The sequence below is a fragment of the Rhinoraja longicauda genome, chromosome 3 (assembly GCF_053455715.1).
Source record: "Rhinoraja longicauda isolate Sanriku21f chromosome 3, sRhiLon1.1, whole genome shotgun sequence".
NCBI classification, from domain to species: Eukaryota; Metazoa; Chordata; class Chondrichthyes; order Rajiformes; family Arhynchobatidae; genus Rhinoraja; species Rhinoraja longicauda.
In genome coordinates, this window is record NC_135955.1 from 50,455,724 (window position 1) to 50,699,516 (window position 243,793).

The window sequence follows — 243,793 nt, forward strand, 5'->3', positions numbered from 1 at the left end:
TCTGTATGACTGTAATTAGGAACTGGAGAGAAGGCCACACCAGAATTGTGATCTCCAGTGAAAAATGAGAATTGGTTTAAATTGTATCTCTATTGCTGGCTGCATTTGATTGTAAAACTAACTGTCCCATTTCACCAGCAGTCTGTGTAAATAATGAAAATCAAATTTAACTGAAGAGAAAAGTAACTGGGATATGCAACTTTTGCTCAGATCTGTTTTGAAAAGTTTCAGCCTAAGCTGTGACGCCATTGATCACTGAAGTGCTTCTACTGAATGCTGTCCATTAAAACCTGCACATATTTGCCTAGGTACCAATTAAAAGCATGAGGAAACGTAAGAAATTCAGGAGGAGCTTTTCAACCAAACTTTGGCAAAACGCTTTACATAGATTACTAGTATGGGCAGCATCAAATAATTATCACAGGTGTCAAGTCCATTCCTGTCAACAAATTGGATTTAAATATATTGCCCAGAAAACTGGGGATGCTTGTAGATTGGTAGACTATATGAAATGAAACCGAATATGATTTCTTTGGTGTCACTAACATGTCCATGCCAACAGGTGGCTCTGTAATAAAAGAGGGTATCCTTGTATCAAGTAGCAGATGTGAAATCCGGAAAACATAGTGCAAAAAGGCAAATATGTCAGTTTAAATTACAATTAAAATGCTTTGTTATTGTTTAATTTTATGTTTAAGTGTTTTTCAGCATTCTGACCTTTGAGTAATTCATTTTGTCTGTTTTTGAACATCAGAAAAAGCACAGCTTGGGCCATGGATGTTTTGTTCATGTGTATGGCCCACCCCTACTCCAGGCCTCTGCCCCACATGCCATGATCATGCTGCATAAGGGCCTCTGGCCATGTCAGGGCTCACGATTTAGGATCAGGATAACACTTACGAGTAGGTCAACACTGGCAAATTCCACAATAGACAGACACAAAGTACTGGAGTAACTCAGCAGGTCAGGCAACATCTCCAATCCATTTTCTCCCGAAATGTTGCTTAACCCGCTGAATTACTCGAACATTTTGTGTCTATCTTTGGTATAAACCAGCAACTAAAAGTTCATTTTTATTAAAATCCACTGTAGGTTGGTTTGCATGTAGATCAGTAAAAAACACAGACAACCAAACGTCGACAGTAGTTCTATACCAGAAATCGCAGACAAAAAAGTTTTTTGGTTGCCTTGTTTACATTAATCACATAGACTGTCATAAAACTAGTTATAAATATTAATGTTTTTGTGATGCTCAAGGTACCTTTTGGTGATATTGAAACAACAATGACACCTAGTGTTCAAAACGTAGACTGCATTGATCTCTTTCACCAATTCCTGGCTATTTTCTACACATTGACCTTTGGAGAATTGTTATGGTATTAATCCAAGACTGCCATCTATAGGAAATAAATGTTCATAAGGACCCATTAAGTAGAACTCAAGCTAATTTGAAGAACCACATTGTTAATTTCCATTTAATTGAAATGACTAAATAAAATATTCTAGGTAAAAAGATGCTGCAACAATATCTTTAGTTACATTACCAAATTATTCATTTATGTCACAAGATACCTTCTGTTAGCTATACAAATGTATAAATGCTAAATGTTGTCTACATATATTATGTTAGTTGAATATTTTCTTATCAAGAGTTGTCAGTGCTGGGAAGTCAGGCAGGGGCCTGTGTCATTGGACTTGCATTTTGAAATTACATTCTCCTCTCTGCCACTTAGGTTGGGCTGAAACATGATCAATCAGTGTCGTACAAGAATGCAATTCAGGCTGGTTAATCTGTTAAAATAACTGAATTTACAATATTGAAGATGGCAACTCTGCTTTTACCAGTACTTCAGTTCAAGGTATGCATTCTCATCTAATTTTTCTACTCTTTCTGCATTCACATTTATTTCGGTTCTCAAATGCACCTAACTCTCTTTTCTTTTCCCAACTATGTTTTCTCCTCAAATATGAAATACCCAGCTTACCGACTTTCTTACTATAAAACCTCCAATCTTTTCCTGCATGAGAGATCAATTGAAATGTGTGAAAGCTAGTTTGTATTAGCCAGAAGCTACGCTTTAGTGGAAGCTGAAAATTCAGTTAGTTGAAGGGATAGCAGCTTTAATATCAAAATACCAGTATTCAGCACAAATACCCAGAAGCTGGAGAAAATTAAGCAGCAATGTTATAGTTAACTTATTGCAAATCAAGGAAGGAGTTTCCATTTGACCTCCTCAGGGAGAGTATAAATAGTTATTTTCTCTGCACCACACGCAGTAGGAGAAACAAGATCTTGCTTTGAACCTCAATGGGGGATTCTGAATTATGTAGGCATGTGTTCCTTAGATGCACCATACAATGGACTAAAGTTGAGTCTCGACCTGAAGTCACCTATTCCTTTTCTCCAGAGATACTGCCTGACCCACTGAGTTACTCCAGCATTTTGTGTCTATCTTCCATACAAGGGACAAATAAATGCATCTGTGTCAGAAAGGAGCAATAGTTTGAGTTAAGTTATTCCTCGCACAAAATTATCAAAGCAGGTACGGGTGTCAGAGGTTATGGGGAGAAGGCAGGAGAATGAGGTTAGGAGATAGATCGGCCATGATTGAATGGCGTAGACTTGATGGGCCAAATGGCCTAATTCTATTCCTATTCCTTATGACCTTATTGCCACAATGCTGTTTGTGGGAACTTGGCCTGGTTATCTGAAATTGTAAAATTTGCAGTGGTCCGGGAGCAATACCATATTCTCCCTGGGTAGTCTACAATCCAATGGCAAGAACATTGAATTTTCCAATTTCAGATGACCCACACTTCCTGTACCTTTTTCTCCCACCGTCTGATCCACCCAGGTTCTTCCCTCCTCCATCTGGTTCCATATACCCATCACCACACACTATAACTACTGGGTCTCCTAATCCCTTCCCCAAATGGTTCCATCTGTTTGTTCATCATCCATTTCTTAATGGTAACATTTATCACTTTCTTAGATTTCAGCACTGCAGTTCATGCATCACCACTTACTGTATCATCTCCCAGGCTCCATCTCTTTTTTCACGTTCATAAACGTTAGAAGCAGAATGAGGCCATTTGGCCCATCAAGTCTGATTCAAAATCATGGCTGATCTAACTATTCCCCCTAAAACCCAGTCTCCTGCCTTCTCCCCATAACCCCTGCCCCTTATACCAGCTATCTCCCCTCTACACTCAGTTCTAATGCAAGGTCTCAGTCCAAAACATCAGCATTCCCTTTGCCTTTGCAGATGCTGCTCCACTTGCTGAGTTTCTCCAGCCATTTGATTTTTTTTTTGCTCCTTGCACAAAAGCAAAGACAATCCTAGATGCAGGGTGATGTGTGGCACAAGAGCAGTTTGTAAGGCAACAGCATAAATGATAAGCACGCAAAGAGATTCCTTCAAAAGGTTTTTATTTTGTGATCATGAGAGGAATCGATCCATTGGTAAGACGGTAATGGAGCTCAAAATTGGTACTCCAGTTTTCCATGTTCTTTGTTGAACAGAAACCAGGAACCATTTCTCAGGCAAAGTAAATGTTCAGTATCGATTAACCAGGTGGCCATTCCATTTGGCGCCCACCAAATACATGGAGGTGAATATGGAAGACGGACTGCCCACCATCCGGGCCTTCATTCAGAACAAGTCTGTAGCCATTCGATAAGCCCAGTTTTGCTGCACATGTTTTAGCAACGATTATCAGGTGTCCAAGAAGCTGCAAAATAGTCAAAGAAAAAATAGAAAGTAGTTTTACAAATTTACTAAATCACTTTTACCAGATCAGATGCAACAACTATCAGCTACTAATAAACACAGTGGGCTGCACAGTGACAGAGCTGGTGGAGCTGCTGTCTCACAGCGCGAGAGATCCAGGTTCAATCCCAACCTCGGGTGCTGTCTATGTGAAGTTTACACGTTCTCCCGGTGACTACATGGGCTTCTTCCGGGTGCTTTCATTTCCTCCCCATCCCAAAGGCATGTGGATTTGCAGATAATTGTCCTCTGTGAAATTGCCCCTAGTATGTTAGGAGTGAATGAGAAACTGGGATAACATAGAACGAGTGTGAACAGGTGTGGACTTGGCTGGCCAAATACCCTGCTTCCATCTGTAACTAGAGGGGCCTCGAGAAATTGCTCAAATGGATGTTGGCCTCAAGGCATTGTTTGATCTTCCTGATCACACCTAAAGTAGAATGCTACTTTCAGACTGTAATCCTTTCTTGAAAGGGTACAGATAGATGTTAGAACGATAAGGCTCAACAAATTTACGTAGAACCTTTACGCAAAGCATTCGACAACGCCTCACACAATTAGTAAAAACAGAAGCGCACCATGCTGCCCAACAACAGATGATCAAGAACTAAAGATAGACACCAAACGCTGGAGTAACTCAGCGGGACAGGCAGCATATCTGGAGAGAAGGAATGGGGGACGCTTCGGGTCGAGACCCTTCTTCAGACGATCAAAAACAGTTTTTTTTAAAATCTGCAGCAGATTAGCAATTGATGACAGCAAGAGAATGGTGTCAACAACAACAATTTATGACAATGATAGCAGATCTTAATTTTGCCTTGAACAATTGGCCACAGGTATTAAGAGCCAACATACTTCTATTCTGATGAATCACCATCTTCATTTTTTAAAACACATCTGCTTTCTCCAGTAATATAATGCTTGATTCAGGGGGATCAGTATCAATCTAAAAATCTAACGCTGCAAAAAAGAACTGCAGAAGCTGGAAATCTGGAATGAATACTAAGTGTGGAAAATAACCAGCAGGTCAGTGAGTTAACTTTTCAGCTCAGTGACTCTTCAGTTCTATCTGTATACCTTTCAATTTAGAAGGCTGCAGGGTGATTCACTCGGTATTTAAAATGATCATCTTTTCCGAACCTTCTATCAAAATCACAAATTTTTCCCAAGGACAGACATGATGCCATATTTGCAAGTTAGCTTCAGCAATGTCCTGAGCTGCGCATGGCCCATTCTACACCAGTTGGCAGATAGAAAAGATATTGTCTCTTGCCGCAATCATAGTTCTCTGGGATGGTAGGACCACTTAATTTCAGCAATTTGGGGCAGAAAGGCAGTTTAAAACATTGCAGTGCCCTCCTGTCTTCAGCAACCTGCTCACACTGACCCAACAATTATAAATCATTTCAATAGAGAAAACAAAGAAATTGCTTCCCCTCATGGAAAATGCAGAAGAAAAGCACAATCACAAAGTAAGCAATTGTTGTCACTTGTTTCAAGTTACAATGAAAAGCTTTCGGAGTGAAACCTGGAGTCATTATATAAATAAAACAGCTGTGCAACTATGCAGTCTGCACAAAGGATCAAACAAAACTGGCGAGCCCAGGGTAAGACCAAAAGTCAAGTGTGTTTTATTGTTATAGGTCCCATAATGGAACAATGGCTGTTAGGCAAGGATACCTGGAGATAAGGAATAAAAAAGGACAAATTATGCTGAAGTATACATCCGCCATGGGTTAACTTAACTTTGAAACTTGTAGGATTCAAGACGGCACTGGAAACATGGCTACTCTTTGTGCACTGCCTCAGTAAAATCTACTTTTCTTACACTACAATCATTGCACCCTTGTGCTTGGGTATGATTGTGGAAAACTTTGTCACATGTGACTAGGCAGTGAGATTCTTTGCTGCATACCCAATGTATACAAATAGCGGCCACCTAAGGCGCTGACAAAGTTACAAAGCACGCCGGCTCCTCCTTTTGTTTTTCCCCCCATGCCGGGTCCCCATTGTCCTTTGTTCTCCTCCCCTCCCCAATTGTCCAGTGTTCTTCCCCCCTCCCTCACAGCAGTCCCCCGACGCTGGGACCACCATTGTTCTCCACCGCCACCACCGCGAGGCTTCACACCTCCAAGGCATCCTTGTGAGACTTCACTGTCTCCATCGAGGCCTCGCCACTGTCGACACCCCACTTCACGCCTCCCTGGTGTTGACCCGGGCCCCAGCCGTAGGCTCCATCAGCCGCTTCACCGACCCGGACACCGATCCGTGATATCCGGCAATCGACACGCCCTCTCCACTCAGCTGAGTCCTATCTTGCCCAAGCCTTGTAACACATTGCACCTAAGTATAGGTGCAAATCTAACGTGTGCAAGATCTTTACTAAGGGAGTTTAGGTGTATAAATCAGATGTATAAAAATGCCTAGTTCTGAAATATCATCTATCCACAGCTTTGTTTCCATCTCAATACTGTCACATCAAAACATGTCTCAACGAGTTTCTACATCTCAAGCTCATAACTGCTTTATTTTCAAGTTATAAATTAAAAATCACTCACCTCTGCATCGGAATCTCCCACTTTAGATAAGTGGGATATAGGCTTCTTGGGAACCACTAGAAAATGTATTGGAGCTTGTGGTGCAATATCATTGAAGACAACACACTGTGAAAACATTATCCATTTAAGAGTCAAAAGTGTTTTATTGTCCATGTCCCTAAATGGAACAATTAAACCTTACTTGCAACAGCACAACAGATATGTAAACATAGTACTCTGTGAATACTATAATAAACAACATAAAAAGAATTAGTATATATTAAAAAAACAACCAAAAATAGTGTAAAGACAAAAACAATGCCCCCAAGTCTATGTAGTTCGGAGCTCGTTTGGAGGTTGTAGTGTTTAATATTGCCTGATGGTTGTGGGGATAGTTAGTCCTGTTGAAATGATAATGATTTCTCTTTCCACTAATGAGGATTTTGTTGCACTTGGGTACACAAGTAATTTCAACATTTGATGATTACTGACTCAAAAAAGGTCAGTTCTAGAAAGGAAAATACTAACAGGCTGGTTTATGCAAAAGCCTAACAAACAGCAAATCTCTCCTAAATAAATGTTAGTAATATTACTTATGAAAATACAAAGTGCATTTGAATTCATCAGCCTCAGTAATTTGAAAAGTTAAACAAATCTGCATGCAGCTTTAAATTACCTCAGAAAGAAAACAAATCAGTCTTTTTCTGATTGGGTAAAACCACTTTAAAAAAACACCAAGTTTCTTGAGTCAGGCTAGTGAAAAGTAAGGACTTTTATGTGGACTATTCAGTCAATGAACAAGAGGCAATACCTGCTATTCATCTTGAAGAAAGCTGTTTGGCGCGTGCTCTGTGGAGTAATTTGTCATTTTATAACGTGTTGCATTTTGGTGCTAACTACAGACTGGTTGCCAACTACAGAAGCTGCAGAACAGCCACTCAAACTAAAGAACTTTAAATTAAAAAGCATAAACACCAATTTTTTAAAAAACCTTTTAAACATTTTATGCAAGGCAAAATATAGATTGGAACAAAACGTATGGAATTAATGCACAAGATTAAATGTTGAACAAAATGTTAATTTTAAAAAAATGCAATGTATTAGAAACATAGAAACATAGAAAATAGATGTAGGAGGAGGTCATTCGGCACTTCCAGCCAGCACCACCATTCATTGTGATCATGGCTGATCATCTACAATCAGTAACCTGTGCCTGCCTTCTCCCCAGATCTCTTGATTCCACTAGCCCCTAGAGCTCTATCTAACTCTCTTTTAAACCCATCCAGTGAATTGGCCTCCACTGCCTTCTGTGGCAGAGAATTCCACAAATTCACAACTCCCTGGGTGAAAAAGTTTCTTCTCACCTCAGTTTTAAATGGCCTCCCCTTTATTCTTAGACTGTGTCCCCTGGTTCTGGACTCCCCCAACATTGGGAACATTTTTCCTGCATCTAGCTTATCTTGTCCTTTTATAATTTTATACGTCTCTATAAGATCCCCTCTCATCCTTCTAAACTCCAGTGAATACAAGCCCAGTCTTTCCAATCATTCCTCAAACGAGTCCCTCCATCCCAGGGATTAACCTCGTGAACTTACGCTGCACTGCCTCAATAGCAAGGACATCCTTCCTCAAATTAGGAGACCAAAACTGCACACAATACTCCAGATGTGGTCTCACCAGGGCCCTATACAACTGCAGGACTTCTTTGAACCTGTACTCAAATCCTCTCATTATGAAGGCCAACATGCCATTTGCTTTCTTCACTGCCTGCTATACCTACATGCTTACTTTCAGTGACTGGTGTACAAGGATACTCGTTGCACTTCCCCCTTACCTAATCTGACGCCATTGAGATAATAATCTGTCTCCTTATTTTTGCCACCAAAGTGGATAACCTCACATTTATCTACATTATACTACATCTGCCATGCATCTGCCCACTCACTCAACCTGTCCAAGTTACCCTGCAACCTCCTAACATCCTCTTCACAGTTCACACTGCCACCCAGCTTTGTGTCATCTGCAAACTTGCTAGTGTTACTTCTAATTCCATCATACAAATCATTAACATATATTGTAAATAGTTGCGGCCCCAGCACCGAGCCTTGCGGCACTCCACTCACCACTGCCTGCCATTCTGAAAAGGACCCGTTTATTCCTATTCTTTGCTTCCTATCTGCCAACCAATTCTCTATTCATGTCAATCACTACCCCCAATACCATGTGCTCTAATTTTGCTCACCAACCTCCTGTGTGGTACCTTATCAAAGGCTTTCTGAAAGTCAAGATACACTACATCCACTGGCTCTTCTTCATCCATTTTACTTGTTACATCCTCAAAAAAATCCAAAAGATTAGTCAAGCAGGATTTCCCCTTCATAAATCCATGTTGACTTGGACCAATTCTTTTACCGCTATCCAAATGCGCCGTTATTACCTCTTTAATAATTGACTCCAGCATCTTCCTCATCATCGATGTCAGGCTAACTGGTCTATAATTCCCCATTTTCTCTCTCGTTCCTTTCTTGAAAAGTGGGATAACATTAGCTACCCTCCAATCCACAGGAACTGATCCTGAAACTATTGAATATTGGAAAATGATCACGATTTCTTGAGCCACCTCCTTGGGTACCCTGGGATGCAGACCATCAGGGCCTGGGGATTTATCAGCCTTCAGTCCCATCAGTCTACCCAATACTATTTCTCGCCTAATGCAAATTTATTTCAGTTCGGTTCCCTTGATCCTCTGCCACTAGTACATCTGGGGGATTGCTTGTGTCTTCCTTAGTGAAGACAGATCCAAAGTACCTGATCAACTCTTCCGCCATTTCCTTGTTATTCTGAGGAAGGAGGTTCTAGAATTACAACATTTGTTTTTCATGGGAGATTTTAATCTACATATTGATTGGACAAACCAAACTAACAAACGTATCATTGAGGAAAACATGCAGGATGTATCTGGGATTTTTTGAGCAGTACATTATGGAGCCTACCTACAAGTGTTGGGCTATTTGAGAAATGGTGATTTTTAAAAAATATGACATTTATTCCACCCCCAGGACAATGGTGATTAAGGTGGGCCTAAAATTGTTGCGCTATCGTGTACCGTTTTGGCCGTGTCACGCCTCAAAAAATATACAATTAATAAAACAGACAAACAAAGAGTTTTAGTAATATAAGATAGATGACAGAGGTGTGGTCCAGTGTGGTCCAGGTGAATAAGAGTTAGCTCAGTAGAGGAACAATGGTACATATTCAAGCAGCTGGTCTATAATGCTCAGCAAGATGTTATCCCTATTAAACAAAGAGGGATTCAATGAGAAAGAAGAACCAATCCCCAGTTATCAGAGGAGATAAAGAATTATGTTAAATTGTAAACTAGGATATACAAAATGGCAAAGCCAATCAATAGTAGACCAGACAACGCAAACTTTTTTAGGATCTAGCAGCTGAAGCCAAAAATGCTAATATGAGAGAAATTTAATTTTGAGAGAACACTTGCTTGTAGTACAAAAACAAGCTATAAAAGTTGCTACAGATATACAAATAGGAAGAGGGCAGTCAATATAAATGCTGAGTAAAGGCTGGTGAAGTAATAACAGCAAACAAATAAATGTTTTGCATCAATCTACTCTATTGAAGACATTGCTAATATCCACAAGGTATAATGTGGGCTAATTTTAAATAACGTGGTAAAACATACAAACATCCAAATTGCAAAGTATAAAATATTAAAGAAACTCAGAGGACTAAAAACTGCTAGGTTGTCAGGACCTGATGCACTGCAAGGTAGGGTTTTGAAGCAAGTGGCTGTAGAGATAGTGGACCCATTGGTTGAACATGCTCATAACTCACTAAACTATGAAGATAACAGAAAATTGATAAACAGCTTCTGTGACACCCTTGCTCAAAAAAAAAAGAGAAAGCCAGAAGATAGTGAACTAGAGGACAGTTAATTTAACAGCAATTATTGGCAAGACACTCGAGTCAATAATCAAAGAGACAATAGCTAATCGTGTAGGAAAGCTGCATATAATTAAACCTAGTCAACCATTTAATAAAAGGCAAATCATGTTTGAAATATTTGGTCCAATTCATTCAGCTTGTAACGGGGTATGTTTGTAAACAAGAACTTATAGATGCTGTACTTAGATAGTGTACTTAGATCAAAATCTACAAAAGGCATTTGACAAAGTACCACACAGAAGGCTGCTGCATAAATTAAAAGCCCACACTATCAGGGGAGGTGTATTAGAACAGATTGAAAACTAATTGTCTCATAAAAAGGAGCTGGGGAAAAATACGGGTCCTTTTCAGACTAGGAGGTAATCAGTGAAATACTGCAGTAGTTCAGTTATTCCTGGAAGAAGCAACAAAATACAGGTTTCCAAGGATATGAAAATATGGAAGGGCATGTTGTGATAAGAATACTGGATTCTGCAAGCGGATATGAGTGAGTGGTAAGACAAGCAGTTGTACAAGACATTGGTGTATATGTCTTTGGAGTATTATATTCAATTTTGAACACTGCTACAAAAAGAATGTAATTAAGCTGTAAAGAGTGTGCAAAAGATTTATGAGGATGTTGCCAGGACTGAAGGTACTGAGCTAGAGGGAGAGAATGGGCAAGCTTGGATGTTATTTTGGGAGAACAGGAGGCTAAAGGGTGATTTTATAGGGATATACAAAATCATGAGGGGAACTGATAGGGTGAATAGTCTTTTAACCATGATAAAGGAATCAAGAACCAGAGGACATAGGTTAAAGATGAAAGGGAAAGTTTAAAAGGAACCTGAGGGGCAACTTTTTCACTCAGCATGATGGGTATATAGAATGAGCTGCCAGAGGACGTAGTTGAGGTAGGTACAATAACAATGTTTGTTTGTTTGTTTGTATTTTATTTCGAACATTAAAACAAAAAAAGATTAAAAAACAAAATAACAAAAAAATGAAATGAATAATAAACCTATACACGACTCAATGAATAAATTCTCATAAACAATACAAATTAAATCTTACATGTTTGAAAAGGAGTAGGAAGTATACACCTATTTATTCTTACCCCTTCTCTGCTACTCATCAATTAATTCACAAAATTTATCTCATCTACATACATACATACATATATCCATGCATATGCCATACATATATACACATATATGCACACACTCAAACATACATATATACGGTTTATAAACAATTATCCAAATTCTATGTACAAAGTAAATATCACACTGTGTCAATAAACTAAAACTTAACTGTTAGTTTAAGACACTTGAACAGGTACATGGATAGGAAAAGTTTAGATGGATATCAGCCACCTACAGGCAAATGGGACTAGCTTTGATGAGGCAACTTGGCCAGCATAGACTAGACAATAGGTGCAGGAGTAGGCCATTCGGCCCCTCGAGCCAGCACCGCCATTCAATGTGATCATGGCTGATCATTCTAGTTTGGCCGAAGAGCAAGTTTACGTGCTGTATAACATTATGACTAAATTGAGTTTAACGTGAGAAAGTGCAAGGTCATGCTCTTTGGTAAGAGAAATAAAAGACGATTTAAAGGGAGAGAGAATGCAAGTGTGCAAAATACAGGGGGATCTAGATGTTCCAGTGCATAATCACCCGATCATATTAAAGAACAGGCTTGAAGATGTTCTCCTTCCATTTCTTGCAAGCTTGAGAAAAGCTTCAATATATTTAGTACCTGTAAACATCTCCCAGGAGCTATCAAAACATATATTAGGGCAAGTGATCAAAAGCTTGGGATTGGGACATTATTTAAATAGACAAATTTAGTGAAGGATTTCGAGCACTTATAGACTGTTAGTAGCTGAGTATGACTGTGAATAATGAAATCAAATTTTCAGCATAATTGTTAATGAGGCCAGGTATTTAGGCCTGGAGATTGCTTATTGTGCTACTTGGTATTGATATTGTTTCACTAGAGATCAAAAGGAACAGTAAAACTGAGGCTTTGCTTGATCTATTCTTTACAAAGGATGAGGTTGTGCAAAGGAGATACAAGGAACTGGAGGTGCTTATTTACAAAATAAAGGAGAGTGTTGGAGTAACTCAGTGGGTCAGGCAGCATCTCTGGAGGACATGGATAGGTGATGTTTTGAGTCCAGACCCTTCTTTCGACTGATTGTGGTTGGGGTGGGAAGAAAGCTGGAAGAAAAGTGGGGCAGGACAAAGTGAGTGATAGGTTGATACAGGTGAGGAGATGGATAGGCCGGTGGATGGCAAATGGTCAGAGATGAAAATACAAAAAATGTGAGATAAGGATTAAAGAGGTGTTGGGCGAAATGGTCGCCAAGTCTATGCATGGTCTCACCTATGTAAAGGAGGCCACATTGGGAACACTGAATGCAGTTGACAGGGTTAGAGGAGGTGCACGTGAACCTCTGTCTCACTTGGAAGGACTGCAGTGGTCCCTGGAGGGAGGCAGTGTTGGGACATGTGTTATATCTCCTGTAGTTACAGGAGAAAGTACCTGGTGAGGAGGTGGTAAGGAATGAGTGAGCCAAGAAGTTGCAGAAGGCATAAAGGACTGGGGATGGGAAGATGTGAAGTGGTAGGATCACGATGAAGGTGGCATTAATGTCAGAGGATGATGTGTTGGATTTGGAGGCTGTTGAGGTGAAAGGCAAGGACAGGGAATTCCATCCTTATTCCATCATGGGTGAGGGGGAGCAAGAGATTGCTTAAGGTGCTAACATGTATAAAGTGTTTGGGCAACCTCAATTTTGCAGATTGTAGTGAGATGGTATCAAAGAATTCTAAAGTTACAAAAACTATGATAGCTTCAACAGAAACTGACCGGAGGCAGGAAAGGGCTAATGTTCAACAATTAGTAATTAAATCCTGTAATGCCATTATATATAGTTACGTCTTATACTCATCAAGATCCAAAGGAATTCCTTCAGTAAAGTTCTCCAAATCCACTGGTAGTATTGACAAACCACTATCACTATCTCTAATGAGCAGGCACATTACATGTGAATGCTGGAAGTTGAGAGGAGGCCCGATAGAAGTATATAAAATTATGAGAAGCATAAATTGGGTAGACAGTCAAAACCTTTTTGCCAGAGTGAAAATGTCAAAGACCAGACGGCATAGCTTTACAGTGAGAGAGACTAAGTTTAAAGATGATGTGCTGGGCGAGATTTATTTTTTACATAGGGTGGTGTGTGTGCCTGGAATGTGGTGGTGAAAACAGATATGATAGTGCCATTTAAGAAGCTTTTAGTTAGGCACATGGATATGCAGGGAATGAAAGAATAGGGTCATGTGCAAACAGATGAGATTAATTTATTTTGGGATTATATTCGACACGGACATTGTGGATCTGTTCCGTGCTGTAGTTCATAAATTCATGAGTGATAGGAAGATAGGAACAGAATTAGGCCATTCGGCCCATCAAGTCTACTCCGCCATTCAATCATGGCTGATCTATCTTTCCCTCTCAACCCCATTCTCCTGCATCCCCCCCCCCATAACCCGACATATGTACTAATCCTGCCCGCATCAATGCTGTACTGTCCAATGTTTGTCTAACGTTGTCTAAAAGTTGCTACAGATATACAAATAGGAAGAGGGCAGTCAATATAAATGCTGAGTAAAGGCTGGTGAAGTAATAACAGCAAACAAATAAATGTTTTGCATCAATCTACTCTATTGAAGACATTGCTAATATGCATATGCCATACATATATACACATATATGCACACTCAAACATACATATATACGGTTTATAAACAATTATCCAAATTCTATGTACAAAGTAAATATCATACTGTGTCAATAAACTAAAACTTAACTGTTAGTTTAAGACACTTGAACAGGTACATGGATAGGAAAAGTTTAGATGGATATCAGCCACCTACAGGCAAATGGGACTAGCTTTGATGAGGCAACTTGGCCAGCATAGACTAGACAATAGGTGCAGGAGTAGGCCATTCGGCCCCTCGAGCCAGCACCGCCATTCAATGTGATCATGGCTGATCATTCTAGTTTGGCCGAAGAGCAAGTTTACGTGCTGTATAACATTATGACTAAATTGAGTTTAACGTGAGAAAGTGCAAGGTCATGCTCTTTGGTAAGAGAAATAAAAGACGATTTAAAGGGAGAGAGAATGCAAGTGTGCAAAATACAGGGGGATCTAGATGTTCCAGTGCATAATCACCCGATCATATTAAAGAACAGGCTTGAAGATGTTCTCCTTCCATTTCTTGCAAGCTTGAGAAAAGCTTCAATATATTTGGTACCTGTAAACATCTCCCAGGAGCTATCAAAACATATATTAGGGCAAGTGATCAAAAGCTTGGGATTGGGACATTATTTAAATAGACAACTTTAGTGAAGGATTTCGAGCACTTATAGACTGTTAGTAGCTGAGTATGACTGTGAATAATGAAATCAAATTTTCAGCATAATTGTTAATGAGGCCAGGTATTTAGGCCTGGAGATTGCTTATTGTGCTACTTGGTATTGATATTGTTTCACTAGAGATCAAAAGGAACAGTAAAACTGAGGCTTTGCTTGATCTATTCTTTACAAAGGATGAGGTTGTGCAAAGGAGATACAAGGAACTGGAGGTGCTTATTTACAAAATAAAGGAGAGTGTTGGAGTAACTCAGTGGGTCAGGCAGCATCTCTGGAGGACATGGATAGGTGATGTTTTGAGTCCAGACCCTTCTTTCGACTGATTGTGGTTGGGGTGGGAAGAAAGCTGGAAGAAAAGTGGGGCAGGACAAAGTGAGTGATAGGTTGATACAGGTGAGGAGATGGATAGGCCGGTGGATGGCAAATGGTCAGAGATGAAAATACAAAAAATGTGAGATAAGGATTAAAGAGGTGTTGGGCGAAATGGTCGCCAAGTCTATGCATGGTCTCACCTATGTAAAGGAGGCCACATTGGGAACACTGAATGCAGTTGACAGGGTTAGAGGAGGTGCACGTGAACCTCTGTCTCACTTGGAAGGACTGCAGTGGTCCCTGGAGGGAGGCAGTGTTGGGACATGTGTTATATCTCCTGTAGTTACAGGAGAAAGTACCTGGTGAGGAGGTGGTAAGGAATGAGTGAGCCAAGAAGTTGCAGAAGGCATAAAGGACTGGGGATGGGAAGATGTGAAGTGGTAGGATCACGATGAAGGTGGCATTAATGTCAGAGGATGATGTGTTGGATTTGGAGGCTGTTGAGGTGAAAGGCAAGGACAGGGAATTCCATCCTTATTCCATCATGGGTGAGGGGGAGCAAGAGATTGCTTAAGGTGCTAACATGTATAAAGTGTTTGGGCAACCTCAATTTTGCAGATTGTAGTGAGATGGTATCAAAGAATTCTAAAGTTACAAAAACTATGATAGTTTCAACAGAAACTGACCGGAGGCAGGAAAGGGCTAATGTTCAACAATTAGTAATTAAATCCTGTAATGCCATTATATATAGTTACGTCTTATACTCATCAAGATCCAAAGGAATTCCTTCAGTAAAGTTCTCCAAATCCACTGGTAGTATTGACAAACCACTATCACTATCTCTAATGAGCAGGCACATTACATGTGAATGCTGGAAGTTGAGAGGAGGCCCGATAGAAGTATATAAAATTATGAGAAGCATAAATTGGGTAGACAGTCAAAACCTTTTTGCCAGAGTGAAAATGTCAAAGACCAGACGGCATAGCTTTACAGTGAGAGAGACTAAGTTTAAAGATGATGTGCTGGGCGAGATTTATTTTTTACACAGGGTGGTGTGTGTGCCTGGAATGTGGTGGTGAAAACAGATATGATAGTGCCATTTAAGAAGCTTTTAGTTAGGCACATGGATATGCAGGGAATGAAAGAATAGGGTCATGTGCAAACAGATGAGATTAATTTATTTTGGGATTATATTCGACACGGACATTGTGGATCTGTTCCGTGCTGTAGTTCATAAATTCATGAGTGATAGGAAGATAGGAACAGAATTAGGCCATTCGGCCCATCAAGTCTACTCCGCCATTCAATCATGGCTGATCTATCTTTCCCTCTCAACCCCATTCTCCTGCATCCCCCCCCCCATCCCCCATAACCCGACATATGTACTAATCCTGCCCGCATCAATGCTGTACTGTCCAATGTTTGTCTAACGTTACATTCCCAATGCAAGCACTCTGATGCTTGGGCACAACGAAGGGTTCCCAGGAAGATGCACACACAATACGACCAACATTATTCATTTACTCCAGCCCGTCTGTGACAGTCAGGGACTACAGAATCCGCATGCGATTCCCACCTTGGTCATCTCGGAAACGCAGAAGAGGCTCCTCATTCTTGACCCAGACTGAAGACTGAAATCGATACGTTACGTGGAGATTGAGTGCTTCATGCGGGGTTGTTTTTTTGCAACAATAACACTTGAAGCTCACACGTGGTGCCTCCAAAGACTGCTGTCATACACCCGGCCCAGATAGATATTTGTGTTTAAATTGCTATCATTACAGTGAAATAAAATGCGTGTTGACAATTTCAGGGATGTTGCAACCGCCTTTTCCAAACGAAATGCAAAACGTGATGCTCGATCATGACAGAGAGAGCACGAACTAGGGAGGATTCTTAAATTTAAAAAAGCAAGCACGGACATCTACTCTAGTACCCATCTGCAACATTTACAGAAACCCTTGCAGTCGAAGAAGCGGATCTACTCTAAGCTGTTTGTCATCTCTATCTGCAACATTTACATCTGCAACATAAATCGATTTGTACCAGCATCTGCAGTTATTTTCTTATTTACAGAAACCTTGCAGTCCAAGAAGCGGCCTTGGATCATTCCAACACTTTCATCCTTCCAAAATACGAATGCAATGAATAAATGCAAGCTTGCAGCCACCCCTGCAACATGAGACGGTGCGGTGATAGCGGGAATCCCTGCCCTGCCCTGCCCTGCCCTGCCGTGCTCTGCCCACGTTCCCAGCAGGTTGTGAGCCCAGTTGGCAGAGTGAGCCCGGGAAGGCGCCTGGCGCCGGGGGGAGGGGAGAGGGTGGCAACAGCAGCAGCTGCTCAGCAGCCTCGGGCTTCACGTTCACTCCTTTACCTTGTCGTCTTCGTGGATGAAATCGCAATCGATTTCTTTGCGGATGATTTTGCCAAAGATAGTGTCACCACCAGCTTTGCCGGCCATGGTCGGGTCAGATCGGGTCGGCTCCTCTCTCGTTTGTTCTTCGGCCGCAAACCCCGGCGCTGCGCTCACAGCTCACAGCTCAGCCCCGCCCCCTCCCGCCCCTGAGGAGCTGTCAGTCATCACAACCCGACCATCCCATTGGTGCAGAGAGGCGGCGGTGCGGTGATTGACTGCTGTTTGCAGCCTTGCTGCAGGGGCTGCCGTTTGGGCGGTGACAATAATCATGCAAGTTCTAGAGCAAGTTCCAGCTCAGGTTCAAGATTTCAATGACTGCCGATGTTGAAATCTATTTATTGAGTCCTCGCGATATTGTGCACATTTGCAACATGATTTTTTACTCCCATTTTTTCCTTGCAACCTTTTTTGTGATCATTGATTCAGTTCCCAAACTGGCTTAATTTAAACTTGCTTTTTTTGGTGGGTGCATGTAACATTGATTTTAATGGCGAGTATGTTTTTTTCTCTCTATTTTTCGTGTACCTGCTACATACACCAGAGAATTCAACCGCCAGAAATTACAAAAAATCCTGGATTTTGTATTCAGGGCAAATTGCCAACATGCTATGTTTTTTACCATTAATGTGTTTGATTGGATGTGGTGCAATGGTTTTATTATAACGTGTTCCAAGGTAGAGTTTTTTTGCATACAATTCAGCAAGACTATCACCATACATGAAACCCATGCCCCCAGCTAGTACAGAATGTACAGTACAGCCCAGTTCATATGCAAGAATCACAATTTTGGTGCCATTCTACAGTCCCAGCTGCAGCTGGCTACAAAGGCCAGTTGCAGGTGTTTTTCTATGCTGTGTTGAAATGTTACTACAATCTCATAATTTGTATGCATTTTAAAACCAAAATTATCATTGAATAGATAATTGGCTGCATGGAAGGAAGCAGAGGGCGATGGTGGAAGGTTGGTTTTAGGACTGGAGCCCTGACATAGAAAACAAAAATAGGTGGAGGAGGTGGCCAATTCGCCCTTTGAGCCAGTACCGTGGTGCTGTGCCTCAGGGTTTGGTGCTTGGCCCATCGCTGTTTGTCATCTATATCCATGATTTGGATGAGAACGTACATGGCATGATTAACAAGTTCGCAGATGACACAAAAGTGGGTGGTATTGTAGATAGTGAAGATGGTTGGCAAAAATTGCAGCAGCATCTTGATAGGTTGGGCCGGTGGGCTGAGGAATGGTTGATCCAATTTAATACAGTGAAATGTGAGGTGTTGCATTTTGTGAACACTAACATGGGCAGGACGTACACAATGAACGGTAGGGCTCTGGGCAGTGCTGTAGAGCAGAGAGATATCTAGGAGTACAGGTACATAGTTCATTAAAAGTGGCATCACGGCATGACAAGTAGATAGGCTTTTGGCACATTGGCCTTCATCTGTCAGAGTATTGAGTATCATCTGTCAGAAGTTGGGAGGTCATGTTGCAATTGCATAAGATGTTGGTGAGACCACATTTAGAATATTGTGTTCAGTTTTGGGCACCATGTTATAGGAAAGAAGAGTAAGGTGACATGTCTCAATGACTACTGACCAGTGCACTAATGTCCATGATGATGAAGTGCTTTCAGAGGTTGGTTATGGCATATATCAACAAGAACCTGGTCATTCAACCCATCAAGTCTACTCCGCCATTCAATCATGGCTGATCTATCTCTCCCTCCTAATCCCATTCTCCTGCCTTCTCCCCAAAACCCCTGACACCATACTAACCAAGAATCTATCTTTCTCTGGCTTACAAATATCCATTGACTTGGCCTCCACAGCCTTCTGTGGCAGAATTCCACCGATTCACCACCTTCTGACTAAATTAATTCCTCTTCATTTCCTTCCTAAAGGAACGTTAATTTTGAGGCTGTGACCTCTAGTCCTATACTCGCCCACTAGTAAAAACATCCTCTCCACATCCACTCTATCCAAGCCTTTCATTATTCTGAATGTTTTAATGAGGTCCCCCCTCATCCTTCTAAACTCCAACGAGTACAGGCCCAGTGCCGTCAAAAGCTCATCATATGTTGACCCACTCTTTCCTGGGATCATTCTTGTAGATTTCCTCTGGTCCTTCCTCAGATATGGTGCCCAAAATTGCTCACAATACTCCAAATGTGGCCTGACCAGCGCCTTATAGAGCCTCAGCATTATATCCCTGCTTTTGTATTCTAGCCCTCTTGAAATAAATGCTAGCATTGTGATTGCTTTCTTTACTAGATTCGACTTGCACCTTCTCCAACCACATCTACTGTATCCGTTGTTCAAGATGTGGACTCTTATACATCGGCGAAAGCAAGCACAGACTGGGCGATTGTTTCGCTGAACACCTTCGTTCAGTCCGCCTGAACCTACCTGATTTCCCGGTTGATAAACACTTTAATTCCCCTTCCCATTCCCACACAGAGCTTTCTGTCCGAGGTCTCCTCCATTGTCAGAGTGAGGCTAAATGCAAATTGGAAGAACAGCATCTCATATTTCGCTTGGGCAGCTGACAGCCCAGTGGTATGAATATCGATTTCTCTCGCTTCAGGGAGCCCCGGCATTCCCTCTCTCTCTATCCCTCCCCCACCCAAGTCGCACTAGGTTCTTGTTTTCACCCAACAAACAGCTAACAGTGGCCTGCTTCCTTTTTCATTGCTACTTTCTTACATCTCTTTTATTCATTGTTCTTTATCTCTCCACATCATCGTCTATATCTCTTGTTTCCCTTATCCCTAACAAGTCTGAAGAAGGGTCTCGACCCGAAAAGTCACCCATTCCTTCTCTCCAGAGATGCTGCCTGTCCCACTGAGTTACTCCATCTTTTTGTGTCTATCTTTGCAGATTAACTTTTTGAGAATCCTGCACCAAGTGCCTTTGCACCTCCGATTTCTGGATTCTCTCCCCATTTAGAAAATGGTCTACGCCTTTATGCCTACTATCTGAATGCATGACTCCACACTTTGCTACTCTATATTCCATCTGCCCACTCTCCCAACCTGTCCAAGTTCTTTTGCAGAGCCGTTGCTTTCTGTACACTACCTGCCCCTACACCTATTTTCGTATTAGCCGCAAACTTGGTGACAAAGCCTTCAATCCCCTCGTACAAATGGCAGCACAGATTCCTGTGAAACTCCACTAGTTGCTGCTAACCAAACATTGCATCTGTTGTTCCAGGTGTTATCTACTGCATCTGTTGTTCCAGGTGTGTACTCTTATATCAAAGATCAAATGTAGACTGGGCGATCGTTTCACTGAACAACTTTGTTCAGTCCACCTGGGCCTACGTGATCTCCCGGTTGCTAAATACTTTAATTCCCCGTCCCATTCCCACGCTGACCTTGTCAGGCCTCCTCCATTGTCAGAGTGAGGCTAAAAGCAAATTGGAGGGACAGCATCTCATATTTCGCTTGGGTAGCTTACAACCCAGTGATATGAACTATGATTTCTCTAGCTTCAAGTAACCCCTGCATTCCCTCTCTTTCCTTCCCTCCCCCAGCCGTCATTGTACTATTCACTGTCATCCTGTTAAGTTTCATTGTCTGTATAACTCGTTCTCACCTAGCCCACAGCCAACAATGACCTGTTTCCTTTATCATTGTTACCTTTTTGCATATCTTTCATTCATTTGTTCTATATGTCTCTATATCACTGCCTACATCTCTTGTTTCCCTTTCCCCTGACTAGGCTGAAGAAGGGTCTCAACCAAAAACGTCACCTATTGCTTTTCTCCAGAGATGCTGAGTTAGTCCAGCACATTGTGCCTGTAACCGGTCTCAGTGCATGTTGTGTAGGAAGGAACTGCAGGTGTTGGTTTAAGCCGAAGATAGACACAAAATGCTGAAGTAATTCAGCGGGACAGGCAGCAGCTCTGGAAAGAAGGAATGGATGACGTTTCGGGTCGAGACCCTTCTTCAGACTGAGTCGGGGAGAGGGAGATACAGTGATAAGGAAGTGTAAGGTGCGAAAACTAATATTGACTTCTCTAACTTCAAGTAACCCTTGCTTTCTCTCCTTCTCCCTCTCTCCCCTTCCCCAGTTCACTGACTAGTCTGACTTTCCTCTTTACATTTTATCTCTGTTTGCTTTGTTGTTACCTTCTCCCAGCTAACAATTATCTATTCTACATGCTCCTTGATCGACATCCCCTTTGTCTCGTTTACACACCTTATACTTCCTTATCTCTGTATCTGTAGAAGGGGAACAAGGAAATGGCAGAGGAGTTGAACAGGTACTTTAAGAAGACACAAACAATCTTCCAGATGTACAAATGGCCAGAGGACCTAGGGTGACGGAGGAACTGAAGGAGATTCACATTAGGTAGGAAATGGTATTGGATAGACTGATGGGACTGAAGGCTGATAAATCCCCAGGGCCTGATGGTCTGCATCCCAGGGTACTTAAGGAGGTGGCTCTAGAAATTGTGGACGCATTGGTGATCATTTTCCAATGTTCTTTAGATTCAGGATCAGTTCCTGTGGATTGGAGGGTAGCTAATGTTATTCCACTTTTTAAGAAAAGAGGGAGAGAAAACAGAAATAGACCTTTTCGCCTAACATCGGTGGTGGGGAAGATGCTGGAGAAAATTATAAAAGATGAAATAGTGGCACATTTGGATAGCAGTAACAGGATCGGTCCAAGTCAGCATGGATTTACGAAGGGGAAATTATGCTTGCCTAATCTGCTGGAATTTTTTGAGGATGTAACTAGGAAAATGGACAAGGGAAAGCCAGTGGATGTAGTGTACCTGGACTTTCAGAAAGCCTTTGATAAGGTCCCACATAGGAGATTAGTGTGCAAAATTAGAACACAGGGTATTGGGGGTAGGGTACTGATATGGATAGAAAATTGGTTGGCAGACAGGAAACAAAGAGTAGGGATTAACGGGTCCCTTTCAAAATGGCAGGCAATGACTAGTGGGGTACCGCAAGGCTCGGTGCTGGGACCGCAGCTATTTACAATATACACGAATAATTTAGATGAAGGGATTAAAAGTAACATTAGCAAATTTGCAGATGACACAAAGCTGGGTGGCAGTGTGAACTGTGAGGAGGATGCTATGAAGATGCAGGGTGACTTGGACAGGTTGGATGAGTGGGCAGATACACAGCAGATGCAGTTTAATGTGGATAAATGTGAGGTTATCCACTTTGTTGGCAAGAACAGGAAGGCAGATTATTATCTGAATGGTGTCAAGTTAGGAAAAGTGGAAGTACAATGAGATCTGGGTGTCCTTGTACATCAGTCACTGAAAATAAGCATGCAGGTACAGCAGGCAGTGAAGAAAGCTAATGGCATGTTGGCCTTCATAACAAGAGGAGTTGAGTATAGGAGCAAAGAGTTGAACAAGGCCATGGTGAGACCACACCTAGAGTATTGGGTGCAGATTTAGTCTCCAAATTTGAGGAAGGACATTCTTGCTATTGAGGGAGTGCAGCGTAGGTTCACCAGGTTAATTCCTGGGCTGGCTGGACTGTCGTATGTTAAAAGAATGGAGTGACTGGGCTTGTATGCCCTGAAATTTAGAAGGATGAGAGGGGATCTGATTGAAACATATAAGATTATTAAGGGATTGGACACGCTAGAGGCAGGAAACGTGTTCCCTATGTTGGGGGAGTCCAGAACCAGAGGTCACAGTTTAAGAATAAGGGGTAGGCCATTTAGAACAGAGTTGAGGAAAATCTTTTTCACCCAGAGAGTTGTGAATCTGTGGAATTCTCTGCCTCAGAAGGCAGTGGAGGCCAATTCTCTGGATATTTTCAAGAGAGAATTACATAGAGCTTTTAAAGATAGCGGAGTCAGGGGGTATGGGGAGAAGGCAGGAACAGGATACTGATTGTGGATGATCAGCCATGATCACCGTGAATGGCGGTGCTGGCTCGAAGGGCCGAATGGCCTTCTCCTGCACCTATTGTCTATTGACCCGAAACGTCACCCATTCCTTCTCTCCAGAGATGCTGCCTGTCCCTCGGTGCATCTTGTGTCTGTCATGGGTCCAGGTGCATCTTGTGTCTGTCACTGGTCCTGGTGCATCTTGTGTCTGTCACAGGTCCTGGTGCATCTTGTGTCTGTCACAGGTCCTGGTGCACCTTGTGTCTGTCACAGGTCCTGGTGCATCTTGTGTCTGTCACTGGTCCTGGTGCATCTTATGTCTGTCACTGGTCCTGGTGCATCTTGTGTCTGTCATGGGTCCTGGTGCATCTTGTGTCTGTCACTGGTCCTGGTGCATCTTGTGTCTGTCACTGGTCCTGGTGCATCTTGTGTCTGTCATGGGTCCAGGTGCATCTTGTGTGTGTCACGGGTCCAGGTGCGTCTTGTGTCTGTCATGGGTCCAGGTGCATCTTGTGTCTGTCACTGGTCCTGGTGCATCTTGTGTCTGTCACGGGTCCAGGTGCATCTTGTGTCTGTCACTGGTCCTGGTGCACCTTGTGTCTGTCACTGGTCCTGGTGCATCTTGTGTCTGTCACGGGTCCAGGTGCATCTTGTGTCTGTCACTGGTCCTGGTGCACCTTGTGTCTGTCACTGGTCCTGGTGCATCTTGTGTCTGTCACTGGTCCTGGTGTATCTTGTGTCTGTCACGGGTCCAGGTGCATCTTGTGTCTGTCACGGGTCCAGGTGCATCTTGTGTCTGTCACTGGTCCTGGTGCACCTTGTGTCTGTCACTGGTCCTGGTGCACCTTGTGTCTGTCACGGGTCCTGGTGCATCTTGTGTCTGTCACGGGTCCAGGTGCGTCTTGTGTCTGTCACTGGTCCTGGTGCATCTTGTGTCTGTCACAGGTCCAGGTGCATCTTGTGTCTGTCACTGGTCCTGGTGTATCTTGTGTCTGTCACGGGTCCAGGTGCATCTTGTGTCTGTCACGGGTCCAGGTGCATCTTGTGTCTGTCACTGGTCCTGGTGCACCTTGTGTCTGTCACTGGTCCTGGTGCACCTTGTGTCTGTCACGGGTCCTGGTGCATCTTGTGTCTGTCACGGGTCCAGGTGCGTCTTGTGTCTGTCACTGGTCCTGGTGCATCTTGTGTCTGTCACAGGTCCAGGTGCCGGCCTGGCTCTGGGCGCAGGGCGGGATCGCTATTTTGACAAAGCGGTGGCGCGGTTTGTCCCTTGGCGGCGCCGATCCGGGGGAGTGTTTGTTGCGTCACGGCGGGCCGGGGCGGAGCGGAGGACGATGGGTTCGCGGGTGAAGGTGAGCCCCGGGACCGGCGCGCGGGGCCGCTGCAGTTGCACCGCCCAGGACTCCCGCTGCAGCGCCCGGGACTCCCAGTGTAGCAGATGCATCGCCCGGGACTCCCGGTGTAGCAGATGCACCGCCCGGTACTCCCAATGCAGATTCACTGACCATGCAAATCAATGGCATTCTGCTTGGAGGGTAGTATTCAGCTTCACACTGTAAACCCTGCAAGGTGTCTTACAAAGACAAGAAAGGAGCAATCAACCGAATGCCTTTCCAGTTAGCAAACATTACCCGAGTGGTGGGCTATTTCACCCTCTTCATCTAAATTCCCCCATTCGGGTTAATTTGATAGTGCACACGTTTGAGGGTGTTACACAGATCTCATTAGCATGATTCTAATAGGTTCTAAAAAAAACATCCAGTTTAGTTGCAGTCATTCCTAAAACTAAATTATTTCATCGACCTAGAATTGTTTTACACGCTGCCTTTTTCTTTGACCATAGTTCTTCTGATACTAAAAATAGACACAAAGTGCTGGAGCAACTCATCCCGTCAGGCAGCATCTCTGGAGAAAATGGATAGGTGACATTTCGGGCCTGGACCCTTATGATGCTGTTGAATCAAGTATTTGGTTTGACAACATTTGTCCCATTTTCTTGGAACCAGGGATGGTTTGCTACACTACGATCCTGACCTCGGATGCTGTCTGTATGAAGTTTGTACGCTCTCCCTATGACTGCATGGGTTTTGGCCAGGTGCTCTGGTTTCCCCCCTCATCCCAAAGATGTGTGGGTTTGTAAGTTAATCATCCTTTGTAAATTGGCAGTGTGTAGGGTGTTGATGCAAAAGTTGAATAACGTAGAACTCGTGTGAACGGGTGATCGATGGTCAGCGTGGATTTGGTGGGCTGAAGGGCCTGTTTCTGTGCTGTATTTCCGAACTAAATTTTGCTGAGTGACAAATGCTTGGATGTGATTATTTTTGTACTCTTGTACTAGCTTCAGTAAGCAGTGCATTTTGCAGCTGGTTCACAATGCTGCTGAAACACACTGGTGAAGGGGATGAATGTTTATAGTGCAGTCACATGTACTGAAATGCAGTGAAAAACTTTGTTTAACATGCTATCCAGAAAACTACCATATGCGAGTAGATGAGGTATTATAAAAGTGAAAACAAGCAGTTCAGGATATAGTGTTACAGTTACAGGGAAAGTGCAGGTTAAAAACGGTGTAAAAGCTGCACAAGGTACATTGAGAGTTTATTTTTGCTTAATGTCGTTTAGTTTAGAGATACAGAGTGGAAACAGGCCCTTTGGCCCACCGAGTCCGCACCGACCAGCGATCCCCGCAGATTAACACAAGCCTGCACACACTTTACACTTATACCAAGTATACAAACCCAAGCCAATTAACCCACAAACCTGTACGTCTTTGGAGTGTGGGAGGAATACGAAGATCTCCGAGAAAACCCACGGGGAGAATGTACAAACTCCATACAGGCAGCAACCTTAGACTGGATCAAACCTGGGTCTCAAGGCACCAATTCTTGAGTTTGTTTGAGGGTTGTGTTTTAACCTCTTCTGCACCACTTGGCTGATCGGAGAGGTGAGAAGCGGGAGTGACCGGGTGAGACTCATTTGTGATAACGCTGGTGGCGTTGTTGAGGCAGTGAAACGTGTAGATGGAGTCAATGGAAGGGAGGTTGGTTTGTGTGAGGGTCTGGGCTTTGTCCACAATTCTCTGCAATTTCTTGCGGTCTTTAATGGAGCTGTTCCCAAATCATGCTGTGATGCATCCTGATAAAATGCTTTCTGCGGTGTATCTGTAGAAGGTGATGAGCATTGTTGAGGACATGCCGAACTTCCTAAGGTGTCTAAGGAAGTAGAGGCGTTAGTGTGCTTTCTTGTCCATTGCTTCGATATGGCTAGTCCCGAACAAGTTACTGGTAATATTTACTTCTAGGAGCTTAAAGCTTTCAACCACCTCTACTTTGACAACTTCTAACCTGCTAGGTTTGCTAACCTGCTGACCAGAGCTGAGTTTGATTCAAGGAAAATGTTTCATTTACTGAAGAGCTTCAATGGTCTTCAAGATGGTGCAATCTCTACATAACATCCCCCTGTATGATGGATGGAAGTAGCTAAAGATATGTAAACCTAGGATACATCCCTGACAAACTCCAGTTTAACTAATTGGTCACCAAAAATCACTTTGAGCAATGTGTGACTCTTATCAGTGGAGCATTTAACTTTTGATGCTGATTGACTTCTGTTGCACAAAGTCTCCTTGATACCATATTTGGTCAAATGTAATCTGTGTTTAGATCAGGCTGCAAAGAGGGCTGAGACTGAATGGTTGAGACAGAATCAAAGGTGAGCTTAGGTGAGCAATTTATTGGTAAGTTCCATATGATGACATTGTTGACAGCCCATTGCGTGACATGCTGATGTTTAAAAGTATAAGTCTTGGTTGGTAATTAATTGGATTGAATTTGGCCTGTCACAAGGTGCATATCAGCAATTTTCTACATTACCAGAAAGATCTCAATATTATAATTCCTAGTGTAACATTTTGGCCAGCAATGCATCCTGTTCTGAAGAGCAATTCTTCACCAATACAGCCAGAATACTGTCTGCTTCCAATTGCTACTGCAGTATCAAGTACTCTCAGTAATTCCTTTGTGACATTGAATGAATTGTCTGTAATGAAGAAGGTCGTAGAGCGAAATAGATTAACTCGTGTTTCTGGCTGAAGAGATTGAAAATGGTTCAATTTTGCATTTGGATTGTGCATGCTGGCCCTGCCAATGCTGACAATACAGTTGTTCTTGTATAAACAAGGAACCACACGTTGGTTTACAAAAAAAAGACGCAAAGTGCTGGAGTAGCTTAGCAGATCAGGCAGCAGCCCTGGAGAACTTGGATAGGTGACGTTTTGAGTCAGGACCCTACTTCAGACTCTTAATTTTTAAAAAGTCCTCAACAGAGGCTTGACCTTTATTTCCTTCTTCCCACACCTCAATGAGTTCCGGGCTCGGCATGATGTAGAGCTCTTCTTCCGTCGCCTCCACCTCTGGGCCATTTCCTATAGTAAGGAGTCCTTACCTCCCAGTGACAACCCCTTCTGTCCCCAGCATTCCTCCTTCTCTTGGACTCCCCCTGCTGGCCTTCTGCCCTCTCTGAAATTATTAAGAGACTGAGGAAGGGTCCGAACCCTAAACGGCACTTATCCATGTTCTCCAGAAATACTGCCTGACTCACTTAGTTACGCCAGTGCTTTGTGTCTTTTTTAGATGTAGTTGCTTTCTCCCACAGGCTTTTTACTTGTTCACCATCATTCACAGCTAGTTGTGAGACGATAAGAAGTTTGATTTGATTTTAAATCTTATTTTTTAATCACTGGATAGGTGAACATTTAGATGTCTTAGATGTCCTCAGAAGCGATGCTGAGCCAGCTGAACTGACCTGGTGAAGCTGCTCCTAGACTACTATGGGTAGGCAGTTCCAGGATTTAAATCCAACAGCAGATAAGCAATGACGTTTCCAAGGGATGATAGTATGTAACCCAGACGGGGAAATGCAGGTAGTTGTGGGCAAATAAACCCTTTTTGAACATAGAACAGTACAGCACAAGAACAAGCCCTTTAGCCCATAATGCCTGCCATGTGCCTATCTAATAGCCTATTAAATGACCCAATTGCATCTGCCTCCACTACCCAGGACGTTCCAGGCACCCACCACTCTGTATGTGCTGTTATGTTTGTGTGCCATTATATGTTCGTTTTCTTAGTACCTGAACTGATGTACAGCACTTTGGTCAACGTGGGTTGTTTTTAAATGTGCTATACAAATAAAATTGACTTGACTTGACGACTCTGTGTTCAAGAAATTTCCCCACAGTCTCCTTTAAACCTTGCCCCTTTCACCTTGAAGCTGTGTCCTCTAATGTTTCACATTTTGACTAGTCGGGAGGGGGGGGTCTGACTGTCTATCCAACGTATGCCATTCAAAATTTTATGTACTTTATCCAGGCCTCCCCTCAACCTCCAACATCCCAGAAAACAATCCAAGTTTGGCCAACCACTCCTTATAGCTAATACTCCCTAATGCAGGCATTATGACTTCCTAAGTCTTATACTCAAAGCCTCAACTGATGAAGGCAAGCATACCAGATGCCTTCTTAACCACTGTATTGCGTTACCACTGTATCCACCCATGTTGTTCCCAAGTTGGACCCCAAAATTCCACTGTACATTAATGTTGAAACTTTCTCCTTACATTCGACCTCCCAAAGTGCAATATATCATCCTTGCTCGGATGGGTCAGGGCTCTTTGGTCAAAATGCCATTGAATGTTACGGGTAAGTGACTGTGTAGCACAACAGATATCTGACAACCTCTCACTGCAACGTATCTTTTTGCTTTGGAAGGTGTTGCAACTTTTCAAGTCTTTACACAGAACGAGGCAAGATGTGTTCAGAGGTGACAATCAGGCACTAGAAGGTAGGCTGAATTATTATTGAGTTGTAGTGTAAATATTATTCTTTGAATACAAGGACAATAAAATGAATCATTTTTCAAGTAACTATTTCTTCTTCACATCTGGAATTTTTTTTAAAACTTATTTGTAAAGTACTACAGCTATATTGCCTTCCAAAGCTGTGCCTTCTTTTTTTGGTTTAGAGATACAGTGCGGAAACAGGCCTCGGCCCACCGGGTCCACGCCAACCAGTGATTCTCCGCACATTAACACCATCCTACACCCATTTTTACATTTACCAAGCCAATTAACCTACAAATCTTCCCCATTGCAGTCACATGTGAGATGGATGATAGTTAGTATGCAACTTTAGTATGAACTATTTTTTAATCCGCTAAGTTTCCAGCTGTCAAGGTTGAAAAAAATGGTTGATTTATTTCTCCAACTAAAAATAATTTATTTCTCTCCCTCCCCCGTGTTCCCCTGCCGAGTCCAAGTTCAGTTCTGACTGACCAACTATAAAGTATCATTTAAGGAGAGTCTTTCCTGATTGACGTGTTTTAATATTCCAGTTGAAATGTGCATCTTCTTTCAGATTTTACTCTTTCTTTATATTCGGGATGTAAAACTGCTAAAAAAAGAATTTGAAGTCTGAACTTGGCTCTGATTTTGGAAAGATCTAAAGGATAAAAAAAATTAAAATGGATGCTTTTGATCAATCTCTTCCTTGACAGGTGACCAATTAATTGGCTATGAACCGATGGATGATTTTAGCAATTTGGGTTGGGTTTCACTACTTGCATTTTGGTGAAAAACAATACAAGATTCAGAGATTTCCAAATGTTTTTGGCAGTTATATCATTTTCAGGTATAGTTCATTGTGCACACAGAATGTTGAATTGAATGTCTGCATTCATCATGTACTTGAAAGATGATTGATCAGTCCAATTATGACAAAATATAGTATTTCTATTTTGTCTATTAAAAGAAATTTACTGATCTTTGTTCAATATCATTGAGCTTCGTCTGCAGATAAAATGCAAGATTTAGAAATTGTGTGCAATTTGTTGGCCATGAAATAATTACTGTAACACCAGGTTTTTTAATTGAATATTGCACTGTGTGCCCTGTTTTGTAGCTGCAAGACTGAAGATTAATTCTGAATTCCGGAGTCACCTTACTGAATCATCTCCGAAGCAAATAACCCAGGTCTATTCAGTGCAGTAATAATTGCAAATGATTGCTCTTGTTAGAGTGTTTGGTTTTCATGTGCACCGAGTCTGAACCAGAACAAAGTCTATAAGAAAATAACTGCAGATGCTGGTACAAATCGATTTATTCACAAAATGCTGGAGTAACTCAGCAGGTCAGGCAGCATCTCGGGAGAGAAGGAATGGGTGACGTTTCGGGTCGAGACCCTTCCAGAACAAAGTCTTCCTTGTTGATGTTTCACAGGCACATTAGATCCAATAATAACAATAAACATATGACTCAATTATTCTAAGGATGAGGTAGGATTGTGGTTAGGGATATGCAGTGTAGTTCAGGAACCTGATGGTTGATGGGAAAAGGCTGTTCTTAAACCTGGAGGTGATGGTTCTTGTGCTTCTGTGCTTTATCGCAGTGAGAAGAGTGTGTGGCCAAGGTATTGACGATGTTAGCTGCTTTGAGGCAGTGATTCCCAAAGATCCCTTTCATGGTGGGGATGGACTGGGGAATCCACCACTTTCAACAGTTTCCTTCATTCTTGAGAGATTGAATTACCTAACTAGACCATAATGCAAGTATTTCATCAATTAAGTGTGTGTGTATCGCGTGGAGTTTAACTTCACTGGTGAGGCATGCAGGAATGGAAGACACTATAGAGCAGCAGTTAGTGCTGCTGTCGCACAGCTCCTGTGATCCAGATTCAGTTCTGTCCGTGGATGCTGTTTTGTTGAGTTAACCATTGTCATTGAAACTGTGTACATTTCCACCATGTCCTCTGGTTTCCTCCCTCATGACAATGATGTGTTGGTAAGTTAAATGGGTTTTAAAAATTGACTTTCATGTAGGGAGGAGAGAGAAGAGTTGCTGGCCGCTTGCAAGAATATATGTTACAGGGAAATAAGTGGGGCAATGGGACTGATGGGATTGCTCAGTGCCAGCATTAACTTGATGGGCTGAATGACTTCCCGCCTTATGGGTAAAGGAACATAGAAATGTAAGATTGTGTTCATCACAGTAACAAAGTTAGATTTGGAAGATGAGGAAAAACATTGGTTTTGGTTTATTATTGTCACATGTACAGTGCCCTCCATAATGTTTGGGACAAAGACCCATCATTTATTTATTTGCCTCTGTACTCCACACTTTGAGATTTGTAATAGAAAAAAATCATGTGATTAAAGTGCATATTGTCAGATTTTAATAAAGGCCATTTTTATGCATTTCGGTTTCACCATGTAGAAATTACAGCAGTGTTTATACATGTCTCCCTATTTCAGGGCACCTGAAATGTTTGGGGCACAGCAATGTCATGTAAATGAAAGTAGTCATGTTTAGTATTTTGTTGCATATCCTTTGCATGCAATGACTGCTTGAAGTCTGCTGATTCATGGACATCACCAGCTGCTGGGTGTCTCCTCTGGTGAAGCTGCCAAGCCTGTATTGCAGCCATCTTTAGCTAATGCTTGTTTTGGGGGCTAGTCTCCTTCAGTTTTCTCTTCAGCATATAAAAGGCATGCTCAATTGGGTTCAGATTGGGTGATTGACTTGGCCACTCAAGAATTGATCATTTTTTAGCTTTGAAAAACTCCTTTATTACTTTAGAGTATGTTTGGGATCATTGTCTTGCTGTAGAATGAACCGCTGGCCAATGAGTTTTGAGGCATTTGTTTGAACTTGAGCAGATAGGATGTGTCTGTACACTTCCGAATTCATTATGCTACTACCATCAGCAGTTGTATAATCAATGAAGATAAGTGAGCCAGTACCTTCAGCAGCCATACATGCCCAGGCCATAACACCCCCACCACCGTGTTTCACAGATGAGGTTGTATGCTTTGGATCTTGAACAGTTCCTTCTCTCCTCCATACTTTGCTCTTGCCATCACTCTGATATATGTTAATCTTCGTCTCATCTGTCCACAAGACATTTTTCCAGAACTGTGATTGCTCTTTGTAAAACTACTTGGCAAACTGTAACCTGGCCATCCTATTTTTGTGGGTAACCAGTGGCTTGCATCTCGCAGTGTCGCCTCTGTATTTCTGTTCATAAAGTCTTCTGCGAACAGTAGTCATTGACAAATCCACTCCTGACTCCTGAAGAGTGTTTCTGATCTGTCGGACAGGTGTTTGGGGATTTTTCTTTATTATAGAGAGAATTTTTCTGTCATCAGCTGTGGAGGTCTTCCTTGGCCTGCCAGTCCCTTTGCGATTAGTAAACTCACCAGTGCTCTCTTTCTTCTTAATGATGTTCCAAACAGTTGATTTTGGTAAGCCTAAGGTGTGGCTGATGTCTCTAACAGTTTTATTTTTGTTTCTCAGTCTCATAATGGCTTCTTTGACTTTCATTGGCACAGCTTTGGTCCTCATGTTAATAAACAGCAATAAAAGTTTCCAAGGGTGATGGAAAGACTGGAGGAAAGACTAGGTGCTGAGAGCTCTCTTATCCCTGCATTAAGGGGGCATTTAAACACACCTGAGCAATTACAAACACCTGTGAAGCCGTGTGTCCCAAATATTATGGTGCCCTGAAATGGGGGGACTATGTATAAACACAGCTGTAATTTCTACATGGTGAAACCAAAATGTATAAAAATACCCTTTAATAAAATCTGACAATGTGCACTTTAAGCACATGTGATTCTTTCCATTACAAATCTTAAATTGTGTACAGAGGCAAATAAATAAATGATTGGTCTTTATCCCAAATATTATGGAGGGCACTGTACTAAGATGCAGTGCAAAGCTTTGTTTGTGTGCTATCTAGTCAAATCATGGTCCACACGAGTACAATCAAACCGCATACAAGTATAACAATAGTGCAAAGAGAAAAATACCAGAGTGCAGAATATAGTGGTACTGTGTTATGGAGAAAAATTGTATGGTCTGCATTGAGTTGGGTTGGAAGATCGGGACTACCCCTTAACCTGTGGGAGAACTGTTCTGAAGTCTGATAACAAAGGAGAAGAAGCTGTTCCTGAATCTGGTCGTGTCTGTACTTTCAAACCTTTGTATCTTAGGCTCAATAGGAGTGGAGAAATGAGAGCGACGAGGGTGAAAAAGTCCTTGATTGTGTTAGCTGGTTTCCCAAGGCAGCATGAAGTGTAGATGGAGTCAATAGTGGGGAGGCTGGTTTTTGTGATGGACTGGGCTATATTCACAACTCCCTGCAATTTATTGCAGTGTTGGGCAGAATGTTGCCAAACCAAGCTTTGATGCATCCTGATAGAATGCTTTCTGTGATGCCCCCGTAGAAGTTGGTAAGAGTCATTGGAGACATGCTGAACTTCATTAGACTGCTGCAGTATTACCAGCAGAAGGATCAATAACTATAGGAAATAGATTGAAGATTTTCTCTATTCAAGATGGTGGATACAGGAAAAGAAAGGTACTGGTACGTGGGTTTGGGTCTTAACTCCTGTGCCCTCAGAGGCACTCTGAGTGTTTGAGATCACCTGGGGCTCAGAGGCTGATCGATGGCTGTGTAAGGCAATGGACAGGGCAATTGCATATCATTGTGTCCGGATCGATATGTTGGTGGAGTGAGTTGGTTGGTGGAGGCCCTGCATAGCCTGGGGCTCGAGTGGATCAGGCACCACTCCGAGGTTGAGTGCGTGACTCGGACACGGCCTCCACCTGCACGGAGCGGCAGAGCAGTGGTGGAGGATATCAGCAACATCCCCTGGCCAGGCCAATCCCTGCATCTCCAACCCAGTGCTACTGCCTGGACAACGGGCCTTTATGGCTAAGTTAAGAGACTACATTTTTATTAACTTTAGACCCGAGTCATACAAAGTGGCACCGGAAATTCAGCGCCCATTGGGTACTGTCTCAGTCCAATCTAATATTCCTACACTCTTGTATTGAAGTGTGATTGTGCTTATGTATAGTAAGATTTTTATTGATATGCAAAAAAGGAATTTCACTGTACCTCGGTACATATGATAAAGTACCATTGAATTGAACCATCGATTGGCTGAAAATCGTGACTGTAGGAGTCATTTATGCTTAATTCAGTTTTTGTCATTGTGTTATGGCTATGTTTTAATATTCCTAGTTTATGTCTTTTTTGCATGCTTATGGGTGTGACTTAATACGTAATGGGGAGTGTCTAGATGGGAGGAGGCGAGCGTGTCGACAGGTTGTGGGTCAGTTTAGACGGAGGATGGTGAGCATACAGTTCTTTACCACATTGTAAGAACTACACGGTAATAACTACAAGAATTCTGAGATATTGTTTGAAGAAGAAACAGTTGATAAAGTACGGAAAGTGATGAATTACTCGTTGATTTGTGCTACTTTAATAAAACCAATTAATGAAGAAAAGAAGTTTGGAAGATTCGTTTTGTCATATCAGGGTGCGACGTGTGCGTAAGCTATAACTACATTTCATCCCCGAGAAGTAATGGCTATCGAAGTGGGATTTCGAGATGGTATAGAAACTGCCATTACAGTGACAATGATGAAGGAAATGGAATGGGGATTAATGGATAAAGCCTGGTATTATTAAAAGTAGATTGCTCTGTGAAATTGTGATTCTGCGGATCATATTTCTTCACTTCTGGAGAAATCCATTTAAAACAATTACTTGCAGCATTCTGCTGCCTTTGCAACCAACCACATGAGACACGCTTGCAATTCTGATACTTCCTCCACAGTCCCGATCCCACCGCAATGGCTGGAGGTCTGATTGTGTTACATCGTATCTGTTTTTAGCTTTAAACAAATTATTGATGTTTATTGTTGTTTTCTTCACAGTTACTTAAATTAGGGTCAGATGTAGAGGTTATTCTTAGGAAGACTGTAATCCAGGGAGTTCACACAAACCATAATACCATTAGTAAGTAAAACTCTTACCTTATTGTATATGTTGAAATAAATGAACAAGACTACCTCTTTCTTAACACAGTATTTGCATGTTTCGAGATTTTCTTTTCTTTTTTGGTCATATTGTGATTGGAACCAAACATACAATGGTACAATTTAGAAATGTACTTTAATTATTCTATCAAATTTTGTAGGGTGACACAGTGATGCCACAAATAGACTGAAGAAAGTGTGAAAGGGGAGACTCGAAATATGTTTCTTTAATAGTTACTGGAGCATGGAATCTGAATATATTGAAAGAAAGACCAAAATGAACTTTATATAAAAGTAGAATATTGAAACCATGTCCTGGGTCTTTTGGTGTGCAGGGCAAGTTGTGCAGTGGATACAGAGGTACTTTGAGGGATAAAGCAAGCTAATTGAATCAGTGAGGACGTGGCAAATGGGATGCAATGAGGAAAAATGTGAACTCGTCCATTCGCTCAAAGGGCCAAATGGCCTCCTCCTGCACCTATTTTCTATGTTCTATGTGGCAGATAAAAATAAAGGCAGAGATTATTTTTGAATGGTTTGAGATAGAAAAGTGTTGCTGTTCACAGGGACTTGAATGTTCTAGCCCTACTCACTGAAAGGTCCAGGATATAGTTTCAATACTCTTATCATTTTTATTTTGCCTTCCACTACATTTCAGATATGACATTCCATATTCTAGTAACCTGTATTTTAAAAAAAATTATCATCTTCATTCTTCTTTCAGTCTTAATTTCTACCATTTAACTACACGTGTAAATAGTTTTTCTGAGCACCAGACTGATCATCTCAAGTCGTGTTGTAATAGAAAGAAGCCCAGTTTCTGTTGTCTGTTCTCATTATTCAACCCTAATATCAATCTCACATGTACTGTCCAGACTGTGAGTAATCATGGCACTTACACATAGAGATCACCAGCTTACAGCCTTTCAATCTGAAAAGCAAAGTGTGGTTGGCTGGCCTCTGATCTGATTACAAAATATGCAACCTTAATTCCATTTTAATGGCATTGGTCATTTTTATCAGTCTTTTAAAAAACACCACATAAAATGGCTTCCACAAATGCTTTTACATAAATTGAACAGCTCTGACATTTTTCCAGTGCAGCAAATGGTGCTAACTCAAATTAGTTGTTTTATGGGAAATTTTAATAACCTAGACTCTGTTGACGGAATGATGGAATGTAAGTGTGCATGACCAAATTAGACTGGACTTTATGGTAATAATCAGGAACAGCAACCTCTTTCTCTACTTCACCACAAGGTGCACTGTTTTCAGGCTTCCCCGGCATCATCTCTTAAATTAGTATCTGACAAGAATTCCAACAAGTTACAAACTTTTCTCACTTAAAGTTTTCTGGCAATGAATATGCCTATTGCACGAATTTGAAGTTTTTCATGTTTCCATAGCTGCATATCTTGCTTATCAAACCTTCTGTCCTGAATTTTATATATATATATATATATATATATATATGGATTGTGGTTCTGCTAATCAATATTTGAATGTTAAAAAGAGTTTTAACTTTTCGTAATGTTTGATATTTCAGCACCAATTTATACATTACATTTCAAACTTTGGCCTAGGTCCTCCCATTATAATATCTGTGAGTTGTTGGTGTTACAGTCACAGAATTTTGGATACAAGTTGTAATTATTTTTGTAAAGTGATGTTTGGGTGGAGCCCTAAAAATAAATAATATAATTATTAATATATAGAAATACAACAAAATGAAGAGTTAGAAGATGTATAGTTTATAAATTATTGGGCTGATTGTACTTTGTTTCACCTGAGAGGTAGTGGAGAACTGCACTGCGTTGTCTTGTTCATGACTTCCACCCTTATGCATTGCAGCATAAAAGGCGGGAAACCCCAGGGGTCACATGCTTGTACATCCAATCTCTGATGCAGTGCCAAACTCACTGTGCCTAGGGAAGGAGTATATATGCTCCAAACCAAAGGGTGAATATGCAATATCTAGCCTTTCAGCATTATGCTAACCTTCAACATGGCCCCATTCATTTGAATGAAGGGGGGTTATTGACCTAAATGGAAAATATATGTGGAAATAGGTAATTGAGTTTCTTTACTCAACCAGTTTTTATATTTATATTGGTGAAATATTTTTAATTAATTTATATATTTCATTTATTTTAATTTAATTGTCTGTTAGTTGTTCAGAAACATCTGTGAAGTTTCAGCAGCATGTGCAGTCAATTGCCCATTGATACACATTTAATATCTCGATACTCTACTGTATTCCTTCTTAAAAATAACTTTTTTTTTCTTATTTTGTTGATTACAGTTCTTCGACCTAGAGAAGATGTTCTTCTGAATAATATGCCTTACAATGACAATCCTACAACGAAAACTACTTAGAATAAGAAATATTTCAGTGACACTTTGAACTTGTATTGAAATGGTGTAATGTCCAAATTAATCTTCTGAACTAAACATAATCTGATGCAGGTACACGGCACCTGATTTGTTTTTACTCCAGACAAATTAGTTATTTGTGTGGATGCCCCCGACTTTGCAAAAGTGTAGAACCACTATTGGTGTACAATAGTTGTCCACGATTAAAAATTCCCAACTTTTGGAAGTTCCTCAATGTGTGAAATATGGTGTAAAATTACAGTGTTACATTTTTGGGAATCTTTTCTATCCTTAACCACTAAAGGAATTAAATGTCTTTGATTCAGTAAGCTCAATTGAACAGCAGTCTAGTTGGTGTTAAGAGACCATGTGCTAACTTGTAGAAATATTACTGAATTGAAAACACTGAAGAAAATTGAAGTATTTGGATGAGAAAAAATACTATTGTTCATTCAGTTTACTTTCTTCTATTCTGGTGGTGGCATCATCTGTTTGTGGCCCACACATTGCAATTAGTTTCTATTGGTTATTCAAGAAAGATGATGCAAACACCAGTAATGGAAATTTTGGGATTGCTAGATTATCAATTCTCCTAAGCAAATTACAACCTGAAATTGCATCTCAAATTACCTCTGCTGTATCTTCAATTTGTTTTGGAAGAATTATGTGTATTTGACGGATACAATGCTAAATATTTCAACTGGAACATATTCCATAGGTTGAAGAAGAGATACTTGAAACAATGAATTTTGCAGACTGGGTTGTAAATTCATTTCAAATGCATGTACTACCCTCTGGATTTACTGTTTTGGGAAAGATAAAAGAGCTTCTCATGATCTATGTTGTGTTATAATGCTTGGAATAGAAATGGTAGTGACACTCTATTAATTTCTCCAAATTAAACATGATCATTTATTTAATCGTTCTTCATAATTCAATTCCCTCTGCTTTTATATGCAGCTATCTTTCCTGAGTTCAATAGTACCGATAATCTACTTTGTTAACGGCTCAGGTTTGATCACTTAAACCATTTAATTGACATCACATTTTCTGTTTACTTTCACTGAACATTCTGGCCACAGCTCCAAAGTATTGTTGATCAGGATTGCTCCTTGCACTGGATTTCCTGCTTTCCACGCATTTCATTTTTTGTAAAGGAATTTTTTAAATGTATGATCTAAATATGAACAAGCCTCTTGCTCAGTTCATTTTTCTAGTAATGCAGTAATTTAAATACTGTTCTTTGAACATGTTTCTCATCATTTATTAAATCTTCTGTTGAAAGTTGGGGTGGATCTACATGCAAGCTTAGTTGCACTATTTGGTTATTTCCTGAGCAGCTATGAATCCCAGAAGTGGGGAGTGTGAATAAAATTGTCTCAATAATCTAAGCCATTTTGTTAGGTGATCTTAACTAAAATTGGGTCCACATTAATGAATAAACTTACACTAAAAATAGCCAAAGCAGCTGTTTTTATTTTTTAAACAATGTTTTTCTACATGAGACAACCAGAATTTTTCATGAAATATTTTAACTGTATTTACATTGTTTTCATTCATTTACATACAAATAAAATAATGGGAGATTAAATGGCTTTTAATGGTGTTTTCACTTTTGTGTTTAATGCTGACGCATATTAATTAATTATTTTGATGGGGCCACTTGGCCCTCAAGCCTGCTCTGCATTTTATGAGATCGTGGCTGCTCTGAACAGCTGATACCTGCAGGAGATTGTTGGTTTATAAATTTTATTTCAGAACTAAAATTGTGAATGTCTCCAAAATATACTTTATCGGCATCACATGCTCTAATTCTGATCATGTTATAGAAAGATGCAATTAATTGTTCAGAATGGCATGAGCTTTTCAAAGTTTTTTTTCTAGATAAAGCAGCCAGATAGGCAAGGAAAATAATGCATTCTGTAGTTAGTTGCTTTTTATGCAATATGTTTGCATTTAAATTGCATTAAATTTTACAGTTGTATACCTTACAATAATATCCAATGTACTGAAGGAAATTGTGACCTATTATTGTTTAGTCATATCAGAACATAGAAAGCAGGATTGGAAGCAATTTATTCTCAATCCCAAGGGGCAGTTTTAGTTTAGATATACAGCGCGGAAACAGGCCCATTCGGCCCACCGGGTCCGTGCCGACCAGTGATTTGCCAAGCACTTAACCTACAAACCTGTACGTCTTTGGAGTGTGGGAGGAAACTGAACGTCTCGGAGAAAACCCATGCAGGTCACGGGGAGAACATACAAACTCCGTACAGACAGCACCCGTAGTCAGGATCGAACCCAGGTCTCTGGCACTGCATTCGCTGTAAGGCAGCAACTCTACTGCTGCGCCACTGTGCCGTCTACGAAGAAGCATTACAACAATAAATACTTAACAACGTATTCCATTTATTAATGCTGATATATTTCCTTGAATGTGTGAACACCTATTTAGAAATTATAATGAAAAGAAATCTCCAATATGTTAAAGCAATCAGCCTTGATGCCATTATATTTAAACTTTTAAAATAAGGTGAATTACTGACACTCATAATTTTTTTATTCATTTACAAATATCCATTTTGCAGACCGTGCTTCAGAAGATTTCCAGTTCTTGCATTACACAGCAGCGTTAACCTCACACTTAAATGGTTCTTCATACTGATGAAGTAGGGGGCAGAAAGCTGGAAAAAAGAGGTGAGAAATAGGGTGAAGCCTGGCAAATGATAGATCAATGTAAGTGAGTAGGGTGATTGGAAAATGGGTGCAGTGAGTAACAAAGGCTACAGAAGAAAAGGAGACGTAAAGAAAGCGCCGGTGTGAAATGTAAAGCCTGTGGGAAAGATATGGATGGGATGCATATGGTAGGGTGGAGGGGAAAGACGAGATGAAATGGGAGATGAATGTATGAAGGAGGGGAAAGGAGCAGAGTGACAAGGGAGGTGGAGGATGGTGGGAGAAATGTGTGTGCACTGGGTCGGGGAGAGGGGGATTTTGGGGTGGGTTACTTGAAATTGGAGAATTCAATTATCCTGCCTGAGGGAAGCCACCCAAGTGTAACATGATGTGCTGTTCTTCCACACTGGCAATGGATGAGCTGAGAAGAGAAAGGTTGGAATGGGAATGGGAAGCAACCGGGAACACCAGCTGGCCTTGGCAGACAGAGCATAAGTGTTCGGAGAAACGGTCACCTAATCTACATTTTATCTCACTGTGTAAAGGAGGCTACATTGGGAGCACCAAATGCAATGGACAAGGTTGGCACATGAACCTCTCTAATTTGGCTCTAATTGTTCCCCCCAATTTCCTTTTTTAACTCAATTTAATTTTCATGCCCTGTCTAATTTGGCTCTAATTGTTCCCCCCAGTTTCCTTTTTTAACTCAATTTAATTTTCATGCCCTGTCTAAATCTCTCTTTTCAATCCCTTTGTTTGTGGTGACTATTTAATAATTGTTCTGAATTCGAATTGATTATATCCACCTAAAAGCCAAGATCAAACCAACCAAGAGTGGCACAATGCAATGAATAAAGGGGTAAGGAAACTGAAATTAAAGAAAGAAGACATAGAGCAATAAGTCTGTTGCAATGGGAAGGTTTATTGTGGCCTTTTTGTATGAGAGCATACAAAACAAGGTACCTGGTGCCTAACAAGCTAGAACTTGAGCTAAACGTTCAGTCTCCACCTGTGGTACGACTAAGTCAAACACCTGCTCTTGACCGCAGTGATCTGTAAGATACCTTTGGTGTGGGATTTAACAATGGTAAAGACATGGAGGATCACATTTCATTTGATGGAGGTGGTCATTGCCTGACACTTGTGTGGGATGAAAATTCCTGCCGAAGATTGAATGCTATATGTATCATGCAACATATACAGCAAAATCTAACTCTCCCTAGAAAATTTTATCAGCTTTGTAGAGTGTGTATTAAGTTTGACGTGGTCTTTTGTCGGCAGGGCAATTTGGGTTGTGGGAACAGGCTGATGCATTTACTAAGACATCGCAAATCGAGCTTGACAATGCAATCAATGTGTTCATATTGGACCTGATTACACCTCAGAAATAGCTGTTCCTAGGGTACTACCCAGTAGTGGTGCATGGGAGCTGAGAAGATTTGTTTCCAATAACTACTACCATCTCCCTTTGAACCAGGTACCATTCTAGCTATTGTAAATTGTCTTCCTCGGTTGTATTGACTTCACCTTTATCAGTGCCTCTTGCTGCCGCACTTGGTTGTCTGTTCTCTTGATGTTAAAGGCTAAGACTAAAGATAGAACTGGAACTGACGTTATATGAATTGCAAATGGGCATTGGTGACAGGTTATTGGTGTCACTTGAATTTGCTATTGAAGGTTTCTTCCATCACTCTGATGACATGGATACTGCCGATGATGATGTTTTGGGTGTTGTCTAGTGTGGCAGTGATTGTCCAAGACAAATTTGTTCTGCTGTTTATCAACAAGGCATAGCTTTGCTACATTGTTGTAGCTGTTCTGGAATAGCTTAGCCGCAGATATGACAAGTTCAGGAGATTTGATCTTGGCACTACAGCCAGGATATTTTCAGCCCTGTGTCAGGAATTCAGTCGACTGGATTTCAGTAGTGATTGTGGTGCGGCAATATCTTGGCCAACTTCAGCTACAATAATTGATTTGTGATTTGAAGGGATGGAAAGTCTGTGGATTAGCATTATGCCATACTTTTCTTGCAAAGCTACTGTTGTGCTTCAGAGGCCAGTGATTAATGGATCACTTTGCAAGAAGCGGGCAAATTTGCCATTTTTCGTTGTGCTGTCTAATTGCCCTGAGTGGAACTGTCTTCAGGAAAATAATTTAGATTGCTGAAACGTCGAAGTAAGCGAATAAAAGTCCCTCGTATATTTAATGATGCCAGCTGTTAGCCAATGCTTGATTCACAACAGCAGATGGCAGTGTTGAATACTAACAAAGAAAGGAGTTTAAATTCAGTAGCCCAGAACATGGGTGTGTCAGTCGCATTGCCGGATTCTCTTTGCACATTAGCTACAATGTGTGTAGTGTGTTGATTCTTTGCCTGCCCTTTTCAATGTTTAGTTTAGTTTAAAGATATAGCGCGGAAGGAAACAAGCCTTTCGGCCCACCGACCAGCGATCCCCGCACATTAACACAAGCCTACACACACTAGAGACAATTTACACCTATTGTGCCAAATATACAAACCCAAGCCAATTAACCTTTGGAGTGTCAGAGGAAACCGAAAGAGAAAACCCACGCAGGTCACGGGGAGAACGTATAAACTCTCTACAGACAGCACCCATAGTCGGGATTGAACCCCGGCCTCCGACGCTGCAAACGCTGTAATGCAGCATCTCTATCTCTGCACCACCCTGAGCACCCAGCGGGGATAACTGAGCCGCTGATTAGGCTGGAAGTCCTTATTGTGAGGGATAGTCGCAGTCAAAGCTAAAGAGCAAGTGCTGGCAGGTGAAGCTCAGGAACACTGAAGAGTGCCAAGTCAGGGGACAAAGTGGATTTGAAGTTTTTTCAACAATGTACTGGAGGGCAAGAAGGGGAAAAGTGCAAAGAAGAATGGATGTTTAATAATTGTTTGACACACACTCAGAGGATCTTGAGAGTTCTCTGGGTTGCTGCTTTCCTTTCTCTTCTGCCTTTTCCCCAGAGCTACACAGCTGTAGGCAAGTGACTACTCTGCAGGCAAATCTTGACACCCGTTCTGCTGAGCTCAATTGTACTAAAGTCGTTGAGAGATAAAAGGAAGCAGCCGGAATCAGGTCCTCCAGCAAACCATTGTTAACACTAATTGCACCATCACCCATTTTACTCCCCCCACTCAACCTTCACCTCCTAATGTATTCTAACTATATTTTGAGGCTAGTCCTGCCACTTTTCCTGGAAAGTTGACTCCATAAATGAACAATTCAATACTGTGTTACGATGCAAAATCAGTAACTTGCTGCCAAAAAGGACTGTGACTTTAAAATTCTGTTGTCACACACCATGGTTACTAACACTTCAGATCATGTTCTACATGATTTGCATCGGTTCTCCAAATTGGCTCTCTTTTGGCTTCTTCCAAGAAAACATCTCCCTCTTGCCAATGGTGCATTAGAAATAATGCTCTGTTCTGCTGCCCTTTGTTTGGTTCATGCCCTTTATTTCTAAGTGGCATTTGAAATCTGTAAAAGAATAACTGCAAGGCCACCATTACATTCGTGTCAGGCTAAAGTCTAGACTTTCCTGACATCGCTGGCATCCACCTTCATGGAATTTTGAAACTTACAAGTTAAATCAAATGTGAGGCTGTTTGCACCATCTGTGGCACAGTGGCTCAGTTGGTAGGGCTGCTACCTCACAGCGCCAGAGACCCAGGTTCGATCCTGACCCCGGGTGCTATCTGTGTGGAGTTTGTACATTCTCCCTGTGACCGCTGGGTTTCTTCCAGGTGCTCTGGTTTCCTCCCATGACCCAAAGACGTGCCAGGTTGTAGGTTCATTGGCCTCTAAAATTGAGAGAAGATGTAAAAGTGGGATAATATAGAACTATCGTGAACAGGTGATTGATAGTCAGCGAGGACCCTGTGGCCTAATCAATTAATAAACAGCTTAGCCTGGACTCTTTTGTGCTTTAAACAACATAAGCCTGTCTCTCATTTTCAATTTTAAAACTCTGCAAAGTTGCAGTGCCTTGACAAGTCTTTTAACACAATTATGTAGTCACACGTTATTTCTCCAATTTTCTAATTGCATGTATCAAATTTATAGCTCTCTGCTTTCTCAAACAGCTAAAGTACTGTTCCAGCATTTAAGTGGCATAACTTTTGCTTTTTTGGTGATCAATAATACCCCAAAACACACACCAAACTGCCAACAGTTTGAGAATCTAGCATTTGACGATGGTGAAATATCAGCCTCTGTCTCTTTAAGGGGCACATCTTTTGAATTTGTTAATTAATAATACCCAACAACACAAATCAAGAAGCCAAAGTTTTAGAATCTGGGATTTGATGATGGTGAAATTTGACAACACCTACATAAGTAATTCCTCAACATTGTAGAAGATAGTAGAGAAAAAAAAGGTGGTTTTGTAAATACACTTCTGATGTTAGGCTTTTGTTTTGGAAATTTCTAGTAGCCCCTTTCTAATTTTAGTTCCAAATAAACAGAATGCACAGGTTTACCAAACAAAACTACAATCTTTTGAATGACATTGTCTGCATGACCTTCATATTCTCCCACCACACACAAGTACGCACGCACACACACACGCACACTGACTGCAGGTTGCGATATGAAGTGCAACTTGTTAAGTAGGAGGAGTTCATATTCAGCCATTCGGATATGGTTATTAATGCACAAAGTGTTTTATGTATGGAGCTATGAACCTAATACAAAGAAGTCTTTATCAGAATTCTGTGCAACACATATCTGACCTCCACCTCTGGTGAGATGGCATCTCTGATATCTTTGCGTTGCCCTGGTCATGTTCCCAACATCCCTTCATATGTAGATTCTGCTTTCATGATGTACTTTAATTAAGTCCAGGGCTGGAATCTGATATTTTCTGTAAGTGTGAGGCCAAGCAGTGGTTCATTATCATTGTCCTTGTGCTGTTCCTGCAGTCTTTGTCCCCAGAAATGGCTGCATTTATTTTGTACCTGCAATAAAATGGGGCAAGGGCAGGGGTTGTGGTGAGGGTGGGATTGGGAAGTAAGAGAAGCACATTTACATCACCTGCAGCTTGTAACTTAGACACGATGCAAACAGTTGAAGCAAAACTGGGGTAGAGTCTTCTTTGATAGTTAAAGCAAAACTTCATCAGCAACTGACACATTCATCATCCCCTTAAGCAGCCATCTTCCTCTGTTTATGGTCAGGATGGAACTGCAGATGCTGTTTTAAACCAAAGATAAACACAAAATGCTGAAGTAACTCAGTGTGACAAGAAGTCTAAAGAAGGGCCTCGACCCGAAACGTCACCCGTTCCTTCGATCCATTATTTGTGTCTATCTTCTGTTTGTGGTCGCCATTGTTTGGGTGATGTAGCCTTTGTAGGTTTATAGCTGGGAAAGTATAATATACTGTGTGTTTGGGAATGACACTCATTGCATTGTGTAAAAGTAGGCTATAATAGTTTGGTATGAGGTCTTTATAGACATCATGCAGATGCTCCAGTGGCACAGCTGGTAGAGCCACTACCGCACAGTACCAGATACCCAGGTTCAATCCTGACCTCTGGTGCTGATTGTGTGGAAATTGCACCTTTTTCCAGTGGTTGTGTGGATTTCTCCCAGATGCTCCAGTTCCCACATTCCAAAGATGTGCAGGTTGGTAGGTTAATTGCCCATTGAAAATTAGCCCTACTGTGTAGGTGAGTGGTAGAGTCTGGGGGCAGTTAATGAGAATGTTATGTTCCAGGGAAAAAAAGACAGCATATCCACAGGGGCAGCACAGCGGTAGAGTTACTGCCTTACTGCGCCAGAGACCCAGGTTCGATCCTGACTTCAGGTGCGGTCAGTATGGAGGGTTTGTAGGTTCTCCATGTGACCGCGTGGGTTTTCTCTGGGTGCTCCGGTTTCCTCCCATACTCCAAAGATATACAATTTTGTAGGTTAATTGGCTTCGGTAAATTGTAAATTGTCCCTAGTGTGTAGGATAGAGTTAGTGTACGGGGTGATCATTGGTCGGCGCAGACTCAGTGAGCCTAAGGGCCTGTTTCCGTACTGTTTCTCCAAAGTCTAAATATCCAGCTTCTCTGTATAATTCAAACATTCTAGACCCTGCAAAATTTTTGTAAATTTCCCCTAGACCCTTTCCAGTTTAATGACAACCTTTCAAATAGCAAGGCAATCAGAACTCCACACAGTATTCCAAATGTAGCCTTACTATTATATTTTACATGATAACATGATGTCTCAACTCCTGTACTCAATACATTGGCTGATGAAGGCAATGTGCCAAAACCCTGGTGTCAAGACAATAACCTCTATCTCAATAACAACAAGACAAAGGAGCTAGTTATTGAATTCAAGAAACGAGATGGTGTGCACACCCCATTCAGCATCAACGGTCGAAAGTTTCAAGTACCTAGGATTAAATATTACCAATGGTCTGTCCTAGTTCAGCCACATTGAAACTTTAGACTTTAGCGATATAGTGCAGAAACAGGCCCTTCGGCCCACCGAGTCCGAGCTGACCAGCGATCACTCCACAAACTAGCATTATCCTGCACACGAGAGACAATTTACAATTTTTACAAACCTGTGCGTCTTTGGAGTGTGGGAGGAAACCAGACTAGGTGGTCACAGGGAAAAAGCATAAACTCTGTAACAGTTTCTTAAAAATATGGAAGACCCTTCAATGCCAAAGTTAGTATGCATCAAAGGACAAGCTTGACATCTGAAAGGTGCCCTACAGAAACAGACAATTACTAAAAAAGATAAGCAACATTGGCTTAATATTTGCTTTTTCAGGATCTTTGTGTGTTCTCTTTAATGAAATGAAGCATTTAATTTTGAGAAAGGATACACAGATATATTCAATCCAATGCCTCCAGGTGTGCCAGAGTAGCAAAACAAGGTAACACAGGTTCAAGTTTACAAAGAGCCTACAGAACAAAAGGCCAGGAAGTATTTATTTACAGAAAGGGATTCAACATGTGGAACAAAACACCAAAGAAGGACGTGAGCACAAAACACTGGATATATTTCTTAAATATTGGCACTGAAACCATTGGAAATGCCAAAATGTTGGACATTGATCTTGAAGAACATTTAGCATTTCAAATCTCTGACCTTTCAATAGAACTTGTAAAGCTAGATATGTAACAGCATCTAATTGAGCTTGGAGGTAAGGGAAAGTGGAGTCAGGAGCAAAATCCAAAGGGAAATTTAAGCTATCGTACTAGAGGGTAGTAATTGAATGACAAACTAAAAATGAGACTGATAGAGCTGAAAGTGGAATTAAATGCTTGGATATCTGATATATATCAAAGTGGAAAGGTGCCAGTAAACCAAAGATGCCAATTAACCCAGTGTTGGACTGGATGTTTGCAAAGCACTGACGTAATTAAGGGAAAGTAATAGTTAAAACCCTTAACATCATCGATATGCAGAGGGATTTTGGGATCCAAGTGGCAACACAAGTAGATAGAGTGCAAAAGAAGGCAAAAGAAGAAATCATGTATAGTCTTTCCGCTAGCTGGTTTGCATGCAACAAAAAACTTTTCACTGTACCTCAGTACATGTAACTAAACTAAACATCACGGGAAGGATGTGGGGGTTTTGGAGAGGGTGCCGGAAGGGGTTTACCAGAATGCTGCCTGGATTAGATGGTATTAGCTACAAGGAGAGGTTCGACAACTTTGGATAGTTTTCTCTGGAGCAGTTGAGGGGACACCTGATAGAAGTATATAAAATTATGAGCGGCATAGATCGGGTGGCGAGAGACTGAGAATCCCCCGAGTCTCCTCTGCTGCAAACAAAACAAACCCATCCTGGTGAATCTCCCCTGCACTCTCTCCAGTGCCCGCATGTCTTCCTGTGGTGCGGCAAACTTTTAGTAAGTAGTTCACCTCATGACTCCCGAAGGTTTCGGTACCACCTACAAGGCAAAGTCAAAATTGCAATTTTCTTTCCACTTGTCGGGATGCATACAGGTGTACATATGTTTAACACCTTCCAGAAGAAGCAATTTGTCTGCTGTGCATTTTGTTTCTTCAGCTAAACTTCCACCATGTCGCAGTGTCGGGTGTGAAATGAAGCAAGACGCCGGTTGGATTCAGGAAAGATGGTTATTTACATCTGCTCAACTCCAAGCCACGAAGCAGACGAAGGGAAGATCTCTGCCCCTTCCAGGAACCCCGTAGCTTAAGGCCATTCCCCCTGACCTGTCCATCTAGTGCCAAGAGGTTCGACCCAGGGGGAGGCCTAATCCCCCAGAGGTCGCCACAACCAGCTGATTGCAGCTCCCTAAGATGTTCCCAGCAGCATAAACCAAATTTACCAGCGTCCATCTCTAAGCCAAGTGCAGAAAATGGAAGGAAACACTATGACTTCCACACTAATTATGGGATAATAATTCAAATTCCATATTTACTCCATTATTAGCATATAATATTAGTTAGTATACTGTTAGTATATACTAATACTAAGTATAAGTATGCAGTTAGCATTATACAAATACTTGGTATTGTATCAGCAATACATACTAATATTACTAACATTAGCAACCATATAAATGGCTACCATTAGCGTGATAACAGTACTAATATTGGCATACTAATGCCAATATGGGATGGTACATTATCACATTAATTTAGAATAATAAACTACTAATTATTTTAAACTAATTTAAAATGGATCATAGTGCTATATCCTAAAATTCTTTGCCAAAATGCAATAGCTTGCATCGTTTCAAGAAGAATGTTGAGCTCCAGCTTGTTATAGACAGCAAGGTAGTAGTGTTAAGTTACAGGCATCATCAGTGCCCCCGACGTCCCCGTCTGAGAATTTAAATAATCTTTTTGTCTGTGCAAAATAAATGGGTGGCAGAGTAGCTAAATTACTACAATATTGGTCTGGAAATTTGAGTTTAAATTCCAGAGCAAAATGCAAAGTGCTTGAGGAACTCAGCAAGTCAGACAACATCTGTGGAGGAAATGGACTGACGACATTTTGGGTCAGGACCCTTCTTCAGACATAAATTAAATATGTTAATTCATTAATATTTAAAATAAGAAAATTAGTATCTGTACTTATGCCCCCCCCAAAAATGCTAGATTGTTGTAAAACACATGTAAAAACTTCACTGTTGTAGCTCAGGAAAGAAAATCTACTGTTTTACTCAGTCTGGGTGACATATGACTTCAATATGGTTGACTATTCAGTGCCCTTAACCCTTAACAATGGCCTCTCAAGCTACTCGTTCAAGGAGTAATTGGGAATGGATAACAATTCCAGCTTTGCTAGAGACCCCCACATTCCAGGAACAAATAAATAGAAGGGGGGAAAAATACTCAAATAGCTACAAATCCACTTAGTCTCTGTTTCGGGTGAGTGTATTCTGTCACTTGACAGCTCATAAACATTGCGTTTGGTGAATTTAATTTTAAATGGAGAAGTGGCAGTGGCAGGATGATTTATATTTGGAAGGAGGAAAAGCAATTGAAAAGAAATTTGAACATTTCAACAAACTACTTTTGGAATCTTATGAAATTACCTTATATTGGAAATAAGAACTTAGCAAAGATAGCATTGATCAGCACTTTTGTTCCAAATAATCAAATATGCAGAAATATATTTAGTTTAGCCTTAATTGATTTTATTTTATTACTTTGCACAATTTCCATTCAGAGTTTCTTCTTTTAAGAAAAATTTAAAGGTTGTTTGCGGTGCTTTTTTTTCTGCTCCAATGTGTCCATTTGGAAGTGATTTTATTATTAACAACAAAATATCAATGTGTTCAGAAAATAGAGGCGTGGTCTTGATGGTGAGGAACATTGCAGGAAATGAGAAATGAGAAACACATTTTGCATCTCTTTTGCAGAGGCCTTGGTGGGCCTTGTTCAGCCTTCACATTGTGCCTCTATTTTAGCCAAGGTCTTACTTCCAGCTAGGCTCTGAAAGTCACAAACAATACTATCTAACAACATCACTTAAACAATGTTCAGTGTTTTTCGATTTGCTGGAAATAAATTCCTTTTTAAATTTTGTTTCTGGTGGATGTGTAATTTTTTAGCATGAGAAGAGCAACACGATGACATCTGGTGCAAATTGACTAATTAAGAACAATGAAGCCATTTGTCCTTCCCATGTGCAGAAGAACATTCTACCAGTGAAATGGAAAGTCTTTTGAAACTCTGGCAAACGTTACATTCACACACTGAGTTATACTTTCCATTTGCTGGAATGTTCAGCAATCCAACTTCATGTTTCCATATGCAGGATGTAACTTGCATTCAAGAGAAAACTTGATAGAGCTCTTAAGGATAGCGGAGTCAAGGGGTATGGGGAGAAGGCAGGTACTGATTGAGAATGATCAGCCATGATCACATTGAATGGTGGTGCTGGCTCGAAGGGCCGAATGGCCTCCTCCTGCACCTATTGTCTATTATCTACTGATCTGTTATTGATCTGTCCCTCATCCTCTTGCGAAATAGACACTGAAGTCATGAGAAGTTAACTCAAGCAGTCAGTAAGATGCGAGAGCAGCAATCTTGTGTCCTCCCTTTCCAAGAGCATCCAGGTTTAAGATGACAAAGAAAAAAAATTAAGTGATTCTTCAGGACCGAACCCAAAGGCACCTACAAGCAGACTATTTATTCAGCATGAAAGCTATTAATATAAACCGTATTTTTCTATATGGAAAATAAAATCTAATTTAATTCAATGGTTCAATTATTCAATGATACTTTATTATCATATGTACCTGAGTACAGTGAAATGCTTTGTTTTGCATACCACCTGGTAAACATTCAATCTACGTTCTCTCCATATGCAGTGCCAGACATGCCAATGTACTCTTTCCTACTTCCAAAGAGCTGCGATTTATTCCTGGATAAAACTTCATAACTGGCAATGTCCCCACTGTCTCCGATGGACATTCTAAGTTCATGAAGTCACAAAGCAAATGTTGCAAATTTTCGACACTGCTTCTTTCAAGCTAAACCTGATCTCCTCCCCAGATGTCTATTTACAATCTCTCCCAGCGGAGTTCTTTGGGTGTAAACAGTAGCAGAGTGTTTGATGACTTTCTCGCTTGCCTAACCTGGGAATAACGCGGAAGATTTTTTTTGAGCAACTCCTCGCCCATGCTTCGCATCCTGAATATTGTGTGGTCTGAAACTGACTAACTCAGCAGGGAGCAAAACCTGATCTCAACACCCCTGTGCCCTGACATTTCAGCAGAGTGTTATCTTAACCATTCCAATCCCAGAATCTTTTTCTTGCTCTCGAAGATTTAAGTTATTACATTGAGAAAGCTCTGAGATGCCTGATAAGCTGAAGGATACAGATACTGTACATATTTTTAAGAGTTCTGACTCACCACCACACCTAAACGCAAAGTGTGATCCCTTTCAATGTCTTATCAACAGCCCATCCAACATGTTACGTTCTTTGCCAGAGCTTTTGAAACGATTTCCAAATAGTCATAGATATTCATAGAGTCATACAACATGGAAACAGGCCCTTCAACCCAACTTGCCCATGTTAACCAAGATGCCCCATCTACATTAGTCCCACCTGCCTGCATTTGGCACATATCCCTCTAAACCTATCCTGTCCATCTACCTGTCCAAATCTCATTTAAATGTTGTTATAATACCCCTCTCAACTACCTCATCTGACAGCTCATTCCATATACTCACTACCTCTGTGTGCAAAAATTTGTCCCTCAGGTTCCTATAAAATGTTTCCAACCTCACTTTAACCTATTTAAGTGTTATCATATCATATCATATATATACAGCCGGAAACAGGCCTTTTCGGCCCTCCAAGTCCGTGCCGCCCAGTGATCCCCGTACATTAATACTATCCTACACCCACTAGGGACAATTTTTACATTTACCCAGCCAATTAACCTACATACCTGTACGTCTTTGGAGTGTGGGAGGAAACCGAAGATCTCGGAGAAAACCCACGCAGGTCACGGGGAGAACGTACAAACTCCTTACAGTGCAGCACCCGTAGTCAGGATCGAACCTGTGTCTCCGGCGCTGCATTCGCTGTAAAGCAGCAACTCTACCGCTGCGCTACCGTGCCGCCCTACATCTTCTCTGCTTGCAGGGAGTCGTGTCAGGGTTCAGGGAGGTTCACCCCATCAGTCATCGGATGCAAAACATAATCCTCCCACATTTTCGCCACCTCCAACGGGATCCCGCCACTAGTTACATCTTCCCATCTTCATCTCTTTCCACCCTCCGAAGAAACTGTTCCCTCCGCAATTCCCTAGTTAATGCATCCCTTCCCACCCAAACCGCCTTCTCCCCAGGTACCTTCCCCTACAACTGCAGGAGATGCAACACCTGCCCCTATACCTCCTCCCTCAACTCTGTCCAGGGACCCCAACAGTCCTTTCTGGTAGGCAGTTGTTCAAGATGTGGACTCTTATAGATCAAACGTAGACAGGGCGATCGTTTCGCTGAACACCTTCGCTCAGCCTGCCTGGACCCACCTGATCTCCCGGTTGCTAAACATTTTATTTCCCCTTCCCATTTCCACACTGACCTATCTATCCTGGGCCTCCTCCATTGTCAGAGTGAGGCAAATTGGAGGAACAGCATCTCATATTTCTCTTGGGCAGTTTACAACACAAGGGTTTGAGTATTGATTTCTCTAACTTCAAGTAACCCCTGCATTCCCTCTCTCCATCCCTTCCCCACCCTAGTCACACCAGCTTTTTGTTCTCACCTCACTACAGGTAACAATAACCTGTTTCCTTTATGATTGTTACTTTTTTTGCACATTTTTCACTCATTTGTTCTATATATTTTTCGACATCATCGTCTATATCTCTCATTTCCCTTTCCCCTGAGTTTCAGTCTGAAGAAGGGTCTCGACCCAAAACGTCACCCATTTCTTCTCTCCAGAGATGCTGCCAGCCTCGCTGAGTTACTCCAGCATTTTGTGTCTATTTTCAGGGAGGGATGGCTAGGTATGGATGAGCAAATCATGGAGTCACAAAAAGAGTGGTCTCTGTGAAAGCTGCACCATTCACCTATCACCCTCCCAGCCCCTATGTCTAGCTCATCTTCGGTTGTCATTTCTGCCAGCTGCAGTCACATCTTCCTCTCCCTGCTCCTTTCTGCTTCCCACAGGGACCGCTCTCTCCATTTTGCAGAACACCTGTGCTTTGTCCACATCGGCCATCTTGAGCTCTTGGATACAAGCCATTTCAACTCTGCCTTCTCATTCCCACACAGACCTGCCTGTACCCAGCCTTCCCTATTGCCAGGGTAAGGCCAAACGCAAAACTAGAGCATCTCATATTCTGCCTGAGTAGTCTGCAACCCAATGGTACGAATGTGGCACTTTCCAATTTTGGATAACTCTTATCCCCTGTGTTCTTTCTCCTTCAGATCCATGCGGATGGCACTGTGGCACGGCGGTAGAGTGCCAGAGACCCAGGTTCGATCCTGACTAGGGGTGCTGTCTGTATGGGGTTTGTACATTCTCCCTGTGACTGCGCAGTTTTCATCGGGTGCTCCAGTTTCCTTCCACACTCCAAAGACAAACAGGTTTGTAGGTTAATTGGCTATGGTAAAATTGTAAATTGCCCCTAGTGTGTCAGATGGTGCTAGGGTATGGGGTATAGGGTATAGGGTCAGCGCGGACTCGATGGGCCGAAGAACCTGATTCCGTGCTGCACCTCTAAAGTCTAAAGTAAAGTCTAAAGTCGGTCAGTCACAATTCCCACCCCCTTTCCCCAACCATTTTCCTAATCATACCTGACCTTATCATTAGTTTTGTTCCCCTTATCCACCTGGTTCTATCTGCTTATCACCCCACATTTAGCCTATTGGATCTCATCCAACTAGTTCCATCCTCCAACTAGTTCCATCCCCCAACTAGTTCCATCCCCCAACTAGTTTAATCCCCAACTAGTTCCATCCCCCAACTAGTTCCATCTCCCAACTAGTTCCATCCCCCAACTAGTTCCATCCCCCAACTAGTTATATCCCCCAACTAGTTCCTCCCCCAACTAGTTCCATCCCCAACTAGTTCCTCCCCCAACTAGTTCCTCCCCAACTAGTTCCATCCCCAACTAGTTCCATCCCCCAACTAGTTCCATCCCCCAACTAGTTCCATCCCCCAACTAGTTCCATCCCCCAACTAGTTCCATCCCCCAACTAGTTCCATCCCCCAACTAGTTCCATTCCCCAACTAGTTCCATCCCCCAACTAGTTCCATCCCCCAACTAGTTCCATCGCCCAACTGGTTCTGCCTGACCTTTTTTTCATTTTTCCTTATCTGTCTGCTTATCAAAGCATTTAAAATATGGCTAAAAAATCTGTTGAATTACATCTCAATTTAAGTATACTCACTACTGATTTGAAAATTGATAAAAAATAATGCTACTAACAATCATCCGAAGTGCATGTCAAAAATGGTATGATGACCAATAAAGGTGCTGGTCCCCACATAAAGTAGCAACTTACACATGTGATTTTAGAAGCATCAATGTCCTTTGGTTCATGAACAAGTCGAACATGTTTTGAATATTCAGGCTGAGCTTGAGTTGTAAAGTAATTCATAACATTGATCAGTGATATATCAAACAAGTTTGGGCAACGTAAGCAAGGTCACCCTCACTTTTCAATGTTACTGTTGATTTAATGGCCTTTCCAGGAAGAAGTTTTTTTTGTTCAAGGGAAATTTTGTTCAAATTTTCTAAACAACTCTTAATTTTTATGTGAGAACTGTGGCATTCTCTTAGTCATAGTCAGATATGAAAATAGATATTAATCATGCTGTTAATTATTATTCCCATTTCTTGATGAACCATTTCCAAATATGAGATAAAAGATAACTGATTTCCAACTGTTTGTAAAGTTCTCAAAATGCTACGTTTCTGTAATATTTTACAGCAGTCACAATATGTACAGAGCAAAATATACTAATAAAAACATACATCATATGGCATTTTTCTTTACAATCCATCTCCTGTATCATAACAGACGTGCAGTAAATGTGATGGGTGAGTGGATGAATTGCAAATTTATTTTCGTCTAAATTTTATTATCCACTTGACAGAATTTAATTTGGGTGATGCTAAAAATAAATCTATCTGCTATCTGAAAATAAATGCTTGTGCTGACAAAATTTTCCATTTTAGTTGTAATTTTTCTGCAGCTTCCTTAAATATTAAATGACTTCTTTACAGAATTTATACTTAAAGAGGTAATCTGTAACATTATTAATTTCTGATTCAATCATGGAATGTAGGCATTAGTGAGAAGGCCAGCATTTGTTGTTTTCCTTAACCAACATTTGCATGGAAAGTTGCATTGTTGAACTGCTGCAGTGTTTCTGGTGAGGATATTCATGTACTCCTGTTGTCGGATTAAGAGGGTTGTGGGAGTTGTCGGATTAAGACCCAGTAAGAATGAAGGAATGACAGTGAACCTCAAGGTCAGGATGCTGCGTCACTTGAAAGGGAACCCACATTTAATGGTGTTCCCATGTACCTGCTGCATAACCTATTGTGAGAAGATGAAGAAGGTGTTTGGCACATTGGCCTTTATTAGTCATGGAATTATGTATCAAGTTGGGATCTTATATTACAGTTGAACAAGATGTTGGTGAGGTTGCATTTGGAGGGCCATGTTCAGTTTTGGTCACCCTGCTGTAGGAAGGATGTCATTAAGCTGGACAGAGTGCAGAGATTTATGAGGATGTTGCCAGGACTACTAGGTTTACGAGAATGTTGTCAGGTTAGTTTACTTTGGTGTAGGAAGGAAATGCAGATGCTGGTTTAAACCGAAGATAGACATAAAGTGAAGTGTAACTCAGCAGGACAGGCAGCATCTCTGGAGAGAAGGAATGGGTGACGTTGCTTCTCTCCAGAGATGCTGCCTGTATTATTCCAGCATTTTGTGCCTGTCTTTAATTTACTTTGGTGATGTGATTGGGACAGATATCATGGGCCAAGGAGCCTGTTCCTGCATTGTGCTCTCCTTTGCTCTGTGTTCTAAGGGAAGAGTTCGTTACTCCAGAGTGTGGGAGGGAGGGAGGGGGGAGGGGGTGGAGGGGGGTATAAGGGGAGTTGAGATGGAGTGGAGGGAGGGGGATAAGGGGGGTTGAGGGGGAGGGGGAGGGGAAGGGAGGGAGGGGGATAAGGTGAATTGAGGGGGATGGAATGGGGGAGGGGAAGGAAGCATGGGTAGGGAGGAGAGGGGAAGGGGGAGGGAGAGGGGGTTGGAGGGAGGGGGTTGGAGGGAGGGGGTTGGAGGGGAGGAGGGGGATAAGGGGGGTTGAGGGGGATGGAGTGGGGGGAGGGGGAGGGAGGGGGATGGAGTGGGGGGAGGGGGAGGAAGGAGGGGGGGAAGGGGGGGAGGGGGAGAGGAGGGGGTTGGAGGGAGAGGGGGAGGGAGGGGGAGGAGGAGGGATAAGGGGGGATGAGGGGGATGGAGTGGGGGAGGGGAAGGCGGGAGGGAGGGGTGGGGGGAGGGGGAGGGGAGGGGGGAGGGGGAGGGGAGGGGGGAGGGGAGGGGGGGAGGGGGAGTGTGGGGGGAGTGGAGCGGGGAGGAGGGAAGGGGAGTGGGGGGAGAGGGAGTGGGGGAGGAGAGGGTGTTTCGCCAATGCAGGAGAGGTTTGGTCCCAACGCCGGGACAACTGGGTTTAGTATAGAATAAAATGCTCTTGGAGCCTTCTCGTCACTTAGCTGATCAATTGGTTGCCATCATTCACCATTGGATAGGGCAGACTGTAAAGTTATAAGTTGACGCTCTGTTGAGTTGGCAATATATTTGGAGGTGTTACTGCCAGCAGGCAGTCCTCATTCAACCAGATTGGTTCTCTGGCTTGCAGCTAATGATAGAGCGGGTGTTTAGCAGTAGCAAAGGTGATTTATTTTTTATCCATTCCTTTTGTTCTTTACTTCCTCCACCAAAGCAGTCACTGCAGGCTGAGAATCTTGAGGCATGGTTCAATGGTACTTTATTGTCACATGTACCGACGTACAGTGAAATTCAACATTGCATACAGTTCAGTGCAAGTATTATTATACATAAGCACATCTTAGATACAGTATAAATGTGTAGAAATAGTACATCGAGACAGTACACAAGAGTCGCCAGATCCCCTGTCATCCTTCTAAACTCCAGTGTATACAAGCCCAGTCGCTCCAGTCATTCAACATATAACAGTCCCGCCATTCCGGGAATTAACCAAGCGAACACTCTCAATAGCAAGAATGTCCTTCCTCTAATTTGGAGACCAAAACTGCACACAGTACTCCAGGTGCAGTCAATAATGAAGTATTGAATATTATATCAATATCAACATTGCATTTCAGCGCAACCACTGTTTTTTGGAATAAATCAAGCTATATCCTCGAGTAATATAGACAATAGACAATAGGTGCAGGAGTAGGCCATTCGGCCCTTCGAGCCAGCACCGCCATTCAATGTGATCATGGCTGATCATTCTCAATCAGTACCCAGTTCCTGCTTTCTCCCATTACCCCCTGACTCCGCTATCCTTAGGAGCTCTATCTAGCTCTCTCTTGAATGTATTCAGAGAATTGGCCTCCACTGCCCTCTGAGGCAGAGAATTCCACAGATTCACAACTCTCTGACTAAAAAAGTTTTTCCTCATCTCTGTTCTAAATGGCCTACCCCTTATTCTTAAACTGTGGCCCCTGGTTCTGGACTCCCCCAACATTGGGAACATGTTTCCTGCCTCTAACATGTCCAACCCCTTAATAATCTTATGCGTTTCGATAAGATCACCTCTCATCCTTTGGGCAGGAATGGTTTTATTCCATATATTGGACAGGAATGGTTTTATTCTGAATTGTGCATCATTCCTTCAAGCACAACATTTCTCTTGCTGACACCTTTCATTGTATCTGTATTTGCATTTGAACAGTAAACCCACTGTTGAGTATAGTATAGGAGTTGAGTATAGGAGCAAAAGGTCCTTCTGCAGTTGTACAGGGCCCTAGTGAGACCGCACCTGGAGTACTGTGTGCAGTTTTGGTCTCCAAATTTGAGGAAGGATATTCTTGCTATTGAGGGTGTGCAGCGTAGGTTTACTAGGTTAATTCCCGGAATGGCGGGACTGTCATATGTTGAAAGACTGGAGGGACTAGGCTTGTATACACTGGAATTTAGAAGAATGAGAGGAGATCTTATCGAAACGTATAAGTTTATTAAGGGGTTGGACACGTTATAGGCAGGAAACATGTTCCCAATGTTGGGGGAGTCCAGAACAAGGGGTCACAGTTTAAGAATAAGGGGTAGGCCATTTAGAACTGAGATGAGGGAAAACCTTTTCAGTCAGAGTTGTGAATCTGTGGAATTCTCTGCCTCAGAAGGCAGTGGAGGCCAATTCTCTGAATGCATTCAAGAGAGAGCTAGATAGAGCTCTTAAGGATAGCAGAGTCAGGGGGTATGGGGAGAAGGCAGGAACGGGGTACTGATTGAGAATGATCAGCCATGATCACATTGAATGGCGGTGCTGGCTCGAAGGGCCGAATGGCCTCCTCCTGCCCCTATTGTCTATTGTCTATTGTCATTCAGAACTGGGATCTGCATTCGATCTGATTCACCACCCCTCGCTGTCTAAAACTGTCCATATTTGGATAACAAGCTTGAATGAGAAACTGAAAAAACTGCAGCTGCTTTAAACGTTGCCAATTTGGCACCTGATCTGTTCTATACTTGCAGTTGTCAAGACTTGCTTCAATTTCCACTGGAGTTATTCTAGCAAAGATGAGTTTTGTTCAACAAATTTGGCTATGAATCAGGAAACCAATGGGTGAGAAGAAAGGTTTATCCTGAACTTATGAATGGATAACTTATTTCCCCTAAAGTCATTTACAAATTATTATTCTGCACTTCCTTTCTCCCTTAACTTCTGTGTTTGAACATACTTCAGAAGCTTGCCTTTCCCTCCAACCAGCCAAACTTGTTTCATGACAATGCCAATGCTAAATTTATACTTTCACCAGACTTTGGAAATGGCACAAAGATCTGGCGACTCGAAAAATAATTTCACTGTGTTTTGCACATGTGACAATAAAGCACCATTGAACTATCCTCAAATTAGTTTTTACAACTTGCATCCGATCAGCTGAATGATTCTACTGATAAAATAAAATTAAATCAGGGCAAGTGGTTTTAGATTTGTTTCTGCCCTTGAATTCCATTTTCCACCTCTCTCATTCCTGCACCATTTCATTTACAGTTTATTTATAATGCAAAGCTATCAGGCTTTGTCCATAGTTCGCTCGCCCTATCATTGAGATAATTCTTTGCTTGAGTTTTTAATTATCGGTGCCAGTGATACAGTGAGGATGATTCTTGTCTCCTTATTATCCTGTTGCAGTTATAAATTGTGCAAGAGGAGGCAGAAAATAGTGACTGTTCTTCCTGCCCAGTGACCAGAGGTTTTACCATTGGTTACAATTTTCCTGAGACTTTAATCCTGTGAGTTGGTGCTCTTATCTAATGTACATTAGAGCTCAGAGAATAAATTGAAATTAGGGTCAAATGAAGGTGGCTATTGCAAACATTATTTAAAGGAACATTCAGCTGCTCGCAAATAACACAAAAGCTTTTGGAAGCAATTTATTTCCTGCTGTTTATGTATTTTTAATCTTAAAGTGCTTGTACATGCTGCAGGAGGTGAAACTACACCAGTATGGGCAATACAGAGTGCCAGTATGAAAGTGATCAACGCAGTCAATGCTAACAAGTTACCTCAACAATCTTAATGTTGCAACCACACCATTAAGACATTTAGGAGAGATACACAAGGAACTGCAGATGCTGGAATTTTGAGCAAAACACAAAGTGCTGGAGCAACTCAGCAGTTCAGGTATCCTCTGTGCAGGAAATGCACGGGTGACGATTTTTCCGGTCGGGATCCTCATTCAATTTGATTGTAGTAAGGGGGGGGGGAGGGAGAGGGAGGGAGAAAACTGGAAGAGAGAGGTGGGAGTGTGACAAAACCCGGCAAGTAATAGGTGGATAAAAATGAGGGGGGTTTGATTTGCAGATGAGTAGATTAAATGACAAAGGATAGAGATGAAAAGGAGACAGAAGAGTGCCAGATAAGGAAAAAAGAAGAGTGAAATGTAAAGCCAGAGGGAGGGATGGGGACAGGGGTGCAGGAAGAGGGGTGGGATAGGAAAGATAGCAGAGGTAGGGGAAGATTACTTAAAATTGGAGAATTCAATGTTCATATGGGTGGGTTACAAGCTACCCAAACAGAATATGATGTGCTGTCCCTCCAGTTTGAGTGTGACCTCACTCTGGCAATGGAGGAGCTTCAAGACAGAAAGGTCAGTATAGTAATGTGAAGAGGAGTTAAAATGGTTAGTGACCTGAAAATCAGACAGGCTTTGGCATAAAATCATACAGGACAGAAACAGGCCCTTTGCCCCAACTCGTTCATACCGACCAAGATGCCCCATGTAGCTCTAAACCGTTCCTGTCCCTGTCCAAATGTCTTTTAAATGTTGTTATCACACCTGGCAGCTCCTTCCGTATACCCACTACCCTGAGTACAAAGCTTGCCCACTGTTCCCAAATGTTAAATGTTGCCCCTCTCTCACCTTAAACCTATGTCCTTTGGTTTTTGATTACCCTACCTTGGGTAAAAGACTTTGGGCATTCTTCCTATCTATTCCCCTCATGATCTTATACACCTCTGTAGGATCACCTCTCAGCCTCCTGTGTTCAAGGAATAAATTCCTAGATTACCCATCCTCATCCTACAGCTCATCCTTAGTCCTGGCAAAATCCTTGTAGATATTCGCTGCACTCTTTCCAGCTTAATGACATCCTTCCTGTAGCAGACCAAAAGTGAACAAAATACTCCAAATGTGGCCTCACCAATGTCTTATACAACCATAACATTCCAACTCCTGTACTCAAGACCCTGACTGATGATGCCCAATGTACCAAACACCTTTTTATTATCCTATCCACCTGTGATACCACTTTCAGGGAAATATGTACCTGTACTCCGAGATCCCTCTGCTTTATTACACTCCCCATGTCCCTACCATTCACTAAGGGTCCTGCCCTGGTTTACTATTAAAAATGCAACATCTTGCAATTAAACTCCATTAGCCTTCCTCAGCCCACTTGCCCAGTTTTGGGTTGAAATCCTTCTTCGGACTGTAGTTACTCCAGCATTTTGTGCCTACCTTTCGTGTAAACCAGCATCTGCGGTTCCTTCCTATATACTTAGAAACGTAGAAAATAGGTGCAGGAGGAGGACATTTGGCCCTTCGAGCCAGCACCGCCAGCACCGTGTGATCAAGGCTGATCTTCCACAGTCATTAATCCGTGCCTGCCTTCTCCCCATACCCTTGATTCTACTAGCTCTATCCAACTCTCTTTTAAATTCATCCTGTGAATTGGCCTCCACTGCCTTCTGTGGCAGAGAATTCCACAAATTCACAACTCTCTGAGTGAAAAAGTTTCTTCTCACCTCAGTTTTAAATGGCCTCCCCTTTATTCTTAGACTGTGGCCCCTGGTTCTGGACCCCCAACATTGGGAATATTTATTCTCTGGCTGATTATTATCCACATGCTGTATCACTCCAACACCACTGCTTCCGAATATCCACCTCACTGTGTACAAATTCTTCCCTTAATGTGTGTATGGGTACGTGATCGTACCAAAGGCCTTGTTGAGTTGGACTCCAGAAAGTGTGTGTGATCAACTTCATTATTTTGGCACCAAATGACAAAACCATTTGAAGTGTGGCCTTGTGTCCCATTCTGCAAGAAGATTAAAGAATGCAATAAAATAATGGATAAAGGCAGTGCCCCCAGATCCAGTTTTTTGAAGCTATGAATCTGTTTTGGTTCTTATTTCTCAGAGAATAAATTGCAGCACACTGGGGTGTGAGACAGGGAGCAACAAGGTGATCCAAAATGTGGAAACTAACCAGCAGAAGATGAAGCATCTCAAAGCAACCCAGGAGTTTTATTTTCCGACGAACATATTATAAACCTTTTTCATCTTTGCAATCTTCCTCGTTATCACCAGATCAAAGGGTGCAGCAGCTCCAGTATGGTATCTACAAATATCTTCGTGCAAGTTCCCGGCTGGAATGTTGAGAGATTGCCGACCAATGTTCACATTTTGAGGACTGATCTAAAAATAACAAATAATAAGAGTAACAGCCTTGAATACAAAATAAAGAATGCCCTTTTTCCAGTCTAACAGTTCCACTGATATATATTCAAAGATGGAGTCACAAGTTCAGATAAAGGGCTTACTTTAGCGATACAGCGTGAAAATGGGCCTTTCAGCCCACCGAGTCCACGTTGACCATTGATCACCCATGCACTAGTTTTTTTGTTATCCCACGTTTGCATCCTTCAAACTAGGGGCAATTTTACAGAAGGCACTTTACCTATTAACCTGCATCTGCGGTTCCTTCCTATATACTTAGAAACATAGAAAATAGGTGCAGGAGGAGGACATTTGGCCCTTCGAGCCAGCACCGCCATTCATTGTGATCAAGGCTGATCTTCCACAGTCATTAATCCGTGCCTGCCTTCTCCCCATACCCTTGATTCTACTAGCCCCTAGAGCTCTATCCAACTCTCTTTTAAATTCATCCTGTGAATTGGCTAGGTGGGAGGAAACTGGAGCACCCACAGAAAACCCACGCGGTCAGAGAGAGAATGTTCAAATTCCACACTGACAGCACAGAAGGTCAGGTTTGGACCCGGGTCTCTGGAACTGTGAGGCAGCAGCTTTTCTGCTGCACCACTGTGCCACCCTTATTTAAGAGAGTATCTATTTGTCATTATCTACCAATTTATTAGATGTATAAACTTGATTTAAAGGATTTAAATAGTTTATTTTCATTTTACCATATATCATTTCAAATAGCAATGATTAAAATATGTGCCATTATTTTTTTAAACTTTAAATGATTAAGGAAAAATATGGTGTTTTTCTGAACAGAAAAACTGAGGGTTATCTAAAAAAGTCATGTAAGTTCTAATTTGCAGCATCAGAATTGCTAATTCAAGACTGAATCAGCAACATATTTGCAAAGGATTTTAAATATAATTTTGTTAGCCTAATACCACATACTCATGTTTTTCATGATCCACTACACTGGTTCAAGATTCAATTTGACTGAACCTGGCTCCACAACAAAACTTTTCACCCCCTCAGGTCAAGTTGGCGAGATTCCACAGATTCCACTCGTTCAGGGAGGCTCTTCAAAATGCGCTCATTCTCCAGTCATCCAGACACTTTCAGGCACACATTGATAGTTTATTTTCTATTTAAAACTCTTGTTGTGCAAGGCAACTGATTAATGAACCGGGGAAATATTTTTTTATAATGTCATTATTCAGTCATTTTAATTTAGATTACCCATTGGTACACCTGACAGATTGATAATGCTTATTGTTGATTGGATTAATACAATTATGCATTTTAGTACTGATAGTTACGCACAGTCATTTAAAAATCACCACTCAGTTCTGAGAACCAACTTTAAGGAATCCTTCCCAGTTAATTATCATCCCAAGAAGACAGGCTCAAAGAAAAGTATTCATTACTTTAAATTAAAAGTGATAATGTTCCAATTCTTTTTTGAGAGTTGATTGCTTTCAAAGAATTATTTCAAATTCAGCATCGGAAACCCCCTCACACGACAGTTTCCTTCTTGTTTTTCTAAAATGCCCTGAAATGCTTTTATTATCTCCAAATTGCAAGACAAAAGCAAATTATCATAAAATTAAAATTGAAAGCAACAGTCAGAAAGTTCATAAAATGGGAAAAAACTGTCAATTGGTATATGAGTTTGCAGAAAGCAGGGAATGAAAGGCTTGTGCATTTGTCCCTATGTTGTCTCTGAGGACTGGAATCACCTGTGAATAGAAATGGGGACATATCATCATAGCAACAAAATTGTTTTGTTTAAAAATGGATGAAATAATATCAATCACCATTAAATCTTCACTGGAACTGAAGTCTTGAGAAGTTTCGGATTCCTCCTGTCCCTGAAATCTAATATTCACAGCCAGAAGCACTGTGGGAAACCTGACAAAAATGTCACGAATGACGCACAACAATTATGCTTGCTATACCAGCATGTCTTGGAATTTCTAATTGAACACCAAGAGTGAGATGGAGTGTAATGCTGGAAGGGCCCCTAAATTTATGTATTGTCAGATTTCCTGAAATAACCTCAAGCTCTTAACCCACACAGCAGCTTATGTCTAATCACATACTGAATAATAAACGCTAAAAGATACATTTACAAAGATACATACAAACAAGAAATGTATTAGAACAATTTTACATCATTAGTTTATACCAAATACTATATAAATAAAATGATTTTTACTGAATATGTTGCACAAAAGCCAATGCTATTTGACAGCACTTTTACTTTCTAACTTGGGTAATACAAAAAACAGATTGAATGTGGGCCACTACTTTTTCTGTTTCTTTGTACCACAAAGAATGGAAAATGCTGGCCTACTGATGATTTTCATGAATTCACTCATTTCTTTCTGAGTGCAATATAGCTGTGTGAATGTTATGTGAATAAGGTGCAACCTGCTTTCAATACAGCACTTCAGTCGCAAGCTTCTCATTGAATCTTCGGATGCTCCCCCATCTCTGATACAATACCAAGTTATGATAACTGAAGATTTGGAGCTAGAAAAATTGTTATTAATTTCAAAAAATGTTATGATGTCGAACAGTTTCTAGAACTTTATTAGTATATGCAAATGAAAAAGTCTAATATTTAATTAAACTAATTTTTGATTCACTTGGTTTGTTGTTAGGTTATTTTATGATCTATTTGAAAATTGACACATTTCCACAAAAGAATGTGGAATTTTAAATGCAAATTATTTCCAGTGCAATGTCATCATTTTGCTTAAAAAATTATCATCCTGAAAACCAGTCTGCCTTAAAATGGGGCATAACTCCAGATCCCCAAGAAATGCTTCACCAGTTTACCCAATTTCTGGATTCTCACCCAAGCTTTTAAAATGTTTCCTCTTTTTGAAACACAGACACTAATGGGAACCTTTTTAAACCTTTTGAATACACCTTTTCAATTTGGTGACTACTGCACATCAATGAAATTAGCAAGTAGTTCCCTATAGCCTTTTAAATCCTTTTCCTTTATTGAAAATTGGGTTACTTTCAGATGACAAACTGGAATGAATGTACAATGAATGATGCAGCAAGTACAGAACGAAGCTTCTAAAATTACAGCGGTACAGGAAGTTAGCCAAAATTAACGTATTCTGATCCTAATGTCTCATTAGAATGAAAATGATAGCTTATGGTGAGAGAAGCCAGCCAGAAGTGAGGAAACATAAAAATTATGATTGAGTAGGAAGGAACTGCAGATGCTGGTTTAAACTAAAGATAGACACAAAATGCTGGAGTAACTCAGGGGGGCAGGCAGCATCTCTGGTGAGAAGGAATGGGTGACGTTCCAAGTCGAAGGATCTCGACCTGAAACGTCACCCATTCCTTCTCTCCAGAGATGCTGTTTGTGCAAACAGAAAGAAAAAGCAAGTTATCTGAAGTTGGAGGATTCAATATGGTGTCCTTCGGGTTGCAATGTGCCCAGGGGAGAGATGCTTTCTTGAGCTTCCCTGTGGTCATGCTGTGGCAATGCAAGCGGCCACATTCAGAGATCAAAGTGGGAATGGGATGGTGAGTGCAGGTGCTTAGCAGAGCAATTGCACTATCTGGGTTTGGATTTTTCCAATGCGGAACAGGTCACATTGTCAACACCTGATGCAGTACTCTAGATTGGAAGAAGTGCAAGAGAATCACTGTTTCATTCGGAATAACTGTTTGGATCCCTGGGAGGTGGGAAGGGAAAAGCTGAATGGATAGATGTGGCATTTCCTCCAGTTGCATGGGAAGGTGCCACGGGACAGGGAGTGGTGTGTAGGAATGGGAGAGCAGACCAGGGAATCACAGAGACAGTGGTCCCTGCAAAATTTAGAAAGGGAAGGAGAGGGAAAGATATGATTGGTGGCAGAATCATGTTTGACCTGATTATGAACAATAATACATTGAATGCAAAGGCTGGTGGGGTGGAAGATGAATATCAGGGAAACACTTAACTTTGGATAGTTGCAAAGTGCTGGAGTAACTCAGCAGGTCAGGCAGCATCTCTGGAATAAAAGGATGGATGACGTTTCAGATCAGGAACTGACCCACTCAGTTACTCCAGCACTTTGTGTCTATCTTTGGTGTAAACCAGCATCCTGCAGTTCCTCATTTCTACATTTTAAACACTGGTCTGTCCCAGGAAGGCAGGGGGGAGCGCGGGACATGCAGGAAATAGAGGAAATATGGTTGAGGTTCATCCACTATTGAGAGAGAAGACCATGTTTCAGTATGAAGAATATATCATATCAGAGGCACCAGAGTGGAAGACCTGGTCATTGGAACAGGTTCAACGGATACTAAGAAACTGGTAAAAAGGTGCATTTACAGGATGGCGAGTGAGAAGACATAGTTATTCAGTGAACATGAGATTACTGGTTGTGAGGTGATACTCTAATCCCAATCTCAATCACTCTCCCTCTCCCTCTTTTGATTCTTGACAGATCTTAACATTGGGCATGGATGGCACCGTTGAACATGGACAGCACATGGCATAGTGGTGCAGCAGTACTGCTGCTGCCTCATAACTGTTGCAATCCCGGTTCAATCCTGACATCTGATGCAGTCTGTGTGGATGCATGTTTTCCATCCCTCCAGCTCTTTGTGTTTTATAAGTAGACGGAGCAACATATGGTTTAACATGCACAGAACTTTGACAACATTTCTAGACATGGATCTACAGGTGCTGGTCTATCGAGTGTTGGAGTAACTCAATGGATCAGGCAGCATCTCTGGAGGACATGGACAGGTGACATTGTGGGTCGGGACCATTCTTCAGACAATCTTTGGTCAGCAACTCACACATTTTGGTCAGAGCCCAATGATGAGTCAGCGAGTACATGGAAGGGGCTAATGTAGAGACTGAAACTGAGCTCACTAAATGGCGTCATCAGCAGGGGGTTTCCAGATAACAGCAGTTACAGTAAGTTCACAGAGATGGTTGTGGAGAGTTTGTTCCAAGGAAAGTAGTTTAATGGTGGAAAACTCAGGACTGCAGGGCAACCCATCTGACCACCCTGTCCCACCCCCACCCCTACAAAGGGTACAGATGAACCACCTTGATTTCCCCAGTAAAGAGAAAAGAAACATTTTACCTTGCTCGGGTGCTCTTTCTAGCTTTATTTAACTACACAAGAATCAAGCACAACCTAACTCAGTGCAAACAAGTTTGTTAAACCGACAAGAAATAAAGAACAGATTTTTGAAGTTGGGAAAGTCCCAAAAGGTGAGGTTTTACAAATACCCCTGAAACAGGTTTTGCCCGTTTACATAGTCATTGGCAAAAGCACTCTGTCAGGTTTCCAAGCACCTATGTAAATCTTCTGTAACAGAAAAAGTAGCTACAGTAAAAATAAGCTAGAGAAGGACATGGTGCCTGTAACTTTTCATACCTCAAGTTTTCCTCTCCTCACACTCGGAATATGAAGAAGGATTTCAAAACAAATCGTCGCCTATTCCTTTTCTCCAGACTTGCTGCCTGATCTGCTGAGTTACTCCAGCATTTTGTGTCTATTTTCTGGCTCTTACATTTGTTTGGGCAACCGTGCGATCGAGGACGAGGTAATTGAATGCAACATCTCTAAGTTTGCGGATGACACGAAGCTGGGTGGCAGTGTTAGCTGCAAGGAGGATGCTACGAGGCTGCAGAGTGACTTGGATAGATTAGGAGAGTGGGCAAATGCATGGCAGATGCAATATAATGTGGATAAATGTGAGGTTATCCACTTTGGCGGCAAGAACAGGAAAGCAGAGTATTACCTGAATGGTGGCCAATTAGGAAAAGGGGAGATGCAACGTGACCTGGGTGTCATGGTGCACCAGTCATTGAAAGCAAGCGTGCAGGTGCAGCAGGCAGTGAAGAAAGCAAATGGTATGTTAGCATTCATAGCAAGAGGATTTGAGTATAGGAGCAGGGAGGTCCTGCTGCAGTTGTACAGGGCCTTGGTGAGACCGCACCTGGAGTATTGTGTACAGTTTTGGTCTCCTAATCTGAGGAAAGACATTCTAGCCTTAGAGGGAGTACAGAGAAGGTTCACCAGATTGATCCCTGGGATGGCAGGACTTTCATATGAAGAAAGACAGTTGTACAGGGCCTTGGTGAGACCGCACCTGGAGTATTGTGTACAGTTTTGGTCTCCTAATCTGAGGAAAGACATTGTAGCCTTAGAGGGAGTACAGAGAAGGTTCACCAGATTGATCCCTGGGATGGCAGGACTTTCATATGAAGAAAGACTGGATAGACTAGGCATATACTCGCTGGAATTTAGAAGATTGAGGGGGGATCTTGTAGAAACATATAAAATTCTTAGGGGGTTGGAGAGGCTAGATGCGGGAAGATTGTTCCCGATGTTGGGGAAGTCCAGAACCAGGGGTCACAGCTTAAGGATAAGGGGGAAGTCTTTTAGGACCGAGATGAGAAAACATTTCTTCACACAGAGAGTGGTGAGTCTGTGGAATTCTCTGCCACAGAAAGTAGTTGAGGCCAGTTCATTGGCTATATTTAAGAGGGAGTTAGATGTGGCCCTTATGGCTAGAGGGATCAGGGGGTATGGAGAGAAGGCAGGTACAGGTTACTGAGCTGGATGATCAGCCATGATCATATTGAATGGCGGTGCAGGCTTGAAGGGCCGAATGGCCTACTTCTGCACCTATTTTCTATGTTTCTATGTTTCTATGTAGGACCATGGTGACTTCAGCAAATTTGTCCCTTACTTAGTTTTTTGGAAGTGTTAATTTAGATGCTGCTTAAATTTTATGAGGGTACCTGTCTCAACCACCTTCTCTGGCAATGTGATCCAGACTAGTGAAAAAACTGACCTCAGATCATCTCTAAATCTCTTGTTCCTCATATTAAGCATATACCTTCCTCAAACGCCTGTGATCCAAAGAAAACAAACTCACCCTCTTTATTCTCACCTTTTAGTTCAACATCCTGGTGAATTTATTTTACCCATCCCAGTACAATTGCATCCTTCCTATAGATTAACAATAAGAACCACACACAACTGTCCAGCTTCGTGAATTTGAGCAGAAACATGGGGAGAAAGACAAACACTTCTCAAAACAAGTCTAACTTTGGATTCAATATGTGCCTGGATCCCAACTGCACCTCAAATCAAAACCATTCCAGAGAGAAAAGGGAGAGTTTATTGTGTAGATTCTCTCGGATGAGAAATTATAACAATGGCCTGCCCGCTTTATACAGATTATGTGAACATGCCATTATAAGACAAGAAATTCACAGCATAATTATCAAGTAATGAAAATAATCAAGCAATCATAATGAAGTCCTACATTTTGTCACCTTGACTGTTTTATTACATTGGTGGGGAGTCTAGATCAGGGGTCGGCAACCTACCCGTATCCGGCCCGTAACCCAAAATCATCCGGCCGCAGTTCCTAAGAGAAATATTATGTATCAACCCGGCCCGCAGGCCTTCCTTTTTTTTTCTGAGGACTTCAGACACACAGACACACACACACACAACATTTATCCGAGAGTAGTTCACACACACACGCAGCCAATTCCACATCGGAACACCCGTCGACTCACTCTCTCTCTCGATCCGTACCCTCCCATGTGCTCTTTCATCCTCCCATCCTTACCCTCCCTCCATTCCGCTCAACGGCCAACCACAGCACGGTTTACAGTCGAGATATGGGGCAGTGAACGAAGCGTTAGGAAGGGCATGTAAAGACGAGAGATCGAGTCCAGAAATACCATGGGGCGACTGTACTTTCATGTTACCTTTAGCAAAACCTGGTAAAATGCTAATAGATTTATGATGATTCCAACATTAGTTATAATGTTATAGTAATAGTATAGCAGGAGTCTTTCGAGCGAAAAACACCAAGTGTCACACTAACTGCTATGAGACAGACAGACAAACAGACAGACAGAGAGAGGTGTGGGTAGGTTCAATACCAGTGTCTCAAACGAACTGCTATGTTCAGTAGACATAATATTGCTTAAATATATAAATATAAGTCAAAGTTTAGTTAGTATGTATTATTAATTATTATTATTATTACCTCCATTTATTAACTATGGCGATGGATGTGGCCCACCACCTGCTCACAGACAGGGGCCCTGGCCCCCCTGCAGAACAAGGTTGCCAACTCCTGGTCTAGATCTTGGGTTATGGTCTTAGAATAAGAGAATTATTTTTTAGGACTACGATGAAAAATAATTTATTTATGCAAAGGATTGTGAATCTTAAAAATTATATACTCCAGAGGGTTGTGAATGCTGAATCCTTGAATCAGAACTGAGCAATAGATTTTGGAACATAATGTAGGTTAAAGATGTGGAAATCTGATGGAGCAGAGCACTTGAGATGAAGGATCAGCTATGATCTTACAACATGGAGGAACGGGTCCTAAGGGCCAACGGCTTTCTACTTTCTCTTCCAAAAAGCATGAGTTGTGGGAGACTGAAACAATTACAGGCACTCCCTGACTTCCGTAAGGGTTATGGTTATGTTCCGTAAGGAAGGGTTATGTTCCGTGAACTCTAACATAAGTCAGATTTTACAATAGTTGGAATCGCCATCCCCATCACCTGCCTGAAAGAAATTACTGAGAGTATTAACTGTCCCAATGGCGCCCGGCTGCATCCGGGGCAACCTTCTGCGGCGCATGGCCTTCTGGGTAAATACCACCGCCATCTCCGGCTTGAGTTCTATCTCGCCATTGGGGAACTTTCTGCAGCGCATGGCTTTCCAGGTAAGCGCCACCACCATTGTTGCATTGCTGCCAATATAATCTTAAGTGATCTTACAATGTTGTAGAAATTACAAACTGCCTTGATTACACTAGAAGATAGACACAAAAAGCTGGAGTAACTCAGCGAGACAGGCAGCATCTCTGGAATGGGTGACATTTCAGGTCAAGACCTTTCTTCAGACTATCTTCAGTTTAAACCAACATCCACAGTTCCTCCCTACACATTGATTACACCAGGGACTGAGTACAGAATTGTTTATGTAAGTTTATGTAAGTGTGAGTTTACGTAAATTACCTATTGCGTAACTAGCGGAGTGCCTGTACTCCGGAATTTAACAAATAAGTAACCACCAATTCCCTTATCCTATTCCACATAAATAATTATTCTTATTTGTACAGATATAATCAATGAATTAATTTTCAATCTAAGTAATTAATTTGCAATATTTTGGGGCCTTCCATCTAATACTTTATTCATACAAATTCAAGTGAACGTCATCCTATCATTCACTAACATAATTAAAATCATTGCAGTTTGTGAGATTATGATGAATAAAACATTTGTGTCTGTGCGTTTAAATATACATTGCATCATGTGTTCGCTTTCACCAATGAGTCTTGTGACATGTGCACACTGTGACTTTGTAAGTCATTACTGCTAAAAGTCAATATCAGAGGTAGGAGAGCGATGTCAATAATATTCTTTCTGACATTGTATATTTTGTAAGATTTACTCACATGAGTCACAATTTCATGAATACATTACTGAGCATGCCCTGTGATTCACAGCGACCATTTCATTATTCTGAATGCAGCAGACTATTCAGAGACCCAAGTATACACTGCAATCACCTGGAACAATCCATTTGAGTGAAAACCATTCTCCCAGTTGTTTACTTTGTACAGCTGTTTGATAATGTGGGCAAATTGACACCGAGTGGTAATATTAATTAATATATAATGCATACGCACATTTCAACTTCACAGTTCCTGCTTGTAGATTATTCAACCACTTCCATGTCCAACGGCTTTTATTTATTCAGTGTGTACCTAATGAAAGAATTAAGGAATTTATTTCCCTTTGACTGGACAATAAACTTTCCGGAATTAATCTGCATTGCATTTTATTTGATTTACCACTCCATGTGATAATGATGTATTTTTTAGATTTAAGTACAACTAATTCTGTTATCTTGGAGCAGAATTAGGCCATTTGGCACATCTAGTCTACTCCGCCATTTAATCATGTCTGATCTATCTCTCCCTCCAAACCCCATTCTCTTGCCTTCTCCCCTTAGCCTCTGATACTTCTGATTTTCTCACAGCCTTCTTAACGAAAACATGCTCACAGATGCAGCGGCCTCGCCAATCCCATGACCACTCAAAGAGGAGGAGGAGCCTCCAGGAAGGCCTTAAATGTCTGGGATGTGAGGATGCAGAAGCCGAGCAGAAATTGGGGAAGTAGACCACCTCTTCCCAAACTACCACCCGTCCTATTGTAGAGCTGACGGATCTCACATAGGATTCCACAGTCACCTCAGGACCCTCACAACAGGAATAAAAGCAATTTATCCATGACCCTGACAGACTGCCTCACAGAAGAGAGGACAGTATTATGAAAGTTTCATGACTAGCAAGCAGCCAGGTGCAGTGTTCAGTCAGCATGGCAATCATATTTGAGAAGATTATGTGTTGGATTCCGTTAAGAGTTAACAGCTGGAATGCTAAAAGCTTTTGCTCCATGGTTGACAAGCAAATGGAGATCGATAATAAATTGAGGCTCAGTAATGATATCGCTGTCACGGGAGAAGGTGCCTTGGTGGGAATGATTCATAGTGTAATAAAACAGTTGGGTAATACAATTTTATAACTTCTCTGCATTTTTCTATTTGTCATGTTCCTTTAAAGGAATGAAGTAGCTCGAGCTCCAATAACACTGAAAGATGTGTATTTTAAGGATGTGTCAAGACTTCAATGACGAGCCACACATTTTGAACAGTCACGGCTCCTTGGATGGAGGGTATCTTGCTTATATCTTTTTCACAAACCAAATTTAATTTATTTAAAATGATCTATGAAAGTGGCATTAGTAATATATGTTCAATACATTCTCCAATGAGCAAATGATGGGATCAGAGTTTATTGAGTGACCAGGGTTGATACCCATAAAATGATGAAGTTCTTAGGTCTCTCTGGCCCAGAAATTCTTTCATTTATATACGTGGTTTTGAACATTTGAAACTTCCCTTCCACCACCTCTGTGTGGACAAGTGAGGCGCCAATCATTCCACTTATATAAAATTCAATCTCAATTATTGGATACACAAATCGTAACATTTGAGCATGCCTGTAAAATAGCCACATCTTTAGAGGTGGTTCCTTAAACTAATATCATCTGTTGCACAGCATGATATGTTAGCAAATGGCAGCTGCAATGGAGAGGCTCCCGAACCAAACTCAAATCACACCAGCAAACTTGGCCAAGTGAGGCGAAACTGGTGGGAAAAAACACAGTCAATGTAATAGGGGCGGTCACAAAACACATGAATATCAGTTTACAACAGGAAGATGAAAAAAAAAGAGCATATTATCCCTAGTGTGAGGCCAGACTTAGGAAGGCTGTGAATAATGGTCTCGGTGTAAGAGTAACATGGACAACAGGTCACAAAAGAGAGGTTTGCACGACACTGGAGCTGATGGGCATCATGAAGAATAAAGTTTAAACAGCATGATGGCAACAACGGAAAATGTAGTAATTTTGAACGTAAAGTGTAAGTTATTAACGAATATATGAACACCAACTAATATGGTTGCTGACTGCTCAATATGCCCAGAGATATGAACATCAGGAAATCTACAAATTGCAAGGCATACTGATCCTGAAGCCATTTTCCGCTGAAACACTGCAAAACCCCAGGCCAGATGTGTAGGAAGGAACAGCAGATGCTGGTTTAAACCGTAAATAGACACAAAATGCTGAAGTTACTCCAGCATTGTGTCTATCCCATGCAGATGTGATGCCTGATTCCTCACAATGGTCAAGAGGTAAAGCAATCTAATCATGATCGTTGATTATACAAAAGGGCCGATTCTATTCTGGAATAGTTGACTCGTATAATTGTAAGCAGGTTGGAAGAATGTGTTTATTGTGAGCACTTGACAAACATATCTACTGGCCTGTCATAGACAAGGATCAGGAAATGTTAGCCAGCAACTGCAAGGTCAAACCAACCTTCATATGTTAACCACTTGAGAGCACCATTCCAAGTGCGGAGATGGTCCACAAGGCCAAACCAACACATTAATGTAAACTAATAGAGGAAAGATGTGGACATCTAGAACCATTTTAGATAATTAGAATATTTTCCCCAGGGTGGAAATGCCAAAGACTAGAGGGCATAGCTTTAAGGTGAGACGTGCATTATTTCACTCTCTCTTAGTGTTCAGTCTCAAAGAGAGAAGCCGAGAGATCAGTATAGACAGTGTCAGAGACATTAAGCAAGATAGGCAGATGAAGTGTTTGAAGCTTCTGCTCACTGATTTTCTCCTGAATGCCAGATCAACACCACATTCCATGATAAAATGCAGACTTGCAGAAATGTTGATGCACATCAGATTTAGAAGACACCTGTGCTAAGTTTTCTGGCAGCAGCCACAAAAGCACACCAATGCCTCTACTTCCTCAGAAAGCTAAGAATAGTTGGAAGACTCTTAAGAATTTTTATAGATGCACCACAGCCAGTCTCTATCTGGGTGCATCACAGGTATGGCAACTGCTCTGCCCAAAGCTGCAAATGATTGCGGAGAGCAGCACAATCTATCATGCAAACCAGCCTCCATCTCCTCCCCAGCTCCAACTGAAACCATCTATACTTTATGTGTGGGAAGGAACTGCAGATGCTGGTTTAAACCAAAGATAGACACAAAAATCTGGAGTAACAGCGAAGTAACAGGCAGCATCACTGGAGAAAAGGAATGGGTGACGTTTCGGGTCGAGTCAGACCCGAAACGTCATCCATTCCTTCTCTCCAGAAATGCTGCCTATCTCGCTGAGTTACTCCAGCTTCTTGTGTCCATCTTCCATCTATACTTTACATGGCTTCTGGAAAGCAACCAACATAATCAAGGACTCAGTCATTTTCTCTTCTCTCTCTTGACGGGCAGAAGATATGAAAGCTTGAAAGCACGTACCACTGGATTAAAAAGCAGCTTCTTGCCCACTGTTATTACACTCTTGAACGGACTTTTCATATGGTAGGGATGAAATCTTGATCTCCCAATCTACCTCGTTGCAGCCCTTGCAATTATTTTTTTTATCTAAACTTTATCTGTAACTGTAACACTGTACCTTTTTATTTTCTGTTTATTTATCCTCTTTTGTACTACCTAATGTACTCATGTACAGTATAATTTGCCAGGATAGTAAGCAAAACAAAGTATTATACTGTATCTTGCTATTAATAATGAACCAACACCAACACCAATACACCAAAACTAGGAAGGAAGGTGGGAGAAAAGCACTTGAAGCAAACCAAACATTGTGGCACGTGATATAAAGAGGCTCAATTGTACTGCAAGGTTCATGTGTTGAGACCTCCAGGCCTGTGAGAAATAAGTAAATTGAATATATGTGGGTTCACTTGATCTGGGCTTAAATAAACTTCTGAAGTACCTCTTATTGTTGACATAGAATCGGCATGCATGGAACATGACTGAACAGAGTTAGGACATGACACCTACAATGTGTCCACAGATGAGAGCTACATCAACAACGCCTCTTGAATCTTCAAGATCAACACAAGCAATGTAAGGGCAGCCACAAAGGTCAAATAGCATTCAAAGTTAGAAGATAGACACAAAATGTTGGAGTAACTCTGCGGGACATGCAGCGACTCTGGAGAGAAGGAATGGGTGACGTTTCGGATCAAGACCCTTCTTCAGACTGATGTCAGGGTATTCTCCAGAGATGCTGCCTGTCCCGCTGAGTTTCTCTCCAGAGATGCTGCCTGTCCAGCTGAGTTACTCCAGCATTATGTGTCTATCTTCGAGTTAAACCAGCATCTGCAGTTCTTTCCTAAGCATTCAAAGTTAAAGGTGTAAATGTCAAAATGTTGTACTAGTTTAACACATTTTTTCCTTTTAAAGTTGGAGATTGTGTATTGTCTGTAAGCAAACATTACTTTACTATGTGATGTACATGAGCATGTGGTGTGCATATACAATACATATGTATATGCACATACATTCTAAAAAGAATGAAAACAGGTACTAGTTTTCACAGCCGCCATGGTTCTCACATACTAGATGTATGTTCATCATGCTACTGTACCTTGGACTATCAAGCCACAGGGGTGCCTACATTACAGCAGTGAACCCTGGGAATATTAAAAATTTTAAGACTAAAACTGATGGCTTTTTGTCAGATAATAATGCAGGAAAAAATGTAGGTAAATGTATATGAAGCACCTGAATTTGTCTAATCCTATTCTTCGTTAAAACTGCTTAAGTGTATCTGTTCTAACTGATGGCAGAATGCTCCACTTTGTTCTGTGTAGTGACCAAATTGCTCTGGCCATTTGGTTTCTTTAACCATACGTGGCAATCAAAAATCTTACCAACTGATACACATTATCAATTCCTTTGTACCGGGACAAATTGTTCTTTCTGTTCCCAAAAGTATTTGAAAAATTCATAAACATCCATTCGAATAACTAAGTTACTGATCACAATGCTTTTGAAAGCAGTTGTGGAATTGTTGCTTTCCTCACCATGGGAAATGTAAGTTTTAATTGAAGTGTAGACCAAGAAAACGCCCCTCATTCCATGTAACAGTTCTTAATCACCCAATCCTTCAGATGTCTTCCCAATTTCCCTTCATTTTGCTGCTCTGTCTCCCAACAATTTATCAAATTAAATAGCTATTGTTGGTTATTTGTCTTCACAAATATGCAAGTTCTACGTGGTTTAGAACTGATGATAGGTGGAAAGAGCACTTAAGACCTCAGTCACAATCAATCTGAATAATTGTTTGCAACTCCAGGTGGAAACTTGAATGGTTCAGGAGAGAGGTTGATGTGGAGGGTGAAAAAATCAGATGTAAAGAGAACCTAAAGCAATGGGGACAATTGAATTGGAGTAGATGTGGGGTAGATTGGCCAAGATAGAGTGGATAGGGAGAGGAAGTTTCCAGCAGTGGGAGAGGTCTGTGGGAGGCACAGCCTAAAAATAAAAGGCATACTTTAGAATGGAGATGCTCATCTTGCTTTATCTTTCATGGAGTGATATATACTTCCTTATTCATATTCCAAATGCTTCGGTTCTATTGAAAATTGTGGTCCCTTCTTCTTGATTCCTCCAATAAGCAATATTGCATAGTTGGCAACACTGTCTTCTGCTGGGAGGCTGACTCCCACACACTCCCCTCCGCTAGTCACTCTGTTCCTTTCCCCTCTTTTGCACACTCATCCCCAACTTCCCTTTTCCTTTTTCCTCCTCTTCTCTCCCCATTTTTCCCTCCACATGCCTCCCTTCCTATGGCTTCACACACCTCCCCTCTCCTTCACTTACTTCATCCATATACTGTCAATCCACCCCCCCCTTTCTCTCTCTCTCACCTACATCCACATGTCACTTGCCATGCTTTGCCCTGCCACCACCTCTCTTTTCCAGACTCCCAGATTCAAGATGAGGAAGGGTCCTGACCTGAAATGTCACTTGTCCATTCCCTTCGCTGATTTCCTCTGGCATTTAGTGTTTTGCTCACAGTTCCAGCATCTGCAGACTGTTTAAAAAAAAAATTTTTTTTTTTTTTTAAATCAAAAATATTTATTCAAGTATTAAAATAATATATACAATACAATAAAACCAAAACAGAACCCACCACCAAAATATTATACAAACAAATATACCATTGGAACTATTATACAATTATATTACAATCCCCATCCAGGATACATCCAATCCCCCGCGGTGCCCAGTGGTCCCGGAAATCCTCCAGGGTGCCCGTGGACAGCGCGTAGTCCCTCTCCAACACCACCCGGGCGCGGATGTAACCCCGGAAAAGGGGTAGGCAGCTAGCTCGGGCAGAGCCCTCTTCCGCCTGGCGCCGTGAGCCACGGATGGCCAGCTTGGCCAGGCCCAGGAGCAACCCAACCAGGACATCTTCGGCCCTACCCTCTCCCCTACGCACAGGGTGTCCAAAGATGAGGATGGTGGGTGAAAAATGCAGCCAAAAAGCTAGGAGCAGCCCCTTTAGATATTGGAACAGGGGCTGCAACCTCACACACTCCATGTACACGTGGTACACAGACTCTTCCAACCCGCAAAAGTGGCAGGCGGCTGGCGAGTCTGTGAACCACGCGAGGAGCATCTGCAGACTGTTGTGCACCCATCATATCTTCACGGTGCAGTGTACTACTGTGTAAAGCAAGACTTCTCCCAGCCCTAGGCGTGCCCGAGTTCCCAGAATGGTTTGCCACCTCCAGGTTCACAGGCCGTCAAAGTTATTGAATGTTTGTAAACATCAATGGCCTTTGATAGCATTCAAAAAGATTCAGGAGCTATTACAAAGCTCAAAGGATAAAACCTTATTTGAAATAAATGTGACCACATTGACTTAAATCAAATGAAAAGGTTTACCGATCACACTGTAGATTTCTATCTGTTCCCATTGATCCCAAAGAGGCAACCTTTACAGGCAGATTTCCCAGCCTGAGAGCTGTGATGAATCATGCTTTGAAATGGGTCAATTATGTAGCAGAAATGGCAAGGTTTTCAATTTAATGGCTTTCAGTGCTGATGTTGAAAGAAATGGAGTCATGTGGCTGACTCTTTGTTATTGTCATAGAGGATTGAAGGAAATAAACAGCTTGAACCTTGTCCATGCATCAGATCCCACAGCGGAAAGGTAGGCGATCAAAGTCCTTATGTGTAAAATCATGAAAAATTATTTAAATTTACTTAACATAATTCAAAAAGGGCAATGCATTTTCAAAACAACTTACAGAATTGAAAGTAGTTTTACTCAGGTAAACTCTTTGTTCCAAATAAAAGCTTGATACTCATAATTTTAACAGTAATAAACCCCAATTTGCTTCAAAGAGATGAAACTGGCTTTTTCTTCTCTCATCAGCTCTCCACTTTAGACTACTTTTAGACTTTGAACTTTAGAAATAAAGTGCGGAAACAGGCTCTTCGGTCCACCGAGTCCGCACTGACCAGCGACCAATAGCACTATTCTACACTCTAGGGATTTATAGATGCCAATTAACTTACAAACGTGCATGACTTGGAAGTGTGGGATGAAACTGGAGGACCCGGAGCACTCCTGAGCACCTGGAGAAAACCCACATGGTCACAGGGAGAACTTACAAACTCCATACAGACAGCACCCGTAGTCAAGATCGAGACTGCGTCTCTCCGTACACAACTTTAAGGAAGCAACTCTACGGTTGCAACTTCTTAATGCTGGATAAATGACCTGACTTCAGTAGATGTCACGTTGGGCAGTATCATTCCTGGAAGTCCCCTAAACCAGAGATTTACATCATGCTTATTCCCATCTCACATAAGATGCCACCAGTAAGTAGCGAAACAAAACTGATTCCAACAACTGGATTACGATTCACGTTTTAAAGATGAAAAGACAATGTGAAAGGGCATTTTATACAATGGTGATTCAGTCTCTAAATTGAATTTGTTTGTTTCCTCTCCATCCATAAATAGTAGCTTCTAATGGATAATATGGTCATGCTGCTGTTTGAATCTAACAGATGTAGTTACATATTGAAAGCAGTAAAAGTTTAACAATATTCTGTTTCTGTGTTGACAAAGCTGAGATCATCAGAGAAAACGAGACAAAAGATAAATGAGTGTTGTCGGAAGTTTGAAATTAGAAAACAATTTAAAACGTTGGAAACATTAAGGGGTTTTGGCAACATTTGTTGAAAGAGCTAATGCCTCGGACGGATCATTGTGATGAAGGATCTTTGACCGGAAACATTAACTTCACCTGACCTGCTGAGTGATTCAAAGATTTTCTGTTTTTATTTAAAGAAATTGTAACAACTCTTTGGTGTACATGTGCAACATTTACATGGTCTGTGTTGAAAAGGCTTGGAAGTAAAATACCTCATTCCAGCTAAAAAGCTGTGACTTGGTAGAGCACCCTCGACAATAGGGCTAAACAAAATCCATTTAAAATGTTAATTAAGCAATATGTAGTTTTTGATTGTTGACATTCAGTCCCACTTTTGAAAGAAAAAATCTGCATTTTAAACAGTATACCTGGAGTTGGATTTTGAGAAGACATGAATTCTTCTTGATACCACACACACACACACACATGGAATTGTGGTGATTGCAGTCCAAACACTGACTTCCAATAATTTCATTATCTATATTTTAAATTGAAGTGTTCTTTTTGCAAATCTGAAGCACTGCTGTTTCAATTTTGCCAAACTCTTTCAATGAGTGTCCATGAAACTTTGGACTTAGTTGCAGCAATACATCATCCATTGTGTAGCACTATTATTGTAGTAATACCCTTCGAGGTTATACGAGCATCAGACAAAATTTGACAATGAACTTTTGATAAAGATGTACATTCTAGTGACAGACGCTTCTTTCTCCACTGATGTTGCCTGGTATGTTGAGAACTTCCAGCACTTTAAATTTGTGTATGTAGAGATACTGGGATAAAACACGTATGATCAAAGGGGTATATTCTAAAGAGCATCTTAACGGAGGAGAGAAAGAGAACCAGGGGGATTTAGAGAATGATTCCCAAAACTTCCAACCAAGGTGGCTGAAACCACACTTGCCAACAACGGGCCAATTAAAGTTAGGGTTGCTGAAGAGGCCAGAATTCAGGAAGACACAAGGAACAGCAAATGCAGGAAACTTGTGCAAAGCACGAAATGCTGAAGGGACTGGGCGGGTCAGGCAGCATCTGTGGAGGTAAATCTGAAGAAGGATCCTGACCCGAACCATTGCCTATCCATTTCCTCCAAGGATGCTGCCTGACCCACTGAGTACTTCTGGGCAAAACCCAAAGTGCTGGAATAACCCAGCAGGTCATAGAGTCATACAGCTTGGAAACAGGCCCTTTGGTCCAACTTGCCCATGCCGACCAACTTGCTGCTTTTGTACAAGTCCCACCTGCCTGTCATATCTCTCCAAACCTTTCTTATCCATGTACCTAACAGATAGCAGATGTAATAGAAACATAGAAAATAGGTGCAGGAGTAGGCCATACCGCATTCAATATGATCATGGCTGATCATCCAAAATCAGTACCCCGTTCCTACTTTTTCCCCATAATCCCTTGATTCCGTTAGCCCTAACAGCTAAATCTAACTCTCTCTTCAAGACATCTTCCAAAAACCTCTTGTATAATCCATGTTCTCCAAAGATGCTGTCCGACCCGCTGAGTTACTCCAGCAGTTTTGTGTCTCCTTTGTGTGTTAACCGGCATCTGCATGTCCTAATCTCCACCCATTCACAGTGGCGTGGGTGGATCACCCTTCTCACCCTCCAGATGCAGGTGTACTGCCTCTCTCTACTTGGCTCGCTGGTCTTTGGTGCCTGGAGCAATTGGGTGAAGCGAGCTTTGAAAGTGCCGAGCGGTGGCAGTGCAGTGCTGTCCCAGGCGAGACCAGCAAAGGCGCTGCTGCCCCTGTGTGTGTCTCAGGGAGGGAGGGAGGGACTCGCAGTCTCCTCCTTTCTTTATCATTATTCGCTGTTTCGGTTTTCTTTCAAAGCCGCGGAGGGTTGTTTTTTTTCTTCCAATCTTCCCCCCACACTCAGCTCAGCCCAGAGTCGCCATCTTCTCGTTAACCCTCCTATGCAATGATTTAATGCTGGGCAGAGAGTGAGAGTGAGTGTGTGAGAGGCGGCGCCGGGGAGCAGCCAGCAGCCAGCCAGCGTGGAGTGACCGGGCTGACAGCGCACGGAGCAGCCGAGCCAAGCCAAGCCGAGCCGAGCCAAGCCAAGCCGGGCCAAGCCAAGCCGGGCCAAGCCGAGCCAAGTGAAGGAAGGTGCGTGGGCTCAGCTTTCTCCAAGCTTTTGTCCCCTCTGTTGCTGAAGCCGGGTGAGTGGTGTGGAGTTTGCATTGATCCCTGCCCCTGCCCATGGAGGGAGAGGGGGCTTGGCATTGGCAGCAGTGAGTGCCAGGGGAGGGGGAGGGAGGGGGGCATCGCTCAGCTCAGGGTCGGTGCAGGGCTGGTACCGTTTTAAATGGCCAGCAGCAATAATCAAGCATCGCTTTGCCTTCGGCCGGCCGGTGTGGGCTCTCTATGACAGTGGCTTGTGTTGTGTTGCTCTTCAGATGTGCATCTTTCATATTTCACCGGGTTGTATGTGACTGTGAGATATATATATATCTGCATCCATTCTGAAACACAAACTGGAGCTGCTGCTCCCCCCCTGCTTTGCAACATCACTCAGTGCAGGGCTGGTGTTAGAAACTGGTGAACAAGAGTGTGTGAAAGGAAGGAAGAGCCGCCCTTGGCTGCTGCAGGTGAAAGAGGAGGATGTTTAACCGGCGGCTTTCTGGCGATCCGGTAGAGCTGGGTGGGTGCCTGGGTGGGTGGGTGCCTGCCTGGGTGGCTGGGTGGGTGCCTGGGTGGCTGTGTGGGTGCCTGGGTGGCTGTGTGGGTGCCTGGCTGGGTGGCTGGGTGGGTGGGTGCCTGCCTGGGTGGGTGCCTGGGTGGCTGTGTGGGTGCCTGGCTGCTGCGATAAGCGCCGGGCTCTGTGCACCGACCCGACCGTGCGATGTGCCACAGATTTGCAGCGTTCAGACTCTGAGCCAATACAATTTCCACTGCTTCCCTCTCAAGCCGCAGTAAGCAGGTAGTGGACAAGGGCTGGGGGGTGTAGATGTGCACAGATGTGCAAAGGTGTGCAAGAGACCACCAACTCCGAAAAAAATCAATGGCAGATATCTCAAAATGTTCGACTTTATACTTTGATAATATTTTAATGCAAATGTTTTCGTCGCGCTGGTAATTTACCCAAAAAAAAATCATTTTGGATTTGGTGTGGTTCTTATTAAGCTTGGTGAACATACTGTGTATCCCAATCGCTGATATCTACGATTGTTCAGGGAGTTTTGAACTAATTTCTCTCCAGTAACTCTCTCCACTGTAGAATAATGGGCAGGTGGTCCAGCCTCCAATTCCCAGTAGTTGAAGGTGTTCTGTTGGTGATAGAGATAAGCTCCCATTTTTCTGTCCACTGCTTCCTATTGTCGCTACACCTGTTTTATATCCACCCATCCCCTCCCCTCCTCCATTGCATGTCCATCTTATTTGCACCCCCCCCCTCAATTTCCTCCCCTATCTGTTGACATCCCTATAAAGTGCCAGCTTATACATGCAGTAATTCCCTGTTTATAGTGGGGATCATTTCATTCTCTGCAGTCTCAGTCAAAAGTGGCTCTCGATGCATGCTCCTAGCTGCTGCTGCTGCTTGGCTCATAGCAAGTAATTTTCAAAGTTAGTTACTCTGTCTCCTGACTATGGAATGTAATGCGGTTAAATGGCTTTTAGTCTGATTTATTTGCCTCCAGTTTTGTCAACGTTAACTCGGGATGTGACCTTTCAAAAGTTTTATGTTAGATTTTATGTTTCCATTTTTTTTTTTAATGCAAAAGTTGTGTAAACACAACTGAAGTTAGTGCTGAAGGCCACCAAACAGAAAGGGATCATAACTGGAGAATGTAATTAAAACAAATGTGTGTATTAAAAGTGTGTACACTACACAAATAATGTCACAGGCAGAGAGTGGTCAATCTCAGTGCTGAGAAGGCCAAAGTATAAATTAGCATGGAGCATGTCAAAGATACGGTAAGTAGGGAGAGGGAAGAATTCCCTTCACTGTTGCCAACATATTTTCTCATTATTAGCAAAAACACAATTGGGAAATACAGAGGGGTTGGCAACATGTCACAGTTAATGAGACGTGAAGATGATTATAATAATAATAATATCTTTATTGTCTTTGTACAAGAACAACGAGATTAAGATTGCAACCTCTGTATCAATGCTATAAAAATAAATAAATAAGGTAAAAAATAAAAGTTAAAAATAAGGTAAAAGTACAAATAGGTGCATGTATACTGAGGTTAAAAATTACAGCAGCTGTCACTGTGTTGTGATAAGAAAATAACTGCAGATGCTGGTACAAATCGAAGGTATTTATTCACAAAATGCTGGAGTAACTCAGCAGGTCAGGCAGCATCTCGGGAGAGAAGGAATGGGTGACGTTTCGGGTCGAGACCCTTCTTCACCCGATGCTGCCTGACCTGCTGAGTTACTCCAGCATTTTGTGAATAAATACCTGTGTTGTGATAAAGTCAGTTGTGCCAGATGATTGTGGGGACAAAGACAGATTATGGGGGGGTGTTTAGCAGACTGATTCAGTGCAGTTATAGTTCTAGAGAAAAAGCTATTTCTCAGTCTGGAGGTGCGGGCGTAGAAGGCCTTATAAGATGTAGTCATGGTCATAAGGAATAGGAGTAGAATTAGGCCATTCGGCCCATCAAGTCTTCTCTGCCATTCATTCATGGCTGATCTATCTCTTCCTCCTAACCCCATTCCCCTGCCTTTTCCCCATACCCTCTGACACCTGTACTGATGAAGAATCTATCTATCTCTGCCTTAAAAATATCCACTGACTTGGCCTCCACAGCCTCTGTGGCAAAGAATTCCACAAATTCACCACCCACTGTCAATAAATTCCTCCTCATCTCCTTCCTAAAAGAACAACCTTTAATTCTGAGGCTATGACCTCTAGTCCTAGACTCTTCCACTAGTGGAAACATCCACACCACATCCACCCTATCCAAGCCTTTCGCTATTCTGTATGTTTCAATTGGGTCCCGCCTCATTCTTCTAAACTCCAGCAAGTACAGGCACACTGTGAGGAAATATAAGTTCATAAGTCATGAAAGCAGAATTAGGCCATGTGCCCATCAAGTCTACTCTGCCATTCAGTTTATTATTGATGGCCTCAGAAGTTAATCTAGTGGGTGGTGGCCACAATTTACATATGAGTCGCGACCCGATAAAATTTTATTGCTTTTAAAATTAATGTGGAATTTGAGCAATTAGCATCATAGAGTCATACAGCGTGGAAACAGGCCCTTTGGCCCAACATGCCCCACCTGCCTGCTTTTGGCCCATATCCCTTTAAACCTACCTTATCCATGTACCTGTCTAAATCTTTCTTAAATGCAATAATACCTGCCTCAACTACCTCATCCGGCAGCTTGTTCCACACACCCACTACCCTTCGTGTAAAAAACCCCCCTCAGGTTCCCATAAAATCTCCCCCCCCCCCCCCCCCCCCACACACCTTAAACCTATGTCCTATGATCTGCATGGATATCTCTAGGTCTTTTTTTCATACCCAAACTCTGTTCTGAAAGACCTATTTTGCTGGAGCAGGCTCCCATCTCTACCTCACTGAAAGGTTTCCAAGGCCTTGCACCTTCTCAAGCTGCTAGTCTGACATGGATGAGCTAAAAGTTTATTTCATTTAATCCCCAAGAGCATATCCTTGGGCACTTGCCTTTTCACCAGCCACTGATTCTATGCCTCTACCTGATTAATAACTGAGGCTGCATAGGTTGCTCACAGACTTTGTGCCTGAGCTGAGCTGATATCGTAACTCATCCATCACAAAGCTAACCCTAAGTAGATACAAAAAGCTGGAGTAACTCAGCGGGACAGGCAGCATCTCTGGAGACAAATGGGTCGCATTTCAGGTCGAGACCCTTCTTCATTCTGAAAAGTCTCGACTTGAAACATCACCCATTCCTTCTCACCAGAAATGCTGCCTGCCCTACTGAGTTACTCCAGCTTTTTGAGTCTATCTTTGGTTTAAACCAGCATCTGCAGTTCCTTCTTACTCAAAGCTAACCCACCTCAATGAAGTTGCCTGGTTATATGCTTCCGTCCGCGCTTGTGCTGCTGGAACAATCATCCCTGGACAAACAAACTTCCCATCTCGCTCACTTTAGCAGTTTGATCTCATCCAAAACTACTGGCCATACATTACTTCCACCAGGTGCTGTTTGCCGTGTTACGCCAAGTCATAATTAGTTCAGTGTTTTGAACTAGTTAACTTCGAAATACAGCATGAAAACAGGTTCTTCGGTCCACCAAGTCCTTGCCGACCACTGATCACCCATTCACATTAATTCTACATTACCCAACTTCCTCCTCAATTCCCTACACACTTGGGGCAATTTTACAATGGCAGATGCTGGAGTATATCAAGGATAAACACAAAGTGCCGGAGCAACTCAATGGGTCATGCAGCATCTCTGGAGAAATTTTCAATTTTTTATTTTCTCCTATTCATTTTCCCCAGAGATGTTGCCTGACCCCTCTAGTTACTCCAGCACTTTGTGCCTGTCTTTTAAATGTTGTTATACTACCGGGCACAACTACCCCCTCGTTCCATGTACCCACCACCCTCTGTGTGAAAAGGTTTCCCATCAGATTCCTATTAAATCTTTCCCCTCTCCCCTTAAACCTATGTCCTCTGGTTCTTGATTCCCCTGCTCTGGGTAAAAGACTCTGTGCATCTATCCTATCTATTCCCATTATGATTTTATACACTGCAATAAGATCACTCCTCGTCTCTTGTGCTCCAAGGAATAAAGTATTGGCCTGCAAAACCTCTCCCGATAGCTCAGGTGCTCAAGTCCTGGCAGCATCTTCTCTGCATTATTTCCAGCTTAACAACATCTTTCCTATAGCAGGGTGACCAAACTGGACATGATATTCCACTGTAAACTATAATCTTCTGCAATACTGTGGGAAGACCGCATTCCTCCAGATTTGTGTTTATTCACCACTGCCATACTTTGACGTTGAATTCCGTCATCCTCCAGAGTCCTACAACTCCTTTATGTCCCTTTCCACTTCCCTGTCCCGTCACCTGAAGGTGTTTCTGAAAATAGCCATCTCTCTGACCAAGATTTTAACCTGTCCTAATGTCTGGTTGTGTCCGATTATTTCCGTGAAGCACCTGGGAATGCGTGAAAATGTAATTCGATGGTTTTTATATTTGTGCAGTCAATTCTAATGGTATGGTTAAACAAGCGCAAATCATTGTCTGAAAAATAAACAATTGTTTGCTCTGCTTTCACTTTCACAACGGTTAGACTGAACAGTGCAAATCTATGGAGATGGTAGAGAAATGATGTTGTGCTACTTTTGGCCATTTTGTTAATCAGTAACCAGATAAACACGTCATACATTTTTAAAATATCAAGTCATGATACTGAGGAAAATAATTTTGTAAAATGAAGTTATCAATATACTACGTACATCGATTACCAGCCTGGACATGTCTCCATATCCCAGCTATTGCAACAACAAAAAAACAAAGTATTTACAGTAACTACTTGAAATCAAGCACTTTTTAAGCAATTCAAACTCTTGATTTCCATCTCCTACATTCCTTTCACATCATAACTTCATTAGTCATAGAACCAGAATTAGGCCATTCAGCCCATTAAGTCTACTCTGCCACCCAATCATTGCTGATCTATCTTTCCCTCTCAACCCCATTCTCCTTGCTTCTCCCTGTAACCTTTGACACCCTTACTATTCAAGAACCTGTCAATCTCTGTTTTAAAAATACTCAATGACGTAGCCTCCACCACTGTCTGGCAATGAACTGCATCGATTCACCACCCTCGGCCTAAAAAAATTCCTCTTCATCTTTTTAAAGGGTAATCCTTTTATTCTAATTTTTCTAAACAGTTGAAAATGTGGGTCCTTTGTGCCAAAAAACAGATTTAACAGTGAATAAAGACCAGTATGCTAAAAAAAGTATTTTCTGAACAATGGTAAGTAGGACAAAATATTAACAGGAAGATTACAAAAGTTTTCCTATACCCTGTAATATTATTTGTTCATTATTTGGTCTAAGTTTTATTAAACATCTAGTCCTGGGGATTTTATTGAATTTCACAATAATGAAGCAAGCCTCTATATGAGTTGGACTTCAATGAATTAGACCTCTATATGAGTAGCCTTGCCATGTAAGAACAGGACAGACAGGAATTGCAGTTAGCCACACAGACTCTTGAAGCCGCTATGTCATTCAGCTAGATCGTGGCTGTTTGATAGTTGGCCTTGGCATCACTTTCCTGTCTGATCCCCATAATCTTTGATTTTCCCACAGTCCAAGGATCATCTCAGTCTTGAAAATACTTCATAACCCAGCTTCCACAGCTCTCCAAATATTCACAACCTGCTGAAAGACGACATTGTTCCATACTTCATTCTTAAATGAGTACCCCTTTATCCTGAAAGTATACTCCTTATTCAGTCTGAAGAAGGGTCTCGACTGAAACGTCACCCATTCCTTCCCTCCAGAGATGCTGCCTGTCCCGCTGAGTTACTCCAGCATTTTGTGTCTATCTACTCCAGCATCTGCAGTTCTTTATTCTACATTCCCTATTCTAAGTTCTCCCCACTTCAGTGTCAAGCTCTCTGATTATTTTTTTTTACATTCTTCACCTCTCATTCTTCTAACTCTAGAGATTCTTTCTCAATCTACTCAATCTGTGTTTCATTCAGGAAATCAAACCTTGTGAACTTTCTCTGCGATGCCCTGTATAGCCTTCCTTAAATGAGGAAACCAAACCTGCACAATGCTCCAGGTATGGTCCCTTCTGAAGAGGGGTCCCAACCCGAAACGTCACCTATTCTTTTACTCCAGAGATGCTGCCTGGCCCGCTGAGTTACTCCAGCACTTGTGTCTATCTCATCAAGGTCCCCGTAGTTGTTGCTTTTGCTGCTTTTATGTTCCATCCCCATTGTGATTGAACCTAACATTCTATTTGTCTGCTGACTTAGTTTCTGTCTTGACATGTGAACTTTCTGTATTTCTCGTGTGAGAACACTCAGATCTCTGTCAATAGCAACATTCAACAGTCTCATAGCACTAAATAATATTCAGGTTTTTTTCTCTTCTTTTCTTCTTACCAAAGTGAAAAAGCTCACATTGTGTTCTTCAGAGTCTACTCTTTTCCTCTTTTTAAGGTGTGTCTGGTTTATTTTGTGTAAAAGGAATAAACAGGAGCGGTTACAGTGCCCTCCATAATGTTTGGGACAAAGACCCATCATTTATTTATATGCCTCTGTACTCCACAATTTAAGATTTGTAATAGAAAAAATCACATGTGTTTAAAGTGCACATTGTCAGATTTTAATAAAGGGTATTTTTATACATTTTGGTTTCACCATGTAGAAATGACAGCAGTGTTTACACATAGTCCCCCTCCCCCCTCCCCCCCCCCCCCCCCCCCCCAATTTCAGGGTACCATAATGTTTGGGACAAAGCGATGTCATGTAAATGAAAGTAGTCATGTTTAGTATTTTGTTGCATATCCTTTGCTTGCAATGACTGCTTGAAGTCTGCAATTCATAGACATCACCAGTTGCTTGGTGTCTTCTCTGGTGATGCTCTGCCAGGCCTGTATTGCAGCCATCATTAGCTTCTGCTTGATTTAGGGGCTAGTCCCCTTCAGTTTTCTCTTCAGCATATAAAAGGTATGCTCAATTGGGTTCAGATCGGGTGATTGACTTGGCCACTCAAGAATTGCCCATTTTGTAGCTTTGAAAACTCCTTTGTTGCTTTAGCAGTATGTTTGGGATCATTGTCTTGCTGTAGAATAAACCACTGGCCAATGAGTTTTGAGGCATTTGTTTGAACTTGAGCAGATTGGATGTGTCAATACACTTCAGAATTCATTATGCTACTACCATCAGCAGTTGTATCATCAATGAAGGTAAGTGAGCCAGTACCTTCAGCAGCCATACATGCCCACACCATAACACCCCCACCACCGTGTTTCACAGATGAGGTGGTTTGCTTTGGATCTTGAGCAGTTCCTTCACTCCTCCATACTTTGCTCTTGCCATCACTCTGATATAAGTTATCTTCGTCTCATCTATCCACAATACCTTTTTTTCCAGAACTGTGGTTGCTCTTTTAAATACTTCTTGGCAAACTGTAACCTGGCCATCCTATTTTTGCAGCTAACCAGTGTTGCAGTGTAGCCTCTGTATTTCTGTTCATGAAGTCTTCTGTGGACAATGGTCATTGACAAATCCACACCTGACTCCTGAAGAGTGTTTCTGATCTGTCGGACAGATATTTGGAGATTTTTCTTTATTGTAGAGAGAATTCTTCTGTCATCAGCTGTGGAGGTCTTCCTTGGCCTGCCAGTCCTTCTGCGTATGTAAGCTTACCAGTGCTCTCTTTCTTCTTAATGATGTTCCAAACAGCTGATTTTGGTAAGCCTAAGGTTTGGCTGATGTCTCTATCAGTTTTATTCTTGTTTCTCAGTCTCATAATGGCTTCTTTAAGTTTAATTGGCACAACTTTGGTCCTCGTGTTGATAAACAGCAATAAAAGTTTCCAAATGTGATGGAAAGACTGGAGGAAAGATTAGGTGCTGAGAGCTCTCTTATACCTGCATTAAGGAGGCATTTAAACACACCTGAGCAATTACAAACACCTGTGAAGCCGTGTGTCCCAAACATTATGGTGCCTTAAAATGGGGGGACTATGTATAAACACTGCTGTAATTTCTACATGGTGAAACCAAAATGTATAAAAATACCCTTTATTAAAATCTGACAATGTGCACTTTAACCGCATGTGATTTTTTTCTATTACAAATCTCAAATTGTGGAGTACAGAGGCAAATAAATAAATGATGGGTCTTTGTCCCAAACATTATGGAGGGAACTGTACATTTTTTTTAAATGCTCGCAGCTACCTAATACACATTCCTGGCTGTTAAAAAGTCGGAGTAAAGGATGGAAAATTACAATTGAGCGGTGATTGTGCAGCCATCTGGTATCTCGGAATAAGCTGATAGGACCTGCGCACTGATCATTTATTTCCTTTGTGCTTTTATGAGATATTTGTTACTATTGGTGTTTTTGAGCAGTATTAAAGTCATAGAATCATACAGCATGGAAACAGGCCCTTCAGCCAAATGTGTCCATGCAGGCCGAGATGCCCCATCTACTCTAGTCCTACCTGCCCCTGTTTGGTCCATATGCCTCTAAACCTTTCCTATCCATGAATCTGTGCAAATATTTTTTACATGTTGGTGTAGTACCTGCCTCCGCTATCTCCTGTGGCAACTTGTGCCATATATCCACCACTGTGTGCAAATGTTGCTCCTGGGTTTCCTATTAAATCTTTCCCTTCTCACCTTAAGCCTATATCCTCTGGTTCTTGATTCCCCTACTCTGGGTAAAAGACTCTGTGCATCTATCCTATCTATTCCTCTTTTGATTTTATACACTGCAATACAATCACCCCTTGCCCTCCTGTGCCCCAAGGTTTAAAGTCCTAGGCTACCCAACTGCCCTATAGCTGAAGCCCTTGAGTCATGGCAACATCCTTGCAAATCTTCTCTGTACTCTTTCCAGCTTAATGACATTCTTCACTAGCAGGGGTGATCTGAACTGAACAGCCTCACCAACGAGTGTTGGAGCTGCATTGATATATGTGCCCAGCTTCCTCTATTTTTCCCTAAACCTACAACGTCTTGTTGATATGCAACCCTTTGGATACCAGTCACACTGGGACGCACCATCCAATTTGCCTACTTTCAGGTTGAACAGTCATTTGACTGTATTTTGGCATTCAGCAGCATCAGGTATCTCGTATCTGTAGCCCATGGTTTGAGTCAGCCTTACAACTGTAAACTACACTTCTGTAATTATAAAGCTAGATATATGCAACTAAGTGAGATTTGATAGATCTGTTGTCAGAATTGGAAAACACAATCCAAGATTGTTATTAAAGCAAAAACATGCTACCCTTCTTATTCTGTTGTAGATGGCTTTGATAACAAATTAGTGTGCTGGTTCTTCTTTGATTGAGAAGTTTATCTCAGTGTAAACTTGGAACAAAGATGACAGCTGCTGTATGAACAAACCCCTGACAATAGTAATGTTTATTCCTTCTCTTGCTCAGCCAGAGCAGGATCAGGAATGATGATCATCAGTTATTCCTAAATGTTCAATGGTTTCTTTAATGGGTCAAATGTTATTGTAGAAGGTCCAGAATCAGTCTTTGCCCATGAGCCTTCCATACTCTTGTCTCTGTTTACCATCTGTTTTATTTATTTATCAACCAACATAAAAAGTAGCTATTATGAGGATCAAACTAGAATCTGATTTTTTTTTAAAGATAGACACAAAATGCTGGAGTAACTCAGTGGGACAGGCAGCATTTCTGGAGAGAAGAAATGGATGACGTTTCGGGTCGAGACCCTTCTTTAGACTGATGTCAGGGCAGTGGGCGGTACAGAGATAGAATGTACTCGGAGACAGTAAGACTGGTGGGAGAACTGGGAAGGGGGAGGGGATGGAGAGAGAAGGAAAGCAAGGGTACTTGATGTTAGATTTTTTTTGTTTGAAGATAGATGAGCCACCCACTTCGTGAGCCTATATGTACCACAAAGAGCTAAAGCTTGATTAAAGCCAGAAATGGCTGTTTGTGTGACTCTTGGCTAAAATTGAACCTGTCGCATTATTTGGCAGTGCAGGAAATGGCTCAAGCAAACATGTTCCAGAGAGCTTTAAGCAGGAGTACACAGGAGTCTAATGTTTTACATGAAAAAAAAATTGTATATCAGTTACCAAAGTTATGTTTTTGGGCTCATATTTGTACAGTGTTTAAATCAAGAGCAGATAGAAAAACAGCTGTCAAGCTGTGGTTTTTTTTGTTGATCAGAAAATTAGAGATCTGTTGGTAGATTTGATGGTGCCTCCTTTTCATTACAGCACAGGAGTTCTGGTAATAACTAGAGAAGAATTATCACATGATTATAAACGTGCTCATCTTCTTCTGAACACTTGGCTTGGTCTGAGTTTGTTGTAATAATATGTGTGGAACATGCTATAACCAGAATAGTCCAGGCTTGTTGCATACCTGAAAGATGAGCGACTCTGAAACCTGTCACAAAATCTAATGATTCGCGAGTGTTATTCTGAAAGATCTTCATCAATATTATTCTAAAAGAAGTTACTCAACAAGTAAGTCATGTGAAGGTATGTTTGTGGAATGATGACATTAGGTTTGAGATTTTAATGCAAGTTTGATTTACAGGGATCCTTGCTTTGATAAGGACAAGTATGTGTGTGGAATAAAGTAAATCCTGGATTTGTCAATAGAAAAGTCTTGTCTACAGTAAAACAAAAAAAATCATTATTTGATATGTTTAGCATCCTTCCTGCTTGCGATATGGTCCAATTGTATGCCCATGTTGTAGATCTGCTAATGACCAATTTCTTAATATTGTGATTACTAGTCAAGGATGGAAAATTCCCTGTTGAAACGGTACCTGGACGGGGCTAATAATGAAAAGATAAAAAGAGAAACTACTTGAAATGTGTAATAAAAGCAGAAGGACAGAAAAGATAAGGAACATCTACATGAAGACTTCAGTTGTGACTGTTTGCCAAAAGTCACAAGGGATTGTTTTTGCATTGGAGTAGATCGAAAAAAACACAAGTGCATGAGGAACTCCATGGGGCCTGGTAGCATCTGTGGAGGGAATGGACAGGCACGTTTTGGGTCGGAACCAATCTGAAGAAAGATCCTGTCCTGAAACATCGCCTATCTTTTCCCTCCACGTATGCTGCCTGACACACTGAGTACCTCCAGCTTTGTGATTTGCTCAAGATAACAGCATCTGCAGTTCCTTGTGTCTTCTGGTGTAGATGGGAAACTGATGCATTAAATTTAGTACCCAAGTCCAGTTGAACTCTCTTCCATCTTGTAGGAAACCCTGCCTGACTGGCTTTGAATGCCATGATCACATGATCAGCCATGATCACATTGAATGGCGGTGTTGGCTCGAAGGGCCGAATGGCCTCCTCCTGCACCTATTGTCTATTGAATGAACATGGAATTAGGCAATCTGTAAAGAGTTGTCAATCTGTAATTGTTAGCATTCTACCCTCAACAGAAATGAAAATTACCTCACATGGTTTTAATGAGTCATCAAAGAAAGAATTAAATGAAGAAGCAATTTAATTGCTGCTAGTTTCATCCCACCCTGTCTCTTGAAGCTGCTACATAGGTACTCCACTTGGGGAATTGTCCTGTATATGCATACAAGTAGAGGTTAATTGTTGAAAGATTTTTGTGGCATTTGTGCATGAAAAAAAGCAGAAATGGTAAGAAACACTTATCGTCCAGCAGAATCTGTGGAGGAGAAACTGTTAACGTATTTTTTACGAAAACTATGATCTTCTGGTTGCTGCTCCCTGTTAAAGCCAATAAAGTAAATCTGTTAATAAATGAATTCAAGAAAATGATTGATAATGAAATATTTGTCATGAATCTACATCCTTAGACTATTTGACTGTTTCCAGGTAACCGGTTTATGTGTGCTATGATGCTTTATGTGCGTGGGAAAGATGGATGTTTTCCAATATATTTTAGTTTTTTCATATATTTCTCACAAGCACTTCATTGCGTCCATTGTAAAGCAAAGTTTTTAAAAAAACCTAAAGTTTTTAATGAATGTTGCAGTGACAGATTTATAACTACAAAATGAGGCCAATGTGTACTTTTGGGTCATTTCTGACGCAGCCTGAACCAATACTATTCACATGTTTTCTATGAGCAATACCCACATTTCTGGTGGTGAGCCCTCTGTCTGATTTCAGAGAGCATTTTGATTCAGTTCATTGATAGCGAACGATGAACAACAAGCATTCTTGTGAATCCCATGTTTGGTGAAAGCACAGACATCAGAATTACTCAATTTCAATTTTGTAGCAGAGCAGCAATTTTCATTTGCACTGTCCTGTGGAATTACCCAACTTGTTAAAAATGCATTCGTAACTGCTTCTACCCTGTCACATGACATTTCAATCTTTCAGCCTAAATAACTTAATGAGGTACAAGAGCCTTTCTTCTTGCCACACTCGTAAGTCTCTGACATTAATAGGAAACGTTTTGTATTGATTCTCTTCATCCAAGGGCTTACTTCACTAAATGCACTCTTATAGCACGTAATTGCTTTTATTTACAGTTCAAATTGCACCAAATTAAAATGAATGTTTAATGTTTTCTTATAACTGGCTCAGTAAACTTGATATGGAATCTGTACCCTTATTTAATGTTAATATTGTTTCTGCCATTTAGCTCCTCTGTTTTCCACTGAAGTAGTCATTTATCTTATTTCTATTACTTTTATTTTTAAACCACTATCCGTCTGCAGTATGATCCAACCTCGACAGGGGGTCGACACATGAAATGTTGTCCACCAGTGCCAACCGATTCTGCTTAAACTTTCCAGAATCTGTTAATTTTCAGCATTCAGAGCCTTTTGTTTGTGAATGCAGTAGTGAAGGCCTTTGCAGTACTAGACCATGAACTATTCAGGACATTCCACACTCTACCCATGGTGCATCTATATGGACTATACTCCTTTCTGCATCAGCTTCAGGTGGGACAATGTTCACTATGTGATCATAACTTAACCTTTTCCTCTCCTGCTCATTCTCACTTCCTCCCTTTCTCTTTGTTTCTCTCTTTCATTCTCATTTCCCAGCAACTCCTCCCCTGCAATCTACCACCCTGTACTTTCAACCTCAATTCCCTTCCTCCTGTCCAAGTGTTCAATTGTCTATGGTTGCGTAATGGTTATTTTGTCCTGTGTAGGAAGGAACTGCAGATGCTGGTTTAAACCGAAGATAGACACAAAATGCTGGCGTAATTCAGCGGGACGGGCAGCATCTCTGGAGAAAAGGAATGGGTGACGTTTCGGGTCGAGACCCTTCATCCCGACCCAAAAAGTCACCCATTCCTTCTCTCCAGAGATGCTGCCTGTCCCGGTGAGTTGCTGCAGCATTTTGTGTCTATCTTTGTTATTTTGTACAGGTTCCCTTTGCAACCTCCTTTCCGTTTATGATATTACTATTGATAATCCAGCCGGCTATTTCCTTCATATGTTGCAGATGCTGGGACAAGCTGGGGTTTTGTTCATTATCTGTTAGCCTTGTACATAGTTTCTGGATGTGTTAGTTGCAGTGCCGAGTGCATTCCCCATTAATGGGCATTCCCAGAGATAAGTGTTCAATGCTCCACCACGTGGATTGTGCAATTTAAATTCAATTAATAATCTGCCACCATCAAGGGAGTCGTGAGTTTTTTATCGTCTTGTGCTCCACTTCTTACTTGAAGCAGCACAACAGAATATGTAAACTTAGTACTATGCAAACAATATAATAAATATACATATGTACACATATACGGTATATATGTGTGTGTGTGTGTGTGTGTGTATATATATATATATGTATATACAAAAATACATACATACATACACACACATAAAAACAAAGAAACAATAATAATGCAAAAAGACAAAACCAATACCCCCAAGTTTATGTAGCTCAGAGCTAATTTGGAGGTGTGGTGTTTAATAGCCTGATGGCTGCAGAGAAGAATCTGTTCCTGAACCTGGAACAGTAATTTTAGCATAACGCAGTAAGAATTATTTTTGCAGGACTATAATTCAAATCTTGCCCAGATGCTAAGCCTCGGTCGGCTCAGAGGAAGCTCCAGCGAATCATGATATGGCTCAAATCAGGCGCTATTGTGACTATTTGTAAGTAGCCCCTGGAGAGAGCTCAGGGTTTACATTAAGGCTGTCTGTATTGTTCCTGAGGCACATGAACTCAGCCCCATTTCCATACTATTGAATTGCTGATTGACGGGGCTGTCTGCATAAAGGACCATGCTGACAGCCCACGCAGGAATGCCCTAACCACAGGATTTCCAACCGAAAAATCATCCTGGACAATAACCCCCCAGTAACCAGGCTGAGGAGCAGAAAGGAGCAAGTGGAATTATTTTTTAATAAAATTCCAGAAGTGAATGAAGCATAAATCCATAAGCAAATTTCTTCTTTAATAAAGGCTATTACTCTTTTAGACAATAGACAATAGACAATAGGTGCAGGAGTAGGCCATTCAGCCCTTCGAGCCAGCACCGCCATTCAATGCGATCATGGCTGATCACTATCAATCAGTACCCCGTTCCTGCTTTCTCCCCATACCCCCTCACTCCGCTATCCTTAAGAGCTCTATCCAGCTCTCTCTTGAAAGCATCCAACGAACTGGCCTCCACTGCCTTCTGAGGCAGAGAATTCCACACCTTCACCACCCTCTGACTGAAAAAGTTCTTCCTCATCTCCGTTCTAAATGGCCTACCCCTTATTCTCAAACTGTGGCCCCTTGTTCTGGACTCCCCCAACATTGGGAACATGTTATCTGCCTCTAATGTGTCCAATCCCCTAATTATCTTATATGTTTCAATAAGATCCCCCCTCATCCTTCTAAATTCCAGTGTATACAAGCCCAATCGCTCCAGCCTTTCAACATACGACAGTCCCGCCATTCCGGGAATTAATCTAGTGAACCTACGCTGCACGCCCTCCATAGCAAGAATATCCTTCCTCAAATTTGGAGACCAAAACTGCACACAGTACTCCAGGTGTGCAGTTTTCTAGTGATTGGCCATTGAACAAACACAGCACATTTATAAGCTTCACATGTGAAACTTCCAAACTTTGAAATGTGGCTGGATGTTTGTGGCAGCCAGTTGCCAAACACCATTTCAGTCATAAAGTCACAGTTATACTTCTCAGAAACAAGCCCTTCAGCCCAACTCGTCCATGCCAATCAAGATGCTCCATCTGAGCTAGTCCCATTTGTCTGCATTTGGCCCATATCCATCTAAACCTGTTGTGTCCATTTACCTATCCAAGTGTCTATTAAATGCTGTTTAAAGACCTGCCTCAACTAACTCCAACGATCACCTGTACACGAGTTCTATCCTAGTACTAAGGGCGATTTACAGAAACCAATTAACCTACAACCCTGCACATCTTTGGAATGTGGGAGGAAACCGGAACATACAGAGAAAAGACGGTGATAGGGAGAAACAGCGCCCGTAGTCAGGATCGAACCTGGGTCTCTGGCACTGTTCGGCAACGACTCTACTGTTGTGCCACAGTGCCATCCTTCTTAGTATCTATAGTATTCTTAGTATCGACACTGTGTTATACCCAGTAGAGTTAGCACCTCTCTTTCTCCTTACATGTAGTGTTATTGCCACTCATGTGCCACCTTGGGATGATATTCCTTCCCTTGTTTGGGGTGGGGTGTCCCCACCGCAATCAGGCCCTCATTGTTCAGCAGCGGAAGGACCCCAGTCTGTGATCCTCCCCCCACAGAACCTTTGCTTTGGGCGACAGCCTGTATTTATGGTTGAGATCCTTTACCTGGACTGAGAGAGTAGAAGGGAGATGGCCAGTATAAAGAGGTGACAGGAAGGGATGGGGCAAGAGCTGGCAAGCGATGGGTAGATCCAGACAAGGAGGGGTAGATTGGAGTTTAAAAATTTGGAGAGAAGGGTGGAGATAGGGACAGAGGTAGAAGTGGATGTGGAAACAAAATAAGGCTGCAGATTATGATATTTGAGAAAGGAAGAATGAAACCAACCAAGTGATGGGTGTTGGACTGATGAGAACGGTGGGGTAGAGGGAGTAGGGCCCACCGGGGCAGACGGGGTAGATGGGGAAGAGAAGAGGGGAAAAAAAAGGATGATAGAGGAGGGGGAAGGGTTGGAAAGAAGGGGTAGCTTGAAAGGATCTGTGTAGATCAGGAGAGAGAAAAAGCCGGGACAAGGTTTGGTTTGTATGTGACTAATGGTTTCTTCGTCAGATACTGATTGCCCTTGGATAGTTCCACATGCATTGGAATCTATCCCAGAACAACTCAGTAAGTTCTCCTTTAGTGGAAAACTAAATAAATGTGTTGCTGATGAAAACCACCCAGGGATTACACTGCTTCCTGTTTGTGGGTCTGCAATTGCTGGTGTTACATCAGATGGACTGTCTGCTGCCTCGCTTGACTCATTACCACTCTACCCATAGGGTCATGCAGCACGGAAACAGGCCCTTCAGCTTAACTCGTCCATACCGACCAGGTTTTATAGCTGAGCTAGTCCCATCTGTCTAGTTTTGGCCCATATCCCTTAAAACATTTCCCATCCATATTTCTGTCTAAATGTCTTTGATATCTCGCCATTGTACTTGCGCCTCGACAGCTTCCGCCGACACCTCGTTCCTTTACGCACCACATTTTGCGTGAAGAAATTGTCCGACACGTTTAGTTTAGAGATACAGTGCGGAAACAGGCTTTTGGCCCACCGAGTCCGCACTGACCAGCGATACCGCACACTAAAACTATCCTACACACTGGGGACAATTTACAATTCACAAATTTTACCAACGTCAATTAACCTACAAATCTGTACGTCGTTGGAGCACCTGGAAAAAAACCCACGTGGTCATGGGGAGGACGACAAACTCTGTACAGACGGCACCTGTGGTCAGGATCAAACCTGGGGCTCTGGCGATGTAAGGCAGCAACCTTTCTGCTGCGCCACCATGCAGCTGTAGTGAGTCCAAACGAACGATATTATCCAAAGACTTTATTGTCGATAAAACCCGTGACAAACGCAACGCACTTACTCTTGGACTAACACTAACTTCGCTCGCTAATCTAATCTCTAACCCGAGTTTGGCGCCAGACATTTAAATACCTCGCACTCCCGCAACCCGTGACCCGTAAACCAATCCGAGGGTTCTAGACTACCTGGCCAATCCGTATGCCCCTACATGACCCCCCCCCCCCAGAACCCTCGAAACCATACCTCACGGGCGCCCGAACCTCCCGCCCGGAACGTGTACGGAGGGGGGAAACCGATATCGCCAGCATGACAGGAGGCGGGGAGGACGCCGCCGCTGGAGGCAATGGGGGGTCCCCTGGCGTGGAGGGTGCAGGTGACGGGGGGCACTTGATCGGCAACGGCGGACCGGGCCCAACCATAGGCGGCGGGGGCCTTATTTAAATTTCTCTTTAACATTTTTCCAGTTTGGGAGCTATGGCCTAGGTGCTTTAGAAAATAGCTGCGATGTTCCCGCATTTTGAGGGTGAGGGTTGGTTTATGGAGGTGTACAAGATCACGAGGGGAATAGATTGGGTAGAGTCATTTACTCAGATAGGTGGATCAAGAACCAGAGGACATAGGTATGATAGATTTAATAGGAAAGTAAGGGAGAACTTTATCATACAGAGGGTAGCGGGTATATGGAACAAGCTGCCAGAGTGGGTTGTGACACAATTGTTCTTGTAACATTTAAAATACATCTGGACAGGTATATGGATAGGAAAGGTTTAGAGTGATATGGGCTAAACGTAAGCTGGCCAGACGAGTGTAGATGGGGCATCTTGGTCGGCGTGGGCATGTTGGGCCAAAGGGCCTGTGTCCCCGCGGTATGACTCTATGAATCTATATTCCGTGCTGCACTCCAGTTCCATTAAATGGTCATGACCCACCAGAGATTTGTGGCTAGTGGTTTCCATTACAATTGTCTGTTAGTTGTTGCATTTGTCTGTTAATGACCCCAAACAAAATGTTGGTTCTGAAGACATTTTTTTTAAGATGATGCACAATTCATGAGGAAAGAATGTGATCTAGCTGAGCAGTCAGCATGGTTGTTGCAGCATCTCCTGTTCACACTAAAGAAGTATTTCATTGATTGGTTCTCCATCAATTGTAAAGCTGGATGCCCTGCAGTCATGTTCTCCTGAATGTGTTACACTTTATCACAGTATGCTTCACCTGGCAAACGTACTCTGGACTAACTCTTTAATATCTCCTGGGTTGGTTGAGTTTGATGGTGCATGTTTGTTTGCTTGATTGTTTGCTCCTTTGCGCCAGGGAAATCACTTACAGCTCTTCTTCTGATCCAATCCAATTGATGGGGGTGTGCTCTCTATCCTGTTAAATGTCACTTGTTATGGCAACCAGGGTGTTAGTGCTGACATATTGGAAGCTCAACAAGAGAAGGTGAACAACCCAAAGGCCTTGCAGTTTATGTGAGTGAATGAATATCGCATGAAGGCTGCTTAGATAGAGACAAAGTTCTGGAGTAACTCAGCGGGTCAGGCAGCATCTCTGGAGAAATTATTTTTTTGAGAAATGATGCTTCTTTCTGCACCCTTGCCTACCTTGACTGTGCTGTTTACAGCACCCTGCTGGTACAGAGTATGTGCTGTCTTGGTCTCATTTGTCTTCATATTATTTGAGTTTTAAAACCAGCACACTCCCCAACAAACACAAGAGAAAGATTCCTCCCTTGGTTGCATTTGGTTTTCAACCCCCCCCCCCCCCCCCCAAACTTGGACATAAGAATAGCACTGATTTACTCCTTTTATTTCTCTTTTCTCGCTCACCAGCAACTCACCTGCCACTTTCAATTCTAGTCACCACCTTTAAAGAGTTGCATCTGCTAGCACTTTCCAACCTCCCACAGGAAGCTCCAAGCCAGAGAAATAGCTCACGGATGTCTTTAAAAAGACAAGAAGAGGGGTGTGGCAGAGTTACGGTGCGAAAGTACCGCGTGCTGGTCACAGTTCTGCTTATTACTGATTTTATTGAAATACCGCTGATCCCACGCTCTTGACAACTCTCAGCAAATGTTTATTTTGAGAACGTTAGGTTCAACCCCCATTTCTCTCATTTTCCATTTTCGCCCACCAGTGTTCTTTATTTTAACATAACATTTACAAATTAATGTCATGGAGTCATAGAGCATGTAAACATGCGCTTTGGACCACCAAGTCTGTGATGATCATCAAACTCCCCTCTGCACTAATCGCATTTCATTCTCCCCATCACATTCTCATCAACTCTTTCCCCTCCCCCCCGCCCCCACCCCACCGCTCCCCTCCCCCCCTAATTTCCATGTTAATTTAGAAACTTGGGCTAATTTATAGCGGCCAATTAATCTCTCAGCCCGTAAGTCTTTGGGATGTGGGAGGAAACCAGAGTACCTGAAGGAAACTCAAACGGTCACAGGCACAGGGAGAACGTGCAAACTCTGCACAGACAGTGGAGGTCAGGTTTGAAACCAGGTCGCTGAAGCTGTGAGGCAGCAACTGGACCAGCTGTACCACTGTCCTATTCAGGCTGTGCTTTTGCTTCAACTTCTGGGATGCAGCTTTCTGTGTCCTATTCACAAAAATATTTGCCTGATCTTTGCATTGATTGAATGTGGTGTGCAATTATATTGTCGGACGCTGCCTATGTGGTACAGAAATGTACCAACTGAGCCTTAGCCAGGCTACCAATGAGCAGGAGACTGCATGGAACTGAATTCCTGTATCAGTCACGTCTATCCAGATATCATCAGACTTTGAAAATATACAAAACATTAAGAATCAGATTCCAAAGGTAAATATAGTAAATGAGATTTTGATTCCATCAAGTAGAACTTGTAGATTAGTCCAGGCCACCACTTTAATGCCAAATAGCATGTTCTGCATTATTCACCTGACATTATGCTAATAGTTAAGAGATAACAGGGGCTGCACGGTGGCGCAGCGGTAGAGTTGCTGCCTTACAGCGCATGCAGCGCCGATGGCCCGGTTTGCTCTCGACCACGGGTGCTGTCTTTACGGAATTTGTACGTTCTCCCCGTGACCACGTGGGTTTTCTTCAAGATCTATGGTTTCCTCCCACGCTCGAAAGACATACAGGTTTGGAGGTTTATTGGCTTGGTATCAGTGTAAATGGTCTCTAGTGTGTGTAGGACTAGTGTTAATGTGGGGATCGCTGGTCGATGTGGACTCAGTGGGCCGAAGGGCCTGTTTCCGTGTTGTATCTCTAAATTAAACTAAACAGTCTGGAGCAGGTTTCCTTTCTTCTGAATTCTGCTTACAACTTAAAACGACTCTGGAGACACAAGGAACTGCAGATGCTGGAATCTAAAGTAAACAACAAAGTGCTGGAGGAACTGAACAGGTCAGGCATCATCTGTGGAGGGAATGGACAGATGACATTTTGGGTCTGGACCCTTCTTCAGATTGATTGTAGTAGGGGGAAATAGACATGTAGAGTGGAACAACATTTGGGAAATGATAGATAGGTACAGGTGATGGGGATTTGATTAGCAGATGTGTGGAGTAATTGACAAAATTAATTAATTAAAATCGTTGAAAACATTGGTGACGCAGTGGTGTTGGTTTCCGACGGGCACGTTGACGGACGCACCACATATCTCTGTCCTCCATACAGCTGGCAAGCTCCTCTTTTGTCTCTACAGATGCGTCTTCCACCAACTTCTTCAGCGTCGTCTTGTTTGGTCCTCCTGTGTCCCGTCTTCCATGGGTGGGTTCTCACAGCACAACCTTGTTTGGGGTGCCACCACCATCCAGAATTGACAAAAGCTAGAGATGAAAAGGAAACAAAAGGGTGGCAGATAAGGAGTGAAATGCTAAGCCACAGGGAGGAATAACGGTAGAAGGGGGGGGGGGGGGGAAATTAAAGCCAAATGAGAAACTTGGAATGGGAGTTGAATGTATGAAGGAAGGGAAGGAAGCAAGAATACTGAGGGAGGAGTGGGGTGGAGGAATGAATTCTGTTCTCCAAGAACCAGAGTGAACGTTCTGCAGTGTGTTATCTACTTTTAATCTTTCCAAAGTCTTGGCCATCTCGTATTGTTACTTTGAGTTTAAATGCTGCTTGAGTTGTTCACATGAAGATGAAGGCATGCTCTGAGTTTGGCTCAGCTTGATGAGCTTCCTCCACAAATGTGCTTCAAACATTTGTCTTGGCGGAGAATCCAATTTCTGACCCACCCCACATTGATGCGTGTAGATAGACACAAAGTGCTAGAGTAACTCAGCGGGTCAGACCCGAAACGTCACCCATCCTTATACTACAGAGATGCTGCCTGACCCGCTTAGTGCGTCTATCTACATGCATCAATGTGAGGAACAGCTCCCCCCCCCCGGCTCCTTCCTCCACTGCTCCACCCTAGTTGTCCTAGTTCCACTGTTAGCATCTCTGTATCCCTTTGTTATCACCCTCTCCCCGGCCAACAATGGGCCATTATAGGCTCCACCCTTCTTGGTCATCTGTTGCTGGCCCTGCTTTATTCTGACCTTATCTTACCACCAGTTCCCCCCCACTACTTTCAGTCTGAAGAAGGGTCTAGACCCGAAACATCCTTTTGCTTCAGGGATGTTGCTTGTCCGCTAAGTTACTCCAGCACTTTGCGTCTAACTTTGGTATAAACCAGCCTTTGCAGTTCCTTTCTACACATTTTGATGCATGTAGACCGTGCTCTGAATTGAACTCAAAAGAAATGTTCTCTAAATGGTAAATGAAGCAGAAATTCTCTACAGTCCTTCAAAAATGGCAGCAAATTTGAAAAGGTTAAACAGTGTGTTTCACAAAGGCATTCTATTGCACTTGCTTTGTTGAAGCAGGGAATTTACAGCAGAATTCTCTAGTTGCTCGTCCTTTATCCTTTTAACTATTACCTTATTACACAAGATAAGAGTTCATGGCATTGAGGTTAATACATTAACAATGACAGAGGATTGGCTGACTAACAAAGTCAGAATAAACAGGTCATTGTCAGGTTGGCAGGCTGCAACTAATGGGGTGCTATGGGGAGCAGTGGTGGTGCCTCAACTATGTATAATCTATGTTCCTTGATGAAAGGACCAGATATATTGTAGCCAAATCATTGATAGATTAAGTATAAATGGGGTGGGTAAGCTAGTCATGGGGAGGATGTACAGAATGCAAAGTGATTTAGATATGTAAAGCTGAGAGCAAAGGTTTAGTGTGGAGCATAAGATAGTGTAATGTGAAGTTATTTGTTTGGTAGATATTAATTCAAAGGAGGAACACTAGAGAATGCTGAAGTACAGAGGGATCAGATGTCCTTTGCGTGTGAAACATGATTAGATACAGAAAACATTTAAGAAGGCAAATGGTATGGTGGTCTTTATTGCCACAGAGGTGTAATCAGGAAGTGTTGCTACAACTGGCTATGTGGATGAGGCCACACCTGGAGTACTGCAAACAGTTTTGGTTTCTTTACTTAAGGAGGTATTTACTTGCATTGGATGTCGTTCAGATAAAGTTTTCATTGGCTTGATTGCTGGGTGGAAGAGGTTGTTTTAGGAGAAACAATTGTGCAGATTGAACCAATACTCATTGGAATTCAAAAGAATGTTACGTGGTTCTGATGAAAAATATAACAATAATAATAACTTTATTTGTTTAGCACTTTTCATACAATTGAATGCAACCCAAAGTGCTTTTCACAAAAACACAGGTCTAAACAAAAATACAATTTAAAACAGTAAGGACAGAGACAGTTAATAACATAAAAAGCACTGATTTATATAAAAATAAAAAATAAAAAAGTGAGTGTAAAAGGACAAAAAACAAAAACACTGGTCAAATACAGAGTCCCATATACTATATGAGCACACAAGCTGCTGAAGGGTATGCTGCGATAAATACAAGAGAATAAAGGCAATTTTTACAGAAGTAAAGTCTGTTAAAAGCTTGATTGAAAAGATAATGTGCCATAACTTGTAGTCAACGCTTTGATCTCATTTTTATTTGCATGGCTTTTTTATCATGTGCAATTTTTTAATCATACCTTCAACATATGACAAAATCTTTAATAAGTGTTACAAAACTTTCAGGGACTATCAGTGAGCCCTGTGCATCACCAGAGCAAACTTGGAGCCAACTATCAGTCATTACTCTGTGCTTCACACTAGTGATTCTTTTGGGGTAAGAAATCTGCCTTGCTTTCAACAATCCATCTAAATGTAACTCCATTAGGAGTTCTAAGAATAGTTGATGATTGCACAGTGTTCTATTCCATTCACCGTTTGATAACTGCATAAAGTAAATCTCAGGCACTTACAGATATAACATTTGCTAGGGAATGGCCATTTGGTGCGAAGGACAGAGCAAATAGCTCTCCTTGACATTTATAGTTGATTTTAGTTTATTGTCATGGGTACAGTGAAAAGCTTTTGTTGCATGCTAACTAGTCAGCGGAAAGACAATACATGATATAAGAAAATAACTGCAGATGCTGGTACAAATCGATTTATTCACAAAATGCTGGAGTAACTCAGCAGGTCGGGCAGCATCTCGGGAGAGAAGGAATGGGTGACGTTTCGGGTCGAGACCCTTCTTCAGACAATACATGATTACTTGACAATAAACTAAACTCAACTGCTATAGTATTACCGTCACTTACTCCAACACCATCAATAACTCTGGGTTTACCATTAACCAGAAACCTGATTTGATCTCTGCGTCGGAGCTCCCAGGTGGTCTCTGCCTCGGAGCTCCCACATGGTCTCCACATCGGATAGTAAATTTACTCATGCACAGTAGCACCTCCGTTTCCAACTTGCGTGACATCTGGCTGAGGCAAGGATCTGCGGAACATAAACCTTACACAAGTGGGGGAGCGTCTGTGTATGCGGACATTTGCTGTCCTGCCATGAGTGACTTCCCAAAGACTTTCCATGGATCACAAGACACAGGTTTGGTAGAATGCTCTCCACTTCAGAACTCTCCTACAAACTTCCTTCCCTCCATTACAAGGGAAGGAAGGGCATCCCGCCCAATAACTTGAACTTCTATTACTACTGCACCATACCTGAAATGTGTAACCACCATAGAAATGCACTGGGGCACCCTGACACGGCCTCTGACAGCTTCTCTCAAATACATGACATCCACCTCTTCAAAACATGAGGAAATTGGAACAAAAAACAGATTAGCGCAATATGTAAATTCCCCTTCAAATCATCCAAGATACCCGACACCAAAATAGGTTGCAAATCACTCAGCCTTACTGGGACATAATACTTTATCTAACTAACCACATTGTGGGAGTTATCTAACCAACCACACCACTGATTCAAACGAGCAGCTCACCATAACCTTCCCCAGGGTAATAAGAGATTGGGATTACAGGGTGGCTGTGTTAGATATTGCTTTCACCCTAAAGTGAATACAAATATTAACGGATGCAGTAGAGCTACTGATGCCAGTTGATTTTGCACCAGTAAATATAACAGTTAGAAAGTATCCCCTGACTCTTAGTCTGAAGAAGGATCTCAACCCAAAATGTCACCCATTCCTTCTATCCAGAGATGCTGCCTGTCCAGCTGAGTTACTCCTGCATTTTGTTTCTATCTTCGGTGTAAACCAGCATCTGCAGTTCCTTTCTATACATAGAAAGTATTGGTATCAGTGTTGCAAATGGTTTGGCAGTGATCCTACACATTTGGCAATTCCTTTTGTGAACATATAGTATTGAGTCTGAGGAAGAGAGGAATATTTTGAACATGTATAGGCCAATGAGCCCCGTAACTAGGAAGGAACTGCAGATGCGGGTTTACACTGAAGGTAAACATAAAATGCTGGAGTACTCAGTAGGCCAGGCAACATCTCTGCCACCACCAACCTTACTCATTTATCCTATCATAGTCATTCTTTTGGGAGAAAACGTATGATCTTCAATTTTATATTGAATAATTATAGTCGCCTTCCCTTATGTGCAAGTTACATATCAATACAATGTTCCAGATTATCCAATATTTTTATTGTGTCATAAGGACAAAAAGGACCCATTTTCAATGGAGGGATATTTTAGTGCCGCATTTACACAATTACCACACAGATCAGCCATCCATTTAATGCATGGGATGAAAACTAGTCCTTTTGGAGCTGGATAAACGACGTAACTATATTTTGCGGGAAAGCTATGCAAAAATTGCATTTGCATGGAGTGCAGACTAAAATTAATCGACCTGCTTTATTGTAATCTCTTTCAGTCCGTGAGTTCTTCCAGGAGGAACAAGTGATGGGTGGTGGGGGAGGAGGGGGATGGGGAGTTCAGGATAATAGGGGACCTGGAGTAGGGAGGGGTGGGAAATTAATGGATGGCGAAGGGATGAATGAGGTGGTGGGGGCTGGGGACTGGAAAGAAAAGTACGCACGGGGGAAGATGGGGAGCTAGGTAGATGAGAGGGGTGGTTACCTGAAAAAGTTATTGGTCATCTGTGTTTGCCTGCCCAAAACACATAATGTGCTATCCATACTTACAGAGAAGAGTATGTGCTATACTATAAAACCCTTTGGGACCTGGTAAGAGTTTGTTTATACTAAAACCCCACACCAGTGAATATGATGTGACACCTGTAATATTAAAAGGCTATTTTCAAAATTCATCAAAACTCTGTGTAGGTAGAACATTTATAAAGTCTGAAGAAAGGTCTCGACCTGAAACACCACCCATTCCTTCTCTCCAGAGATGCTGCCTGACCAGCTGAGTTACTCCAGCAGTTTGTGCCTTCTCAGTTACAAATCCGTTTTATAAATTTTCTAAGAACGTTTCGGGTCGAGACCCTTCTTCAGACTGATGTCAGGGGAGGGGGCAGGACAAAGATAGAATGTAGTCGGAGATGGAATTGAGCAAATGTTTTGAAAGGTTCCTACAAATTGGCAAACATGCACATCATATTTAAACTAAAATTTGACGGGACGATCTCGGGAACACGGAGTATGTTTGCTTGACTATTGTGAGCCACTGAATTACCATGAGGAGATGAGGTAGCCTGTTTGTGCTACATGAAGGTGGGGCTGGCCTGCAGCAAGATGGTCCCTGCCATGGCAAGTCGTCACAAAACCTAGCAAAACTTTCACAAAGATGTTGAAACGTATGTGTGCAGCTTAATTAACATGGAATCAATAATCACACCTTTGTCAGTTCATAAGCAGCATGTTTAGAACAAACAAATCACGAGAACATGTTTGCAGATAGGATACAGAAGGTCTGATCTTACAGTTTATATCATAGGTATTTGTTGGAGTTTTTTGGCAGTGGATTTTGAAAAGTGATTTTATATTGAGAGTCATAGTCGCACAGCAGAGAAACAGGCCCTTTGGCCCAATTGATCCATGCTGACCAAGATGTCCTGTCTATACGAGTCACCTGCCTGCATTAGGACCATATCCCTCTAAACCTTTCCTATCCATGTACTTGTCCAAATGCCTTTTAAATGTTGTTATCGTACCTACCTCAGCAACTTCCTCTAGCAGCTCGTTCCATATGAATGAGACAGAAGTTCCGTCAACTTCTGTATGAAAATGTTGCCCCTCAGGTTCTCATTATATCTTCACCCTCTCACCTTAAACCTATGCTCTCTAGTTATTTTTTTCCCAACCCTGAGGAAAACGATTCTGTGTATTCCCCTCATAGTTTTATACACCACTGTATATAACTCCTCTGCCTCCTGTGCTCCAAGGTTTAAGGTCTTAGCCTGCCCAACCTCTCTCAATAGCTCAGGTCCTTGAATCGTGGGAACATCCTCGTACATTGTTTAAGTGCCTTTTCCAGCTTAATGGCTTCATTCCTATAACAGGGTGACCAAACTGAGCACAACCCCTCAGTACATCCTTACGAGCATCTTGTACAACTGTAACATAACGTCCCAACTTCTATACTCAATTCCCTGACTGGTGAAAGCCAGCGTGCTAAAGCTCTTCATCACCACCTAATCTACCTGCAAGAGCACTTTCAGGGAACTATGTACTTGTACTCCTAGATCTCTAAAAACACTCTCCAGGCTCTATTTATTATGAAGGGGCTGTCCTGGTTCAACTTGCCCCAAAATGCAGCACCTCACACTTGGCTGAATTAAACACCATTTGCCATTCCTTGACCCACTTGCCCAGCTGTTCAAGATCTCACTAATTCTTGATAACTCTACACTGGCTACAATACCATCTATTTTAGTGGTGGCCAATTCTCTGAATGCATTCAAGAGAGAGCTAGATAGAGCTCTTAAGGATAGGGGGTATGGGGAGAAGGCAGGAACAGGGTACTGATTGAGAATGATCAGCCATGATCACATTGAATGGCGGTGCTGGCTCGAAGGGCCGAATGCACCTATTGTCTATTGTCTATCTGCAATCTTACTGATCATGCCTTGTATATTCTCATTCAAATCGTTGAAATAGATGACAAAAGCATTGGCCCTGAGGCACACCATTAGTTACATAAACCCCCCAGTCTGAAGAATGAACTTCCTCCACCAACCTCTGCTTCCTTCCAAGAAGCTAATTCTATAAGAGTTAGTTAACACTCCCTGAATGCCTGGCGATTTAATCTTCCAGAGCAGCCTACTTTGTAGAACCTTAGCAAAGGCTTTTGCTCGCCTACCGTCCTGCCCTCTTCAACATTCTTGGTCACATTTTCAAAATCTCTATCAAATTCACGATCTCCCATGCTGACCATCCTTAGTCATCCCCTATATTTCCAAATGCATGTATATCTTATCCCTCAAAGTCCCTTCTAATAACTTCCCTGCCACATATGTCGGGCTTGCCAGTCTATAGTTCCCATGTTTTTCTTTGCAGTCCTTCTTAAATAGAGGCGCAACGTTAGCCACCCTCCAGCCATCCAGTACATCGACCGTGTCTAACGATGATTCATAGATCGTAGTCAGGGGACTCCTGCAATTTCTTCTCTAGCTTTCACAGTGTATTTGGATATATCTGATCAGGCTGGAGTAATTTCATTTGTACTTTCAAACATTTTAGGATGTCTAGTACCTCCTTGACTGTAATACAGACGGTCTAATGTGTACGGTAATGTGTACGGTAATGTTGGTAGTGTTTTTCCTGAATACTTTGATAAGATTTTGTTGAATGGTGGCAGCAAGCCATTCAGTCCCACTGTATGTGACTGACATCACTTTTGCATCTTTGCCCTTTACCCATTAATATTAACTATAGTTCTCAAATTCAAGTTAACTGAAGTCTGGCAACTTGTACGGAAAATAATTCTAAACTTCCACCACTACCCATGAATTCTGTTTCCTGATTTGGCTTACTCCATCATTTAGGTCTAGGCTTCTCAACTAGCAGACTTAGGTTAGTTACTGGTGATCTGTGTCATGAAAACAGATCCAATCAACACATACTCTAAATGTCACGGGATGCAGTTGGGGTCGTGCATTATCTCTGTTTAATCTAATTGTTGGAGTTGAAATATTATTAAGTCTTAGCTCAATGGACTGCACCGTGAAAAGTTTTGTTTAGTTTAGAGATACAGTCTGGAAACAGGCCCTTCAGCCCACTGAGTCGCTGTTGACCACAATCACCCATACACGAGTTGCTATCCTGCTCACTGGAGACAATTACAGAAGCAAATTAACATACAAACCTGCACGTCTTTGGAGTGTGGGAGGAAAGAGGAGCACCCAGCGAAAAACTACGCGGTCACAAATGTACGAACTCCTTACAGACAGCACCCGAGGTCAGGATCGAACCCGGATCTCTGGCGCTCTAAGGCAGCAACTCTACCGCTGCGCCACCATGACGCTCCTGGGATCTATTTGCGTCTGAGTTCCACTTTATTGACTGAAACCTGCGGTCGCGAGAGATAAAATCACATGGCATTCCTTGTAAGGGCCACAATCCTCAGGTGTTGTGTGCAGAACTGCTCGGATTACATCAGGTGTAGCTAACCAGAGTCTCTCCTTATACTCCTATTTTGTTGATATAACAATCGGCATTCCAATAGTCTTTTTGATTAACACAAAGTGCTGGAGTAATACAGCAAGTCAGGCAGCATGTCTGAAGAACATGGATAGGTGATGTTTCTGGTCGGGACCCTTCTTCTCCACACTTTGTGTCATTTTTTTGTAAACCAGCATCTGCAGTTCCACGTTTCTGCCTTTTTGATTATCTTCTATATTGAAATGTTTTAATAATCCATGTATTTGGATGAATCCATGTATTAAAATTTCTTGGGCCGCCACTGCTTTCGGCCTTTAGACTTTACTTTAGAGATTCAGCGTGAAATAGATCTTTTGATCCACTGAGTCCGCACCGACCAGCGATCCACGTACACCAGCACTATCTCACACACTAGGGACAATTTTACCGAAGCCAATTAACCTACAAACCTGCACGTCTTTGGAGTGTGGAAGGAAATTGGAGCACCCAGAGAAAACCCAAGTGGTCACAGGGAGAATGTACAAACTCCATACAGACAGCACTGGTAGTTGGGATCGAACCCAGGTCTCTGGTGCTATAAGGCAGCAACTCTACTGCTGTGTCACTGTGCCACTAGTCTGTCGCTGTTTAGGGGGCGGCACAGTGGCGTAGCAGTAGAGTTGCTTACAGCGTCTTACAGCGCCAAAAACTCAGTCAAGTCAAGTCAAGTTTATTTGTCACATACACATACACGATGTGCAGTGAAATGAAAGTGGCAATGCCTGCGGATTGTGCAAAAAAAGAATTACGGTTACAGCATATAAATTAAAGTTAATACAGAGAAGACAAAATTTAGTCCCTGGAGTTATAATAGTTAACAGTCCTGATGGCCTGTGGGAAGAAACTCCGTCTCATCCTCTCCGTTTTCACAGCGTGACAGCGGAGGTGCTTTCCTGACCGATCCTGACTATGAATGCTGTTCAAACAGAGTTTGTACATTTTCCCTGTGACCATGTGAGTTTTTTCTGAGTGCTCCGGTTGCCTCCCACATTCCAAGGGAGAACAGGTTTGTAGCTTAATTGGCTTCTGTAAATTGTCCGTCGTGTGTCGGAATGGACTTGGTGGGCCGAAGTGACCGTTTCCATGATGTATCTTGAAAATAAAAGTGGGTTTTTTTCATTTTAGATTAAAGTGGATGACTGCATTTGCTTGCAAAAAAATCCATTGTTTTGCCCATTCGCTTGGGTCCATTACAGACTGCTTGGACATTAATGCTTCATGTCTTTCATTAATGCCGATCTATGTGTCTTCAATAAACTTGGTTATCTGTTCTTAATCCCATCATTTTAAACTGTTGATAAATGTAGAAACTCGTTGTATACAGATCTTGTGAGGCATCGCTGTCGCATTCTGACTGTTTAGAGAACTCGGCCAGGTCCCTGATCTCTGTCTCCTGGAACTCAGACAATTTCCAAAGCATAACTCCATGAGTTCCGGCTTTACTCAAGTTCCTGGAGAGATGGTTATCTATTATCGCAGTCAATTCTTCGGGAAATCCAATCATCTTTAGTTGTTCATCCATTTCATCAGTCATGATTTATCATTTACTCATCCAGGCCTGGCTATCCATGATCATCTGAAAAATGTTTGTACTATTCTGAATTATTAACTTCCTGCAAAAACAGATGTTAGGCTCACTGTTTAGTAATCCTCATAGAAACATACTGTCATACAGCACAGAGACAGACCTTTCAGTCATCCATCAAGTGTCTTTCTATACTAATCCCATTTACTACCATGTGGTCCATCACCTTCTATGCCTTGATGCTTGAAGTGCTCGTCCAGATACCACTTATTGTTGTGAGAGTCTTTGCCTCCATCAGAGGAAGCTGGCTCCTCAGGCAGCCATTCCAAAATGCAAATGCTCCATCCAAGACTGCAAGAAATTGCAGGGAATTGTGGATGCAGCCCAGACCATCACACAAACCAACCTCCCTTCCATTACACCTCGTGCTGCCTCGGTAAGGCCACCAGCATAATCAAGGACGAGTCGCATCCCGGCCACTCCCCTCTCCCATTGGGCTAAAGGTATAGAAGTGTGAAAATGCACACCTCCAGATTCGGGAACAGTTTCTTCCCATTTGTTATCAGGCAACTGAACCATCCCACCAACAACTAGGGAGCAGTCATGAGCTACTATCTATCTCGCTGGAGACCCTCGAACTATCTCTGATCGGACATTACTGGACTTCATCTTGCACTAAACGTTATTCCCTTTATTGTGTATCTGTACTCTGTGGATGGCTCAATTGTAATCCTGTATTGTCTTTTTGCTGACTGTTTAGCACACAACAAAAACTTTCACTCTACCTCAGTACAACTCAAACTCAATGGGTGAAAAAGTTATTTTCTTTCTAAACCTCTTATCCTATCTTCTGAACCTACACTTTCTGGTTTTAGCCTCCCCTGGTAAGGGGGAAATCTCCGAATCAATGCTTCCCTTATCAACGTCCAACTTCCTCTGTTTCAAGGGAAACAGAGCCATTCTATCCAGTCCCTCCTCATAATTGAAATACAGTGTCCCAGACACCATCCCTTTGCACCATCTCCAGTGCATCACCCTGACTCTGGCCTCTCTCCACTGGCTCCCAGTACAGTACAGAATCAACTTCAAGCTCCTCCTATTCACATACAAAGCCCTAAACGGGTTTGCCCCCCCCCCCCCCCCCCCATATCAAAAATCTTCTAACTCACCACTCTATCTCCAGGACCCTCAGGTCGGCCGACTTGGGGCTACTGACTATCCCGCGATCTAGGCTTAAGCTCCGGGGTGACCGCGCTTTTGCGGTTGCAGCTCCTAGACTGTGGAACAGCATCCCTCTCCCCATCAGAACTGCCCCCTCCATCGACTCCTTTAAGTCCAGGCTCAAAACCTATTTCTACTCCCTAGCGTTTGAGGCCCTCTGAGGGGTTGCTGTGAACTGTTTATGTATGTGCTGTTATGTTTGTGTGCCATTGTATGTTCGTTCTTAGTACCTGAACTGAGTTACCCGCTGAGTTACTCCTGCACTTTGTGTCTTTTTTGGTAAACCAGCACCTGCAGTTCCTTGTTTTTATATATGAAATATTAAGACCATCTTGCTCTTATATTCCCTCTACCCCTCTCCCCCTCACTGAACAATTCTTCAATCAAAAGCAACGTGGGTTGTTTTTAAATGTGCTATACAAATAAAATTGACTTGACTTGACTCAAGTCCAATGACATAAACTGCACACAGTCCTCTAGCTGTGGCCAAACCTAAGCAATTCTAAGTAACATTGAATTCTCCAAGTTTAGATAAACAACCCCCCCCCCCCCCCCCTCTACTAACACCCTCCCCACCCCACCCCTTTCCCACCTCTCTTCCCTGTACTTCACCTGGATGCGACCCCATTTCTCCCTCCTCCCTGTCCTCTTCCACCTATATTTCATGCTTAGCATCCTTATCTCCATATCTCACTCTTTTTGTCTTTTAATCTCTGGCCTTTGTCCAACCATTTGCCATTTGAAAAATCATCCTCACCTATATCCAGCTATCCCTTAAAAAAAAGGCACAAAGTGCTGAAGTGACTAAGCAGATCAGGCAGCCTCTCTGGAGAAAATAGACAGGTAACTTTTCTGCTCTGAACGCTTCCACCTATTACTTGACAGGTTTTGGCTCCTCCCACCCCTCCTCCTCTCTGCCAGCTTTCTCTCCCCTGCTCTTAGCAGTCTGAAGAACGATCCTGACCACTTCCATATCGTCACCTATCCATGTTCTCCAGAGATGCTGCCTGACCCGCTGAGTTACTCCTGCACTTTGTGTCTTTTTTGGTAAACCAGCACCTGCAGTTCCTTGTTTTTATATATGAAATATTAAGACCATCTTGCTCTTATATTCCCTCTCCCCCTCTACCCCTCTCCCCCTCACTGAACAATTCTTCAATCAAAAGCAAGTTTTTGATATGAGAGAACTCCAGATTATTATAGTAATTCACACCATTTTCTCACCTAGCAGTTTGCTCAAGGACCAGGGGAGATGAATTCAATATAATTGGCAAAGGATCGAGGGTTGACTGGAGACAGAGCGTTTTTTATTCAGCAAGCAGTTAGGATCTGATGGTCTGGAATGCACTCCCGGAAAGTGTGGTGGGTACAGATTCAGTTGTGGCTTTCAAAAGGGAAATGGATAAATATTAAAAGTGAAAAAGAATTTGTTTGGGCCTTGGGAAAGAGGAGGGGAATGAGACTGGGTGGATTGTTCAATAGAGAGTGAACACAGACCGGGAACATAGAACACTACAACACAGGAACAGGTCCTTCGGCCCACAGTGTCTGTGCTGAACACGATGTCAAGTTGAATTAGTCTCCTCTGCTTGCATGTGATCCTTATCCTTCCATTCCCTGCATACTCATGTGCCTATCCAAAAGCCTCTTAAATGTCACTATCATATCTTCCTCCACCACCACCTTTGGCAGCACATTCAAGCATCCACCACTATGTGTAAACAAAAATTGCCATAGACATCTCCTTTAAACGTTGCCCCCTTTGTGCACAACCCGCAGGCATTGCCACTTTCATTTCACTGCACATCGTGTATGTGTATGTGACAAATAAATTTGACTTGACTTGACTTACCTGAAAGCTGTGCCCTCTAATCCTTGATATTTCTATCCTTGGCAAAAGGTTCTGGCTATCTATGCCTCTGATAATTTTATGTGCTTCTATCAAGGTTCACCTCAACCTCTGACATTCCAGACAAAACAGTCCAAGTTTGTCCAACGTCTCTTTATAGCTAACACCCTCTAATCCAAGCAGCATTATGGTAAACCTCTTGTGCAACCTCTCCAAAGCTTTCACCTCCTTCCTATAATGGGGTAACTGCACCCAATATTCCATATGTGGCCAAACCAAAGTCCCACAAACCTGCAATATGACTTCCTGACTCTTACATTCAATACCCTGACCCCAATGAAGTGACATACTGCAGGTAGACACAAAATGTTGGAGCATCTCTGGAGAGAAGCTGCCTGACCCGCTGAGTTACTCCAGCATTTTGTGTCTGCCTTCGATTTTAAATCAGCATCTACAGTTCTTCCCTACACAAGTGACATACTGCCTTTTTTTTCCACTCTCTCTACTTGTGTTGCCACTTTCAGGAGCTGTGGACTCCCAAGATCCCTCTGCACATTAATGTCATTAAGGTCATAAGTAATAGGAGTAGAATTAGGCATTTCAACCCGTCAAGTCTACTCTGCCATTCAATCATGGCTGATCTATTTCTCCCTCCTAGCCCATTCTCCTGCCATCTTCCCATAACCCCTGACACCCGTTAAGGGTCATGCCATTAACTGTATACTTTCCATTTACACTGGATCACCCAAGGTGCAATGTCTCACACTTGCAGATAGACTGAGTAGCCTTTTGTAATGTAACGATTCTGTGATTCGGCTCCTTTTTTAAAGCTTTACTAGACCATGTGGACCCTTTGGGTCCAAACCTCTCCTGCATTGGTGCAGCACCCCATCCTCCCCTCCCTTCACCTCCTCACCATCCCCTTCACCCCTCCCTCCCCATGCCCTCTCCCCCTTCTCCCCTCCACCTCCTCCCCTTCACCCCATCCCTCCCCTCTTCTCCCCCCAGACCCCATCACACCCTCCCCTCTCCTCCCCTAGCCCCCCATCCCCAACCCTCGGCCCAACCGTGGACCAGTTGCTGGGCGGGGTGTGCCCCCTTGGCCACGGGCGCACAAGGGGGGACAGGGAAAAGGCACTGACCTCGGCCCTGTTTCTCCTGTGAGCCGGGCGTGGAGCCGAAGCGTCTCCTGCAGCTTGGCGCAATCTGCGGTGAGCGGCAGCAACGGCATGGACCCATTGCCGGCGGGGAGTATCTCCCGGGGCCGTAGGTGGGCAAGAGTGGACAGGGAAAAGGCACTGACCTCTGCCCCATTTCTCCTGCGGGCCGGGCGTGGAGCCGAAGCCTCTCCTGCTGCTTGGCTGCGATCGGCGGGGACGGCCATCTTGTGAATCCTCTGCCGCGCGCTGCACCATGGGAAGAAGGTCAGGTGCGGGGCACGCCGGGACGGGCATCGGTCCTCCCACTGGCCCTCCCGGGGGGGGGGGGGGAAAGCGCATTTATTAAAGTTTATTAGCTAAAATGTTTTTAAAAAGTAACAAAAGTGGGTTTATTCAGACCACGGGGGGGGGGGGGGGGGGGGGGGGATGGTGCATAGGATGGGCCTAAAATTGTCGCGCTGTCGTGTACCGTTTTGGCTGTGTAGAGGACATGGTGCACACATAAACAGATACACACAAACAAACCGAGAGTTTTAGTAATAGATAGATGGATAGATGGATAGATAGATGGATAGATAGATTTTTATTAGTTATTGTATCTCGCTCCCTTGCCAGGATTTGTGTTGTTTTTCTGCCTTTGATTAGCTAATCTTCGAAATTGATGCTGTCCCTTGCCTCTTCTGTTATTCATGCTTTTGTTTTGACGTGAAGCCCTGTTCCTAGGGGGTATCGGCTGTTTTAGATCACATTAACCTCTTTTCAATGTAGCAGCTTAATCTTTTAGACACAAAAAGCTGGAGTAACTCAGCGGGACAGGCAGCATCTCTGGAGAGAAGGAATAGGTGACGTTTCGGGTCGAGACCCTTCTTCAGACCGTTGAAGATGTTGACCTAGACTCATTTTATCTACTAGTTCAGAATAAATTAGGGCAGTATGGTGGCGCAGCGGTAGAGTTGCTGCCTTACAGCGCTTGCTGCGCCAGAGACCCGGGTTCGATCCTGACTACGGGTGATGTCTGTATGGAGTTTGTACGTTCTCCTCGTGACCTGTGTGCGATTTCTCCGGGATTTCCATTCGGTTTACTCCCACACTCCAGACGTACAGGTTTGTAGGTAAATTGGATTGGTATAAGTGTAAATTCTCCCTAGTGTGTAGGATAGTTAATATACGGGGATCGCTGGTCGGTGTGGACTTGGTGGGCCAAAGCACCTGTTTCCTTTCTGTATCTCTAAACTAAATTAAAAAACGAAAGATAATAGAAAATGCTGCATTTGTGTAACACCATCCAGAATGCTACACGAGCTTCACAGTCAACATATATTTGGAAACAAGGAAATGCAAAAAGTGCTGGAGGAACTCAGCGTGTCAGGCAACATCTGAGGAGGAAATGGATAGATGATGTTTAGATGATGATATAACAAAAATACCACTAAATTTACACACCACATGGCCTAACAAGAAACCAAATTTAACTCCTGTCTCTACATAGTATATTCATGACATGATTGTGGATGTGTGTACAGTTGACATGATCTATTTATACACATTACTGCACATGGCCTACAAAGATCCTGGATTTGCTAGAAATCTTCTGCTGACTTGAGTTTGTTTAGTTTAGAGATACAGCGTGGAAACAGGCCCTTCAGCCCATCGAATCCGCACCGACCCGCAATCTCTGCACAGTAACACTGCCCTACACACACTAGGGACAGGTTTACATTTTATATACATTTGTACCAAGCCAATTGACCTACAAACCTGTACATCTTTGTAGTGTGTGAGGAAACCGAAGATCTCGGAGAAAACCCGCACAGGTCACGGGGAAAACCGTGCCATAAGGTCATAACATAAGGAATAGGGGTAGAATTAGGCCATTCGGCCCACCAGGTCTGCTCCACCATTCAATCATGGCTGATCTATCTCCCCCTCCTAACCCATTCTCCTCCCCATAACCTTTGACACCTGTACTAATCAAGAATCTTATCTATTTCTGCTTTCAAAATATCCACTGACTTGGCCTCTGCAGTCTACAGATCAGTCTGAAGAAGGGTCTCGACCCGAAACGTCACCCATTCCTTCTCCCCTGAGATGCTGCCTGACCTGCTGAGTTACTCCAACATTTTGTGAATAAATGGCCTCTACAGCCTTCTGTAGCAAAGAATTCCACAGATTTACCACCCTCTGACTAAAGACATTTCTCCTCATCTCCTTCCTAAAAAAACATCCTTTAGTTCTGAGGCTATGACCTCTAGTCCTAGACTCTCCCACTAATGGAAACATCCTCTCCACATCCACTCTATCCAAGCCTTTCACGCAGCACGATGTCAGTAACTTTCTTGACAAATGCTTTCATATCGTCTTCTGCGATGTGAAGTGTATAATTTTGAAAACTTGCAGTTTATATCGAACTTGTTTGAAAATGGTTATTGAATTGCAGTTATTGTCAGAAAGGACATATGTTTCATTGTTTCTGATCAAGAAGCAAAGGCATTGATAGTATTCATTACACACCAACACAGTGGAATTACTGAGTCTTTTTCCTGTTTGTAATGACTATCAGGAAGTAGTTTTGGTGATCATTGTTATATTTTCTAGTTAGAGAATCTAGCTCCAAATACCTGTATTCAACTTGTTGCTAATCGTTATTGCACCAAATAGTTTAGATTAATGATGTTTATGGTTTAGCTGTGGAATATACAATTTGTATATCGGCTGGGATCCTATATTTTAAAGAGCAGCAGCCTATTTGAAGTGCAGAGATCAGGAGATGTGCATCATATCTGGGATTTTTCAGATCGTTAGGCAGAGATATAAAGCCCATTTATAAAATGTTGCTAGAATCTTTGGACGACACAATGGCGGCAAGCACAGTTCCAGCCTTGCAACACCAGGACCCGGGTACGATTCTGACTCAACGTACCGTCTGTACGGAGTTTGTACGTTCACCATGTGACCGTGTGGGTTTTCTCCGGGTGCTCTGGTTTCCTCCCACATTCCAAAGACGTACAGGCTTGTAGGTTAATTGGCTGTGGTAAAAATTGTAAATTGTCCCTAGTGTATAGGATAGTGTCAGTGTACGGGGTGATCGCTGGTGAGCGTGAACCAAAGCGCCTGTTTCTGCGCTGTATGTCTAATGAATGAAAATGCTCAGCTGAAGTTTCTGACTTAAAATCCAATATGGTGAAAGATTTCAGAAGAGTTTTGCATAGTTAACACAAATTGCAGGCAAGAAGCATTATTCTTACACTTTTGTTTGAACAGTTCATGATGGCTAAATGTTGTGGTTGGGATGTACTTCCTGAATTATTGAAAGATCTGAGTGCAAGCTCAGAGCATCCTTCTTGTTACAGTTTAGTCTCTCCCGATCAATGGTGCATTCATTTTGGGGTCTGAAGAAGGATCTTGACCCAAAACGTCACCCATTCTGTCTATCTTGAGATGCTTCCTGTTCCGCAGAGTTACTCCAGCATTTTGTGTCTATCTTTGGTGTAAACCAGCACCAGCAGTTCCTTCCTACACATTCCTTTTGGGAATTGTGCCTAGTGTACCAGAGGAAGATTGTTCCTGGTTCTCTGTCAAAACTACTTTAGTTGAGTTGGCTTTGCTATTCTATTATATATAAAAATTGCTGAGGAAATCACAGATTTCCAATTGAACATGTACTGAAAAATAATGGGTCAGTGGGAAAAATAACTTAAGAAAATCTCATCACTTACCTGTATTCACGTTGTTCCAGTTAGTAGTGCAGTGATAGGTTACGTCACATAACATCAGCTTCAAAACATCATAGTGTAAATGGCCCAATATTTGGTTAAGTTTGTATGTTTTTGCATGCTGTGGCTCTTGAGTGCTGTTATGAAACAACTGAATTTGCCTAGTCCTGTTGCTTTGTTGATGTTTGTGAAGACTTCCTTGAGAGTGTTTGGCCACTGTCCAGCCCAATGTTTCTTGCACTTACCACAATGGTCAAGCAGGCCTTGACAACGTGCTCAAGCACTGGGACTCTTCTCCAACCTCTCCATTGCCCACCATCTCATCGCCAAATCGCAAACTGTACCAGATCTGAGGGAGGTTTATGAAAGCTCCATTTCCCTTCGTTCATGGTCATTGTTTATGTGTGTGTGTGCACTCTCCAGGAACAGCAGAATTAACAGAATTATCGCATCATGGCACATTTCCAATTTTGAACTCTTCTCCTTGACACTGTCATTCCCATCCTTGCTATTCATCGATCCCTGCACCGACCCTCTCCGCCACCCCCCTTCCTCACCAATCACTGAGCAGAATATTGGTGTCTGCGGATTTACCCCTCCCCCCGCTCTCTGCCATTCAGGCCATTCAGCAACCTGTAGATCTCCACATCTCATCTTCTCAGAGCATCTTTCTTTTCTCTGGCAGTCCACACACTCCCCCCACCATTTGCCCACATCCTCAACCCTCCTTACAACTTAGCTCCTTTGACCCATCCAATAGCATCATCATCTTCCAAGAGACAGTCCTCACCATCTATCTAATGGAGGAGTGATCTGGTCTTTTTCTCTCTCTCACAGTCATAGTTAAAGCAGGCCCTTCAGCCCAACGACTACGCTGACCAGCATGCCCCATCTACACGAGTCCCACCTGCCTTCATTTGACGCATATCCCTCTAAACTTGTCCTATCCATGTTCCTGTCTAAATATTTCTTAAACGTTGTGATATACCTGCCTTAACTACCTCCCACAGCTCGTTCCATACACCAACCACCCTTTGTGTAAAAATAAATGTTGCCCCTCAGGTTCCTATTAAATCTTTTTTCCCTCGTCTTAAATCTATGTCCTCTGCTTTTCAACTCTAGTTCCCCAACTCTGGTTAAAAGATTCTGTGCATTTCCTCTTATGATCTTGTACACCTCCATATGATTACCCCTCATTCTCCTGCGCTGCAAGGAATAAAGTCTTAACCTGCTTATCCTCTCCCAATGGCTCAGTGTTTCTTAAAGGGAGAGGTCGAGCAGGCTAGGACTTTCTTTGTGTAGTACTTCATCCTCGACTCCCTGTGCACAAACAAAGCACATTATGACACCCACCCAATTCCCATATCTGCTAAAGAGCTGACACAATAGGTTACCAAGCCATTTGGAATTGAGATCAAATGGAACAAGGGAATAATACTGAGCACACCATCCAATCTGACTACACGGAATCATATAAAGGAGGCCTGGAAACTCTTCCATCCTATCTGATCTGTAATAATTTTCATGCCACAATGGGTTGCAGAGTTAAACTCGGCACCAGAGCTATCGGTGCAGTTGAAATAGAATGGGCTGGAAAAGGCCTATATACTTTCACCATTGCTACCTCATTATTATGTCTCAGATGTATAGTGATATCTTGGCTGGAGATATAATTTTTAAATCATCCAGATTTTGATTTATTGCTACTTTTCATATTCCAGCGCCACAATCTTTCCTTATTGATTTTCTTACTAAAATAGGTCATTGACCTATAATCTTGTATTCAAAATTCAAATTCCAGTGCTACTCAAAATATCAATCACTTGTTTAAAAACTGAAAAGATCTGTAGCGAACTGCAGTCTTATTATGTGAAGGAAATTACAGTACAGACTTGTATTTCCTTGACAACTAGGGCATTTGAGTTTCTCGGAGAAACAAACATGACCTTTAAATCAGCTCAGAGATCCTTGTGTTCTAATTTGCAAGTACAAAGCTTTGGCATTTAGAATAAGGTTGTTTTATGCTTGAATTGTTTTCTCAGGTTGTGTAATCAGTTTATTTAATAATACATAGAATCAAGACCAGTACAGCACAGGAACAGGCCCTTCAGCCCACAATGTCTGTGCCGAACATGATGCCAAATTAAATTAATCTTCAACGACTGCGCATGATCCATAACCCACCATTCCCTGCATATCCATGTGCCTATCTAAAAGCCTCTTAAATGCCACTATCTTTTCTGCTTCCAACATCACACCTGGCGGCACGTTCCAAACATCCACCACTATTTGTGTAAAACAACATTCCCCACACAACTTCTTTAAACTCGAAAATCTAGACTGGGATAAAAATCCTTCACCGGACATAGGCAGCATCCGTAAAATTGCGAGGGAGTTTGATTCTCAAGTTTGGGCACTTGTCCAGTCAGAGTTCCACTGATCTTTGCTGTATGTTTTTGAGAGACCAGTTCATGCTGGGCTTTTTGCTTAGAAAGGTAATATCAAACATGAGCATCAAGAAAAGGGTTAATTTAACATGAATCGATTTGATTAAAGAGATGAAGAGGCTACTAGAGGGGCTGAGGTTGATTAGTTAGGCCGAGGTTGGGGCTAGCCTCCATTGCTGATGGTGCTGCCATTAGGTGCTTTACAATGAAACTCATTTACTTTACGAGGCAAATTCATTTATCCATGTGCATGTTTTCCAGAAAAGGTCACTTACGAGCAATCAAAAGTAGGAGCCTTCCCTTGCTTTCTTTGCCTGTTCCTCTGTCTTCTGGCCATGAGTAACTCTCAAAGCAGCAATCTAACCGAGATTAACCAGAGCGGCACGGTGGCGCAGCGGTAGAGTTGCTGCCTTACAGCGAATGCAGCGCCGGAGACTCAGGTTCGATCCTGACTACGGGCGCCGTCTGTACGGAGTTTGTACGTTCTCCCCGTGACCTGCGTGGGTTTTCTCCGAGATCTTCGGTTTCCTCCCACACTCCAAAGACATACAGGTTTGTAGGTTAATTGGCTGGGCAAATGTAAAAATTGTCCCGAGTGGGTGTAGGATAGTGTTAGTGTGCGGGGATCGCTGGGCGGCGCGGACCCGGTGGGCCGAAGGGCCTGTTTCTGCGCTGTATCTCTAAATCTAAAAAAATCTTAAAAAACCACAGTGGCGTAGCAATAGAGTTCTGCCTTACAGCGCCAGAGACCCCGGTTCGATCCTGACTGTGGGTGCTGACTGTACAGAGTTTGCACATTCTCCATGTGACCACATGGGTTTTCCCTGGATGCTCTGGTTTCCCCCTACATTCCAAAAACATAGGTTTGTAGGTTAATTGGCTTTGGTAAAGATTGTAAATAGTCCATAGTGTATAGGATAATGCTTGTGTAGGGGATCGCTGGTTGACGCGGGCTGTTTTTGCGCTGTATCTCTAAACTAAACTAAATTAAAAATCCATAGTCTAATGCAGCCCAGACTAATGATTAGATGACAAAGAACATACAACAGTATAGTGCAGGAACAGGCCCTTCGGCCCACAATGTCTGTGCCGAATGTAATGCCTAGCTAACCTAATCTTATCTGCCTGCATTCATCTTCTTGCACATGATCCATACCCCTCCTACCTTTCACATGCATGTGTCCATCCAAAAGCCGCTAAACGCCACTATCGTATCTGCTTCCACTACCTTCCCCCGGCAGCACGTTCCAGGCACCCACCACCCTCAATGTAAAAAAGAACTTTTCCTGAATTATCTGCAACCTTGAACCATAAGACTAACTGCTTCACTGTACAATGCCTTCACTGAAACCTAACTAAAACTGGAGGAAAATATTCTCACATCCTTGATTAGATTGTGTAAGAATAAATTTTTTCAGGTTCAATCTCTTGCAGATTCATTTAAATATTTTCCGTTGAAGGATACTTGCATCCCAAAGCAATTATTTTTGAAGATACACTACTATGTGGAGAAGGGTAGTAGCCATTTACAGCATGGCGAGACTCCATAAACAGCACTGCATTAAATGACTGGACATCTGTTTGTGCTGTTGATTGAAAAAGGTGTTGTTAAGGACATCAGGAAAACAACCTTGTTGTTCCATGTGTGGTGTCAGGAGTTGTTTTTTTCTTTCTTTATTGGCTATCTGAATAAATAAGCAGGACTAAAGTTTAAAATGTCATCTGTTCTGTGGCACCTCTGACAAAACAGCAATCTGCCTGTATTGCTTGGATTGTGCATGCTTGCACCCAGCACTTGAAGGTACCTCATTGAAGTCTATTGCAGCCTAAACTGAGCTGACACTTGCCTTAAATGTTGGAAAGAGATGGAGACAGGCAGATGTTTGGAATAGCTATCATTGTGTTGCTTCTTCAAAACAATCGTTAGAATGTTAGTTGAAGAGTGTCCTGACCTGAATCGTCGCCAATCCATGTTCTTCAGAGATGCTGTCTGTCCCACTGAGTTACTCCAGCACTTGCGGTCTTTTATTTAATCCAGCATCTGCTGTTCCATGTGTCCACAAACAACCTTGTGTTTGTTTTTACTAATGCAAGTTTTCGTTCTTTGAAGCTGTTAGTTTCATGCTCAGCTTTTCCATTTCAATTAGCTGTTGGAAAAGTTTATATAAAATTTTTTGAAGTAAGTGACAGGATATACCATCACTTAAAATTTAAGTTGGGATGTCCCTTCCAAATAAAGTCCAGTTGATGTGACCCTCACCTCTTTTGGCTTCACGTCATCAAGACTTTGAAAATGTTGAACCATCAGACAGTGATATTGCTGGCACCGTGAAATATATTGATCTCAATTTGCACTCTGTGGATATAATGAGGCATGTGGCCAGTGTCAGAGGCATTATCTAATTTTAGTCCTGCTCGGTCTTCTGTGCCTTTAGAATGGAGGCAATTTTTTACGCTAGCTAAAGCTATATGACTGGAATCCTAATATACCTAATGAACTCAATAAATATCTGCAGATAAACTAACAAATCTTCCTTGTGTTACTGATCGGGAAAATGTACCCGAAGTGCATACAAGCTTGTTGATGAGTGGTGTGATTTTCGTTTCCTCAGGTGCTCACTATTTAGTTTAATTTAGAGATATAGCACGGAAACGGGCCCTTTGGCCCACTGTGTCAGCACCGACCAGCTTTCCTCGCACATTAACACTATCCTACGCACACTAGGGTCAATTTTTACCAAGCCAATGAACCTACAAAGCTGTACGTCTTTGGAGTGTGGGAGGAAACCGAAGAACTCGTAGAAAACCCACGCAGGTCGCGGGGGAGAACGTACAAACTCCAGAGATGTTGCCTAACCCAGACCCACTGAGTTACTCCAGCATTTTGTGTCTATCTTCAGTGTAAACCAGCAACTGCAGTTCCTTCCAACACATAGATTTCCACATGTTCGGGCTGGGTCACTACACAGACATCGGAGGTATGAGTCCAGACTGTTTCCTGACTGAGAGCACTCTTCAAACCTCCAGCTTGAAGCAGCTCAATCACCACATGCTGACCTGAATGGTTTCATTTTGCAATTGGGAGTGGCACTAGCAATCGTTTTGTTGGAGCTAACTACCAATGTGCATTTACAAGGATATGAATGTGTGTGATGCATCACAATTCTTTTTAAAATTAGAAACATTCAGACTTTCACAAACTCACGATGTCCCAAATTACTGTGTGGCAAACAAAGCACTGCTTGTGTGAAGTGTTTTCACTGCAGTAATGCAGGAAACCAGGCAGGGTGACAGCACAGACAACTCCCACACTGAGCAGTGCCAGGTTGCTCAGGTAATCCGTTACGCCGATGTTAGTCGAGGGCCTGGACATTGGGGACACCCCTGTTCTTCTTCAGTGGTGCTATAGTTTAGTTTAGTTTATTATTGTCACATGTACTGAGGAACAGCAAAAAGCTTTTTTGTTTCTCCTTGGTGAAGTGGAGGGGCGGGGAAAGGGAAGGGGAAGGGAGGATTGACAATATTACTGTATCACTTAAAATTTATTTTATATCTGCAGTCCTGTATATAGCTCAGCATTGTGTGTCTGTCAATAAGGCAAGGAGAGCAGTGAGCACTTGAGGAAACAAAATGATTTAATACTGACTGTTAAAATTGTATATGATTATTAGCAATTTGTATACAATTGTTCAACATGATGGTAAATTTACCTCAACATTTTAAATTTGAATGGAGCCTTCTTTGTTTATTTGGTAATAATGAGTGTACAGCATTCTCATTAATTATATAGACATTTATTATTCCAATTACTAGAATTTTAATGTTATTTCTTCCCATTGGCAATATGACAACAATGTATCCAGCAGTTTATTCAAAGCCTGGGCATTCCCTATTGCCTAGCAGAATGAGCAATCAAATCGAATATACTGTACAGGTCTCTGCTCGCTACAGTTCTGTATAAAGCTCCATCATTGTGTGTCTGCTAACAAGACAAGGAGAACGGTAGGGCGGCACAGTGGCACAGTGGCGCAGCGGGAGAGTTGCTGCCTTACAACAATTGCAACACCAGAGACCCAGGTTCGATCCTGACTATGGGCGCTGTCTGTACAGAGTTTGCACATTCTCTGAGAGTCAGGGGAGAGGGATTCAAGTGGTATGAAAAGGTACAAAGGACAAATGAATGAAAGGTGTGAAAAGAATAAATCAAAGCCAGCACCGATGATCAAGGAAAGATGGAGCCCACAATGGTCCATTGTTGGCTGCGGAAAAGGTGATAACGAGGGTGATATGAACAGTGGAACTAAGCAGAACGACAGTGAGACTAGCAGGATGACCCGGCTGGGGGAGAGACTGTGAGAGAGGGAATGCAAGGATTATTTGAAATTAGAGAAATCAATATTCATACCGCTAGGTTGTAAGCTGCCCAAACAAAATATGAAATGGAAATCTATAATGTCTTGAGTGAAGGGCTCATCGAGCTTAGATGATTCTCATGGATGAACCGCTGCCTGTGATTGTACCTGAAGAAAACTCAATGCCTGGCACATGGGAACGAAATTGGAGAAAATGTATTAGTGCCTTAATATGGATCAGATGATGTACAGCAACTGAAATTATACTGATATTTGATCCTTCCGTACATGAAAACAGCAACCGAGGCGAAGCTTCAGCAACTGCTGTGATTCACTAAGGCATAACAAATAGCCCAGGGTTGCAATTAGGTAAAGCAATGTTCGGCTCAGAATGTATATTTTTCTTTATACATGATGGAAAATCTGCAGGGGGAGAATTCGTTAAGAATGATAATGTGACGTGAGTCATGATCTTCCTAAACTGATGGTAATAGAACAAATAAGGAGGCCAAAATCACAAGATGATCATAACAGTTGAACCTTCTGTGAATCAGTTCCCTAGGGGATCACCAATCTTTCCAAATTCATCAGAAGAAATGGATTTTGAATAGTGCTGTATTTCATCTTTTTTCCAGCACATTTTTTTATCTTGATGGTGGACTACAAAGAAGTACTCATTGACGAGTGTGTTTAGCTTCCATTGCTTTGTCGCACTATTTTGCTGTCACAGCGACCTGCAAAGCACTGAACCGTGCTCTAGAATGGGCCACGGTTTGCCCAGGAACACATGTAGGCTATGATTTTGCATTAAGAACAGTAGAGAGGCTATTCAATTCAATTGTTGCTGTTATTCATAGTCATAATGCCATAGAAACAGTCGCAGAGCAAGCAGGAGTGTTTGAAGGCACTGGGGCTGTACTCGCTGACGTTTAGAAGGATGAGGGGGGGGACCTAATTGAAACTTACCGAATAGTCATATGCTTGGATAGAGTGGATGCGGAGAGGATGTTTCCACTAGTGGGAGAGTCAAGGACCAGAGGACATGACCTCGGATTAAACAGGCGCACCTTTAAAAAGGAGATAAAAAGAAATTTATTTAGTCAGAGGGTGGTGAATCTGTTTAATTCTTTGCCACAGAAGGCTGTGAAGGACGTCAATGGATATTTTTAAGGCAGAGATTGACAGATTCTTGAGGATGCCAGGAGCTATGGGGCGAAGGCAGGAGAGTGGAAAGATAGATCAGCCATGATTGAATGGCAGAGTTGACTTGATGGACCGAATGGCCTAGAACGAATGACACTCTGTTAATTGGCTGGGTTAATGTAAAAAATTGTCCCTAGTGGGTGTAGGATAGTGTTAATGTGCGGGGATCGCTGGGCGGCACGGACTTGGAGGGCCGAAAAGGCCTGTTTCCGGCTGTATATATATGATATGATATGATATGATAATAACAGGTTTGATCTGGACTCGCACGTATTTCTCCCCTCCCCCTCCCTCTCCCCTCCCCCTCCCCCTCCCCTTACATTCTTTCCCTCTGCTTCACACTTCGTAACTCTTCAATCCATTTGCCTTGCACCTTTATTTGTTATCTCTGGCCTTTGACCAACCATCTGCTTATCAGCCCCCCCCCCCCCACCTGTGTTCACCTGTTACCTGCCATGCTTTGTCCTGCCCCTCCTCTTCCAGCTTTCTCCCCTCTCCGCTCACAATCAGTTTGAAAAAGGGTCTCAACCCAGAATGTCACCTGTCCATGTTCTCCAGGGATGCTGCCTAACTTGCTGAATTACTCCACCACTTTGCATCTTTGTTTTCCAGGTTTGAGAGGCTAACTAGTTTACTCCTTGTATCTCATGTTCTTAAATTCTAACTGAAGTTCACAGAAGCGAGGTCTTATAAAATTGGTAGCATTTATATAGCGAGTGGTCTCTGCCTTCTATTCCCATTTTCCTGCCTTCGCCCCATAACCCTTGACACCCGTTCTAATCAAGAATTTGTCTATCTCTGCCTTAAAAATACCCACTGACTTGGCCACAGCCCTCTGTGGCAATGAGTTCCACAGATTAACTACCCTCTGACTTAAAAGTTCCTCCTCACCTCCTTTCTAAAAGAGTGCCCTTTAATTCTGAGGCTATGACGTCTGGTCCTAGACTCTCCCACCAGTGGAAACACCCTTTCCACATCTGAATCTAAGGAAGGGTCTCGACCCGAAACGTCACCCATTCCTTCTCTCCAGAGATGCTGCCTGTCCCTCTGAGTTACTTTTTGTGTCTATCTTTCCACATCCACTCTATGCCTTTCATTATTCTGTAGGTTTCAATGAGGTCCCCCCTTAACCTTCTAAACTCCAGTGAGTACAAGCCCAGTGCTGTCCAACGCTCATCATATGCTAACCCACTCATTCCTGGAATCATTCTTGTAAACCTCCTCTGGACCCTCTCCAGAGCCAGCACATCCTTCCTCAGTTATGTGGCCCAAATTTGCTCACTGCACTCCAAATGCGGCCTGACCAGCGCCTTATAGAGCCTCAGCATTACATCTCTGTTTTTGTATTCCAGTCCTCTTGATATACCTCCTCTCTCCCCCACAATCCTCTCTGCCCCCTCTCTCCCCATTCCCACATGCTCTCTTCTGAAGACAATGGCCATCTTGCTGAGAATTGGGGCAGCATAGTGGTATAGCGAGAACTGCACACCCACAGCTCCAGTGACACAAGTTCAATCCTGACCACCAGTACTGTCTGTGTGGAGTTTGCATGTTCTACGTGTGAGTTTCTTCTCTGTGTTTAGGTTAGTTTATTGTCACGTGAACTGAGGTACAGTGAAAAGCGTTTTGTTACGTGATAACCAGTCAGTGGAAAGACTATACATGTTTACAATAGAACCGTCCACAGTGTACAGATACATGATAAAGGGAATAACGATCAGCGCAAGATAAAGTCCTGTAAAGTCCGATTAAAGATAATCCGAGGGTCTCTCCAGTGCCTTAGCCTCCTCCCACGACCCAAAGGTGTGCTGGTTGGAAGTTTAACTGCCCACTCACTGTAAGTTGCCCCAGTAAATGGATGTTTTATGGTCGGTGCAGATTTAGTGGGCAGCAGGGCCTGTTTCCATGCTGTTTGTCTCTATGACTTTATTTCATATCGCACACGGCTGCAACCATGTGATAATTGCCTGCCGAAGTGGTCATTATCAATTTACACACTGACAGCATTTCTCTGTGTACTTCCAGCATTAGTATAAGGCCATTACCATTACCATTGGAAATGTGGCTCACCAGTCATGTGCACAGTAATGCCTTTGAATGCAGGAAACTGCACCAGTGCAGGCGCTGAGCTCAGCAGCAGGGTGGATAACCATCGACCTCTCGAACTTTGTATTCCGGGTACTGTATTACTTCCAGCTGGAGCCGAGTATATTGTCGATCTTTAACAACCTTCACCTGTGGTCATGCATTGATCACGACTCGCTCATCATTCTAGTGATTCACTGTCTCTGTATTAGGGACTCACGGCATTCACTGGGAATCAGCCCAACTGCATCCAGGAAAATTGTTAAATGGTTCTGAGACAGATTCATTTGTCAGAAGGTCAGAACCACACAAAAATCAATGTGATCATGGCTGATCTCGTGTGGCTACTGTCTTTTAACCACAAAATAGACAGTACAAGTAGACTCCAACCACGGCGTTGAGAAAGAGTTTTGCATTGAGAACCATGACTAATTTCTGTCTTTGAACTTCAGTGGCTGAAGTTTTCGTGGTGCCTCTTCCAATAAACTGATTAAGTTTGGAGTTATTATATTATCGGGTTCCTAACCTATTTCCATTTTCTTTGCATTTTTGACTTACACCTTTCAAGTTACTTTGAAGGTGAGCTACTGTTATCCGCATTCACTGCTAAAGTCTCGCAGTAAGCTATCGTGTGCTCTGGGTGCAAACTGGGAACCATCTTATAGTTCATTTCACCCGTTAATCTTATCCATTCCCTTTTTGGCTTTAGTTTAGTTTAGAGATATAGCGCGAAACAGGCCCTTCGGCCCACGAAGTCCATGCCAACCAGCGATCACCCCACACACCAACACTATCCTGCATGCTAGGGCAATTTACAATCTTTACCAAAGCCAATTTACCTACAAATCTGTACGTCTTTGGAATGTGGGAGGAAACTGGAGTTCCTGGAGAAAACCAATGCGGGCACGGGTAGAACGTACAAACTGCGTACAGATAACACCCGTAGTCAGGATCACACCTGGGTCTCTGGTGCTGAAAGGCAGCGACTCTACCGCTGTGCCAACCCAAATATGGAGCACATCACAAATTTGCATGTCATCTTTGCTCAGGGGCCATGCTAATCTTCTCTGCATCGTTCCAATAACTTGAAGCCAGTGGAGTAACCAAACTGGAGTTTAACGTCAACCTCCAAAGTGCCAAGTAGATTTATGAAACAGTTTTTTTAAAAAACTGCTATCAGCAGGAATATAATGAAAGAAATGTTTAGCTGTGCCCTTGAGAGGCGAGTAATAAATAGTTCAGCCATTGCACTAAACAATGAAGTCAGCAGCATTCTCAAGCAGCAGCTCTCGAGGCCCTGAGGCTTGTTGGGATCCGAGGGAATGTTGAGATGTGAGGAAAGCCTGGTGCAGTAGATGTGCGGGTCCTGCCAACTTCACCAGCAGGACCTCATTATAAATGATTTACTTTTGGCCCATGAGCGGCAGCTGGCCACTTGACAGGCTGGCTGGTTGCCGGCTGTGCAAACCAGGGACAGGAGAGCGACAGGGGAGCCTTCCAGGGTTGAGTGTGGGGCTTGCAAGGGGCACCATTGTTCCCATTGACACGCAAGGAGTGCCGTATAAAGCACTTCTCTTCCTGAGGTGGAAACACCTGCCTCTCCTTGGTGGCTGACGTTCCTGAGCACTGGTCAACCTGTGTGGCACTAGTTAAGTTTAATTCTGTTCCCAATTGAAAACACATAATGAGGCCACGAGCAACATGAAGTGTTGATCACCATCTTGGAAATGGCAGCAGGCACGTTGAATTAGAGATGCCCATTAATGAAGTTCAAGCTGCCATTAAGATTACCTCCCTGACATCACAGGAGGGTCAGCGCAGAGATTCTGTCTGTGTTAATACAGAGATCCTTTCCATTTGACACAACATTTGGTACAAATAAACCCCACATTTGAACAAATTCCACAAGATGTTTGGATTTAAATCGTACGGCTTGCCAACCCATCCTCCCCCTCCCCATTTGGAAGCTGGGGCATAATTGACTGAACAAAGTCTGCTGACAATTATGCTGAGATGAAACAAGCCATAATTTCTGTGAATGAAAAGTTTTTAATCATTTATATTTTTCACAGACGAAACTACAAGAATTCCGATTGGGCCCATTGCCAGAGAGAACACTTCATTTAGCTGCACAGCTAACAGCATAGATTGAGATGCAAACCCGATGCCATTTGTGTAGCTGAGCTGCTCTGCCTTGGTTTGCAGAACCATCAGGGTAGTCAAAAAGGCATGAGCTACTCCCACCCCTAGCTAAGCAGGAAGGGCATTGGCAGTCTCAGGGCTGAACTGTAGCCCAATCCCTGTTCTCTGTTGAGCCAACTCTTCTCTCCACCATTGGTCTCAACATCCATGCATTGGGAACTGCATCAGGGTTTTTCACTGCATTAAAATATCCAGCAGCTGCCATTACAGTCAATGTTCAAGGGTCTTCAGGGTGTCATGATCAACGGGGAAGAGTTAGGGTGTGTATGGACATACAGTGGAACTAAACCAAGTCTGGGATCATGGAGGCCCCTCCAATCTTATAATGGTGGACCCTTGACCAGCATCAGGATGCTGCAGCCGGCATCCACGGAGACTGACAATGGGAGTTAGTGTGTTAGAGGTGACGGGAACTCGGATCTTGGAGCTGTGGGGCTGGGGGAAGGGTTGGGAGGATGCTGAGGGGCCAAGATCTCAATCAGTGGCAGACTGAGGAGCTGTGAATGGGGCCAGGTAGTTGGAGGAAGGGAATCTCCCCACAGTACCCAAGGTTTCCGTCTGATGCTCAGAGGACTGTTCCCGGCCTACAGAGTATCTTGGGGAAACACTTTGACACTAAATCAGCAAGAGGCTCCCTGCGGTTAGTGGCCATCAGCGGCTCCTAATTAGGTGGAGAGTAGAGTGGCGTTGATAATCGGATCATTCTGATATCTTCAAACTATCCACATATCTGAAACCAGCGACACAGTGCCACAGCTGCCTGAACTGCTGCCGTACGGTGCCAGAGACTGACCGAGATTCGATCCTGACCTTGAGTGCTGCCTGTGTGGAGTTTGCACATTCTTCCTGAGACCGCGTGGGTTTTTATTTTGCGCGTTCTGACTTCCTCCCACATCCGAAAGTCATGAAGGTTAGAAGGTTAATTGACCTTCTGTAAATTGCCCCTAGTATGTAGGGAGTGGATGTAAAAGTGGGATAACATAGAACTAATGCAAATGGGTCAGCATGGACTCGGTGGGTTGAAGGGCTTGGTTTTCATTTTGTATCTTTCAAAAGGATGCACTGTCAATGGGGATACAATTACTTTAGCTGACGCCTCACTTCTCACACCCTCGGCTCTTGCTGCTTCCAGGTGCGACTAGTTAAAATTGGAGCCAAGCTATCTACAGGATGGGATTGGTAGTGGTCTTCCCCATGCCCATTAGTTGAAATTTCAACGCTTTGGTTCATATACAAGGAATCCCATGTTCTCTTCAATATGCGGAATCCCAATGAGACTCTATGATGAATGGCTGACCCCTTATTTTAAGATTGTCAATCCTGCTTCCAGTCTTCCCCAACTGGAAGAAGCATCATCCCTGTATCTAAACAGGGATTAGGTTCCTGACAAATTTTGAATGTTTCAACGTGATTATTTTTCATTCTCTTAAATCTAGAAACTACTTGCCTACTGGGCTTAACCACCAGGTGCTCCGTTTTCCTCCCACACTCCAAAAACTTGCATGTTTGTAGGTTAATTAGCTTTGGCTTAGTGCCCTTCCTTAACAAAAGAGATTTCACCATGTACCCAACCATTGATATCACATTTACAATAAGAAGATTACAGTTAAAACTCTATATTTCCTCAATCATTTTTTTTTTCTCTTTTGTTGCACCTATTCTCTCAAAGACTTCACATATTCAGGGCCAAGGGAGCTTATTTGTCATATGTACCAGGAACAGAACAATGAAATTCTTACTTGCTGTAGCTTTACAGGCCCATTCATGTAATAATATAACAAGTAAATATATTACAAATCAATAATACAATAAATTAACAATCAGTAATACTCGATGACCAGATTTAATGCGGCCTTGCCATTGAGTTCCCAGGGATTACAAAGTTGTTTTATTTGGATTTAACCTGTATTGGGGGGAGAGCAGATTGAGTCGCAGGGATTGTTGGCAACATGAGTTTTCCCCCTCCTCCCTCCTCCTTGTCCTTTGGTGTCTAGCACTATACATTGTTGAAATGTATCTGCAAGACCATGGCAACGGTGATTGTAAGAGACAATTCCTGGTTCTTACAATGGGGGAGCAGACACAGGGACATTCCAAACATTTGCTCTTGGATCTGGCCAGGAATGTGCCCGTGGGCTTCTAAGTATATCGGCACCTATTGTAAGCAAGAGCACTAAATTAACCCTATCTGTGCTTCGTCAGATGGTTTCAGTAAACAGAAAAGAATTTTTGTCATGATTTAAGGAATTCCATTAATTTTTTGAAGTGCTTAATTTAAGATCTTGGCTAAAGGAACTGACCTGGTCACCTAGAGAGGATAAAAGGGAAATTCACAGGCCGTTTGTACCACAAGCAGCCAATGCAACAACAGCTTGATGTTTATGCTGACGTTTGACACAATGATGTAAAACATACCCCACCACAAGTCACTGTTTATGTTAAGTTTCCTAACACTTAAAATGGCATTTCCCCATTGAATTAAATGTTAATCAACTTTTGGTTCCCTTGGCATGAGGTATTTTACAGATTCTTATTGTCCTTACAAAAGAGTGAAAAGTTCACCTCACACGCCTACTTCCATTGTGCCCGAGACCTCAGGCATTGCTGAATGAAACTCGCATTTCTCAGGCCACATTTGGAATATTGTGAGGAGATTTGGGATGCATATTTGAGGAAGGATGTGCTGGCGTTGGAGAGGGTCCAGAGGAGGTTATGACAATGATCCTAGAGATGATTAGATTAGTGTATGAGGAGTGTTTGATGGCTCTGGGTCTGTACTCTCTGGATTTCAGAAAGGATGAGGGGCGATCTCATTGAAACTTACCGAATAATGAAAGGCCTAGATAGAGTGGTTGTGGAGAGGATGTTTCTAGGAGTGGGAGAGTCTAGGACCAGAGGGTACAGCCTCAGAATAAAAGAGCATACCTTCAGAATGAGGAGGAATTTATTTAGCCAGAGGGTGATGAATCTGTGGAATTCATTGCCACAGAAGGCTGTGTCATTGGGTATTGATATTGTTAAGGTTCTTGATTAGCAAGGGCATCAAAGGTTACGGGGAGAGGGCAGGAGAATGGGGTTGAGAGGGAAAAATAGATCAGTCATGATCGAATGGCAGAGCATACTAGACGGGCTGAATGGCCTAAATCTGCTCCTATGTCTTATGATCTTATGATACACTGTTTATATCGGCATAATGCAATTGAATGCTCACCACAAGATGTACAGGAAACAAGCAGCGTAATGCCAATTTTATCCAGTAGCTTTGCACGAGGCAATTCCTCAAAAATCCTGCATGCTTGAAAGTGAATTGAAAACTCCCGTTAAGTGTTACTTTTTAGAACACTTTCATAAACTTTCCTTTGTGAACTTGCGTGCCATTTGCATTGTAACCAGCTGCTTCCTGAGATTTATCATTGCGGTAAGTGCCAGTTGAGGGAAGTGAGAACACCTTCACCAGATCATTTTGTTCAAATTCAAATTGAGACAATGCCCATGTGGTGCGGGCTCTTCATACTGAAATCCGGGTTCACCTGAGAGGGTATGATTCTGTGGAAGCTTGTCATTGCGATATGCAGCTTACCTTTTCAATTCTGTCCCTGTTCCTGCTGCAGCTTCAGTTTGAGGGAGGGACACGATCTTTTGGGGAAGGATCATGGTTCTGTGGCTATCAGAACCAAACTCAAGACTGCAGTTGATGACAATCCTGCTCTTGCTGTAACTTGTGACCATGCAGATCACCTTATTGTGTCTGAGTGTGGTCGTAGTAGGCTGACCTTCCTGTTGGCTGCAAAAGACCCTTTGTATTTACTTTACAGAGTTCTAGTTTAATTGCATAATTTTAAAAAAAATCAATATCTTTGTAGAATTGCATCTGTTTTGCATTTACTCTGATGAGGGGTTAGCCTTGGTTAGTTTTTGCAGGGAGTCACTTCTGAATCCCACTTGCAGATCCATCTGGAGTTCAGAAAGAAAAAGTTTGACTTTTTTAACAAAAGTGTCTTCAGTCTGGAACAAACTTCAGAAGCTGCGATCCTTTGGCAGGATCTGCCAGACACTGAGATGGTGGTTATGTTCACGTTTCATTGTCCTCGGGCTACTCACAGGTTGATTTGTTCCCAAGGCCTAAACAGCTGTTGCACAGATGTCATCAGTTTGGTTTTCTTTGCAGATTGCATCCTGTCTGTCTCGTGTTTGTACTGCATCCAAAGAAACTGTTCAATCTCCAATGTCATAGCAAAACCCTTCTTCAAGAGATTTGGCAGAAGTTAACGGTCTGGTGTTGCATTTTGCAATTTCACTTCCATCATTGTAACAAGTTGCACTGACTTCCCTGTTTTAATTTTCTACCTTTATTCTTTATTTTCTCCTCTCTACACACTGGAAAGCACAAATGCAATTTCTCTTGGCACCAACTGTTACAGTATCATATATTGAGCAGCACTCAAAATCTCCTCCCCTCTCCCCATGTCCAAGATCTGCTGGGCAAATGAGGAGTGATGGTGGAAGGTTTGAATGATAGACAGAGTCATGATCACCTAGTCATTGCAGCCTGTATTGGGTACCACCTTGCATCATTAAGCTGCAAATGGCAGGATGTGATGTTGCCTTCCAGACCGTGGCTCAATATTTGTGCACATTTTACCATTGAATGCTGCTGTAGCAAGGAACCGGCTCAGGCACATTTGCACAAGTGGGACCCGCATGAAGGCCTGTTGGTCGGCAGGACCGGTAATCCGCCTGAAGACTCATCAGATGGCGGAACTGGTGGGGAGCTGGAGACAGCAGAAGCGAGGAGCAAGGGTCGGTAGGAGGGTAACGCCTCCAGTGTCTTCCTGGTCAGATGCAAGAGGTGCCCCCGAGACACAAGTATGGCTGGACGAGAAGAGTGATATCGGTTCACAGTAGATCCAGTAACCTGCTCCAGTACATCGAGCGCATCAGCTGTCCGGACTTTTGAATAGTGGCACCAAAAATGGCGGCGCCTGCATGTGTAATATTTGCAAAAATAATTTTACTGTGCAGTTGCACATGTGACAAATAAAGCACCGTTGACCAAGTCAGACAGCTGCTGTGATCCTTGCAGCCTCATAAGGAAGCAGCGAGTTTCCACAACTATTGTGAGATCTGTCCCTGATTAACTTGCGCTCAGCCCATATCCTGCTCCTTCCTCCTGTCACCATGTCACTCCTTCCGAAATACATCCATGGACTATAAAATGGTTAAAGCTCGATTACAATGGTCAGTTCTCTTTTATGTCTGATGACAGTCCAATCCTATTGAAACCAGAGATTCTTCTGAAAATTCTTCCAGAATTTCAGCTAAATAAACCTGAATGTCACGTCATTGGAAGTAGCAGAAACATCTCTTCCTCTGAATATCGATGGTCATGAATTCTGTATCCAAGGACTTTGGATACCAGGTGAGAGCGTGGATCCTGACTAATTTCGTCAGAAGTGAGTGAAGCTGCAGGTATTACCTAGCCGGTCCCCTCAGCATTGACTAAGAATTGATCATAGGATTGTCCGTGCTTGAAGAGTCAAGAATTTTTCATTGTCTTTTGTACCAGCAATAGAACAATGAAATTATCACTTGCTGCAGCCTTGCAGGTCCACTAACATAATAACACACAATAAATATACAATGCCTAATAATGCTTTAACTTAATAATCAGTAATACTATGCAACCATGTCATAATAGTGCAAAACCAAAGTCCACAGTGCAACCAAAACAAACCCATAGCTGATCATGTTTGGTGAGTTAGTGTTGTGGTTAGTGTTGTGTGGTGTTCAAGAGCCTCGGGTTGCTGGGAAGAAGATGTTTGCAGTGTCTAATACCTTCTTCCTGATGATAGCAGTAAGATGAGAGCGTGGCCAGGGCGATGTGGGTCTTCGATGATATTACCTGCCATTTTGAGGCAGCGCCTCCAAAAGATCCTTTTGACGGTGGGAGATCAGCAATGTGCACCACTTATTACAACATTCTTTGCTTCTGGATGTTTGAGTTAACAAACTAGGCTGTGACTCAACCTGTCAGTATGCTCTCTACAGTACACCTGTAGAGGTTTGATGCAGTATTTGGCCATATACAAACCCTCCTCAATTTTAAGGAAGTCATGGTTTCTTTGTGGTTGCATCAAAGTGCTGGCTGGGCCCAGGACATATTTTCAGAGCTTCACACGCCCAGGAACTTGAAGTTGTTGACAACAGGTTACATGGATCCACAACTTACACCCCCAGAAGTCAACAAGCAGCACCTTGGTCTTGCTAACATTGTTGTTCTGGTTCGGTTGTTCAGTTAGTCATTGCCTTAACCAGCTGAACCTTTGTAAGACCTCAGTTTTTCTTGGTATGAAGTCTGTGCATCAAGAATTAACTTGTAAGAAAATAACTGCAGATGCTGGTACAAATCGAAGGTATTTATTCACAAAATGCTGGAGTAATTCAGCAGGTCAGGCAGCATCTCAGGAGAGAAGGAATGGGTGATGTTTCGAGTCGAGACCCTTCTTCAGACTGAATTAACTTTAACTTTTAAAGAATTTTAAAGAATTAACTTGTGGTTTGATTAACGGGTGTTATTCAGTTTGGTTATTAACCTTTTGTGATCTTTACCTACTGAATCCACTCCATGAATTGTACCAAGAAGTTAAATGTAAAATTGAATTAAATTTCAAATAACTAAATGAAACAATAGCTTTGCACAAATAAAAAGAATTGATCGATACATTAGCACATTCTGGTGAGATGAAGGGTCTCGATCCAAAACGTCACCTACCCATGTTCTTCAAAGATGCTGCATGACTTGCCGAGTTACTCCAGCACTTTGTGTCCTTTTGTGTACTAACCAGCATCTGAAGTTCTTTGTTTCTAAATAAAATATTGATTATTTTGGCAGATGCTGTGTTATCTTTCCAATAAGCAGATTCATTGTTTGCCAATTAGATTCATATTTTTTGACTGTTCCGTTTTGAAAATGGAAGTTTCAGGAAAATTACTTCCACTGCCCTGACCCACCTCTATGAATACTTGTCTCCTTGTTGTTGGAGGATGTCCAGGGCAGAGAAGGCCCAATGAGAGGATTTTAGCTGGTTATTTTCAATCCAGGGTGTTCACTCAGCCAAAGATAGACACAAAAAGCTGGAGTAACTCAGATGGAACAGGCAGCGTCTCTAGAGAGAAGGAATGGGTGACGTTCTGGGTCGAAACCCTTCTTCACTCAGACCACTGGGGCAGACAGTGAGCTAGTGCAGGCAGGTCATCCAGTAAACTATGTACTTTACTGGAAACACATCTCTTTTGGAGTCTATTGAATAAGAGTTGGCAGCAGCAAAACGCATGGACAAAATTAGTCAACTTTCTCCGCATAAAACCATGACTATTCCCCTTGCAAGTTACAGTGAGTGTGGAATAATTGTGCAAGACAAATTCAGCCTGTGAAAGTATTTTCAGTCACTTCTTACAGTAAGGTCTCCACGTGTGATTGCTTGTAGAATGATTTAATTATCTCCATCCTGACTGGGAATGGTAGTATCACCATCTGCTGTCATTAAAAAAACAAATAAATCAATAATGAAACTGCTATTTGCTGAATCAATAATGAAACTGCTATTTGCTGGTCCCAGGAATGTGCCTGTGCTGGCAGGTTTTGCCTGGTGGGAAGGATATTTTCTATTTCCTAATAAAGTAAACTTTATTCATTAAAAAAAGTATGCACACAAAAGAAAACATTGCAAAGCTCTGAATACACTCTTACTGTTGGACTATACATTCAGTGTTGTTGGTTTTCTGCACAGTTAGCATTTATTTTGTACTTAACACCATTGCCACTCATGTGGTTCCCCGGGGTGATACCCCCCTTCAGTTGTCCCCACCTGACTCAGCCCCTCAAAGTCCAGCAGCAGAAGGACCTTAGACTGTGGTGCTTCCCCACTTGGCTGGTTCATGCCCAGATGTAAAATCTCAGCTTTCTGGCGCATGCCAAGTTTCTATATTTTGTATGAGCCACGGAACTAGGAGTGTTTGCAGTTTCTTCCTTTTAAATAAACATATTTATTTATTTTGCCATGCAACTGTGTTTCCTTTTGTGACTGAAGCAATGTGAGCAGTCACTATCAAATGAAACCTGGATTTGGTATGATATGGATCTTGTTTACAAAGCATTTCCTGCATATTCAGCCAGCACTGTGAGCAATTGGGTTATTGTGCTTTGGGAGGTGTTGGAAAACAGCCAGCTTCTGAGTACACTCAACATTTTTCATGCTCTTGCAATAAATGCTTTTTTGGTCAGGGATTACTGTTAGCAGGTTAGCTGGGTGAAATCATCCCTTCTATGGATATAGATTAAAGCAATCACACTTGAGTTCCTGTTGACGTGAAGGCTGAATTTGATGCAACACTAGTTTCAGTTTAGTTTGTTGTCATGTGTACCGACAGTGAAAAGCTTTTTGTTGCGTGCTAACCAGTTAGCAGAAAGACAATACATGATTACAAGCGATCCATTTACAGTGTATAGATGCATGATAAGGGAAGATCGTTTAGTGCAAGGTAAAGCCAGCAAGACCGCAAGGACTAAATTCAAAGGTGATAATAAAATAGAACCTATAGTAATATCTCAATCCACCTTTCCAGTTTACTGTTGTGCAACATTCAATTAATGTTTCCTCTCTGACTTTACTAAGGTCTAACAATGGACAAAATTCGCATCATAAGTGTTAAAGTTGGTCAAATGTGTCTGTCAGAAGTTTGAAGACTCCATTGCCAATACTCAAGTTCTCGTTCTGTGAGAAGGAAGTGGAGTAAGTTGGGTTGATGCAGGGTGGATGTAGGGTGGATGTAGGGTGGATGTAGGGTGGATGTAGGGTGGATGTAGGGTGGATGTAGGGTGGATGTAGGGTGGATGTAGGGTTGATGTAGGGTTGATGTAGGGTTGATGTAGGGTGGATGTAGGGTGGATGTAGGGTGGATGTAGGGTTGATGCAGTGTTGATGCAGGGTGGATGTAGGGTTGCCAGCTAGGTTTATCAATTCCATTTGGATCATTTCTGTGAGGTTTCATTGTGTGATTTGGTGGCATTAACGACTGGTCTGCACAGTGTTAGAACAAAGAACCCAGGGTTGTGACTGCAGTGAAAATAAGGATATGAATTATAATGCTTTTTGTGGTGGTACTTGCTGATACGGCGTGTTTTACATTTAAAGAGTTAATATCTAGATCGATGTATAGCAACCAATGAAGATGCGTGAACTGTTACATGCATACCGGCACCTTTTTGTTTACAAAATAAGCACTAGTTTCACAATTCAAGTTTGAGAGGGGAAAGATTTAATAGCATAAAAGCATAATCTGGAAAATCTTGTATAGTAATAATGCATTGATTAGCTTTGACTTTGCCATACTTTAGAGGGTGGCTGTCCTGTAGCGGAATACCACTGGCTACAGTTTCTTCCTTCATCTGCACTTACGTTGGCTTTTTGCTGGTTTCAACAACAACAGGGACTTTTTAATGTATTAATAAAACTCAGCAATTCACATATGATAGTTGAGATGTACTTGTCCGTCTGCTGTCATGACACTCACTCAATCCCTCAATCTGAAGCAAGGTCCTGAACAAAAAGTCGTTTGTCCATTCCCTCCACAGTTGCGGCCTGACCCACTGAGTTCCTCCACCGCCTTGTGTGTTTTGTTCAAGATTCCAGCATCTGCATTTCTTTACATCTCCACTTCCACTCACTCTGTTTCTTTGTTCCAAATCGGAGTCATTAATCAGAAAACCCTTTTTACAGTGACCACCTGCGATTATAATAGAAAGTATAAAAGTCTAAAGTTTAGCCATGTCACTACTTCCTATTTCTTGTCACTAAAATTCCACCCATCTTTAGTTTACTTGTTTTGCTCTTGTGAAAAAATCTCTTCCCGCACTTGCTGTAAAATGCAGTTATTTGAGTTGCCAAAATCAGTCTTGATACAAAGAGCCAGCAGCCAACTTCTCACGGTCAGAACATTTTACTTGATTGTCCAGTGAGGATCGACCTTCATTTGGAAAGTAGATGACTTGAAATGGTATAAACAAGGAACTGCAGATGCTGGTTTACACAAAAAGCTACAAAGTGTTGGAGTAACTCAGCGGGTCAGGCAGCATCTCTGGAGAATATGGATGGGAGAGCTTCTGAAGAAGGGTCCGGACCCAAAACATCAACTATTCATGTTCTCCGGAGATGATGCCTGACTGCTGAGTTACTCCAGCACTTTGTGTCCCGTCGTCTTGAAATGGTATGACTTCTCAAGCATCTTGAAATGGTCTGACTTCTCAAGCATCTTGAAATGGTATGACTTCTCAAGCATCTTGAAATGGTATGACTTCTCAAGCATCTTGCCAATGCTTCAATTCCTTCCACTAATTTTCACCTTGGGCGTAAGAACATTGTAAAAAGTAGCCTGAGCTAGTCTTTCACAGAACTGGCCTTCTTTCCATCTCTTTCATGGTGCAATCTAATTAGTTCAGCTGTCAACATTACCCTCCATTCTTTGAATGAAACAAAAATACTCCCAGAAAGATCATTGTTCATCCTCATTCAATGCTACCATACAATCTTGGCACATCCTTCTAGCTCCTTTGATATGAAATCTGCCTGTAATGCAGGAGAGTGTTGTAAGACTCACTTTGTTGTAGGCAGAGGAGTTAGTCAATTTTCTGGTATTGTTCATTGCACTAAAAAATTATAAATGTAAAGAATGAACATAGAGAATTTGTCCATTTCCCAGAGGAAGACCATTCACTAAGTTTTTTCAGGATCTTTAATGTCAAAACTCATGGACTTTTGTCGTAAAATACATATTCATATCCGACGTCAACCATTCCATCATTCATTGATTTCAATTTTTTCAGTTTTTCCCAAATTTGACACATGCAAAATCAACTGCATTAGGTGGTGAACAGTTTACATTAGATTCTTCAATTACACTTGAAATGCTGAGAGCAATGTTCTCTCATCTTACTCTTATCGTTGAAAAAGATCACGAAAGCTATGTTTAACTTCTTGTGCATTGGAAAAAAAACACAAAATTACTGGGAAAATGTTCTATGTCCTCTTATCGGAAGCATCTAATCCTGCTGAAAAGCTCTGATAGTCAAGATCATCAGGGAAAAGTTCTTGCTATTCCGGTGCCAAAATATTCGCAGTGATAAGTCCGTCCAGATGGTTCTTGCAAGTTCTGAATCTATTTTAAAAAATTGGCTGCGTTTTGTGACCGCAGTCCAGAGTAACGTAACCTGATTGATGAACAACATCACAGTAGATTTCTCCAATTTCTGCTGCTGTCTCCTTGTGAGGTGTGCCCATTATTGTAAAACAGGACACAATCTGACGTGTTTCTGATTTTCACAGATTTCTTCTGTTTTCCACATCCTGCATGTCCATTCTCTTCATATTTCACAGAATGTTTTTTTGTGAACATAATGCACTCTGCTAAATATTCATCTATACATTTGTTCAGTTTAGTTTATTGTCACGTGTACCGAGGTCCAGTGAAAAGCTTTTGTTACGTGCCAGCCAGTCAGCAGAAAGACAATACATGATTACAAACGAGTTATTTACAGTGTATAGATACATGATAAGGAAATTAACGTTTAGTGCAAGGAAAAGCCAGCAAAGTCCGATCAAGGATAGTCGGAGGGTCTCACCATGGAGGTAGATCGTCATTCAACACTGCTCTCTGGTTGTGGTAAGATGATTCAGTTGCCTGATATCAGCTGGGAGGAAACTGTCCTTGAATCTTTGTTTTCACACTTCTATACCTTTTTGTCTTCATTGTATCTCAGCAGACCTGGGAACACTTTTGACATATTAATAAAACATTGTATTTGACATTTGTTGGTTAAGTGGCAACTAAAGTTCAGCTTTCGCAACATTTTCACTCCATATGTATCTCCAAAGCCAAGCCATTAAACTGAAAACCTTTTCACAGTGGGTACTTACATTGGGATCTTCTTATCGAGTCCACATCACAAGATTAGAAACTGTTCAGCTAGAGTTGAACATTCTTCTCGGCATCTGCATTCAATGGCGTCTTGCGCACCTTGTACTTGTGTGTAGTGGTGGAAAAATTGGTGGAACCAGGGCCGCGACGTGAACGCTCTTTCCTTGACCTCTAGATTGGGATAGAAGATGTGAAAAACAAGAGTTTGATCGTGTGAACATTTCCATTTTTTTGGTAACTAAAAATCTGTCCACTTTTCAGCCACTGGTTTGAAGCTGTCTACCTAACACAATATTCTATTTTTACCCTTTTTATTTCTATTTAAGAGTTAGGAACCAAATCTGTGTGTGCGTGCCTGTGTATGCATGTGCAGCTGAGAGCAGTGCTGACCTACTATCTACCTCTTTGGTGACCCGGACTATCCTTGATCGGACTTTGCTGGCTTTACCTTGCACTATGCTTGTGCTTGTGCATGTGTGTGCGCGCATGCCTGTAGATATTTGTGTTTATGGGTGTGTGTGCTTGCATATCGGAATTTGGGCTACCCACAGAAATTTGTCTCCATTTCTTTTTGCTTCATGGCAGCATGCAAGCCATGATCTAAACAATGGTCTACAACAGAGTCATTCTAGGTGAAAATCCAGGTTCAACCAGCCTACATCATTGTTCCAACTCTCCTTTCAGTCTTACTCGCCGCATGCTTCACCTCATCTCCAACAGGCTTGCCCCCGGAGTTGAGCTAATTGTCGGAACTAACTGCTCAAAAGCAGCAGGCCAGGACCAAGGGCGTTGTCCTGCAGTATGCAGAAGATCGTCGTTCACTGAGGAAAATGAGGGGTTTGGACCTCAATATTCAACATCAACAACGAGACCGTCCTCCACCAACAGAATGGACCATCCTCTGTTCAACTGCATAACATTGCACTCCAATAATAAAAGTTTGTTGCATGCTTCTGCAAAACAGACAACACTTCTCTCATCTCGAGAGTGAACTTACATCAGAATTCACCATCATATTCAGTGCACCGTCAGTGTCTTCAGTTGATTGAGGAAAATCTGTGAAAGTCATGATCTCAAACCTGGCACTAACCCCATGGTCCAGTAGCCAACATGTTTCCCTCCTCTCCTATATGCCCATGATACCCGGGTTACCTACAACAGGCACCTAAAGGTACAAGATGGATACAGCCAACTCTGGCTGCACAACATCCTCCGAGTTTACCAGAAGGATAAGCGAACCAATGTCAGTACCGACTCCTAGGTCAACACTCTGTAGTTGAGGCCATAATTGCATGCATTTGATACTGTTGGGTAAACTGCATTGTTACCAGACCCAAAGTGGAGAAGGGTCATTCAGATGGTATTGGGATCCTTGTAACCAGGCACTCAGAAGCCCTGTGTAAACAGAGGAAGGAACACATCCCCTCATGCCTGCCCTGTCAGCCATGTCTTGTAGTGTGCCATAATTCCCACGCCGGCCTCATCAGTCACCATGGGATCTACAAAGCCAGAGTGGAAGTAATTCATCCTAAACGGCCTATGAAGAAGTATGTAGGAAAGAACTGCAGATGCTGGTTTAAATCGAAGATAGACACAAAATGCTGGAGTAACTCAGCGGGACAGGCAGCATCTCTGGAGAGAAGGAATGGGTGACGTTTCGGGTCGAGACCCATGTTCAGACTGAAGAAGTATGCTATGTGTGTGCATGTAGTGTGTTTGTGTGAGTGTATGTGTCTCTGTGCGGCATATCCACAGTCACAGCACTGACTACTTCATGGAGTCACAGCCTTTGGCAATGCAGGCACAGTTCATCTGCTCAGCAGGCAAACGCACATTTCTTTTGAATTTTAAAGACCAGCTGTTCTACTTGGGTTTGGCATTCAGAGTGCCTCATTTGTCTCCTGGATTGTTCTGCCTCGTCTCTTGGAGATTTATATTTCATTCTGGGAGACTTGGACAATCCGGGAGATAAGAAAGCCTCAGGAGGCACGAGAGATTTGGGGGGTTTTTTCAAAAGAGATTGAAAAAGCAGCAAAGCAATTTAGAAATATGTTGCCGCAGAAAGCATTTTATCGGGCTGCATCACAGCACGGTTTGGGAACAACTCCATACCAGAGCGCGAGAAATTGCAGAGAATTGTGGGCGCAGCCCAGACCATCACACAATCAAACTCCCTTCCATTGACTCCATCTACACTTCACGCTGCTTTGGCAGGGCAGCCAGCATAATCAAGGATCAGTCTCACCCCTGTCACACCCTCTTCCCCCCTCTCCCATCAGGCAAGAGGTATAGAAGTGTGAGAACACAATCCTCCAGATTCAGGGGCAGATCCTTCCCAGTGTTTACAGGGAACTGAACCATGCTATCAACAACTAGAAAGCGGTCCTGAGCTACTATCTATTTAGTATAAGAAAATAACTGCAGATGCTGGTACAAATCGATTTATTCACAAAATGCTGGAGTAACTCAGCAGGTCAGGCAGCATCTCGGGAGAGAAGGAATGGGTGACGTTTCGGGTCGAGACCCTTCTTCAGACTGATCAGGTACTATCTATTTAGATCTACTATCTCATTGGAGGCTCTTGGACTATCTTTAATCACACTTTACTGGACTTTCACTAAACCTTATTCCCTTAATCATGTATCTGTACACTGGATGGCTCAATTATAATCGTGTATTTCCGCTGACTGGTTAGCACATAACTAAAGATTTTCACTGTAACTCGGTACACCTCATAATAAATGAAACTAATCTAAACTGATATGAAAGGCATGGAGGTGCTGTGAAAAATAATTGTAGAGGGTGATCAGAAAACTGTCCAAATAGTTTATTAATTATTTTAATAATTAGGATGTCAGATGAGTAATTTTACTGCGAATAAACAGAATAGGTTGTGTAAGCTAAAGGAAAATGAATTTGTTACTAGTGTGCGTGAGTGGATGTGTGTGTGAATGCATGTGTGGCTGTGTGTGCCGGCGTGTATGGAATAAAGTGTGTGTGCATGTGTCTCTCTTTGTGTACTTGTATGTAAAATTATTCCAAAAGTCTCTAATAAGAATAACTCAGTGAGATGTGGTTGGGGGACTGATACAGATATCTGAATTATTTGTTAATGTTTAAATACATTTTAATTATGTGTTTATTTTTTTATTTTTAGGATGTATTTGATCAATTTTCAATTGTCTCTGAATTGTAAAAGGGCTTTAAACAGCTGGCAAACTATCAAAGCATGTCAAGAAATTCAAGGCTGAGCCTTGGGTTTCATAGCAAGGGGCATAGTTACCACGGGAAGCCTGTTCCACTTTGCCAGAAATCACTTTGGCATGGGAGTCAACTCATTCAACCCTCTACACCTGGATGTGTTGGGTGGGAACGTCAGCAGTGAGTCCAGGGAGCAGGTCAGCTAATACTGACCCAGTGATATTCCAGACGCTGCTATAAGAGGCAGCGAATATTTAAACTGTTGCCTAATCTATAACATAATGAAGACACAAGCCAGAATACTGGCTTTCCCACAATAACGGAAGATTCAGAATTGTCAAGGGAGCATTGTGGTTTGGAAATATAAAGAAAGGCACAAAATTACGACATTTGATGTTTAAAAAATTGCAGATCGCAGTCTGGCGAGAATTTAAAATTCTGAGGATTGAGGGGAGGTAGAGCAGACCGCTCTCAAATTACCAGCACTGTGTGGGCGGAACGGACAATGAGGTCTGGGCTGATCAATTCAAAACTGAATTGGATTTATAACAGGAGAGCAAGAAGATGCTCTCGGCCGGGAATGCCCTTTGACTGGAATCCATATCGTGGTCAACAATCGGGATGGGATTTTATGGATTGATGCAGCAGAGGAGTCAGAGGATTTATTGCGACAAGGCACAGTTCATTCACATGCCGGCATAATTGCTGACAGGAACTGGTTTAGGTGAAATGGACATTTTCCATATTGTGTTACCATTCATCCAAGTTTGCAGAACTACTTTTCATTATAGCTGTCGGTTAAAGGTTAGGACTGGCTTCTCTGTAACCATTTAGTTTCTTGAATAAATATATATGCCACTCCAATCAAATATTAGACATGCACTGGTCAGATGGGACTGTTGCTGTGGCTGGCCTTATGATTCATTGCATTCCAAAATTCGGTTGAAAATCTAGTGAGAGTAAAAGAAAAAAATGGCAGCTTTTTAAATATAATGATCAGACAGGAATTTTCAAACCTTCTCAACCCAATATATTATAGATCACCCCTATTAAAGCATTGGTTATTGGAGCTATTAAAACGATAAAGGGAGACCTGATGTTTATTTTTCCTATTTTGTTTCATGGACTTTACTAGTTTGGATGGGCGATGGCACTCACACCCAGCTCTGTCCAGAGCTACATAGACATCAGGCTGGTATGTGTCTCATTATGTACTAGTGTGCCTGAAAATACAGGCACAGGCTTTGGAGATTGTGTGTGAATTCCAAACTACTGGTTACGTATGCACCAGAATTATTTAGGCGTTTAGACACAGTTGGCATGTGGAGCGCAAAATAAGCAGTGTGCTGTGGGATCTCATTTCTGGGTTCACTCAAAACGAGGGCAATCTCCACCCTTTCTACTGAAGGAGGATTAAACAATGCAAGATCGGCGTACTGGGGGACTGGAATTCAATCTGTTGGTTCAGTGAAGGTGTCAACTTTAAATGCAGCTGTGTGGGTTTAAATGTACATTATCTATGCTGACAGTCCTGGGGGAAGCATTGCATGGTGTGAGGTCTCATCCTTCAGGGTGAAACTGAGGACCCTAACACACACACACACATTTCTTCACACAGAGAATGGTGAGTCTGTGGAATTCTCTGCCACAGAAGGTAGTTGAGGCCAGTTCATTGGCTATATTTAAGAGGGAGTTAGATGTGGCCCTTGTGGCTAAAGGGATCAGGGGGTATGGAGAGAAGGCAGGTACAGGTTACTGAGCTGGATGATCAGCCATGATCATATTGAATGGCGGTGCAGGCTCGAAGGGCCGAATGGCCTACTCCTGCACCTATTTTCTATGTTTTCTATGTTTCTATACGTGGATATAAAAGGTACAACTTAAAGAAGGGAGATGTCCTCATAAGCTCCAGCTCAATACACTTGCTCAAATACCACAGAGTAGGCTGAATATTCAACCTCTGGTTTTCCATGCATAAAATGTTTGCAGTAAAAGTAGTCAAATATTTATTGTCACATACATAAGTACGGTGAAGTGCAGATGCTATGAAAATCTGCATGGCAGCAGCATTGTGGCCACATCGACTGTGATGACACAAAACATAAATTATACATTAATTATCCAAAAAAGGGAAAATAAAAATATTGTGCAAAAAAAAGAAATTGTGTAAAATCACGATCAGAAAGTAAGCAAGAGATGATCCATAGTATTTGGTTGCTGTGTTAGGGTTAGGGTTACACCGGTCAGTTCATGAACCTAACAGTTGCAGGAAATTAGCTGTTTCTGAACCCGGTGGTTTTTCTGTACCTCCTGCCCTATAGAGAACATAGAACAGTACAGCACAGGAACAGGTCCTTCACCCCACAGTGTCTGAGATGACAATGATGCCAAGACCAACACTTATCTACCTGCACATAATCCATATCCCTACATTCCTTACATATCCATATGTCTATCCAAAAGTCTTAAATGTCTCTATTGTATCTGACTCCACCGGCAGCACATTCCAGATGCTCACCACCATCTGTGTAAAATAAAAACTTCCCCCGCATATCTCCTTTAAACTTTGCCCCTCTTATCTTAATGCAGTGCCTTCGAGAGTTTGATATTTCCATCCTTGGAAAAAGGTTCTGACTGTCTACCCTATCAATGTCTACCTGACAGTTCTGACTGTCTACCTTATCATTTTGTAGAAGCATAGAAACATAGAAAATAGGTGCAGGAGTAGGTCATTCGGCCCTTTGAGCCAGCACGCCATTCAATATGATCATGGCTGATCATCCAAAATCAGTACCCCATTCCTGCTTTTTCCCCGCATATTCCTTGATTTTGTTTGCCATATTTATATACTTCTATAAGGCCTTCCCTCCACCTCCAGCGTTCTAGAGAAAATAATCCAAGTTTGTCCAACCTCTCTCTATAACTAATGTCTCCCAATCTTGGTTTTATTCTGGTAAAACTCCTCTGCACCCTTTCCAAAGCTTCATATCCTCCCTGTATTGAGGCGACCAGAATTGCATGCAATATTTCTAATGCGGCCCAACCAAAGTCCTGTAAAGCTGCATTGGGACTTCCTGACCCTTACACTCAATGCCCCAACCAGTGAAGGCAAGGATACCATATGCCTTCTTTACCACGCTATCTACTTGTGTTGCCACTTTCAGGGGATTAAAGGCTTGTCCAGTTTAGTTTATTGTCACGTGTACCAAGGTACAGTGAAAAGCATTTTTGTTGCATGCTAACAAGTCAGCAGAAAGACAATACATGATTACAATCACTCCATTTACAGTGTATAGATACATGATTAGGGAATAACGTTTAGTGCAAGGTAAAGCCAGCAAAGGATAGCCAGTCAAGGATAGTCCGAGGGACATGCCCCGGTGTAAATTTCCCCGGTGTGGGATGAATAAAGGAATATATTATCAAAGGTAGGTAGTTCAGCACTGCATGGGACCCCAAGATTCCTCTGTGCATGAATGCTGTTAAGGGTCTTGCCATTAATTGTACATTTTCCTGTTACATTTGACCTCCCAAAAATGCAATTTATCACACATGCTCGGATTAAACTCCATCTGCCATTTCCCCACCCATTTCTGCAGCTGACCTATATTCCGCTGTATACTTTGAAAGACTTCCTCACTGTTGTACTTAATGGTGGAGTCGGCTTGAACTCCTACTAATTTTTCTATATTCTAGGTTAAATGTATGAATAAGGCTTCCTCGATATTCTGTAGTAAAATAACTGCAGATGCTGGTACCTGCTCGATGCAGATGCTCGATATTCTGTATCATTTTTGAGTTTTTTTCTAAATTACTGATCTTTTCCACTCTTTTCTCTCTAATGGGGAATTTATTTGCAAAGGCATTCAAGCTCTTACAACATTTTCTTTGTCCTACTGATGGTTTTCGTCACCTCAGAACAATTGAAGCAAACTCCAATAAGCTGAGGCAGAGTAAACAAGATGGTTCCACTCCACTTCACTTCCTCATTTGCAGAAGGAAGTAAGCTGTAAAAGCTCTATTTACAGGGAGGTACAATTCTGCTTTGAGTAATTCAAGTTTATTCTACTTATCTTTACCAAACTTGCTTTCCATCTCCTTGGGCCTGGCATGTACATCACGTAGACCTTTAACCTGTGAGGGGAACACCTTTGACAAGGTCCTGCATGGTAAACTAGTCTGGAAGTTTAGATTGCATGTCATCCAAGGCGAGCTAACAAATAGGATTCAAAGCTGGCTTTGAATAAAGAATGAGTGGTGGTGAGTGGTTGCTTTTCTGATTGGAGGCCTGTGATTAGTGGAGTGCCACGGGTCACAAGATAGTTAATATTGTCAGTAAATTTGCCGATGACACCAACATCGGCACTACACAGGACAATGAGGAAGGATATCTAAGTTTACAACGGGTTCTAGTCTGAAGAAGGGTCTCGACCAGAAACGTCACCCATTCCTTCTCTCCTGAGATGCTGCCTGACCTGCTGAGTTACCTCAGCATTTTGTGAATAAATACGGGTTCTAGATTAGTTAGCAAGGAGAGCCAAGGAATGGCTGATGGAATTTAACTCTGACAAGTGTGGGATGTTGCACTCTGGTATGTTAAACCAGGGCAGGACCTGCATGGTGAAAGGTAGATCCCTGAAGAATGTTGCTGAGCAGAGAGATCTGGGTGTACAGTGCATGATTCCCTAAAAGTGGTGAATCAGGTGGACAGTGTGGTGAAGAAGGTGTATGGTGTGCTTGGCTTCATTGTGAAGGGAGTTGAGTACCAAAGTTGGGACATCATGATGCAGCAGTTGAGGTTGTTGGTGAGACCATACTCGGAGGATAGTGTGCACTCCAGGTCACCCAGCTATAGGAAGGATGTTAATAAGTTGGAAGGAGTGCAGAAGATATTTACCAGGATGTTACTTGGCCTTGCAGGCTTGAGTTATAGGGAGAGGTTAGATCTTCTTTGGAGTGTAAGAGGCTGAGGGGTGACCTTATTAAAGTGTACAAGATCAGGAGGGGCATGGATAAGGTGAATGCTTCCAATCATTCTTCCACGCCAGAAGATTCTAAAATTAGAGGGAATAGGCTTCAGATGAGGCAGTGGGATTTAAGAGGGAGCTCGTGGGCAACCTTTTAACAGAGGCTAGTCCATACGTGGATTGAGCTATCAGAGGAGGCTATACAGGTGGAGGCAATTACAACTCTTTTTAGACATTTGGACAGATCCTCTGTTGTGAGAGGGTGGTGAATCTGTGGGATTCTTTGGCACAGAAGGCTGTGGAGGCCAAGTCAGTGGATATATTTAAGGCAGAGATAGTTAGATGCTTGATTAGTACGGGTGTCAGAGGTTATGGGGAGAAGGCAGGAGAATGGGGTTAGGAGGGAAAGATTGATCAGCCGTGATTGAATGGCGAGGCGAGGCCGGGCCAGTGGCGCGAGGCCAGCGGCGAGGCCGGGCCAGCAGCGAGGCGAGGCCAGCGGCGAGGCCAGTGGCGAGGCGAGGCCAGTGGCGAGTGGCGGGACGGGGCAAGCAGCGAGGCATGTGTTTTGCGGAAAAATGTGAGGCGAAATGGCGGAAATGAAATAAGAAAGTGGAAACTTTCCGCCAAATTTGGAAGGGTTGGGAGGTCTGATTACCCATTTGGTGCAGTACCAGACTAGTGCCTGTGGCACTTTACCCCAGAATGAATTGTTCTCTGTATGCAAAGGAGAAAGGAAAGAGAGTAACATTGAAATAAAAACGATCTCAGAGGTATATAGGACAGATTTATGTGCTCATGCTATTTATCCGTAGCATAAACTACAAAGTTTGTTGTAGCGGACTCTTCATGAGAATAAATGGGTAAAATACCATTCCTGTGATTGCTAGAATAATTGGCAGAGGATCAAGAAGGTTTAAGTTTCATAGTTTGGATGAAATTTAATAATTTTGGATACAGGAGATGTCTGTGAAGAATTTTAAGCTTAATTGACATAAATGTCAATTTAGAGTGACAAAGATTGTATCCTTTTTAAAGCAGATTCTTTGTGAAGTGGTTTAAAATATGTCACTTAATGCTCTTGCCTTGGAAAGAGTCGCACAAAGCCACAACTGACATTATCCATTTAAATTATAGAAAAAAATAAGATTCTGACTGTGGCTTTTTTGGTTCATATCCCCAAGTTATTCGAAGAGAAATCCATATGTGCAAAATTAATAGTGGTGAAGAAGTACTAATATTTCATATGAAAGTAATATAGCATTTGATTCATGACTAATTATTTCATAGATCTTTAAGCAATTTTCATAAGTAATTTGCTCTAATTCACTAATAATTTTGAAAAAGAGTCTGCCTTCTTGTGCCTGATTAACTATCATTGCTTTTATTTTGGATGCATTGAGATTCCCAAGATATTGCATACATATCCTGTTTTGATATAATTCTTTTGCAGTTTCTGTGAAATTCTTACAATTCCAAAAATTAGAACATTAAACATTAAACCAAACGCAGGCTCGGCGATTGTTTCGCTCAACACCTACGCTCAGTCCGCCTTAACCAACCTGATCTCCCGGTGGCTGAGCACTTCAACTCCCCCTCCCACTCCCAGTCTGACCTTTCTGTCATGGGCCTCCTCCAGTGCCATAGTGAGGCTCACCGGAAGAGTTTACAGTTCCCACTTTGATCTCATCAGTCACCTCAGAACCCACTGACCCAGAGTGGAAGTAAACCACCCTTGATCTCAGGGGAATGCCTCAAAAGAGAAATAATTCAAAATAGAGACACAAAATGCTGGAGTACCTCAGTGGGTCAGACAGCATCTCTGGAGAGCATGGATAGATGACATTTCAGGTCGGGGCCCTTCTTCAGACTTCAGAAGGGTCCCATTCCAAAATTTCACCTATCCATGTTCTTCACAGATGCTGTCTGACCCACTGAGTTTTGAAGGTTGACCAGCCCACCTGGAATAGAGGACATTAAAAAGAGATTATTTTCAAGACGGTGCAGCTTCGAAACTCCTAGCAAAAGCCAATGAAGAGGCTCTTATTTAGTGTTGGAGTAGCTCAGCTGGTCAGGCAACATCTGTGAAGAACCAGATAATATACATGGATAGGACAGGTTTGGTACATGGATAGGGCAGGTTTGGAAGGATATGGACCAAACGCGGGCAGGTGGGACTAGTGTAGTCGGGTCATGCTGGCCTGTTTTCACACTGAAGGGCCTGTTTCCACACTGTATCACCCTATGACTCTATGACTCTATCTCTCAACAATATGGATAGGCGACGTTTCGGGTTGTGAGCTGACCCAAAACGTCGCCTATCCATGACCTCCAGAGATGCAGCCTAGCCCGCTGAGTTATACCAGCACATTGTTTTCCACGCTAGATTCCATCATCTACAGTTCCTGATGCCTCCAGGCTCTCACTTTGAATGTTTTCTCAAAATTTTCCAGTCAACTTTGCATGTACTTTCGGTTATTCTTTCGATACTCTGCACAAATTTAGATTTACTTGCTGTAAACCTTCTTTTGAACTGCAAATAAATTTCCCATAACCAAAACAGCTATGCTCCAAAGACATGTTATAGTGAAAGTACCATTGTATGATATTCCTAAATGTGCTGTATATTTGGTGATGCATAATAAATTTATTGTATTATCACTGCAGATCAGATCCTTCAAGCTGCTGTTTAAGAACTGCTCAGCAGAATTAGGTGTGCATCAACCTCTTCCTCAGAGCACAGTAAATCTTTAAGTTTTTTTCCAGATCTGAAGATTGAACAGTTACACTCTTCATTTTGCATTGTGGATTGAATTAGTAAAACATCTCTAGGTACTTAATAGGAGCTTTCCCAATGAAAACGTGGTACAGAACCATATGAAGAGATGTATTTAGGACCGAAGCCCAAAATCTCCATCGAATAAGTTGATTTTAAAAACTGGTGCAAATGTTAGGAATAGAATGGATTGAGGCTAATCTGTGCAATTGATAGTGGCTCCTCAGTGAAGGATAAGTTAATTCGAGCAACTGGCACAATTCCTGTCATTTTTCCACAGGGGCTAATCGATGTGATAGTACAACACAGGAAGGAATATTAGTACAAGATGTTGAGGGAATTATTATATGCACGTTAAAACACGAAGGGCCGAATGGCCTCCTCCTGCACCTATTGTCTATTGTCTATATGTCTATAGATCAAAAAATAGGTGTGCAAATTTGCCAAATAAGTACTTTGGGAGTCTGGGGCACCAGAATTGAAATCGCTTCCTTGCAGTTAGCCCGAAGAAAGGTCTCGACCCAAAATATCACCTATTCCTTTTCTCTAGATATGCTGCCAGACCCGCTGAGTTACTCCAGCATTTTGTGTCTATCGTCTTGCCTGTTTGATGCGAACATTGGATGGAGAGATGGTAATATGTTGAATTTCTCGTGGGTTATGTTCACTGCCTTTCTGAGCACAGTTCAACCCTCTCCCAGCCACGGATATTAGATTTGATGCTTGGAGACAGTGCTAATGCCCTAAAGCTGATCTCTAAACACAGTAAATTACATTTGGAGGAGAAACCGTCGAAACTTGGCCTTTTCACACACAATCATGGAACTAGTGAGGAGAAATATGACCCTTTGTGTCAAAAGTGACCAAGGCTTGTGCAAACCTCTGGCCATGGAGTGGAAACAAAAAGCATAAAGTAAATTGTGAATCATTGCTGTGACCAAAATGTGATTTTTAAAAAGAGAATGAGTTTTCTTTCTTCTCTCTGCTTCTCCTACCTGGATCTGCATTTATAGTATAGGTATAATTAGTTGTGTGGTCTGTGAAACAAAGTGGTGCCAAGATCACAAGGAGTAATTAAATAGAAACTCCATCGGTAAAAATGCATCTGCAGCTGAGCCGTGTGATGTGCCTGGTAATTTAGATGATGGTAACTCTTGAGAAGCAAAATGTTTCTTCTCCCTTGGGGCTGCTTGCCCTTCAGAATGAACTTTGCAGGCTTTTTTCTAAAGTCAAAACCCTTGAAAAAAACTAAATTTAGGGCTAATCCAGGGCAGATCTGTCTTCTTGTCTTCTAATCCTATCAAAACTGCCTGCTTTCAGTCCACTATGTGTTCATAGCAATAAAGAATCTACAGTGCATTCTGTTGTCATGGTGAAGGCAATAAACATCTAGATTATCAAAGATTTCTTGGGTCAAAAGGGTCATGACTGCTCAATTAACTTTTCTTTTGCAGCAATCATTGGTGGTAATAAACTGAGGAATCAAACTAAACACATTTTTACTGTCCGTGAACTGAAAAATCTGTTTAATTCGATATTGTAATTCGTGCAATAATTCCATGCCTTTTCCAAATTGTTGTTAATGGAATAATCCATATATTTTTACAAGCTTTTAGATCTGATTATAAACAGTGTATGTCAGTAGACAAAGAAATAAATCATAACGTAGGCCTATACATTTAAAATACTGTTGTCAAATGAATGAATTATAATTAATTTGAATATATGATATTGTAGCGACCATAGAGAGTGGTCCTAGGTATCGAACCCTCAGATTGGTCAGCAAGGTCACGACCGTAAGGATTGGTCCAGGGAGTGAGACCGCTGATTGGACAGCGTCGTCACGTGCGGTTTTGGCGCCCAAAAGAGTCAGTTGGGAGACTTCTTCGAAGTGAACAGTTAGTTTTTAATGGTTGTCTGTAATCTCGTTATGTAAACTTTGCGATCGAATATTGCTGTCGCAATAAACTTATTCAACAAAGAACGAGCCTCCAGACTCGCCCATAATATATTCTTTAAAGAATTTACTGTATTATGTACTATATTATTCAGAGTGAGCTTTTTGTTCTTAAGCACTTCTGGCCTTCCTTTGGAAAAGAACATTTACATCAGTAATTTGTTGTGGTGATTTATTTCCCTATTGTTTGTCTGGAGAGTGGAAAAACTGGTCTTACACAATCCAATTTCAATGAAGCGTCAAATGTTAATTAAAAATGAGGGGCTTCTTGTGAGTGGATTGAGCCCATGATTTTCGCTGCTGGCCCTCCTTGCTCAGTGGAGTCCAGAGAGAGAAAGACCATGCACTGAAGGGTATCACTTCCACCATCGGCCGCACAGTGTCGCAGCGGTAGAGTTGCTGCCTTACAGCGCCAGAGCCCCGGGTTCGATCCCAACTACGGGCACTGTCTATACGGAGTTTGTACATTCTCCTCGTGACCGCGTGGGTTTTCACCGAGATCTTTGGTTTCCTCCTACACTCCACAGGCGTATAGGTTTGTAAGTTCTTTGGCTTGGTACAAATGTAAATTGCCGCTAGTGTGTGTTTAATGTGCGGGGATCGTTGGTCGGTGCGAACTCAGTGGGCTGAAGGGCCTGTTTCCGCGCTGTATCTCTAACTAAAATGAAAAAACTCATTGGAGTGCTCCAGGCCGCACCATCGTATAGAAGTTGCCTATCACAAAAATTAGCCCATTCACGACTCAGATCAGCCCCTAATAAGAAACGCCGACTCGCAGAGTTGTCCCTCAACTCCCCATCAAGTCCGAGATCCTGATGAACCCCATCCTATCCACCGTTTGTGCAACTTGACTGTTTCCTGCCTGTGTAGATGGACAGCCCCCAGCCAGTCCACCCTGACTATTAATCCTACCCACTAATAACTGATCTCAACCCCTGAATGCTAATCCTACCTCCCCCTACCCCCAGATCCCCGGCTACTGACCCACACCTGACACCATTTGTCCCCTTGATTATGAACGGCATTGGTCGGAGAACAAAGAATGAAGTTACAGGTGAAGCCTCCACAATGGGTGCCTGGTAAACGCTGCCAGTGGTGGGGGGAAGGCAGGTACAGTGTCATTTATGGAACTTTCGAATAGTCATTTGGTTTTGCAGGGAATGGAGGGATATGGATCATGTGCAGGCAGATGAGATCAGTTTATCTTGGCATCATGTTCAGCACAGACATTGGGAGCTGAAGGGCCTGTTCCCTTGCTGTACTTTTCTATGTTCTATGCTGGACTTAATTCATTCAGAGTCCAATCAGGAATTCCCTTAAAGGATATATATTAAATATTCATATTAATTATAATTAATTCATTTGATTCCAATGTTTGACCTGCTCTGCCTTCTGTACTACTAAAATCCCCAGCAGCAGATCCTTGAACAAAACATTTCATGCCTTCCTTGAAATAGTCACTTAATGAAGGAGCTGACCAACCGTCTGAAGAAGGGTCTTGACCCGAAACGTCACCCATTCTTTCTCTCCAGAGATGCTGCCTGTCCCGCTGAGTTACTCCAGCATTTTGTGTCTATCTCAGAGCAAGTAGTCTGGAATCAAAGTAGTCTGGAATTCATCTCCTTGGTTATGCTGCACTGAGCCGAGCTGTGTTGGCCATCGTTCCTTCACAGGGTATTATAGTCGTTCAAGGTCCATCACACTGAGGCTACTGCCTGCTGTTGCACACTTTGATTTGAACACTGTGGAGCATACGAATGAGGACATACGAAGAAGGGTCTAGACCTGAACCGTCACCCATTCCTTCCCTCCAGAGATGCTGCCTGTCCCTGCCTGAGTTACTCCGGCTTTCTGTGCCTATCTTTGGTTAAAACCAGCATCTGCAGTTCCTTCCTACACGTACAAATGAGGATAAGCTGATTGAAGGGGCCAGGGTTGGATCTGGGGTTGGGGTGGTTGGTGGGGAAGGGAAGCTGGTAATTCAGGCCATTTTGCATGGATTTGTAGATAAATGGAAATTGTGGTCAGTGTTGTGAAATCAATGCTGGGGGTCTGTTGTGAGACTTCACTATGTGGGGTTGGGGTCAGCACAGTGGTCATGATGGAGGGAAGGTTTGTGGACCCCTAGCTAAGGAGAGCAAGTAAGTTTAGTGAATATTAAAGACGTGTCTGAAGAAGGGTCTCGACCCGAAATGTCACCTATTCCTTTTCTCCAGAGATGCTATCTGACCCGCCTAGTTACTCCAGCATTTTGTGTCTAACTACATGTCTTACTTGGTCAGGTCCCATGCATTGAGACCTCCAACAGGAAGCCCCATTTAAGTAGCAAAGGGAACAGCACTATAAAAACACACTTGTTCCAGGAAAACCCAAAGACAGGCACTCCTGAGAACAAATTTCCCAGCACACGATCCAAAGATTACTCCTTAAGGAATAAAGTTGTTCCATGAATGATTGTTACGGAAATCATCTCAGTGTGCAAAGCTGAGCCACAACTAAAATGCTTGGTTGGATTTCTAGAGTGGTGCACCACAACCCAGAAATGATCATCTCCACAAAAAAAAAGTTCTGTATCAAATGTACAAAATGCAACATATCAGAGCTTTTAGGTGAAATAATATTGACGTTTGTTTTTTCTTTGTAAAGTAGGGTTTTTGTGCATCATTTAATATTTTTGGAGCGGTGGATTGAGCCAAGATACTTCAATGCATGAGTGCTTGTCTGTGAGATTTGACCTGGTCCTATGTTTAGATGCTGCCTTGTTCTCCCAGACTTTGCTGGTTCTGACATGGGGGAAATGCTTCAGCGATTACTTATTTTTAGCTTTGCCTGATGATTTCGCTGCTCTGTGGGGGTGGGAGAGTGCTTCATAAATCAGTGCATTTAGCATTTTAGTGCTAGAAATCTCGATGTTACAAAGGTCTCTTGTGTGACAGGGCTGCGCGGAAACAGTGGAAACTTTTAAGAAGTGCGATTGTGTCCATTGAGGAAAAATGCTGGTTGGAATTTAATCTCTGCTGGAAATGTGTGTGGCCATTGATGAGTGGGAGCAGACTGTTGGCAATGTGCTGCCTTCTCTCTTTCAGATTAACACAGGTTGCTGACATTTGCAATCAGATGCTGAATGAACATTCAGGGCACCGTATCTTAAACAGATTTGTGTAACCATATCTTAACAGGAAGTCCGCAGTTTGCTGGCATTATTTAAGGTGGTCGTCCATGATAGATTTGACGGATTCAAATAGAAATTGGATTTTCACATTATCCAGTTTTCCCCAGTCACTTTAGCAGCATGCCTTCAGGTGCAGATTGGGAAAATTCCCATGAAACCGCTGTGCGTAGGAGTGAGAAAAATGTGTGTAACTTAAATTAAAAGCCGTTTAAAAAAAAATCTCCCACTGAGAGGGCAGTACATGTGTAAGACCTTGAGAAACGTAATTTATTAGCAGCGTATGCAAAGTCTAAATGGGCAGTGATTAGGAAGTAGCAGGAATGTATGATAAGGTAAAGTAAAACAAAGAAATAAGTAAACAGCTTAAAATATTTACTGCACGGAAAGATCTCTCTCGTAATCTACTACACTGTCCCTTTGTAATACAATCTTTTTGTTAAAATTAATGTTTGGTATCTGGGCAATGCTGGCAAGGCCAGAATATGTTAAACATCCTTGATATATATTGCCCTTGAGATGAAAAGCAGCATTCTTAAAATTGCTTCAGTCCCTCCAGTGAAGGTTTTCACACAGTGGTAGACACAAAATGCTGGAGTAACTCAGCAGGTCAGGCAACATCTCCGGAGCAAATGGATAGGTGATGTTTTGGGTCAAGACCCTTCTTCAGAAATAGAATCTGAAAAAGGGTCCTGACCCGAAACATCACCAATCCATGTTCTCCAGAGATGCTGCCTGACCCGCTGAATTACTCCAGCACTTTGTGTCCTTTTGTATAAACCAGCATCTGCAGTTCCTTTCTTTCTGTCCCTTCTTAAGTCTTGACCTGAATCGTCACAGATCCATCATCTCCAGGGATGCTGCCTGATCTGCTGAGTTACACCGGCATTTCGTGTCTCTCTTTGGTATTAACCAGCATCTGCAGTTCCATTTTATTACTTCACAAGGTGGTGTTGGGTAAGGAGTGTGAGGAGTTGTGCCCAATGACAAAGAAGGAGCAGTATTGTATTTTCAGGACGGTGCATAACTCAGAGAGAACCAGTTGCTGGTGGTCTTCCCATGCACCTGCTGCCCTTCACCACCTTGGATGAGGAGCTGCTGTACGCATGGCACAGCCACACGGCTGCAATGCATTTTGTAGATGCTGCACACTGCAGCCACTGTGCGTTGGTGGTGGAAGCAATAAATGTTTCAGGTGGTTAATGCTCAGGTGATGAGCTTCTTGAGAATTGTTGGCATCGCACCAATGTAGGCAAGGGGAAATAATCCTTTACACCATGTTTGGGCCAAGACTCTGAGGAAGTCTGGACTTCAGCGATTCTGGTGAAACCTAAATAGACAATAGACAATAGACAATAGGTGCAGGAGTAGGCCATTCAGCCCTTCGAGCCAGCACCGCCATTCAATGCGATCATGGCTGATCACTATCAATCAGTACCCCGTTCCTGCCTTCTCCCCATACCCCCTCACTTGCTTATGGAACATAAGCAAATAGATTACAGTATTGATGAGTCCGTATTGCTTGGAGATGCCAGCATTTATCACATTGCTGGTGGCTGAGCTTGATTGGATTTGTCCTGAGTTTTGTGAATAGGACTTAGCCAGGCAATTTTCCACATTGCCAATGTTGTTAATGCTCGGGAACTGCTTGTGGAGGGGCGCTGCTAGTTGTGGAGTGCAGGCTTTCAGTTCCTTAGCTTGCGCGTTCTCTGGCTTTGTTGCCGTGGTTGTACCCAGCAGTCTCAGTCAGTACCGGGTATCATGTGGAGTGAGATCAAATTGATAGTTATGAAGTTATACAGCACAGAATAGGCTCCACGAATTGTCAATCTAGGCCACTCATCCACTCTGTGTGAAGTTTGCACATTCTCCCCGTGACTACATGTATTTCAGCTGTCCAATCCTGCAGCAACGAAATGTGGGAGGTTAATTGGCCACCATGTTATCCCACAGTGGCAAAAAAGAACCACAAAGCGGAGTCGATAGTTGCATATGAGAGAATAAGTTGCAGGTTACAGGAGATTGGGATGGGGATTGGAACTGATGGGATTGCTCTGCTGGCAACCAGCAATGGTCTGATAGGTCCCGTGACGTCCTTCCACACTTTTATAAGGAAGGAAGTTGGGCCCGATGCCACAACAATACCCCTACAATGACTTCTGCTTTTCTAATCTGTGTCTATTCCAATTATTTTGCCAATTGATGCCACTCACTTTATCAAAAGCTCTTTGTAATCTTGAAAAACGATACTGAATTCTCACAAGCCTCTTTGTTCTCCTGGAAGTGGTCTGTGTCTCATGTATCTCTTCAAATTATAGGCTTTCACCTCTTGTAATGTTTATATGAACTTTTCCTGAATTTAAAGTCTTGTGCAACATCACACAGTGTCTGTAACCCAGAAAATGTTTTGTACAAATTCATGATTTCTAAATTTTGTACAACTATTTCTGCTTTGCAGACGTTGCTGCCCACACTACTTGTGTGTTCACCTACACTGTCGTGACAGTGCAGGAGGAGGAGTATGGTGGAGGGGGAGTGGGGAAATAGAGAGGGGGAGTCAGGACAGCATGTGTCGATAATCATTGTAGAGAACTCACAGCCTGAACTAAGGGCGATAAGCCAGCTGGTGCAGAATCCGCCGTGTGCATGGAGACAATAAACCTATAGATGAAATTGGTATCACATCATTCATGGAGTAAAAATGTTTGGAATCACTAGAGGGGTGCAGGTGCAGTGGAAAAAAAGTAGTTAAAGACTTTATTTATGTTGTACGAATGAAAAAGAAAACTGAAGATCAACCTCTAATGGTTTTTGAGGGTATGATTAGCATTAGCTTGTTATTTTCTTATCTTAAAAAGCTTGTGTTCATGCAATTTCTGCAACACCAATCAGATTTTTCCAGATTTACCCACATATGTTTTTGTGTCAGAACCCTTCCGACCCAAAATGCCACCCTATCTGTTTCTGTGATCTAATAGTACCCTCAAGTAGTCCAGAAGGTCAGATGCATACAACCCACATAACTGGGAACGCAGAAATCAAAAGAGCATTGATCCACTCAATCACTCTTTCCCCATGACTTTTAATGTCATTGAAGTACAGGTAAACCTGAGCTCATCGCGGCTTTGCTCAGTTGAGCTCTGTTGTCTGTACCTGGTCTTCAGGATTACTTGAGGATGCCATCAAAGTGCTGTCCTGTGACAAAGCCAACAAACAGCCCAAGATCACTCTGGAGAAAAAAGACAACCTCTGACTTTTCTCCATTACTGTTTTATGCTGCTACAGTATCTTCTTAAAATTACCTCTTAACATCTTTCTCTCTACCTCCTCCACCCTCACCACAATGACAATGACATGATAACATGATAACAGGAATGCTTTATTGTTACATGTGACAAGTCACAGTGAAATTCTTTGCTTGCATACCCAAGGTATGCAAATAGTCGCCCATAAAGGGCACTTACAAAGTTACAAAGCACCAGGTCCACTTTTGCTCTCCTCCCTCCTCACGCCAGGTCCTCCTTTGTTCCTTCCCTCAGCAGTGATGTCCTCACTTCCATGTGGTCCGTTCTCGTGCATCGGTCAGCACCATCATCGACAGCCGCACCGACCTCTCCACTATCGCCGCGATCCTCTCCGGACGCATCCGTGGCACTGACCCAGGCCCCAGCCACGGGCTCCGCAAACCCGGGGGCCGTTGGCCACGGGCTTTGCCGATGCGCGAGGCTCCCCGCGAGGCCCGGGCTCGGCTTTTCAGCTGCCTTCTGGAAGGCATCACAGACATGGTCTCCAAAATTGACCTCATATATTCAGTCACTTCTGCTGCTGTTTATGCCTTTTCCTGCCTTCTCATGGCACCAAGCTTCCCCCTTAGCCCCCAAATAGACTGTCTTCAATACCCCCTGGATTCAGACATGTGTCCCGACTTTTCACTGTCTTGTCATGCTTGCATGCACGTCCTTCACAACTTGTCCCTCCACATCTCCATAAGCACAAACTATTGGTATTTCGTGCACGGTTCCCTTTTTGCACCTCACCAGTAGTGCACCTATTGGTATGAAAATTCCTCCTTGGATAACCCAAAACTTCTGAAAATCTATTTTCTCCCCCACCCAGTAAACATCCCCCATGTCATCTCCTTTCAGCTTGTCTTTTATTTTGTATGATTATGTGTTCATGAAGGTACTTGTGATATTTTTCCTCAAGCAAAATATAACTGCAAATTGTTCTAGTTATTTTATTCAAGCTCATTTGTTTATGATGTTTGTTGATGTGTTTTCTCATTCAATTCAAGGGAAATCTATATATACGCTGCACTCTAATCCAACTAAAAACAAAATCAAAAATAATAATTTAAAACTAAGGTAACAAATGCATTTTTTTTCCAAATGTTTCAATGAACTGCACTTGCAGACAGTGGAGAAATGGTATTAAATGAACTTATCCAGCTTGTGAAATGCTTGAAAGGTCACCTGTACACTGTCGATAAAAGAGGATGTGGGGAAAGAGGATGACATTTCTTGTAATCATAAATGGCTGCATTTTATATTAAGAATAAAATTGGTCACCAAACCTGCGCATCGCGAGAGTGAGCCACAATCCTGTTCATTGGTGCAAGGAAGAAGTAAAAACATTGTATAAGAAAATAACTGCAGATGCTGGTACAAATCGATTTATTCACAAAATGCTGGAGTAACTCAGCAGGTCAGGCAGCATCTCGGGAGAGAAGGAATGGGTGACGTTTCGGGTCGAGACCCTTCTTCAGACATTGTGTTTGTTATAAATCCTAAACTCTTTTGTAACTAGGCAGTCGAGGTGTTATTGTTTCCTTTTATCATGATTAATGGGGAAGTAGAGTTATTAGCCACTTCTGGATCACAATGTGTTGCTCTGGCCTGAAGGGAAATTCTGCGTAGTCATTTCCAATCTGTCAGGTGTACTTTTCCTTGACCTTGTAAATGGAAACTGCCCTTCGGGTCTCCTTAATGACACGTTCAGAGTGTCTACATTGTGTATATAAACAGTGGTGCTCAACTCTGGAACAGTGTCGGCATCCGAAAAGCAAAACAGTGTGATTTTATTGTTTGTTCAATTCAAATGATGGAAAACTTTCAAGAGACGATTCCTTTAGGAACGATAAATTGACATGAGTCATAATCTTCCTAAGCTCTCGACAACAAAGCAAATAAAAGGGCCAAAACCACAAAAATATAATAGTTATCCTTTCCTGCGAATGTTCTCCAGGGGATCATCAATTATTCCCTAATTTGCCAGAAGTGAATTGAGAACAATGCTGTGTTTCTTCCCTGCTTCCAGGTCCAATTTGTTATCGTGATGTTTAATTATAAGAAATATTTGTCGACAGTGCTTTCTATGCTATCCACTACACCTTCCTGCAGAGCCCTGAGCTTCACTGATAAAACTGATGAGCTGCTGAGTTACTCCTATATAATTATATATATATATATGTGTGTGTATATATATATATATAGTGAGACAATCCATGATTACAATTAAAATTATCCATATTGTGGACAAGTTTTTTAATTAAATGTTTTTGAGTGAGGCACAAGGAATTTTATTTAGAATGCTCTATCTTGGCTGTCACACAGGTTTTGCATGATTCTGCTGGTGCATATGGTGGGTAGGAGTTCAAAGTTTCACTTCTGTTAATAATATAATTTATATATCTATCTTGAATAGATATGTGCTGCCCTGCATATTATAGAAGCCATCCAAGGCATTGCATGAAACCCGTTTTACTGCTTCAGCTCAATATTTAACCAGAGTTAATAAGTGCAGTTTTTCTTCATAGAGCTGCTGCCTTGTAGCACCTGAGACTGGTTTGATCCTTACCAAGGGTGCTGTCTGTATGGAGTTGATACATTCTCCCCGTGACCGTGGGGTTTTCTACAATCAAAAGACATACAGGTTTGTAGGTTAATTGGCCTCTGTAAATTGTAAGTTGTCCCTAATTTGTAGGATGGTGCTACTGAATGGGGATCACTGGTCTGTGAATGGTGGGCTGAAGGGCTGTTTTTGCGCTGTATGTCTAAAGTTTAAAGTCTAAAGTCAGAAGCTTCTTAAACGGTTTCTTTGCACAACTTCTTTGTTTGTACACCAAATTTTTTTTTATCAACAATTGTATTTGTAATAGATAATTGCCATAGAAGAAACCCCAAGATGCTTGGAAGCAAGGACGCATAGTCTTCAGCCCAATGAGCCCATGCATGAGTGCATTGAGCACCCATATTGCATTGATTCTGCACTAATGCCATTCCAATCTCCCCATATTCCCCTCAACTTCACCTGGACTTCTCCACTCACCTTTTCTGAATTCTTGCTCTGCTAGTGAGATTTACATTAACCTTTGTGTTTCAAAATGATGTACACATCAGCAATTTAACAAGTTACTCAAATTAAGATTTAATTAAAGGTCCATTTGTGATGATGAACCCAAATCCTATGGAGAGTCCACTGTCCTCCAACAATCCTGGCCTGTGTCCGCTTCCTTTCCAATGTGGCTTGCAAATTGCTGATCGTTATACCTTGCTAGAGCTTCTATCTAGCCATATATATATATATCCTCTTCACTATTCTATCTGTGTGGGTTTACTCAGGAATGTATCCCAGTAGTGTACTGAATCAGCTAAGACGTTAATTCAACACAAGCTGGATATATACAACAGATGGACAGACTGAGTATTTCCGGCTTTTATTTCTTATGTTCTGATTAGTCAGCACCCAAAAGAGATGAACGATTTAGCATTTTAGTGAGGATGAAAAATGTGCCAAAACACTTGACTGGATGCCACCCATGCATTTACAGAAATGTCTGATTTTGCGCATTTGTGACAATCGATTATGGCCAGTACTGGTGAATAAGTTATCTTATCTTCGCACATCACTTACAGAATACGAAATGTGTAGCTAATCGGGAGTATTTTAGGTCTTCGAGTTGGCTGAGCCTGACAATAATATTGATTTAGATGAAGGTGGTTCTCAAATTAGTCAAAAGCATATTATTGGTAACAAGCAGAGCCCTATTCTGTCACCACTATAGTTAAAATTTGAATGCGCTTGGGACAGTGACTGATGATGCATCTGTGCCCTCCTAATAGTTGCGCCCGGGTAATGTTCACACAACCCCGCTTTGGGCAATTGATATGCTAATGTACAGTGATGGAGCTGCCGAGCTTATTTGAACATTTTGTCATGGGCGTGCTCCGTCTTCGCTGTTTGTATGCGCCAAGGGGTGATAATGAGGGCTTTTGTCCTGACGCTTGCATTTTGACAAGGATCAACTCCGCAGCTGCAACCCAGGCAACGTGGCGCAGTAGGGAGGAATTAGTCCAGCTGAACAAGGCTGGCGATTGTCCCATTTAGAGCCAAATGAAGCCGCATGCAAAAAGAGGTGTTATCTGGCGTGTGCAGAACAAAGGCCGAGACGTTGAAATTAATTTTTTCTTTCATAATTTTGTCACAGAATTGCATCTTTAACATCTTCAACATTAGGGAAAGAGGTTGCTTCAGGTTGTCATTATTCTGCAGCCAAATGCATCCATGCTGGTTTATTGTGTGTTATTGTTAAAATGGGGGAGAACATCAGCTTGAACACAAGTAGTTTGAGATGGAGAAACAAGGAACTGCAGGTGCTGGAAATTTGAGCAAAGCACAAAGTGCTGGAGTAACCCAGTGGGTCAGGCAGCATCTCTGGAGGACATGAAGTGTTGCCGATCCATGCCCTCCAGAGTAACTCAGCCTGACCCGCTGAGTTACTCCAGCACTTTGTGCTTTGCTCAGTACTTTGATATGGACAGGCACCAGCTTTCTGTGGAGACCAGTAGCAGAGAACCAGATTTGAGCTGTCCTTATCACACCTTACATTCTCTTTGTACCGTTCCATATCTCTAGTTTCCCTCTCCCATAACTCTCAGTCTGAAGAAGGGCCTTGACCCAAAACGTCACCCATTCCGTATCTCCAATGACGCTGCCTGTCCCACTAAGTTACTCCAGCATTTTGTGTCTATCTTCGCAGCATCATAGCCTGGTTCAGCAATTCGAATGCCCAGGAACAAAGGAGGCTGCAAAAAGTAGTAAACCTTGCCTAATCCATCACATGTACTGACTTTCCCTACCTTTGATGGGATCTACAGGGGGTGCTGCATTAAAAAGGCATCTAATAATATCAAAGATCCATGCCTCCATCCATGCTCTCATCTTGCTGCTGTCATCTTGAACCAGCATCTGCAGTTCCTTCCTACGGATTTTGAATGCCTGACATTAAATGACACTAAGCGGGAGAGCAATCTCGTGATGGAGACATTGTCCCCTCAGCCAGGGTTCTCTCCATCTCCGTGATGGCAGCGCTACTGTTTGCGGAGCTGGGAGCTCTCAGCCAGAGATCACGGAGAGGAAATCAATCGATGTTATTTAGTTTTTCACAAACATTGCCTTCGTTTTGAATGCGTTAAGCTGCCCAAAAGAGAACCATTGTCATTGGGTGCGGAACGCCGGCAACCCGCGGCCTCCATGCCTCCATTTGTGGCAGAGCCGCTGACTTCCAGCATTCACTGTTTAGACTCATTTGTTTCTGGCAAAGATGGGAGTTGGTGCAGGACCAGCCAGGCCTTTATTTACAAGAAGCATTTATCCGGTTGGCCTTGTTTGTGAGACGGCTGATTGGTACTGGGGGAAGGCCGGATAGGGACGTGCCAGTGTCTATTCATGGACCCTATTTCAGCTTGGTGCGAGTCTCTGCCAAGGTTTGGTCTGTAGATAACTAAGTGCCAGAGTCCAGAATGAAAGCACTCACTGTGTGTATCTATTCAAATCTTAAGCCACTATTGAGGTGTAAGCAAAGGGACAGATACACTGCTGGTCTGGCTTCCTATACAAAACAGATAAACTGCGGAGAAAGTTATTTTTAGTGAAAGCCGAACTTGCAAAGCTTGTTGTCGCTTCTAACGAAACGAATAGACCAAAGCAAGGGCCCTGAGTTTTCAGTCATGATATTAAAAAAATATAGCCAAGGAGGGAAATGGATATATGGGTTAAGACTTTATAATATTGCTGAAACAATCAAACTGCAAATGCTGGTTAATACACAAAAGGCCATAAGTACTGGAGTAACTCAGCAGGTCAGGCAGCATCTCTGGAGAACATAGCCATGGCCCGAAATGTCACCTATCCATGTTTCTAGAGATGCTGCCTGACCTGCTGAGTTACTCCAGCACTCTGTGAAATGTCACCTATCCATGTTTCTAGAGATGCTGCCTGACCTGCTGAGTTACTCCAGCACTCTGTGAGATGTCACCTATCCATGTTTCTAGAGATGCTGCTTGACCTGCTGAGTTACTCCAGCACTTTGTGTCCTTTTATAAAATTGTTTGCAGTTTTATTGTGTGAATTAGTACTTTCGCCAAAGGAGAACACTTCTGAGTTTAGTTTATTTGGTGTAGTTTAGTTGAGAGATGCAGTGCGGAAACAGGCCCTTCAGCCCACTGAGTCCATGTGAGCAGCGATCACTCCGAATACTAGCACTATCCTACACACTAGGGACAATTTACAATTTTAACGAAGCCAATTAACCTACAAATCTCTACGTCTTTGGAGTGTGGGAGAAAACCCACGCGGTCACAGGGAGAACGTAAAACACCTTTCAGACAGCACCCGTGGTAAGGATCAAACCTGGGTCTCTGCTGCTATAAGGCAGCAGCTCTACTAAGAAAAACTCTGCACTTACAGTATTAACAGGTTAAATATTGAGCTGAAGCAGTAAAGTGCTTTCATGTCACGCCTTGGATGGCTCCTATAACATGCAGAGTTGTACATTAATGATAGATATATAAATTACATTATGTATTTGGATTGTGGGGGAAAACTGGAGCACCCGGAAAAAACCTACGCAGTCACAGGGAAAACGTACAAACTCCGTCCAGACAGCACCCGTAGTCAGGATCGAACCTGGGTCTCTGGCGCTGTAAGGCAGCAACTCTACCGCGGTGTCAAAGTGTGAAATAGTTATGCGTTCTTTCTTTAATGTCTCAGCTCTAACACCGGTGGTAATGGTGTTTCACCTTTAAATCTGCTGTGTCAGCTGCCACAGGGCAGGAAACCCGAAAGTTGCATGTGGCCTGTAATGGGTGAGCTCACTCAGCTCACATGGTTCATTCACCACTGGGGGAACGTCACCTCTGCAGAACCTCCTCCGTCAGTCCCTGGCAGCTTGAAACCACAGATCTTTCTTCCCCAAATTAAACATTTTGTTTTCTGCTCATAATGGAGGTGTCGGTGAACAAGATAAGAAAAAGCATGCGACTTCTTTAGTTTTCTGCTGCTTTGCAGACTCCTTCCTGGATTCTTGTCAGAGAATGTACAGGAAGTGCTTCAAGCATCACAGCCTGTGAAGATTCAGCCGACTAGAAGTTTTGAAAGAGTACATTGTAAAGACTCATAACGGTCAGGACAAGAGCAATTACCTCGTGACTATCACCAGTGCTGTTGCAAGTTTGTTTACAGGGTCACCCTTCTTGAATCTCAGAGTCATTGAGGGTAATTTGAGCCAGCGTTGTAGTCAGGGTAGGTTATGGATTCATAGATACCGCAAGGAAACAGGCCCAGCCCAATGATTCCGCACCAACCATCAACCACCCATTTACACTAATCCAACTTTATTCTCCCCATTTACTGATTAACTTCTGCCAAATTCTACCACTCACTCACACGAAGTGGCAGTACAGTAGCGCAGTGATAGAGTTGCTGCCTTACAGCACTATAGACCCGGGTCGAATTTGACTGCGGGTGCTGTCTGTATGGAGTTTGTACGTTGTCCTTGTGACCATGTGGGTTTCCTCTGGGTGCTCCGGTTTCCACCCACAGTCCCAAGACGTGCAGGTTTGTAGGTTAATTGACTCCTGTAAATTGTAAATTGTCCCTTGTGTACAGGATAGTGCTAGTGTACAGGGTGATCCTGGTCAGCGTGGACTCAGTGGGCTGAAATCCTGCTTCTGCGCTGTATTTTTAAAGTCTAAAGTCTAAAACTAGTGGCCATTTAAAATGGGAATTTAACCAACCAACCCGAATGTTTTTGGCATGTGGAAGAAAACGGGAGCACGTGAAGGAAACTCATGCAGTCGCAAGAAGAAGATTCAAATTCCACACAGACAGCATCCGAGGTCAGGATTGAACCCAGGTCTCTGATGCGGCAAGGCAACAGCTCCAAGAGGTACAAATGTTAATCGAGTGCAGGGAATTGATTAGGAGGGTTTCTTGTTCAGAGCAACAATAGGTTTGCAGGAAACAGAGAGAACAAGCGTTTGTCAACACTGGCTGCCTCCAAATGATATTTCAAAGGGCTCATATGAAGTTCTTATCCATTCCCACACCTTCTAGCTACCAATCCCCTCCATGGTGCTAATTGGGGCCCATTCCTTCAGGCTTCCAATGATCGTAGCTTCCATCTGCTTGGACTTGTCACAAGTTGGAGGCTGACTTGCATTATTCAGATGCCTGGGTCTCACACCAGAGTTCCATCACTGAACAAACGTATTTAAATGATGCTGCTGCTTTATGGGTGCGGCAATGCCTGTGCAGGATCGATCTATGCATATTTTACCAAATTAAATTACAGGATTTATGGTGAAGCAATAATTATTGATTATTTTTAATCATGATTATGATTAAAGATTGGGGAAAAGGGCTGAGCTTTGACTTATAATGAAAGCTATTGTGCAGTGCTGGACAAATAAATTAATCGAGATTCACGAGACAAATCTTTAAATTAGAGGAATCAAAATATCAAGGCACAGTAATTACATTTCAGGTCAGTGAATCATTCTGCCTGCAAGAAAGATTGTAAACAGCCTGACAGAGAATAGAAGGCATTTTCACCTGAATTCCCACAGAAGCTGTACTGTGATAAGCAAGTAAGAGACTCGAATCACCAAGTTATCTGCAAAACTGCTTTGTTGGGTTGGGAGTTCCATCCATGGGACATTTCCACCAGTGATCATTATTTCAAGCCTTTCTTCAAATATCTGCTAAACACTGCCCAATGACTTTCTTATTACAAGTCCACCACTGATTTTCTCGCACCCTTGGTTCCAGAGCCCTTCTGGATTATCCATTTAGCCAGGCTAACAGAGGTCACGGCCTCCAAGAGGAGCCCAACAGTACAAGAATGGTCTGCCCAGTGGCCGAAAGGCCGAGAAGTTGGCTATGGGAAGCGATCTGTCGGGGCCCGAGTTCCAGAGCTCTGTCCGCCGTGGCAAATTTCACCCACCGATCAATCGGCCACGGAAGTCCCGATGCGCTCGAGATTGGCCGCCTCACCTGGCCTAGGCACCACATTTTCGGGGGGACTTTCAGGGGGGATTTCAAGTGCACTCTCGTAATTTTGTCCGGTTAAAGGAGGTGTCAGACCATCAGTTGCCGGAACTTTTAAGTGTGCTTTACCGAGATGCTTTATACTTTCAAGGGAAATAATGGGACACACGCGCACACACACAGTTAATCATGCAGTTGTTAACGTAGGCCCTCACCATCTGTCCAAGTTTCAAATCACTATCTGAAGAAGGGTACCCACCTGAAACATCACCTGTCCATCTCCTGCACAGAGGCTGCCTGACTCTCTGAGTTACTCCAGCAGTTTGTGTCTTTTTTTTGTAAAGCAGCATCGGTGGTTCCTTGTTTCACATTCCATCATGTTTGATGTTGGTCACAAGCACCTTCGCTTGGTTCGCGGAGCACAGGGTTCTCTGCTCTTCACAAATATTGGCCTCCTGCATCTAGTTGTGCCAGTGTCACCCTTCACTCCCTCAGTCGGAGTTCTAAACGTGAACCTTCACTGGCTGTGGTCCTCGTTGGTCTCGCTGGTCGCAGTCTCGGCTTTTCATTGTTGACCATCATGAGGGCGTGGTCGCTGCTCTGTTTAGTTAAGTTTACTGTCACGTGCACCAAGGTACGGTGAGACGCTTTTTTGTTTCGTGTGTTAACCAGTCAGCGGGCTTGCTGATGGGGACCCGTTACACACCTGATGTGGCCTTCCAGAAACTACTTTTGGCAAAATGGATGGCAAGGTGGGACGGATCACTGCGAGTCTCTTGAATGGATAATGAGCTTGGTTGTAGCTGAATACAACCCTCCAAGTAAGCAGGACACCGAGGCTTCCATTGTTGATAGGATGCCGATAGTTTCTCTTTCCCTGGATTGACACTTACATCAAATATTCAAAAAAGGTCTTAAAGTGCTGATGTAACTCAGCAGGTCAAGCAGCATCTCTGGAGAACATGGATAGGTGACGTTTTGGGTCAGGACTCTTCTTCAGAATATTCAATCACTGATCAATAGGCCTCCAGGTGGTCAGTAATACCTATTCTTCCATAATATCACTAACTTGTGTGCTTGGAATGAATTAATGTTTGCACCAGCTAATTTTAATATGAATTCCTGTCTAAGATCGGATTGGTAAACATTCCCATAAGTCAGAGCTTCCCTAAGTTAGGGTGTTGCTTGGCTACGTTCCTGATGCCTATTCCGGATATCACTTTTCTTTCCATGGATTTTATCTCTTTTCTCTTCTCATTCTCATTTTCTCTTTTCTCGTTCCACTTCTAACTAAGGTTTTCCCACAGTTCCTCCCCCTTTGAAACCATTTACCTCTCGGGTGCGTTCATCGTGAAGTGCCACCAATTCTCTGGAATCCCTTCTCCTTTACCTCTGCAATCTTTCACCTCTTCCCGTCAATTAGATTAGTATTGCACATCCGTCCCTACCAAATCTCTCAAATGTATCCGACGTGCTTCACATGCAGAATAGTTTGAGATGGATGTACTGTCTCATAGGGCAGAGTGGCTGCCATGTTTAAAAGCTGATTATAACTGAGCATAAGTTGGCTGCTGTGAAAGTGTCACACTGTTATGAAAACGCAAGGTGCTGGAGGAACCAGGCGGGTCGGGCAGCATCTGTGGAGGGAAAGGGCAGGTGAAGTTTTGGGTTGGGACCCTTCTTCAGACCGGATGGAGTTGGGGAAGGTTTATGGTTTGTTCTTTTTGCTGAGTTATAGGGGTTACTCTGCATTGAAGCTGTGATACATATGTGTTCTTGTATTGCCTGATTCTGACAATGACCACAAAATAGGATGTAATCGTCTGTTCCTGTAACAAACTGTTTGTTATGATCGGTAAAAAAATTCCCTTGTGCTGACGTATTTTTCAAGCAGCCACTTACTTCCATGCGAGTCTATGTTTAACTCAAGTCAAGTCGAGTTTATTGTCATATGTGCAAATATGGTGAGATGCAGGTACAATGGAAATCTTGCTTGCAGCTGCATCACCATGACAGCGACTAAAATACCCTGCAAAGCATAAATTATTCATAAGATCACAAGATCATCAAGATTCAATCATGGCTGATCTATCTCTCCCTCCTAACCCCATTCTCCTGCCTTCTCCCCATAACCTCTGACACCTGTACTAATCAAGAATCTATCTACCTCTGCCGTAAATATATCCACTGACTTTGCCTCCACAGCCTTCTGTGGCAAAGAATTCCACAGATTCACCACTCTCTGAAATTCACCACCCTCTGTAATTCATAAATTACACAAAAATTCTACAAGACAGTCAAAAGAAAAGACTGCAAGAAAAAACAAGGCATGAGTGCAAAAATACATGATTAGAAATTAGGGGCGGCACAGTGGTGCAGCGGTAGAGTTTCTGTCTTACAGCACCAGACACCCGGGTTCAATCCTGACCATGCGTGCTTTTTGTAAGGAGCTTGTATGTTCACGCTGTGACCTTGTGGATTTTTTCCGGATGCTCCAGTTTCCGTCCACACTCCAAAGATGTACAGGTTTGTAGGTTAATTGACTTCTGCAAAATCGTACATTGTCCCTAATGTGTAGGATAGAACTAGCGTATGGGGTGATTGCTGGTCGGTACGGACTCGGTGGGCCGAAGAGCCTGTTTCTGTGCTGTATCTCTAAAGACTAAAGTCTAAACATGTCATTGGTAGTGCACGAGTCCAGTATTCCATTGCCAAGCAAGGATTAAGGTTGCGGAGGTAGGTTCAAGAAACTGATAGTTTCAGGAAGGAGGATCTGTATATTTCTGATCCTGGTTGTGAGGGATTTAAGGCGTCTGTACCTCCTGTCCGACGGTAGCAGTGAGAAGAGAGCCTTACCTTGTTGGTGGGGATCCTTGATGATAGGTGCCGCTTTCTTGAGGCATCGCCTCATGTAGATGCTCTCCAAGTCAGGGAGAGCTGTGCCCGTGATGGACCGTGTTGTGGACATCACTTTATGCAGCCACTTGCATTCCTTTGCATTGGAATTGCCACACCAGTCCATGATGCAGCCAGTTGGAATACTTTCTACATTGTGTCTGCAGATGTTTGTTGGAGTATTCAGTGAAACGCTGAATTTTTTTAAACTTCTAAGAAAGTAGAGGAACTGGGTCCTTCTTCATGATCACATCTATGTGCTAGGCCCAGGAAAAGTCATTTGAAATGTCAGCAGGTGTTACTCAGTAAGAAGGTGTATGGTATGATTGCCTTCATCTATCAGGGCATAGATGATGAGAGTCAGGAAGTCATATTGCTGCTTTCTAAAACTTGGTTAGGTCGCATTTGGAGTATAGTGTATAGTTCTGATGGTCGTATTACAGAAAGATATGTGGAGGGTTTGGAGACGATGCATAAAAGATTTAGCATATTATTACCTGGATTAGACGGTATTACCTAAAGGGAAAGGTAGATACATTTAGACTGTTTGCAGCGTCAGAGGTTGAGGAGAGACTTGATAAAAGTATATAAAGTGTGAGATGCGTACACGAGACAAGGTAGACCAATGCGAGAGGGTAGACATGTCAAAGGGTGAAAGTGTCAAAGACTGGAATGCAAAGCTTTAAAGTGAGAGTGACAAAGTTTAATGGCGATGTGCGAGGCAATTTTTGTACACAGAGAAGGTTGTATAGTTGCCTGGAATCCGCTGCCAGGAGTGGTGGTGGAAGCAGATACGATTGTGGTTTTTAAGAGGTTTTCACATAGGCGGGTGGACACGTAGGGAATGGATGAATATGGATCACATGCAAGCAGGGGAGATTAGTTGATGTGGACATCATGTTTGACACAGCCTAAGAGCATCTTAAGTTCAGTGTTCCTGCACCACCTCTTCACAGTGCCATCTTAATATTTTTTTACATCCCAATAGACAATGGTGGAAAAACAATCAACGCTCTGGTGTTAATGCCATTGGTCCTGTTTTTAGTCCATTATGGAGGCAGTGCAACGGGAGCCTCAGTCCGCTATAACCAGAAATCCGTTATATATATATAGTTTAAAATATAGAGGTCTGTTATTGTGAGGGTTTACTGTATAGGAAAGGAAGGGAAATTGTTACAAAGTTGGCTATTTTTTGCAAAAACCCTGCATGTGAAGAATTGATCTGACAGCTTTTCCATTAGTGGACGAGGAACATTTGGACCAAGAAGATTGCCGCTTGTTCTTTGGTAGCTGCTCTCATCTGGTAGATAAACTGGGCTCATTACCACCACAAAAAAAAAGCTTGGCGTATTGACAGCAGTTCAGTTTGTCAGAGTCTTCGAGAGCAGAACATGTACGTTGGTGGTAATTGGCCACAAGGCTGCAGTCGCCTGCATGCGGTCATTGTCTGAGCTCATACATAAGGTGCTAGTCGGCAATGTTTGCCTCTCGGTGCAGGCCAGTGTAACGCATTGTCTTTAACCGTGATTGAGCGCCAAGACCAGTACTTTGCCAACTCGCACCTTAGAAAGAAAGAAAAAAAGAAGAAAAAAGAGAGTGAGGTAGAGCTCTAGGGGCTAGTGGAATCAAGGGATATGGGGGAAAAGGCAGGCACAGGTTACTGATTGTGGATGATCATCCACGATCACAATGAATGGCGGTGCTGGCTCAAAGGGCCAAATGGCCTCCTGCACCTATTTTCTATCTATCTATAACTTCAATTGCCACTATCTCCATTTGGTTTTCTTACTTGAGTGCTCCAATAATAACCTACTGTGATCTAGGAACTTCCTCACAGACACATGGCTGACACTCTCTTCCCGAATGAGTTTCATGAAGCAACTGACTTAATTGTGCTTTTACTCCACAGTGGGCCATTTGTGCATTGGAATATTCTTTGGCTGCGAGGTTCTTAGTTCCTTTGCTCACAATGAATTTACTTAAATGATCATTTAGCAGAACAAAATATTCTGTGTAATGTGACTGACTTACAAGTTGTAAATTGTGACAGGAACTCATCTTTTGTAATGTGATTATCATTTCACATAACAGAGGCATGATGGACTTGATCATTTCAATTAAAACATTAGATTTGCATTCACTTTAATGAACATCGGGGATATTGCCGGATCTATCATCCTTTGCGATATATGACTGGCTGGCCAGAGATTGTAAGGTGTGGACAGACATTAATAGAGAACACAAATTCATCTCAATGCTCTCTCTACTCAGTAAAACTTTTCTCTAAACTTTGCTCTCAACCTTGCTGCCTGAATTATGCATGATGTTTATTAAAATTGTTTTCTGAGCTGTTCTCATAGAAGGATAAGTGATTCGTCAGTCCGTACACCTGTTCAAATAATGGAAAAGATAATAATCAAACTGTGAACAAGAGATGCAGTGGAGAAAGGGAACTTATAGCACATAGAATGGTACAGCACAGGAACAGGCCCTTCGGTCCACAATGTCTGTGCTGAACATGATGCCAAGTTAAATTAATCTCCTCTGCCTGCACGTAATTCATATCCCTCCATATCCATGTGCCTATCTAAAAGCCCCTTAAATCCCACTATCGTATCTCCTCCACCATCCCGAGCAGTACTTTCCAGGCCCTTACCACACTGTGTAAAGAAAAAGCTTGCCCACACATCTCCTTTAAACTTTGCCCCTCTCGCCTTAAAGGTATGCCCAACAGTCGTTGATCTTTCCACTCTGGAAAAAGGTTCTGACTGCCTACCTTATCTACGCCTCTTATAATTTTATATACTTCTATCAGGTCTCACCTCAACTTCCGATGTTCTGGAGAACCAAATGTTTGTCCAACCTACCCTTGCAGCTAATACTTTCTAGTTAGCATTCCAGTGAACTTCTTCTGCACCCTCTTAAAAACCTCCCGTGCTTATAGCCAGAGATCATGAAAGATTCAGGTTCTTTGGGAGTTCAGATGTGCAAGGCATCAGAGTGGATAAATTGTGGAAAATGAGATTCAGAATTTTATAATAAATAGATTATGAATGTCAAAATAAGTGATATATCTATATAAAATCTTCACAAGACAAATAAGACATGGCTGTAGGTTGAGAGGAGGGAGATTTAGAGAAGTTCTGAGAGTGGCTGGAATACGCTGTTGGAGTTGATGGTGGCATCATGTGTTTCCGTAACATTGCGGCACTTTTGATATTCCCATATTGTGTTGAATATCTACAAACACTGTTGACAAGCAGAGATGTACATTGAGACATGTCAGGGGGTATGGGGAGAAGGCAGGAACGGGGTACTGATTGAGAATGATCAGCCATGATCACATTGAATGGTGGTGCTGGCTCAAAGGGCCGAATGGCCTACTCCTGCCCTATTGTCTATTGTCTATTTAAGAAGCATCTAAACACTTATATTGCCAATGGCGGAGAAGACTACATATCCAATAGTGGCAATAGGAATAGTCATAGATAAGTACAATGGTTGGCATGGTCATGGGTTCCAAAAGGCCTGTTTCTGTGCTATTTGACTCTGTGACCATAATGGTCAAGGATCCTGACTTGAAACATTGTCAGTCCATTTCCCTCCGCAGATGCTGCCTGACCCATTGAGTTCCTCCATCAGTTTGTTTTTTTCCCTCAGGATTCCAGCATCTGCAGTCTGGTGTGCCTCTTGTTCCTCCCCATGCTGGGAAATATGTTAAGGCACTCCTGCTACCCGCTGTGCGGAATTACAAATATGAAGAACAATTTAACACTGTCTCCCATCTGGACAGGAGATTAAGGAACAATTTTGATTAAACTTCAGAAGGGGATTGGGTAGTGTTGACAGGAACTTTTTGCTTCCAGTGGATCAAGGGGATTAAGATAAAAGATTAAATAGAAGACATTTAGGACAGCAATGTTTACAGTGCATAGACGTTTGATGCTCTGGAATACAGGTTACAGAATGAAGCTGAGACCATTTTGGTATTGAACTGTCATTACGGTAAGAGCAGATATAATTTAAAAGGAGTTTGGGGATAAATCAGACCTCAGATATGGAATGGTGGAGGATAAACATGGATTTCTTGAGTCAACTTGTTCCCCTGTTACCAGTTTGATATGATTCAATGTTGATAGTTTTGCCACATGACAGATATAAATTATAACTAGACCAAGTGGACCCGTTGGGCCCAAACCTCTCCTGCATTGGTGCAGCACCCTCTCCTACCCCCCCTCCCCCCCCTTCTGTCGTTTTGGCTGTAGTTCAGGAACAAACAAACAAACGAGAGTTTTAGTATATAGATGATGATAACAGCTCCTCTGTACAGGTAACCATTTTCCCTCCTGGGATAAATTAAGTTGTATTGTATCGTAAGACCTAAATGTTGAAATGGTTTGGGGATGAAGGCATACACCGATCAGCCTTTATGGGATAGCCTTTATTGCCCTCGTGCATCGATGAGCCTTGGGCGCCCAACACCTAGTCGCCGGTTTGTGGTTTGTCCCTCCTCGGACCACTGTCAGTAGGTACTCACCACTGCTGACCGGGAGTGCCCCATAAGCCTTGCCGTTTCAGAGATGCTCTGACCCAGTCGTCTGGCCATAACAATTTGGCCTTTGTCAAAGTCGTTCAGGTCTTTACTCCTGCCCATTCTCCTGCATCTAACACATCAACGTCAAGAACTGACTGTTCACTTGCTGCCTAATATATCCCACCCCTTGACAGGTGCCATAGCAACAAGATAATCAATGTTATTCACTTTACCTGTCAGTGGTCTTAATGTTTTGGCTGATCGGTGATTTACGCATATTTTGTGTTTACAGGCCTGTTCTGCTGCTGCAAGTAAGACTGTCATTGTTTCATTGTCATTGCAAATGACATTTAAATTATTGTTGATTCTTGACTCTTGATACTTCGCTCTTGAAGCATCTCATGTATGCGAATTGAAGCAACATGCAACCCTCTACTTTCATAAGTGATTTTGCAGTATAGTTGGTAAATGCACCATTTCTTTGGCAATGCTTTGCTCAAACTTGATGTGCAGGAAATAGAGGAGCCCCAGATAGACACAAAAAGCTGGAGTAACTCAGCGGGACCGGCAGCATCTCTGGAGAGAAGGAATGGGTGACGTTTCGGGTCTAGACCCTTCTTCTCGACCCGAAACGTCACACATTCCTTCTCTCTATAGATGCTGCCTGTCCTACTGAGTTACTCCAGCATTTTGTGTCCATCTTCGGTTTAAACCAGCATCTGCAGTTCCTTCCTGCACAATAGGAAAGCTCCAGTTGGTATCAGCGGTCGTGGAGGTCTGGGAAGGTTTGTTTGCCAAAATATGCCAAGGAGCTTCACGCCGTTGCTGCTGAAATGCTGTGACTTGAAATGCGGACAAGAAAGAGCTTCCTTTCCTGAAAGTGCTAATTTATGCTAACATATGGTTCCGTGGGCGCCAACAACACTTTGCCCACGTTCCCCCTCTTCGTGTGAACCCAGGCAGTTGGCGTTTTCAGAGCTTCTAACCGTGTCACATCATAATTCATCCCATTCCTGACTACACACTACTTAAAGGAGAGCGCTCAGAAACAGGGATGAATCTTGACACCAATCAAGGAGTCAGAAGGGAAAATCACTATTCACCATAATGATGATGTGTTGCTTATCATCACTTTCAGTGTTTATCCTGCCTGAATTTCACCAACAGGCATTACTATTGTCTCTTGAATTTAGGATTAAGCATAGCACTTGGGAAAGATGGTGACCTTTAAATGTTTGACTGGACTGCTAATATTGGACTGGTCTCTGTAACAGTGGCAAAAAGTATATTTGGTTTATATATTTCTACATCTTTATTAAAGGGCTTCTAAATGTACTTAATTTATAAAATCAGTCTCCTGATTAAATCAGGCCCCATTGAGGAGGCTGCTGCAAAGTATTTATGCTCCAGCTTGAATAGTATGTTTCTAATGATGGCACTTTCAAGAGAATGATGGGGAAGAGCAAACTCACAAAGATACCACCTCAAACAGTTACTCACCTACTTCTGAACAAATTATTTTCACATGAGTAATACATGAGTAATGTTGCTGCGTTTGTGTCCACAGCCAGTAGATAAGAATACCATCCTTCAAACAGGTTTTTAACTACAAAAGAGGGCAAAGAATATTAAATTAATGCAGTCAACTAGACATTACAGAATTGTTTTGTGCATGTGCTTTTTAGTATCAACCTGTTCTCGTAAGATATATTGAAATCTGCAGACATCATAAGACACCATAAGATGGTGACAGGAAATTTGGCCCCTCAAACCTATTCTGACTTTCAATATGATCTCAGAGTTGGGGTCAATTTCCTGCCTGATTCCCTAATACGTGATTCCCCTGGAGTCAAAAGTTCCATTTACCCCATCATCCATAGGAATAGTTAATGCCAAAGATTCACATTCCTCCAGAAGAATGAGTTCTTTCTTCATCACAGTCTTCAGCGGCTGGCCCTGCAATCCTGAAACAATGCTGCAAGAAGAAACATAGCACCTATCCTGTCAAGCCTCTTTGACATCTGATATTGCACTCCCCAGAGAATACTTTCTAAGGCAGATGAGGGCAGTGCAGTTAATGTAGTTGGCATGAACTTCAGTAAAGCCTTTGACCAGATCCCATGAGGGAAGTCGTGGTACAATTTAAAAACAAAATGTAGGCTGCAACTGGAGTACAGTGTGCAATTCTGGTTACCACATAGTTGGAAGAACATGATTGCATTGGAGAGACTGCAGAGAAATTCACCAGGATGTTCCCACAACATTTTACAAGTATGTAAACGGACATTTGAATAGCCAAGACGTGAAGGCTACAAACTAATGCTGGGCAATGAGATTAGTCTCAATGCATCTTGAACAATGGCTTGCTTCAGTGCTGCACGATTCTATGATTCTATCATATATTCTTCATAAAATAATCAGACAAAAATATTGAATAGCACATCGGGCATGGTCTCACCATCGCATGTGTAACGATGCGCTGTTCTCCTGGAAAAATGGCACTTTTGTGAACAGTCTTAATTATTGCAACTTGTAATGATCTCTCTCTCCCTCGTTTTTCTTACTCTGTTTCACTCTCATCCTTTTCTCCCCCTCTCCACTCTTGTCTCTTTCCCCCACTCCCAAATGTATTGAAACAATTCCATGTTAACCTTCTGTGGCTTGCTCGTTCCAGCAAAGAGTAACGAAGCGTAGAGGCCACACACCTCATAACACCTGTGAAGCATATTTGTCCAACAGTCTGTATGATTCCAGCAACCTGCATTAATTTTAAAAATAATACCCCAGGTATTGCAAATTTTCTGTGATTTACCTTTCTTTCATGAAGCCACAACACCAATGATATCACATGCACTTACCCCCACCCTTAATGAGATTCACTCTGGTCAGCAAGACTACGAGCAACAAAGTCCAATGTTCCATGTGGCAGCTAAAGACCAAGCCACCTGGTTGACTGCGTTCATTTCAATTTCAATGTCAAAGCTTGTCATTCGTTCTCCTCGAAGCAACTTCAGGCATCCGAGTTAAACAATGACAGGACTTGCCAAGAGTGTTAAATTCTCATAGACATTTTTGAGGCTCACTTACTTAAATAACAAACAAAATTAAAAGATCCATGTTGGAAGAAACAGTGGGCTCTGTGTGGATTTGAGTGATGCCATTCTGTGTTAATGATAGTTTTTGCCTTTGCCCGAGGTGACTGAAAAAGGCATCTGTGCAGGCATTAACCCTCAAGTCTAGACTCTGTTCATCACACTGTGCATTAATTTATTTTATATATTTTTAAATCCACAGAGGTTCCATGACCGTGAAAACCAGCAATAACTGAAATTAAGCAGACGGTTGTAAACCTTGCATTCCATTGCCACCTTACCTTGAGCAGACCAATGCCTTGCTTCTCATTCAGACTAGATAGAGGAAGCACAGTGACTGAGTGGGCTGAATCGAAAACTACCCAGCAACACTGGACCTCTGTAACTTGTGTGGCCCGCTGTTCTGAAATAGAAAGCTCAGGCAATATTAAGAGCTTTGAATTATTTGTGTTTGAAGCCATCTCTGAGAAAAAGGGATAAAAAAAACATTTAAAAAGACAGCACAGGAACAAGCCCTTTGTCCCACAATGTATGTGCTGAAAATAATGCCAAGATAAATTAATCTTCTCCAATAAAATAGTTTTCTAAGCTGTTCTAATAGAAGGATAATTGTTTCATTAGCTCATACACTTCTATTCAAACAATAGAAAAGGTAATAACTCTACTGTGAAAGGGAGTTGCAGAAAGAAATTGGACTTATAGTATATAGAACATTACAGCACAGGAGCAGGCCCTTCAGCCCACAATGCCCGTGCTGAACATAATGCCAAAATATACCAAAGATGGACATAAAATGCTGGAGTAACTCAGCAGGTCAGGCAGCATCTCTGGTAAAAAAGGATGGGTGACGTTTCGAGTTGGGAACATGTCTTCAGTCTGAAGAAACGAAACATCACCCATCCTTTTTCTCCAGAGATACTGCCTGACCCGCTGAGTTACTCCAGCACTTTGTGTCTATCTTTGGTATAAACCAGCAATGCAGTTAGTTTCGCCAAAATATACTAATCTCATCCTCTTGCAAATGATGGTCAATGCACAGATATTAATCCATTCCCTGCATATCCATGTGCTTATCTAAAAGCCTCTTAAATGTCACTATTGTATCTTGCTCGACTACCACCCCTGGCAGTGCGTCCAGGCCCACACCATGCAAAAAAAACTCAGTAAATTTGCTTAATAACGTGGAGGTCTGATTGGAGTGAAGTTTGACAGCTGTCCTCAGTATAAACTTGGAGTTGTATTCTAGATTCCTTAAATGTTTTATTGCTACATGTACGAAATCGAGATTGCTCTTAAAACGCACCTTGTTTTAAAGTGCAGAGCTGACTGTTGGCTGCCTTAAACTTACAACAGGATATCCGCATTGTAAATCTGTCTGCAACATGCATTTACATCATAATGTACTTGTGTCGTCTTACCTACGTCCACACAGGATTATTGTGCAGGCCATTTGATGTATGTTTGGAACACCCCGTTTGAAGGACTGAACGGGCCATTGTTCCTTGGCCTCAGCTGAACCTAGATCAGAATTCTATGGGGAGCTCCTCTTACTATTGTAAAACATGAAGTGGTTGTTTTGTACCCTCCCCCTCTTCCAGATTTCTAAATATAGGAGAACAATGCACCAGGTAATAAATTAGAAGAAGGGTCTCGACCCGAAACGTCACCCATTCCTTCTCTCCCGAGATGCTGCCTGACCTGCTGAGTTACTCCAGCATTTTGTGAATAAATCGATTTGTACCAGCATCTGCAGTTATTTTCTTAAATTAGATGGTATAATCAGTTGAATATTATTAACTGCAGAGACTCCATCGAGTCGGAGCTGATCTATTGCATATTGTAACCTTTGTTAGATATTTCTCAGTAAATGCTGACTAGCGTTCTCCTGCAGTAAGGAATGCAGCCTGTTCATTTTCACCCCTTTGGGCAATGACATTCTTTGGAAATAATCCTTCAGCAAGGAGGCAAAACTCTGATTGACTCTGGGTGAATATGCATGCTGCTGTTGATCTAATGGTGAGTTACACACTGCCTGTACCTTGTGCATGACTGCAGTTCAGTGTTTGGTTACTCACAATATCCGGGGCGTGGGCTGTGTGTGGATTTAATTCCCGTGAGCTCCTCCTAATGTAAACTCTGAAATGGATTGATATTTGAAGGCAAGTTGCTCTCATTTCAACAGTAGGCCCTTTTATCCTCCAACAAAGTTAGAACTGTGCAACGTGGGCAAAAGGCAGACAAAGAAGGCACTCAGTATTAGCTCATTGCAGCTGTATTATAATGCCACTGCTGTAATTGCCATGAGCGTCTACTCTGCTGCCGATGGTTCTGTTGGAAAGTGCAGCCTCTCAGGTAGAAAGATTAATGGAGTCACACCACGAGAAACCAGGCAATTTGGCCCACTTAGTTGATGCTGACCAGCAAACACCCATTCACACTAACCCTCATTTCATTCTCTGGCACAATGGCCATCAACTCCCCCAGTTTTTGTGATCTACCTACCTACGTATGAGGCAGTTCGCAGTAGCCAATCAACCTACAAGTCATGTGGGGAAAACCAGAGGAAACCCTCGTGGTCACAGATAGTACGGGCAAACTCCACACAGGAGCACCTGGTTTTGTATCTTGCTTGAGTAAGGATGCGCATATTGTGCTGTAGGGCTGTTGAAACTACCATTCTACACACAGACAGAAAATGAATTACACAGAAATTGCCCTCTCACCCACTAGAAAGTGGTAATGTTCATCTGCTGGTTAAACTGAAGCCCAATAACTCTCGCCATTTTCCTCACTCCCGCATTTACTTTGGCACAAGTCTGAAGTTTCAAAGTTAGCACTCAGAAATGTCAAATTCTGGTCTTGTTTGAAGTTCCTCTCTCCCAAACCTCCCTGATCATGCAATAAAATCCGCTTCTCCTTTCTCGACCTATTACCTGCCATGCTTTGTCCTGCCTCTCCCCTTTTCCAGCTTTCTTCTCCCCCTCTGAAACGTCATCCATCCATGTTCTCCAGAATTGCTGCCTGACCTGTGAGTTGCTCCAGCACTCCGTGTCCTTTTGTGTATCAACCAGCATCTGGAGTTCTTTCTTTCTATAATATCTGTAGGTTGGCCAGGAGTCTTAGAGCCATCAGAGTGCCTAATTTGGAAAGTACTTTGGACCCTAATGAAATAAATCTATGTGAAGGGAGAGGGAGAGGGTTCAATAGAACATAGAATAGCATAGGAACAGGTCCTTCAAACATTTCTCCTTAATAGTCAATTCTCATTTGCCTGCACTTGATCCATATCTCTCCTTTCCTTGCATCATTTCGTAAAGCTAGGATATAGATTGAGTGCGGGTAGGAAATGTTTGGGGCAGAAATAAGTGATATTGCTGATGAATAGACTGCTATTTTAGTTAAGGACTGAACATCATTGCCCTGATTTTCGACAGCCTGATGGAATCACTGAGCAACATCCCAGGGTGAAGTTTGGAATCGACCAGGGAAATGTTTAGAGGGCACAAGAAAACTCAAATTTGCAATTTTCGGAAGGAAAGCTGGAACTGACTTTTCATAATCATGGCTCAATCTTAGATAAACAATCTAGCATCAGAGGTTGAGTCATGAGGTTGAGAAAGTGCTGGCTGCCAGCAGCATTCAAGTGGGTTCTGATATCAATCCCATGGAGTAAAGGCAGCATAAGGATAAGGAGGTCAGCAAACAATATGTTTTTGGAGATGTTCGGCAAAGAGCAGAAGGAGCTCGAGTAGCTAGCTATGTAAATTGAATAGGATAGAAGCCTGCCTGGGCCATTTGAGAAGGGTTACATGGCCTTTACAGTGTGGTTGTGTCGATGAGGGAAAAAGGAAAATCTGGCTGAGTGTCATTTGGATACATTGTTGGTTATGTGAACCCATAAGTAGACAACTTGAAAAAGGTTTGTGAGAAATTATCATGGAGGTTCCCCGCCTCCCTCCCCATGGCAAGAATATATTATCTTGGGTAAGGAGACCAAAGCATAATTGGAGCAATACATCTCACCTCCTGTACTTAAAGCATCTCGTAATGAAGGCCGAGGTATCATGAGTGATAAGATATCATGAATGATAGGAGCAGAAATAAGCTATTCGGCCCATCAAGTCTACTCTGCCATTCAATCATGGCTGATCTATCTTTCCCTCTCAACCCCATTCTCCTGCCTTCTCCCCATAACCCTTGACACCCGGACTAATCAAGAATCTATCAATCTCTGCCTTAATAATATCCACTGACTTGCCCTCCACAACCTTCTGTGGCATTAGCCACCTGAACTGTTTGCTTCATATGGACATTTGTTTTTGTGAATATTATACAAGGATATACTAAAACCCTTGTACTAATCTATCAATTTCTCAATCTATTACTGTTTTAATAAAACTCTGCCTTCTGCTTTACTGCAGTGGACAATGTCACACATATCCACATTAGATTGCATCTGCCATGTATTTGTACTCACTAAACCTGTCAAAATAATTTTGTCGCCTCCTTGCATCCTCCTTACAAATTAACATCCCATCCAGGTTTTTATTGTGATATAATATTTGGTTCACTCATCCAAATCACTGATTTAAATTGTGAATAACTAAGGTCCAAGCAATGATTCTGTGATACCTCACTAATCATTGCCTGTACCCAAGAAATTCCTATTTATTCCTGCTGTATGTTTCCCATCTGCCAAAAAAAATTCAATTCATAAAGCCAATCCCATGTGCTTTAATTTTACAGACTAACCTCTCATGTGAGACTTTCTGAAAATCCAAATACATCAGATTCACTTGTTCTCCCTCATCTATTCTACCAATTATATCCTCAAAAAAGCTTCAGTAGGTTTCTCAAACATGATTTTAATTTCATACTACTTAACTTTGCCTCATCCCATTGAAATCTTCTCAGGGTCCTATTTTCACATAATTTACAGTATAAAAGCATTTCCAACATTTTCCATTGATATTAGGCTGATACCTCCATAATTTCCAATTTTCCCTCTTTCCTCATTTTTAAATGGCGGGGATATATTTGTCAGTCTCCCATCTGCATGAAGTGTCCTATAAATCTATGGAGTTCTGAAAGATAATAACCATTGTTTTTATTTCTACCTCTTTTATATCTGGGGGTTGCAGGTTAATAGGCCATAGGGAATTATCATTTTCAGTCCCTTTAGATTTATTTTCTTTTGCTAATACTGATTTCCTTTAGTTACTCCCTTTCATTAGACTCTAGGATCCGTAGCATTTCTGGGAAGTTATTTGTGTCCTCTTTTGCGAATACAGAAACAAAAAGTCTGTTTAATTACAGCCATTTCTTTATTCCCTGTTATAAATTCTCCCATTTCTGACTGTCAGCACCTATATTTATCTTCACTAATTTGCCTGAATTGGAATTAAAGTTCAGTCGGTTCCAGTATTGCCATTATCTTACTTGGATAAAGATAGGAATGTATTAACATGGATTAAGTTTGAACATTAGTTGTTGAAAAATAGGGCGGCAGAGTGGCGCAGCTGGTGGGCGGCACAGTGGCACAGCAGGTAGAGCTGCTGTATCACACGGCCATGGACATGGGTTTGATCCTGACCTTGGATGCTGCCTGTATAGAGTTTGCATGTTCTCCCTGTGACCACATGGGTTTCTTCCGTGTTCTCCAGTTCCCTCCCACCTCCTAAAGATGTGCGGATTTGTAGGTTAATTGGCCTGTGTAAATTGCCCCGAGTGTGTCGGTTCCATCGCACTTCTCACTTACACACTGTCCCTTGAAGACATCATGTCTAACCAGTGCAATTTTTCATATGTGCACAGACATTAGCCCGGCTGCACCTCACCAGCACCTCTCTCAGCTGCTCTACCACTCTCACGAGTGCTTGTCTGACAGCCAGGGTTAGTTGAGTAGAAATTTCTTCCGAAGAAACGTCAAGATGTCTGAAATTTATCTTTTGATTCCTGCTATTAATAGCATTCGCCCTCCATTTGTTCTGGAAGAGGGCTGCTGTAACCTTGGTGCCACATTTTATTTCAAGATGAGTTTCAGATCACATGGAAACATCATCAATAATATATTCTCCATAACATCAGCCCAGCATCAAAGCATCCGTGCCTTTTATTATCTTCAGAGATAATGATGGCAATAGACTTCTGTCCATCTTCCCTCCTCCTATTTCCATAAACTAACTCATCTAAAACTGTCTATGTATTAATTTATGTCAAACAGTTCACATATCATCCCCGTGCTGGTCGAAATACATTGGTTCGCAGGTAGCGTCTAATCATAGTTTTTTTTGGTTAGAGATACAGCATGGAAGCAGGCCCTTCAGCCCACTGAATCAATGCCAGCCATTGATCACCTGTTCGTACTAGTTCAATGTATCCCACTTACTCATCCACTCCCTCAATATTTGGATCAATTTTCACAGAGGCCAATTAACCTACAAACTTGCACGTCTTTGCGATATGGGAGGAAACCGGAGAACCAGGAGAATACCCAGTGGTCACAGGGAGAATGCGCATATAGACAGCGCCCAAGGTCAGGACCGAACCTGGGTTTCTGGCATTGTGAGGCAGCAATACCTGCTGTTCCCTCTGTGTACCCTACAATTGTCTCTTAATGTATAATCCTTAGAATTTAATGTGTTCATCCAGTTCTGACCTTCAGTTGCAAATGTTTTAAGTGGTTGCATCCTTTTCCAACCATTTTTTCCTCTGCTTCTCTTTCCTCCTTTAAAAAATCTCCATTAATCCTACAGTGGAAAAACCCCATCTGTTTATCTTCTTAGTAGCTTAGCATCAGCTGTCCGAGAGGTTTGGTTGAGCCTGGTATACCCACAGTTCGAGATATCCTCAGCTTGGGAACCTTAGACCCAGCTTGTGTATTTCTGCACCGTTAGTTGGACTCGTGCAGTTCCAGCCTTGATATTTTGACACCTTCTGCAAGGTTAAGAAAGGACATGTATAGTGATTGACACGTCCCTAAATTCATTTTTGATTGGTTGCATGGTGAGGACTCTGTCCCCAGTGCCTCTGGATGGATGGAATCTACACTCGTTCAGGAGGCAGCTCTTCATCTATTGGGATGAGGTGCTTCAGGAAGATCTTGGTGATTACTTTTCTTGTGGCAGGCAACAGACAGACCACACTGTGGTTATCACAGGTAGATTTGTCTCCTTTCTTAAAGATGGGCCCCAGGTAGCTCTTTCCTATTGTCTGTGCAGGGTCTTGGAAACCTGCAGTGTTCAGAAGAGCCTTTGACTCCAACATTTAAAGAGATTGTTGACATTGTGTGTCTCCAGCACATCCTATCTCGTGCAAACTGGTGGCAAGCAAGGCTATCTCTTCACCACTATGCTTCTCTCAACCTTCCTGTCTGCACATCACCTCCAACATGTTTCCAATTACAATAGAGAAACTACAGAACAAATTAAGACCTCTTCAATCTATATCACCTCTATTTCACAACTGTTTATAGTTCAGTTTATTGTCACGTGCACCGAAGTACTGTGAAAAGCTTTTTATTGAAAGACTATACATGATTACAATCGAGCTGTCCACAGTGTACAGATACATGATAAAGGGAATAAGGTTTAGTGCGAGGTGAAGTCTGATTAAAGATTAAAGATAGTCCGAGGGTCTTCAATATAGCTCATGACCATTCTCTAGTTGTTGGTAAAGTGAGGCCATCCCATCTGCAAACTATCAAGCTCCATTATGCAAATAACACTGCACACACTCAGAGGCTAACCTCCAAGGCACCGTCGATTTGTTCACTGAATTAGATGAAGGAATTAATGCAGAACAGTACAGCACAGGAACGGGCCCTTTGGCCCACAATGTTTATGCCAAACATGATGCTAACTGATCTGGTCTGCCTGTACATGATCCATATCCCTCTATTCCCTGCACTTCCATGTACCTATATAAAAGCCTTCTTAAACACTACTATTGTATCTGCCTCCACCACCACCCCTGGCAAAATGTTCCAGACACCCACTACTCTCTGTATAAAATATTTAGTTTGGTTTAGAGGTACAGTGTGGAAACAGGTCCTTTGGCCTACCAAGTTCACGCTGACCAGCGATCCTCGTACACTAGTTTTATCCCACACTAGGGACAGTTTAGGGGGCTGAGGCGGCTTTCCAGAGGATGTCCAAGCCCCGTATGGAGGGTCACCCTCAGAAAGCAAGGCCGGGATCAGTAATGGAAATGAAGCTGTGAAACTGAGCCTTGGCCTTCCGTCGGCCGATCTGTACCAGAAAAGATTTACTGAGATACAGAGTGGAAACAGGTCCTTTGGTTCACCTGAGAAAGTGAAGAAGGATCCCGACCCAAAAGGTCACCTGTCCTTTTCCTCCAGAGATGCTGCCTGACCTTCTGAGTTACTCCAGCACTTTGTGTCTATCTTCAGTATAAACCAGCATCTGCAGCCTCAGCTCCGTCTCAGATGCCTGCAGATGAAGAGTCCCAGTTGGGGCTCACTCATTTCCACAGCCATGACGCTGCAAGAAGAAAGTGTGGAAAAGTCTGTAAATGCCCTAAATCTGTCTAAAACATTTGTCCAAGAATAGAGTGGCCCATTTTGGTATTTCAGGAACTTGACTTACAGAATAAGAATCAAACAGAAACCTGGGGACACGAGGAACTGCAGATACTGGAATCCTAAGCAAAACACAAAGTGCTGGAGTAACTCAGCGGGCCAGGCAACATCTCACGGGAAGGAATGGGCAGGTGACGTCTCAGGTCAGGACCCTTCATCTTTAGACTGTCTGAAGATGGTTCCCAACCTGAAACATCACCTGTCCATTACCTCCACAGATGCTGCCTAAGTTACCCCAGCACTTTGGATTAAACAGAAACAGTTAATTTAAACAAAATGTATTATCTTTACTTTGTGGTCTTGATTAGAAACTGGAAAGACAACAGACTGCATCCTCGATCTTTTGTGATTAACTGTGATTCTGGGGATTATTGGCTTGAAACTGATTAGAGCCTTTCTGCTGTTTGAAAGCGCAGTGGGCCACAGGTGTGGTCAGGACCCTTCATCTTTAACCTGCACACTTAATCTAACTGAGAATATACTGAAATGAATGAGCGGCGTAATGTAAGGAAACAAAAACTGCAGATGCTGGTTTAAATCGAAGGTAGACACAAAATGTTTCAGACTGAAGAAGGGTCTCGACCCGAAACGTCACCCATTCCATCTCCCCCGAGATGCTGCCTGACCCGCTGAGTTACTCCAGCATTTTGTGTCCACCTTCGACGTAATGTAAGGTGTTTCTGCAAACAGCTTCATAAAATTTAAAAACAAGATTTGAAATATTGTAACTATTTTCACCTGTCATTTTTATTGCACCGCTTTTCCATGAGGTGACTTTGTACATGGGGAGGGCTCATTCTGGATGAGTTGTTTTTACTACTCAAGCATGTGGCTAAATGAGAATGGTTTCTTCAAATGTGACCACTGCAGCAGTCGTTAAATGGGGAATTAGAGCAGAAAATTGCTGTCTCAAAATCATTGTAGGATTTCTCTCTGAGTAATTCTGCTTTTCGGGGTTGTTGAGCTGATTTCCCTTTATGGTGTGCAGGGTTGTACAATGCCTGTAGTTTCTCCGCCCACCTGCCTGTCCCAGTGCAAGCAGCAGTCACAGCTCTCCTGCCTTCAGCACACTTACTGAATAAACCACACAGCGGTCTGTCTGCCTGAGGGTCTGTGATTCGCAAGCTGGACGGAGACTGCAGCCGATCATCACAAGGACGCTTCGTGGCTGGAATATCTCCTGGAGCAGCCGAATGGAAGAAGGTTTCTGTTGCACTATAGCAGCGTTTAGCACTCGTGTTCAGCCGTCTTCTTACTCGCATCGACTTGCTTTTTTTTTTCTTTCTTCTGCTTTGATGTTTTGAAACCAGCAACAGGATACAAGTGAAGCAGTCATTTGTGGTGTGGGGTTTAGTGATCGTGCTTAATGTTTTTTGAAAAAAAAGTAACTTGCGCAAGCTGGCTGATGCATAGGATAGATTTCCATCTACTTTTGCACTGTGTATGGGCTTATACCGTGTGAGAGGCAATTGTGCTCTCATTGAATGGTGGTACAAGTCAATAATTCGCCCAGAACCATGTATTCTTATATTTGCCAACGTTTATTCTTCAATTTCCTATAGGTGGTTATTCGTAGCTCAGGAGAGAAGGTGTGAACATTACAAAGGTCCAGAGTGAAGATTCCAACACGGACCAGCTGGCCTACAACCATCACTGTTGCGACCATTGGGATAATATATCAGGAAGAACTTTGCTTTCTCAACATTGCACAGGACAGGTGAAGGACAAGTGGATTTCCCCACATTGGATTCTGTGCCTCTGAAGGACCATTTAAACGGTGGACTGTAAATCATGAGTGAATTCTGGTTGTGTTTCAATTGCTGCATCGCAGAACAGCCTCAACCGGTAAGTGTGATCTAATTACGATAATAAGTTGGGGGGGTTTTCTAACATGGATCTTAATGATCAAAGGACGGAGGCCAGAAAGAAAGAATGGGTCAAAAAATATTTTTGAGTTTGACAGATTTTGGAAGTAGGTGAGGAGAGGAGTAAAATGGCTCAGCATCAAGTTGACATTCAAAACATGGAATTCATTGCCACTGAAGGCTGTGGAGGTCGTCATTTTATACAGCATACGGTAGATCAGGGTAAATGTGTTGCTCTTGTTTTGTGACCAGTGTGACCTTCACAAGGTTTTCGGTCATCGGTTACTTCCAGTGTATGAGGCATTTGTTCTTGTACAAATTAATTCAGTGCATTCTCCAGCATTATTTGTCTGCAGGATGCTTTTGAAAGCCTATCTCGATCCCTGCCCATCACTGCATTTCTCCATATGGCCTTCTCTGTCCACTCCAACTCAGATATTGCCACTGCCCTTCGCTGTTATAGACAATAGACAATAGGTGCAGGAGTAGGCCATTCAGCCCTTCGAGCCAGCACCGCCATTCAATGCGATCATGGCTGATCACTCTCAATCAGTACCCCGTTCCTGCCTTCTCCCCATACCCCCTCACTCCGCTATCCTTAAGAGCTCTATCCAGCTCTCTCTTGAAAGCATCCAACGAACTGGCCTCCACTGCCTTCTGAGGCAGAGAATTCCACACCTTCACCACTCTCTGACTGAAAAAGTTCTTCCTCATCTCCGTTGTAAATGGCCTACCCCTTATTCTTAAACTGTGGCCCCTTGTTCTGGACTCCCCCAACATTGGGAACATGTTTCCTGCCTCTAATGTGTCCAATCCCCTAATTATCTTATACGTTTCAATAAGATCCCCCCTCATCCTTCTAAATTCCAGTGTATACAAGCCTAATTGCTCCAGCCTTTCAACATACAACAGTCCCGCCATTCCGGGAATCAACCTAGTGAACCTACGCTGCACGCCCTCAATAGCAAGAATATCCTTCCTCAAATTTGGAGACCAAAACTGCACACAGTACTCCAGGTGCGGTCTCACCAGGGCCCGGTACAACTGTAGAAGGACCTCTTTGCTCCCAGCATGCAATAAAATGTCATTACTGTTCATCATAAAACTGTGTCTCTGATCGCCCAGAGTAAATCATGGAGGAAATGGAAGGAATTTCTTTGTTTATTTATGGGATGGACAAGGACAGCATTTAGTCCACATCCCTATAAGCCTTTGAGAAGATCTTTGTGAGCCACCTTTTAGCACCATCGCAGTACTTCTGATGAAGAATTGAATGGGTTGCTGGGCCGTTTCAGTGAGTGCGTAGGACTCAACCACATTGATGCGGCTCTAGAGTCATGTATCAGTCATCAGCCACGGATAGTAGATTTCCTTCCCAGGAGGACATTAATGAACCACATAGACAGCTACAACAATTTAATGTCATGGTTCCATTAATCTTCTTTTAAAAATTCCTCCTCATTTAATTAACAAAATTTAAATTCTCCTGCTGTTGTGATGGGATTTGAACTTGTGCTCTGAAACCTTAGTGGTCCTTATGTGTTCCTTATTAAAAATGTGAATAGATAAACTACAGTAACATCGGAAAATGTAACTTCATACCAAGGAGCGCAGGCCAATGTACATTTATTTTATTTTCAATATAAAATGTGACATATATATTGTGTATGTGTTTATATGTAATGTATTTGTGTGTATATGTATAAATGTGTGTGTATTAGACAATAGACAATAGGTGCAGGAATAGGCCATTCGGCCCTTCGAGCCAGCACCACCATTCAATGTGATCATGGCTGATCATTCTCAATCAGTACCCCGTTCCTGCTTTCTCCACATACCCCCTGACATGTCTCAATGTACATCTCTGCTTGTCAACAGTGTTTGTAGATATTCAACACAATATGGGAATATCAAAAGTGCCGCAAGAAATATATCAAGATCCGTATTAAAAATTTCATCTGAAATTTGTTTTCACATGACTGCGCTGAGAAAAACTTTCCAAAAAAATATTAAAAAGTGCATTCCTTAATTGGGCACTTATTTTCAAACTAAGGTCAATCTGGAAGATCACATTTAATCAACTGTCTTAATATGTCACAGTGCCTTGATGTAACCCTTTGTCAGATGTATTAGCACGGTTATTATGTAAAAGACAACCGCTTGGGTTGTTAATTTATTGTAAAAAAACATTACACCAAGAGAAGCAAAAGTTTTGACAAGATGGTCACCAAAATGTAACTATAAGCAAGTTCCAAAAACCAGAAGGAGTTATCCTCATTGTTTATGACTTGCTGTTCTGTGAGCTGTGTACAGACTTATAGAGGCACTTCCTGAATGTATGGTTCTCAGTAGGTTGATAGTGAACTTCACAGAAACTTCCTGCTTGAAACAAAATGTTGCTGTTTTACGTTGAAACCGGAAAGGAGGTGTGGCTTTAACTTTTACATTATTAACATATAACATATAACAACTACAGCATGGAAACAGGCCTGTCCGGCCCTACCAGTCCACGCCGACCATTCTCCCTGACCTAGTCTCATCTACCTGCACTCAGACCATAACCCTCCAATCCCCTCCTATCCATATACCTATCCAATTTACTCTTAAATAATAAAATCGAGCCAGCCTCCACCACTTCCACCGGAAGCCCATTCCATACAGCCACAACCCTCTGAGTAAAGAAGTTCCCCCTCATGTTACCCCTAAACCTTTGTCCCTCAATTCTGAAGCTATGTCCCCTTGTTGGAATCTTCCCCACTCTCAAAGGGAAAAGCCTACCCACGTCAACTCTGTCCGTCCCTCTCAAAATTTAAAAAACCTCTATCAAGTCCCCCCTCAACCTTCTACGCTCCAAAGAATAAAGACCCAACCTGTTCAACCTCTCTCTGTAGCCTAAGTGCTGAAACTCAGGCAACATTCTAGTAAATCTCCTCTGTACCCTCTCCATTTTGTCGACATCCTTCCTATAATTTGGCGACCAGAACTGCACACCATACTCCAGATTCGGCCTCACCAATGCCCTGTACAATTTCAACATTACATCCCAACTTCTATACTCGATGCTCTGATTTATAAAGGCAAGCATACCAAACGCCTTCTTCACCACCCTATCCACATGAGATTCCACCTTCAGGGAACAATGCACAGTTATTCCCAGATCCCTCTGTTCCACTGCATTCCTCAATTCCCTACCATTTACCCTGTATGTCCTATTTTGATTTGTCCTACCAAAATGCAGCACCTCACACTTATCAGCATTAAACTCCATCTGCCATCTTTCAGCCCACCCTTCCAAAAGGCCCAAGTCTCTCTGTAGACTTTGAAAATCTACCTCACTATCAACTACTCCACCTATCTTAGTATCATCTGCATATTTACTAATCCAATTTGCCACACCATCATCCAGATCATTAATGTAAATGACAAACAACAGTGGACCCAACACAGATCCTTGGGGCACTCCACTAGACACTGGCCTCCAACCTGACATACAATTGTCAACCGTTACCCTCTGGTATCTCCCATTCAGCCATTGTTGAATCCATCTTGCAACCTCACTATTAATACCCAACGATTTAACCTTCTTAATCAACCTTCCATGTGGAACCTTGTCAAATGCCTTACTGAAGTCCATATAGACAACATCCACAGCCTTGCCCTTATCAATTTCCCTGGTAACCTCTTCAAAAAATTCGAGAAGATTAGTCAAACATGACCTTCCAGGCACAAATCCATGTTGACTGTTTCTAATCAGGCCTTGATTATCCAAATAATTATATATATTGTCCCTAAGTATCTTTTCCATTAATTTTCCCACCACAGACGTCAAACTAATAGGTCTATAATTGCTAGGTTTACTTTTAGAACCTTTTTTAAACAAAGGCACAACATGCGCAATGCGCCAATCTTCCGGCACCATCCCTGTTTCTAATGACGTTTGAAATATTTCCTTCATAGCCCCTGCTATTTCTGCACTAACTTCCCTCAATGTCCTAGGGAATATCCTATCAGGACCTGGAGACTTATCCACTTTTATATTCTTCAAAAGTGTCCGTACCTCCTCTTCTTTAATCCTCCTAATTTCCATCACTACTCTACTTGTTTCGCTTACCTCACATAATTCAATATCCTTCTCCTCGGTAAATACCGAAGAAAAGAAATTGTTTAATATCTCCCCCATTTCTTCCGGCTCAGCACATAGCTGTCCACTCTGACTCTCTAATGGACCAATTTTATCCCTCACTATCCTTTTGCTATTGACATATCTGTAGAACCCCTTGGGGTTTACTTTTACATTACTTGCCAAAGCAGCCTCATATCTTTTTTTCGCTTTTCTAATTTCCTTTTTAAGATTCCTTTTACATTCTTTATATTCCTCAAGAACCTCATTTACTCCCTGCCGCTTATATTTATTGTATATCTCCCTCTTTTTCCGAACCAAGTGTCCAATTTCCCTGGAAAACCACGGCTCTTTCAAATTATTATTCTTTCCTTTCCACCGAACAGGGACATAAAGACTCTGTACTCTCAAAATTTCACCTTTAAATATCCTCCATTTCTCTATTATATCCTTTTCATAAAACAACAATTTCCATTTCACTCCTTTTAAATCCTTTCTCATCTCCTCAAAATTAGCCTTTCTCCAATCCAAAATCTCAACCCTTGGTCCAGATTTGACCTTCTCCATAATGATATTGAAACTAATGGCATTATGATCACTAGACCCAAAGTGCTCCTCAACACATACCTCCGTCACCTGACCCATCTCATTTCCTAACAGGAGGTCCAACACTGCCCCTTCTCTGGTAGGCACCTCTACGTATTGCTGCAAAAAACTATCCAGCACACATTTTATAAACTCCAAACCATCCAGCCCTTTAACAGAATGTGATTCCCAGTCTATATACGGAAAATTGAAATCACCCACAATCACCACTCTGTGCTTACTACTGAGTTACTACATTATTGTGAGACTTCAAGCTTTCATGTCTGGTCCTGTGTTATCTGTTCGTGTTTTATTGCCAATTATTGACCTGTGATAGAGGGAGGTAGGTGTGTGGTTACTCTGAGGAGTGAGAGGGATAAATTGAGCTCTCTATACTTCCTAGCGGCTGGATGCAAGGACATGAGTGAAAGACTTACTCGGGCAAACAATCTTAACTTTGTCTTAACCATTGCTCGTTGCTCAAATTTTCTTTTTAGCTCAATCATGCAAATGCCATTCTTCAATGACACAAGCCTAACAGCATCAGTAGCTATCATCCACTGTGGATTTTGTTCAATTTTAGGGATTTGTAATTATAAGTGAGGGAGTACAAACTTATTGAAGATATCACATCTTAATTAAGATGAAAAACCCCATCTGGACATAAAGGATGCATTGCACTGTTAGAAGATAAATACAGATCAGAGAGGATCAGAATTTTCAACACAGATTATATGTTAAGTGATCCAATCCGGTACTGGCAGAATTCATGAATGATCAAAATAAAAAAGCAAGGTTTATACAATCTGCTAATTGAGGAGACAAAATTATAGTTGGTTGCGCAACTAAATACTGTACATAAGTAGGATATTTAATATCCTACTTATATTGTAGATTTGCCAGGAGGAGTAGCTCGGTGGTGATTTCACTACATCCTGATACCGAGACACTAATGCTCCGGGGACAGGAGTTCAAATCCCAGCCAGGCAGCTGGAAAATGTAAACTCAGTTAATTAAATAACATAAAATTGAAGCTAATATCAATCGCGGTGGGCATAAAAGTACTGGTTTGGCATCAAAACCCCATTTGGTTTGCCAATGTCTTTATTGGAAGGAAATCTGTCCAGGGAGTGCAGGCCCCAGAGCAATATGGTCATCTTGGGCTTTGGGCTAGACAGCAACCCAAACTTTCTCATTTGGAGTAGAGGTTGTGCCAGATTTTGATATTGGTCCCAATGAACAGCCTCACAATGGCCTAACAAAGTCATAGGAATCACACTGGCTAATTAGCCATCACTCGGGCGGTACGGTGGCACAGCGGTGGAGTTGCTGCCTTACAGTGCCAGAGGCGTGGGTTCGATCTTGACTACGGGTGCTGTCTGTATGGAGTTTGTACGTTCTTCCTGTGACCAAGTGGGTTTTCTCCGATTGCTCTGGTACCACAATTATCGGAGTAGAATTAGGCCATTCAGCCCATCGAGCACCACTCTGCCATTCAATCATGGCTGATCTCTGCCTCCTAATCCCATTTTCCTGCCTTCTCCCCATAACCCGTGACACCCATTCTAATCAAGAATCTGCCTATATCTGCCTTAAAAATATCCACTGACTTGGCCTCCATATGGCAATGAGTTCCACAGATTAACTACCCTCTGACGAAAGAAGTTCTTCCTCACCTTTCTAAAAGAGCGCCCTTTAATTCTGGCTATGACCTCTGGTTTCCTCCCACATTCCAAAGACGTACAGGTTTGTAGGTTAATTGGCTTCAGTAAATTGTCCCTAGTGTGTGGGTAGTCGTTGGTCAGTGCGCGCGCCACAGGGCCTGTTTCCATGCTGTATCTCTAAACTAAACTAAACTAAACTAAAATCCCAGAATTCCCTGTTACCATTCGTTTCTTGTCAATAGAAAAATAACCTAGAAATAGAGCCAATGGAATATACAATCAGAAAGGCTTTGGACGTCCTCAACATTACTCTTGATTGCGTGACCTTTCACCTCACTTTCCTGCATTCAAGAGAGAGCTAGATAGAGCTCTTAAGGATAGCGGAGTCAGGGGGTATGGGGAGAAGGCAGGAACGGGGTACTGATTGAGAATGATCAGCCATGATCACATTGAATGGCGGTGCTGGCTCGACGAGCCGAATGGCCTCCTCCTGCACCTATTGTCTATTGTCTCACTTGATTCAAGACCTCCATTACGGTTTAACCAAGGGACTGATTCAGTGGATCAGACCACATTCATCTGGACAATCCTTGGGCAAAGGTCATAAGTGATAGGAGTACAATTAGGCCATTTGGTCTACTCCTCCATTCAGTCTTGGCTGCTCTATCTCTCCCTCCTAACCACATACTCCTGCCTTCTCCTCAGAACCTCTGGCACCTGTACTAATCAAAAATCTATCTATCTCTGCTTTAAATATATCCATTGACATAGCAGTTCACTGGACTGAACATCCCATCCATCACTTTCGGTGATCATTCCTCTCAACACTGGCCCACACTGGCCGCTGTGTGTACCGTCTCAGATATAGATATTAGATTTAGCTCTTAGGGCTAACGGAATCAAGGGATATTGGCAGAAAGCGAATGGGGTACTGATTTTGGATGATCAGCCATGATCATATTGAAGGCAGTGCAGGCTCGAAGGGCAGAATGGCCTACTCCTGCACCTATTTTCTATGTCTCCCTTGCCAGAGTGCGGCTGCAGGAGCAGTCCTACTAGGACCATAAAGGTTGAAGAAGTCAGCTGACCTACATCTTCTCAAAAGGCTTTTGGGGATAGACAGTGAAGTATGGTCTGCCGGCATCACTCATATCCTATGGGAAATAAATTAAGAATGACACAGGACGACAGACTTTCTTCTGTTTGGATAAAAAGTGTGATTTCTTTTGAAACTTTGAGGCCAAAAAAGTAGGTCAGCTACGTATGTAGCACAGAGTGAAATGTTGCATCAACTTTGTTCCAGGCTAATTCACATCCTTACAGAGACAAGACCAGGGACTTCATGATTTGGGATGTGGTTGCCCATCTGATGTTTTCAATGCGATGCTCCCTGTGGAGGTTTTATTTTAGTTTTAGTATTGGAGATACAGTGTGTAAACAGACCCTTCGGCCCACTGAGTCCGTGCCGACCGGCGATCACCCAAGGGAAAATTTACAGAAGCCATTTAACCTACAAACCTGTACATCTTTGGAGTGTGGGAGGAAACCGGAGCACTTCTGACTAGAACTCTTGACTGTAGAACAGTCTTCATAACCTTGAGGTCACACAAAAGAAGCAGGTCCTTTTCACCTCGAACCTGTCCACGTCCTTCGGAATCCCTGCGAGCACTATTCCCGCTGTGATCGCAGCATCCATTCTTGTATTTGCAATACTCACCAGTTTCTGGAAGATCATCACTTGCACTGTTCTGTATCCCTTTAGGAACTGGCTTCAGAGCTTTTGCCTGATGGGCTGTGTGCCAAGGTCAAGAAATAAAATTTCCCAGCAGTAGGGAATGAATGAGCCGAAGTTTAAGCAAGTGTTGCACATGAGATGTTGACTGTGTTCTCCTGTGCACCTATCAACTGAAGATCTTGGTTTTCACCAATAATATTAGGGTTGTGTTCACTTTTGGTGACCGTGTTATGGGAAAGATGTTGTTAAGCTGAAAAAGGTGCGGAGAAGATTTACGAGGATGTTGCCCGGACTCGAGGACCTGAACTATAGGGAGAGGTTGAGCAGGTTAGGATTTTATTTCTTGGATGCAGGAGGATGAAGGGTGATCTTATAGAGGTGTTTAAGATCATGAGAGGAATAGGTCGGGTAAATGCACAGTCTTTTACCCAGAGTAGGGGAATCAAGAACAGGGGGGGGGGGGGGGGAGACTTTAATACAAATCTGAAGGGCAACTTTTTTACACAAAGGGTGGTGGGTATTTGGAATGAGCTGCCAGATGAGGTAAACTGGGCAGGTACTATCACAATGTTTAAAAGACATTTGGACAGGTACATAGATAGGATAGGTTTAGAAGGATATGGGCCAAATGCAGACAGGTGGGATTAATGTAGATGGAGCATGTTGGTTGGTGTTGGCAAGTTGGGCCGAAGGGCCTGTTGTGACTCTAAGACCCACAACGTTATTTTGTATTCATTGAAAGCTGGTAATGAAACTTTTAGCCTATTTCCCCTTTCCATTTTACTCTGAAGATTTCCAATTAAAATTTGGAATTCTTGTTTAAACAACAGAATAGATTAAAACCCTAACACTTAAAGCAACCAATTGCCATGAATGAATCATTGAAACATATGGTGAGCTATAGGGAAATTCATAGCTGGTGACTGATCATAGTGTGGGAAACTGTTTAACAGTGTTGTTTCTACTTTATTAAAGAGGCAATGCATCAAAATTACATGGGTATTTACAGATAATATGGCTGTTGTTGTCTGTTATGGAAAACCCTGAACATTGTGATATACCAGTAGAAAATGTTAAATTGTTCATGTGTTATCATTAATGCTCATGTGACTGGTTTTCGATAACTGGGGAGATGTCAGTGGGTGAATGGATTAAGAGCCAGTAATCAGCAAAGGGTCTGGCAATGGGTCTGACTCAAAACCAAAGCCCGTTTAATGTTGACATGACATCCGAGAGTGAATTTCTTTGTGATTATGTCAATTATGTATTGACTTTTAAATTTGAGGTAAGTTTTTTTCTGGCTGTGGCAACTATTTGTTTCTTTTGCCCATAAATGGATTGGTCAGCAAATATTTTTGAATGCATTAATCACACAGAAAGCATTTGAACCTAGATCAGATCGCTCTTGTAATACTTTCTGCACAAGGTAGAGGCCATTGGGAAACAGGACTTGGTATTTCTGTCCATTTCTGACGTTTTTCTGCTGTCAGACATACATCTCCTTTATTTACACAGTGCCATTTCCAACTGTGCAACAATCTTGGGACAACTCAAAGACATTGCAATGATGTTTCCAATATTTCATGGAACACTAGTGACTGGAAGACTTGATTAGGCAGCTTAGAAAGAGTGTAGGAAGGAACTACAGATGCGGGTTTACACCGAAGATGGACACAAAATGCTGGAGTAACTCAGAATCTCTGAAGAAAAGGAATAGGTGGTGTCTCGGGTCGGGACCCTTCGGTCTGAGAGTCAGGGGAGAGGGAAACTAGAGGGATGAAAAGGTACAGAACAAAGTAGAGATGGTTCCTATGGCCAGAGAGCCCACAATGGTCCATTGTTAGCTGAGGGGGAGGGGGAGGTGAAAACGAAGGGATAAGAACAGTGAAACTAGTAAGGCAACTAGAGTGGGGGAGGGACGGAGAGAGGGAATGCAAGGGTTACTTGAAATTGGAGAAATTAATATTGATACAGATGGATAGACACAAAATGATGGAGTAACTCAGCGGGACAGGCAGCATCTCTGGAAAGAAGGAATGGGTGACGTTTCGGGTCGAGACCATTCTTCAGACTGATTCCTGTAGTGCTGAGCTACTCCGTGAAATAGCATTTTGTGTCTATCTTCGGTGTAAACCGGCATCTGCAGTTCCTTCCTATATCATATGTCTGGAACTGCTCTCAGGCTCCCAAAGTCCACAGAGAATGCTGCAACTAACATGGAATGTTTTCCTTAGCACTCAGCTGCTGATACACTCATTCAATGTGCCTCAGTGATGACATCATGACTCATTGGTAACTATGCAAGACCCATCTTCTAAGCCGAATTTATACTCCTTCAAGGTCTTTTTAGCCAATTTCACAATTCTATGCAAGGAAAGTGAATGGGTGAAGGTGCCCAACATTCGTCCATGCCATCTTCCCATTTCTAAATTCATTGGTATGTGGTACCACCTGTAAGATTACGACCTTTGGAAGTTCTGCTTCTCAATCTGCCTTTTAATTGCTTAAAATCTGCAGGACCTCATCCCCTTTTCTACCCATATTGGTATTGATATGGATCTCAGTTTGCGAATGTTCTGCAGCCACTCAATGATAACTTTGACCATGGCACCATAACATGCCACAATGTGCCACTCCCGAGTCACACCTGCAACAAGAATTGGGTTAAACATTGTGACCTGATCACTTCAATTTTATGAAGGAAAACATTCCAATTGATTCCGTGGAAAGTAATCTGCTATTTGTAATTAATAGCTGTAATGTAATCCAGACGGTGTGAACAAACTGTTACTGACTCGCCTTCCATTGTTCTAGTGCTTACCACTTCCAAGAGCTCGTGTTGTAGGAGCGTAAAAGTCTAACATTCTTGTGAGGACCAGGGTAGAGATTTGTCTGTGAACAGTACAACAGTGTGAAAGGTGGAGCTCTGTTGAAAGAAAAGTTACCAAGTATTGAGTAGATCTGTAAAGATGATCTATGGGATTAGCTGTTTTGAGGTGATAGGTTACCTTAATCTCCAGGATCTTGCAGCAAGATTTGCCAATAAGCATGCATGTGATTGGTGTCTTAAGCTTTGCTCTAGCTACTTCTTAACTAGCCAGTTATGCAATTTAGATGGAGCCACAAGAAACTGCTGATGCTGGAATCTTGAACAAAACACAAAGTGCTGGAGTAACTCAGTGGGTCAGGCAGCATCTGTTGAAGGAATGAATATAGGTGACGTTTTGGGTTAAGATACTTCTTCAAATGGAAGCAGGGTCCCGACCCGTAAAGTCACCTATCCATTGCTTCCACAGATGCTGTCTGGTTCGTTAGTTACTCCATCACTTTTTTACCCTTCAGATCACAGGAGGACATTGTGTTGCATCAGTTCATAGAGTGATATGGTGTGGAAACCGGCCCTCGGCCTAACTTGCCCACGCCAACCAATATGCCCGACACTGGTCCCACTTGCCTGCGTTTGGCCCATATCCCTCTAAACTTGTCCTAAACTTGTGCCTGTCTAAATGTTTCTCAAATGTTGCGATAGTACCTGCAATAATCTTTGCCAAACAAAGATCAGTTATCCTAACCTTGTTTACCAAACTAAACCAGTTTCTCTTTCAGATGCCTGGACTTTGACAGTCAGATCACACCCATACTACCATTCAAGCTAAACAAGTACTAAAATAGAAGGCCCATTGTACAACAGAAAACCAATTCATTCCCACCAGCCCACCAGCTGAAGGGCAGCTGTCTGTTAGAATGTGTCACACACCCACCTTTAAAGTGATAGAAAGCTAAAAACAAAACTGGTTGCTCAGGAATGATTGCAGGGCCTTAATTCCATCTAAATATTCAGATCACCTTTATGGTTTAATTCTGGATTTCATTCCATACTATCATTCCTGAGTGCAATGCCCTGGCCCCACAACATTAGTATCCCAATTCTCAAAGGAAATTAAGAGCAGGAGTAGGCCACTCAGCCCCTCAAGCCTATTCTGTCATTCAGTAAAATCACAGCTGATCATCCCAAAAATTCACCACCCTCCGGAGGAGGACATTTCTTCTCATATTTGATGTAAATGTTTGATTCTGTATTTTGAGACTGGACATCCCAGGCAGTGGAAACGTTATATAAAACAATACAGCACAGGAACAGGCCTTTTGACCACAACATCCAAGCCAAACATGATGCGAAAAAAAGACATGAGACAGTGCCTGCCCGTGATCCATATCCCTTGATTCCCTGCATATCCATCTATCTATTTAAAAGCCTCTCGTGTGTCACTATTGTATCTGCTCTACCACCTCTGGCAGTATGATAGTATGGAATGAAATCCAGAAGGCACTTTCCACCCTCCTTGTGGAAAAAAAAACTTGTCCTGCACATGTCCGTTAAACTTTGTCCTTCTCACCCTGGGAAAAAGGTTCTGACAGTCTACCCGATCAATGCCTCTGATTATTATCTAAACTTCTATCAGGTCTCCTCTCGGGTCTTCTAATGATCCAGAGAAAACAATCCAAGTTTTTCCAACCTCTGCTGACAGCTAATGCACTCTTATTCAGGCAGCATTCTGGTAAACCACTTCTCTGTCCTCTCAAACGCCTTCACATCCTTCCTGCAATGGAGTGACCAGTACATGGATAGGAAAAGTTGAGAGAAATATGGGCTGAATGTGAGGATTAAATCGGGATTCTGCCATGAGGCAGCATCGTCAGAAGCTACAACACAATGCCACCTTTACAACAATATTTTTTAACAATAGGATTTTAATGTCAATCTGCTGGGTTTGTGGTCTGATTTCTGTCGACAAGTACCTTTTTTTTTTTAAATCCAAATTATTAGCTAAATATAAATTGCACAGCTACCATGATGGGATCTGAACACACATCTCTGATTGTTAATCACTTAATTTAACTAATGCACCATTACCCTACACAATGACTCAAATGGTCTCCTTTTGTGTCATAGGAAATATGACATACAAAATTTCCCCTATACCTGTGTCAGATCTATTAATCTTTTGTTCCTTGATTTACTTCTCCCACCTTTATAAATAGTGAGATTATTTTCCAAATCTGTGGAAACTGATCCAGTACTTTTGGAGTTGCAGAAGATAACAATCCGTGCATCTTGCTATCTCATTTGAAACCCCAGCATACAGTTGTGGGTGTATTGGTACAGACTGGGAATTGAGCTAACCAGTCAATTTACTTTAGTTTAGTTTAGAGATTACATTCGGCCCCCCTTCGGCCCACCAAGTTCATACCAACCAGTGATCCCCACACACTAACACTATCCTACACACTCTAGGGACAATTTCACCAAACCAATTAACCTACAAGTCTGTGCATCTTTGGAGTGTGGGAGGGAACCGGATGGAGATGCCAGCGAAATTGCACACAGGTCATGGGGAGAATGTACAAACTCCATACAGACAGCACCCGTAGTCAGGATCGAACCTGGGTCTCTGGCTCTGTAAGGCAGCAACTCCACCACTGCAACACCGTGCCGCCCAGTACTTAAATGGTAAGAAGGGAGCTATCCCACAGAGGTTTATTGAGAAGGACACAAAGAGTATAAAAAGATCCAGAGAGGTAGAATGCCAGCATGGGGTGTCTAAGAGGAAGGGGAATGTTGGAGACGGGAGATAAAACGGAGGTTTACTGAGAGCTCTCTAAGTCAGTATACACACCATTCGTTTAGTTTGTGAGATCGTTGCTAACTGTGTTAATTAGAATTAGCATTATGGAAAGCTGCCCCTTTGAGACTAATTTGGGATGTTAAATGGTGCAAGCAGGAATGTGTGCAGATCTATGTTCGATCATTCCCTTCGCTTTCTAATTGTTTTCATTGTCCTTTGGCGGTGAGGTGCTGACAGAGTTTGTGTAGAGGGTTGTGTTGCATTTGTGAGCGGGTTCATCAAAATAGCAACGCAACCTCTGCTCCATAAAAATCTTGACAAGCAGGATGAATGGTTGGTAATCTAGGACAGCGAATCCCTCCGGATGAACACAGAATGTTTCCATTTACGGGATCTTAACGTGTGCTGCAGCCACACGACCCCCAACGCATTACATCACGAGAAGGAAACAGGACTGGGACAGTAACCTGACAAAGTCGTGAAGGACATGACATGAAGCACGCAACCAGTTCCCTGAATGATTAGGAATGCATGAGAGGAAGGGTCCACAGAAACACAGCTCGGACAGAATAAGCAATCAAAATTGAGGAAGTTACGTGGAATTCTGCTTTCACTGATGGTTATTTTAAAAGAACATGAGATATTTTTCAGCAAGGGGGCCAAGTCAGCTTGAGAAATGAAATAAAATATTTTAAATTGTATTATACCACAAAACAACGGTCTAATAATGTAATCAAACAGCTCCATCAGAAACCTTTAGAAATGTATATATGTGTTGGATGGGAGGAGGGAACAAGGATATGAAGCAAACCTATCCCCCACCTTGCAGGAAGCAATGGCTCGCCTTTACACACGTGTGCGCATAATTTTCTCTCTAATACATGTGTCACCCCTCCAAAAATGGTCAACTCTACAGTTTAGTTTGGTTTTGTTTAGAGATACAGCGCGGTAACCTGTTTTTCAGCACACTGATTCTGCGCCGACCAGCGATCCCCGCACATTGGCACTATCCTACGTTGGGGACAATTTTTGCATTTATAACAAGCCAATTAACCTACAAACCTTTGGTGTGTGGGAGGAAAGTTCTCAGAGAAAAACCACGCAGGTCACGGAGAGAACGTATAAACTGTGTACAGACAGCACCCGTAGGCAGGATCGAACCCAGATCTCTTGCACTGTAAGAGCTGTCAGGCAGCAACTCCACCACTGCACCTCTGTGCCGCACACATCTTTAGTGTAAAGATTTCACTTGATGCATATACAGGACAGAGCCGTTGTATATACTGCCCATCTCTAATAGACGTTGAGAGGGTTGTGGTGAGCCACCTTCTTGACCCACTTCAGGGACTATCATTAATCCTTTCATGTTGTTAGGTAAGGAGTCCCAGGATTTAGACCGGGCGTTCATGAAGGATTCTAAGCCATGGTGGTGTGTGCAATTTGAAAGGGAGCTTGCAGGTATTATTTTGGTGTGTTGCTGCCCAGGCACTACAGTTATATATATTTTTTAACTTGCTTTTGTGTGTAGATGACTGGTGATGAAAATGTGGCGAGAATAGGTTACAGGAAAAATTAATGGATACTGGGATTGTTTTAAGAGTTGGCATATATACTTAATGACCCAAATGGGTCTCCATCTATATCATTAGGAAATATAGAATTATGATGTGTGGTATTGCCATGCATCTTGTCCTTCTGGGTGGTAGAGTTTGTCGGATTAGGGCTTGGTTTCAGATGTCCAGAATCAAGGTTCTGTACTAAAAAGGCAGGCATCATGAATTGTGTTGCAACCTGCTGATCACCTTTGGAGATCAACCCAAGCCATTTCAGATTCACTCATTTAATGAAAACTGCCTTGGTATACCTGCTGTTCGGGCTCACACGTGAAATGTGTTCACTTTGCCCGGTGTCAGCAGGGTATTGAAGGCATTGGAAGCCTAAAACTTTATTTAAGGGAACAAAAACTACTTTTCGTTCTTGGTTGTTATGTGTGCATCAATGTTCAATTATGATGTTGGTTGGTTTAATTCTTGTGCAAATACCACACCTTGATAAATGTCATAGAATTTGGATTTAAGCAACTATGGTGGCACAGTGGAGCAGAGGTAGATGTGCTGCCTCACAGCGCCAGACACCCGGGTTCGATCCTGACCTCGGGTGCTATCTGTGTGGAGTGTGTATGTTCTCCCTCTGATTGCATGTGTTTCCTCTGAGTGCTCTGGTTTCCTCCCACATCCCAAAGATGTGCGGGTTTGCAGGTTATTTGGCTTCTCGAAATTGTAAATTGTCCCTAGTGTGTAGGGTAGTGCTAGTGTACGGGATGATCACTGGTCAGCACGGACGCGGTGGGCTGATGGGCCTGTTTCCATAATGTATCTCGACACCAAAATAAACTGGGAATAATTTTTATATATTGCTATGTTTGTAAAATAACAAATAGTAAGCTGGTAGTCCATTTACACCTCCTGTTGGGGTTATATTCATGGAATTTAGGATGAGAGGGGATCTTATAGAAACATATAAAAATTCCTAAGGGATTGGACAGGCTAGATGCAGGAAAAATGTTCCCCATGTTGAGGGAGTCCAGAACCAGGGGTCACAGTTTAAGAATAAGGGGTAGGCCATTTAGGACTGAGATGAGGAAAAACTTTTTTACCCAGAGAGTTGTGAATCTATGGAATTCTGTGCCACAGAAGGCATTGGAGGCCAATTCACTGGATGTATTCAAGAGAGAGTTAGATATAGCTCTCAGGGCTAATGGAATATGGGGGAAAAAGCAGGAACAGAGTACTGATTCTGGATGATCAGCCATGATCATATTGAATGGCAGTGTTAGCACATAGAAACTTAGAAAAATAGGTGAAGGAGTACGCTATTCGGCCCTTCAAACCAGCACCGCCATTCAATATGATCATGGCTGATCATCTAAAATCAGTACCCCGTTCCTGTTTTTTCCCCATATCCCTTGATTCCTTTAGCCCAAAGAGCTAAATCTAACTCACTCTTGAAATGGCCGACTCCTGCACCTACTTTCTATGCTTCTACTTTATGATTCATTTTCAGATTCACCCCTTGTGTGATTGTGCGTAAATCTACTGACCCCATTTCCTGTGGGGGTGCAGTGAGAGAAGGGAAGATCACAGAGGTACTGAGTTAGTTTTTAGGCTAAAGCCACGCGTGTGAAGATTTCAGTGGTGCCTGACATTAAGGAGAGTTGTTCTAGTTTAGTTTAGAGATAGAACATGGAAACGGGCCCTTCGGCCCATCGAGTCCGTGCCCAACCAGCGATCCACGCTCACTGACACCATCCTACACACACCAGGGACAATCTTACAATTATACCTAGCTAATTAGCCGACAAACCTGTACGTCTTTGGAGTGTGGAATCAAACAGGAGCTCCCGGAGAAAGTCCACGCAGGTCACGGGGAGAACGTACAAACTGCATACAGAGAGCACCCATAGTCAGGATCTCTGGCACTGTAAGGCAGCAACCCTACCGCTATGCCTGCAACTGTATGTGCAGTTGCTTTGTATCTATGGACCCCAAACCCAAGTACACATACCCTTGTGATTTAGTCCAACATGTGCTCATTTAATGCATACACAAATATTTTGAATCATTTGCTTTAAAAACAAAGTATTTGGTCGGATCGAATAGGTAAACTGGTGCAAAGAGGATGAGACCAAAGCAAAGAATTACAGTCAGCCATAATGCATAAGGGATGCTTATGGTAGAAAAGGAAAGCACCAGCATCAATATCAGAGTAGGAAAGTAACTGCAGATGCAGGTTTAAATCGAAGGTAGACACAAAATGCTGGAGTAACTCAGCGGGTCAGGCAGCATCTCAGGAGAGAAGGAATGGGTGACGTTTTGGATCGAGGTCTGAAGAAGGTTCTCGACCTGAAACGCCACCCATTCCTTCTCTCCTGAGATGCTGCCTGACCCGCTGTGTTACTCCAGCATTTTATGTCTACCTTCAATATCAGAGGATGTGGATCTGAGTAGGAATGCTCTGTATGTGTTCTATAGTTGCAAAAATATAGGTTTTTCTGGGGGTTTATGGAAGTGAAATAAAATTTGCTTCTACGCTCAGCTCGTGGGACCATTTGCAAGGTGGTTACCGTCATGCAGCAAGGTGGTTGTGATGAGTGTATCTAGCACCCGTGTGGTGCATTATTGTGGTCTCCATGCTTTTCTGGGCAATTATGTATGATGAAACTTGGTGTATTAAGATCCGAATCATCTAGTGAGGAGGAGGGCAGAAGAGTAAATGCAGCTTTACCAGGTGAAACCACAAAAATGTCAGTGCACAAAGTGCATCTTCCCATCCCTAGCACACACACAGCATTGTGTTCTGTGCTCTTTGGCTCTAAGTGTCAAGGATTAAGGATAATGCTGGGGATTCTGAGAGGGTTGAGGCCCAGAAGGCCTTGGGGGTGAGTTCCTGTATTGGAGGCCCTGTGAAGAAGTAGGGGTGATAGTCTCAACATGTTAAAGATCCAATCTTGTGTAATTATGGTGGTGTTGAAATGAAGTGGGGGAGGGGGGGGGGGGGGGGGGGTTGGTCAGGGAGTCCATTGAGTGATCCTTGCAAAATTCCATTTTCCCCACTACCTCTGATACCCGGCCCAAGATGCCCAAAGTAGAGAAGGTACATTCAGGCATGGACTCGATGGGCTGAATGGCTTCCTTCTCTGTTGTAGGGGTGGTTTTGTCCACCCATTGGGAGCTCACAATCTACCAAACACCTGTCCCATTGCCCATTTCTTGTCTACCTTTACCGGTCACCTCAGAACTCCTAGAACAGGAGTGGAAGCAAAGTCATCCTTAATCCCGATGCGTTAACTAAGCAGAAGACAATCCTGAATATCAGGGGAAAAGCCTTCTAGTAAAAAAAGGATCCTCATAGTCTTTCTCAATGAAATCACCCAACCACATGGAAGGTGGTTTAATTTACCAGGTATACCTGCTTCCAAAGTTAGAGTGGCTGAATATTTAGTCATATATGTTTGGCAGTTTTCCTTCATAAATTTGCTGTTAATATTTTTTATTTGCATAATTTCCAGAAATTGATCTGCACACTGGCAATTATGGAGGCCCCAGTGTGGAGAGCAGAGAACTTGCGTGCTACCTGCTAAATGCATGTTCTCATGTCAATGTCCTTTGCATTTACACACCAGCCTTCTGAGGTCACCACTCCAAGATGAATCTTTCCCTGAGGCAGCGGGCATTGTCTGTATTGTCTGAAGATGGGTCTCGACCCAAAACTTCATCTATCCATGTTCTTCAGACATGCTATTTTGACCCACTGAGTTACTCCAGCATTTTGTGTCCTTTTGAGCACAGTATTGCTATTGGTATTGGATTATTATTGTCACATGTACTGAGAAACGGTGAAAAACTTTGCGTGCTATTCAGTCAAGTCATACTATACATGAGGACAATCAAGCCAACCACAACTACAACAGGCAGTGCAAAGAAAAAAATAATGTGTGCAGAATATAGTGTTACAGCGGTTTGATGTTACATTGAAAGTAAAGATAAATAAAAAGTGCAAAGATTGTAGTGAGGTAGTTTGGGAGATCAGGACTATACAGTAGCTAATGAGAGGACTGTTCTGGAGTCTGATAACAGCAGGGAAAAAGTGTTCCTGAGTCTTCTACAGAGGATGCAGTTTGCTCTCAGCATATGTTGAAGTTGGGTATTAGGCCCAACCATGATGCGAAGTAGCTTATCAAACGTGTAGCGGGCAGGAAGTTGACTGTTCCTCCCAACCACACGTTAGAGGAACTGACAACCTCCTTCTGCCTGAATACCCAGTCTCTCGTCAAGTCTGTTTCTAGTTGTCAATTGTTTTTTCTTTGTACTTTTCTAGCAGAATTATCTGACTACTCACAGAATTGGCCATTAACACGAGGAGGCACCTTGCTGCTGTCTTACAGCTCCAAGGACCTAGCTTCAATCTTAACAACTGATCCCGTCTATGTGGAGTTTACAAATTCTCCCTTTGACTGTGTGGCTTTCCTCCAGGTGCTCCACCTTTCTCACTCACCCCAACGAGTTGTCTGTAGTTAGTTAGCTGCCATAAATTACTCATTGGTGTCGGTAATTGACCAAAGAATCAAGGGAGAGCTGACGGGTATGTGCGAGAGAATAATGTTACAGAGCCACAGGGAAATAAATAGAGGTGGCACAGGATTGATGAGATTGCTCTTCTACAAGCTAGCATGAACTCAAATGGTCTCCCTGTGTGTGAAGTAAGACGTCTGATATCCCAGGTCTCCAGATACACTGTGCAGGAAGGAACTGCAGATGCTGGTTTAAACCGAACATGGACACAAAATGCTGGAGTAACTCAGCAGGACGGGCAGCATCTCTGGAGAGAAGGAAGAAGGGCATCGACCTGAAACGTCACCTAACCAGAGATGCTGCCTGTCCTGCGGAGTTACTCCAGCATTTTGTGTCTATCTCCAGATACACTGTAGTTTGTCAGTGTATCACTGTACGTATGACAATACCAAACCAGTACCATTACTGTGCAACCTCCAGCCACCTCGGGGAAAGATTAATCCTGGAGTGTTGATCTCAGAAGTTCCACTGCACACTCAAATAAATGGCCTGAACTAAATTTCTGTGTCAGTGTCTGGTATTATCCTTTCCACTACAGACTGGTAACAGCGTTACGATTTCTCTTGCAGTCTGTTTTAGACCACCCCAATCTTGCGTAGGTTGTCTATTCAATTATAGCATCCCTGTCACAAAAAGAGACCTAGCGAGCAGCCCTCTAGTTATGAGAACCCACGGTGCAGCGATTGGAAGGCGTGAGAGTGAGTGAGAACTCCAGAGAAAAAGGTGCTGTGCTGTTGGAAATTGACAGAACCCTGACCGGTTTGATTTTACGTAGCTTTTTGTGTGCCTTGGCAACTGTTGGGAAATTCATCTCATTTTGCTATGCAATTTGGGTGCGTTTCATGCTGAATCAAAAGGCAGGAAATGAAAGTGTTGCAGAAAAATGAGATGAATTTCTGGTTCTTCTATTTCAAGAAGCAGTGGCAGTCCATTCCCTCAGAGCTGCTAGCTGGCTCTCTTAGGGGCAGCATGGTGGTACAGCGGTAGAGTAGCAGCCTTACAGCGCCAAGGGCCCGGGTTCATCCTGGCTACGTGCAGAGCTTTACTTAGTCGAGCTGCTGCCTTATTGCACCAGAGATCCGGGATCAATCCTGACGACTGGTGCTGTCTGTACAGAGTTTGTATGTTCTCCCCGTGATCGTGTGGGTTTCCTCTGGGTGCTCCAGTTTCCTCCCACATTCCAAAGATGTATAGGTTTGTAGGTTAATTGGCTTCGGCAAATTTATAAATTGTCCTTAGTGTGTGTAGGATAGTGCAAGTGTGCGGGGATTGCTGGTCGGCGCGGTCTCAGTAGACCGAGGGGCCTCTTTCCACACTGTATCTCTAAACTAAACTATAAAAACTAAACTCTTTATGTGACGGGTGTAAATCTGCAACGCTCAAAATTTACAACCTGTAAAAATCAACAGTTCTTTTAATAATTGAATAATCAGGTTTTTACCAACCTTTTCCCCTGACTTAGTGCCATATAAAAGGGGAACAAACAAACTCTGCTCTTTGTCGTCAGTGCCTTCTGACCTCCTCTCAACTCCTCGTGTGCCCGGCTTGCTTTATCCACTGAGCTCTGTGCCATTGTCTCTCTCAGCAGTGTCACCAGAGGCTGATGCTCGCTGATCCCTGCCACGCCCCACAAATTACTGCTCATCTTGGCATATTAGCAGATCACCAAGCTGTACATTAATGAAGGGGGGTCATCAAACTCTGCATTAGGCCTCAAGAGTAGGCAGAATAAGCTCATACATCTGCCTCATTGCCAGCTTCCCACAAGTGGCTGCACTCACATCCAGGAAAAGATCTCCTGGCAACTCTCTCCAATCTCGACTTCTCTGACCCTCTACAAGCACACAAGGCTGTGGAGGACAAGTCAGTGGATTTTTCTAAGACAGAGATAGATAGATTCTTGATTAGTATGGTTGTCAGACGTTATGGGGAGAAGGCAGGAGAATGGGGTTAGGAGGGAGAGATAGGTCAGCCATGATTGAATGGTGGAGTAGACTTGATGGGCGGAATGGCCTAATTCTGCTACTATCGCTTATGAAACATTCTCCAATGATGCTCTCATTCTTACAGAATCCATGTACAGAACAGCTCTAGCTGTTGCTTGTATAATGTCCCTTTAAGAGCTGCCTGGAAAAAAATCCTCTTTTGATATCTTAGTAGAAATAAGTGGAAGGACACCTTTCACTTGAATGTATCTTCTCATCTGACCTTTGATACATTAGTAATATCAAAATCCTTATCAAGCACAATCAAGGATGAGTCTCCCCTCTTCTCCCCTCTCCCATCAGGCAAGAGGTACAGAAGTGCGAAAACGCACACCTCCAGATTCAGGGACAGTTTCTTCACAGCTGTTATCAGGCAACTGAACCATCAAATCACCAACTATAGAGCGGTCCTGTGCTACCATATACCTCATTGGAGAACCTTGGACTATATTTAATCGGTCTTTTCTGGACTTTATCTTGCACTAAACATTATTCCCTTTATCCTAAATCTGCACACTGTGAGCAGCTTGAGTGTAATTATGTATAGTCTTTCCGCTGACTGGATAGCACGCAACAAAAATGCTTTTCACAGTACCTTGGTACACGTGACAATAAACTAAACTAAACTAAATCAGCTGTTAGCTGCGAGTTACTCCCTTCTACCAATAACTCCACCTCTGTGAATTTGTTTTTGCAAGTAGGACCACTGAGGAAGTTGCGTTGTAACAACAGCAAGAACCTGCTGTACATCAAGAGTGAACGCCTTGCTAAAACCCACAGTATCGGTTTCATCATGTTGTTACACAAGGAAACCCACCTGGCTCGAAGGTCTTGCTATTTGTGCAAACTTTCACACACAATATTGGGTAGTTTGCAAAGTCCTTTTAGCACCAAAAAGGAGCAGGGACTGGCTTCCTGAGCACGAAATTCTGTTTCTCCCTACTCAATAATCTATCTGTGGACTACCATCTTTTTGGGTGGAGTGAATAGAGGAAATGTTTTTTTGAAAAAGATGAAGATGTGTACATCTTTTCAAATATGATTAAAAAAAAAATCATTATAAAATCAATAGACTTATGTTACCAACAAGAGAGCGATCCTGATCTACCATCAGTGGAGCACCTCGGACTATGTCTAATCGGACTTTACGGGACTTTATTTTTCACTAAACGGTACTGCCTTTATGCTGTATATGTACACTGTGGACAGCTTGATTGGAATCATGTATAGTCTTTCCGCTGACTGGATAGAACGCAACAAAAAACCTTTTCACTGTACCTTGGTACACGGGACAATACACTTAACTAAACCAGATTGGTTTTCCAGCTTTGTAAAAGCACACTTAAAATGAGTTCATGCTGGGTAAATTTATTGATGAACTGGTCAACTGCTAACCTCTTATGCCAATCATGGTGTGTAAGAGAAAGCGTTCAACACCTTGCCTGGTGTCCCGAAGACCTTTTTAATTCTTCAGACTTATTTGCTCCGTTGCTTCCTCTGAACAGCTGTCAGATACAGCAACCCATCGTCTTCATCACGGCGCCACAAAGAGACAAAAAAAGATGAGTAGAGTATCGGTCTGAATTAAGAGCCCAAATCGTCCACTTAAAAGCCTGCAGTTTCACTCCAGGTGGCTGAATTTCACCTGCATCACCATGTTGGAATTCAGGACACCTGAGCAAAAGATGGGTGGCCTGAACTTCTGCTCAGGACTTGAGGTAACTCTCTTTCACTGGTGAACAGTTGAATGTGCAACTCAAGCTTCCACTGAATCCCCGGCAATGAGTCCAGGTCTTCTGCTTCCGCAGATTAGATCACAAAACATAGAACAGTAGAGCACAGGAGCAGACCCTTCAGCCCACAGTGTCAATGCCGAATCAAACACACCCCTTCTGTCTTTTTGTGATTCATATCCCTCCATTCCCTGCACACTCTTGTACCTGTCTGAAAGCCTTCGCCTTAGCCTCAGATGAGGTTTAGAGGTTATCCAACCTCTAACACTTCTAATCCAGGCAAAAATTCCAAACCCTTCCTATAATGGAGGGACCAGAACTGCACACAAAGCTCAAATGCGGTCTGACTAAAGTGCTATAAAGCTACAACATGACTTCCTGACTCTTCCACCCAATGCCCCTGAAGACAAGCATACTATAGGCCATCTTTTTCATTTTATCTATTGTGTTGCTAGTTTCAGGGAACTACGGAATTGGCCCCCAAGATCCCTCTGTACATTTACGCTGGTTAGGATCCTTCGAGTAACTGCGTGCTTTGCTTTTACATTTGACTCCCACATGCAACACCTCACACTTGTCTGGATTAAACTCCCATCTGCCATTTCTCCGCCCATATCTGTAACTGATTTGTATCATGCTGCATTCTTTGATAGCCTTCTTCACTGTCTGCAACTCTACTAATTTTTGCATTGTCCACAAACTTACTCACCAATCCATCTGCATTGTCCTCCAAATCATTTGTATACAAATCACGAACAACAGAGGTCCCAGTACTAATCTCTGTGGAACACCACTGGTCACAAGCCTCTGGCCCCTTGCACCCAGCTAGCCTTGAGGTTAAGCCTTAAAAATCCTTGAGGTTAGTTAGACTAGCTGTTCAGTCAGTGAATGGGAAAAAAACACATTTGCAGGAAGGTGTGTGAATGAAATATTTGTGTTTAAAAATGTTCTTAATTGTTTAAATTGGGGTGTTTTAACTATTTTCAATTTTTCAAAAATCATTCTCTGAAGGCTTTGATGGTCAGTAAACATGGGGAAGACCTTAACCAACTGTTAAAACAACTTTAGGGGCAATATGCAGTCTGCTAGTCCCTGCCAAAGTGATTGGGCTCAATTCTTACCAGATGTCCACACCTCAACCAATTGCAACTTGGAGCAATTTTGATCGCAGACAAGCCCAATGGTCAGCAGAGGATGCAGCCCAATGGTCAGCAGAGGATACAGACCAATGTTTTGGTGTTACAGTGTGGTCTGAGCACTGTTTGTGTCTGCACGTCATTTACATTCCAGTAAAGTTAGAGAGGATTGTTGACCATCAGCTCTTGGTCATTGAGATTCACACAACTACCTTCACCACTTTGTAGAAACTGAAGGGCAGGGGAAAACTCTCTCCATCTACCCTCTCCCTTTCTCTCCCTCTCTTTTTCTCTCTCTTACACCCTCCACCCTCCCTTCACTCTCCCCTCCCTCTATCCTTCTCCCTCCTCTTACTCTCTGCCACTACCTCTGCGCATTCCTCTTTCTCTCCCACTCTCTCTTCCCTCTCTTACTCTCTCCCTCTCTTTATCCTCTTTCTCTCCCCCTCTCTCATACTTAAAGCCTGCCGATGGATGCCGTCACTGCATTCCATGCCAGGGAGATTTCCCAGATGACCCACTATTGCTGCTGCTCCATTTTGAAATTAGCTGACTCAGTTTAGTTTTGAGATACAACGTGGAAACAGGCCCGTCGGCCCACTGTGTCCGCACCAACTAGCGAGCTCATTAACTATCCCACACACTAGGGACAATTTGTACATTTCTACCAAGCCAATTAACCTACAAACCTGTACGTCTTTGGAGTGTTGGAAGAAACCGAAGTTCTCGGAGAAAATCCTCGCTGGCCACGGGGAGAACGTACAAACTCCGTACAGACAGCACCCGTAGCCAGGATCAAACCCAGGTCTCTGGCACTGTAAGCGCTCTAAGGCAGCAACTCTACCGCTGCGCCACTTATCTGGTCTCTGGTCAAATACTTGAGTGACTTTGTTGTTTTAAGTGTCTGCAGGGAGGCCGGGCACTGCAAATTTCTATCTGCTGCAGCTGGAAGGAATTCTGAGCGCCCTACAAAGTCAATTGTAAATCTAAGTGACATATACACATCTCCCAAGATTATTAGAAATCAGAATTTTAACAGAAAACAGTATGTTGAGTCTCACAACAGCATGCTTGTGGACTTGGCAACAAGTGTGGGAAGAGTGGATGACTAAATGGCTAAATAATATGGATCATATGAAGCAAAAGACCAACACACACGCATTAGGCTTGGAGATAAACAGCGACTGTATTTAATTTTTTTGCAAAATGAGTAAAATGTGCAATATATTTGCTGGTGGGGGTAGGGGAGCTGGAAAGGGTGAATCTTTCTCCCTCTCCAGCTCTGCCAAAGGTTTTGGCTCCATACTGAGCAGAGGATTTGGCTGACGTTCCACACTGAAACCAGTGTCGTTGGGACCAGTTGTGCAACTTGACTAGCAAATTTGGCATTCACTGAAATTAAACTTGGAACAGGAACTCCATTTGTATTTTTCCCTGAAAGAAATTAGTTTAAAACAACATTTTGTTGGTGCAGCGATTACAACTACTTCCATGTGACCATTGGCAAAGGTAATAATTGATTTTATATATATAAGAAAATAACTGCAGATGCTGTTACAAATCGATTTATTCACAAAATGCTGGAGTAACTCAGCAGGTCAGGCAGCATCTCGGGAGAGAAGGAATGGGTGACGTTTCGGGTCGAGACCCTTCTTCAGACTGATGTCAGGGGGCGAGACAAAGGAAGGATATAGGTGGAGACAGGAAGATAGAGGGAGATCTGGGAAGGAGGAGGGGAAGGGAGGGACAGAGGAACTATCTAAAGTTGGAGAAGTCGATGTTCATACCACTGGGCTGCAAACTGCCCAGGCGAAATATGAGGTGCTGTTCCTCCAATTTCCACTATGGCACTGGAGGAGGCCCATGACAGATAGGTCAGATTGGGAGTGGGAGGGGGAGTTGAAGTGCTCAGCCACTATCTGCTGTGAATACCATTGAAAAACACTGCTATGGCCTATGGATTTGAGCATGTAAACTATCAGGGACTCGGCGTTTTTTTACAGGTTTGTCAGTTAATTGGTTTCAGTAAAAATTGTAAATTGTCCCGAGTGTGCAGGATAGTGCTAGTGTAGGGAGATCACTGGTCGGCATGGACTCGGTGGGCCGAAGGGCCTGTTTCTGAGTTGTATCTCTAAACTCTTTAATTTAAAAAGCATAAGGAACAGCGTTGAGGATCGATCTCAAACCTGGCCCAAAGCTCTTTATTATTGTCCAGTAGCTATCGCAGCCTCACTTTATGATTCTGCGGCTGTGATGACCCGAAAGCAGGCACTATAGGCAGTGGAGTGATACCACCAACATTGCCTCTGCAAAATCTTTCAAGTCCATTGGCAAGATAAGCAAAATCCTGTTCCCCATCGCAGGTCAACAGCTCCTAATTACAATCGGTCAACTCCAATGGGCAAGCCATGTGAATGAATCACAATCCTGAACCAGACACTCTTCTGAGCAACATCTTTAGAACAGATTGCCAGGCAGCCAGAATAAATGATTCAAGGAAGTTCTCAAAACCTCCATGGAAAAGTGTAGTATCCCCAGCAGCTGATGAGAAACCCTGGCCCATGGCCATCTAACATGGAGAAGAGGCATTTGGGGTGGCACTGAGAACATTCATCAAGAACACGCAGAAGTCCAGCATCGGTGAAAGGAGTGGACCTCTCAAAATTGCCCACCCGCCTGCCCCATCCATCACTGTAGCGGAAGCTCCGGTTCCCATGTTCACTCATCAGGAGCCATGGAACGGGAATCTTCCTCAACCCAAAGGGACCACGTGAGAAGAAGGGAAGATTGAAACATGTTCCTGGTTGACTATAACATTCTGCCCACATTCCCAACAACTCCTGACAGATTCTACCATTCATGCTGGGAGCAATTTACAGCCGCCATTTAATCTATCAACCCGTGTGTCTTTGGGATGTGGGAGGAAATCGGAGTCTCGGGAGAGAACCCACTCTGTTTCTGAGGGAGCGTGCAAACTTCACACAGAGAGCACTCAAAGTCATGAATGAACTGAGGTCACTTGTTCAAAGGACCAAGAAATGTATTACCAGTAATCTGCCCAACAGCTTAATCCTGAGTCGACACCATATGTCAACAAGTAATTTATCTACGCCAGCAGTTTTAACTGCATGGTTCCAAAGTCATTCTGCAGTTACAAATATGCAAACTTGGATGTGCAGATTAAAGTTGAGTAGTTCTGTTTCTGTCTCACCATAGTGCCAATTTAATTTGGTTCAATCTAGTTGGTGAATAATCTTACTGCATCCCAATTTTTTGTTAAACTCCAGTAAACTAAGTGATATCTCAAAAGTATTCTTTTAATGGTTGAATAGATTCATGGCATGTGTGAGATTGTTCCTTACTATGTTTAAAAAAATGTAATGCAAAGAAGCTTCTGAATCTTGCATTTGTGTGCCGAGGGAACTGAAGTAGCAGAATGGTTGAAAACCTGTACTGTACTGTTGAGCTGGGAATGTGACCTGGTTTGTGGATGTGACTTAATTCAGAATATGTGAAGTCTAATCCCAACTAAAGGTTCCCAGAAAGCAGAAATGTATGTTTGGGACCAACACAGCTGTAAAATTCCCCAACCTTTGCATTGGTTTGGTCAATTCTGTTTTGATTGTTCTGAAATTATTTGCGGGAACTTTGTCCTCATAACTTAACATGGTATAAGTAGTCTTTAGACTTTAGAGATACAGCGTGGAAACAGGCCCTTCCTCCCACCAAGTCCGCACCAACCAGCGACCACTGACTCCGTAAACTAAAGCTATCCTACACACTACATGTACAATGTACACATTGTACATTTACAATGTACAGATGCCAATTAACCTCCAAACTTGAATGTATTGGCGTGTGGGAGGAAACTGGAGCAACCGGAGAAAACCCACAGAGAGAGAGAGCGTACAAACTGCATACAGACAATACCCGCCGACAGGATGGAACCCCAGTCTCTGGTGCTGTATTGGCAGCAACTCTACCACGGGAATGATGTTTGTCGAACGCTCAAAAGCAAGTGGTCAATCAAGTCACGGAGACAGTCATTGCAGAGCATGTGTTGGCATATTTGGAACGATAACACTGCACGAGATTGATTTGGAATTCAACACCACATGAGAAGGCCTAGAGCATTTGCAGAAGCTATCTCTTCAGCCTCTCTGATGTTCTATGAAAAAAACGTTACTGTATCAAACACATGTGGCTTGGAATCACTGTGCACAGATACAGTTCTCCCATGTGTACGTTGGTGGAATTTCAATCCAAAATTGACACTGGATAGCTCGTTCCCAATGAGTGCATAGAGGCTCTGACCCATCTCCTGCAGTATTGACAGACGTCATATTCAAAATACAGCCCTGCAAGCTCTTCTACTTCCTTGCCTTGTTTGACCACTTGCTGATGAGCTCAAGCCAACACCACTCCATATCCTCTTTGATAAGCTGTTTGAGAGGCTCACATGTCTCACTCCGATGAGGTAGGAACTCGTTCAGATAGCTGACAACCCCAGAAAGCATTGTACTCTTGCATGATCTTTTGGTCATCTGGTGTCAGACTGTGGCAGCTGAGCACATCACCCAGGGAGAAGAGTTTCCACATTTTGAACATCAATTTTCTGTTTGCTCATCCTCAGTTGCATCCCCCTGATTCATCCCATCGGTGCTCTTAGCTTACCCTCAGTGTTTAACTCTGCCTCCCTAACTGTTTTTTCTCCTCCAAAGACTGGAAGGTCTTTACCTCATTGAGACCTTTGAGTGCAGCACCCAAAGACCTCCTGGAGCTTTCTCCATGCATTGCTACCGTCCTCAGACCAATTAGTCACATGATACTGCATTTGGAAAGGGTGACAGCATTAAAACCACAGTTACTGTCCACAGAAAAAGAGACAAAGTGCTGAAGTAACTCAGCTGATTAGGCAGCATCTCTAGAGAAATATGTAGGAAGAGACTGCAGAAGCTGGTTTAAACAAAAGACTCCACAGTTTGAAGAAGAGTCTCAACCTGAAACGTCACCCATTCCTTCTCTCCAGAGATGCTGCCTGTTCCGCTGAGTTACTCCAGCATTTTGTGTCTATCTTCAGCATCTCTGGAGAACATGGATAGATGATGTTGTGGATCGGGTCTCTTCTTCAGACCAATTGCAGGTTGGAGGGGGATGGGGGGGGGGGGGGGGGAGAGAAAGCTGGAAGAGAGCAGGGGCAGGGCAAAGTGTGGCAGGTAATAGGTGAACACAGGCAAGAGGGGGTGTTGATTTTGAAAGGCAGATTTTTGGACAAAGGCCAGACATTAAAGTAGAAGGTATGAGACAGAAGGATTGAAGAGTTGCAAATTGTGAAGCCAGAGGAAGGAACGGGGTGGTGGGGAAGTGGGAGGGGTGGAATAGGTGCAAGTCCAGGTGGGGCGTAGGAAAGGGGAAGGGTGAGGGGTGAGAGGGTAGGTTGTGGGGGATACGAACCTTTTGTTTTGCGGTTACCTAAAATTGGAGAATTTAATGTTCATACCATTGGGTTGTAAACTGCTCAAGCGGAATATGAGGTGCTGTCCTCAAATGGATTTACATATGACATATATATGTTATATATCTCTTTACAGGCCTCTGAACTGGAAAACCAAGCATTACCTTTAAACACCTGTTTTGCATCTGCCTTGTCACGATGGTGACATGCTCCCTCTTTTGAGACAGTGTCATCACTCAGTATAAAGTACCAACTGCGGTGACACGCTGTCAGTGGGATACTGCATAATCTCTCTTTAAATATCCCATGTCGTGGTTGGTAAAATGAGCGGTCTTGGTGATGTGCAAAGTTTAGCTGAATGTTTCACAATCTCGCTTCCGGCTGATAAAATCTCAGTTGAAATAACTCTGCAAGACATTGGTGAAAGTGTTGACCCAGAACTCCTATATTTGCTGATGGGGCATGTCATCAAGATGTTTCTGCTCAGCTGCTTTCTCGGACTTCTACCCTGGCTGCTCAGATTCCTACTGCACTTGGCACACAAATGATCCTGTAAAGTTAATTAAAATAACAAAATATATTGGCTTACCCGTGGGCCTGCTGTTCTCTGGTGATGTTTGTTTGACATCAGAGCATTTGACGCACTGGGTCTGTACTCGCTGGAGCTTAGAAGGATGATGGGGGGCCTTATTGAAACTTACTGAATAGTGAAAGGCCTTTTTTTCCAGATTCTGCCTGACCTGCTAAAATGGAATTAATGTAGATTTAAGGATGCTGGTTTACCAAAAAATAAATTAAAATAACCGCTGAGTTACTCTAGCATTTTTTGTCCATCTTCGGTAGAAACCAGCATCTGCAGTTCCGTTCTACACAGTGTTAATGGGTGGTTGATGATTTTTATGGATTCAGGGGGCTGAAGGGCCCTTTTCCTTGCTTTATCTCTCTAATACTTGGCCTCCTCAACCAGGACAGGTGCTTAAATTCGTGGCTATCATGTGTACAGCCAAGAATTTCATTCAACTTTTTATGACATGCATTTAAACCTGGGAACTCGATACAAGAACGAGAAATAGATAGCTTAGGCTTAAGGTGAGAGGGGGAAAAATTAAAGGAGATGGCACGAAAGTGGAGGTATATAAAAGTATGAGAGCCATTGATAGAGTAGACAATCAGAACTTTATCATAGCTGTACTCCAAGATAAAATCGGGGCTCTTGGCTACAAGACAATGTTAATGAAATGGTCTCCATGATCCAGAACTGAGGAAAATCATTCATTAATTTGCTGCATGTGTGCTGGATTCCTGCTAGACAAAACCAAGGAAAGTGCTGGAATTGCGTACTGTTCTGATTAAAACAGAAGCCTTCGAAGAACATACTGAAATGTAGGAGGACATTTAGGTTTGGCAGCATTTTCGTTTCTTCAGTGGCGCGGAAAACATGAAGCCTGGCCAATATTTATAGAGTTTAAGTTTAGCTTATTGTCCCGTGTACCGAGGTACAGTGAAAAGCTTTTGTTGCATGCTAACCAGTCAACAGAAAGGCAATATATGATTGCTATCAAGCCACCCACAGTGTACAGATACATGATGAAGGGAATAACGTTTCGTGCAAGATAACGTCCAGTAAAGTCCGACCAAAGATAGTCCGAGGGTCTCCAAGGAGGTAGATAGTAGCTCAAGACTGCTCTCGAGTTGTTGGTAGGATAGTTCAGTTGCCTGATAACAGCTGGGAAGAAACTGTAGTGATGGTGTCAACATTCCTGCCCAATGAAAGCATGCACAGGAACAGTGTCTTTTGTTTACCAACCTGTGTGACCGAGAGAACATTCTGACGGTTTTTCCTTCCATTTCAGAAAAGGCGACGGCGGATCGATCGAAGCATGATAGGAGAGCCGACAAACTTTGTCCACACGGCCCATGTAGGATCAGGCGATGTCTTCAATAGTGGAATGAACTCAGTGAGTACAAACATTTCTCTATGTAGAGCAAACTAGACTGCTTTTCCTCCAGGGGTGGCATAGCGGTAGTGTTGCTGCCCTACAACACCAGAGACCCAGGTTCAATCCTGACTATGGGTGCTCTCTGTACAGAGCTGGTGCGTTCTCCTTGTGACCACTTGGGGTTCTCCGGGTGCTCTGGGTTCCTCCACACTCCAAAGGCGTACAGGTTTGTAGGTTAATTGGCTTTGGTAAAATTGTAAATGGTTCGTAGTGCGTAGGATAGTGCTAGATCACTGGTTGGTGTGGACTCGGTGGGCCGAAGTGCCTGTTTCTGCGCTGTATCTCTAAAGTCTGAGATAAAACAATCCTTTGTATATCTTGTGGGACTTCACTTGTGTCCCTGTCACTTCCTCCCCTTCCAATGTTTCTTCCAAGCCTGAAGTAGTATATTCGTGTTAGGTTTTTGGTCCCGTGGGTCACAGCAGTAAAATGCCTGCAGACCTTTAGGAGCTGGGGATTGGCATCCTGACAGATACCCAAAAATGGCCAAGTCTGCGTTCTCATCCAACATCACAGGAGCAATAGTGGCTCATTCAACCCCTTCAGGCCGTTCATTCATTCAGTTGGATCACGGCTGATTTCTATATCATTTCTATATCATGTATTTTGCTGTATGTCCCTTGGTCAATTTCCTAGCAGGGATAGAAACACAAATATTTTTTTGCCAATTTTACGCAATTTGTTTGGGCCACTGAGAACAATGTTTATGTCTAACATTTTCATAATTATAACTTGATGAACTTACGACTTAAATTACTGCAGACAGGGATCAAAGCTGGGCCAACTAGCTCTGCTGCCTTTCTTGAAAAGGGGGCCCACATTTTCTGTCCTCCTGGTACCTCACTTGTGTTCAGGGATTATTTTAAAATCTCAGTCAGATGCCAGCAATAAATTTACTCTCTTTTAAACGCAGAGAGACTTGCACAAGACTGCCGACTACCTTTTTTTTCTGAGTGTGAAGTAGGGTACTGATCCAAAATGCCACCTATCCATGATCTCCAGAGATGCTGCCTGGCCTGCTGAGTTACTCCAGCACTTTTTGTCTTTTTTATTTGTAAACCAGTATTTGCAGTTCCTTGTTTGCATTTTCTCCTACCCGTCACCCAATTCTCCGACCACAAAATCTGTTTCCTTTGTGAATACTGCTGAAAATTATTCATTTAGCATCATGCAATATAAAGTGTTATAAAAGCCCCATATAACGCCGATTTCATAAGCATTCTCAACACCACATCCCGAATATTAAATAAAAAATAAAACCATGTATGAGGTGGCATATGTCAAATATATGGAGCATCGATTCCTCAAGAGCTGATATGGATTGTCTGTGGTCTGAATCAAATGAGAATGGCAGCAATCCCATTTCCAGTATTACACAATTGAGAAAATGTTTACAACACACTCCTAAGAAAAGCTTAAACAACAAAAGCATTCCTTTTCCCCCCTCTCTCCAATAAACAAAAGCTTGTTTGACTAACAAGAAAAGAAAACAGGGGTCAACCTTCATTTGTAGCTTTATTCAACTCAATAGTTGTTTTGACAGCTATCGTATTTGTTTCTGATCCCAAGTGTTCCTGAGCAAGGCTTCATTCATCAACAATTGTCAGCTAGAGATGAAAAGCCTGGAATGTGACCCAAGAGACGGAATCACAGCCAGAGCTTTGGATGTTATTGGCCAACGTCTCCATTGGTAATTGTAAAAGGATGTAAGTCAGTGTTGATCTGATTCCAGTAGCTAGTGAGGGCTCTGAACAATTCTACCAGCTGTGTTCCAAACAGCATTTAAAGCCAACTCTCTCCAGATGACAATATAGAATGACTGATTGATAGAAAAGTACAGTATGGAAGGAGGCCATTTGGCATCCAAAGGCCAATACAGCCAGACCCACTGCTGGTCTGCATCTGTCACAGACCAATGCAGTTAGTCCAATACCACTATAGCTGCTTTCCATTGCAATTCTTTCCAGTATCTATCCCATTCCTTTTAAAGTCTTCTACATCCAGCATCCACTGCCCCGTCAGATAGTGCAGTCAAAATCCTAGCTGATGAAAAGAATAGACACTCTCACAATCTTTTGAAAACATTCCCCCACAATGTCTCTGGTTCTTTTGACAGTTACTGTCTTTATGTTTTCTCTTATTAGTGATTGTTCAGATTTATGATTTTTATTCTGTCTGAAAACTTCTGATTTTAACTATCTCTATCGAATATTCTCTTAGCTTTCTGTGCTGTACAGAGTGACTTCTATTTATAAAGTACCTTTAACTTAGTAACGCACCAAAGGCTCTTTACAGGATAGATGCTTAACTAGAAGCCAATGAAGATTAGTCAAGAGACTGAGTGGGACTGGATGTCAGTAAGCTCATGGCAGCAGGTTTTTGGATAGCTGGAAGTTAGCTGGACTGTAGGATAATAAATATGTCAAGTGTATGGCGGAATAGTTAATGCTACAGGGAACTCTCTTTAAAAATGAAGGAAAGACAATGAAGGCTAATTAACCTGCAAATATGTGCGTCTTTGGACCATGGAAGAAAACCAGAAAACCTGGAGGAAACCCATGTGGTCGCAGGGAAACCTCCACACAGATAGCAACTCAGGTCCGTGGCGCTGTGAGGCAGCAACTCTACCAGCTGCACCACTGTAACACCCATTGTTCTACCCTTAGCCTTCTTCTGCAGCGTTATCACTGACCTTCCATCCATCACAAGGACAGAAGTGGGGATGTTAACTGATGACTGTTAACATCACATCACTGGTGAGACCGCACTTGGAGTATTGTGTTTGACTTTGATCACCTTGCTTTAAGAAAGATGGCTTTGAACTGGAAAGAATGGAGAGAAGTTTTATTGAGATGTTGCCAGGACTTGAGGCCCTGAGCTACAGGGAGAAGTGGGCAGGCCAGCACTTTCTTCCTTTGAGTGAAGGAGGCTGAGGGGTGATCATATTGTGGTGTATAAAATCATGAGAGGAATAGATAGGGTGAATCCACAGAGTCTTTTTCCCAGGGTAGGGGTTAATCAAGAGCTAAAGGGCATAGGTTTGAGGTGGGAGGACATTTGAGGGGCAACTTTTTCACACAGTGGATATATGGAACTAATTGAAGCAGGTACAATGATAACATTTAGAAGACATTTGGACAGGTACATGGATAGGAAAGGTTCAGAGGGATTATGGGCCAAATGCCAGCAAATGGAATTAGCTTAGAATTAGCATCTTGTTTCGGTATGGAATAGTTGGACTGAAGAGCCCATTTCCGTGCAGTATGATTCTGACTGAACACTGAAAAGCCAGAAAGTTGATTCTACATTTTTATCAGAAGTAAAAATGTATTAATCATCCTTGGAAAAATGAGCCTAGTGTTGACCATGAGGTCAAGAATAAACAGCCACAGAGTTATCGAATCTCATTCCCTGTACACTCAAGAAATATGTATTGCTGTTTTTGGCTCAAGAATGGTTTGCATGATGCTTTCAGTTCTTTACAAGAGACACATGCAAAACAGGGACATCAGTTGTTTTTTGTATTAGTCGGCTGTGGGAAAAAGTAACTTGTGAGAAAGTTGCCCACGCCTCTTGGAAGTTATAACGTCACTTCTTCTGCATGAAACATGTATCATAAAGTTGTGGCACATGGATTTTCTGAACTGGATTTGCCAAGATCAGCATTGATTTTATATTTGCTATTAATAGCCAATAAATTTGGAATATGAACTGGCAAGCTTCCTTCTGGAGTACAAATATGAAGTGTAATCTGTTTTAACTTAAGTGCTCCATGTTGCAGTGGTGTGTATATGGAATGAGCTGCCAGAGGAGGTAGTTGAGGCAAGTACCAGAATAGCATTTAAAAGAAATTTGGACAGGTACATGGATAGGAAAGGTTTAGAGGGATATGGCTCAAATGCGGCCAAATAGAACTAGGTTGGATGGGACATCTTGTTCGATATGGACGAGTTAGGACATTGGATTTTGTTCAAATATCCCCTTACCGCTGACAATTTGAGTTGCAGGAATTCTTCAGTCATGGTCTTTGCAATACTGGGCTAATGGTGCATGTTTGGATGTCTAGTACATCACTGCATCATGGAGTCATACAGCATGGAAATTAACCCTTCAGCTCAACTTGCCATACCAACCAAGATGCCCCATCTATACTGAGGGCTAGTTTCCCTCTCCCCTTACTCTCAGACCAAAACAGCTTCTCCAGAGATGCTGCCTGACCCAGTTACTCCAGCATTTTGTGTCTATCTATGATCTACTATGGACTGTTATGGTAGCACAGTTTTGGTGGTACCTCAGTCTTGCACCTGGTTATGTAATATTACTGATTATTAATTGTATTATTGATTATTGTATATTTGTTTAGGAAGATAGACACAAAAAGCTGTATATTGGTTAAAGTGTTATTGCATTAATGAGACTGTAAAGATGCAGCAAATACAAATGTCCTTGTTCTGTTGCTATTACCGTGACAATTCAACACTCTTGACTCTCTTAACCTGGAAATCTACCATCATTATTTGGCCGATTTGAAGTATGCAATTGACTCGATACAAATCAAAGGAGAAAATCAGTGGTTTATTTTAATATTTGCAAGTATCACACAAGGTGACAATGCTTCCACTTATTCTTTTGCTTATGAGAATGTCAAAATGTTCTTCGATCTCGAAAGGATAAAGCAGTCACCAAATATTGTGAAGGTAACCTCAGAAAAGGAGACATCCTTCACGGCAATCAACTTTAAGGCACTCAATCTCTTCAAAAGAGCTTGTTCTGTGTTTTGGGCCTTCAAAGAGGTTAATGAAATCTTTGGCTTTGTGCCATTCATTTTACCTGTTACATATGACAAGTAAACACTCTTGACTCTCTTAACCTGGAAATCTACCATCATTATTTGGCCAATTCGATGTGCACAAGTGGCTTAATAAGAATCAAAAGAGAAAATGGTGGCAATGTTTTCACAGCCGATCAGTCATGAGATGAAAACAAATGTAATCAGTCATGGTAAGTATCTCAAACACACATTGCACTCTTGCCAATATGGGACAAACGAATGTTTCAGTGAGTCCAATAGTGTTATCTTCGTACGGCTTACAAGGGAGGCTATGATGGTCAAGTGTTGTCACAGCGTCATAGAGTGATACAGTGTGGAAATGGGCCCTTCGGCCCAACTTACCCACACCTGTCGAAAGTATTTAAATTGCATCTGACTCTACTGTTTCTATCATCCACAGGTGAGCTCAATTCAGAACCAAATGCAATCCAAGGGTGGGTATGCAGGTCCTCCCATGCCAGTGAACGTTCAGCTGCAGCTTGTGGACACAAAAGCTGGATAACATTTCAAATAAAGCCTGTGGTAAGTACCAATGGCAAGCCTCAGAACAAGCAACGAAATGACCATAAAGAATGACAAAAAAAACCCACAAAGTGCTGGGGTAACTCAGCAGATCAGGCAGCATCTCTGGAGAACATGGATAGGTGATGTTTCGGGTCAGGACCCTTCTTCAGACTTATTGTGGTAGGGGAAGAGAAAGCTGGAAGAGATGAGGGGCAAGACAAAACCTGACAGGTAATAGGATGATGCAGGTGAGGGGGTAGCTTTGAAGTGCAGATGGTTGGACAAAGGCCAGAGATGAAAAGACAGAAGGTTTGAGACAACAGGATTAAAGAGTTGTGAATTATGAAGCTAGAAGAAGGAATGTAGGTGGAACCAGACAGAGAAAGGATGGAGATAGGTGGGGGGTGGGAGGTAAGAAGGGAGGGGAGATTGTCATTACTGGTGCTCCCCGACTAACGATGCTTCGACTTACGATATTTCGACTTTACAATGGTGCAAATGCTAGGCAATGGTAGCGACCCATAGCTCACTTCCGGCCACGTGATCAGGTGTATTTAAATGCATTTCGACGTACGATATTTTCGGTTTCCGATGGGTTTATCGGAACGTAGCCCCATTGTAAGTTGAGGAGCACCTGTACTTAAAATTGGAGAATTTGATGTCATGCTGTTGAGTTGTAAGCTACCTAAGCGGAATATAAGGTGCTGTTACTCCAAAACTCCAAAACAAAACTGTTCCTTCAGTTTGTCCAAAACTCCAAAACAAAACTGTTCCTTCAATTTGTGTGTGGCCTCACTCTGGTATTGGAGGAGGCCCAGGACAGAAAGTTCTGTAAGGCAATGGGAAGAGAAGTTAAAATGGTTAGTAACCGAGAGATCCAGTATGCCTTGGATCAAGTGCAAGTGTTCAGTGAAACGGTCGCTGAGTCTTTGCTCGGTATCACCGATGTACAGGAGGCCACATCGGGAACCCCAGACGAGGTTGAGGAGGTGCATGTGAACCTCTGTCTCACCTGGAAGAACTGCTGTGGCCCTGGGGGGAAGTCAGGGGGGGAGGTATTGGGACAGGTGTTACATCTCTTGCAGTTGCTGGGGAAACTACGTGGGGATGTGTTGGTTTGGGTGGGATGGGATGAGTGAACCAAGGAGTTGCAGAGAGAGTAGTCAGAAAGAGGTGGGGATGGGAAGATGTGACTGGTGGTAGAATCACGTTGGAGGTGACGGGAATTTAGTTTAGTTTAGAGGCACAGCGTGGAAACAGTCCATTCGGCCCACCGTGTCCACACCGACCAGTGATCCCCATACACTAACACGAACCTACATACTCGGGACAATTTACAATCATTACCAAAGCTAATTAACCTACAAACCTGTACAACTTTGGAGTGTGGGAGGAAAGCGGAGCTCCCAAGGAAAACCCACATGGTACGGGGAGAACGTACAAACTCTGTACAGACAGCACCTGTAGTCAGGATCGAACCCGGGACTCTGGCGCTGTAAGGCAGCAACTCAACCACTGTGCCACCATGCCACCATGCCACCCTGTCGGAGGACAATGTGTGTATGCAAAGACTAGTGGGGAGAAAGGTGAGGGCCAGGGGAACATTATCCTTGTTCCATCTGGGGGGGGGAGGCAGAACGAGAGCAGAACTATGGGAGACGCAGGTGAGGAATCTTTCTATGACAGCAGGAGGCAAACCACATTTACACTTCGAATATCCAAAAGCTTTATATTGGGGAGGGGATGGTGCAAGAGGCGGGATGGGAGGAAGAGGAGTCCAGATAACTGTGGGAGTCGGTGGATTTGTTGTAGACTTCAGTCAATAGTCTGTCCCCTGTGGTGGAAACAGAGAGATCAAGAAAGAGGAGTGAGGTGTCAGAGATCGTCCAAGTGAGTTTGAGGGCAGGGTGGCAGTTAGTGGTAAAGTTAGTTAAATTACTAGTTCTGCACGGGTGCAAGGGGCAGCCATGATGCAGTCGTCGATGTAGCGGAGAAAGAGTTTGGGGATGGGACCAGTTTACACCTGGAACATTGACCTACAAAAAGGCAGGCATAGCTGGGGCCTTTGAGAGTGCTCATGGCCATACCTTTAACTTGGAGAAAGTGAAAGGCGATTCCCAACAGACTGAAGAAGGGTCCCAGCACAAAACGTCACCTGTTCATTTTCTCCAGAGATGCTGCCCTTATCCGCTGCTTCACTCCAGGACTTTGTGTATTTTTTTTTGTAAACCAGCATCTGCAGTTCCTTGTTTCGACCATAAGGAATGGCTCAAATTAAAAGGATGTCATCTTGAGCGCAGGAAGATTAAGTTTTTAATAGGATAACTCGTACAAAACCTGTCCTGTAAAGAATACAATGGACACCCTGAGACATTGAAGAGACTTTCTTGGCCTTGGGTGTGAACTCTGGATCACATGGGTGCAAACCTAGGAAAATCATCGTATCGGAAGAATTCCCTTTGTAGTCTTTTTGAAAAAATTATTTGAAATACTGAGGCACAGGCAACTGCAGATGCTGGAATCATGAGCAAAACACAAAGATGTGACTGGTGGTAGAATCACTTTGGAGGTGACGGAAATTTAGTTCGAGATACAGCGCGGAAACGGGTCCTTCGGCCCACCGAGTCCGTGTACTAGCGATCCCCGTATACTAGCACTATCCAATAACACTAGGGACAATTTTCAATTTTTACCAAAGCTTATTAACCTACATACATTAACCTACCTGTGCATCTTTGGAGTATGGGAGGGAAGAGAGCGGAAGTTTTGTTGCCTCCATCACAGTGAGGGGGTGTTTGGAGTCACTGTGATGGATGTTTGTGTTGGGGTTATGTGTCTTGTGTTTCTTTTTTTTTTTTGTGTGACTGCTGGTAACGTAATTTCGTTCGGTACCTCGGTACCGAATGACAAATAAAGTTCTGTATTCTGTATTCTGTATAACCGGGGGAAACCCACGCGGCCACGGGGAGAACCTACAAACTCCATACAGACAAGCACCCACGGTCAGGATCGAGCCCGGGTTTTACCGCTGTAAGGCATCGATTCCACTGCTGCGTCACCGTATTGCCCTGGCACATCTGCAATATCTGCCGGCCCAGCACCACCAAAGTCCCAAACATGCAAAATTAAAGGAGTGTTACATTACTCCAATCAAGAGTGCTAGTAAATTTACTTTGTTGTCTCAAAATTAAAGTTCCGTGCCTCACATTTAAATCTATTGATTACTTGGCTCATCTGTATTCCTGTTCTCTCCCCTGGATCTACATCCACCCCTTTCTCCAGAAATCTGTCTCTTGCACATTATTTTCCACTCTTAGAGTCATAGAGTCATAGATTGATACAGTGTGGAAACAGTCCCTTCGGCCCAACTCACCCACACGGGCCAACACCCACCACCCCTGTGTGGAAAAAGTTACCCTTCGGATTCCTATTAAATCTTTTCCCCTTCACTTTAAACCTATGTCCTCTGGTCCTTGATTCCCCTACTCTGGGTAAAAGACTGTGCATCTACCTGATCTATTCCTCTCATGATTTTGTATACCTCTATAAGTTCTCCCCTCATCCTCCTATGCTCCATGGAATGGAGACCCAGCCTACTTAACCTCTCCCTATAGCTCACACCCTCTAGTCCTGGTAACATCCTCGTAAATCTTTTCTGAACCCTTGCAAGCTTGACAATATCTTTCCTATAAATGGTGCCCAGAACTGAACACAACATTCTAAATGCGGTCTCACCAACGTCTTATACAACTGCAACATGACCTCCCAACTTCTATACTCAATACTCTGACTGATGGCCAAAGTGCCAAAAGCCTTTTTGATCACCTTACCTACCATGCACCTGTGCTCCTAGATCCCTCTGCTCTACAACACCACCCAGAGGCCTACCATTTACTGTGGAGGTCCTCCCCTTGTTCGACATCCCAAATTGCAACACCTCACACTTCTCTGTATTAAATTCCATCAACCATTCCTCCGCCCACCGGGCCAATCAATCCAGATCCTGCTGCAATCGTTCACAACCATCTTCACTATCTGTAAAACCACGAACTTTTGTATCATCAGCAAACTTGCTAATCTTGCCCTGTATGTTCTCATCCAAATCATTGATGTAGATGACATTCAGTAACGGGCCCAGCACCGAACCCTGTGGCACACCACTAGTCACAGGCCTCCATTCTGAGAAGCAACTTCCACCATCACCCTCTGCTTCTTTCCATGGGGCCAATTTGCTAACCATTCAGCTATCTCTCCTTGGATCCCATGAGACCTAACCTTCTGTTGGCTGCCTTTAAGAACGGACACAAAACTAGCATCTCCACCCTTTTAGTCTCAATGTCTTCTTGCCAGGTACATTTTTGCCTGATTGCACCTTTGTGTAGTATTTGGGATGTTTCCACATGAGAGAGTTGTTGTTGGCCTGGCCTTATAACGAAGCATGGAGCCTGCCTAGAGTTAAAATGTACAGATGACTTGTATTCTAACAATATATGCAATTCATTTCTTTCAGATTTCTCCAAGTTCATGTATTTCTTCCTCTCGTTCCCTATTTTCACTCTGATGACTGCTTCTCTAAGGTCTTCATGATGAGAAAGGCATTACAACAACCCATCTCCTGTTCCTTGTGGCAATTCTGTGGCTGGAATCTCCTGTTCTGCTCTGAAGACATCATTAATGGGACTACTCTGCTCGGCCCCTCAGTGACTTGAAAGAATTTGGCCTTCGCTGAAGTCATGGACATAGCTTCTCAATTTTAAAAAAAATACAAATAGATTTTTTGCATTTCTTCAAGGACTACAAGTGCCAGAGCAAACCATTGATGCGTATATTTCAATTTGCCCATCCTTCTTTAACTGTGCAGCTTTTAAAATTCATTTTGAATGCTTTGATTTGCATTTGTTTTCAGTGATAGTTTGCAACTAAGGATGTCTAAAGGTCTGGTACCTGAAAGCACAATTACATTATCACCCTCTCTAAGTAAGTCAGCATGGTAAATGACTGCATGTGATGTAGCTCGGCCAACGGCAAAGTGTTGCAGCGGAATGATGATACTGAAGCTGACAAGTTTCTAGCCAGCATGTTAGTTTTGCTAAATGCCAGCCTCCTTACCCCTGAGCCTATCTGCCTGCATACTTTTTACATTTGTTCTGTTTGTCAAACTCCCTTTTGGAAATAACCGAATACATTATGTGGCAATTTATTTGTATAATGGCCTGTGGTAAATGTGCAATTCAGCATACTCCTGTATTTTATATGAACAGATTACAGAAAAATACATTTGACCGTGAGCAGGTAACCAGTACAATTGCACCTGTGATGCAGTGAATTGGTGGTGCTCCATGTGTCAACCTTTCGTAATACGGCAACAACTGTTTCAAACAAACAAAATACCTGGATCCCGAATTCACAAACTTGCCAACGCCGGGAGGGCACTCCTTATAAAGTGCCGTATAGTTTTGTAGACTTTTCTCTGCAGCTCTTCAGGTGAATATCAAACTTTTAGAAGAAATACTTTCCTCAGTTGGACGTGGGAGGAGTGGCTGGGAGAGTTGGAGGGAGCAGGGGAGTAGGAGTCGGTGTAATTCAGCAGGTTGCTGTGGGAAATGTGAGGAGCTGTCTGAACAAACACCAGAGAATATTCTGTTCAACAGGGTGGCTTTCACTCTCCAGTGGAAGAAAGCAAATACCTTTGCTCAGGTTTACAAGGGCATATTTTTTTGTTTCCCTCCCATTCCTCTCACATGTGATGTACTAATATTGCACTGTTTCCTAATAAATGTAAATCATGCATGGTTTAATGGTCTAAAAAACAAGGAGCTGAATCAAGATCATCTTTTCAGTCGGCAAAAACATTTGGCTTAACTCAAGAACGTACTCTGTGAAATGTGACTAAAGTGATATTTTAAGTAGTTTTAGAGCTAGTATTTTAGTGCAGTCATTGGAACCAGAATAATTTGCTAGGTACTGAATTGCAGCAATCTATGCTATGAATACGTGAGGATAGGGAAATGCTATTACGGAGCAGTGCAGTACAAATTGTGATAGAATGTCTGACATCGAGATATAAAGTATTTTTTGAAATATGAGTGAGTAGGATTATAATTAATTGAACAAATTAGCTGGATATTGTGGCTTGCTAGCCTTTGGGTTATGTTGTTATGAATGATCTGAATGCATCCCCCCGTACTGGTCCTCTAAACTCTCTGTGGTAAATGTTATATAAAGGGGTGTGTGAATTGTCATCACTTAGTGCTGCCATAGCAGGCCATTAATTGAAATATAATTTATCATTCACATGCAGGCAATAATTTTGCCGAATAAGAATTGAAAGGTTGTTTTAGCCTATTTTTATAATGCATACAATTTTGTACATGTTCGTTGTTCCTGAGTGAAATTGGTTTAGTCCACAATGGCTTATCGTTTCAAAAGTGACTTAAGATGAAAATAAAAGTTGCAATTTGCTCTTGCAGATTTTTTTTGTACGTTGTTCTCTAGTTATTGACATCTTATTGTCTAACTTACTGACATCAACACAATTCCTTTACAATTCCTCATAGCACGGAACACACAGCCTGTTGCAATAACGCAAAGCGACCCAGCGGCAGACGCTGCGACTCCATTGTTGCAGTGTGTTCAACTGAACAGATTAAGCTGCAATCTCAGACAGAAAAAAACCCCTTCTACAACTGACAACACAAACGAAAGTTCATCAACTTCAAAAATGTTTGATGGTCCAGGAGAGGTCAGGTGATGCATGAAAAAGAGATAAACGTGAGCTTGTCATAACTTAAACTGGTCGTGATATGACCATAAGGACTAGGAACTGAATTAGTCCATTTGGCCCATCAATTCTGCTCTGCTATTCGATCATGACTCTCCCAGTATTCCAACATTTATACTGTTGGGGGAAAAACCCTCTAATTACAGGCCTTTGTGAAGTTGGTTGTGGAATAAGAAGCAAATGCAGGGAGATGTGAACTGGGTCAACGGGTTTATTCTCATGAGGAACGTGACCAATCATCAACATGTTTAAACTTTAGCAAATTTTGGTGATTTTGCCAGTGGTAGTTGTACCATTTAAAGGAAAATAAATGGGGGGGGGGGGGAACAGAAGGAAGGTTTGTGATAGGGTGCAGACCAAAATTGTCAAGGTAATATTTACTTTCAGAACTGGCAGTCAGAGAAATTTAAAATAACTGAAACAGAGGGGTGCAGGAAAAACTGAGGGTGGATTTAAAAAAATGATAGTTATCTGAAACTGTTAAATTCAATAATACATCGTGTGGCTGCAACTGTCCAAGATGGAAGAATATACTTTCCCTCTGTTCTCCCCATGCTCCTCTTCAAACACACTTGTCTTCTCACTTTTTCTCGTCCAATGCAGGGTCCTTGATCTCCTCAATTTTTTCTCTCTCTCCTCTGATACAGTCTGATCTCAGCATTTCCAGGATTCTCTGTTTTGTTTTTTGGATTCCCAGCATCTGCATTTTTCATGCTCCAACCTAAAAATACATAAGATACCTACATTAACACATCATTAGCACATACGAGCTGTGCAGACGTGTACTCGAATTGATTATCGGATCTCAGCGGTGGGTGAGTGTTTATTTCCACACTGTCTTTCTCCATCCACGCAACATCTAAATAAAAACACCAAATAAAAACGCTCAATTTTCTCACAATGGCATAATGCTTTGAGAGTTCTAGCCTCAGAGCACTGCCTGGATGCCAGCATTTGGATGGGGAAAAAGCAAATGAGGTATTTGGATTTTGAATTAAAATTTTGCTCTGAATCAATCATTTGCTTAGGCTTAGATTGAAACAGTTGACCATCAATTCATTTTTGAACTTCGGTGCAACAAAACGGGTTAAGTTCCCTTAGTAGTGCTGCACTTACAAGTTTGCACAACAATTGCATCTTTTCTTGCAAAGAGAAAAAGGGAGAAAAGATTGTTATTTATGTACATTAACAATGATTTGGATGAAAACATATCGGGCAAGAATAGCAAGTTTGCTGATGATACAAAAGTGAGTGGTTGTGAAAGATTGCAGCAGGATCTGGATCGATTGGTCAGGTGGGCGGGGGAATAGTTGATAGAATTTAATACAGAGAAGTGTGAGGTGTTGCATTTTGGGACATCGAACAAGGGCAGGACCTACACAGTAAATGGTAGGCCTCTGGGTGGTGTAGAGCAGAGGGATCTAGGAGTACAGGTGCATGGTTCCTTGAAGGTCGAGTCGCAGGTGGATTCGGTGGTCAAAAAGGCTTTTGGCACTTTGGCCTTCATTAGTCAGAGTATTGTGTATAGAAGTTGAGAGATCATGTTGTAGTTGTGTAAGACGTTGGAGAGACCGCATTTAGAATATTGTGTTCAGTTCTGGGCACCATGTTATACGAAAGATATTGTCAAGCTTGAAAGGGTTCCGAAAAGATTTACGAGGATGTTGCGAGAACTAGAGAGTGCGAGCTATAGGGAGAGGTTGTGTAGGCTGGGTCTCTATTCCATGGAGAGCAGGAGGATGAGGGAGGATCTTATAGAGGTGTACAAAATCATGAGAGGAATAGATCAGGTAGATGCCCATAGGGGAATCGAGGACCAGGGAACATAGGTTCAAGATGAAGGGGAAAAGATTTAATAGGAATCCGAGGGGTAACTTTTTCACACAGGGTGGTGGGTGTATGGAACAAGCTGCCAGAGGAGGTAGTTGAGGCTGGGACTATCCCAACGTTTAAGAAACAGTTAGACAGGTACATGAATAGGACAGGTTTGGAAGGATATGGACCAAGCAAAGGCAAGTGGGACTAGTGTAGCTGGGACATTGTTGGCTGGTGTGGGCAAGTTGGGCTGAAGGGCCTGTTTCCACACTGTATCACTCTATGACTATGACTCTATGACTATTTTGGAGGGAACACAGCAAAAGAGAAAATGCTATGACCTACCAAAAGCCCAGATTACTTTGTAGAGCTGAAAGGAAAATGCAAAGAGGTTGTGAGCTTCGATGATGGGAATAACCCAATGACAGGGATGAAGACGATTTTTTTTCGAATTTTGAAGTTATGAGAACAAAGACTTTTCCAAAGGAAAGAAACATGTTTTATGAAGTGGTGGTAAAAGGCATTACATATACAGGTGAAGTCTTGTAAGTTTCAACATTAGACAATTAATTAATATTTCAATTGTGTTAGTCATGTGTTAAATCCCTTCAGCAAATATGTTGTTTGTACTGATTGAGAATGACTGCTGTTTTAAACGGCAGCTGAAAGGAACTAAGGCTTCGTCACAATTACCAGTGAGAGAGGCCGCAGAACACCTTTAATTTTGTAATTCTTTATTTCTCACAGCAAATTCTATGTTTCCTGTAAAGTAACCCTGTTTATTTTCACATGAAGGTATGCTGCATCCATGTTAAATTGCAATTCCCTGCATTCTGGAAAGGTCCCAGTGGATTGGAAAACCATAAATGTAAACATTTCTATCCAAAAAAAGTCTTGCATTTAATTCTAATTGTGGATTGTTGCAATGTGGCTGAAGCCATTTGGTCCAGTGTGGCTGCAACTCTTTTGTGTAACTATACAACTTGCATAGGAAAAAAAATACAACTTACTTACTCTTTTGTTCTTTCAGAAGAGTACATTTTCTCTTTGCATATATTCTAATCTTAAAACTCTGGATTTTCATGTTTTGTGCATGAGGCTGCTGAATAGCCTTTCTCCAGAGAATGCAGTCAAGTTATATAAGGAGGAATTCGTATCCTTTATGGAGCCGGGCCAATTTAATGTCTATTAATTTAAATGGATGGAAAATTGTTTTTACTTCCTGAAAGCCAGGTGGTGCCATTTTTCTTTTGTTTGTTGTGACTGAACCATCCAACATTGCCTCCAGAAGCAGGAGCAAAGAAAATTTAACTCTGGAAATTCAGTTAACTTGTGTTTATAAATTGAATAAACAATAAAATGTTAACAACATTACAAAATTGATTGCAAGACATTCATTTTCAACCCCAGTTAACATTAGTCACTGCCAATCATTCCAATTTATCAATGGTACTGAATGTTAATCGATGTTATGAGGAACATATATTTGAAACATTTCCAACTAAATTCTCGTATTTTTACATTCTATTTGTTGTTCAAGCTGTCGTATCTAAACTCTATCCCCAAGTAGTTCATAATCATGCTCCTTTGCCAATGTAAAGCTACGAACTAAGTAAACCTTGTCCCAAGCATTATACTTATTGTACTGGAGTTTCGCACAGAAGCTGTGCAAAATGCCGGGATAAACTAATACCATTTCATCCTCCCCTTTTGTAAATTCACTGACTAGTTTTCCAGCAACAAAGTGTGTGAACAACTAATAACCAAGATCTTCCCTCCCCCCCCCCCCCCCCCCCCACCTTCTCAACCCCCTTTGCCCCCCTCTCTCTGAATTTCTTACAGCAACATGAGATTTCTCCACAGGTTTTTCACATTCTCCATGCGGTAAAGTTGCACTAGCGGCCTCTGAAAATTGTTGCACAGTTTTTGCAATGTTTAAATTTGTTGAATGCGTCACTGAGAAAAACCTCATGGGCTTGTGATATTTTCAGATTTCATCTTCTGCCATCTGTGCTGAGAAATGTCACTGGTATTTTTGGGTTGTAGCTGACACTTCCCGAGCCTTCGAGCAAGACTCGTTCACGAATCTTCTCCACCTGGCATCTGTGGTACAATGGCAATAAGATGTTCACTGATGGCCAAGCGCTACACTGCTCAAAAAGATTTCAAAGTCTTTTTTACTATAAACTAAATGTATCATACGAAAGTGATTTGAATATCCTACAGCTGAATAACATTTGCAGCAACATCTGTTTTACAGAACATTGATAGTTTTTCACAAATATTTTCTAAGGCTTGCATTAAATGCCCAATCACCTCACTGCTCTTTGTCGTTACTTAAAGATGGATAGTAATCCTCCTCACACATTTTTCATTTCCCTCCTATGAGAATTTCTGATTGGTTAAAAGGTTAAAAATGGCAAAGAATGCAATGAGTAGAATAAGATCCTAGCTTACGATAGACACAAAATGCTGGAGTAACTCAGCGGAACAGGCGGCATCTTCTCTCCAGAGATGCTGCCTGTCCTACTGAGTTACTCCAGAATTTTGTGTCTATCTTCGGTGTAAACCAGCATCTGCATTTCCTACCTACAAGATCCTAGCATATCTGCCTTATGTGTGCAGTTTTCCTCTTTTCACAATTTATTCCTGTACTTTTATACCTGCTTTAAAACAAAACCTCATTACAACCACACCTATACTAAGTGTGAGAAACACATGCATCTTACCTCCAGCAAGGAACTGCAGATGCTGGTTTACACCAAAGGTAGACACACAATTTTTGGGGGCGTGGCTGTGTTCTGCAGCTGCGGCTCACCGGCAGTCTCTCTGGGTTTTTTTTGGGTTTTTTTGTCATTGTCGTTGTTAAATGTACGTTTTGTTTTATTTTTAACTCTGTGTATGTAGGGGGGT

At 42.6% G+C, this 243,793-nt stretch overlaps 3 protein-coding genes and 1 non-coding gene across 8 annotated transcripts; 2 read left to right on the forward strand and 2 right to left on the reverse strand.

Moving 5' to 3' along the window:
• Positions 1-3,413: 3,413 nt before the first annotated feature.
• hint1 (histidine triad nucleotide binding protein 1) lies at positions 3,414-17,562 on the reverse strand. Its single transcript, XM_078396961.1, has 3 exons — positions 17,382-17,562; positions 6,329-6,433; positions 3,414-3,732 (listed from the first exon to the last, which is right to left on the reverse strand). The coding sequence occupies exons 1-3, from the start codon at positions 17,466-17,468 to the stop codon at positions 3,568-3,570; spliced, it is 357 nt and encodes a 118-aa protein (XP_078253087.1). The 5' UTR covers positions 17,469-17,562; the 3' UTR covers positions 3,414-3,567.
• Positions 17,563-24,478: 6,916 nt separating this feature from the next.
• On the forward strand, positions 24,479-39,409 carry lyrm7 (LYR motif containing 7). Its single transcript, XM_078396962.1, has 5 exons — positions 24,479-24,634; positions 29,050-29,122; positions 30,238-30,308; positions 35,064-35,145; positions 37,468-39,409. Exons 1-5 carry the CDS (start codon positions 24,617-24,619, stop codon positions 37,539-37,541), a joined length of 318 nt encoding a protein of 105 aa, XP_078253088.1. The 5' UTR covers positions 24,479-24,616; the 3' UTR covers positions 37,542-39,409.
• A 42,379-nt stretch (positions 39,410-81,788) lies between these two features.
• cdc42se2 (CDC42 small effector 2) lies at positions 81,789-238,732 on the forward strand. 5 transcript variants are annotated; one of them, XM_078396097.1, is made up of 5 exons: positions 81,789-82,210; positions 194,476-194,758; positions 226,803-226,907; positions 232,181-232,302; positions 236,862-238,732. In XM_078396097.1, exons 2-4 carry the CDS (start codon positions 194,705-194,707, stop codon positions 232,280-232,282), a joined length of 261 nt encoding a protein of 86 aa, XP_078252223.1. In that variant the 5' UTR covers positions 81,789-82,210; positions 194,476-194,704; the 3' UTR covers positions 232,283-232,302; positions 236,862-238,732. The 5 variants fall into 5 exon arrangements, with proteins under 5 accessions (XP_078252223.1, XP_078252219.1, XP_078252221.1 ...); XM_078396093.1 differs by having other exon boundaries at positions 81,792-82,210; positions 236,795-238,732; XM_078396095.1 differs by having other exon boundaries at positions 81,792-82,157; positions 236,795-238,732.
• Positions 132,226-132,333, reverse strand: LOC144592520 (U6 spliceosomal RNA). Its single transcript, XR_013547144.1, has one exon. It is a non-coding gene; the product is annotated as a U6 spliceosomal RNA (small nuclear RNA).
• Positions 238,733-243,793: the final 5,061 nt, after the last annotated feature.

Excerpts from the sequence above, each read along its gene's own strand:
- cdc42se2 (XM_078396097.1), top strand. The coding sequence starts at position 194,705 with ATGAGTGAATTCTGGTTGTGTTTCAATTGCTGCATCGCAGAACAGCCT. Across the intron at positions 194,759-226,802 it reads TCGCAGAACAGCCTCAACCG|AAAAGGCGACGGCGGATCGA; the intron begins GTAAGTGTGATC and ends CTTCCATTTCAG. Across the intron at positions 226,908-232,180 it reads TCAATAGTGGAATGAACTCA|GTGAGCTCAATTCAGAACCA; the intron begins GTGAGTACAAAC and ends TATCATCCACAG.
- lyrm7 (XM_078396962.1), top strand. Across the intron at positions 29,123-30,237 it reads TGACAATCAGGCACTAGAAG|CTGCAAGACTGAAGATTAAT; the intron begins GTAGGCTGAATT and ends CCTGTTTTGTAG. Across the intron at positions 35,146-37,467 it reads CACAAACCATAATACCATTA|TTCTTCGACCTAGAGAAGAT; the intron begins GTAAGTAAAACT and ends TGTTGATTACAG.
- hint1 (XM_078396961.1), bottom strand. The coding sequence starts at position 17,468 with ATGGCCGGCAAAGCTGGTGGTGACACTATCTTTGGCAAAATCATCCGC. Across the intron at positions 6,434-17,381 it reads TCATCCACGAAGACGACAAG|TGTGTTGTCTTCAATGATAT; the intron begins GTAAAGGAGTGA and ends ATGTTTTCACAG. Across the intron at positions 3,733-6,328 it reads TGGGAGATTCCGATGCAGAG|CTTCTTGGACACCTGATAAT; the intron begins GTGAGTGATTTT and ends ACTATTTTGCAG.